Source organism: Actinia tenebrosa, unplaced genomic scaffold (genome assembly GCF_029948245.1).
Source record: "Actinia tenebrosa isolate PJP-AT-01 unplaced genomic scaffold, QUT_ActTen_1.0 PGA_scaffold1__47_contigs__length_23844297, whole genome shotgun sequence".
In the NCBI taxonomy this organism is placed as follows: Eukaryota; Metazoa; Cnidaria; class Anthozoa; order Actiniaria; family Actiniidae; genus Actinia; species Actinia tenebrosa.
In genome coordinates this window covers 5,555,908-5,799,370 of record NW_028292578.1, presented here as the reverse complement: position 1 = coordinate 5,799,370, position 243,463 = coordinate 5,555,908, and the positions used below count along the sequence as shown (strand labels likewise).

The 243,463-nt window shown below is 39.0% G+C and overlaps 14 protein-coding genes across 25 annotated transcripts in view; 5 read left to right on the top strand and 9 right to left on the bottom strand.

Annotated features, from left to right (window-relative positions):
• The window catches only part of LOC116305460 (short transient receptor potential channel 4), a 22,760-nt gene extending 20,875 nt beyond the window's left edge, over positions 1–1,885 (bottom strand). For 2 of the 5 annotated variants that reach the window (XM_031715368.2, XM_031715364.2), the window contains exons 1-2: positions 1,417–1,463; positions 19–157 (exon numbers count right to left, since the gene is read on the bottom strand). The gene's annotated coding sequence lies outside the window, so the exon portion shown is untranslated. Of the gene's footprint in view, positions 1–18; positions 368–1,416; positions 1,496–1,751 lie in introns of those variants that run through there. The other 3 variants (XM_031715367.2, XM_031715366.2, XM_089033105.1) reach the window with 3 other exon arrangements.
• A 2,423-nt stretch (positions 1,886–4,308) lies between these two features.
• LOC116305453 (uncharacterized) lies at positions 4,309–17,310 on the bottom strand. 3 transcript variants are annotated; one of them, XM_031715354.2, is made up of 4 exons: positions 17,188–17,310; positions 12,340–12,383; positions 7,775–8,022; positions 4,309–7,339 (listed from the first exon to the last, which is right to left on the bottom strand). In XM_031715354.2, exons 2-4 carry the CDS (start codon positions 12,344–12,346, stop codon positions 7,007–7,009), a joined length of 588 nt encoding a protein of 195 aa, XP_031571214.1. In that variant the 5' UTR covers positions 12,347–12,383; positions 17,188–17,310; the 3' UTR covers positions 4,309–7,006. The 3 variants fall into 3 exon arrangements, with proteins under 3 accessions (XP_031571214.1, XP_031571215.1, XP_031571212.1); XM_031715355.2 differs by lacking the exon at positions 17,188–17,310 and adding an exon at positions 13,853–14,055; XM_031715352.2 differs by lacking the exons at positions 12,340–12,383; positions 17,188–17,310 and adding an exon at positions 10,057–10,349.
• Positions 17,311–17,660: 350 nt separating this feature from the next.
• Positions 17,661–24,854, bottom strand: LOC116305452 (solute carrier family 60 member 1). The gene is made up of 12 exons (XM_031715351.2): positions 24,281–24,854; positions 22,808–22,985; positions 21,897–21,914; positions 21,485–21,760; positions 21,080–21,218; positions 20,699–20,826; positions 20,176–20,268; positions 19,878–19,958; positions 19,657–19,804; positions 19,078–19,148; positions 18,882–18,999; positions 17,661–18,749 (listed from the first exon to the last, which is right to left on the bottom strand). The coding sequence occupies exons 1-12, from the start codon at positions 24,601–24,603 to the stop codon at positions 18,526–18,528; spliced, it is 1,797 nt and encodes a 598-aa protein (XP_031571211.1). The 5' UTR covers positions 24,604–24,854; the 3' UTR covers positions 17,661–18,525.
• A 34,747-nt stretch (positions 24,855–59,601) lies between these two features.
• On the bottom strand, positions 59,602–64,587 carry LOC116289080 (uncharacterized). The gene is made up of 2 exons (XM_031695969.2): positions 64,554–64,587; positions 59,602–60,200 (listed from the first exon to the last, which is right to left on the bottom strand). Exons 1-2 carry the CDS (start codon positions 64,585–64,587, stop codon positions 59,602–59,604), a joined length of 633 nt encoding a protein of 210 aa, XP_031551829.2.
• Positions 64,588–73,854: 9,267 nt separating this feature from the next.
• Positions 73,855–83,669, bottom strand: LOC116288161 (sodium-dependent glucose transporter 1B). The gene is made up of 13 exons (XM_089032157.1): positions 83,524–83,669; positions 82,890–83,433; positions 81,066–81,243; positions 80,841–80,858; positions 80,390–80,620; positions 79,615–79,732; positions 78,753–78,892; positions 78,556–78,648; positions 76,434–76,514; positions 75,746–75,893; positions 75,579–75,649; positions 75,392–75,494; positions 73,855–74,803 (listed from the first exon to the last, which is right to left on the bottom strand). The coding sequence occupies exons 2-13, from the start codon at positions 83,213–83,215 to the stop codon at positions 74,670–74,672; spliced, it is 1,641 nt and encodes a 546-aa protein (XP_088888283.1). The 5' UTR covers positions 83,216–83,433; positions 83,524–83,669; the 3' UTR covers positions 73,855–74,669.
• A 1,789-nt stretch (positions 83,670–85,458) lies between these two features.
• Positions 85,459–94,553, top strand: LOC116288160 (solute carrier family 60 member 1). 2 transcript variants are annotated; one of them, XM_089033459.1, is made up of 11 exons: positions 85,459–86,046; positions 88,817–89,000; positions 89,651–89,668; positions 90,001–90,243; positions 90,493–90,595; positions 91,330–91,454; positions 91,655–91,747; positions 92,067–92,147; positions 93,146–93,293; positions 94,058–94,249; positions 94,386–94,553. In XM_089033459.1, exons 1-11 carry the CDS (start codon positions 85,727–85,729, stop codon positions 94,472–94,474), a joined length of 1,596 nt encoding a protein of 531 aa, XP_088889585.1. In that variant the 5' UTR covers positions 85,459–85,726; the 3' UTR covers positions 94,475–94,553. The 2 variants fall into 2 exon arrangements, with proteins under 2 accessions (XP_088889585.1, XP_088889586.1); XM_089033460.1 differs by lacking the exon at positions 85,459–86,046 and adding an exon at positions 87,610–88,345.
• Positions 94,554–97,445: 2,892 nt separating this feature from the next.
• Positions 97,446–109,507, top strand: LOC116288162 (uncharacterized). The gene is made up of 22 exons (XM_031694910.2): positions 97,446–97,620; positions 98,110–98,193; positions 98,695–98,877; positions 99,110–99,158; positions 99,360–99,455; positions 99,629–99,696; positions 99,779–99,877; positions 99,966–100,061; positions 100,517–100,678; positions 100,922–100,990; positions 101,552–101,681; positions 102,002–102,060; positions 102,130–102,258; positions 102,493–102,636; positions 102,735–102,792; positions 103,082–103,212; positions 103,523–103,690; positions 104,009–104,121; positions 104,893–105,059; positions 105,249–105,456; positions 105,536–105,811; positions 105,898–109,507. Exons 1-22 carry the CDS (start codon positions 97,567–97,569, stop codon positions 108,209–108,211), a joined length of 4,857 nt encoding a protein of 1,618 aa, XP_031550770.1. The 5' UTR covers positions 97,446–97,566; the 3' UTR covers positions 108,212–109,507.
• LOC116292663 (F-box only protein 7) lies at positions 108,592–136,442 on the bottom strand. Of its 2 annotated transcripts, none has more exons than XM_089032566.1 (11): positions 136,216–136,442; positions 135,440–135,674; positions 134,107–134,571; positions 133,387–133,591; positions 132,349–132,441; positions 131,972–132,067; positions 131,548–131,600; positions 130,940–131,060; positions 130,291–130,328; positions 129,133–129,265; positions 108,592–110,601 (listed from the first exon to the last, which is right to left on the bottom strand). In XM_089032566.1, the coding sequence occupies exons 1-11, from the start codon at positions 136,326–136,328 to the stop codon at positions 110,390–110,392; spliced, it is 1,764 nt and encodes a 587-aa protein (XP_088888692.1). In that variant the 5' UTR covers positions 136,329–136,442; the 3' UTR covers positions 108,592–110,389. The 2 variants fall into 2 exon arrangements, with proteins under 2 accessions (XP_088888692.1, XP_088888693.1); XM_089032567.1 differs by having other exon boundaries at positions 131,972–132,061.
• A 1,450-nt stretch (positions 136,443–137,892) lies between these two features.
• On the top strand, positions 137,893–191,758 carry LOC116292580 (vesicle-fusing ATPase 1-like). 2 transcript variants are annotated; one of them, XM_089032564.1, is made up of 31 exons: positions 137,893–138,101; positions 138,217–138,356; positions 156,188–156,263; positions 156,974–157,061; positions 157,573–157,630; positions 157,711–157,757; positions 158,253–158,306; positions 158,383–158,417; positions 159,164–159,236; positions 159,778–159,847; positions 160,363–160,404; positions 161,086–161,163; positions 161,265–161,307; positions 161,659–161,695; positions 161,915–161,992; positions 162,172–162,222; positions 162,464–162,503; positions 163,281–163,355; positions 164,282–164,469; positions 164,971–165,066; positions 165,488–165,533; positions 182,708–182,818; positions 183,396–183,529; positions 183,931–183,997; positions 184,700–184,779; positions 184,896–185,030; positions 185,850–185,911; positions 186,217–186,268; positions 186,722–186,777; positions 186,957–186,986; positions 191,428–191,758. In XM_089032564.1, exons 1-30 carry the CDS (start codon positions 138,004–138,006, stop codon positions 186,967–186,969), a joined length of 2,223 nt encoding a protein of 740 aa, XP_088888690.1. In that variant the 5' UTR covers positions 137,893–138,003; the 3' UTR covers positions 186,970–186,986; positions 191,428–191,758. The 2 variants fall into 2 exon arrangements, with proteins under 2 accessions (XP_088888690.1, XP_088888689.1); XM_089032563.1 differs by lacking the exon at positions 191,428–191,758 and having other exon boundaries at positions 186,957–187,457.
• LOC148909747 (uncharacterized) lies at positions 139,240–142,385 on the top strand. Its single transcript, XM_089032565.1, has 2 exons — positions 139,240–139,377; positions 140,393–142,385. The coding sequence occupies exon 2, from the start codon at positions 140,459–140,461 to the stop codon at positions 141,914–141,916; it is 1,458 nt and encodes a 485-aa protein (XP_088888691.1). The 5' UTR covers positions 139,240–139,377; positions 140,393–140,458; the 3' UTR covers positions 141,917–142,385.
• On the bottom strand, positions 188,294–201,911 carry LOC116306063 (phosphatidylinositol-3,5-bisphosphate 3-phosphatase MTMR14). Its single transcript, XM_031716097.1, has 20 exons — positions 201,693–201,911; positions 201,531–201,587; positions 201,255–201,343; positions 200,649–200,748; positions 200,448–200,523; positions 197,724–197,784; positions 197,237–197,356; positions 196,682–196,826; positions 196,043–196,117; positions 195,205–195,268; positions 194,935–195,020; positions 193,796–193,872; positions 193,460–193,496; positions 193,039–193,115; positions 192,365–192,441; positions 191,988–192,138; positions 191,390–191,561; positions 190,788–190,816; positions 190,299–190,373; positions 188,294–189,646 (listed from the first exon to the last, which is right to left on the bottom strand). Exons 1-20 carry the CDS (start codon positions 201,786–201,788, stop codon positions 189,469–189,471), a joined length of 1,842 nt encoding a protein of 613 aa, XP_031571957.1. The 5' UTR covers positions 201,789–201,911; the 3' UTR covers positions 188,294–189,468.
• A 326-nt stretch (positions 201,912–202,237) lies between these two features.
• Positions 202,238–211,468, bottom strand: LOC116306083 (centrosomal protein of 41 kDa). Its single transcript, XM_031716119.2, has 12 exons — positions 211,399–211,468; positions 211,225–211,288; positions 211,084–211,131; positions 208,967–209,028; positions 208,809–208,872; positions 208,049–208,187; positions 207,103–207,275; positions 206,301–206,368; positions 205,573–205,687; positions 204,863–205,030; positions 204,296–204,352; positions 202,238–203,794 (listed from the first exon to the last, which is right to left on the bottom strand). Exons 1-12 carry the CDS (start codon positions 211,429–211,431, stop codon positions 203,688–203,690), a joined length of 1,098 nt encoding a protein of 365 aa, XP_031571979.1. The 5' UTR covers positions 211,432–211,468; the 3' UTR covers positions 202,238–203,687.
• LOC116306092 (mesoderm-specific transcript protein) lies at positions 210,786–217,938 on the top strand. 3 transcript variants are annotated; one of them, XM_089032672.1, is made up of 12 exons: positions 210,786–210,975; positions 211,998–212,075; positions 212,160–212,239; positions 212,845–212,922; positions 213,260–213,390; positions 214,178–214,248; positions 214,440–214,480; positions 214,603–214,670; positions 215,010–215,111; positions 215,467–215,543; positions 215,977–216,037; positions 216,611–217,938. In XM_089032672.1, exons 1-12 carry the CDS (start codon positions 210,804–210,806, stop codon positions 216,735–216,737), a joined length of 1,086 nt encoding a protein of 361 aa, XP_088888798.1. In that variant the 5' UTR covers positions 210,786–210,803; the 3' UTR covers positions 216,738–217,938. The 3 variants fall into 3 exon arrangements, with proteins under 3 accessions (XP_088888798.1, XP_088888799.1, XP_031571990.2); XM_089032673.1 differs by lacking the exon at positions 211,998–212,075; XM_031716130.2 differs by lacking the exon at positions 210,786–210,975 and having other exon boundaries at positions 211,684–212,075.
• Positions 217,149–229,630, bottom strand: LOC116306073 (uncharacterized). The gene is made up of 8 exons (XM_031716109.2): positions 229,508–229,630; positions 226,789–227,412; positions 224,397–224,842; positions 223,399–223,646; positions 221,022–221,284; positions 220,462–220,603; positions 219,294–219,417; positions 217,149–218,478 (listed from the first exon to the last, which is right to left on the bottom strand). The coding sequence occupies exons 2-8, from the start codon at positions 227,314–227,316 to the stop codon at positions 218,358–218,360; spliced, it is 1,872 nt and encodes a 623-aa protein (XP_031571969.1). The 5' UTR covers positions 227,317–227,412; positions 229,508–229,630; the 3' UTR covers positions 217,149–218,357.
• Positions 229,631–243,463: the final 13,833 nt, after the last annotated feature.

The window sequence follows — 243,463 nt, the reverse complement described above, 5'->3', positions numbered from 1 at the left end:
GAAAAAAAAGAGACTCACCTTGATAGTGCAAGCGGGAATACTAGCGGGAAGAGCCGAAACTCTAGAGAGAGAAAAAATTGTCTCTGATAGCGTCCCTCATAGTCTCTGATAGTCCATGGTGTTTTTAGATCCTTCAGCTTCAGAGCTTCCCTTTCAGCTATTGACAAACGACAATTTATTCTCTGCTTATTTTCTAGCTTAAAACAACCTATTCTCATCAATGCTGATACTAACACACATCTCTACTACCTCCCTCATAGTCAGTCGTTTCTTTTAGTTCCTCTTTCTCACAATTATAAAGCTTTTCCTATTTGATTAAGACCTTAGTCGGCTGATTTTTTCCGTTATAAACGTATTAGAAATTCAATGTGACACTGAAGAGTTCAGTTGTACAGAACGTATCGAAATGTATCGTATAAACCTTATTCTAATGTCTCAAAAATATTGATTTTCCCAGCAAATGTTTTGTCTAAGGTTCACTGTGATATGAATAAGGGTTCAGATATGAATAGAGTTGTCACTCCACAATGTCTCTTCACTTTTTAATTGCATACAAACCTTAAGAAAAGTCTCTGATACCGTTATCAACTCATTCACGAATTCAATCAAATATAAAAATATGCATCCAAAAGTTCCATGTAGCTAAAAATAAATATTTCGCTTCAAAAATACAGACTATCGACTTGAAAATGACCAATATTAATTTTCTTCAAACATCGAATTTTCATTGTCAAAAAGGTCGATGTTTTTGACAGCTGAAAAATAAGTCTTACTAATAACCGGCTGTAAGTTCTCTGTTTGCTGTTTAATTTTTTTTTTCACAAAGATTCTTTTGTGAAATTCTAATTTAATCGAAACACAGAACTATCCAGTAACTTCAGAGAACAATATAAATATTTCAAAGCTTAAAGCAATAAAAAACGTATTAGGAAAGGTATATACTTGCAGACCCAAAATTAAAAAAGGAAAGGAAAAAAAAAAAAAAAAACCGCCTTAACTTAATTTGTATTTCCACTACATAGATTCTTTAAGATTTCTTCCTTTGCGTTTCATCGATATTGTTCGTAACTACCGAACTGATTTTTTCCCGTTTTAAGTCAAGTATTTCGTTTATTTGTGCCAAAAAAACCTCTGATCTAACTACTTGAGAAACAGAGGTTGATATTGCTTGCTCTTAGACACAATGGTTCAGCTTTTGGGGCACGTCTTGACAAATTTCCGTTTTCTCTTAAAAGTCTGTTCCATTAGTGTTGTCACGTTCGAAGCCATTATCAAATAACTGAGTACTTTTCTTTGAACTCAACAAAAGCTCGTCCTCATTAGAGTTAGAACCGACACGCGAGAAGCATTTAGATTGCTTTTTTGGATTTCTGTTATTCATTTACTGCCGCCCCAATGTGCATCGCGGTTACTTACCGAGTTTAACATGAGTCAAAAAGCTGTTGATGGTTAATGGCTGTTAAAGGAACCGTAATGACTGTAGGAAAGGAGCATTCAATACAAAACAACATTCGAATAGAGGTCTGATATTTCCCAATGTGGTTGCTATAGCAATAATAAAATATAGATGGTATTTTTATATTCGATTCCTTTTTACAATTTAGATAGCGACAATAATATAGGGCACATGTTCAAACTTTACTTTCATTTGTCAGTCGGTTTGGCACCACTTACGAAGTACTTTTCCATCAGGGTGAAACCTAGGAGCTTGAGATACTTAGAAATAATCATTTAAAGTCATTCGTACTTACATGATTAATCTGGTTCAATTCAAGCGTCGAATGAATAAATAACAGAGTAGATGTTGAAGTTTCTCTAATTATCTCGGTTTTCGGTGTCTTCTTTAACTCTAGCGAAAAAGGGCTTGATAATTAGGTCCCAGCTGTCCAAAACACGATTCTCTTGTGAAATATTATCCATATGTATGAAGCCCAATTAACCATACTTGGATACTTCTTTTTATGGTTCTACGCATGCGTAGCTACGAATTGCCTCAAGCGATATTTGAAGAAGCTAAAGTCTCAAAAAGATAAGCGTTAATTTTCTAAAAAGTGTCTTGATCTCCGTTATCTTTTACTTCTCTCGAGCTCGTACTGAGGTTCGACTGTCCTATCCTCATTGGTGGCTCGTTGTTAACGAATTATTGATGATTCAATTGCAAAACTTCCTTGACTGCTGGAGGACTAGGGTTAGGGTTGAGGTTAGGGTTGGAGGGTTGGAGGGTTGGAGTGGAAAAAGAAAAAAAAAGCAACCCCTCCCCCCCCCCCCTCCAAAAAAAGGAAGAAAGAATGTTTAAAGTTTATTTATTTACAAGAAGTCGAAAGGAAGGAAGGAAAAAGACCACGACAAAAAAGGTTGTAAAATATAGGTATACTGCATGCACAAATGATTAGTTAATTGATGGTCTAAGAGCACGTAACTTTTCATCTGTGTTTGCTTGTTGAAAGTAGTGCATTCATAGTTTAAACAGCACTAATAGCACTAATAAAATCACTGTTAAAAAAAAAAAAAAAAAAAAAAAAACAAAAAAAACAACAACAAAAAACAAAAAACAGAAACATAAGAGAAAACAGCCTAAGCCATAATAAAAATAATATGATAATAATAAAATAATGATAAAATAATAATTCAAAGTGTAATAAACAGTCGACCGGTCTTAGTTTCTTTTTTCTAAAGTTTCCGGAACCCCGCATGGGTATAATCTTAATTGCCGAATCGGGTCATTTGTTCAAGTATTATATGGCAACACACTTGCGCCATTTTACCAACTGGTCTCATATCTTCTTGGTTATCTGCTCAAGATATTCAAATCTAATTCTTGAATCTATAATCAAAATGATGAATCTATATAATCGGAAGGAAAACTTTTTTTAAATTGTTCGATTTCAAAATGTTCGAGTAGACAGTATGAGTACTAAGACAGTACCGACAAGAACAAAAGTTAGAAATACGTTTACTATACCGTTTAAACAACTATCACAATATGCATCGATCCATGTCTTTGTGTTTTAAAAGATTAATGCGGTTCTTTTGCTGTTCAATTCGATTCGCGTGGAATGAGGGTTATCTTAGTAAGACAAGAGGTGCTGGTACGTTGTAGCTGGTACATCTTCATATAGTTTTGATACTTCCCGAAGATCTTTGCGAGACTATACGCTTAACCCAGGCCCCTCGTTTAGCCTAAAGAAGCGAACACGGCTTCAGTATTGATTCGTGACTAAAGGATGATACGGATCGCGCAGTTACCATCCCATGAAAGAGATCGATTGGTCCTTCCGACTCAACAAAGCAAGCTTTGCCCAAAAGTTGGTCAGTGGGTTCATATTTACATGATCTTGCAGTAAGCAAGAGAATGACATAACAAATGACATGACGGCCATTCACCGCTGTGAGTCCAACGGGTCGGGTCGCTGGTTCGAGCCCTGCGGTCGCCACATGTGAATTGAGTTTGTTTGATGTGTTGTTCTCTCCTATGCTACGAGGGTTTTCTCCGGGTTCTCCAGTTTCCTCCCTCCATAAAAATCAACATGTGAGTTGAGCGTTGTGTGCATAGAATATTAAATGTAGTGCTAGTGCGTGCGAGTGAAAAGTGTCCCCAATTAGTGCGAACGCGCTAGAACGACTAGACACTTAAATAAAAAGTGATTTATTTACTTCCGTCAATCAAATAAATTGGTCGGTACCTTTATATTCTCTGATTGGCGGCAGTGTATTGATCTATTTCCCTGTTGCGACTGTTGTCTAGATCAGCGCGTAACAGTGAAAAGAGTGGTAACCGGACAATTTGTGTCCATACTCAACTGAATATTTAGCCAAATCCGTTTTGAGATTGTGTACTTGATCTTGTATTACTTACTTATTTACTACATCCAATCCAATCTCAATAAACCAACTGAAGACTAATAGACCTGTCCCGAATTCGCTTGAATGGTCACGAAACAATGGTTTGAAGTCAAGACTGAACTCGATTCTTTTATTCATCAAGTTCAACCTCGACTTCAAACCATTGTTTCGTGACCAGTCAAGCGAATTCGGGATAGGTCTATTGTAAAAGTAAAAGCATGTTTCATGATTTTCTTACTTTCTCTTTTTTTTAGGCTTTATCCTAAATAATTGCAATAATTGTCCATTTATGACTTAATGTTGAACTTTTTTTTTTGCACTGTTTTTAACCTGTACAAATAATCCCCACCTGTCTCCTTATCTTCATCATTCGAGTTAGTACAGTTTACAGTCATTTTCGTACTATTCTTTCTTTTGTAGACTTACTGTCTTTGTATTATTTATATTCCAACTATTACGGGGTGATTTGCTGGTAGAGACTTTTATTGGAAGGCCAAAAGCAACTTCTACAACTGAACTCCACTACTAACTGAATTATCTCAATGCATCCTTTTTATATGGATTTGTGCAATAATCAAATTATATGACAAAATTATCAAAATTATCCGATATTAACTAATACATTTCTGGAGGCGTTGCCTCTTAATTAAAATAGGAAAACTAAGAATGTGTGAGTTGTGACCGAATGATTCAAAAATCAGGTTTTGGACGATTAGAATACAATTTACAAGGAAGCGTTTGGTCATAGAAAGGTCAGGTGTTACAACGGTTTAAACTGTTTTAGGGCACAGTTTAAGTATCCGATTAACATAATAAACTTCTGGGGGCAAAGAGTCATATTCGTCATAGGACAGGTCTAGGTCTGACCGAAAGGATAAGATCATAAGATCAAGGTCGAATGTAGCTCGTACGTGCTACTCGTGAGAGGCATGTGGCTATATACGTTATGACTTCCCTTCAAGACCAACGCTCGTAAATCGTATTTTAGACATGTGTGACATTCGTCGATGATTATATAAAATAAAGTCGACTCTCCCGTAAGCGACCACCCCGGGGCCAGGAGAAAGTGGTCGCTTACGGGAGATGGTCGCTTACGAGAGAGTTAACACAGGAAGCCCAAACACTTTATAATTTTGTAACTCACGTGTAAAAACTACTGTATTAACGATTAAACTGTTTTAATCAAAATTTTGAATGTGCTATATGTTTACAGTACTGTAATTGTCAACGTTTCGTCGGGTTTTTAATACCCGATGACTCTATGTTCTTAATTTTTTTATTGTTAAAGGATCTGTCACCATTACTGGCTCTTGGGTGGTCGCTTACGGGAGAGGGAAAACAATGAAAAATTTCAAAATTTTAACTCCAAAGGTGGTCGCGGTCGCTTACGAGAGTGGTCGCTTACGAGAGGTTTTTTTTACAGAGTTGGGGAACAAAACCGGAAATTCAAAAAGTGGTCGCTTATGGGAGATGGTCGCTTTCGAGAGTGGTCGTTCAAAGAGAGTCAACTGTAAAATATTTTTTGGAGTTAATATGCTTCTTTGATTGTTGTCCCGTAACACGTAACACAACTGTGAGAAAAGCAGATAAACGCCTAAATCTGATTACCTCGACTTTGTGGAAGCAAAAAATTCATCCGAGGTGCCAGGCCTTCTCACTTCAATTTGCTATAAAACATGATATTGATGACGACGATGATTGATAAAAGAAATAATAGTTGTTGTGTAGCGTGCCATGATTAAAAGAAGCTCAGTCGGGTCTCAGTGGTTCTCTTTATTCTTTTCCTTTTCTTACTTATTTTACTAGCCTACTTATAAAATAGTTTATTTATCATTATTTGCTCTATTTACACGAAAAAATAGAATGAAAAACTAGATTATAAGATACTTTATCGCAATGAACATTGGTCATACTGGTATTGCCATACACTCTTGGATGGTTCCAAAGATAATTACTGGCTATTGTATAATACATAGCAGATACTTTATGGATTTAAGACATTGAACAGCTTTGTCCGTGCTGTGCTCGCTCGCCTAGAATGGTACTTCTCGTTACACTTCATTTAATGCTAAATTCTAGCTGGAGATGGCCAACTGGAGTAAACCGTGCTCTGAGGTTGTTTCATTGAGCACGGAAAAATAGCTATTTTAGATTTTAAGAAAAATGCGTTGTTGTTTAGGAGTTTTCATTCATTTCAGGTGCAGAGCTGTATCGTCAAGGGCTGTGTGTGTTGCGCTCGCATGCATGGTATCAACAGAGTTCTCTGTTCTATGGCGGAGCACAATTTTAAACCAATCAGGTGAATACACAAAAATATGCGTTGTAAACTAGCCAATAATATAGGAAAGTAGTTAAGTTATTGTTTACTTAGGATTGTTTATAACTTCATAGACACACCTACGAGAGAGTGTATGCACCTACATGTCGAGGCAGTAGAAACATGAATATAGGCGATAGAAGCATCAGTAGACATGGACATAGGCTGTAAGAACATCCCTAAATATGTACCTGGTCTAATAACCTTTAAACGTTGGCTATTAGTAACACCCACTAATATGGACAAGGGTTATAAGGAATATATCTTGCTATGGACATGGGCTATTAGGAATATCCACGAATATGGACATGAGCTATTCGGGATATCCACGAATATGGACATGAGCTATTAGGGACATCCACGAATATGGACATGAGCTATTAGGGACATTCACGAATATGGACATGAGCTATTAGGGACATCCACGAATATGGACATGAGCTATTAGGGACATCCACGAATATGGACATGAGCTATTAGGGACATCCACGAATATGGACATGAGCTATTAGGGACATCCACGAATATGGACATGAGCTATTAGGGACACCTACGAGTATAGACATGGGCTATTGGAGACATCCACGAATATGGACATCCATGCCACGAATGGGCTATGAGGAACATCCATGAAAATGGACAATGGCTATTAGGGGCATCCCAAGATCCACAAATATAAACAGGGAATATATAAGGAACTGAAGATCCCCAATTATGGATATGGTTTGTAAGTATCATCTCTATTATAGAGATGGGCTATCGGGAACAGACCTAAAAATTTACAGGGCAAATAAAAGAGTGTTCTCTTTACAGACTTTCAGCTATAGTCCCAAGGATAGTTGACACCTAAGGATTTGCACATGCCGACACTTGCTGATTGAGTGCCCGCGCACGGCCACACCGAACTATAACCGATGTCGGCTTTGATATTACTACGCGATTGACCGGATCGTTAGCCACGTGTTTTAAAAGCTTGCCTTTGATTGGTTCCTGAGTGACTTTGAAGTCTGAAGGTTTGTTTGGTTTCTCGAGAGGCTCTGTTTTGATGGTTTTGTTGTCATCGTTTTCATTGGTCTTTACTGCGTCATTTTCTGTTGTGGAGAGGAATGTCGCACTTCTTGTTGGCTTGTAGTTATAGGGCAATTCTACAAACTTGTAAACTAATCTTTGTCCATTCACCTATCGAGAGCAAGTAAAATTTCAATGTATTAGCTCCTTAAAATCAGACGGCAAATTTCAGAAGAAGAATGTAGAGGAAGGCTTCCTGGTTCATGGGTTGATCGAGGAATCATGGATGGTGCAGTAGTAATACACTCGCCTCTCACCTCTACTCTGGGGACTCGATGCTAGCGAGTAGAGATGGTTAGATCCCACCCTTTTGATTCGAGGGGCTTTCTCCAGGTTGTCTGGTTTTCCTCACTCCACAAAACTTAACAAGCTAAATTCGAATTCCATCTATCTGTGAGTTATAGCTTGCCCTAACTTAGATCAGTCCAGACCTTGCATGCTATTTCAGGTAATCGATGTTGTGTAAAGAATTGCTAGGGCTTATATTAGGACCGACGCTAGTTGCAGAGGTTTAAAATTTAGTTCTAAATTCTGAGGCCAACTTACCTTTTTGATGATGTTCTTCTGGTAATAGTATCTCAATGCTCTACTCAGCTTGTCATAGTTCATACCAGGTCTTTGTTTTAGATCTCCCCATCGTTTTGCAACTTCCTCTTGATTTCGTAGCTTGAATTCTCCTTGTTCTTTCTTGGTCCATGTTATCATGGATGTACAGCTTTCATCTGCAAGCAACTCGAGCAAGAACTCCCACAGATGGACGGCAGTCTTTGTGCCTCCCAGCTTCTTCCTCTCTTCTGGAAAACAAATTGAATGCTTCATGAAGTGCCGGGTTCGTACAAAGGAGTGTTTTTATTCGATATTCAAATATCGAGAAGTGGGTGGACTGCAAAAGCGAGCGTAGAGGTAAGCCCAAGAAGTTTTGGTTGGATAGAGGATGAAAAACTCTTCCATCTGTTTAAAATGGCTTCTCAAACAATCAAAATGTTTTGGAGAAAATCCAAAGCAAATAGTTGAGAAAATGTTTTACTGTCAAGATCAAGTATCCAATCAATGTCAAAGTGATGCTTTACTTGCTTTGTCCTTACCAAATAAAAAATTCGAAACTAAAATTTTACTTCATAAAATGTCTAGTAAAGTCGTTGGGTCGTGGTTTGGCTCATTTTTTTGGGTGGCAAATTGACTGGCCATCATATATGGCCAATATTGCGAATATGTATATAAACAATACACAGAACGCCAAAACAGTTGAGTTTGGAATCACTACACCAGATGAATGCTTCATAATAGATATAGATTGCTAAGGGCAACAACACTGTAGTCTGAGAATTCAAGAAACCAGCTTTACATCATGGAAAAGTCCCGATTATATTTATTATGAAGTTTACAATTATCGGGAATTGGAATGATGAATATCGTTCCTCATGTACCGTGAAGTGAAATACTAAATTCCTATTAAATGAATGAAATATTGAGCGTCAGTGGATTAAGCATGTATGGTCTTTTATATAGTGAATAAGATCATTTAGTATCATAACTAGAGCTATTTAGCGGCTTTATCGCAAACGATTTGAACGAGAAAGAAGCGGCCAATTCATTATTTGATAGCAAGATAAAGAGAAATACTTAATACGAACTGTTATGGATAAGTCCTAAGGAATCATCCAATCATAGAAAAGATGCCTAAGTACTTCTGCTAAGTATTTAGGTGTTGACGTCATTAGATTTTGAGTCGTTTCCGTAGTGCTATGAATAGTAACTGAAGTTCCCTTTACGACATATTCACAGGTGATCCGTGAATCGATCTACTCATTTATATGTTTTGTGTCTACCGTCTACTATGAACTTAACTCGATATCAAAACACTTTTAATACGAAATAAATGAAAAAACACAGTAGAAACTGCCTTAGGTTAAATTGAAGATCATTGGTTCAAAATTGTGGTAAAAACACAGAATTGTAACTCTAAGGAAATACAGAAAAGATCAGAACGCTATCTATAAAATGTACTTTTATCAAGACAGAAGTTAGCGGATTAAGATTTGAATTGTACTTGTATTTCCTTCAAAGCTAAGAAGTAAAAAAAGGAAGTCTTAACATGCAAATAAAAGGAATGTATATACAAACATCAGATGCCAATCAGTCTATTAATAACCAAGTAAAAACAAAGCCGGCAAGCATTAATTTAGTCTAAGATACATAAGAAATAATTATTCCTGCGTGGTTCTCTGAAATTAAGAGCAAAAAATTCTTTAAAAATGTCTTTCCGTGCCAAGTCGAAAGTCATACGAAGAAACGAGATAGCAGTCAATAGCAGTAAAGTCCTCTTCTATAGGCTGATGTACTTCAGTACATCATATCTCATACAACAATGGCTTATTTCCTTATTGCATGGTGCCATTTTAGTCCCTTGGAAACTCAAAAAAACTTTTATATATTTAACAAATACATCGCATACACTGTCTAAGAACTTGGACCAGTATAGCAAAATATAGTGTAGCATAGTCCTGTATAGCAAAGTATGGTGCATCAAGGATATATGTAGCGTGTAATAGGATTAATCATATCGGATCTGTCTATATTTTTTAGTTCTTGTCTCAAGGCTGTTGTTTGTTTTGCTTATCCTTGCCTTCAGTTATGCCAACGACATCATAACAGTTGGCGATCTAAATGTTCTGTTATCCAAGTAACTCATTTAACCCAACGTTTTCACATATACTCCCTAACACAGCAAAAAATAGTCTTTACATTTATTCTATTAGATAAAATCGACTTAAATTGACTTAACTTAAAGCAAATGATTTAAGTCTGCTTAACAAAGACAACTTTACCTGTAGCAAAAGATGCCATTTGTATTATCGTTGTGGGTTGGAATTTGTTGCTTGTTTGAGCGACAAGCTGTCCAATAGTAACAATTCGTCCTGGAAAAAGAAACGAGGCCTGCCACAAACTCAAATCTTCACTACTAGAATCTAAAACCATGAATCTAGTATTCACCCTTGATTGAAAATGGTTTCGCAATTCTGGTATAAGAAGATATCGGCTATGAAAGAGTCCGGATGACAAGCAAAGGGTCTTCAATTAGGAAGTGAAGCTTGAATCAGGAAAGGATTTTACTACGCCTCCCACCACGACAGTCAGCCATTACCGAGACACAATCAAATCCATGACGTTGCCGGATACTTTGACGTAGTTTCCGGTGAATATTTTGGACATACTTTATACGATTAATATCTAATGTTTTGGTCATTTTTAATATTGAAATATTACGTTTCTCAGGATCAGTTGGTATTCTCTAGGAGTGTTGTGCCTCGCATTAAATAAAAAAAATATAAAAAAACGAAAAAACAAACAAACAAAAATACCCCCAAAAATACCAGAATTAGACCAACCTGAAATATTACGTTTCTCAGGATCAGTTGGTATTCTGTAGGAGTGTTGTGCCTCGCATTAAATAAAAAAATATATATGAAAAAACGAAAAAACAAACAAACAAAAATACCCCCAAAAATACCAGAATTAGACCAACCTGGATAATGGAAATGAAAAATGAATGAAAATCTTTATTTTATATATGTATATATATATTTCATTACCAGAGGTCAGCTAACCATCAAAGCGAAAGTGTTAAGTAAAGAAAAACGGAAAATATGAAAAACTGCAAATGAAACTGTATGCTTGCCTTTTAAGCCTGAATGTTTTGACTGCGAATGAGTAAGCAAACGATTCGAATTTTATCGAACCCTAAAATAGCCTCTGAGCTGATCTAAGTCAGGGCACCCTAACTCACAGATTGAACCCTGAAACAACTTCTGGGCTGATCTAAGTCAGGACATGGCTAACTCACAGATCAATCCCCCTGAAACAACCTCTGGGCTGATCTAAGTCAGGACATGGCTAACTCACAGATTGAACCCTGAAACAACCTCTGGGCTGATCTAAGTCAGGACATGGCTAACTCACACATTAATTTACCTACTGCTTTAAGAAATATTGAGCAATTTAAGAGTTTTAGAACGGAACTCTACAAATATATGTTAAATAAATCATAATTATAAATAGTATCTTTTCTCAATAGTTTAGTGTATATTTAAATTTTGTAGTTTAGATATTTATATTAGCTTCACATATTTTTGTATTTTTATATTTCTTGATGACCCAATGTAAGATTAGCTTTGCTAAATTGGTTTTTTATCATCGTTAAATAAAGTTTATTATTATTATTATTATTATTATTATTATTATTATTAAACCCTGAAACAACCTCTGGGCTGATCTAAGTGGGCTTTATCACGTGACTCTACGAATATCATTAACATGTACTGGAGAATAATATTATCTAATGTTATTACTTGAAAATATGTTTGTAGTAAATTTAATTACCGATAGATTGTCGATATTCTTCACACGGAAGACGCAGGGAAATGCGATACACCCAAGATTCAGCCTACGCCCCCTCCCCTTCAATCCCCCCTCAAATAGTATTTGTACTGGCTTTACAGAGACGAATCATATATTGAGGTAGTGAATAGCATTGAGTCCTCACCCCCTACCCCCTTAGTACTAATTGCCTAAAAAAAGTTAAGTGATGTGTGCGTATTTATGCGTGGTCTGGAAGTCTGTAGACTGAGACTGGAGCCTTTTTGACGAACATCTAGTGCTAACCGTGGATTCGTAAACCATTTTAAAGACATTTCCATCAACAAAACAGATGTCCTGTTATTTTTAATACTGTTTAATACCAGTTAAACAGAACTGTCCTTGTCTTGAAGTACAGATGCATGACGTCACAGGAAGGATTGATGTTTGAACTGCGTATGGTGTTTTACAGTACAGATATGAGCATTGGCATTCAGATAGGTTTGTTCATATACCCAGCGTTCAAATACGAGAAAATGGAAGGGTTTGATCTTCCTTTATGAAGATAAATGTAGAATGCAAAATATAGAAATAATAGTAAATAAAAATTGAATGAATGAATGAATGAGTTTGAAGTAAATTCAACTTCACCGATTATCACATGTAATAATACACTAAAAATTTTTGTATTCTGATCCCATTCTTTGTAACTAGAAACTAGATATTTCAAAGAAATAATAGTTAAATCATCTTACCTGCCATATCCGTTGTCTGGAGGACTAATAGATGACTAATAGATCTGAAAAACAAGAGGGTAGAGTTTTGAGGCGCCCACGTTACTTTACATCAGCAGTAAACTTTCTTATAATATGCGCAAATGTCTGCTAGAATCGAATAAATTACCATAAACCGTTTCTGAAGATAGTACATTGCAATACGGTGCATTGTGGTCTTTTGTCTATCTTGCCTTATATGGTGTTGTTTGTACCGAAGCAAGACCTCAATGCATCCTGTTTTTCGAACTGGAAAATGCTTATTAGATAATATGTGGATACTATTTCTGTCATTGCGTTTAAAGATTGATATATTGTTTCTAGATAGTGTAACGTTTTATGGTCACCGGGACTGACCGCGAAATGATATGCATGTGTGCAAATGTCATTTACTTGACCAAACTAAAATAACTGTCATCAAAAAAAGAACAAAAATATCATTATAAAAAATCTGTTAAACCTTTCCATCAATGAATTTTCATAAGTCGTTATTTTCAACAAGGAGATTCCGAGCTGAAAATTTAAAAACAATGAATCATAAACAAAATGCTTGCTCATTGGTTAATTCTCTAGGGCCTTGTGAAAATAATAGACCAATGAACTGTTCTTTTGTAGCTGACATATATGCTTCGTAATCTGAAGAATTTTTCTTTTTGATCTGGATTCCTGGTTTAACGTATAGGCGTGGCGCACTGAGATTTTTTTATTATTATATAGTAATACTCAAGAGAATGATCCCAATGATACTCCCAACAGCCACCAGTCTACTTGCTTTTCGTTGCTATATTCAGAATCGGAAAGGGTGGATCATCAGGGGGTTATTAATCTTTATCCGTCTATTCTTCTATTATTACTATTCGCATCTACGTACAGTAATCTATCCGTCAGCTATACACATGCCTTCCTGTATGGTTTCACCAAATCACATCGAGTAGAAAACGATTTTTCCAGGAGAAAACCAACCTGAGTTAAATAATGACTGTGATCGACTTTTTTAGTGTTTCCGAGGAAAGAGGACTAGTTGCGAATAAATGCGGTTAACATCGAACACTTTCGATATCAATGAATCAAGGAAGATTCAGTTTCGTTCCATGATCAAACCATCCCGGCCGGAAATATGAGGCAGAAGTCGAATTCTTTATTTTATGCAAAAAGACATAGACAAACCATGCCTGAATGATATCGATAATATTTCAAATGAAAGCCTAATAATACCTAATATCTGTTTAGTAAGCTTACTCTTTCTCTAAACAATGATAGAGTTTTGACTAACCTGATGCCTGGACCAAAAACTGTTTATCTAGGATCAAACTAAGTCTTCTCAAATCAAAATAAAATTCACTATTTTTGTCATTTTTCATTCTGAGGCTAAATTTTCACAAAACCATGACATAATGTATCTAACAGTTTGTCTAATGTAGTCAGCATTAATATCCTTGTTGCACGAGGAATTTTTTTCTTTTTTCAGTACATTTCTACTGATAACGATACATACCAATATTAGATGAATAATTTGATGTGCAACTGTTTAGCCCTTCTTTATTTCACGGTCTTGGTTTTTACAGCGAGTTTTTTTCCCCTCCGTAGAGTGAAGAGTGGCGGTTCTACTATTCAACAGACGCTGCTCGATGCTTCAAGTACGATTCTTTCCGTACTCATAGATGACAGATAACTTTCTTAAAGGAATTGTCTTAGTTCCGCCAGGATGTAAAATAGAGCTTTGTTTATGCGGATCAAACCCGGAAATTCCTAACAAACCACGACCGCAGAGACTAATGGGTATTTTCCAGACCATGAGGAAGTTGCCTATAGCAACAGGGACTCAAGTGTCGAGCGTTGAATAATGTTTCATCTGGTAATGTAATGTAATGTAAATTTGATCTTCTGTCTTTTAATGTCACTTTTGATCTGTCTGTCTGTCACGAGCAGGTCCATACTCAAACTCGATTCCAGAGCCTTATTTCTTACTGCACATGCTCGAAAAATAAAATATCATTTCATCGAGCATGCGCAGTAAGAATAAGGTCTCTGGAAACGAGATTGACCATTCTTCTTTTGTCCGTTGAAATTTTTCTGCCTGCTTCTCTGATTCAGTTTTAACTTCATTATTATCAACTATCTTTCTTTCTGACATTCTTTTTTATTATCAGACTTGGTTTGTTTCACATGTGATTATCACGGGGAAAGAGAGTGTCAGACGGCACTAATTTAGTACATCATAGATGTCATATGGTATCCAGGAAGATATACTTGAAAAAATTATCTCTTGAAAAAAATGTCATAAGAAGTATAAGATATCTACCGATTCTATCAAATAATACTGCACTTGATAATGATAGGAATACACTAAACAATCACAGGAACTAAGCATTATTGGTACAAGATCGAAAAGAAAGTACTCGTAGTTCGAACCAACTGGCTGTCATGGATGCCGTCATCCTGTCAGTATCATCGAAAATTATGCTTTTATTGGTTATGATTCTCGAACATTAAATGGTTATCTACCTCGGCAATGAAATTGCCTACAGTGAAGTTAGTTTCCTCATGACTGGATATTCAAAACTACTGTTCTTCTGTTATAATCGAACATTAAATGGTTATCTACCTCGGCAAACAAATTGCCTATTGAAGTTAGTTTTCTCATGTGGCTGCTATTCAAAACTACTGTTTTTCTAACTGTTATAACTACAATATCTATTAACTATTACCGTTATCATTATTATTTATGTATAGTTTAATAAATGAGCAGGATTAGGCGCAGCCGAATGGTTTTAGACCTGATAAAACACGATCTGCAAGTTTATTGAACGACTTCAAAATGTCATGAATACTTAATGAGCATTTAGGGTCCTTATTCGTGCCATGCTCTTGTACTCTTTTGGTCCTTTATAAAGATTTCAAAATCTTTATATAAAGATATCCATGTTGAACTATTAGCAGGCATAAAGATCCATGCACGTGATGGATTTGAAGGACCTGATAGGTGCAAATGCTCATTAATTATTCATGAATTTTTGAATATCATTTTTTTATTATTGACTAAATTAATCGACTAATAGTGTATTCAATAATACACTTAATATATAAGTATTATGTTAAACCAGTTCTTTTAAGGTTATTGATAAGAACATGCAAGGAAAATGACAAATTCATAGTTTAAATCGGTGCCTTTTATTAATATCGAACCCTGAACCAATCTGTGGAAGGATCTAATTGTTGAAATCCTTCCTAGCTTATTTTAAAAAAATCATCATTATCCGATCTTTTTTAGAAAAGATAGAAATGAGGACACTTAGCAATTGTTACCCTCGTCTAGCGCAAGGGTCCTATTTCGCTTCGGGTAAGTTTCCGATCCCTTCCGACCTTCCCGTCAAAACAACAAAAACCGGAGCGATAATAATTAACCTCTGGACCTTAGGGGTAAGCAACTGTATTTATACGATAGATATTTTCACTTTCGCTTTCTTACTTGGATCTCTAACATATATTTTCCATTATTTTCGGGATGGTTTCCTCCATTTCCTGTACAACTATTCCCAAAATAACTTATCTTCCTGTTTTCAGTTTTTCGTTTCATTATCTCTTTATTCGGTTATTAAAACTGAGAACTCCATTTGTTCCCTTGGGGTCCTATTGAGCTCTAATAATTGATAAGTCCTCGGGTAGGTGGTATCCTAGGATACTTGAATCGTTCCTGCAAGGACCAGCGAGTTTCTCTGCACTAGTCTAGCAGTAACGGAAACATTACTGCATTGTTTTTATCTTGAGACAATGTTCCAAGTTTATTTCCTGTAGTGGTATTTGCTAAAGCGGTGTTTGTGCTATCTCATTCAGCAGTGTCACGTTATCGTCCAACTACGAGAGGCCATTATTTCTATTTCTGAACAAACGTATCATAAATTAATAAATAACAGGAAACATGAACAAGAAAAATAAACGCGAACAAGAACATAAATAACAAAAACTCACTAAGCAAAGATTCGCTGAAAATCTGAAGTTTGAATTTTTATTTTTGCTATTTTTGATGATAAAAAATGCAGGCAGTTGAACCGTGTCTGTTACTGAAATCAGTTCATGACGTTGTATCACACGATATTATACACTATATTTATAAAGCAATATAAAATTGTAAAATAAAAATAAAGATGTACTAATAATATAATATAAGGTTTCATGGTAGACATACTGTATAATTCTAAAGTGATCTGTCTATTATTCATGTTAACTGCTTCGCTCGAGAAAAGCTTTGTCTTGCTGTAGATAGCATAGACTAATGGCGACAGAGTAGCTGATAGACTTGGAGACCGGAAGATGAAAGAAGATTAGTTTCTCTATCGACCCGAATCACTTTGAACTTAACACACAAATGATCACTTTGCAAAGGCTTATTTCTATGATTATTAATCATTTATTAATCATCAATAAAATATAAAATATACCACATTTTTATAACTTTATCTACCTGAACTGAATTCAAATTTGTATTCATTTCAATGTATGTTTAATTACCGTCACTCGACCTCGGCAACTGATACCAAGCTCTAGCATTAATTCATAATCATCGCGACTAGATGTGCAGAACACTTCTGATTACAATGAAATTTTCGGTCTTTCAGCTTGCTATGTTTCTTGGCTCAACTAACAGATATTTGTAGAATACATGTGATTACAAGTAACGGTTCTTAATGACTTCAAATGCTTTACCAACAGGCTTATTATACTCTTATTTAGTACACAGTTCATCCAGTTACCGTTTATACTAACAACTGAACTATTTATCATTGTTAGTAACCAAAATACAGATATTCTACTACATGTAGGTATACTTACCGTGTTTAGTTGTTTGGGAAGGTTATTTATCGACCTTGGACATGAGTTCTGTAAAAAATTCGAATGACAAAGCTGTTCTTACATCAGTTAGTCGTAATACTTCCTGGTTGGGTTCACGTGACTTGGATCTTTTTCCGGAAGCAAAATGTCACGCAATCCAGCTAACTCGACGAACCCGGATGTGGCGGATGACTTCTAAACCCAAGATCTATGTAGTCTGACTCAACTGCGATAAAACACTTTTTAACCCAAGATCAATAATTTATTTACAACTGAAAATATTCCCCAAAAATCTTATTTTGTAACAATATATTGCAAATCGATAAAGGAAAACAAATGAGGCCTTGATTCATTTGTCTGCTAAAAATGCTAAGAGATTGATAAAGGGGGACTAGCACGTAAATCATCCGAATTTTAATTCAGCTGAAACTTTACTGGAATAACCTTAAAGGTCTAATGAACACTGGTTAAAGTTGTTTTTTTTGATATTCGAATGGGAAGTATTGTATTTTTGAGAATTTTTATAGGAGTATGTGACGTCATACACTCAAAACTAATCATCGCTCTCTACATTTTTTGTATTTTGCAATCAAAATATCCGCTAGATTTATACTCAGCATTGAAGAAAAGATGCGATAACATGTTTCTAACAACAAGCTATGTACGTTAAGTCCCTCAGCGGACCTTTGGGCTTATAGAAATAAAGTATGGAGCAATGTTTAGTGTTGAGTGTATGACGTCACAGACATCTATAGAAATTCGTAAAAATATAATACTTCCCATTGGAATATAAAGAAAAAACTTTAACCAGTGATTATTAGACCCTTAAAGATTATTTCAATAAAGTTTCAGTCGAATTAAATTTTGGAAGATTTACGTGCTAGTCACCCTTCAATAAAAATGTCAGGTACTATTTACAAAATATTTTGAAAAATAAGAAGAATTCAAAAATCCCCAAAACCCTGAGAATTATTTAAATAGATCTCTTTAGTTTGAGCATAATATTTTGCCCATGCATTTTTAAAACGTGTCGTTCCCTTCAGTATCCTTTTTTTGTTTTGGATGGAAATGAAACCAAAAATTTTAATCTCAAAGGAATGACACCTTGGTCTGAACGCCCAAGCTAAAGATGATTATCAACTGCTATTACCTCCACCCCTCCCAAATGCGGCTAACAGGAAACCGATAGAAAGGGAATCATTTTTATCAAGAAATGTTATAGTTTTCAGTATTCTTCTGTTTCGTATTCAAGATGGCCGGTCTGTTGTGACTCAAGCTTTGAGAATTTTAAATAGTGAGAGAGAAAAGTCCACAAAGGTTGTTCTTTCCAATAAGAATTCATTGACATAAATTTTCTACTTTTTCTTCAGGAATCGAAGTGCTTGGATCTTCTGTTGAAGAATCCTGCGGCTTTGGTTTCATGTTGTCAGCGGTTGCCTCCACTGCTTCTACGTCACATGGAATCATTTGTGTGTATTCACAGCCCTCGGACTGAAAGTACTCCTTGTAGTTACTGTTACAATTACAGGTTCCACCAATCACAGCATGGAACAACTCTGAAACTACATCAGGAGAAATAGTAAGTGTATGATGTCATGATCACGTGACAATCACGAGTAAGTCCTTGCATGCAATATTCCATGCCAAAATAAAAACGGAGCTTTTTGGATAATAATTTTAAAGATTGTAAATACCTGTAAGTTTTAAACGAGACCTTCCGACCATGCGCAGAACGAATAGGTTAATTAGGGCAAAAATACAGACAACAAAGCCCACGATTAAAAAAGACAGCGGTCCTTCTTTGGCAAATTCCTGGGGGAAATTTAAGAACAAAAAATAAAATTTCTTTGTCACCAAAAAATTAAGGCTCAAGTCACGTGGTTACGTTACCTTGCCAACGAGAAGAGGTATCAGCATTTCTCCACTTGCAGAGCTAACTATCATAATAGACGTTAGAGAGCCTGGAAAATATGTCCAGAATATGAGCCTTGGATGATAAGGCGCATGCATAAAATTACGAAACGTTTTTCGGCAAAAATTGAGCCCGTGAAATACGCACACATAAATTAACCAACTTATCCTGATCACATGACCCTACGCCCTTATTTACTTGTTGCGATGTGACGCACTGGGTGACGACCCTCGGCGTATGCCCAAACGGAAGACTACCGAGTCAGGGTCGAAGTTTCTCAGTACTTAACAATTGAGAATAATAATAATAATAATAATGATAATAATATTGATAATAATGATAATTATTATTATAATTATAATTATAATAATAAAAAGCAAGTAAAGCAAAAACGACTCAGCGAAAAGAGAAAGAAAAAGGGACCTTAAAGAGCAGAAACCATGTAGAATTCAACTTTTTCTCAAGACAGACACGGTGTTTCTTTTTTGCTTTATGGAAAATATTTCTGTTTAGCGCTAAACGTTTCTAAAGGATAAAAGTATTTGACAAAAATTTACCTGATACTTCAATGTAGAGTTCTGCTACTGCAAGAGTCGATGGAAACACGCTGCTCATGAAGAGGCCAAGCAAACACGTGCCAATCCAGAGAGATAACGGATAGGCATGAAGATAGAACAGGATGGACATGGCTATGAATGAACCAACCTGCAATGATCAAGTATTGCAAATAAGCAACGACCAGCGCCATCTACACAGAGAAGGATTCTCAGTAACTCACCAGGTTTGTCATTAACATTTTATCAGGTCGAACACACATGGACAAAAAGATAGAAAAGAACCTTCCAGTGGCGAAAAGACACTACAAGAATAACAAAATAGAACTATCAGAATCATTCATTTGACAGTAAGGTTGTTCGAGTGATCATGGATAATAGTACAGTGATGTCATAACAAAGGGATGTCATGTGATGAAGACATGATATCATAGTATATGTAGAATAGTACAGTGACGTCATTTATAGGTGGTGTCATGTAATGATTGTAACCATGGTTGTAACCAATGCACCAAAACTTACCCAGAATAGAGAATTAAGATAAGCACCGTGACTTGGCTTGAAGTGTACGTCACTTTTAACAGCATAGGTGTACAGGTAACCACCATACGCACCCTGCAACCAATGGAATCAGTTCATACATGCAATATATATATATAGGTTGAGCTTGTGTCTGCATTTGCAGTCTTTGACTGTTCCTTTCAGATCATAATATCTAATTGAATAAAACGTTTGAAATTCAACGTGCGTGCTGATTGGCTTACTACCGTGGCTATATCAAGATAGATACAAAAAATCGCAAAATCGCTCAAAAAAATAAGAAATAAAAAGCGATATATAACGGCCGCTTATGTCTCTGTACTGTGACATAAACACTCTGGGGTTGTAGAGCCCTCGAACTTCAAAAGAAACAAACTTGCTTCTCCCTTGCTTCTCCTGTGCTCTACAGCTCCCAGGTAAGGAGAGATGGGCGCGTTTTATATGGCTTCAAATAAATCTCTATCGCCTAACCATGGGCAGAACTAGCCAGGGTTATGTCACTTACTTGTAAGCCATCAAAGAAGAATAGAATCAATCCACAGAGGAAGGTTATGATGGGCACTTTGGCTAATACATCACCATAGGAACTCTTGACAGGCTGAGCTTCGATCGGTCTGAATATCTGAGATAACTCTACAAAAAGTGACCATTATCAACAGCATCACACTGATTCATACTCTTATTATGTACTGGTATCCTTTTCAAATTTATTACTATGAAAAATGGAGACGATCATTTTATGTTATTTGAGCTGCACTGTTTTAGCAACAAGAAGATGCAGACGTGTCGTGTCATCATTATAATCATTATATTAAGCATTATTAATTATTACCAATCATTGTTAATCAGGATAAGATATATTTGTGCCTCTTTCTATATATTTTACCTTTTCCTTCGGGATCATCGGGATTTCGCGCAGGGATTGCCGCAATGTCGACAACGCGACCCATAAAAATAACCGGAGACCATCGTCTAACTTGTCTCTGCTTGAAGATTAAGTAGATCAATGCTGCTTGTACCGGAAGCTAGAAGAAACAATAGAAGTTTTTACCAAATCAAAAGACGCAAAGTATCAATGTTATTGAGCATCTGGGCTGACCAAAGTCAAGAAACCGCTATCTTACAGGGGGAGGGAGGGAGGGTGGGAGGAAAACCGGAAGAGAACCCGGAGAACCTTGGAATGGAAGGAGAGACCCAACAAACTCCACTGACATTTTTAAGCGTAATACCTTGTCCATACATTGAATCCAAGTCCCCAGAAATGAGTGCTAACCACTTCTTATTAAATTACCTGAAGAGTTGCGACGATCCAGTAAGCGTACTGCACAAAGGATCTTGAGTTATTCCTGATCAGCGAAATCCTTGAATATCTACTAAAGTTGAGATTCGACACATTTAAATTATTGGTGGCCAAGTTATTGATAATTTCCTCTGTAAACGTAGTATTTTCTAAAGTCCACCCGAAAATGTTGGATTCAAAATGGCCACCTTCACAAGCGTTTCGTAGAAATGGTTCTGCAATAACTGGACTGAGTAATGCTCCAATACCGTAAAAGAAATGTAGAGTCTAAAGGGAGAAAGAGAAAAAAGACTGATTAAGATGATATTATTTTTTGATACTTTCTCTGGTTTCGTCTCACAATCAAAGACATAGATAGAATGCAACGAGAACAGAAGAAATGCTAATAAAAGGAAGATCTCACCTGTAAACGTGGAGCCACCTGGGGATGAAAAAAATGGAATTATATTGTATAAGGAATTCTCGGTGGATAGTCATTCATCGGTGGGAAGCAGAAGAGTGCCGTGTGCAGAATTCAGTATTGTGAACGCTAGCCTCTCTAAAAATGGCGGTAAAAGATCATGCGACTTATTGCTGCGCAACTGAATGATAGACCTAATTCGTCTTGGTGCAATGTTTTCAGACCACGTCTCATTCCCTAGAGTATTATTTCTTTGTTTAACGGACGGTTGCGCAAAAGAAGACACATGAATATGGATACATCTCTAACAAAGAATCTAACTCTCTAGACAATAAGACGTGGTCTGAAATGGGTAAACATTGCACCAATAGACTCCTGGCAGCACGTCGGAATGCAGCTCAATTTGGAAGACATAAAAATAGGTTTCCAATTGTCATGAGTTTGAAATTCTTTTGTTTTGTAATCCAAATTGAGCTGCTTTGACGTCACATGGGTCTATACGAATTGCGTCTATTATATTATGTCTTGGTTGCAAGCTCTAGACCCTAACCCTAACAGGGAGTCACGTTTTTCTTTCTATCTTAGCCCATCTGAATATGGCGGAAAGGAACTGCAACGTCGTTGCTTGTTTAAGACAAAAAGCAATTATATCATAGACAACCAGTCTTACCGCCATACAGTTAACCATATTAAGTCATGCTGGACAAAATGAACACGTAAAAAATGCGGTATTATTAGCTGCATTACTTGTAGCAAATTCAAATGAAACCATTTCTACGTCAATAATTAATTCACAGTAACCGCAAACACTCATCTTTAATTCACCCGAATAAGTGTTTTGAGGTAAAACAATTAAGTATAAATTGTTGTAAGTAATATTCAAATAATAAACTAGTTTGTTAAAATGACCTTACCTTTTTTCCATGGATTTTGATAAGTACGCTGTTAGCTACTGTATCTATAATTCCCATATTGACTCCAAGGAGAGCAAAAAACGTCAGCATTAAAGAAAATTTTGCACACGCAGGAATAATGGCCAAGGAGGTAGCAATTGACGTCACACACACCAAGAGAATGATGTTACAGTCATACCTAGATAGGAACAGATAGTAAGTAAAGGCAACTTAAACGTAACAGTTATTGTGAATTTTAGACAAGAGAATATGAAGTAATACTTAATATATTCTCTTGTTTTAGTAGATCTACCAAGCAGCGACAGCAAGTTAAGGACCTGATATGAAAATACAGTCATATCTAGATAGGGACATATAACAGTTATTGTAAATAGATCTACCAAGCAGCGACAGCAAGTAAAGGACCTGATATAAGCGTACAGTCATATCTAGATAGGGACATATAACAGTTATGGTAAATAGATCAACCAAGCAGACAGCAAGTAATGGACCTGATATAAGCGTACAGTCATGTCTAGATAGGGACATATAACAGTTATTGTAAATAGATCAACCAAGCAGACTGCAAGTAAAGGACCTGATATAAGCGTACAGTCATGTCTATAAAGGAACCGATAACAGTTCATAATAGATCGTATTCTGCATCGGAATCTTTGTGGTACGTAGCGTCACTAGCTTCAAGTTACAATATTTATTGGCATTCTTATAAATTGTTTCGTCTGTTTCGTCTGATCCAGTTCTAAAATGTTTTTACAATTTTTCTGTAAGAATGGCATTTAGAGCACTATTTGGAGGCCCTTAAAAAAGATTGGTTGTGATAATAAAATGATTAAAATCAACCACTCATCGACAAGCTGGATTTAGAAAAACAATTAGCATGCTGCATATAAGAACTTATGGTACATATGTCTAGAAATTCAACGATACATAATTGGTATTTCCCTAGAAGGTCCTTCGATGATACTAACAGAAAAAAATATTTTTGAGCAAAACTAATTTCATTTTAAAAATACTGAATAGTTTCATCACTCAGCATGACAAACTTTGTCGACCACATTAATTCTGATCTAATCTCCTCTCTGAATATGTGTCAGACAAATGAAAAGATAAATAAATAACCAAAAACATATTCCTATGAATGAAATATACAAATATAATTGGAAACCTTTCTTTTAATGCAGAAAATTATGTTTTGCTGTAAGTTTTACTCTTTAAAAGTATATATACATTCTACGTAAAATATTTTGACATATATATCTACATAAAATACATGAAAAATCTATCTTTGTTTTAAAGTTTACAAAGAACGTTCAGTTATTTCTAGGATCAAGAATTTTTCGCTACCTTTAGTTTAAATCTAGGAGTTAATAACAATAATGATAAAATTTATTTCAAGAGGGAACTGACATAGAACAGTTTAGACTAAGGAATTTAAGGCCCTCAAATTTAAGAAATACAGAGAATTATCAATACCTATCTGCCATGATCCCACCAACGCTCGAGCCAAACAGGGCACTAAGAGCCTGCGAGAAGAAGACCCAGCTAATAACGTTGACAGGTCTTCCTGCAACGCATCCAAGTTCTAGTAATGTCGGCCCAATGACTGACGCAGCCATTCCAAACGTAAGAAACGAGCCACAATAACAGAGAGTTGCTTTGTGACTGCGTAAGAATTCATCTTCATTTCTGTAGTCTCGATTAGCGGGTTGAGATGGTTGGTACGGCTTTCCATTTTCACGCTTGATGGTCGTCTCAAAGATACTTGGGACCTCTCCTTTGAAGATCTGGTCAAGCATTTTTAATGCCCGTGGAATTTGGAAAACTTGTTTGTGGGATAAAAATTCATTTAGAAGCGTTGTTGGGTCGTTTCATGGCTTCTAAACCGGCATTAAATTTTTCACCGTTGATCGTAGATTCCAGTCTTTCGTGACGTCACTAGGTCGTAAGCAAGTCCCTTCTACATGTTGTCTTCGTTAATTGATAAATTCTATAAGTGTGTCAACACCGCCATTGACCAACACAATTTTACTTCCAAGAATATTTACACAAGCCAAGACCTCGGATTCTACTCCCAACATTGATGACGCTTGATCCGAACGGTCGAATGAAAACAGAGAACGCAATGTATCATATTAAACATTTATCTTCCAATCATCAAACTTTTATTGCCACACAAACTTTTCAATAAATAACAAATTCAATAACGCTTCGTATATTTTTCCTGCTTTTTATAACTCTGGTGATATAAAATAAAATAAAATCTGAGGTAGAAAGCTAGCTTCCTATTGTTTCCTGGATATTTACAAATACTATACACAGATTTAATAAGACGCCAAGCCTCATTTTGATAAACATCTGTCATCGATTATAACAATATTTATTTCACTGAATATAATTTTTGCATTTTGTAAGTTTGCTTGCCGTACCGAAGACAATTTGAGTTTCATGAAGAAACACCCTCCGTATTCATTGTCAAAATTGAAAAACTGAGAGTAAAACTTTAAGGATCACGATATTCAGACTCAAAGATTTTTCTAATTGACTTGAAGGTGAACTCGTTAATAATTTATCGATATTCTTTATTCAAATTGCTCAATATTCTACACCAGGTTCTTTGTAATAACACCGAGAAACATATTATATTTTTTAACGATTCCAGAGTATTGTATGGAAACACATGTTTTCCTTTAATTTTAGCTGGTAATTTGAAATGCTAAAATATCAAAATAGCTTCCAAGTTTTTTTCTTATTAGATCAAATAATAAACCTCCCATTGTATATGTCAAATGAAGTTTACTGTGGACGGAGAACATTTATGTTTTTATTCAAGGATTGGTTTGTAGCATTCGACTGAGTATTGGCCTGTGAGTAGAGTCTAGCCATTGGTTGAAGGGTAATTCTCTAGGTTCCCAGCTTTCCCTTCCTCAACGAGACGCCGGTTATTCTTGGCTTCCACGTGACGTCATCAAAAATCTTAAATCCAAAGTAATCACTCCACGAAACTGTTTGTTGAATCTGTTGTTTATACCGTTATAAGAAAAGCTTTAACAAAATATTTGTGTATTATCGATGTCTGGTTTTCGATTTATTACGAGTCCAATAATGTCACGCTATTCTGTCACGCATTTGCGATAATTAATGATAATTAATGAATTTCGATTGAAATAATACGTTTTAAACTTAGTAGATGTTTGTTAACTTTATTTTGATGATTATTGTTATGAAAATATTGAAATAGTTGCAATATAAACATGATTTCCAACCCTTCGTGATTTGGCCGTCATCTTTGTTCCCCCTTAATATAGGACACAAAGATGGCGGATTCATACATTTAAACTAAATTATGAGTATTATAATACACTCTCCAAAATTACTCGATTCTGATTGGACAAGAGGAGTGCAATTAAATCCCAAATTGTACTATGTAGAGTCCCAAGTAAGTTGCTCAATTTTGTTGAGTGTATTATAAACAAAAAAGCGCACCATCTTCTCGTACAATTCGCCTAACGGCTCGTCCAATTTTGAAAACTTTCAAAACATCACTCGTACTTTAAAAATTCCGAATTGTACTAGAGGTCGTGCTATTTCTTACATTAATCAATTGCCCGTAACTCCGTAACTAAAAGACTTCTTTTAGCTTGAAATTTGGCTGAAATATATCGGTTTTCGTTGCTCTTTCGGTCTATGGAAGTTTTGTTGTATATAATTATTGGGAAATTTTTCGATGACGTAGATGGCAGCTAAGAATTCGCTAAATTTTTCGATTTATGAGCTATTCCCGTGTCGATCTATGAGCTAGTACCTGTGTCTCAGGTTTCACTTCGCCCCGCTTAACGACGACGAAAGTAATTCGTTTTTCATGATTTTTTCTAATAGAAAATAGAAACGTATAGAATATTATAAGACTAAGGCCTAGGTCAAACGTCGAGCTTTCCATGCACCGAACTAAATTACATCGAAGAATGCCGCCTCATTATCACCTGATATCCATTGTTTTTAATGAGTTCGGTGCATGGAAAGGTCGACGTTTGACCTAGGCCTAAGGATCCAAGTTTAGTAAAAGCCCTTGTCAGTCAACTGCTTCAAGACAGATCTTTAAACCAGGAAAACACAGCTCGACTTTTGAGAAGAAGATTGCTTAACTGTTTTGAAATGCTGAATGTAAGGGGGGAAATGAGACTTCGTTATTGAAGAAAAAAATAAGAACCATAATTTTCTGGAATTAATAAAAGGCGTTATAAAAATAAAATAAAATATTAAAATATCTAAACTAGATGAAAAGAAAATGTGGAGACCAAAAAAATACTCTTTTAATACGGTGGGCATCGAACCCACGTCAATCAACTTTAAAAGATAATTAATGCAGAAGAACAAAAATAGTGCCTTCATGCCATACCCCGAGACGTCCGCTGGGTCGTCGTATGGACTTCGAACATGATGGCGATTAAGGCCCTCTGCCCTTGGGTGTACGGATTACGCAGGATAGTGTTCTAGCCAAAGCATCAGGGGGGAGACTAGCCGGCCCCCAGACCATATCTACAGCTAATCCCTTGCACTCTGCCACGCACTGGCACGTCGATTTGAAGTGGAAAATAATCTAGTCTATTTGGTTCTTTGTTCTCATGGCTATTGTTGTGCTAATTTCCTGAAATCGTGGCCCAGTGGAAAAAACTTGGGCTTCCAAGAAACTGAGCCAAGGACGTTTAAGGGAAATTAGTACCTGGATGGTTGACCTGAATTATATACTTACGTCAACCGCTGCTTTTTTTCTTTTTTCTTTTAAGATTCTTGGACTATAATATAAACTTTTCCCGCCCCCTTAAATTCACTTTATATAGTGAAACCGATTCTTGCCTACCCAAATGCTTTGAAAATTGTCTGAGCAACAAATTAGCACGTATTTTCACATATTGCATATTTTTTTCTAAATAGTGATAAATAATCAATCAACAAATGGTTCTTCTGGACGATTTTGCGGATTACGTATTTTTAGAGGCGAAAAGAAAGAGGTAGTGGTAATAATAATTTATCTAAATTATATCGCGCAATAATCAATACTAGGATTTTCTTTTGCGCAACACAGTAAATAATATAAATATTCATTTATCATTTAATTCTGCAAAGAACGTGCATGATATAGAAAAAGTACATGCCTGATATGAGACCGTATCTGCACTGCTCATCTGCTCGCGCAGGGTACGATAAAAGGTTTAGAGGGAGTTTGAGCATTTCTTTGCATAATCAAATGATAAACAACTTATCAGTAGGCTAAGCATCTGATACAGCTTTGCATTTTTACTCGTCACTTGTATTTAGGCTCAGTAAAGGCTCGCCAAAATACTCCATGACTCCTAACCTCTATATATCAATATACGATCGAATTAAAATATAGCTTATAAATCATTAGCTATCTAATAGAGTTCTTAAGGTAAATATAAAAATAAAGTATCTAAAAATAAGGTAGGGATATACAATTCGCATGTTGATTTTTATGGAGGGAGTGAAACCGAACTAACCCGGAAAAAAGGAGAGAACAAAAAAGGAGAGAACAACACATCAAACAAATTCAACTCACCTGTGATCCAGTCTAAGCTGAGATTTAAATCCCGACTACAGCGGCGAGGAGATTACTAGACTGATCAAAAGATTATGTGCATCTCTATATTACCAATGCACAGCAAAGGATTTTGTGATGATAGTTTTGTACACAATGATTACAGTGATATTTGTTCTGTATATACATGGGAACAATGACAAATAATGCTAATTGAACTGAGTGGAGTTAACCGAATCGAGAAGGTTCATGCTGATTGGTCAGTTATGACTTCGTGACAACAAAATGGCGTCCCTCATAGGAATGTTTCAGCATGTATGCAATATTTTCAACATTAATGAGCTGAGCTTTTATCAGAGTTTTTCAAAGGAATATTCTGCTCAAGTAAGCAGACGTTCGTGGGGAGGGAAACGTTGCGTGACAAACACTAAAGAACGTCTGCGTAGGAGGCTAACTTGTATCCTAAACTTGGTCGTTTACTGATAACTATACAGCTGACTCACTTGTTGTAGTTGATCAGGCGGTCCTAGTTTCATTTGGTTATTGGGGAACAAAAAGGTATCATTTCACGATGATTTCATAAAAGAATTGAAAGCACGACGCACTATTTCATCCATAGGTATTCGGAATAAGCATAGGTAGAATTTGAAATGCATTGCTAATCCATAAAGTAGCTAGCTAGTAGCTAGTAGCTTTTCCCAGTGTAATACGCTAACAGATTCGATGGACCGCCTGATCAGATTCCTTCCTGAGCGACGATTTGCTGGTTTTTGATGGGCTGTCAAAAAGAGATCAAAGGACCTTTTAAATTTTGTCTGGATTGCGATCCCATAATTATATATTTCAATTCACTACAAGTAAAAGAAGGTCAAACCACAACATGGGTTTAAATCCATTTATTGGTCGAATACACAAGTATTTAAGCGTTTCAATTACTTAATTGATTAAGTGATCAGGGTGCATCTTTTGATTGATCGGTGTTTACTGTACCAAAGATGACCATGTCGCCTGGAACGTAAACGTCAGTCAAATGAAACACGTTGCTGCCAGGGAACAGGACTTGTGTGATAGCAAAGGAAGAAATGCTTCGGAAGTTGAAACTCAGACCAGACATGTATCTTTGAGCTTCTGAGGTAATCTTCTTTTTTGCAGCCTTAACTTCAGAGCCCAGCCAGAAACTATCCCATGATGATATACCAGCACTGCTTGCTGAACCCGACCCTTCCTCCTTGTACGATATCGTCTGCTGTTTGTCAATGCTTGGTGCGAAGGTTTTATGTACGATGTAGTAAAGCTTATTGTTTTATACTCAACAGTGTCATGGCAGGATGAAAACCCACAACGGTGATTGGGACATGGAACGCTTACTCGTAAGCCGCTGTTGACCCAATGTACTTGAATCTTTTTACCGTTGCTGATAGATTTAGCTTGAAGGGAGTTTCCAGGAATTGTGAAGGTAAATGGGATATCTCGGTACCTGGCAAAGGGTATCACCATGTTTAAATTACGCTTTGCATTCGAATCTCCAACGACGTATAACGACTGCTGACTGGCACTTGTGGATTTTCCAGGAAGAACTGTGGTATGCACCCCGAACCCGAATTTCCTTCTAATGTCTTCCATGATGATGTCTTTGAAGATGATTCTGTTGTTGATGAACAAGGCAACTTCGTAACCTGTGGGAATAATTTGTTGGTCAATCGATAAGGGGTCGTTGAAGTCTCGTTTGGTTTGTTCGTTGGCAGTGGCGCCGGTTGAATGTGTCTTGAAGAAGATGAACAAGCTTCCATATCCAGGTTTTTCAGCCGGGCTTCCAAATCCTCCTGTCTTCAAATAAAATCTGTCAGGCACAAGACTAGTCGGGGTTAGAGATTTTTCGTAAGTTATCTTTGACAGCTCATAACTTTCTGATTTCAACTTGGTGTTAAAGAATACCTGAATTTCATTCCTAATAGATATCAATATATCAGCATCCAGGTTTACACTTAAAACATCGAAAACGCCGTTACTTAAGTCAAGGACTACTCTGTCTTCTGACAATGATCCATGTAGTTTTACTATGTTCATTGTACCAGTGACTGCAGTTTCTTCAGTAACTGTTAGGGTTTCGTTGTAATTGTCTATGTCTCCAGATCTTTTATTGGTCTCCCAGTATTCTACTGTTCCACTCTTGATTTGGACCTTCAATGTAGCCTTGTCTTGGTTGTTTGGAATGAACTGAATCATCGGTGCTCCAACATCTAATATAATTCTTGATTCGACCTTGAAGCTCCTTGTTTCAGAAGACAATTTTCTATTTGTTATAATATTCTTAACGAAATCAGCTTTTGTTTTGTCGTCATACTGTTTTTTCCATATCTGATTCACTCGTTTGGCGTTTACTGCCATTATGGCGTCCCATTCACGAACCAATGAACGGCCATCCATTTTATCAAGCAGGTACTCTTTACTACCTAAAACATTATCTGAGAGCTTTCCATGTGGAGATCGGTCATTCGAGGTCAGTACAGCAGGTTGAAATATGACTCTGATGTAAAACTTGATCCTAAGAGTGGTTAATGCTGTTTTGAACTGGATTCCTTTATTGGTAGTAACTTTTGGTATACGAAACACTCAGTCATCAAATGGAGTGATTTTTATGAATCTCCTTGAAAATTCTTCCGATGGATTTCCAATGGTCTCTCCAGTTTTGATATTATACACCGTCCTATATTCCGTTGGAAAGGTGGAATAGCTTCTTGGATTACGATTGAGGTCTCTGTCTTGAAATGATTCTCCAGACGCCGTGGCTTGAATGTAGGCGGTGTTATGTGCTGACTTTAGAATATTGTCTGCACGCACTTCCATTCTTAGGATACGAACACGCACGTACTCATGGAACGGAAGAGAACTGAGTGGAATTGAAACCTTGTATCCGTCCTTGGATAACAAATCTTTTACTGGGACATTGGGCACATTGAATTGTACTGGCTCTTTAAGGTCCTTAGGAGGATTGGAAAGCTTATCCAAAGCTGCAATAGATGATTGCAATTGACGTGCAGCTGCCCGTTGAATGGCCATGGTGTCGAAACGTTCTACCAAAGTGGCTTTTTGAAGGTAGTAGTATTGTTACGCAGCGTCCATGACCACAAACGTCTGAACAATCTGTGAAAGAACTTGGTTCTCTTTCATTTTGATGATATTACCAAGCTCGAAGAGATCGGTAGTTTTGGCGTCGTTATCGGAGAGGTCATTTTGAGTTAGTTTGCTCTTGAGTTCTCGAAGGCGTTCACTCTGTCTTTTGGCCAAATCCCTCTCCATTTCGATTTGAATCTGTTTATACTGAATGTTGGCTATGTTTGCAGCGATGTTGATATATTTTCTACCCCTTGCCGATAACCGTTTAGCAGCACGTTGAAAATCAAGAGCTTCTCCAGCAACTTGACCGGGTAGAAATGCAGTACTTGTGAACGAGTAAACGTCGGTGTCAAAGTCATTCCAATCCAGTTCGGTGGGGAAAGTGTCTACATCAATCTGTCCACTTGGGATATTTTCTAGAGCTCTGTTAATTGAGCCGATATCATTTCTCATGTTAATACCAAGATCATACAACTTGTTCACTTGCTCAATAACTGTCATAATGTTATTTATCTTTTCTGCAACTCTGACAATACCCTGAAGCTTTTTGTCGATATGTGTCAAGCCAACCCCTCCCGTGAACAAGGATCCAATGACTTGCACAACGGTGAATACTGCTGATACTATTTGTTCTTTTTCGTACTTCTTAATTGCTTTTTTCAAGACATCTCCAGTGGTTTCCACCTCTTTTTGTAACTTTGTAATCTCAGTGAGTAACTGATCTGCCTTGGCCTTTTCTTGGTCGATTCGGTCTTTCTCTAAATCGTGGATGGACTGTTGAGTGTCCGCAATGTCCTTTTGATATTTTACATTAACTTCAGCTTGTTCAATCAAAAACGATCCTATGCTTTTGACATTTGCATTCAGCTCAGCGAGGGATTTCGTTGTAGTTTCAATTTGCCTGCGACGTTGTATTTCGTTAGTTAATCTTGTAAAGGTGGTCTCATACGTTTGAACTTCAGACAAAAGAGTTTCGTTAAGTGGTTTGTACTCAGTGAAGGTCAGTTTGGGAACGATAAGCCTTGATTTAGCGTATTTTGGTAGGTGGGTCTTTTCGATCAGTAACGCACGCCCGAGTACTAATTCAAGGCCTACTGATAATGGGGTAGAAATATCAGAGCTTCTAATAACGACCTTAGTAATCCATTCCAGACTTTTACCTGCTGTATTTTCAGCAGAATCACTACTTGCAGGAACTGCAAGAATAGTTTCCACACTTGACACAACTAACTCAACGCTATTAACTAAACTTCCACGGAGCCAGTTTCCTTCGCGTGACTTTTCTTTAGTGTTGTACAATTCAGGCACTGTTTGTCTGTCTGGGTACAAGAGCTTCTTACTGTTATCTGTCTTCACCGTGTACATGTCTCGCAAGTCTGGGTCTCTTACAGTTTTGTACACAAGTTTATTGGCGTAAGTGAGGTGTGTCCCTTGATTGGCTTGGCTCCACGAAACTCTTTGGCAATAATCTTGATGATAGGATCGGATTTTCCATGGGACCCAACAATGATCTCCGGAACATTATTGCCAGAGGATAACGCTACGAATTCTCTGCATACAAGATTAATCTTCTTAGATCCGGGTAGTTTCAATTTGGCAGTTTGGCTGATTTCCAAAACATCTGCAAAGATGAATAAATGGGTGACATATTCTGGATCTAAAACGGAAAAATCGTCTAGCCTGAAGGTCATACGGGTTATGCTGACGTAGTTTGTTGCAGTTGCTGTGACAAGATCAGGATTAAAACTGCCATAAAGATCCTGAATATGCGATGTTGTAACGGCAGGAAAGTTTGGTAAACTCGCGTCGCCAAATTTTTGAAAAATCGTTTCAGACAAGACATCGTTCCAAGTTGATATGGCAAGGGAATTAGCGGGTTCTAGCTTATTTATGATAGGTCGGAAGTAAAGTTTTAATGGAATCTTCTTCGAAAGATTTTCCATCAATTTGTATGCTTCAGGGTTTACTGTAAACATGAAGATACTCTCAGAAACCTTATAAACATCGTCGTTTAATTTTGGTATGATATTTTTCAAATCAGGATCACCGCTTGCGGACAAAACCTTTCCAGCTTCACTACAAAAACCGTTGCTTCCTTGATTTATTGACTGCGTGAACAGCCGGAATGAGTTTCCTCTCAAACCAAAGCTGTAAGCAGGATCATTAAACGGAAACTTTAGAATGTCAATGGTTTTATCTTTGTCGTAGACGAAAACCTGGTAAATCATGTCACCCATCTCGTACCCAGAAAGATAATGCGTACCATATTCTGCAAACAACTCCGTTATTTTGTCGCTAGTGGAATCAGTTGGAAAAGCAGGAGACTTCGGATCGGAGAAATGTGCATCTGTCATTGTCAAAGACTTCACTTTTTTCCAGTAACGTGCCAAGACGTAGGATTTGCCCACCATGTTTTCAGGCGATATTCCGAGGAGAGTAGCGTAGGTCTCTTTTGTACTTGTTGACGTGTCATCTGAACTTGGTTGGTAAGTGAATGGCCCCGCATCACGAGTCTCGTCCTCGAATTGCCAAATAGAGAAAAAGGTTTTAATCAAATCTTTTTCATCTGGATGGTACGTTAGCTGGATAAAGTCACTAAAATACGGATAGTCGCTGTCAACGGTTTCATGCTGGATGTTTTTGAACAGGTTGGTTTTCTTTACAGGATAAAATACTGAACTGAAATCTCCCTGGACCGGGAGGACGGGCTTTAGGCCATGGAGGATACTGAATGGACGGCCAAGCTGATTGGCTGTGAGAGCAATAAAAATAAAGCTATATTTTAGCAAAGAGAACTTTGACAAAATACTATGAATGTTTAGAGCAAAAAAACTGTCAAGACGAGAAGGCTCTTTTCTACCTAAATGTTCTACTGACTGATAAGTAACATGGCAAATAATGGTTCATTGGAAGCTGAATCTGTGGGAAAAATCAAGTCGTGGATGACTGTAATTGGTTCTTGCTATCATAGCAAGAAAACCAACAGCTGGGCTAATCAAAGTAAGGGAAAGACCAGCATACTGCTAAAATTTTGTTTTGGAAACCCTCAAACTTTTGCCATAAGCTGTCCTTTCCCTGACTTTGCGGATCAGCTCAGCTGTTGTTTCAGGGTTTAAACTGTGAGCCGTGCCCTGACTTACATCATCGATCCCAGAGATTGTTTCAGGGTTCGATCCGCAGTGATTCAGCTATGCCCTGAATAGGTTTCGTTTATTTTAATATAGAAATATCTTAATTGGCTATTTAATTATTTACCTTAAAACCTTTGAACAATCGTAAGCAAAATAACGAGAAGTTTCCAATCCATGGTTGACTTCAACTCAGAGGCCACCGAAGTACTATGAAACATGACAAAAAAAGTGGGTCATGTTTAATAACATTGATGAGTAATGACAAAAAAGGTGGTTTCCAATAATTGATCTTTTTTACTAGACTCTTTGATAGAGATGGAAGCTACAGGTATAACCAATACAGTTTGCATTACACAAGTTACATTTAAACACATAAACAACAATTTTCTTAAGGTGATAGCCAGTACTAAGTGATGTTTTAACGGTGTTCTTCAAACTTCCAATTGCTTCAATTCGACCTAAAGCCTCAAAATTACCAAACCTGATCTCGTTAAGCTGTTAGAAGCTGTAACTAATTAATGCATATTTTCTGAAAATGTGTTAAAATGACACAAAATCGATCAAAACCATGGTCTATAGTCCATGCTTTTCAGCCAAAAACACCCATTTTTCGTGTTTCATAAATAATGCATTTTTTATAAATAGGTGTGAAAATCACTCAAAATCGATGAAAGCCATGGGCTATAGTCCATGCTTTTTGGCCAAAAACACCCATTTTTCGCGTTTCATGAATAATGCATATTTACTGAAAAGGTGTGAAAATGACCCAAAATCGATGAAAACCATGGGCTATAGTCCATGCTTTTTGGACATAAACACCCATTTTTCAAGTGTCACGAATAATTCATATTTTATTAAAAGGTGTGAAAATGACCCTAAATCGATGAAAACCATGGGCTATAGTCCACGCTTTTTAGCCAAAAACACCCATTTTTCAAGTGTGACGAATAATTCATATTTTCTGAAAAGGTGTGAAAATGACCCAAAATCGATGAAAACCATGGGCTATAATCCATGCTCTTCAGCCAAAAACACCCATTTTTCAAGTGTGACGAATAATTCATATTTTATTAAAAGGTGTGAAAATAACCCAAAATCGATGAAAACCATGGGCTATAGTCCATGCTTTTTGGCGAAAAACACCCATTTTTGAAGTGTGACGAATAATTCATATTTACTGAAAAGGTGTGAAAATGACCCAAAATCGATGAAAACCATGGGCTATAGTCCATGCTTTTTGGCCAAAAACACCCACTTTTCAAGTGTGACGAATAATTCATATTTACTGAAAAGGTGTGAAAATGACCCAAAATCGATGAAAACCATGGGCTATAGTCCATGCTTTTTGGCCAAAAACACCTATTTTTGAAGTGTGACGAATAATTCATATTTTCTGAAAAGTTGTGAAAATGACACAAAATCGATGAAAACCATGGGCTATAGTCCATGCTTTTTAGCCAAAAACACCCATTTTTCGTATTTCATAAATAATGCATATTTTATGAATAGGTGTGAAAATGACCCAAAATCGATGAAAACCATGGGATATAGTCCATGCTTTTTGGCCAAAAACACCCACTTTTGAAGTGTGACGAATAATTCATATTTTCTGAAAAGTTGTGAAAATGACCCAAAATCGATAAAAACCATGGGCTATAGTCCATGCTTTTTGGCCAAAAACACCCATTTTTCGCGTTTCATAAATAATGCATATTTTTTGAATAGGTGTGAAAATGACCCAAAATCGATGAAAACCATGGGCTATAGTGTATGCTTTTTGGCCAATAACACCCATTTTTGAAGTGTAACGAATAATTCATATTTACTGAAAAGGTGTGAAATTGACCCAAAATCGATGAAAACCATGGGCTATAGTTCATGCTTTTTGGCCAAAAACACCCATTTTTCGCGTTTCATAAATAATGCATATTTTTTGAAAAGGTGTGAAAATGACCCAAAATCCATGAAAACCATGGGCTATAGTCCATGCTTTTTTGGCCAAAAACACCCATTTTTCGCGTTTCATAAATAATGCATATTTTTTGAATAGGTGTGAAATTGACCCAAAATCGATGAAAACCATGGGCTATAGTTCATGCTTTTTAGCCAAAAACACCCATTTTTCGCGTTTCATAAATAATGCATATTTTTTGAATAGGTGTGAAAATGACTCAAAGTCGATGAAAACCATGGGCTATAGTTCATGCTTTTTGGCCAAAAACACCCATTTTTGAAGTGTGACGAATAATTCATATTTACTGAAAAGGTGTGAAAATGACCCAAAATCGATGAAAACCATGGGCTGTAGTCCATGCTTTTCAGTCAAAAACACCCATTTTTCGCGTTTCATAAATAATGCATATTTTATGAATAGGTGTGAAAATGACCCAAAGTCAATGAAAACCATGGGCTATAGTTCATGCTTTTTGGCCAAAAACACCCACTTTTGAAGTGTGACGAATAATTCATATTTACTGAAAAGGTGTGAAAATCACTCAAAGTCGATGAAAACCATGGGCTATAGTCCATGCTTATTGGCAAAAAACACCCATTTTTCGCGTTTCATAAATAATGCATATTTTATGAATAGCTGTGAAAATGACCCAAAATCGATGAAAACCATGGGCTATAGTCCATGCTTTTTGGCAAAAAACACCCATTTTTCGTGTTTCATAAATAATGCATATTTTATGAATAAGTGTGAAAATGACACAAAATCGTTGAAAACCATGGGCTATAGTCCATGCTTTTTAGCCAATAACACCCACTTTTCAAGTGTGACGTATAATTCATATTTTATTAAAACTTGTGTGAATGACCCAAAATCGATGAAAACCATGGGCTATAGTCCATGCTTTTTGGCCAAAAAAACTAATTTTTCGCGTTTCATAAATAATGCATATTTTATGAAAAGGTGTGAAAATGACCCAAAATCGATGAAAACCATGGGCTATAGTTCATGCTTTTTGGCCAAAAACAGCAATTTTTCAAGTGTGATGAATAATTCATATTTTCTTAAAAGGTGTGAAAATAACCCAAAATCGATGAAAACTATGGGCTATAGTCTATGCTTTTTAGCCAAAAACACCCATTTTTCAAGTGTGACGAATAATTCATATTTTATTAAAAGTTGTGTAATTGACCCAAAATCGATGAAAACCATGGCCTATAGTCGATGCTTTTTGGCGAAAAACACGCATTTTTCGCGTTTCATAAATAATGCATATTTTATGAATAGGTGTGAAAATGACACAAAATCGATGAAAACATGGGCTATAGTCCATGCTTTTTGGCGAAAAACACCCATTTTTCAAGTGTGACGTATAATTCATATTTTATTAAAAGGTGTGAAAATGACACAAAATCAATAAAAACCATGGGCTATAGTCCATGCTTTTTGGCGAAAAACACCCATTTTTCGTGTTTCATAAATAATGCATATTTTATGAATAGGTGTGAAAATGACCCAAAATCGATGAAAACCATGGGCTATAGTCCATACTTTTTGGCCAAAAACAGCCATTTTTCAAATGTGACAAATAATTCATCTTTTCTGAAAAGTTATGAAAATGACCCAAAATCGATGAAAACCATGGGCTATAGTTCATGTTTTTAGCCAAAAACACCTATTTTTTAAGTGTGACGAATAATTCATATTTTCTGAAAAGTTGTGAAAATAACCCAAAATCGATGAAAACCATGGGCTATAGTCCATGCTATTTTTGCAAAAACACCCATTTTTCGCGTTTTATAAATAATGCATATTTTATGAATAGGTGTGAAAATGACCCAAAATCGATGAAAACATGGGCTATAGTCCATGCTTTTTGTCGAAAAAACCCATTTTTCGTGTTTCATAAATAATGCATATTTTATGAATAGGTGTGAAAATGACCCAAAATCGATGAAAACCATGGGCTATAGTGTATCCTTTTTGGCCAATAACACCCATTTTTGAAGTGTGACGAATAATTCATATTTACTGAAAAGGTGTGAAATTCACCCAAAATCGATGAAAACCATGGGCTATAGTTCATGCTTTTTAGCCAAAAACACCCATTTTTCGCGTTTCATAAATAATGCATATTTTTTGAATAGGTGTTAAAATGACTCAAAGTCGATGAAAACCATGGGCTATAGTTCATGCTTTTTGGCAAAAAACACCCATTTTTCGCGTTTCATAAATAATGCATATTTTATGAATAGGTGAGAAAATGACCCAAATTCGTTGAAAACCATGGGCTATAGTCCATGCTTTTTTGCCAAAAACACCCATTTTTCAAGTGTGATGAATAATTCATATTTTCTAAAAAGGTATGAAAATAACCCAAAATCGATGAAAACTATGGGCTATAGTCCATGCTTTTTAGCGAAAAACACCCATTTTTCGAGTTTCATAAATAATGCATATTTTATGAATAAGTGTGAAAATGACCCAAAATCGATGAAAACCATGGGCTATAGTCCATGCTTTTTGGCCAAAAACAGCCATTTTTCAAGTGTGATGAATAATTCTTATTTTATTAAAAGGTGTGAAAATAACCCAAAATCGATGAAAACCATGGGCTATAGTCCATGCTTTTTAGCCAAAAACAGCCATTTTTCGTGTTTCATAAATAATGCATATTTACTGAAAAGCTGTGAAAATGACCCAAAATCGATGAAAACATGGGCTATAGTCCATGCTTTTTGGCCAAAAACACCCATTTTTCGTATTTCATAAATAATGCATATTTTATGAATAGGTGTGAAAATGACACAAAATCGATGAAAACCATGGGTTATAGTTCATGGTTTTTGGCAAAAAACACCCATTTTTCGTGTTTCATAAATAATTCATATTTTATGAATAGGTGTGAAAATGACCCAAAATCGATGAAAACCATGGCCTATAGTCCATGCTTTTTGTCCTAAAACACCAATTTTTCGCGTTTCATAAATAATGCATATTTTATCAATAGGTGTGAAAATGACCCAAAATCGATGAAAACCATAGGGTATAGTCGATGCTTTTTGGCAAAAAACACCCATTTTTCGCGTTTCATAAATAATGCATATTTTATCAATAGGTGTGAAAATGACCCAAAATCGATGAAAACCATAGGGTATAGTCGATGCTTTTTGGCAAAAAACACCCATTTTTCGCGTTTCATAAATAATGCATATTTTATCAATAGGTGTGAAAATGACCCAAAATCGATGAAAACCATAGGGTATAGTCGATGCTTTTTGGCAAAAAACACCCATTTTTCGCGTTTCATAAATAATGCATATTTTATGAATAGGTGAGAAAATGACCCAAATTCGTTGAAAACCATGGGCTATAGTCCATGCTTTTTTGCCAAAAACACCCATTTTTCAAGTGTGATGAATAATTCATATTTTCTAAAAAGGTGTGAAAATAACCCAAAATCGATGAAAACTATGGGCTATAGTCCATGCTTTTTAGCGAAAAACACCCATTTTTCGCGTTTCATAAATAATGCATATTTTATGAATAAGTGTGAAAATGACCCAAAATCGATGAAAACATGGGCTATAGTCCATGCTTTTTGGCCAAAAACACCCATTTTCCGTATTTCATAAATAATGCATATTTTATGAATAGGTGTGAAAATGACACAAAATCGATGAAAACCATGGGTTATAGTTCATGGTTTTTGGCAAAAAACACCCATTTTTCGTGTTTCATGAATTATTCATATTTTCTGAAAAGGTGTGAAAATGACCCAAAATCGATGAAAACCATGGGCTATAGTCCATGCTTTTTGGCCAAAAACACCTATTTTTCAAGTGTGATGAATAATTCATATTTTCTTAAAAGGTGTGAAAATAACCCAAAATCGATGAAAACCATGGGCTATAGTCCATGCTTTTTAGCCAAAAACACCCACTTTTCAAGTGTGACGTATAATTCATATTTTATTAAAAGGTGTGAAAATGACACAAAATCAATGAAAACCATGGGCTATAGTCCATGCTTTTTGGCGAAAAACACCCATTTTCCGTGTTTCATAAATAATGCATATTTACTGAAAAGGTGTGAAAATGACCCACAATCGATGAAAACATGGGCTATAGTCCATGCTTTTTGGCCAAAAACACCCATTTTTCGTATTTCATAAATAATGCATATTTTATGAATAGGTGTGAAAATGACACAAAATCGATGAAAACCATGGGTTATAGTTCATGGTTTTTGGCAAAAAACACCCATTTTTCGTGTTTCATGAATTATTCATAATTTCTGAAAAGGTGTGAAAATGACCCAAAATCGATGACAACCATGGGCTATAGTCCATGCTTTTTGGCCAAAAACACCTATTTTTCAAGTGTGATGAATAATTCATATTTTCTTAAAAGGTGTGAAAATAACCCAAAATCGATGAAAACCATGGGCTATACTCCATGCTTTTTAGCCAAAAACACCCACTTTTCAAGTGTGACGTATAATTCATATTTTATTAAAAGGTGTGAAAATGACACAAAATCAATGAAAACCATGGGCTATAGTCCATGCTTTTTGGCGAAAAACACACATTTTTCGTGTTTTATAAATAATGCATATTTTCTGAAAAGGAAAGAAAATGACCCAAAATCGATGAAAACCATGGGCTATAGTCCATCCTTTTTGGCCAAAAACACCTATTTTTCAAGTGTGATGAAGAATTCATATTTTCTGAAAAGGTGTGAAAATAACCCAAAATCGATGAAAACCATGGGCTATAGTCCATGCTTTTTAGCCAAAAACACCCATTTTTCAAGTGTGACGAATAATTCATATTTTATTAAAACTTGTGTAAATGACCCAAAATCGATGAAAACCATGGGCTATAGTCCATGCTTTTTGGCGAAAAACACGCATTTTTCGCGTTTCATAAATAATGCATATTTTATGAATAGGTGTGAAAATGACCCAAAATCGATGAAAACCATGGGCTATAGTCCATGCTTTTTAGCCAAACACACCCACTTTTAAAGTGTGACGTATAATTCATATTTTATTAAAAGGTGTGAAAATGACCCAAAATCGATAAAAACCATGGGCTATAGTCCATGCTTTTTGGCCAAAAACACCCATTTTTCGTGTTTCATAAATAATGCATATTTACTGAAAAGGTGTGAAAATGACCCACAATCGATTAAAACATGGGCTATAGTCCATGCTTTTTGACCAAAAAAAACCATTTTTCGTATTTCATAAATAATGCATATTTTATGAATAGGTGTGAAAATGACACAAAATCGATGAAAACCATGGGTTATAGTTCATGGTTTTTGGCAAAAAACACCCATTTTTCGTGTTTCATGAATTATTCATATTTTCTGAAAAGGTGTGAAAATGACCCAAAATCGATGAAAACCATGGGTTATAGTTCATGCTTTTTAGCCAAAAACAACCACTTTTCAAGTGTGACGTATAATTCATATTTTATTAAAAGGTGTGAAAATGACACAAAATCAATGAAAACCATGGGCTATAGTCCATGCTTTTTGGCCAAAAACACCCATTTTTCGCGTTTCATAAATAATGCATATTTTATGAATAGGTGTGAAAATGACCCAAAATCGATGAAAACCATGGGCTATAGTCCATGCTTTTTAGCCAAAAACACCCACTTTTCAAGTGTGACGTATAATTCATATCTTATTAAAAGGTGTGAAAATGACACAAAATCAATGAAAACCATGGGCTATAGTCCATGCTTTTTGGCGAAAAACACCCATTTTTCGTGTTTCATAAATAATGCATATTTTATGAATAGGTGAGAAAATGACCCAAAATCGATGAAAACCATGGGCTATAGTCCATGCTTTTTGGCTAAAAACAGCCATTTTTCAAGTGTGATGAATAATTCATATTTTCTGAAAAAATGTGAAAATAACCCAAAATCGATGAAAACCATGGGCTATAGTCCATGCTTTTTAGCCAAAAACACCCATTTTTCAAGTGTGACGTATAATTCATATTTTATTAAAAGGTGTGAAAATGACCCAAAATCGATGAAAACCATGGGGTATAGTCCATGCTTTTTGGCGAAAAACACCCATTTTTCGTGTTTCATAAATAATGCATACTTACTGAAAAGGTGTGAAAATGACCCACAATCGATGAAAACATGGGCTATAGTCCATGCTTTTTGTCCAAAAACACCAATTTTTCGTATTTCATAAATAATGCATATTTTATGAATAGGTGTGAAAGTGACACAAAATCGATGAAAACCATGGGTTATAGTTCATGGTTTTTGGCCAAAAACACCCATTTTTCGTGTTTCATGAATTATTCATATTTTCTGAAAAGGTGTGAAAATGACCCAAAATCGATGAAAACCATGGGCTATAGTCCATGCTTTTTGGCCAAAAACACCTATTTTTCAAGTGCGACGTATAATTCATATTTTCTGAAAAGGTGTGAAAATAACCCAAAATCGATGAAAACCATGGGGTATAGTCCATGCTTTTTGGCGAAAAACACCCATTTTTCGTGTTTCATAAATAATGCATACTTACTGAAAAGGTGTGAAAATGACCCACAATCGATGAAAACATGGGCTATAGTCCATGCTTTTTGTCCAAAAACACCCATTTTTCGCGTTTCATAAATAATGCATATTTTATCAATAGGTGTGAAAATGACCCAAAATCGATGAAAACCATAGGGTATAGTCGATGCTTTTTGGCAAAAAACACCCATTTTTCGTGTTTCATGAATTATTCATCATTTCTCGAAAGGTGTGAAAATGACCCAAAATCGATGAAAACCATGGGCTATAGTCCATGCTTTTTGGCGAAAAACACCCATTTTTTGCGTTTCATAAATAATGCATATTTTATGAACAGGTGTGAAAATGACCCAAAATCGATGAAAACATGGGCTATAGTCCATGCTTTTTGGCCAAAAATACCCATTTTTCGTGTTTCATAAATAATGCATATTTTATGAATAAGTGTGAAAATGACACAACATCGATGAAAACCATGGGCTATAGTCCATGCTATTTAGCCAATAACACCCACTTTTCAAGTGTGACGTATAATTCACATTTTATTAAAAGGTGTGAAAATGACACAAAATCAATGAAAACCATGGGCTATGGTCCATGCTTTTTAGCCAAAAATACCCATTTTTCGTGTTTCATAAATAATGCATATTTTATGAATAAGTGTGAAAATGACAAAAAATCGATGAAAACCATGGGCTATAGTCCATGCTATTTAGCCAATAACACCCACTTTTCAAGTGTGACGTATAATTCATATTTTATTAAAAGGTGTGAAAATGACACAAAATCAATGAAAACCATGGGCTATAGTCGATGCTTTTTTGCGAAAAACACCCACTTTTCGTGTTTCATAAATAATGCATATTTTATGAATAGGTGTGAAAATGACCCAAAATCGATGAAAACCATGGGCTATAGTCCATGCTTTTTGGCCAAAAACACCCATTTTTCAAGTGTGATGAATAATTCATATTTTCTGAAAAGGTGTGAAAATAACCCAAAATCGATGAAAACCATGGGCTATAGTCCATGCTTTTTGGCCAAAAATAGCCATTTTTCAAGTGTGATGAATCATTTATATTTTCTGAAAAGGTGTGAAAATAACCCAAAATCGATGAAAACCATGGGCTATAGTCCATGCTTTTTAGCCAAAAACACCCATTTTTCAAGTGTGACTAATAATTAATATTTTATTAAAACTTGTGTAAATGACCCAAAATCGATGAAAACCATGGCCTATAGTCCATGCTTTTTGTCCAAAAACACCCATTTTTCGCGTTTCATAAATAATGCATATTTTATCAATAGGTGTGAAAATGACCCAAAATCGATGAAAACATGGTCTATAGTCCATGCTTTTTGGCGAAAAACACCCATTTTTCGTGTTTCATAAATAATGCATATTTTATGAATAGGTGTGAAAATGACCCAAAATCGATGAAAACCATAGACTATAGTGTATGCTTTTTGGCCAAAAACACCCATTTTTGAAGTGTGACGATTAATTCATATTTTCTGAAAAGGTGAGAAAATGACCAAAAATCGATGAAAACCATGGGCTATAGTCCATGCTTTTTAGCCAAAAACACCCATTTTTCAAGTGTGACGAATAATTCATATTTTATTAAAACTTGTGTAAATGACCCAAAGTCGATGAAAACCATGGTCTATAGTCCATGCTTTTTGGCGAAAAACACCCATTTTTCGCGTTTCATAAATAATGCATATTTTATGAATAGGTGTGAAAATGACCCAAAATCGATGAAAACCATGGGCTATAGTCCTTGCTTTTTAGCCAATAACACCCACTTTTCAAGTGTTACGTATAATTCATATTTTATTAAAAGGTGTGAAAATGACACAAAATCAATGAAAACCATGGGCTATAGTCCATGCTTTTTGGCGAAAAACACCCATTTTTCGCGTTTCATAAATAATGCATATTTTCTTAATAGGTGTGAAAATGACCCAAAATCGATGAAAACCATGGGCTATAGTCCATGCTTTTTAGCCTAACACACCCACTTTTCAAGTGTGACGTATAATTCATATTTTCTGAAAAGGTGTGAAAATAACCCAAAATCGATGAAAACCATGGGGTATAGTCCATGCTTTTTGGCGAAAAACACCCATTTTTCGTGTTTCATAAATAATGCATATTTACTGAAAAGGTGTGAAAATGACCCAAAATCGATGAAAACATGGGCTATAGTCCATGCTTTTTGGCCAAAAACATACATTTTTCGTATTTCATAAATAATTCATATTTTATGAATAGTTGTGAAAATGACACAAAATCGATGAAAACCATGGGTTATAGTTCCTGGTTTTTGGCAAAAAACACACATTTTTCGTGTTTCATGAATTATTCATATTTTCTTAAAAGGTGTGAAAATGACCCAAAATCGATCAAAACCATGGGCTATAGTCCATGCTTTTTGGCCTAAAAAACCTATTTTTCAAGTGTGATGAATAATTCATATTGTCTGAAAAGGTGTGAAAATAACCCAAAATCGATGAAAACCATGGGCTATAGTCCATGCTTTTTAGCCAAAAACACCCACTTTTCAAGTGTGACGTATAATTCATATTTTATTAAAAGGTGTGAAAATGACACAAAATCAATGAAAACCATGGGCTATAGTCCATGCTTTTTGGCGAAAAACACCCATTTTCCGTGTTTCATAAATAATGCATATTTTATGAATAGGTGTGAAAATGACCCAAAATCGATGAAAACCATGGGCTATAGTCCATGCTTTTTAGCCAAAAACACCCAATTTTCAAGTGTGACGTATAATTCATATTTTATTAAAAGGTGTGAAAATGACACAAAATCAATGAAAACCATGGGCTATAGTCCATACTTTTTTGCGAAAAACACCCATTTTTCGTGTTTCATAAATAATGCATATTTTATGAATAGGTGAGAAAATGACCCAAAATCGATGAAAACCATGGGCTATAGTCCATGCTTTTTGGCTAAAAACAGCCATTTTTCAAGTGTGATGAATAATTCATATTTTCTGAAAAATGTGAGAATAACCCAAAATCGATGAAAACCATGGGCTATAGTCCATGCTTTTTGGCCAAAAACACCCATTTTTCAAGTGTGACGAATAATTCATATTTTATTAAAACTTGTGTAAATGACCCAAAATCGATGAAAACCATGGCCTATAGTCCATGCTTTTTGGCCAAAAACACCCATTTTTCGCGTTTCATAAATAATGCATATTTTATGAATAGGTGTGAAAATGACCCAAAATCGATGAAAACATGGGCTATAGTCCATGCTTTTTGGCCAAAAATACCCATTTTTCGTGTTTCATAAATAATGCATATTTTATGAATAAGTTTGAAAATGACCCAAAATCGATGAAAACCATAGGGTATAGTCGATGCTTTTTGGCAAAAAACACCCATTTTTCGCGTTTCATAAATAATGCATATTTTATGAATAGGTGTGAAAATGACCCAAAATCGATGAAAACCATAGGCTATAGTGTATGCTTTTTGGCCAAAAACACCCATTTTTGAAGTGTGACGATTAATTCATATTTTCTGAAAAGGTGAGAAAATGACCCAAAATCGATGAAAACATGGGCTATAGTCCATGCTTTTTGTGGAAAAACACCCAATTTTCGTGTTTCATAAATAATGCATATTTTATGAATAGGTGTGAAAATAACACAAAATCGATGAAAACCATGGGCTATAGTTCATGCTTTTTGGCCAAAAAACACCCATTTTTCGTGTTTCATAAATAATGCATATTTTATGAATAGGTGTGAAAATGACCCAAAATCGATGAAAACCATGGGCTATAGTCCATGCTTTTTAGCCAAAAACACCCATTTTTCGTGTTTCATAAATAATGCATATTTTATGAATAGGTGTGAAAATGACCCAAAATCGATGAAAACCATGGGATATAGTCCATGCTTTTTGGCCAAAATCACCCATTTTTGAAGTGTGATGAATAATTGATATTTTCTGAAAAGGTGTGAAAATGACCCAAAGTCGATCAAAACCATGAGCTATAGTCCATCCTTTTTGGCCAAAAACACCCATTTTTCAAGTGTGACGAATAATTCATATTTTCTCGAAAGGTGTGAAAATGACCCAAAATCGATGAAAACCATGGGCTATAGTCCATGCTTTATGGCGAAAAACACCCATTTTACGTGTTTCATGAATAATTCATCTTTTCTGAAAAGGTGTGAAAATGATCCAAAATCGATGAAAACCATAGGCTATAGTCCATGCTATTTGGCCAAAAACTCCCATTTTTGAAGTGTGATGAATAATTCATCTTTTCTGAAAAGGTGAGAAAATGACTCAAAATCGATCGAAACCATGGGCTATAGTCCATGCTTTTTAGCCAAAAACGCCCATATTTCAAGTGTGACGAATAATTCATATTTTCTTAAAAGGTGTGAAAATGACTCAAAATCGATCAAAACCATGGGCTATAGTCCATGCTTTTTGGCCAAAAACTTTCATTTTTGAAGTGTGACGAATATAAAGTCCATTCAAGTTTAATGGTACTGTGTTTGAACAAATATTGGGTCGCAATGGGGTCCCCTTTTGGGTCACCTTTTGCTGACACCGTGATGTGGTCCTCTAGAGGAAAACCTCGGCAACTTCGGCAAGGACAAATAACTGATTTCTACAGAAGATACGTGGATGTCACCATACCAATGTTACATGGTATCTTTATACAATTCACAGTGGAAATGTCTATGTGAATTACTTTTCCTGTCCCAGGCATGGAGATATGCAAGAATGGTGACCCGATGGAAACTTTAAAGTCATGGCTTATTCGTAGAACCATGGAGGTAAAGTGGTTTATTATTACACCATCAAAGCCTTGCACGTCGATGCTGGTTACAAAATAGCCTTTTTTGCTTCACCGATATTACCATTTATCATCTTCGTGGGATAACTTCCCCCCTGAAGAATGCGATCGTCTAAGAACTGTTTCTCTGGACTACAGTATCTGCCACACTTATTATCCATTATTTCTATTTAGACAAACCTCTTATTCAATACTTTCATCTTCCTCTACCGTTCCCAAGAGGTAGATATTCACTGCGCTCGTCACTCTACTCGTTGAACATTAGAATGTATATTTTTTCAGCATTCTCTCGTTTATTTATTTCCTTTTCAACCTCTGCTTAAATTTCCTCTGACTTAACAGAATTTTTCATTTTATTTATAGAGATTTATTTATTGTATGGGCTTCCTGATATTCATGTAAATAAGTTGCAAAGAGTGCAAAATTCTGCTGCCAGGGTTATTGTAGGGCTTCCTCGTTTTTGCCACATCACACCAGTTCTTTTTGATTTACACTTGTTACCTATTAGATATCGTATTCATTTTAAGATACTACTGTTAACATTTAAGTGTTTACGTGGGCTAGCACCACAATATTTATCTGATTTGGTTTCAGTAAGTAAGGTTTCTAGGTATAACCTCCGGAATCATAAGGGCACTCTGCTAAATCCAGCTAGTGGGAAATGTAAAAAAAACTTTAGGTGACAGGGCTTTTCAATCTGCGGCCCCTAAACTGTGGAACGCTCTTTCTGTTGAAATCAGGAATGAACTGTGTATCAGGAAATTTAAATCACTTGTTAAGACATACCTTTTTAATTTAGCTTTTACTTAGAATTATATACATCTTTATTGCTATATACTATATATTTTATTTATTTTGTATATTTATATTATTCTATACTATACTATATTATGTTATATCTATATTTCTTTTTATCCAATTTATTTAATTGAATGGCATAGTTAATTTCTGCGCATATGAACATATCCACATGAAATATGCGCGTTATAAATATATTATTATTATTAGAGACCTAGAATCATTAAGAAATTCGTAGTTAAAGCGCATATAACCTTTATATTTAAAAAAAGTGTTTATATCAAAATATAAGCCAATCTAAGAAACATGTCGAAATAATGTTCTGCTTCTGACGCCTCTTTTTATTTTTTTTTGAGCGATCAAATCAAACATGCATATCGGCATTTCTATGAAATCTGGCCGAGTGAAATGATAATCCAGGAGACTGGGCTGTGATGTCAAAGGAACGAGTTAGTCTTGGATGGATTCTCCCTCATTCTCAATAAAGTTCTTTAGTATTTATTACAAATCATAGTAAAAATTTAATTGTAGTGTACAATAATTAGCCTATTTATTCCTCGAAGGTGACTTATAACAATAAGTGCATAAGTATCAAACTGCTCGTCTTTTAAATACTACTTAAACCTGTCGGCTATATCCCGTGGTCGTTAACCTGATAAAACACTCCTGTTCGTTTATTAAACAATCAACTATTAGCGAGCTTTACATTTTTTTCTTGGTATTGCATAATCTATAAAAGCTATTAAGACTATCGAGGAATTCATCATGTCCAGTGATACCTGTCATATTCCATGCCAGTCATAACACGTCCAGGTTGTTCCTAGTCTCCCCCACAGCCGCTTTCAGTGTCGTCACGCAACGCTTTCTCCCCTGAGTAGCGGCTGCTTACCCGAGAACAACATTCCTTTCCTATGAATTAACCAATCACGGCTTAGTTCTCGAAAACCAGGAACCATTCGCGCCATATGGAAACAAGATGCGTCGTTAGAGGAAGGCTTCGAGAAGACGCTTTTCGAAAGATTTTACAAGAAAAGCAAGATTTCTTTGAAAATCTGCCTACTGGATATGGGAAATCGCTCAAAGGAATAAAATATTGGCGCTCTAGAGTATAGCCCAGTAATTTCTTTCGAGACAAGCTCGAGGAATTTTTGAATAACAGGAGTTCGAAGTTCTTCACATTTCATATAAACTGCTAACGCGACGTTAGAAGGTTGGACATAAGATAACGCTTTAGCTAACGATTCGTGTTAACTTTTCACTACTTTTCTAACAGTGTGAACAAAACAAAACAACTTTTCTAACAGTATCAAATTGAGCTAATCCTCGCAGTATACGCGAAGTAAATACCAGAACTGTGAGCGTTACCCAGAAGTTTACAATGAATATCCGTGGAATTCAACGGTCTGACAGTGTCAGACTTAAAAGTTATCTAGCCTTTTTCTTTAGACTCTTTAGCTTTACACTGCATTCGTTTTTTAAAATAAGTGATCTGCGCGGCTCATCTTCTTCGTTTATTAAAAATACTGTCAGACTTTATAATCAAATTCAATCTCTTAAATCCTTGGGTCGTCTCGTTTAACTTCCATGAGTCCAAATTACGCTTTTTAACTCGTGGATACGCGAAGCGTAGAAACGAGTTATTGTGAGGGGTCTGAATATGCAAATGTATCACTCGCTCACTCGCTCACTCGCTCACTCGCTCACTAAGATGTTAGCAGATCGATGATTAAACGTTTAGCGATCGTCTTAGGTCATTTGATTACGAATGTTACACGACACTAGCAAGCACAAAGCTCTTATACAATATAGATTACTTTGTTATTTTATATGAGGAAACGAAATGCTGATGTTCCATGTGGGATCAGTTTCTAGCACTTGTAGGGCGCCGTGGGGGCCCACTGTGCATGCGCACACTCGCACATAGTTTTATCTTCGAATTATTCATATTAAAAGAATCAAGGAAAGATGCAAGTTGAAGTAAAATTATACGATTAACACCTGAAATAAAATTTCAATGACGTAGACCTTTTTTTCTAATGTATTTTAAAAAGTAAACAAACACGCTTATTAGGTACAACGTGATTTTTCAGAAGACTCGTAGATCGAGCCGGTTATCGAAAAAAGCTATTTTAATTAGAACTCAAGAAGAGAGTCTGATTTCAAGCTCTGGAGGACTTTATTCTCCATACAGACAGCTCAAACTCACGGCGGTATTCAGGAATAAAATCTCACAAACTCGATCGAGCGAAGTTTTAACATTACTGATCAACAGTTGTATTTACTAAGTGACTTCTTAAGAAAATAATCAATGTAGATGTACGTAGATCGTAGAAAAATAGTAAAAGACGAAAAAAAGAACAATTCCAAAGGAGTTTTGAAGGAAGTTCGGCCAGTTTTGTCATTTAAATAAGCCGTTCTGAATAAAAAGTAGATTGATCGCCACGCATTACAAGATTACAAACAGCCGAAGCAATGCTCAGATTGTATTGAAATGACGTGACCCCTGAAGGTCAAGATAAACAGTAATGTAAATCAACACGCATAACGCAACGCTTTATGTTGATCGTCCCGATTGTATCATAAACGGTCGATTATCTTGTATATTCAGTTTTGAGCTCGTAGGTCGAATGATTCCTGGAATAAAACACACAGCCCGCTTTGAAACTGAAAACAGAGAAAGCGTTTTCAAATAGATCTTCTTCCAATTGTACTCTATACTTGACTCAATTGACTCTATCGCGAAGTCGTAGTCGAAGTCGTCTTTCGTATTAATTGAAGTTCAGACAATTTTCAATTCCAAACTCAACAAACTAGCGAAGAACTAGAAGCTAAAAGGAAAATAATAAGGACGATTACTCATCTTACTAGATAAATTGAGCATTCAAAATATTAAATCGAGCGAAATATTTGGAATCCGTTTAAGAATGTCAACAAGCTTAAAGAGGGCACAGGAAGACCAATCTTCGAAAAGTGCAACAAGTATCCACGAGTTCGCCAAAGGGCGTTTGATTTATTTAAAATGTTTTTCAGTTTCTTTTTGCTTTTACTAGTAAAATTTTGGTACGAGCTCGATAGCAAGTACTAACTCGAATTCACTTTCGGCCGTTAAAACAATGTCGATAGCTAAACTTATAAAAATATAAATCTTTTCTTTCTTTATGAACAAATAAAACGCTTAGTTACGTCTCCATTAATTTTTGGGGGGGCCGGGGAGGGCATTAAACATTTAACAAGAACGAATTCAATTTTAATTTCCCAAAGATTTTCTCCAATTTCCACTCGAATGCGTCTTAGAATTATTTCTCTCGCGAATGTTTACAAGTTGTTAAATTAGAAACGTTTTGATTGGTTCTTGAAACACAATGACACTTATCTGATTGGTTGAACAAAAACAATAGGAAAGGAATGTTGTGCTCGGGTAAGCAGCCGCTACTCAGGGGAGAAAGCGTTGCGTGACGACACTGAAAGCGGCTGTGGGGGAGACTAGGTTGTTCCTGGCAGGTGACCACAAAATCACTTGTTGAATTTTGTTGTGGTTGAGGTATTAGAATATGAAAAAAAGCTAAAAATTATTGTTTTTCCTGAGAATCATATGACAACCAAGGAAATATACCAGCTATAAACTTCCTTAAATGTGTTTTTGAATTTATGCAAACCTTTTGTGCTGTAGGTCTGATAGCAGAAAGTAGAAGCTAGTGTAGGCTAATTTATTCCGCTTTTGACAATTCTTGAATATATAAGTTTAGTTGACGGACAGCTGCAAATAAACATGCAGTGTTGAAAGGTACCTCGCGAAAAAACGCCACTTTCAATACATAACCTTTGATAAATAACAATATATAGTTTGAAGTACTCAGGCTCTAAAATTAGTGACCCCCCTAGAAGTCATTTCCAAAAATTGTAGTCCTCCCATAAACGGGGCTGAAAAAGTAATGGTTCTCCCACCCCTCATGATCACCCCCAAATGGTGGACCTTCCCCCTGTTCAATAATGACAGGTCCCTAATGAAAAAATGTGGCCTGTGATGCAGGCTATATTGGTTACACTTGCCCACATCTCCATCAAAGACTCATTAGACAATAACACAAAACAGGGATCAATAGTCTTTTTACCGATACGGCAGCCATATTGAAGTCTATTGTCATTAAATTAAAAAGATCTAACCATTTGTAGATGTACCGCAAATCCAAAAGAGTCGATGACTGCTTGGAAAATGCCAGTTTTGTAAGCCGTTTAGGAGCTGACATGTCAGAGTGCGGGTAACTATTTTTCTGACAATTGTTTTGTCTTTCCTCTCTCGTAGACTTTCCCTGATTCACTGTATTAGATAGCACTGAGATCAAAGCAATCTAAATATCGCTTTTATTTTACGTGATTTATTCAACTGATTTGTTTGTGAATATAAACCCTTAACTCAAGGCTTATTTTAGTGCTTGAACGACAATTGTAATCTTTTTAAGTGAATTCAATCTCCCATTCTCGAAGACAATGAATATTTAATATGAGCGTTTATAAAGGTTAAACAAATGTTGTTTTTGTTGTTGTTTTCTTATTCGTATACTTTGATTATTTAGGTTTCACGCAATCAGTGTGATTTTCCGAGAAAAAAGAGTCGTAGATATAGACTACGCAGTTAGTAACGGAAACAACAAACAAACGAACCAACAAAATAAAGAAAAACAAAAACTCAAGCAAAAACTATGAATCCAGAAATGTGGAAAATAAAGGAAAGAAAATTGGAAAAAGGAAAAAACACTTACTCAAACCGAAAAAAATATTATTAAAAAATCATTAAGAAGGAAAAAAAAGAAAAAAAAAGAAAAAAAAAGAAAAAGAAAAAGAAAAAGAAAGAAAGAACGAAATTCTCGGGATATTGCAATCCCATTTGCTTTATGTGAATTTGAATTCTCATATCAAAATACAAATTCTCCATACATCACGAACTTCGATTTTAGCCAATCAAATTTTGTGTAATAAACACCAAGGAGGCAAATGTGAATCGAGAAAGAATCGCTAGCTATTTTAAACATTTATCATCCTAAAACTTTAAAACAAATACAAAGAAATGTCCAAAGATTGAATAGAAATCTTAATAAAAGATTTCAGAATTGATTATCTTTACGAAAGTGATCAAAAGTAGATAACAAGTGTCACTGTGAATGGAATTCTCGGTTGAAAGAAACGTGGTTTTGCTCAATTTGACAGCGAGAAAACATGGCAGCGAAGTTGATTGTTTCGTCTTGCCTCGAGAAGATATTTTGTGGAGCTGAAGAGCTATCGCTGAAAAACGTTTGAAGCTGCTGACTGTTTCCTTGAAATACTTGTATTCTTTATCGGGCGGTGCATTTAAATCATGAGAAAGCACGTCGCTGAACAACCGCAGCTGTCCTGACGGAGGACGTGTGTTGTAGCTCCTGAGGGAATTCTCTTTGCGGTGACCAACGAGAGATTGTCATGATATTACGATCAGAAAGACCAGCATGAGACCATAGGGTTATGCCTGTGGCCCTGACACAAGTCAAAATTTGGAACTTCGTCTTCAAAATACATTTTTTGGGGGCGTTTTTTTCCTCGAAAGAAACTGTAAATTTTTAATTTTTGAACTTGTACCGGGAAAACACGAAAGTTGTGACGTCACAACTGTGTTTACATACCCTCATGCAAACATGGCTATCAAATTATTTTATAAAAAGTTATATATATACATTAGCCTAAAGATTAAGACTATGTTGTCATCACCACCTGGATCACCATTGTTATGATTGTGGTTGTTGAGCTGATAGTATCTATGGGCAAACTTCAATGAAATGAGAGTTTAATTGATTATATATTGTCTTTTATTGCAACATCTGTTATATATTGTATACAAACTTTTTATATGTATATTATAGATGGTATTCTTATATTAGATAGTATTCTTATATTAGATGGTAGGATGGTTGAATATGGATAGATGGATGAACGAATTGGATTTGCTATTCCGAGGTTGTAGTAAAAACTGGGTTGAGTGAGCATTGCATACGCTGTTTTTGGGACACATTTCCAAGATGGTGTCTATTTCGTCCCTTAAACAGTTCCAAAATGCATTGCAATGCCAACTCGACCCAGTTTTTTCCACAATCTCGGTATAGCTAATAGATGATTGAATGGAGGATTTTTGAAGGGCAGTACGATTGGTGGATTGAGAGCAAGAAACCATACATCAGGATCTATGTGTGGCTGGGTGGGTAGGTAGATGCGTATGAAACGTAAAGTATAATGCATAGATGGAATGATGGGAAGGATGGGAAGGATGGATGTAATGTAGTAGCGTAGCGAGTAAGGGGGGGGGGCGACCACCCCCAAAAAGTATACTGAAGCTGTGGATATGGCGGGAAACTCAAAAGATGAGACACGTCCGCGTGCGTTTTGGCAGGAAATTGGTACGTTGCTCTCCCTATGACCGAGACCTCGCTACGCTCCTGATGTAATGGTTATAACCGGGGAGGGGGAAGGGAGGGCTATAAGAGGAAGGATATTTGCGTTAGCAGATTGGTAGGCTTATAAGCAGGGGGGTGAGTGAGGGGTTTACGACTGAGGCCTTAAAACTGGGTTTTTATGATAACTTTGTATTTCACATGCATGTTTATGAAACTTGTATTCTTTATTACAAAGGCTGGAATGTAATTTGGAATCGTATATCGTTCAGGATAGAACATCTAAAGTACTTTTTGTAGTTAGCTTACCATGCCAATTTTTGCAATGTGTAGTGCTCTTGCCACTGTTCTTTGTCTCTGTACACGATTTGAAACCAGTCCAAAAAGTTTAATTTTTTTATGGGTCTACCAATATCGATAATTATATTTTTATATTCATATAGACCTCTTGCATGTGAAGTCAAAGCCGTATCCATTTGGGGGACAGAACATAAGAGTTTCAATCTCCTAAGAATTAAAAATCTATGTTGTTTAGTATCCCCCAGATTGAGCTGCATTCCAAAGTTCTGCAAGGAGTCCATACGACTCCCTAATAAACGACCAGAGCATGACGTGTTTCAGTTTTATAACATGCGTCATTCCCTTGAGTATTCTATTTTTGTTCACTAGTAAGGCTGGAGTAGATTCCTTGATGTGAATTTAACTACTGTACTATGTAAAATCTGGTCAAGGAATTGACACGTGGTCTGAAAACGAAACATTATTGTGTTCCTATGTTATATTATGCATGTATGAAACACTTCAAGTTTCAAGTTTTCAAGTTTATTTTTACAAAATAATGACTATATATACACAGTTTATCACCCTCCCGCAAATTGCATAAAGCTAATCTAGGCGGGAGGCGATATATTACATTAAATAAATATTAGAAGATTTACAAATAAAATATGACGATAAATAAATGAAAAACTAACAGTTTACTTAAAATAAAGAAACGAAAAGGGAAAAAAAAGGAGAAAAAGGAAAAATGATATTAACCAAGTATTGAAAATCAAGAAATAATTATTTATAAATAGTCGCAATATATAAAGACTCAGTCCGAGACGTTCAAAGTATAATGTAGTCTGTCTACAATAGTGGAAGTGTCAACATAGCTATCTTCTCTTAGGAGAAAATCAGATAGTGTTTTACGTAATATTAACTTAAACTTCTTCTTTTTTAATTTACGCAAATTGCTCGGTATCGTATTCCATAACCTAGCTCCAAATCTTGAGAATGATTTTTTTGTACTTCCAGTTGAGATTTTTTAATATAGAAATTTCCTGATGATGAGAATCTTGTGTTGTATGAGTGAACACTCGTAGCAAGGGTAAATTGATTTAGAATATTAAGAGGTGCAAGCTTGTTTTCAATATCATGCATTAACTGGGCGACCGATTCATAGTAGAGGAAATTAATTGGTAGTGTATTAGCTCTGATAAAAAGAGGAATGGCATGTTGGGATCTATCAGTGAAGTACATTAATCTAAGAACTCTTTTTTGTAGAAGAAGAACTTTGTTTAGGTGAATTTGTGCAGCTTGTCCCCATAAAGTTAAGCCATAAGTAAGGTAAGGGTGAATCAGAGATCGATAAATATTATGGAGAGTATGGAGAGGAACGAAATGTCTTAGTTTCGCAATTATTCCTACAGCTTTACTTATTTTTAGTGCAATATAATCTATATGATGATTCCAAGAAAGGTTGTCATCTATCAGAATTCCGAGGTATTTAACAAAGTCTTTTCGCTCCAAAGGAAGGAATCTATTTAGATTGCTATCTAGAATCTTTACAATAGGTTCAAAAGGGAGTTTCTTTTGATACGGACGAAAAATTACATAATTGGATTTTTTGATATTAAGGGTTAGTTTATTCGCAATTAACCAGCTACTTAATTTGGCAAGTTCAATATTAACAGTTAATTCAAGAGTTTTTAAGCTTTTATTGGCATATAATAGGTTAGTGTCATCAGCATAGAGATAAAATTTAAATTTGTTAGAACATTTATAGATATCATTTACATAAAGCAAAAATAATAATGGACCTAGAATAGAACCTTGAGGGACACCGCACAAAGTGGTTTCTTTATTTGAAGTTACCGTTCCGATCTGTGTTGTTTGAAATCGGTCTTTCAAGTAAGATGCAAACCAATCATTAATAATACCTCTAATCCCATAATGATAAAGCTTACGTAAAGGTATCGAATGGTCAACAGTGTCAAATGCTTTTTTTAAGTCAATGAAAATACCACAAGAAAACAGTTTTTTATCCATATTACTCTGTATGGCATTTATGATATCCAGAGCAGCATGTTGAGTAGAATGATCCTTACGAAAGCCATATTGCGATTCGAATAAAATGTCATTTTCCTCGATAAAATTAATCAATTTTTTATACATAACTTTTTCAATAATCTTATTAAAATTTGATAATAACGAGATGGGCCGGTAATTATTGGGATCAGTTTCATCGTCATCTTTATATACAGGTACAATCTTGGCAGTTTTGAGTTTTTTGGGGTATTTACCTGACCGAATTGAAATATTTATTATTTTTGCTAAAGCATTGCCGAAGAAACTCTTTTCACACTTCAAAATTCTAGTAGGACAAGAGTATAGACCATGAGATTTGTTGTTGGAAAGCAATATAATTTCATACTCGACCTCTTCAGGTGTAGCTGGTTGAAAGAAAAAGGAATCTGAATTTTGGACGGTAGGAAGGTAGTCAGAAAAATTATTTGTTGATGGAGGTAATTTTGCTGCTAGGTTGAAACCAACAGATGCAAAATGCTTATTAAGAATATTAGGAATTCTCTCAGAGTCACGTACTATTCCAGTTCCACTAAGCTCCTTAATAGCACATATAGATTTTAACTTTTTCTTTTTGTGATTTATTATGCTATTAATTCCCTGCCAAGTTTTCTTTATATTAGACAAATTATCATCGAAATAAGCTTGGTAATAAAGCTGCTTACTAATTCGAGTTAACCTTGATAATTTGTTTCTATACAGCCTATATTTTTCTTGATCCCCCGAATGAAAAAGATAATTTTTAATCTTAATTGAAGTTTTTAATCCCTTTGTAATCCAAGGCTTAGAAAATTGTTTAGCTTTATGGCGCGAAAGTTTTACCATAGGTGCATGCTTATTTACAAGGTTATTGATTTTCTTGTAAAAAGAAGAAAAAACTTTATCAGCATCATCATTACAGAAAACGGAAGCCCAGTTAATTTGTTTAAGCTCATCATTAAAGCGATCAGCAGAAAATCGTGAAAAATCACGTAATTTGGTTGCATGATGAGGTTTGTGTACGTTCTTATTGAGTGAGTTGAAATTAATGCAGAATTGTGCAAAATGATCACTTATATCAGATATTATGTTGCCACTAACCGTTACTTTAGGATTGTTAGTAAGAATGTTATCAATCAAGGTGGCCGATCTAGAAGTGACTCGAGTTGGTTTGTCAATAGTAGGAAATAAATAATAACTTTGTAAAGATAGTAAGAAATTATTGCTAAAGGTAGAAAATTCTGATTTAAGAAGATCTATGTTGAAATCTCCCAATATGTAGACAGGTTTACCGGAAGATATGAACCTTTCAGACATTTTGTCAAAATAAGATTGAAATAGCTCAGGAGAATTATGTTGTCTATATATTACACCACAAATTATATTTTTCTTATCTACAAATTGTATTTCAATCCAAAGTGCTTGAAAAGCTTCATTACTATTTTTTTCAATTACGGTATAATTCAATTGGTTGTTGATGTACATCCCAACACCTCCTGAGGCTAGGGGCGTTGGAACGTATTCAAATTCGTAACCTGTAATATTAGGATTAAACCCAAGTAAATTTGCATTGGAAATTTTAGTTTCTGTTACTCCAATAACATCGAAATGAAAATCAAGTTCATCAAGTAAATGAGTTTGGAAATTATCAAAATTGCGTTTCAAGCTCCTGACATTATTATGTAATATTGAAAAACTAGATTGCAATTCCTTTTTAGAATAAATATTTTTTAAATCTACAAAACTTTTAGCAGAATAATAGTTACTTCTAATACAATGATTAGTAAGGTTATTGTCAGGGTCGACCCTAAGATCTGACGCAGTATTTAGACTGAAAAGATCTAGATCATAAAAACTAGAAAGTGTTTCGAGATATTTCTTGCTTGGTAATGACGATTTCAAGCTATTATTAAACTGACCGTGACAACTTATGATATCAATTCCAAAATAAGGTAATTCTCTAAGCAGAGATTTTGTTATTTTTATAAAATTTTTATCTTTTTTCATGGCAAAAATTTGAAATTAAATATCATAAACTTGAAGTGAAAAGTACTTAGCTGGCTGGAAAAAAACACTATAAGTTGTTTAGTCATCTTGGTCATAGTCTTCAGCATACACTTGTGCATCTTCGCCTTGCTTTAACTTATCCAGATCTTCGTACTTGGTCAACTTTATAACAGTCGATGAGTCATCTTTTCGAAGAAAAACAGCCGTGCTTTTTGACCAACAAAACTTGTAATCATTTGCACTTTTAAAACGCTTTGTTTCGTATAACAGACTTTGCAGCCTCGGGGTTAAGTGATGGTAAATACTAACGTGTTTCAAGGTCATGAAAGGAGGAAGACCAAGGTCACTTGGGGTCAAATTACGTAACGCCTTTTTGGCAGCCATTACTTCTTCCTTCGCTAAACGGCGAGTAAACTTGCAAATAATAGGATCAGGATAATTTTGTCCAGGGCGACTAGGCTTCCTCTTAGGAACTGTATGAGCAGTGTCGATGTCTTGTAAAGTGACATCACTTGCACCCATACTGTGAAAAATCTTTAAGCACAGATCTGCAGTGGAACGGGAAGATTCTCGTATCTCTGTTTGAGGGACGCCAACGATCTTGATGTTGTACTGATAGCTATATTGCTGGATGCTTTCAATAACTTCGTCAATCTGATAAATCTTAATTGAGAGCTCTCATTCTCACGAGAAAAACTACTTCTTGTTTTACTTTATTCCAGTAAGACTGCAACACCAAAAACAATGAGAGCTTTCATGTGCAAGGCATGCGAGGTATTGTTTTAAACGTGAAGTTCATTTGCATGCAAAGTATATAAGGACTGAAGTTTCTTCACTACAAACACCACAGGTCCGCGGCAGAAGACACGTCGCTCTTGTAAGTATAGGTTTTTGCCTTTTTTTGTCTTTTCTACAGGTATTTGAGCTCGTTTTAATGTTAATTTTCTCTTTTCTTTCTAAGAGACGACATTTGCTGCTGCTGCTGTTCAAAGGATAAACGCTCTTGCAAGTAAGTCAAGATTTCCTTTCCTTTTCTTTGTCCTTTCTCGTGTATTTTACTATTTCATGCGAGCTTTACGACACTGTTGATTTTCCTTTTATTCCCTTGGAGTTATTGCCTACTTTTACTCACTGGTTAACCGATCGATAAAACTTTTAAATCGTTTAAGTTCTTATCAAAACCCAGAAGATCTAAAATATTCCGCGAAATAGTCGCATTTGTAACCTAATATTCGTCATATTCTAAAGTTCTACGAAAACTTGGCACACCCTATACATTCTAACGTGCCAGTTTACGCTTGTATTCTTTTGAAGATAAACGACTTCAGTAGCTAAATCTTTGCCTAAATTATTAGCCTAAATTATTTCTGGTGGCTGCTAATATATCTCGTGTAAGAGGAAACTACCGTACGTTTCCTTACGTTTTAATTAATCAGGAACATTGTGGATTTAGTTTGTTTTGTTATATAATAACCATTTTGAAAATGCTTCCAACTCACTGATAAAACTAGTGTGAACCGGTTTCTTATTAAAGCCTTATAATTATCATAGAAAAATGTCGCTATTCTGAATCTTTTGCAAAAAATTCCTCGTATACTTTAAAGCAAGTGATATTCGATCGTATGTAAATTCGTTTCAACCGACGATTGCATAAGCATATAATCCAAATGCAACTGTACTTGTTCATTGCGTAACAATATTCCAACTGAATATAGAACGACAGTGTAAGAAACAATGCCGAGTGTAACATCCAAATACCACGCCTCTTTCCATCGAGAGAAAATAGATCTAGTGTGAAGTCATTACAGTCGGGTTCACATTACCTCACACCTTCGGGTTCTAAACTATGTTCGGAAATTCCCAAGTTGGCGATCAACTTTTTTGGGACTTCGAATGAGCTTTTGAACTTCCCGCCAATGTTTGAAACCTGTTTTAGTATGTAAGTTGCCAAATGTATATCATAAAGGAAATCCAAAAGCTTCTGGTTACTGCAAAATAAGCCAACCAAATTCTGAACTTCGGCGTGAAGTTCATAACGAACTTCGTTTCCAAGTTCCGAAACTGGTCGCCAACTTGAGAATTTCCGAATATAGTTCGGAAACCGAAGGTGTACACATTACACAGTACACAGATCCTAATTCCATTGTTTTTGTGTGTGTCTATTTGACTATTACACGTTAGCTAGCACTTTTTTTAATTCGTTCACTTTCTTTCGAGATTAATTATTCTCCCACTTTATAAAATAACTGTTATAAATGTCGCGTTCTGATTGGCTTGAAGCGCGTGCTTTATGAGAGCACATTGCATGCGCGCGCACTTTCCGTTGCGTCATTCCTATCTATTATTGTAATTTGTATTTATATAAAAGAAATAAAAAACTTGCTTGCTGTGTGCTTTTATAAAGCACTTGGGGATTGGCAGAACATTCGAAAATTGTCCAGAAGCACTTCTCTACGCGTCGTGCTTCTCCTAACACTTCTCTCGTGTTCTGCCAACCCCCGCGTGCTTTATGACTGCACACAGCACGCGCGCGCGTTTTCTATTTCTTCATTAGCATCGCCTAGTAGCCATTAACTATTAGCAAGTTAAATAAGACTTTTTTTCCCAAAGGTAAACAACCCAACTGCCTTCTGCGCTGAGTTGTTCTTGGCAAGGCTCAAGTACTTCTGAGGTAAGGTGAAGTTAAAGTATGAATCATACCACCTATACCAAAACATTTTGAAAACAATTCAAAATTAGTTTTAAAAACTTATCAAGATTTTTCAGATCTCCTCTCAACGACAATAATCTCTGTTCACTTTTCCAAACAAATTCAGTCCCGAGTCGAAGGATTTTTAGTCATTCTATAAGGTTTAATAGAATCCTTTTTATCGAAATATTTTAAAAGTCGCCCATCAGTAAAGTCACCCGCAATAGCCCTCGTTCAGGGTCTAAATTACAGCTGTGTTCCTTGATTACAGACTCATTTACTCAGGCTTAGCCTCGTATCAGTGTCTTAATAATTATTCACAAATACTTAACGGTAAAGTTAAGAATGCACAACTTCAACCTTGATTGGAAACAGAAAAAGGGCTAACCCTGAGAAACAGAACTAGAAACTGAAGTATGTTCTTGCTGAAAACCTCTACTTTTAATGATATCGATATAACAATCGTAGTTTTCACTGATGCATATCACAAATGTCATAAAACTTGTGGATCCACACTACTTTGACAATGTGATGACGCAATTTATCGTCAATAAGAGGACAGACACATAAAAAACTGATGTCTATTTATTAAGAATAAGATACTACGAATTTAGAAGTTTGGCTCTAGTATCTTCCGATTTGCGGTTTCCTAAATATGTTGCTTTTTCAAATAACATAGTATTACTTAGTAATATCATTGTTAACTAATGATGATTAATATATCTCACAAATAATCCTTCGTCATCGGGATGACGTCATTCCAATGTTTTGGTAAGCAAAATCTCACAAATACGTCTGTAATCGCTTTTAGCTCTAAAACGAAAGTCGGGCACCCCATTTTTTATTATTTTTTTGAAAGTATTCGGCAATACCTAACTTTAGAGGAAAAATTAAAAACATCTTACAATGGGATCAAATCGAAATTACATATTTTGTGTATAATTGGAATATAATTTCACCTAACGCGAAGGCTTCAAGTCCAAACTTTCAGGACAATAGCATTTTATATTTCTAACACAAATTTTAAATACAAACTTGTTATTTGGTTATTTTCTAGTCTTCTGTGAATGGAAAAATGGGGGCGACCAATTAATTTTTTCAGTAAAATACGGATTATTTTTGACAGCTTTCCATGTTTACGTTTTTCTCGCGTTTTTATCCTAAGAAGGATGAACTTCCACGTATTCTGACGGCTAAAAGAAGTTGGGGATCCCCATATTTTATTTGCTTATTTTACTTCTAGTATGATGTTCTTTCATCCTGCTTATTTTTTTAAAAATCTGACAATGGGATCTTTTGCCCATGAACGTTCTTAAGAGAAATTCATTTGCAAAGGTGTGCAGCTTGAACAATACCAATGTTTTGAAATTCCACGGACTCTTAATGGTATCTGTGAATAGCTGACTTATAAACGAGGCTAAGCCTGTACAAACGAGTCTGGTCTTCAAAAATAGCGGTATGCATCGAATGCCAAAAACTGGTGTATTTTAGAAGTAGGTTTAAGTCGCTACGTTACGAAAATTATTTTATTCTAAACCCATCGAGCTTGCGTGTTGGCAGAGGGTGCTGACACGTAACAATATTTTTAAATATTTTTAATATTAATATTCATTAAATAAAAGCATTTAAATATATGTTTACGCCCTACCACATACCGCCCTATTTTTACGGTGCTGTGTGGCCCTTGAGGATAAGGACCATCATCAGAAATAGCTGTACAGTGTCTTATGTCTTGTTGCTTACAAAGGTAACAGCTTTTGTTTTTCTATTTAACAGCTCGCGTGACTTCGCTGAAGCCATGGATTATGCACTATTCTTCTTCAGTTTTCTGGGGATCGTCCAAGCGTTTCAAGGTAAAAACTTCAAGACCATCTCATTGTGATCAAGCTTTGCATATCTATATTCTAACCCATAATAAAATTAAACATTTTCTAAGAATAGAATAAAGATTTCATTCTGTTTTCGTTTTTCAAGGATCCAGTGAGAAAATGAATGTCTGTTTTCTTTAAATTACAATAAAAAAAAATAAAAATAAAAAAAATTGAGAATAAGGAAGAACTATAGTTTGGGCTTTTTGCAAGATCCATTTGTCAAGCAAGTTTGAAACACGAATTTACATATTTTTACAATAGCACGATGATGTTTTTGGCATACGGACTATGAGCATGCGCAAACGTCTTTCAATCGTGTGCTCGACAACCAAGCTTTATGAACTGCACATGTGCAAATAGTAATTCATTTAGCCACGTACAGTAATATTTACATTAAATTATTGAACGGTTATCATTCAATCAATAGCGACATTAATTAACTGTTATGTATTTCACTTCTTTGACGCAGCCAATCAGCTTGGCCGTCCGTTCAATATCCTTCATGGCCTGAAGCCCGTCCTCCCGGTTCAGGGAGATTTCGGTTCAGTATTTTATCCAGTGAAGAAGACCAAGCTGTTCAAAAACATCCAGCATGAAACCGTCCAAACAAACAATCCGTATTTTAGCGACTTCGTACAGCTGACGTACCATCCAGATGACAAAGATTTGATCAAAACGTTTTTCTCCATTTGGAAATTCGAGGACGAGAATCGTGATGCGGGGCCATTCACCTTCCAACCAACTTTAAGGGACAAGAAAGCAAGTACCAAAGAGACCTACGCTACTCTACTAGGAATATCGCCTGAAAACATGGTGGGAAAATTCTACGTCTTGGCACGCTACTGGAAGAAGTAGCTGGTACTGGAAGATTAAGTTCTACAGTAACCACGACGCTAGTTTTCAACTGGAGCTTCGTATACTATCTTGTGGAGACATTCATCCTAACCCTGGCCACGACGACAGAAACAATAATGACAATGTAGACACAAAAAATAAGGTGACAAATCAAACCTCGAAGTTATCAGTATTCTACTCGAATGCCAGGAGTATCGTAAACAAAATCGCAAAATTGCAACTAGAATTAGCCAAAAGCCAAGTTGACATCATAGTCCTTACTGAGACCCATCTAGACGCTTCGATAACGGACGCCGAAGTATTCGGCAACGACTATAGTGTTTATAGAAGAGACCGTCCTGGAAATGCGGGAAGACATGGCGGAGGAGTGTTGATTGCCACGAGAAATTGTATTATAACTTCTTTAAGAGAAGATTTAAATTGTCAATCAGAAATACTCTTTATTGATATAACTACCGGGAACAACAACAAGAAGTTAACCATTGGAGTGTTTTATAGACCACCAAACAGCAATCTCAAACCTTTAGAAGACCTTCAGAATTGTCTCACTAACATTTCAACTACGGATTTATTAATACTTGGTGACTTTAATCTTAGCGAGTTTGACTGGGCTACCAACCAACCTACAAAAACCTCTGAACATCACACTCTTCTCTCAGAAATAATTCATGATAACTTTTTACAACAATCAGTTGATGAACCTACTCGCGAGAAGAATATTTTAGATCTTGTACTAACTACAAATGCTGATTTGATTAAAGACCTCGAAGTCGGAGAACCCTTCTCCGACCACAATTCAATAACTTTCAAAGTGGACACCCATCCTTATCAAAACCGTGTGTCAAAAAAAGAAGTCTACGCATTTAGCAAAGCCGATTGGAATCATCTTAGAGCTCTGTTTAATAAAACACCGTGGGATTGTATTTTGGAAGACGAAGATATAAACACCAATTGGGAAACCTGGAAAGACCTTTACTTTGCAGCAGTCAACGATAGTATACCAAAATACCGTCAAAAAAGGAAAATTAGTGCACCATGGATTACCAAAGATCTAATAAAACTGTGCAGGAAAAAGAAAAACCTCTATAAAAAAGCCAAAAAATCGAACAACGAGGAACAGTGGACTGCGTACCGTAATCTAAACAACTCTTTGAAAAAGCAATGCAATTCAGCAAAATGGAACCATCTGAAAGATCTAGCAAACAAATTAAAATCCGAGAACAATTCAAAGCCATTCTGGAACTACATGAAATCAAAACGAAAAGGTACCAACGACTTAGTGTTGCTGAAAGAAGGAAGTCAAGAAGTGACAAGTGATCAAGACATAGCACAACACATGAATGAATACTTTTCATCTGTATTTACACGAGAACAATGCATCCTTCCAGAATTTGGCTTTGTTGTTACTGAAAAGTTACGCAACGTTCAATGTTCAGCTAATGAAGTGGAAAGTTATCTAAAAGAATTGAACATTCACAAGTCCCCTGGGCCCGATCAAGTACTACCGCGTATCTTGAAAGAATGTGCAAAGGAATTATCCACATCACTGTGCAAGATGTTTAACAAGTCGTTTTATTCTGGTACACTTCCATCGGACTGGAAAATTGCAAATATAACTCCAATCCACAAAAAAGGTCCAAAACACAACAAGGAAAATTACCGTCAAATCTCGTTGACATCTATCATTTGTAAAGTGGCAGAGAAAATAGTACGATCAAGAGTCATAGCCTTCTGGACAGAACATCAACTATTAAACCAAAATCAATTTGGATACTTAAAAGGCAGATCAACGGTAGGCCAACTTCTAAGTAGCTATAATGACTGGTGTTTATCAAGAAATACCTCAAAAGCGACAGATGTTATCTTTTTAGACCTGTCAAAGGCGTTTGACAGCGTTCCACATGAACGCCTACTCTTCAAGCTTAACAGGTATGGCATTGACGATCAATTACTATTGTGGTTCAGGAATTTTCTAACTAATAGAAAACAAAGAGTGCAAATACGTGGATCCTTTTCTGATTGGTCTCCAGTAACATCGGGTGTCCCGCAAGGTTCAATTCTGGGGCCGATCTTGTTTCTGTTATATGTAAATGACATTCCAAATGTAGCCACATCAAGCATCAAATTGTTTGCTGATGATACTAAGATCTATCGACGACTAACCGACGTTGGGGATGTAACAGCTCTACAGTCGGACCTTGCTTCTTTAGAAGACTGGGCGGCGGATTGGCAAGTCAAGTTTAACCCTAAAAAGTGTGAAGCCATGAGGATAACTCATAAGGGTGATAAGAATAGAACACAATATCACATATCCGACACAGCATTAAAGAACGTACATGACTACAAAGACCTTGGAGTTATAATGTCGAGCGATCTAAGTTGGTCCAAACATGTAGAAGCAATTGTACATAAAGCAAATAAAGTCCTTGGTTTAGTTAAACGTACCACGGGTAGTAGAAATAAGGAAATCTTTTCCATACTCTATAAATCACTGGTCCGTCCCATTCTGGAATATGCATGCCCAGTTTGGGCACCACACCTAGTAAAGGATATCCATGCAATTGAATCTATACAACGAAGAGCGTCACGCATCGCACTTGGTCAAAAACGACAAGAGATGGCATATGAAGACAGATGTAAGATACTCAAATGGAACTCTTTGCAACTTAGAAGGGAATTCCTCTCTCTAGTTGAGTGCTATAAGATTGTACACAAGATGAACGGTCTAGATTTCAGTGACTATTTTGAACTTTGTAAAAGTACGAAAACGAGAGCTAATCACCAATTTAAAATACAGACCAAATCTGCTAGAGTAAATTGTTACAAATATTCTTTTTTTGTGCGAATAATCAAATCTTGGAATGATCTTCCTAATAACGTAGTAAATCATACAGATGAACCCAACGTAAATAAATTTAAAACAAGACTTAAGAAACACATGAACATTTTTTGAAGTTAGTATTGTACATATATATATATATATATATTATTAGTTCTTAAAATTATTTATTTATTTTAAATTAGGGGACTTATATAGGGCTAACCTCAATGTCTTCCTTTTCAAAATATGTAATCTGCATTTTTTTGAATAAAGTATTATTAAAGAAGTTGAGTACCACAACAGTTACCTCTGCTGATTTTTCAGAACTTACGACATCCGCTTTCTCTTCTAAACCAACCAGCGACAAGATAACAGAGTTGTTTGCAGAATATGGTACACATTACGTTTCTGGGTACGAGATGGGTGACATGATTTACCAGGTATTCGTCTACGACAAAGATAAAACACACGACATACTTAAATTTCCGTTCAAGAATACCAATTATAACTTTGGTCCCAGAGGTTACTCATTTCGACAGTTCACTCAGCTAGTACATCGAAACACTGGATATTGTCGAGAAGCTGGAAGGATATTGGCTGCAAGTGGTGATTCTGCTTTGGACAGCATCAGACCCAAGTTAAAGGACAATGTCTACATGATCGATCAAAGTATTTTCATGTTCCCATTACTACCTAATGAGTATAACCTGACTGACACTCTTGTCATGAAGATTCCGTTAAAGATTTTCTTTAAGCCGATTATTAATAAACTCTTGCCAGCGAACTCGCCTACAAGATCACAATGGTATGCCGTATTGTCTGCAGCAATATTTCAAAAATTTGGGGCAGCGAGCTCACCAAATTTTCCTCACGTCAAAGAGGTCCTAGTTCAAGATCTTTACGAAAGCTTCAATCCTGATCTTGTCACCTCTACTGCAACAAACTACGTCAGCATAACCCGTATGACCTTCAGGCTAGACGATTTTTCCGTTTTAGATCCAGAATATGTCACCCATTTATTCATCTTTGCAGATGTTTTGGAAATCAGCCAAACTGCCAAGCTGAAACTATCCGGATCTAAGAAGATTTATCTTGTGTGCAGAGAGTTCGTGGCGTCATCCTCTGGCAATAATGTTCCGGAGATCATTTTTGGGTCCCATGGAAAATCCGATCCTATCATTAAGATTATTGCCAAAGAGTTTCGTGGAATCTTAAAGGTGAGCCAAGCCAATCAAGGGACACACCTCACTTACGCCAATAAACTCGTGTACGAAACTTTGAAAGACCCAGACTTGCAAGACATGTACACAGTGAAGACAGATAACAGTCAGAAGCTTTTGTATCCAGACAGACAAACAGTGCCTGAATCGTACGACACTAAAGAAAAGTCAATTAAAGAAAAATGGCTCCGTGGAAGTTTAGTAAACGGCTTTGAGTTGGCTGTGGCAAGTGTTCAAACCATTCTAACTGTACGCACCAGTAAACAGTCCCTCATCACAGCAAGCGAAACTCTAAACTGGATTACAGATACCCTCGTGAAAAGTGCCGATAATTCGACTCATTTGACAGCTGATCTTGAAATGATACTCGGCCGTGCATTGATGATAAGCAAGACACAGTTAACAGAATATGCCAAATCACGTCTCATCGTTCCCAGACTGAGCTTCCCAGAGTACAAACCGCTGTACGAAGAACTTTTGAAAGCTGTTTCAACATACGAGAACACGTTTACGAAGGTATCAAACGAAATAAATCGCCGCAAGCAGATTGAGAAAATGACGAATTCCTTGAAAGAGCTGAACCAAAATGTCAAGAGCATTGGCTCATTTCTGGTGGAGCAAGCTGAGGTCAATGCAAAATATCAAGAGGACATTGCCAATACTCGTCAATCCATCCACGATTTAGAGGAAGACCGAATCCTCCGAGAACAAGGTGAAGCAAATCAATTGCTCAAGGAGATATTGGAGTTGCAAAAAACTGTAGAAATCACTGGAGATGCCTTAGTCGCTGCAATTAAACAGTACCAAAAAGAACAAATAATATCAACTGTATTTAGCGTTGTACAAGTTGTTGGCTCGTTGTTCACTGGAGGGGTTGCCATGGGAAATATTGATGAGAAACTTGAAGGTATTGTAAGAGTTGCAGAGAAAGTAAAAAATGTCATGACGATCATTGAACAGGTGAGCAAGTTGTATGATCTTGGTATTAACATGAGAAATGACATTGGCACCATAAACAGAGCTCTGGAAAACATCCCAAGTGGACAGATTGATGTAGACAATTTCCCCACCGAACTGGAATGGGACTACTTTGACACCGACGTCTACTCGTACACAACTCCAGGGGGATTTCTACCCGGTCAAGTTGCTGGAGAAGCTCTTGATTTTCAACGTGCTGCAAAACGGTTATCGACAAGGGGTAGAAAATATATCAGCATCGCTGCAAACATAGCCAACATTCAGTATAAACAGATCCAGATCGAAATGGAGAGGGATTTGGCCAAAAGACAGAGTGAACGCATTCGAGAACTCAAGAGCAAACTAACTCAAAACGACCTCTCCGATAACGACGCCAAAACTACCGATCTCTTCGAACTTGGCAATATCATCAAAATGAAAGAGAACCAGGTTCGTTCACAACTTGTTCAGACGTTTGTAGTCATGGACGCTGCGTTACAATACTACTACCTTCAAAAAGCCACTTTGGTAGAACGTTTCGACACCATGGCCATTCAAGAGGCAGCGGTCAACCAGATTCAGTCATCTATTTCTGCGTTAGAAAACTTTCCATCCCTACCTAAAGATCTCCATAAACCTATTGAATACAACATTCCAGATGTTCCTGTCAAAGATTTTTTATCCAAGGACGGATACAAGGTTTCCATTCCACTCAGTTCTCTTCCGTTCCATGAGTACGTGCGTGTTCGTATCCTAAGAATGGAAGTGCGTGCAGACAATATTCTAAAGTCAGCAGATAACACCGCCTACATTCAAGCCACGGCGTCTGGAGAATCATTTCAAGACAGAGACCTCAATCGTAATCCAAGAAGCTATTCCACCTTCCCAACGGAATATAGGACGGTGTATAATATCAAAACTGGAGAGACTATTGGAAATCCATCGGAAGAATTCACTAAGAGGTTCATAAAAATCACTCCATTTGATGACTGGGTGTTTCGTGTGCCGAATGTAACTACCAATAAAGGAATCAAGTTCAAGACTGTCCTTACCACTCTTAGGATTAAGTTTTATTTGAGAGTCATCTACAACCCTGCAAAAATAGCCAAACGTCATGGTTTGTTCAATTATTATTATCGCGATGTTTCAGGTAGTAAGGAAAACCTTCTCAAAGATTTGAATGGTCGCTCATTGGTTCGTGAATGGGACGCCATAATGGCAGTAAACGCTAAACGGGTTAACGAACTTTGGAAGAAGCAGTACGAAGATCAAACCAATGCCGGGTTTGTAAAGAGAATAATTACAGAGAGAAAAATTTCGCATGAAAGCAGATCAATGAAGATCGAAACAAGAGTGATTTTGAAAGTGGGACCACCAATTGTTCAGTTTATAGCACACAATCAAGACAGGGCGACTCTCACCATCAAAATCATCAGCGGAATAGTAGAGTATTGGGAAGTAAGCAAGAGAACTGGAAACGAAGACAACTACAACGAAACTCTAAAGGTAGATAAAGACACTGCAGTAACTGGTACGATGAACTTACTAAAACTACGTGGGTCTTTGTCAGAAGATTCCAGAGTGATTCTTGATTTAAGCAATGGAGTTTTCGATGTTTTGAACCTTGGTTTGTCCGAGCATGTGGAACTGTCCGTTAGAAATGAAATTCAAATTTTCTTCAACACAAAGCTGAAATCTAAATATTTTGAATTGGCAAGAGTAACTTACGAGCATCGTCTTACTCCACCTGGTCTGGTGCCTGACAAATTCTACCTGGCAACGGGAGGTTTTGGAAATTCCAATTCTAACGGCTTTGGTACCTTGTTCATCTTCTTCAGGACACATTCACCCGGCGCCACTGCTCATGAACAAACCAAACGAGACTTCAACGACCCGCTGTCAATCGAAAAACAGATTATTCCCACAGGTTACGAAGTTGCCTTGTTCATCAACAACAGAATCATCTTCAAAGACATCATCATGGAAGACATTAGAAGGAAATTCGGGTTCGGGGTGCATACCACAGTTCTTCCTGGAAAATCCACAAGTGCCAGTCAGCAGTCGTTATACGTCGTTGGAGATTCCAGTGCATATCGTGATCTATCCATGGTGTTACCCTTTGACAGGTACAAAAATATCCCATTTACCTTTAGGATTCCTGGAAACACCTTTCAAGCTAAATCCATCAGCAACGGTAAAAAGATTCAAGTACATTGGGTCAACAGCGGATTACGAGTAAGCGTTCCTTATCCTGATCATCAGTGTGGGAATATAATGTGCCATGACATTGTCAGACATAAAACAGTAAGCTTTACTACATCGTACATAAAAACCTTCGCACCCAGCATTGACAAACAGCAGACGATATCGTACAAGGAGGAAGGATCGGGTTCAGCAAGCAGTGCTGGTATATCATCATGGGATAGTTTCTGGCTTGGATCTCAATTTAAGTCTGCTAAGAATACAGTCACCTCAGAAGTTCACAGATACATGTCTGGTCTGAGTTTCAACTTCCGAAGCATTTCTTCCTTTGCTATCACACAAGTACTGTTCCCTGGCAGCAACGTGTTTCATTTGACCGAGGTGTACGTTCCAGCCGACATGGTCATCTTTGGTACAGTAAACACAAACTGATCTGGACTGATTACACGACCTTTGGCTGCTGTAATTGAGAAATTTCATTACCTGGACTCATTACGGACTGCGGTAGGAGATTCGGGGTTAGTGAACGAGCAAAATCTTAGATTGTAAAACCACTTCTATTAACATATTAGGCTAATTTATCACTTATAATTAATACGTATTTTCATTGGAAAACTCGGACAACTAGCAACTAGCCAAGATGGTTTCCACCCATCAGGACTTCAAGGATTTAACTTCACTGAAGCAAAAAATCATGAATTCGGTATCTCATTCCCTAGGTTGTGCGGTGAAAATATGTTATTCTAAAGATAAAATTTCGACCTGGCCCGGTTTTACGAAGGGTGGATAGCTATATCTAACGGATAAATTCTACTCAGTGGATAAATTTATTGGATAACAGCATCGACTTATCCACTGGATAAGGATTTATCCATCGGTTAGCGCTATCCACCCTTCGTACAACCGGGCCCTGCATACTTACTTAGTTTCAAATTAATCTACCAAAATTAAACTTCTATTACCCATTACGAGGTCGAGGGAAATGAACTGGGTTACGTTAGTCGAAAAAGACGCCATCTTGGAAATATTTCCACAAAAACAGCCCCACCGCAATGCACTACGTTTATTAAATTGGTTTGAAGTTTAACGGAGAAAATCGAATCGCTCGAAGTCACTTCAGTCAAATGACTTGCATCGTTAAAAAATTAGAAATCACAATCTAAGAAGAGAGAACCGTATAGATGGATTAGGATTGCAAAGGAATAGCTGCATGCAAAACTACATGATTCTGAGAAGAACAAATTGAGTAAGACTAGTGTAAGAGCTGTTAGAAATTTGACAAAAGCGCAAAAGAAAAAGAGAATCCTATCTTATGAGAGATTCCATTGAAGTAACAACCTCCGGGACTTTTTATGTATAAAGGATAATTTTGTGTCTCCGTGTATCTCGGAGTAATTTCTTTAGGCTTCTTAAAGGTCATTAATAATTAGAGTCCTCTAGTAACAAATGCCCTGATTCTCCTACTTGCTATAAAGAATGTTAAACGAATAAAGAAAACTTTGATTAAACAATTGTGGTGTAATTGATTTACTTTATCGAAGCATAAGGTGATTGGGTAAAAAGTAGGGACGTTAAATCATTCAAAAGTTTTTTCTGTACTCGGAGACGTTTCGAGACTAAGAAACTTCTCGGGACCGGAGATTGGATACTCTAAGCCTTTATTTTCCCCAGAACTCGGAGACATTTCGAGACTAAGAAACTTCTCGGGACCGGAGATTGGATACTCTAAGCCTTTATTTTCCCCAGGACTCGGAAACTTTTAAAGACAGTTTTAGCGGGAAGCTTGAAAATATTTCAGGTTATTTGGCTTTACAATACATACTTTCCGTCTACGTAGTTTCGATTATTTAACATTTTATTCACCCCAAATTTTTTTTTTCGTCTTCGATATTTCCGTCATTTGTATTGATTCTATTTAATTATAATTTTGCGTATGAAAAACTAGAGTTCCATTTTCTATGTAAACCTAGTTTCTTTTAAAAAAGTATTAACATCTAACCAAGTTTTATTACGATTAAAATGAATTATAGTAAACCTATTTATCTTGTTCTAAAAAGAACTAGAGTCTAATTCTAATCTATAACACTTCAAATCATTACATTTCCTTAATTCCTATTACTCAGGTCGATTCAACAACTTTCTTTCAATAAAAATGAAGTCAGCCTTGTGTCATTGTTTAACGTGTACCTCTCACTCTTGTACTCATATTCCTCTACTGTGTTGATAACCGGTGTTTTACCCGTCTCTACATTAGCTGAAGCAGGTCTTCCATTGGCTGATTCAATCACGTGATCTATGGTTATTATTATCCTTGTACATTCATCTCTACTGTGTTGATAACCGGTGTTTTACCCGTCTCTACATTAGCTGAAGCAGGTCTTCCATTGGCTGATTCAATCACGTGATCTATGGTTATTATTATCCTTGTACATTCATCTCTACTGTGTTGATAACCGGTGTTTTACCCGTCTCTACATTAGCTGAAGCAGGTCTTCCATTGGCTGATTCAATCACGTGATCTATGGTTATTATTATCCTTGTACATTCATTTCTACTGTGTTGATAACCGGTGTTTTACCCGTCTCTACATTAGGAGAAGCAGGGTTGTCTGTGGCGGAACTGGGTGGTTGGCCACACCAAACAAACCAGATGAAACCAAACCAATCTGAATCAAACAAAATGGAGAAAAAAGGTGGATGATTAGCTTATTACGAGAAGAACGTTATTCATCTAACCAATTACAAAGGAGAGACTACAGTGAGTAACTACAGTGCGGGCTTCAACTGTAAAACATTAAAGATAATGCGCGATGAACTTGCGGGTTGTTCGTGAGAACATTTTGGACATATCGTTATTTAAAGCGACCTGATTGGTTCAGTGGACAAGTATGATTTCATTTCCGTACTGTGATCGTGGCGTGCACGTGTCTTATATATGGTTTTCACTGGACATCATTTCTCTTCATTGACAAACGTGTGATGGAGTGACTCTTCCAATCATTTTTATAAATCATGCGGCAGCCATGTTTATTGTCATAAAGCCTTTGGTTAAACTCATCCTGATGCAGTGGAATGTGAGGCTACATAATTTGTTTTGGTTTCAATAAACATGGCTGCGCGTGAGAAAGTTTTAGAAAAAGCAAAAGCGAATGCAACGCCTTTTATTTGCTTGTATATAGAAGCCATTTTAGTCACAATACAGACTGCAGCGCGATTGCCATTCTTGCGAAACATGATAACGGGTTTCTTCCTACCTTGTTCTTCTACTGTTCTCAATAAAATGAAAATGAGTAAAGCCAATAGACATGCGCAGAAAGCGATGGCCAAAAAGCTGACAGGACCAAGTCGTTCAAACACCTGAAGAAAAATTAAAATACGTACTTAAAGGAGCATTTAGCGAATTAGTGGTCTCGTGAATATAGAAAGGACGCACAAACCAACCTGGCCAACAAGGAGAGGAAGAAACAGTTCACCCAAAGCAGCGCTAACAATCATTATACTTGTTACAGGTGCTGGGGAGAAAAACAGATAAAAAATTGAAATAATGTAGCGATAGAATGCTTGATTTTATCTTTTCTTCTTGCAGTGTTTTTTAACATGCACCCTACCTGTTATCTCTATATAATGCTCCGCTAGAGCAATGCTTGTCGGGAAGACACTACTCATGAATAATCCAACGCCTGTAGTACCAAGCCAGAGTGCAGTCTCGTATCGCTCAAATATCAACATGAAAAACGTAGACACAAGACATCCGACCTTGAATAACAAAAAAAAAAAATGATGGTTTATGATCGAAAAAGAAAATGCTAATCAAAAAGATCCGATACTTCTTGGTTTCGTTATTACCCACAGGGATCCCACTTCAGATAAACTTGATAAAAATTTTTAAAATGATAAAAACCATACATTAATAGATTTACTGCATTTTGAGGTTGACAACAAGCCTGAAGCGAGATGACGTTTTACCCCCGTCTCTAGACCATAATCCACACTGCTTTTGTTCTTTAATTATGACTATTGTTCCTGTATTCTCTAAGGAATCAAAAATTTTAATATGAAATAATTTTAAAAGCTATTATGGTATAGAGTCGGGGGAAAAACGTCATCTCGCTTCAGGCTTATTCAATCTTGTACCCAGAGCCCTTATTTTTTACTGCGCATGCTCTACGATTATGCGCAGTAAAAGATAAGGGCTATGGATACGATTGGGTCAGGTTATTTATCTACGCATGCGCACTAAACAAGAAACTTTCAAAAGAGGATCATTACTTATTGATCATTATTATTATATGTTACCAGATCAATCATCATCATAGTAGGAGGCTTGATGTACATAGCAATTCCTATCGCTAGGAAACGGCCAATGGACAGTGAACCCTGGAAAAGAAAACAAGAACGGGCGTTTTATTGGTAACAAAATGGCGACCGTACCCAAAGTTCTTTGCGCATAAAGAAAAATCAATAATAAGACATGACGTCTGTAAGAGAAAAGAGTCGAGAATCTTAAGCTACTGCAACTAAAGAAGAGATGACACGTGTTCTGAAATGGGAAAACGTCGCACCCAAACTAACAGGCCTTTAGACAGTGTATACCATATACACCTACTTGCAAGAACGTTGTCATAAGAAAATAGAACATTAGTGATTTAGTGGGATAGGAATTATATTAAAAAACAAAAGAAGATCACTGAAGCTGAACTTTTTCTTTTGTCTTTTAATGTATTCCTTTCTCACTAAATTACTAATGTTATATCCTTGTATGACAACCTTCTTGCATGTAGGTGTATCCATGAAAAAGCTAACTTACAAAATCGTACAAATTAGGTCAAAGTTTCGTAGGTCAACGGTCTACTGAGGTCTACTGAACTTAGACTTAATAGAAATCTTAGAGTGCATACCATATATCAGTGAAAAAGTTAACTAACAAAATTGTACAAATTAGTGCAAAGTTTCGTAGGTCTACGGTCTACTGAGGTCTACTGAACTTAGACTTAATAGAAATCTTAGAGTGCATACCATATATCAGAGAAAAAGTTAACTAACAAAATTGTACAAATTAGTGCAAAGTTTTGTAGGTCAACGGTCTACTGAGGTCTACTGAACTTAGACTTAATAGAAATCTTAGAGTGCATACCATATATCAGAGAAAAAGTTAACTAACAAAATTGTACAAATTAGTGTAAAGTTTTGTAGGTCTACGGTCTACTGAGGTCTACTGAACTTAGACTTAATAGAAATCTTAGAGTGCATACCATATATCAGTGAAAAAGTTAACTAACAGAATTGAACAAATTAGTGCAAAGTTTTGTAGGTCTATGGTCTACTGAGGTCTACGGACCCTAGACTTAATAGAAATCTTAGAGTGCATACCATATATCAGTGAAAAAGTTAACTAACAGAATTGAACAAATTAGTGCAAAGTTTCGTAGGTCTACGGTCTACTGAGGTCTACGGACCCTAGACTTAATAGAAATCTTGGAGTGCATACCATATATCAGTGAAAAAGTTAACTAACAGAATTGAACAAATTAGTGCAAAGTTTTGTAGGTCTATGGTCTACTGAGGTCTACGGACCCTAGACTTAATAGAAATCTTAGAGTGCATACCATATATCAGTGAAAAAGTTAACTAACAAAATTGTACAAATTAGTGCAAAGTTTCGTAGGTCTACGGTCTACTGAGGTCTACTGAACTTAGACTTAATAGAAATCTTAGAGTGCATACCATATATCAGAGAAAAAGTTAACTAACAAAATTGTACAAATTAGTGCAAAGTTTTGTAGGTCAACGGTCTACTGAGGTCTACTGAACTTAGACTTAATAGAAATCTTAGAGTGCATACCATATATCAGAGAAAAAGTTAACTAACAAAATTGTACAAATTAGTGTAAAGTTTTGTAGGTCTACGGTCTACTGAGGTCTACTGAACTTAGACTTAATAGAAATCTTAGAGTGCATACCATATATCAGTGAAAAAGTTAACTAACAGAATTGAACAAATTAGTGCAAAGTTTTGTAGGTCTATGGTCTACTGAGGTCTACGGACCCTAGACTTAATAGAAATCTTAGAGTGCATACCATATATCAGTGAAAAAGTTAACTAACAAAATTGTACAAATTGGTGCAAAGTTTTGTAGGTCTAAGGTTTACTGAACTTACTTGACCCTATTACAAAGTTTTTCACGGATATATGGTATGCACTCTATTAAGTAGATATTGCCCTTGTTTTACTTTTACAGCTATGACTGGGGTCACTTGGCGTCATTTCCTGCTCGTGCCCATGGCGATCAGTGTTTGACCACGACTTGGAGCAGACTGAGTGAGATTCGAAGACTTTTATCAGCTGATTGAAACTCAGCAATTTAGAGAAAACTAATTCATACATAAGACTATTACTAGGTGATTTAAAGAGGCTTACCCAGAATAATGAGTTGAGGTAGGCAGCATGGTCAGATTTCATGTGTACCGCTCCTCTGGTCGCGTATGAATAAATGTACGCACCGAACGTGGCCTGAAAACAAAATAACACATTAACGAGAAATCAAGTGAACGAAAGAAAGAAGAAATAATGAGAATGAAGAAAGAAAAATTCAATTGAGCGCGCATATCCCTTACCATCAGTCCATCGAACAGAAGCAGGATTAATGACGTCAGCACGGTAACAACAATAACACGTGGTTTCTGATCCTCACCAAATACGCGTAACCATGGTGATTTACCATTGAGGTACAAAGCAACAATATGATGATTATAGCCTGGATGGAAGAAAAATACCATACGATATTGCATGTGTTATAAATGACCTGACTAATTGACCTGACTCAGCTTTTGACAATCGACATTGATGTAAATGTTTCGTTGTTGCGTCGCCGGGTGCGCGTGGGATATTCACAACTTAGGCAAAACGCTTTTAAATGCAGAATTTAAATTTAGGTAGAAGATGGTTCTGTTTTACAGAGAGAGGAAAACGAAGAACAAGAAGAAAAAAACACACTCAAAGCAGAGGAGAGAAGCAGCAAGCAATCCTTCTTCTTACATGTGATGGCGAGTCAGGGTATAGAAACCAATGCAGCAGTTGCATTATTTGCATGCTGCATGTTGCATGTTGCATGTTGCATGTTGCATGTTGCATGTTGCATGTTGCATGTTGCATGTTGCATGTTGCATGTTTTGAACTTTTGCTGATTACATTCACAGCGCCCATAGTGCATTTCGGGCTTGGTATACAGCATGCAACAAAGCCTTCACCACCATTACATATACAACAAACGACACAATACTCAACCTACATATTGATATTTACCGATGAAGGAAAACCAAAAAAAAAAAAAAAATTCGCTAAGCCCAGTATAGAACGAAGAAATTCTACTCACATATGCCACCGAACACGGGTCGCATTGGTCCTTTACGCCCTCATACTTCCCTATACCTATGAAACAAACGTCCAATAATCGTAGCATTTATTAAGCTGGTTTACCTGCATTGGTTATGGTTTGACTGCCGTACACTGACAAATCCTGTTTGTTTAGTTCACCTTTAATCTTCTCAAGTTTCACAGTGAAACGAAGCCACAAAAGACCAAAAATGACTGGAAGCTAAAGACACATAAAAACAATCGTATGATTAGTTTTGAGATTCGAGATCCACGCAAATAAAACTTGATCCACTTAAGAGACGTTTTTTTCTAGGATTTTTTTAAAATTGTTTATTTTAGGACCATACTTCCAGACATCGAATGCTGAACCGTCGTATGGCAGCGCGAAGCATTTACGGCTACGCCGGAGATTTCGACCCCGACACCGCTATCCCTGGATTTACAGACTGATCAGGAAGCTCGGCCGAAGCCTAAGGGAGAGGTTAGTCGGCCCCTAAACCGTAGATGATTAACCCCTTGCTATGACCAGCATACCCAATTTTTCGCTCGTATCGCTAATGGCTAGGTGTTTACGGTCGCTCGTTTCCATGTGGGATGCGTTTTAAATAACTAAGTTTGAAATTTGAAATAACGCTTTGTTGTGTGACAAAAGGTATTTTTAAACGCAATCAAAAGATAAGAAAATATATGATAAAACAGAAATGAATTAGTATAGTGAGATGTTCAAATGCAAGCCAAGTTATGCGATCATGCGCGTCAAAACCTATTGTTCAAACCAACATGGCTCTCGTGTAAACTAGATGTATAATTTCACGAGGAGCCCAAACACTTTGCTGCTTGCATACTCAGTAATATTACTTTTCGTTCTAAGACTTACGTGAGCCAGTGCTACTATCCAGTAAGCCCACCTCACGTTAATATCCCGAGGAACAGCTTCTTGTGAGTAGAAGACAGATGAAGTGTTGTCTAAGCCACTCGAAGTGTTCGCGTACGGCCATTCATCGACTATTGTTGTGTAGTTTATGATGTATTCACATTTATCGCGCAGAAATGGACGTGCAATGAGAGGAGAAAGAAAACCTCCGATGCCGTAACTAAAATGAAGAGCCTGCAATAAATAAGGGATTATTTCAACGAATACATTTGTTGTTCTTCTGTCAGGATAAACCTTAAGGAGCGCAAGAATTTTAAAAAGAAAGAAAATACCACAAGCCAGGCGTGCAACCCCTAACTTTGATGAGAGATCTTCACTAAGTTTATCCAACACTGCGACCAACATTGCAACTATGATGGCGCGTGAGAAATGATAATGTTTCGTAACTACTCACCTGTAAGTACGGCGAAACCTGGAAAAAAGAATATATATAGCTACATTAAGATATTTTATTAGAATTGGATAACGAACGCAAACCGACTTGGTAAGGACAACATTAATGGCGGATTTTTTTGTACCAAACTTAGCTTTGATTTTTTATTGAGTCAAAATAAAGGTCATTTATCTATCTAACATACCATGACATACGTACGTTGAAGGTTAAGGAGTCACGACATACCTGCTTGCCATAAGTTCGTAGAAGATGAAACGTTGTGAACGTATCAGTTGCACCAAAACATGCTCCATAAATACCAGCAAGTAAAAGCATAGCAGCAAACACTCGACAAAGAGGTATGAGGATAATACAGACAGCACTTATACCAAGGGCTATCGTCACTAGAAGATTGACATTAAACCTAGAAATAAAACCACACCACAAAAATGACTTCATCAGAGGAATAAAGGCGCATGCGCAATAGAAGAATTTTAAGATAGTATGGTCACTAGAAGATTGACATTAAACCTAGAAATAAAATCACACCACGAAAATGACTTCATCAGAGGAATAAAGGCGCATGCGCAATAGAAGAATTTTAAGATAGTATGGTCACTAGAAGATTGACATTAATCCTTTAAATAAAACCACACCACAAAAATGACGTCATCGAGAAAATGAAGGCACATGCGCAATAGAAGAATACTAGGAGATTGACATTGAACCGGCCTAGAGAAAAACGTTTGCGCATGCGTGCCTTTCAGCACGTTTTCTAATAATTTAGAAGAGTTTAAGAGAGTATTGTCTGTTGCATGCGCATGTGCAGCAGAAAATATTATTACGAAATGACGATAGTATTAATGATAGCAATCATATAATCATATTTATTCAGAATGATTGATTCTAAATCAGTTTTTATTAGTTTGTCACAAGCAGCTTATTATATTTTCTTGCCATAATTTGATAAATTATTTTTTTATGCAAGAGGGTTTATTACGAATAACGTGGAAGGGCTGGTTGGGTGTTAATGAGTAGCCATACGTCATAACTTCAGCCCTAATGATCAAAAACACCGACCGAGACTTGAACAAAAGTCTTTTTTTTTTTTTTGTAGAAATACCGTATGGTTTGTATTGTTAATATAAAGCTGTTTTACTACAAATATAATATGAAACTATTTCCCTGTACGAAGACTTTCTCATGCAGCTTTGTTTAGTAAGTACCTCGCCTTGAAAAATTGAAAAAAAATTTGTTCAGTTATCCAAGATTATTTTTGAAGAAAGGAAAATAAATTTGAGTATCTTAGCGTATTCCGCCCATTTTTTAGCACAAAAACCTACCCAAATACGATTAATATTTAATACCCCAGAAGCCCTCCAATATATAGAAGGTGCAAATATCATTGTGAGAACTATTCTCTTTATTGTTCAAAGCACAGTTAACGAGTCTAGCTATGAACCAGGTGAAAAAATACACAATTATGATAAAGATATGATAGAAATATGATGTTCAATATTATCAAATACCTCTTCTATCTTAGAATTTCATATTAAAAATATATGTTAGAATCTCAAATTTTAGTCGCTATTTTTAATCGTTTGCTGAATTTTATTTTCTCCCGCCAAACCGGCGTGTCGTTCTCTCTTTAATTTATTCATATTCTCATGATATTTTCAAAACTCCCTAAATTTTTCTTTTATGAAACAAATGAAAATATTTCAAAGCTATTTTTCTGTACTTAAAAGGGACAAATTTTGTAATTTTTTTTCTTGTTCTCTTTTTCCCTTTGTTTTAGCTTTTGTGTTTTTCTTACAAATCGTCAAAACTTTGGCGCCATATAAATCGAATGAATATTATTTTGGTAAAAGAAATTTTTCCAATTTAGACAATCCATTATAACTTTATTAAATCAACTCTAAAAAAAAAAAAGAACCCACTAAAAATGCTTTCGGAGCTGTAGGGAAGCATTGCTCAATGCCCAAAATTGCCTCAACGCCTTGTCTATAGAACGAAAGAACTTAGAAGCTCTCAAAGTCAAGTGTAACTATTTAGAGCTATTCAACATACCTATCGGCAAGTATTCCTCCGCTAGTTGATCCAAAAACGTTGCACAAGTCATGGACGAAGAAAAGTAAACTCATGATTGTGATGGTTTGGCCTGACAAGCAGCGCAACTCAAGCAAAGTTGGGCCAAGAACTTCATCTGACATGCCGAATACCATAAACACACCACAGTAACACAGAGTTGCTTTAAAGTTACGCTTATCTCCGACAAAATTCTGAAGTCTTTGCCGAAATGACAAGTCCTTCTCAAACGTCTTGCTCTCCACATCTTCTGGGTCAAATAAAGGTTCTTGTTCATCATCAGAGATGTTTTCCATTGTCACCGGCATTTTTTTATCCCTTCTATTCTAAGCACTCAACAGAAGCGTTACTCCCTCATCGATATCAATCGCTTTGATGCTAATTTTCTTCTTGGGCGGGAAAAACTCCGATCAAATGAACGCTTGGTCTTCTACAAGGAATTATTTTTAATCCAGACGAATGGATCGCGATGGCCTTGAAAGGTGGACGGCAAACTTCATGACCACATATCGCTTGAGGCAAGCTTCTGTGGATACCATAAAACTATGTTATAAATAATAAAACAAACGAGAACTTCACCAAGAAATAATTAAAATACTTAAGAACGGATACAAACCTTTGAAATTATAGCAATTTTCTTGGAATACACTTCTGGGAAACTGTAAGGCTCCTACTTGAAGTCATTGAGTGGAATGGTTTATTGTAAAATGTTTTGGCAGAATATCTTTATAACCGTTATCACCTGGTCTGTCCTTCATTCTCTCATCTAGAAGAACTATATATATCAACCAATCAGAGCTGAACATATTCTTTATATATAATTTAACTAGTTGTATGATTGAGTATACATAAGAGAGTCGATCAATCTTGACTACATTCTCTTTCTAACGAGATTAGTTTTTGTCAGTGTCTTTAAGCCTGGTGATTCAATGTCCCGTTCCTTGACTCCAAGCTAAATACTACAGTATGATCTTTCAATCCGAATCATACGAAGCAACCTTCATTATTCTCTCTCGTATAATTAGTTTGATATCAGATTCAAAGATATTTAGAATAATTTTATAATGTGATTCAAGGCTTGATATCAGAGTCTTGTGGTTGCTCCATGACACTTGATATAAAAACGATGAATTTCATTTTAACTATTCCAAAAACTGGCGATGAATGTCAAAACAGAAAAACAATTTCAGATTTAATTTCATTTTCAAATTCAGCTTTTTGCTGAATCAAAAAAATCAAATAAAAAATAAGACAATTTTCCATCTCGATTCTCAACTTCCAGATCTCATTCACTTTAATCAAACTCTGTTTACTAATTCTAAGAGGAAAAATGTTTAATAAACTCCATAAGTATTTGCAATAATGAGAAAAATTGTTTTTGTAATGAGAAGAGTTCTCCAGTGTCAGTGATACCAGTGACATCTTAGTTTTTTTTTTCGAAATTATTATTAAATATGACCTTTACTAAGTAGATCAATCTAAACTAACTTTTGCATATTGTTCCCAAAATAATGCTTGAACACTGCATGGCCGTAGTTTTGATTTTTACATGATTTGATATGAAAAAAAGAAAAAAAGGATCTTATAATGAATAGAAATTCTGTCAGTGCAGAGGGTCATTACGATTGAGAATGCTGTGGTTAGACGGATAACATTGCAGATAAATTTGGGTTGCCGGGAAAGGGAATGAAAGAAAGAGAAAGCCCTAGGGTTCCCTCCCTAGGGAAAAAAAATGGAAATTCCGGTTGTAAAAAAGTTCCGGAAAACTCGGATTTCCGATTGACGTTTCACTTTTCCCGCTCTTTTCGGTTCTTTTGGCAGACGCGTGCACCATTTTTCGGAAATCAAAGTTTCCCGCTCTTTTTTTTTACCATTAGCAGAAACAAATTCCAACCAGATGGATTGGTTTAAATGGTAAGCCACCTCCTGGCATTAGAAATAACTTTTCCAATTATAAAGAGCTAATCTTGAAGATCTTTTCGGGAATGTCCTCAGGTTTTAGAGTACCACTATTTCCGAGTGAAAAGAAATTGATACTACTTGGTCAGAGATAATTTGACCAGCCCATTTAAGTAAACAAGCTTGCTAAAGTTTAACTTCAGTTTTCTTGTGTTATTTTGGTCATATTTCTCAACCACCAGCAACGCGATTGTCTTAATTTTATTATGAATTATATGATCATTTTAACCAGTCAAATCTTGTTTGAATCTTTAGCAAGGAGTTTTGAACAAGTAAGGAAAATACAAGCAATATTCTTGTCGACTGTTGGAGGTAAAATCAAAACAGCATGTGGCTCTTGTGGCCAAACAACAAACAAACTTTTCGTTGAGCGTCAAGAACTTTTTAAACCGTGTGCTGGCAGATTAAAACTCCGATTCATTTTAGCAGAGTAAAACCCAATACCTTTTCTTTAGGTATTAGTAAGATATATGGATTTAAAACTAGGAATTGTGGAAAGTGTTTTGACCTTTTTTGTTTGCCACATGTTGCTTCAGCACTTTCAACAAGCAACAAAGGATGAATAATTGATGAAGTCCAAAAGATCGGGGGACGCCATTATGGATTGGCTTAACAATATCTCATCGAAATACTGTAGATAAAACTCTTAATAACGGATCATTCTGAACTAATGAGTTAAAAGGACTATTTTAGAACCAGAGAGAAGTTACTATTGGATTCACGTACAAAGAGAACTTAAAATGGCTGGCGGAGTTGGCAAGAAACCAAGAATACGAACCATGAAATATAACAGGAAATAATTCATCCAAATCATTATCTACGCTGTGAGAAATTTTATATAACACATGTAACGAGTCAAAATGAGTTTTACGCATTTACTTGGAGTTACTATTATCCAAGACAAAAAGACGCAAACGAGTAGTAAAGATACAAGAGACGATGGTTCAATAGATAAGGTTACAGGACAACAGATCAACCAATCAAGGAGGTCTTTCTTTCAGACGTTAATGTGTTGTGGGTGTTTCTTCTCGTTTGGTACAACTATGGCAATAATTGGACCAACACTCATAGAACTAGGACATCTAGTAAACCATGGTTTAGACATGATGAGCTGGTTATTTTTTACTCAAGCAGCGTACGCTCTTCTCGGTGCTGTCATGGCTGGTATCCTGTTAGACAAGTAAGTGTACTGTCAAAATGTTGAAGTTGTAGTCATTGGTGCTATTTTGTACTAATTAGTTAGTACTATTTCACGGATATATTATTTACACTCTATGAAACTGTCACCAAATTGCGAAAGACATTAAAGTGCATTACCATTAACCAATCATGTACTTGTTATTCCTTGGAATAATGTCATGACATATCTTCCTTCTCCGCCCCTCCGAATGAGGAAGAAGATGTCCTCCATGCTGGGTTCCCTATTGGTGTTTTACCCCCTTCCCCTCCATCCTTTTCTTTATCACCCCTCCCCCCAAGGGGTTCAAATATTGCTTAGTAGGGCCCCACGGACGGTCAGTGTTTTTGCGTTATAAAACATTAAATGACATTGATGATGATGATGATGATGATGTTGATGATGATGATGATGATGATGATGATGACGACGATGATGATGATGATGATGATGATGACGATGGTGATTTTGATAGTGAGAATGATGGTGGTGTAAGATTATAAGGATGATATAGATAAACAAACAGCTGGCAAACAAAACGCTGATAAAAACAATCAAAAAGATCGATAGAATAAAAAAGCACATAAACAATCGAACAAGCAATCAGTAAGACAAACGAATAAAAATAAAAAAACACACAGTAAATTTGAGAGGATCAATTTGGCCCCAGAAAGCCATTTTGGCTTTTTCAAAGTAGTGCTATTTTAGCCCAGGCTAGGGTCAAAATAGAACAATGCCATTTTGGCCCCACAGAAGCCATTTTTATGGGTCTATCAGTACTGTTTTGGCCCCCTCAACTAGGCCAAATCGGGAGGAAAATCCGGGGGCTAAAAAGGGGCTAAAACAGTCCCAAAATCAGAGCTAAAAATATGGCCCCTACCGGTAGTGCCAAAATAGCCCTACTTTAAGGAGGCCACTGTAGGGTCAAAATTTTGGCCCCATTTTTGGGGCCAAAACCGCCCTATCCGATTTACTGTGCAAACACACAAAAGCTACTTACAAACTATACATAGTGCGCCAAACACTGTAACAACCTGGGGAATGAACAAATGAGCGAGCGAGCGAGCGAGTGAGCGTTCAAACAAACGAGCAAACAAACAAACAAATTTGAAAACAACCAAGACATCTGAAGCAGCCATATTGTAAATTCATTGGCATGTGTTACGTTAAAAAAAAAACATAAGTTAAGGAGCGAAATAAATTTGCTGTCCATGAAGGTGCAATATAAAAGATATGGTTTGATTGTCTGTAGCGGGTAAATGATCACGCCATCCAATTGGTTTGTTCTGTAACTGGTCAACCATTGAACTTGACATATGACAATGTAACCTGCTGGAAGGCCGTACTTAGGGTCACCGTCTTCAAAGATGCATGTAGGAACACTTATGACTTATCAAAGACACATTACCAAAGTAATAGGGTTTTTACTGATAACCGGCACACTTCATATTCGACTTGAATGGGCTTAAAGAATCCCTGTCGACGCTTCATACATGGTGGCTAAATAGATAAAAAAAGCTTTGGATAGGTTACAAGAGATGAAAAAGGATTTGAAACATTGAAATCGAAAGATTTTTTCTTGCCTTCTTACCAACGCTTCTGGAGAAAGTGAGAAAGCGCATGTCTCGCCAGTTTCATCCTTGGTCGTTATAAACTGCCTGGAAAACTCTCAATCAAAAGCCGAAGATAATTCAATTCTGTGAGCTAAAGAAACCGTTGTTAGGAACCCGTCATTTTGTCTTTTTTTATATGTATATATTTTAAAACGCTTTAAGTGATGACTACATCTGATAATGTTGTGCTCCAAGTGTTACCCGTATTCGTTGGCAAAAATGTCTGTCGTTGACAAGAAGATCAAATGATCAATAGAAAACTCTTTGCTTGTCTGGTCTGCGTCATTGCAGTTGGTGCTTCTTGGTTTTTATCTTACAAAATCGCTAGAGTTCATCGCTTCTACCTTTCGAGTCATTGACGATAAAGAATAACCTCGAAAAATGCTGCGACAAGCGATCTTCCGCCGTGTATTCTGGAGTTTCTGGGAAGAGTATTCACATCAAGTAACGAGATACAAACTACCAAGTTCGTGTACATCAACAATCAAATCACGAATTGCTCACTTGTTTTACTTCATGACGTTTTTTGTGTTCGGTATGACGGTTGGCATTGCTGGGCCAACATTACTTGATTTTGTAATGAACTATTTTCCTGATGTGGATGCTATTAACGTGCTAAGTTGGCTGTTGTTTGCGCAGTCTACCACGAGGTTTATTGGAGCTATGGGTGCTGGTTATGTTATTGACAGGTAAACGAAATAGGAATGGAATGGAATGGAAAAGGATAGGATTGGGATAAATGAGATGGGTTAGTTAACACAGGAATATCGATAGAATAGGATGATGGATTCCATTGAATCGAACGAGAAAAGATAATATGTTATAATATTACTAATAGAGTATTAATGAATTTAGAATGAGATAAAATAGATGGGAAGGGATGGTTATAATAGTAACATACTGCTAACACAGACTTGGACAAAAGTGGAATGGCATGGGATGAAAGAGAATGGGATGAAATACAATACTATAAGGTAGAGATAGAGGGGGGATGAAGTAAAACGAATGAAATGAGATGGCTTCAGATGACATGATGGGATTGAATGGATGGAAATGGATATATTGGATGAGCATATTGATCACAAGTAAACCAAAGGGTTGGAGGTCATGTATATAATAAACTAATGTGTTTTATGTTCGTTTTCTGTTGTTTTTTATAGGTTTAACTGTAATCGTAATTTAATGTTGTTGGTATGTCTTGCTCTGAATGCCATATTTCTGGCCGTCATCCCACTAAGTCGTGATCTATGGCTACTTATCCTGACCACAGCTGCTGCGGGTTATTGTGTGGGTGTCTTGGACACTGCTACTAATGTGCAGCTACTGTCTCTACACGGCAAGAAGGTGGGTGTCTCTTGTATGTAGACCCTGGTATGTGCGTATCTGCTTTTGGTAGCTACGAAGGTGCGGTTACCTTGGGATAGTACTCATAAGGCAGTAAGAATTTTATAGTTCAATATCTCAAGAGTATATCAGTACACTACTTTGCAAATATTGTTAAATTACTGGTTGTTACCTTTTTCTACAGCAGTTTTCGTATGACTGTGAAAAGGTCACGACACGAATACGGACGTAACACGGCAAGGCATACGTACGGCAACTCAATCACATTACATCCAATCAAATCCCGTAACATGGCAAGAACACGGCGTAGACACGGTCACGCCAAGGTAATGACACTGTCAGACAAATCACATTGCGCGAGAAAGAAAATCAGCGAATCAAAAAACATCACGGTCACGGCACGGCACGCATATAGCACCGACTTATTCACAGTCATACGACAGCTGCTCTAATGCGCATCTGTGCTAACGGCCTCCTTGGCCATAACCAATGGCCAACTTTATAACATGAGTATAACATACATATCGTTTACTCGTAACATTTTCTCGAATAGATTACTACTTATAGTATTAATCAGATGAAGAATAGTCGGGATATTTTAGGGATCATTCATGATTATAGTTGATTAAAAAACTTTGGTATTCTTTCAGGTCTCGCCTTATCTTCAGGTATGTTTTCAATCTCCTAGAGTATCAGGTACAATTGTCGTGTCTTTTACCAAGGTTCTGACGCTCAAAGTACTATTCACTAACTCGCTATACCATGCTTTAAGGAAATGGTATTTCTTCAGAGACAGAAACCAAGAGAAAATGAGCGCATGCGCTCAAACGTTTGTGGGTTTTTGTTGTTGTTGTTGCGGTTGTTGTTGTTTTACATACTGCGAGACAGCCTTTCGTTTTATGAGTTAAAATTACTTATTGTAATTTTAAAACTAATAATTTGCGCACGACACAAACTTTTTCCCAACGAAGTCACTAATATCTTTTGTTTCCTCCCCAAGGCTCTGTATTTCTCGTATGGTTTTGGCGCGTTTGTGAGCCCACTTATCGCCGAGCCATTTCTGAGCGGTGAGCCCCACCCAGAGATCATAGCGGCACGAAGAGAGAAACCGATGCCGTATGGTGGAGGAAAACATCGTCATCATCACTTATCACATGACAATATCACTAAAGGGATCGCCATGTATGATTCTGCCTACAGTAGTGAAGTGCAGTTTGCCTATTGGATCATCGCTTTAGCTCATGTAATGTTACTGATTAATTAGAGCAAGGTTTGCGTGAACGTGAACCGTCACGATACGGATGCCGTGACCGTCACGGTACCGTGTCCGAGCATATTGATTGGCTGAGTAGAATTTTACTCGCTGAAGTGCCGTTTCACAGTCATGCAAAATCTGTTTTATATGATCTGACTCTAAAGTTCTTATCACCAAAACATTAACATTTGTACTAGTCAACTAGTTAACATCACTTCCTGACACCTCCCCTGTTAGGTACCCGTTGTTATTGGTTTGGCTTACCTAGTCGTGCTGGACATGTTGGAAAGTCGCCAGGAAAGAGAAAAAGAACAGCAATCAAGCAAAGATAGTCATAAAGGTGATTCTGTTATCTTGGTATTCTTACGAGGGGATGAGCTCGAGAGGGAAGGGGGTTACGATCACCTCAACCTTCTCCTTGTACGATGATTCTGATATTCATCGTGAGACAATAACTGCATCTAAGGAAGTTTAGAATTTGAGTGTAGAAAATCGCACGATCTCGAATCCAATTTGAGAACTTTCAAAACATCACGAGTATCTATAAATTCCGAATTGTACGAGGAGATCGTGCAATTTTTTGTTTATAATACGCTCAACATAATTGAGCAACTTAATTAATACTCTACAGAGTACAATTTGGGATTTAATTGTACTCCTCCTATCCAATCAGAATAGAGTTATTTTGTTGAGTGTATCATAATAGAAAAAAATAAGGTTTACAATGCACAATAATAGGTCACTCGCATTATAGATAGCGTCATATACTACCACTACCAGAATTTAATCCCTTGCACACTTTGTTTTGTTCAGTTGATTAGCACCAATTGTCTTTGTCTCTTGTCAACTATTCTAATGAAGAAATACGAATCTGGAAAAGAAACAAAATTTATGAAGCATTTTTGGTAGTGGTATTTAAACGACGCCAGTATGCAAACGGCATATCATCGGCAGTTTCTGAGAATGAATATGACGTCATCTTTTCGTGATGACGTCACAAAAAACGCGAGTCAAGACTTACTTTTTCTTTACAATACTCTTGATAACGGGTTGAACTGTTGCTTTGAATTATAGATGTAGATATCCTTGAACCAGAAGAACATAGACCTGTTAGTCTGTGCAGCAATCCAGACAGATTCCAAATTATTTGCATCTCACTGTGGACCTGTTTATTGGTTTTTCTATACGATGGAATGCAGGTAGGATTAATAACGGGACACTCTGATGCCCACAGTCTCATTGGACCAGAAAAACTGCAAGCTTATTCTTGAATTAATTTTTACATGCTATGACGTCATTGTTCTTATTCTCCAGGGGTCCTATGGGGGTTATATTTATACATATGCTATGACGTTACGTCATCTACACATGTAATGACGTCATTGTTCTTATTCTTCAGGGGTCCTATGGGGGTTATATTTATACATATGCTGTTAAAAGTTCGTTGAAGATGAAACCAGCGGAAGGTGCCTTCTTAACGTCAGTATTTTGGGTAAGTCACAGTTTATGTTGTAATGTTATACCATGGCGTATAAATATATATTAGATACCCCACACTGTTCTGGTAACTGTGATATATTATGGTATATATATATAACGCATGGTTTGTTCTGTTGTGCGGGAAGTCGTGGGTTCGAGCCTCAGCCGGCCCAACACTCGGGGTCTTAAAATAACTGAGGAGAAGGTGCTGCCTTTGTAATTACATCTGCAAATGGTTAGGCCTTTAAGTCGTCTCGGATAAGGAATTAAATCTGTAAACAGAATACTGTTTTATATTTGTGTTTTACATTTGTGTTCTATTTTTCCTGCAGGGTTCGTTAGCCCTTGGTCGCCTAATTTCTATTCCTATAGCTTTGTTCACTAGTCCTGCTGTTATGCTTTTTGTTGATTTGGTAAGCAATTACATTATTGAATTATTATATTTCAAAAAGGCGCTCAATAAGTTGAAAAAAAAAAAAAAATTATGGATGAGTCAGCGGTACTTTAGATTTGGCGCGTGAAGGGGAGAGGGGTGGGGGCTTGTGCACCCTCTTGGTTACGCCCCTGAGTTTTATCATGAAGATAAGTTGAATAACATTTATAAACGAATTTTTATAAGATATCCGCTTAATTAACAGTGTAAGTAAATAGTTTCTGAGTGAAATATATGCTTATGAGAAAGTCAGATGAAATCATTCAGATCAAATTTACTATATATCATAAACGATCCGTTTAGTTCGGGGCGAAATCTCTGGCGTAGCCGTAAATGCTTCGCGTTGTCATACGACGGTTCAGCACTCGATGTCTGAAAGTATGGTCCTTTTTTAATAAACCAAAAAAAGTAAAAATTAGTTTTAATAAACGCATCCCACATGGAAAGGAAGGAGTATGCGCTCAAACCCATTCCCGTCACATTCAAAATTTTGAGTTTGCTGGTCATAGCAAGGGGTTAATCATCTACGGTCTAGGGGCCGACTAACCTCTCCCTTAGGCTTCGGCCGAGCTTCCTGATCAGTCTGTAATTCCTTCGGATAGCGGTGCCGGGGTCGAAATCTCCGGCGTAGCCGTAAATTCTTCGCGCTGCCATACGACGGTTCAGCACTCGATGTCTGGAAGTATGGTCCTTTTTTAATAAATCAAAAAGTAAAAATCCTAAAATCATGTTTCCATTGCAAATTAACTCTAAAAGAGATCAATTCAGGGCCGTTGCCAGGTTTATTGCGGCAGGGTGGGTGCACAGGAAATGGAAATGAACTATGACTAACTAACATACGGCCGTCTTGAGAAGATTCAAAGACTTATCAGCTGATTGAAACCAAACCAGACTACAAAGATAGATGGATTAATAAATTAAATATTTAGATAATAATGATAATAACGATATTCAATTGAATTTCTTTGTTACTTCTAGGGCGGGACATTAGCAGCGAGTCTATTAATGTTAATATTTAAAGAAAGTTCTATAGTATTATGGATTGGGACCAGTACTTTTGGATTGTTCATGAGCAATGTCTTTCCCTCGAGTGTGGCATTAGTAGAGCAATACTTTGAAGTGACAGGTAAACTTCACAACTTTGACTATCTAGTCTTAATAGACCTTTTCACGGATATGGCGGCCATCTTGAATGCTATCGATTTAATTAAGACATTATGGGATGCCGAGGGAGCGGCCATCGTAAACATTTATAGTCTACACAGCTGTCAGGATGATGTCTTTTTATTTGATTTTACGCTTTTCAACGAGAAGTACGTCTAAAAAGCAATTAAATTTGCTGGTAATTCAGTGGAACACCTAAACTTCAAATTATTTGAAAACATAATCCCACCACTGGATTTTAAATATTTTCCACATGTTTGCCCCCTCGGCTTCCCATAATTCAATATGGCCGCCGTATCAGTAAAAAAGTCTATTCTCAGTACCTTGGTATTAAACTGGCAAGACAACTACACGTTTTGTGACTCGTGTTCTGGGGTTAACGAGATCGGAGCTAAAAGATACTTTGCTTATGAAGGCGGAAGGGAAGGAGAAAGGAGGTAGAGAAATAAGGAGGGAAGAAAGGAAGATTGGAAGGAGGGGATGGAAGGAAGAAAGAAGGATAAAATAAATAAGAAGGTATACAAGGAAGGAAGTAAAGGAGGGATCGAAGAAGAAGGAGGAAGCAAAAAAAAAAAAAAAAAGAAGGAAGAGTTCAATGATAATATGTTGGAAACTTAAAGGAAAAAAACAAAGAAATAAATAAAGAAAAAGAAAGAACGAGCTACTAAATGAATCATCGAATAGAAACTATGACGCGTTACTGACTGACTGATTTACTATGTCCAGGAACCATCACGTGTATGTTCGTAGTTAGCGCTGCTATAGGAGAAATGGTAATACCATTAATTGTTGGTAAAGTATTCGACTACGTGGGACCAATAAGCTTCCTGGCTGAAGGATGTATTCTATGCTTTGCTGCTTTTGGGGTCTTATTTGCTGTTCTTATTATGGGAAAAGGATTGTCTAATACATCTCGAAGTGAGTATTGATGAAAACAAACAGAAAAGTAAATAGATTGATTGACTCATGAACTGGTCATGGCTGACTGACTGATCAACTGATCCGACGCCATTAGAAAGCTAGCTAGTATTTTTATTTTTATTTTTCTTAACAGATGGAGAAGAGATAATGACGGATGATGAGAACACTTCATCGCAGAAGTCACCGCTAAAAACTAACACAGAAAAACAAGAGATTACCTAATCTTGATTCAAAATGTATAGCTTATTTTATTGGTATTACTATTATGATATATAGTCATTAAAGGACTTATTTACTAATATTATTGGTTATTGATATCATTGATTATTATTTATTGCCCTTTGGCCAAAGGCCAGATGAAGACCAGTAGCTTGATGGTACTGGAGTAAATTGTAGGCAGTGATGGGGAAAGGTAGCCAAACCCATATTTTAAAAAAATGTAAAAAAATATTTACCCTTCAAGATATTTTGATGGTTTAAGGAAAGGATGAATTCATGAATTTATAGCAAAGAAAATAATATTTGTACCCTAATATATATAGCCCCACTCCCCATGAACTCGAAAAGATACACTGGAACGGCGGAAAATGGACCTGTGGATTGGACAAACATGCAAGATGTATAAAAATATTAAAAGATAGCTTTGTCATTTTCCATCACAACCCGACTTCTCTTATTTGAGTGAGTGAGTGAGTGATACTTTATTTATACTCGAAAAAAAATTCTATCAATATAAAAATTGCTTTACAAGAATGTCGAGTTAAATAAGAATACAATTTAGACAGCTAAAAAAGTTTATGAGAGTCCAACAGAAGAAAGCTTTCTCTTAAATTCCCTTATACTTCTAGCTGACTTAATATCTGAAGGCAAAGAGTTCCATGCTTTTGCACCTTCATAGGAGAACGCACGTTTGAAGTACTCAGTGTTTGGTTTCGATAATTTTAAACACTTTTCTCCCTTCCGCAAATTATATTTTGTAGTTTGATACTCAAAGCGGTCTCTTAAACTTTGAGGTGCAAGAGCATTCAAAGTCTTGTACATTATTGTGGCTTTATGTTTCTTCCGCCTGTTTTGAAGATTTTCCCATCCTAGAGACATTAAAATGTCGCGCGACCTAGTTTCATAATTACTCTTAGTTATAATTCGGCCTGCGCGATTTTGCATTTTTTGGAGTCTGTCAGCTGATGTTTTTGGTAAATTATCCCAAACCACATCGCAGTAGTCAAACCAAGGAGTTATCAGCGAATTATATATTGCAATCGCCGTCTCCTGGGGGACGTAATCACGAACCTGTCTAAGGCCAGCCAGGCCTGATGAAACTTTTTTACATATATGATCGACATGGTCAGCCCAGGACAGGCGTTGGTCGATTACAACCCCCAGGGTTTTGGCTGTTTGGACACGTGCGATTTGTTTACCTTCAAGGTAAACATGTGGTTTGGAACTTATTTGACGTAATTTGTCGTCAGACCCAATAAACATATATTCAGTCTTTGTTGAATTAAGGCTTAATCTATTTGCCATCAACCAGTTGGATATGCTAATAATATCAGAATTGATCTGCTCAGATAAAGATTTTACGGAAGTATTACAAGCCGTGAGGCTTGTGTCGTCCGCGTACATTCTTGTACTTGAAAAATGTACACTATTTGGTAAATCATTAATATACAATATGAATAATAATGGACCTAGGATTGACCCTTGGGGAATTCCACAAAGGGTTAGTTTTATAGTAGATAATGTATTATTCACGTTGCATCTCTGTTTTCGCTCAGTTAAATAGGATTTAAACCACTTCAATGAATTTTCTGCAATGCCGTAATTAGCTAATTTATGGAGAAGGATAGAGTGATTAACTGTATCGAACGCTTTCGTAAAATCAAGGAAGGTGATACAGTTAATCTTCCCTTCATCTATATTTGTAAGCCGTTCAGTTGTAAGTTCCAGCAGAGCAGTAGTCGTTGAGTGCTGTGGTCTAAAACCTGATTGTTTTTCAGAGAGCAGGTTATTTGAACTAAGATAAGTATATAACTGGTTGAAGACAATTCTTTCGAAAAGTTTAGCAATGGCAGGAAGTACTGAGATAGGGCGATAATTGTTTAAATCATCTCTATCATTTGCTTTATGAATAGGAGTTACCTTGGCGAGTTTAAGGTCATTTGGAAAAATACCACTGTCTATAGATTGATTGAAAATCTTAACTAAGGGATTAATAATAATTGGAGCACCTTCCTTTATCAAGCGCACAGATATGCCGTCTAAGCCCGTTGCCTTATTACTTGATATAGAGTTTAAGATCTTAGATAATTCATCAGAAGTCGTGTGTTGTAATTTAAAGGTCGAGTTTGCTTTATTTAGGTAATAGTTAAAGCTTAGTGGTCCTTCCGGGATTGTACCGGCTAGCTTTGTCCGTATTTCAGAAAAATGAGCGTTAAAAAGCTCAGAGATTTCTTGAAACTCACAAATAGTGTTTTCCCCGCTCTTTAAGGAGGTTATACGAGTTTTGTCTTTACTTTTTCGAGATAAGACTTCATTTATTGTTTTCCAAACTTCGCTCGAATTTCTCGAGATTTGTGAAAAGTGAGTTTCATAGTATCTCTTCTTAGCTTTTTTGATTTCATTGTTTACTCGGTTTTTACTTGCTTTGTATTTTTCCCAGTCATTATTTTGGTTTGTCTTTATTGCTAATTGTTTTAGTTTGTCACGTTCGAGCATCAATTTTCGTATTTCAATTGTCAACCAAGGCGTCCTTCTATTTCTTATGCGCTTCCGCTTTAACGGTGCGTGCAATTCAATAATAGATAGAAACAATTCTTTCCATTTTAACCACATATCATTTGGGTCCTTTAAATCATTCAGGCTATCCCAAGGGAGTGACGCCAAGTCCCTACGAAAATTGTTTGCATCAAAATTTTTGAAAGTTCTAAATGTTATTATTTTGTGCTTATGATTTGTTGGTATAGCTATCTTGCGTATAGCATACAGTTTAAAAAGGAGAGAGAATAAAGAGAGAGAGAGAGAGAAAGAAAGAAAGAAAGAAAGAAAGAAAGAAAGAAAGAAAGAAAGAAGAAAGAAAGAAGAAAGAAAGAAAGAAAGAAAGAAAGAAAGAAAGAAAGAAATGAGAACTCGTCACGCATGCAATGTTTATTGCGTGACTAAAAGGCCTGGTTACTTAGTGTTTATAGAACGATCAACATGCATCATCGACGAGCAGCAGGTCTAGTCGTACGTTGCGTACCTGAACCAAGTTAGAATGACCTTATATTTACTTTCCAAAATACTCCAAATATGACGAAAGAACTGTAAATCTGAGCATGAAGATACGTAAAATAGTGATTCCAGATGTAGATCTGGTCGATGGACACACAGTAAGTGTTTAAGATAAAAAATAATGTTATTAGTATAGGTACGGTAAACATGTACTACTCTGAACTTGTTCAAATTCTGTTGCTGGCAGAAACATCCAAAGATCTATAACCGTAGATCTCGATCTTCGTCTTGTTGGCATTTTGCTAGTATTGTTGTTGGATCGATAAAATTAGATTTTGCTAATACTTTACAATTCTTTGGTATTAATTTTTACAAGATAACTTACTATAGTACTATCTTTATTCCATTGTCTTTTTTGAATACTACGACGCTTCATTTACGAAGGATATACGAGTTCTCACAAGTAAATCCAAGAAGAAAAAAACAATCGCAAATCACAGAGTTTTACAAAGATTATCTTTAAATCTTTTAAGTTCGAACAGAATTAGAATTGATACATATTTGACATTTGACACGAATCATTATTTTTTCATATATCATTGCTTTTTAGAGGTGCTATATACTTACCGTTTTTCTTGTTATACTAGGTATACTTTATTGAAGTTTTTATCAAAGAATATTCTTGGACTATAAGGAAACGATACCGAGAATTCTACGAACTTCATGAAAAGGTTAGTTTTACTTTGTAAAGAATGAACTTCATCATTTTTGAACAACCGAAAAATGCTGAAAGAGGAAACAGCTGTTTGATGACGGTGCATCCTTTTTTCCATTTTTTTAAGTTCATCCAACTATATTTAACCCCAGCTATAGCTATTAGCTTTCAATATAGAAATGAAACTTGAACATGAAAAAAACATATGCATGAGGATACTTTAATATCTCAGAGATATTCATATATATTTTTTCAAGTAAAATAAATGATTAGAAATAAATGTTCTGAAATGAGAAAAAAAGTTTTTGTTTGCCGTAATAATAATTAACAATAGCGGGGTTCTTATATAGTGCATTTTACATGGTCTCAATGCGCTTCACAATCATGACCAGTGGAGGACTTTACGGGCTGCGTAATTAGGTGCTAGTAGCAGCCGTGCAGCTTACAATCATGATATATGTACATCAACATAAGTTTATTATTTGGACTAAAAATGATTTAATACAATATCTTCCAGCTTGTTAAGAAACATGGTGTTCAAGCAAATTTATTACCTCCAAAGAAATACTTCGGTAACCTTGAAGCAGATCACGTGGAGAAACGACGTCAGGCTTTGGAGGAGTATTTAGAAGTGTTGTTAGGAAAATTCAATGAAAACCTACCAAATGAATTAAACATCTTTCTAGAGGGCCATAAATATGTAAGTTTTGCAAAATACAAATGGCTTGCATATATTGCATGTACAGGGTAATTTCGAAGTGGATCAAGTTAGCTTGAGGGATGCAGTGAGGATAGATGCAAGATAGTTAATTCAATAGAGCTAGGGTATAGACTTCTGGGGTTTGTGAAGCATTTTATAACTAAATGTACTTTTTAGTTTGCCTATTATATTGGATATTATTTAACTATATATATTTATTGGTCCCAAATAGGATGTCTGTGGAGTAACACATAGTTTAGCACAAGAACTCTTCAATAAAGGTGATTAAGTAATAAATATAAGACAGATTTTTCAGATATAGGTTGGAAATTAAAATCTTGTAAAACAGCAATCCAATTTGTAAAATATTGCTTTAACTACAAGCTAATGTCGTATCCTAAGCAAAAAATTTTAACAATAAACCATGCATGGTTATCATATTTGAATATATCATACTTTGTTGCATAATCCAATACTAACAGGAGATGAAATACTATCCAAGGAAGATCCATATGTCCTAACACCACTACAGTTGTACTGCATCACCAAGAGATTAGAACTTTGTGTCCCTACCTGTGGTGAGTTTATCTTAAAAGCCTCTATTGTGTTTTCTATTATATGTTAGGCTTTTGAAATTTCACAGACATTCACTGGAACACATAAATATTCTGCATAGTGCCGAGTCTAACACTGAGTGAAAGAAAACTCAAAACTGGAGTATTATATGTATATCTTACCTTTTTCATTGCAGACACACATGTTGATCATGGAGAGATAGGAAACCTTTATGATTTTATCCAGAACTTGAAACACCTGAAAGTGAGTGACTACAAACACACAGGAAGCCCAATTTGAGATTCATTGAGTATTAAAGTACCATCATTTTGTTTTTACTTTCTAGATTGCTGTCTCAACAACACAGAATGAACTCTATAGATTTAGTGAAAATGTTATCTTCAAGTGTGACTTAGCACTTTTCAAGTCTTTGGTGTCCTTAGAAGTAAGCTGTTAAAGTTTGATTTGAGATTCCTGTGGTATACACAGGGCTCCCAAATGCAAAATTTACACTGTTTATTCATTTCCTTTAGATATCAGGCTGTGAAGTGGAGCCATTTCAAGGGATATACAGGCTTCAAAATAAGCTTCACTCACTTGTGGTACACTATTCTATCCATCTTCTCAAGGTATCTATCATCATTCAGTTCCAGAAATTATCCATACCCCCCTCCCCCAAAGCAACTTAGAATTTTTGAGGGGTGGGGGTCTTTAAAATAATTCCTCCGTGGGGGGCATATGAATAATTTCTGGAACTACACATTACAGACAATATATAAAATCACTGTTTTGGGGTACCTGTGTATGGGAAAGTAGTAATAAATTATGCATTCTTTGTGTGTAATGAAATAGAGAGAATAAGAGGAAAATATCAAAAGCCCTTGGCGGGAATCGAACCGATGTCTGTGTATGGGAAAGGATGAGAAGAGATGAGAAGGACTAGGGATGAGAAATTTATTTGGCTTGACTGGAGTTTGACAGAAGGGGGATCTTTGCCCATAGAATATGTTGCAATTGCAACAATATATATCATATTCCTTGTATTATATTATTAATGTTTTAATGATAAATCTGTTATGTGCAGGATATTTTAGTAGATGACGAGATGTGGGAACAAGGAATCCTTGAGAGTGTAGAGGTTGATGGAACAGCGCTATTGAGCCCAACAACTAAATATAGGACCTGGGGAATGCTTACATCTGCTGACTTCAGTAATAATGAACTACCTTATATTGATGATTCTGTAGTAAGTAGTACCATTTTGAACAGGTGCTTTGTCATTAAATGTATGTAAGTCATAGCCTCTCTCTTATGTTCATGCAACCATAAGTTTTGCTAATAATAGATTCTTGTTTGTGCAGGCCTTTCCTCATGTGAAAAAGTTGAATACAAGTCAATCAAACTGTTCATGGATGACATTGATTTGTCATATATAGCCTCTTTTTCATGTTGACCATAGGGTTTACTAATAGGGGTGTTTATTTTTTAGGCGCTTCTTCCCAATGTAGAAAAGTTGAACCTGAGTCACAATCAAATTGAAAACATAGAACACCTAGAGGTAAAGTCTGTTTGTATGCAAGGTTTTTTTGATCACATGTTAGTAATACTCGTGTTTCTGCATGGTTGATCAAAGTCAGGGCATGGCTAATTCACAGATTGAATCGGAATTTACAGAAAAGTGTCAGTGGAGAGAGAAAAAAGAGAGAAATCTAACAAACTCTACTCATAAGTGTCGCCAAGGCCAGATCTAGAAATCGAACCCTAGATGCCATGCAGAGGTGATAAGCTAGTACCCCATTCACACCAAAACGTGTTTGGTTAAACTATGTTTTCATTAAGAAAAAAAATTAAGAAACTAGAAACCTACAAAATAATGAAACTTTCTAAAATATTGTCATAGCAAGACAAAGGATAGTTTACATGCACTATTTCACCAAATATTGTGCAGTGTTCGTAGATAGTTTTCCAAACCTGTTTAGTTAACCCACTTTAAAACATGTTTAAGCCTTGGTGTGAATGGGGTATAGGTCTACTAGGTGTATTACCACTACTCCGCCCATGTTTTCCAGTAAATCCTCTGACTTACCGGCCATTCCATTTTGCTGCTCTTTCGTTGCAGGGTCTCTCAAAGCTTGTTGACTTGGATCTTTCTCACAATGATATCCAATGTCTTGAAGAAAATCTCAATGCCAAACTGGGTAATATAAAGAAACTAAACCTGTCAGCAAACCTACTGAGTAATGTGGATGGTGAGTGTCTTTAATGCATTTGCAATCTGCTGTTTTGATTCTTAAATATTCCCATTACTATAATCACAATCAATAGTACTATCACCCAGACCAAAAACACGATTATCACAACCACCACCTTAACCACTACCTTAACGTACCACTACCTTACCGTACCACTACCTTACACTCTATTCATCAGATCATGACCATACTTTAAACATAAATGATTATCGATCACTATCAATTTCATCGCTATCCTGATATATCATCACCATTGACATAGCAAACTCTGTATCTTACGAGTCATCATAGTTTATTCAAAGTCACCTTTATTCCAGGTCTTGAAAAACTTTTCTCCCTGGAAGAATTGGACTTGAGCTCAAACAAACTGTCCGAGGTAGGCCCTATTAAATCGTGGATGTGGTTTGCAGACAAGGGTACTTGATAACTATCTTTCTTTCGTTAGGTCGCGTCAATATTATTGCTTGGTCAGCTACCATGTCTTGAGGTACTACTGCTCATAGGAAACCCGATGGCTAAAGAAAGCATGTACCGTGTACGTGTCCTGTCTGCGTTTGATGAACGCGCAGAGGAGGTGAGAATCAAGATTACACTATGATTTCATCATCAGTTGCATGTCCATGTTAAGCTGCCAGAATTGTTTTTACGAACGATAAGGTAGCTACTGAACTCTATTACTAGCAAACTATCTAGTTGTCCTTGCTCAAACATTAGATTTTATTTTAAAATGTGTTTTCTGATAGAGAAAAACAACCTCTTGATTTAGGTATCTATAATAGAAAAACATTGTTTGACTCGTTTGTTTTAGGTCGCCCTTGATCATCAGAAAGCAACTCGTCGTGAAATGAAGAAGGTCAAGGAAATGTTGACTGAGGAACAGAGCTTTGAGATCATAGATTTACCGCAATCTAGTGGTTCTAACCAGAGTAAAACCAAGGCGGGACACAAGAAGGTAGCTGGATAATAAGACAAATTAGGCCTTTCTTCCCAGTTTTCACGCTGTGACATGGATAATTTGGATTTCCTAATATTGACGGCAATTTTTTTCAGACGAAAAGTGTGGATCGAGTAATCGCACTTGATGAAAGCTCAGCCAATGAGTTGACAGGTAAGAAGCGTTTGTCAATAGGACTCTTTACTGGACGTAATAGTTTCCAGTCTCAGGCCACGTGTCATTCTCTTGAGAATAAGATTCTTTTTTTGAGTTGTATCCATGTTCATGTGTCTTCTCATGCATAACCGTTAAACAAAGAAATGATACTCAAGGGAATGACACATGTTCATGAAATGAGAAAACATTATACCCAAGGTAAAGAGGCAAAGATTACGAACTTGGGATCTCATATGATATGACAGAATATGTATCCGGATTACAAAATTGTTCAACTCTTTTCCAGACTCCACGTCTGCTGTGGACGACAGTGACCTGCAGTTCAGGTCACGTGTGGAACAGATTCGTCAGTTGGGTGGAGACACTTGGCTAACAATGTTGGGCGAGATCCAAAATGAAGACAAGACCGACTCAAAGGTAAAAAACACCAATCTGTACACATGCAAAACCAACAAAGTATTAGAGACCTTTAGCATCAGGTTTACTACTAACTGCTAGGAGTCAGGCCCAGGAACGCCCGCAAACACTGAGAAACTCTCAGCATCAATGAAATTCAATTTGGCGGCTCTTCCAGCAGCAATTTCGTTATGACGCCTTGCTAAATGTCGAAAGTTCGACGTCGAACTGCAGTTTGAGATTTGCCGCGGCACCTAGCAAAAACGGGCGTCTTGCTGAAGGTCTCTAATTTCGCCTCAAATCCATAATTCTATAATTTTAATTTTTTCAGAATCAAAAGGGAACTACAAATGATACGGAACTACAGCAAAGGACAAAAGCCTCCAAGGGTTCTACTGATCGTCATGGCGACGGTTACCATGGAGATGAGACAGAGGGCAGTCCGTCGAGTGAAGGAGGACGATCAATCAAGAGTACTTCATCTACTTTTATCGCCAAAGTAAGGATATGAGCCTTATGGGCCTTTTAAGCAAACACCATACATAACAACAACAAGCCTTTTCTCCTCGGCTCCCAGAAGAAACTGTCACGTGATGCGTGACATCACAGGCTAGAGGTCTATACTGCACTCTCGCAAAAAGCCTCTGTCGCGGGACGTTTCACTTGAAAGTTCTGTCATCTTGAAGCAATTTCGACCTATTGTATTTTTCATGCTCAACAGTGACGTCTTGAGGTTTGCTTAGAAGGAATCGCCATCTCTTTTTCCACCAATCGAAGGCAAATAACATCTCAATTAACTTAATACACTCTCTTTCAGGTTGCTGGGGTTGAGCCGGGAGAAACTAGAACAGGACTACCCAGACTGCATTTCGGGTTTACGTGTGAACTAGAGGAGCTTGTACGTAATAAACTCGGTACAGATACTAACACGTAAGTACTGGTTTGTACACACTATTAAAGATGAATTTTAGCACATTGTGGATGTTTTAGTGAAAGAGAGATAATATAGACATTGTGTCACGCACTATATATAGGTTGCATGGGCCTAAAAATTCACTTAGCCAATCATATTCAACGAGACCACTACTTAGCCAATCAGAATAGTATCCCATTGCACGTGACAGTCACGGCACGATGAATTTTAGCGCATTGTAGACGTAGTAAGAGAGATAACATAGACATTGTGTCACGCATAAACCTGAAATTCACTCAACCAATCATGTTCAACGAGGCCACTACTTAGCCAATCAGAATAGTATCCCATTGCACGTGACAGTCACGGCACGATGAATTTTAGCGCATTGTAGACGTAGTAAGAGAGATAACATAGACATTGTGTCACGCACTATAGTTGGCATAAACCGGAAATTCACTAAGCCAATCATATTCAACGAGACCACTACATAGCCAATCAGAATAGTATCCCATTGCACGTGACAGTCACGGCACGATGAATTTTAGCGCATTGTAGACGTAGCGAGAGAGATAACATAGACATTGTGTCACGCACTATAGTTGGCATAAACCGGAAATTCACTCAACCAATCATGTTCAACGAGGCCACTACTTAGCCAATCAGAATATAATCCCACTACACGTGATAGTCACGGCTCTTTTTCCCCTACTAAAGTGGTTAGCAATCACACCAACCAGGTACTCGAGTGCAGTTAGTTTTATCTGATGTTTGTTTCTGGTCCGTAGAACTTCTGGTACTTACATGGTCGAAGTACAAACGAATATTGAGGAATCTTCTACTGCAGGGGATGAAAAGGTGTTTGAAGAAAGGATGGTTGGAGTTGATCTTAGTAAAGGAGTCATCCTGGAAATACAGATTGCGAATGGAAAAACTTGTGCGAAACACAGACTAGGCAAGTCAAATTATTTGTGTTACTACAACAAAATTATTAGCACGCTTCTTCTAGTATCTCGCGTCCTTCTCTCTCCCAAACTCCTTCAACTTCTTCCCTCTCCCATCCTCATTCACCTCCTTTTCCCCTCCCATCCTTTTTTCTCCCTTTTCCCCTCGTTTTTCAAATTTTCTTTTCTCGACCAAACAGAAGATGTAAGCAGCGTAGATATACTAGAGATTCAAGACTGTTATCATATCGACATTCGGGACACTTACTCCAAGGAATGGCGGCGTCATCGAACTACAGGCCTACAGAAAGACTATCGACAAGTTGCTCGATATCGCATGCGCTCCATGGTGGATGCCGCTGAGCTTTTTGTACTGCTGTACAAGTTCATTACCAAAAGCTGTGAAAGGTATTGATTATTTGTTTGGATATTTTATGAATCAAAACACGATCTGCAGTTATGAAGTGGTTTTCTCATTTTGTTACAGTCCTGTTGTCCAGAACCAGCTATCCAATACATCTGCGGGCTCCTCACAATCTACTCCTTCCTCCAGCATATGGGCCAATCGATTTGGGCTTCAAGAGGAGGCGTTAGAAAAGTTCTTCAAAGCTTTTTTACGTCGCGGCGTAACCAAGGAACCAAGTACTACCGCTGACCACAGTTACCATGACGGCAAGGACCGTGTGCGTGGATCTGGGATCCATGGTATTTATCATTCGCTGCATGCTGATTTTATCGACGCGGGAACCCTTAAACATGATAGGTAATTTAATGTCAGACACTGCCAAAATTTCTCTGTTGATAACATTTTGAGGAAATCTTATTTCAGTACAATTTATTCTCTGACAGGTCCAGAGTGGAAGAGGAGTCCCCACGCTTGGCATTGTGGGTTGGCTGTTTACCATATTTATTCCCAGAACACGAATTACCGGTTTTTCTAGTTTTGACGAATATCAATATCTTTCTGTTCCATATCACCCAGTCTGGCTGCTACGTGAAGGACTTACACCAAATATTGCATTGCTTCTATAGCATGCCTATCTATGCACTCAAACATGTCGTCATTGGACTATACGATCAGGGATTTCGCCTGGAAGTGAGAAACGATGGCTCGCGAGGAACATTCACGTTTCTAACGCGAAACTCGGAGAAAACGCGCGTCTTTCTCGAAACACTTCACGAAATGTTGGGCGAATCACGCGAGGATGAGAACTCTCTTCTTCACAGTCGAGTCAGCTTTGAATCTAAAAGCAGTACCTTGCCGTCGTTTAGCTATCCGGATGAACAGAATTTGTTAAAGTTGAAGGAAAGTTTATCAGGTGCTGTGAATGATGATTCGGTCAAGGAAGAAGACCTCTTGATGTACTCCATCGTCCGTGAGTTCCCCGAGAGTGTCCTATCTAACCAACATGAAGATGGTATTCTTACTAAGAGACTTCGCAGCTTAATTGTCATGAATTCGAAGATTTTCCTGTGTGACGAAGATCACGTGCACTGGCCGCTACCCACGTTTGTGCGTGCTCAACCCTCGACGCCTCAATGGGTTGTATCACGATGGCAGGAGATTAACAAGATTATTGGTATCGATGTATTTGATCTAGAGAATGCCAGCGAGTTTGTTGGTTCTTTTGGGTTATCACTGATATTTGACGATGAAGATTTAGTCAGTGAGGAGGTGGAAAGCATGGCGTCGACCCAAGCTCGTGGTTCAATTTGCTGGAATTTGATTTTCAGAGCAGTTGACGAGCGAGAACAGCTGTTACGATCGCTGGCTCAAGTCTGGAAGGACCACTTCGAGGCTGACCTCAACGTGACGCACAGTAAACCAAGGTCCTTACTACTACCACCCCCTGGGGAAGACATTGCTGATCTTTCAGGCTTTCAGGATTCTACAGCTAAATCAGTTGCTCCCGTGGAGAACCCTGGAGAGGCAAGCTTTAAAAAATCCCACAGGAGGGTGGGGTCGGATAATTTACCCCTTTTCAAGGTTTCAACTCTAGATTGTCTTGAGTCTTTAATGGCTCTCGATAGGAAAACACTGGATAAATACTTCAATAAACTGATTGCGCAAAAGCCCGAGGGAGGAGACGAGAAGCTCCTACATGTGTTGTGGACTGGTTGTACGCCATACTTGTTCCCAGACAAGGAAGTCCAGGTCTGTATTCTCTTGAGCAATCTTTTCATCTACATTCTGTCTGACAAGGGAGGAAAGGAATTGATAAGTAAGAAAAAGACTGTGAAACTTGGCCCTTCTCACAAGGACAGTACAAGATATATTTGTTATAATTATATCCCTACTGCAAGTTTACATCAGGTTTGTGTGGGTTTGTTTGATCAGACGGTTCGCGTTGAAGGAGACAGCAAGGAAGAGACTTTCACCTTCATAACTCGTGACTTTAACCTGACGAGCGCGTTCTTGGAGTGCCTGAATGCTGTTCTTTCGTCCAGCAATTCTGAGTCAGCCTCCTGTATATCAAAACAAGACAAAGCTCCTTCTACTAGTATCTATGACAGGCAGTTCTCAGACCAGACCGGCGAGATGTGGCATAAATCTGAGTCACTTCTGTTAGAAAAAGGGGTCAAATTTGTCTACCCAAGTGATGACTCGCTCGAGATCCTTAAAGACACAATAGCTAAATTTAGCCAGGCGTCTGATCTCTGTTCGTCGATATTTGATGTCACGATACTAGTTTACTTGCTGGTGTTTCACGAGACAAATGCGGGAGTAGAGGAACCTAGAACATTGATAATTATGGACCAGTCTCTGTGTCTATGTATCGAAGACCATGTCCACTACCCCCTGACTCTCTTCGCCACGGGACTACCCGATAACCCGCAATACAAGATATGGGACGTGCGGGATGTGGAAACTTTATCCCGTATAGAGTTCACTGATTTTAACTCGTGTGACTTCACGCTCGTGTTCAGCCCCTCTGCACCGGAGTGTGATAAAAACAGCGATGACTTTGAATCTGCGAGTATGGGTGAATTGTGTGTCATAACACATTACACGCATGAGGAGATCAGTGAAACAACGTGGAAGATTATTGCACCGACTTATGAAGAGAAGGAAAAATCCTTGAGTCTTATCTGTAGATTGTGGTCTGATATTAGAGGCGAGGCCTTACCAGTCATGAAGGGAAGAGAAAAAACCACGTGCTAAACACATCCATACATACGTAAAATATGAGAGAACCGATTGGGGAAGGGTAGGGTGTCCGTTGGCAAGGAAACCAAAATAAATATCGCGAGTGTGGAGCACGGTAACGGTACGAAATTGGCGACATTCGATGAACCAATCGCAGTGCGCGAGTCAACTGGATTTTTCTATCTACATGGATTTCTTGGGTTTTCTTACAAGAGAAGATCTTTGATAGTATATACACCTTACGCTTTTCACAGCTTAGCTACATATTTAGAACTTATCGTTTAACAAAGAAAATTAGTTTTCCTCTATGGTAGGAAATTTGCTTTGCTTTAACATATTTATCAGTCAAACATCTTTCGTGATCCATCGATATTTAGATACATTGCTATGTGATATTGAGAAATACAAAAATATTTTAATTGCAAAGAAATATAAATTGAGCTAGTTTTCGATGATATTTCGTAAATTTTGATTGGATCTTTAAAATATAGCATAGATAACCCCGGCTATCTTAGAGAGCCTGATTCTAACCAGAAATACAACCACAATCATGAGCTTGTGTCATTGCATGGTAGAACCATGACTTTTCCTGAATTCCCTCGAGTTACCACGAAACAATACTCCCATTTCAAGCTCGCCTTTGCTCAGTCTTAGCGTCGATTGTGTACAACTGTGTTTTTTTTCTTCCATTAAGGTCCATTGTCTAGTGAAAATATAGTACTTACTACGGTCAAGAGAAAATGAACTAAGAGAAAGAATCCCTGTGCCCCATCATGTGCACACTTTGATGCTATTTTTAGAATCATTTACGCTATTTTTAACTCGTTACCATGCCCGCGCGATAATCATGCTTTCATTTAATGCCTCGTTTTAGGACACGAAAAGCGCCATATTTCGCTGCGTCAAGCCGCCTACCCTCAAGAAATCAACCAATCAGGTTCTTCGCTCAAAATATCTCCAAGCTAAAAATAGCATCAAACTGTGCACATGATAATTACAAGACTATATAGGTAGGATTCCTTCTCTTAGTTCATATTCTCTTGCTACGGTACAATAAGTGTGTCGGGTTTCGGGTGAATAGCTGAATATTTGAACGCACAGACGAGATAGGCTGAGCAAAGAGAACTCAAAACTAGAGTACTGCTTCAATTCGAGGTTGCATTTGATGTGTTCATACATTTACTGTAACTTATCAAGTTTATAGGTGTGCGTACGATGACGAAATTTGTTTGGGTTAATTGTTATTCGAATTGCTAACCAAAAATCTATTGGACAATCCAATAAAGAAAAGTAAAATGGTTGGCACACTAACGTCACAATGGCAATGCTTATGAACATTATGTCCACCTATTGTCTCAGGGTCACTTAACGAATTTTGGAAACGCCTATTCACCATTTTCCATAAATCTGATCACTGGTCAAAAACAAAGCATCCAGTAGAGGCTGCAAGGTAGTTTCAAAGGATTATTCAAATTTGAACCTTGCAGCCTCGATTGAATGTTTTGTCATTTTGTCATAGTCCAGTATTTTGAAATTTAACTTACTCTTACTCCATAGTGCCATTTATTGGTATGATTCTATTTAACCCCTGAAACAAAACCTAATGGTCTAATATGTACTAATAGCCATTAATGTTTATTAGAACTATATCTGTTTCATGGCAGATCAAATGAATTCATTTAACTGGAATTCTCAGCAGAGCTTAATACTGAGGGATAAAGATTCATAAAAGTATAAGGGGGGATAGCTCTAGATTTCTAATAAAATATATCTGTTATTCTAATCGGCTTGGGCCTGCTATAGCGTAATGTTTTCCCATTTCAAACCACGCGTCATTCCCTTGAGTATTATTTCTTTGTTTAACGGTTGCACTTGATTACACATGAGAAGACAAATGAATATGGATGCAACTCAAACAAAGAATCTTATTCTCAAGGGAATGACACGTGGTCTGAAATGGCCAAAACATTACGACCGAGATGAGGTCTATATCCATGTCGTGTACAGGACAAAATGAATCAATGTGAAGATGGGCGAAAATCTCTACTAGTCTGCTAGAAAAATGGACCAGGGGGAAATCCACCTCGACCACGCCCTCTCCCCGGTGAATATCTCCTTGATCCGGGGATAATATCCATATCGGGTAAAGGACCAAATGTATCAACATAAAGATGGGCCCAAATCTCCTATCTCCTAGAAAAATGGGCCAGGGGGGAATCCACCTCGACCACGCCCTCTCCCCGGTGGATATCTCCTCGATCCGGGTATAATATCCATGTCGGGTGCAGGACCAAATGGATCAAAACGAGGGCGGGGTAAGTTTCCTGGTCGAGGAATGGACCCCGGTACAGGTTGAATACCACCAGGCATGTATGGCACGCTTGGGAACAAATCGTGTCGACCACCTAGAAAAGAGAATTGAAAAGAAAAAGTTCATTTTTCTTTCAGAATACGATTCAGCTAACACAGTTGTGAGTGTGACTTTCATTTGTATGAAAAACGAATACCTTGAAAAAATAGCATCTTGCAATTCGGGCAATTTGTTTAGACATGAGGCACGCCCAAAAAGTCAACTATCATAGATCTTTTTGTACATCTGCGTACATACACGATATACTTATATCCTTTATACTGATTACAAGTACGAGCGCTCCCTTTCTTCCCTTAATCATGAATCTCGGTGCTCTTTTCCCAGGATTAGTTTACGATTTTGAATTGTTATGTTCCCCCCAGATAGAAATGATTATTCATTCCAATAGATGAAATGCTATTTTCCCTGGATAATCACGTCAAGAAGAGAAGAGAATGGAAGGGGAGGGGAGGGAAGCAGCAGTAAGGGGGACTCGCGATCGATGCCGTATATTTGCGGGTTTTACCCGCGGAATTCCGAACGCGGGTACAGCAGATTTACGGGATTTCCCGCGGTGTGTCCTTACTGCTGCTGTGTTGGGTACCGCAAACGGAGGTTAAAATATTTGTCGGATATACGATGCATGAATGTAAAAAGTTCACCAATGATTTCTGTGCGATTTGCCTAAGATTCAAAGTTAACATACCCAAGCCGAAGGGTTTCTGGTGTTGTGGTAAGAAAATGCAAATAGAAGATGACACGTCAGCACAGTGTTACGAGTGTGGTAAGAATATTCGTAATGCCGTACCAAATGCTACCAGAGAGCAATATTACGCCAATGGAGGTCGTACGAAGACCCCATACAAAAGAATAAAATACTTCCGAGACTGGATGAGTCATATCCAAGGTTTACATCCGGTATATTTAGACGATGAAGTAAGGAAGAAAATCATAGACCACTTAGAAGAGCCAACCCCACAAAGTCTACGGAAGACATTGAAAAAATTAAAACTAGGGAAATATTACAAAGGTATTCCCTATCTTTTGTCTGAAATTACCGGTAAGTCTATTCCTGAGGTTTCTGATATGACAAGAGCCGAGTGGATGTTTTGTCGGCTGGATAAGGATATTCCTTATTACCCTGACGTAATTTACGAAATATTTTACAAAATAGACCCCAACCACCCACTGTTAGGATGGATTCCAAGAAGATAGTGAATCTTATGGCATAAGATTACGCGTAATTTCCAGACTGTCGTTCGATATGTAAACGAAATCCTGTCACGCTCTTTTCAAAGTAAATATTTACTGAGCAAGCTTTCTTTGAAGCTCTTCTTTCGCTTCCTGGTAGATCTTTTTGCGAGATTCCTCGGAAAGATCTTTTACGACCGTTTTTTTGTTTCTTATGTCCGACTTTAATTTCTCGTACTTTTCCTCTTCGGCTAAGATAAGCGAGAATTCTACGTCGTCTATCTTTCTGTCACGCAAAGCCTTTGAGACAAGGTCAGTGATCGTATTTACTTTAGCCCTTGACAGAGCTATTGTCGTGTCATGCTTGGATATTTTGCTTGACAACTGTTTCATAATGCCCGTAGCAACAGCCGAAATGATACCACAGGCTGCCCCAACGCCGGCCAAAGGAACTCCAACGACTATTCCAGGTCCGGTGAGTGAGGTAGCAACGCCAGTGCCTGTTAACGCCACGGACATGGAGCCGGAAGTTATCGCAATCTTATGTAGCGTACTCCGGGCTCTGACGTATTTCTTCCTAACTTTTTCATAGTGTTTTGTCTGCCCTTCCAAGTAAGCGAGGATTAGATTTGCCTTATTCAAGCGGAAGTTCTCGGCGCTTAATTCGTTAGGTCCCTCCCTAGGTAAATCAGGATAAAGTGGAGGTGCTGATGGTATAACATCCATTATATATACTAATGTACGACGCCTTTGGGAATAACATAGAGGAGCAGCCACATCATGACAGCCGCTGGAATTGGAGAGCATTTAAGGAATTGTATCCCAAAGCAGTAACCTCGAAGTTTGAAAGCAGACCTGACGGGATTTACTTTAAAGAGTTTAATGACTTAGTTTACACCAATAAGGATTTGGAGGAGGGATTGAAAAAGTTACACCCAGATAAGGAAAAACATGAGGAAGTTACCCCAAAGAAACCTAATTTCCCAAGGGATCTATTAATGACCAAGGAGGATTACCCATTTTACGATGCTGAAGGTGGTGTAAACAACTTTGAAAAATTGGTAACGCATTTAGAGATTCCAGTGGGCAAGCAATCGTTTAACGTAGTAATAAGGAATATCTTTAAAGAGACGATGTTGAAGCATACGTCAGGTAAAGAGGCCAGGGAATGGTTAGCAGGGCCCAATATGCGGTATTGGCCACAGCAGTTAAACTTTGCTATTTGGGCTGCCACTAAAGGTTGTGGTGTTGCCGCGGACATGTTTCATATTTCATTTATGCGGTTTCACGTCGCCTTTACGGTGAGGAGGTTGTTGAAGGAGATTAACGTACCCCTACCGGGAGATAAGGCATTTGATCCAATGAATAATCGCTACGACTCCGCTGCCCTGGAAAGGTTAATTAATGAGTTCAAACCACAGCAAAAAGACTTTCGTTATAAGGAGGGTAAGACGCATGGGCTGGGTATAGTTTACGTTTGGGGTGCCAATGGTGAGAAGCCAGCCGATTATGGTCATCAGGAATATCCAAGTGATGAGTTAGAGTTTGGTGATATGGGCGGTGATAAGGGCAATAATTCATTAATTACTAGGATTCAAACGAACTACCCCGGCACTTGGGATCCGTTCGTGTTAATGAAAGGAAAAGGTCTAAGAAACCTAGCCAGGATTAACCGTAGCATAGAAGCATTCGTGTACTGCATCCTGGGAGCGCAGGTAAATACCCGCAACCCCATTGTTGGATCCCAAGGCGCTTCACAGGAAACGCAACAAGAATTCCTAACTTTATTTGAGTCCTGCAATAATAGAAAATGACATATCTAAATCGGTGCAGAGATATCAATTAGCGGTGCAGCAGTCTAAAGTGCGACTGGATTACGCTTTGTCGCCTGGTTGTTGGTTAATGCCAAGTAATTTGGTTATTAACACCAATTCCGTTGTGGGTTATAACAACAAGCTGCAGCGAGCTACTAAGGATATGAAGTTTGGGGTGAATGACGTGAACTCTGACATGACCAAGGGCATTACTCACTTCGTAGAGAACCCAAAAAAAGAGGTAGAAAAACCATCGAAGAAGGCGCATGTAGGAAAACCCGAACCAAAGAAACCAGTAAAGAAGGTTACCGAGGAATATGACCACAACTTATTAAAGGCCGGCTTAGCAGCTGCAAGCATTGGTCTGAGCTATTATATATGGCGATGAACAACCCCTACGTAGCTGGAGTAGATTGTGTTTATACGACTTACAAAGGCGAGAAAAAATACAACCAGGCATCTTGGGTTGATGTCACCGGAATGTCCGTGAATTTGAACTACTCGGGAAAGAAGTTAATCCTTTGTAGTATTTGCATTGGTACGAGCAGCCATGCCAACGTGGGCTTTAGGTTTCTAGATGACAACGGCGTACTGCAGCCTATGCGTGCGAAGACGAACAACAGGGAGCCTGTACGTTTCTCAGTAGAACCAAATGCTAGTAGCGCCGAGAATTTATCGGTTTGGACTTTTCATATGGTTACCGATTGCCATGGATCCATAAAATTACAAATTCGCGTAGACGACACCGGAAGTGTTTGCGTGAATAGTATAGAAAATCAGAGAGATGAAAGATATAATCACGCAACTATTAGCACTCTTACGGTAATGAGTCTATAGAAGGAAATTTATTCGCTGGTATATATGAACCCACACGCGAAGGAAGATTGGTTTTTACATTACCTAAGGGAAGAGGGGTACGGACCCAACAATGATTGGGTTGACACTGAATTGTGGGTGAAGGTTGGGGGTTTAGGATTGATTATATGCACTATTAGCATTGGCGTGGCGGATGAATACGGTATTGGGTTTAGGATCGTAGATGAGAATAACCATCCGTTGCTGCCTTACAGGACGAAAAAAAATAAAAGGGATCCAGCTCATTTTTCATATGAGCCCTGCGTGAGCACAGAAGACATAACGCCGGTAACTTTTCACATGATAGCTAATTGCCAATACGCAAAGCTTCAGATTAATGCCGGTACGTCAACTAAATACGTTATTTACGCTTTGATAAATGCCATTTTTTCAACATCCGGCACTTCTCCGGATGCTGCTTGGAGTCATAAGCCTATTAGCACTATGACTGCCATACCCCTGATACCGCATTATCAAGGCGGCGCGAATACCATATTTACTTATCCCCAGTCGAGGACGCCTCGTGCGTCTGACGACGATAAGCCGCCAGTAATACACAAGGATAAGATTAACCCTTCATCTTCTTCAGGAGTACCACGCCGATAGCGACGACCAAGATCCAAATGTTATTCCCCACGAACTTCAACAGTTCTCCGCCGGTCCTAAGTGTCAGGCTAAGAACACTACCAAGCAGCCCAGGAAGACCGGCTGCCATCTTTTTTCCCAAGTCCGTCAGCCCACTACCTAATTTCTTTACGCCCGCGCCCGTAGCCTTAAGTGTGCTAAGGATTACTCCTACTACGCTGGAAATAGCGATCGCAAATGCCAGCGGCACGCCATACTTCAAAAGGGCTCTTTTTATCTTTTCCTTGGTGGTAAGCCCCAGCTCCCTTTCCTTACCTTCTATTTGCGTTTGTAATTCCGCAACTCTTTCCTGAAGGGTTTCTACTTCCTTTTGGGCTGCCTCCCTTTCTTCTTCAGGGCGAGTTTGATCTTCGATTATTACTCGCTGTCGATCTATTTCGTACTCCAAGTCTTCGACGGCCTGTTGAAGTTGCCGTATTTGTTCCTCCGCCACTGCCTTGTCCAGCATTACTTGCCTTTCTCTGTCAACAGACTCCATCAATTCTTTTCCTAAGCGCTGTAGTTCTACGTCTTTCCCCGCCGCTTCGTTTACCGCAGTTTGTAACCTTTTTACCACACCGCTTTTTTCATCCAACAACTCAGTCAACCTAGCTCTAAAGTCTGCAATTTCAGCGGCATGACTCTCAGTGGTTAACCTACTTTGTTTCATGAAATCATCTTCCAATTCTTCTATTCTGCTTTGTAATGCTATGTTATCCTCCTTAAAATCATCAAGGAGCTTAGTGATGCCACCCTCGTCTTTGGTTAGCATATCAAGTTGTCGCGTAAGGTCATCGATGGTTATATTATTTTCCTGTATTTCGTTCTTGAGTGCTTCCCTTTCAGTCCTTATTTTCTCTAAGTATCTCATTAAGCCTCCAGTCGCGTCGCTATCTTTTGGAAGTTCTTTAAGTTGTTTGCTTTTTTCCTCTTCGACGGTCTCTAATTGTTCGAGACTTACCCGCTGCTCTTCTTGCAGTCTGATTGCGGATCTGAGGGCATCTTTAGTGGCAGGGTTCAAAATACCTCTACGGAAGGCCCTTTGAGCAGCTTCTGTTTCCTTTTCTGTCAAAGTGCTTAGCATCGTCAAGTTGGGCGTTCCAAGCGCATTTGTGACTCCTTTTGGAAGCTGGTTGTTAAGCAGGGAGGAATTCTTCCTTTGATACAGGTTGTGCCATTTTTCCCTACCCGATTCTCTAACTTGAACTTGCCCTTTGTCTCCTATTTGGATGTCTAAAAGAGCCAGGTTTAGGCTTGGGTATCGCTCCCTTAGGTCCTCGATGAGGTCCGCCATTAAGTCCGACCGCACGCCAAGGGATTCCATTTGTAAGTATTCTGGAATGGGCGTGTGGGGGTTCTTAGACCTAAATTTATCTCTCAAGGAACGCATAGCATCGCGGGCCCTGACGCCATACTTGTTCAGCAATTTCTCAAAGAGACTTCGTCCGTCTACGTTGTCATTAGGAAGCAGGGTTTCATATTCTTCGTCATTAATATCAACTTGGCCTTCTTCGGTAAGGGGATCAAAATCCGTTCCTTCTACTTCCATTATATATGATAAGCTCAAAGTTAAACCCAAACGTATTGCCTAAGCAGGTTGGCGGGCTGAAAGCAGAACGCACCTTTCATCGGGTCACATTCACGCCCAGCAGCGCAAAGCCAGGGGAAACCCTGTACGTAGGCGTACCCCGTCTAACGGATAGCCTAGTATTGGTTCCCGGTACCTTGGCGTTAAGGTTTGACCTAGCAATACAACCAAGCACAAAATTAGAAACTTACGTCGTCAATAACGCAGGCAGAAACCTCGTCTCTAAGATGAGAATCAAGTTTGCTGGGGAATCCCTTTTGGACTTAAATAGGTACGATCTGTATACCACCTATAAGGACATATGGTTAACGGCCTTCGACCGCGCACAAAGAATAGAGCAGGGAATTGGCAGCGTTATCTTACGTAAGGTTCGCAGTGATACTAAGACACAACCTACGGATTCTGGTGACGCAACGGCGGTGGCAGACGCCACGAGGATAAAGACCGCCTATGGTATTAAGTATGTCATACCACTGGACTTCGAGGTGATTACGAATCACGGTGTGTATTATCCCAGGCAGTTAAGTGAACTACAGTTTGAAGTAACCCTAGCGGATACCACAAACATCTTGCAGATGGATGCGTCCGGAACGGCACTTACCGGAAGTATTCACCCCTATTCCGTTACCAACTTAGAGCTGCAGTACGAAACGGTATACAGCGAAGATTTGGCACGTAGCGCTGGCATGGAATACAGCTCCGGCAAGGCATTCCTTTACGACCACGTAGTGATGTACAAGACGTTCAGTTTCTTGGATAAGACGGATGAGGTTATCAACCAAAGCATTAACCTCCCCCGAAGAAGTCTCACGGGGATAATGCTGGTGTTTGCTAAACCCTATGAGGCCGGTAAGCGTGACTCCGAGGCCTTTCACAACCCCAACATTACTAACGTCGGCGTGAATATCAACGGCGTTCCAAACAAGGTCTACTCCCAGGGAATAAAACCTGAAGACGTCTACAGGGAAGCAAAGCGCAAGTTTGGCGACCAAATTAGCCCTAAGGAATTCTTTAAGGATAAGTACGCGCTGTGGATTGATATGCGCACCATTAACGACGAAGACCTACATGGTCAGGGGTTACGGCTAGTAAATACCCAAGATGGCATAACATTGGAGATAAAACGCACCAAGAACACTGACGCGCAGGATGCTGACAAGATAAACTGCTACATCTTCGTGGTGTCTGATGCGCAGCTAAGCGTAGAAATGAACCAACTTAAAAGTGTTGCATATTAAGGTTAAAATATTTCTTAGATATACGATGCTTCGCGTATTTGAAAACAACGACACCAAACTGCAATGCATAGTGCAAGGCGATAAATTGTACTTCAAAGCGCGGGAGGTTGCTATTGCGTTGGGCTATGAAAAACCTAGAAATGCAGTTAGGACGCACGTTCGTGATAAATACAAGAAAAGGCTGGATGAACTAAAGGTAGCCCCGAATCGTGTCGCCCTTGCAAATGAGCAGCCACATTCCGTGTATGTGAGTGAGTCTGGATTGTATCAATTGATATTCTCCTCTAAGTTACCAAAGGCAGAGGAATTCCAAGATTGGGTTCTAGAAGAAGTCCTCCCTACACTAAGGAAGACAGGTAAGTATGAAATAGAGCGACGCTTTGACGGTCCAAACAAGTTGGTATTCAAAATAGAAAATGAATTTGACCTACATAAAAAGGTAGTGGACTACATCCGCAGGTTTTACCCCCAAATGCTCATAGCCCCTGGTCTAGGTGAACTGCAGGATTCGGACGGCAAACGCATAAAGTGCTGGCAGAAAGGATATCAACGCGGTCAACCCGACTTAATGATCTTGAATGCGCCCCGCGGTTTCTGCATAGAGCTAAAGACCCCAAAAGGCAACGGCAGGTTATCTGAGGATCAGCAGCTGCTCTTACAGAGGTATGAAGAAAACGGCTATAAGGTGCTCATAAGCAGCGACTACGACGAAATCTGCAGGGAGATCACTGCGTATGCTGAACACCTACGAATTCCCTGCAGGTGGTGTTGTAAGGTCTTTAAAACCTCGGAGACTTTGGCGACACACTTAAAGATATTTCATAGATTTGAGACTAGCGTCTGCTAAGTCCGCTGCGCTTTAGGATCCGCGGAGCACCAATGACCAACGAAGGATCCTTCCAGGAATACCTTGCCGCAATGAAGGCAGGTGTATTTTTTACTCGGTTTTGGGGGCGTAATGCAATCAGCTGGGGGTTCGCACGTAATACAGTCCATATATTGAAAGGGTGATTAGGAATCCTCCCAGAAATGCCACAAAGTAGGCTAGCATATACCTTTAAAGGGGGTTTTGATGATACTTAACAAACAACAAGAATGGGATTTGAGACTCTTTGCGCAAACCCCATTCTAAAAGGGTCTCAGAATGTTGAGTATAAGGTTGTTATATTGTTAAGGACGTTTATTTGTCGAGGCAGTTGAAGATATGTTCCTCTTCTCTGATGCAACCACAACGATCGCACTCTTGCCTCCAATACTCCCTTTTAGTCCACAGGACACCTTCGGCGCGTTCAAAAGAGGGGAAAGTACGGACTATCTTCTTATGGTAATCTATGCGATTCCTTAAGTAATCCTCTTTATGCGGGCAGCGACACATCAAATCCGCACATTGGTAGCAATCCACGCCTTCTAGGTCGTAGCTCCCAAAGAGAAATCGATAGTTGACTTCATGTGTTTTCCGATGCGTCTGTAAACGTTGACGACTGCTTAGTATCTTATTACAGAAACTACACTGTCTGCTTTGTTCACAGACGCCCCTTTTCAGGTGCTCGGAGGTGTTAGGAAATTCCTTATTACAGCCCTTGCAAAGCCCACAAATGCGTTTGTCTTGATGTTGTCGCATCTTTTGAACGGTGCTGAATTCTTTACCACAATCCTTACAAACTTTACTAATTGGTTTCTTTGTGCAAACGCCACGACGAACGTGGTATTGTAGTCTTTGCTTGGTGCTGAACACCTTTTTACACATTGAACAGTTCATTTATACTTAAGTGTACCTTAACCACAATATAACGTATTTTTAACTTTATTGTTAACATTCTAAGACATCTTTTAAAACAGGTCTACGGGAGCATACAGCTGCGTTAAAAAGACACTTCAGAATGTTGAGTATAAGGTTGTTATATTGTTAAAGATATATGCATGAGTCATTTAAAAGATGTCTTAGAATGTTAAGTATAAGGTTGTTAAATTGTTAAAGATATATGCATGAGTCATTTAAAAGACACTTCAGAATGTTGAGTATAAGGTTGTTATATTGTTAAAGATATATGCATGAGTCATTTAAAAGATGTCTTAGAATGTTAAGTATGAGGTTGTTAAAGACTATTACTTTTTTAAGAAGATACCTAAGAATAAGGTTATTTCTTTCTTTAAGAAAAGTAGTATCTTTAACATTCTGAAGTGTCTTTTAAACAGCACGTGTGTATATCTTTAACAATTTAACAACCTTATAGTTAACATTCTGAAGTGTCTTTTAAAAGTAACATGCAAGACATCCTTAACAATTTAACAACCTTATAGTTAACATTCTGAAGTGTCTTTTAAACAGCACGTGTGTATATCTTTAACAATTTAACAACCTTATAGTTAACATTCTGAAGTGTCTTTTAAAAGTAACATGCAAGACATCCTTAACAATTTAACAACCTCATACTTAACATTCTTAGGTGTCTTTTAAACAGCACACGCACACATCTTTAACAATTTAACAACCTTATCTTTAACATTCTTAGGTGTCTTTTTAAATGACTCATGCATATATCTTTAACAATTTAACAACCTTATCTTTAACATTCTTAGGTGTCTTTTTAAATGACTCATGCATATATCTTTAACAATTTAACAACCTCATACTTAACATTCTTAGGTGTCTTTTAAACAGCACACGCACACATCTTTAACAATTTAACAACCTTATCTTTAACATTCTTAGGTGTCTTTTTAAATGACTCATGCATATATCTTTAACAATTTAACAACCTTATCTTTAACATTCTTAGGTGTCTTTTTAAATGACTCATGCATATATCTTTAACAATTTAACAACCTCATACTTAACATTCTTAGGTGTCTTTTAAACAGCACACGCACACATCTTTAACAATTTAACAACCTTATCTTTAACATTCTTAGGTGTCTTTTTAAATGACTCATGCATATATCTTTAACAATTTAACAACCTTATCTTTAACATTCTTAGGTGTCTTTTTAAATGACTCATGCATATATCTTTAACAATTTAACAACCTCATACTTAACATTCTTAGGTGTCTTTTAAACAGCACACGCACACATCTTTAACAATTTAACAACCTTATCTTTAACATTCTTAGGTGTCTTTTTAAATGACTCATGCATATATCTTTAACAATTTAACAACCTTATCTTTAACATTCTTAGGTGTCTTTTTAAATGACTCATGCATATATCTTTAACAATTTAACAACCTCATACTTAACATTCTTAGGTGTCTTTTAAACAGCACACGCACACATCTTTAACAATTTAACAACCTTATCTTTAACATTCTTAGGTGTCTTTTTAAATGACTCATGCATATATCTTTAACAATTTAACAACCTTATCTTTAACATTCTTAGGTGTCTTTTTAAATGACTCATGCATATATCTTTAACAATTTAACAACCTTATCTTTAACATTCTGAAGTGTCTTTTAAATGACTCATGCATATATCTTTAACAATTTAACAACCTCATACTTAACATTCTGAGGTGTCTTTTAAACAGCTCTACAGCGGATATCGCATAAAGTCCTTAACGCTTTCTTTTGCCCAACCGGCCATCGTCAAAAGCGCGCCAAACCTCTCCGCGCGCTTCAGGCTGCACATTTCATCATACAATTCCTGCACGCGCTCCCGCAGCCGATCGATCTCTTCCCTTTGCATTTCTATGGTGTCTCTTTTATCTTTTGCGTCGGCGGCAATCCTTCTTACTGCGTCCACTGGGTCCATCGTATATATAATGGATCCGAACCATATTCCCTGCAATGCTCTGATAGTAGGACCCACCGGCTGCGGAAAGACCCAATTCGTAGTGGAGCAGCTATTAGGACCCTTTAGATACCGCTTCGACTATATCGTGCTATTATGCCCCACCTACGTGAATAACCGCACCTGGGAAGGCATAGGAGTGAAAGATGACGACTTCTTCGTAGATATCTTAGACCCTAATGAGTTATCCAGCCATTTGAAGTTTTGGCATCGACAATTCCCTAAAGATACACAGACTTTACTCATATTGGATGACATTGCCTGTGGGGATGACGTAAAAAGACGCACTTCGGAGTTGGTGAAGCTTGCCTTTAGCGGCAGGCATGACAATATCAGCGTTTGGTTGCTCTCGCAGCAGCTTACCAGCGTCTCTAAGCCCTTCAGGGAAAACATAGGTTCACTTGTCGTATTTTATACTCCGAGTCGGAGTGACCTGGAAACCATTTTAAGCGACTACGGCGGTGAGATAAGCAAGGAACAGTTACACGAATACATGCGGCATCTAAAGACGCACCAACATTCCAAGATGATCTTCTCTTTGAGGTTTCCGTATTCCATTAACATATATGGATATTGAGCAGTTGATAGATGAAGTCCCCACACAGCTAGATGAAAGTAACCTCAAGGAACAACTTAACATCCTGGTGTCTTCTGGGAAGTGCAAGGAAATGATAGGCAAGGAACTTACCCATGAGCAGGTTAATAAGCTGTCAGAAGAGGAGGTTAAGAAATTCCATAAAAGGTACGAGGCCGCCCTTGCAAGTAAGACCACGGACGCCGTAGCAGACTCCGCTATCCGACTTGCGACTAAATTACTTGGACTTGCACTGCCCATAGACGACGTGGAGCAACTGCGGAAGGACATAAGCGAGGACTATGTCATATCCCAAGAACTTAAGATAACCTGCGGGTGGTTGTCTTTGAAGTGTGGTAAGTTAATGGCAGTCGCCTCTGCGGCTTTGCACGTAGCTCAGCATGTCGACTTGAAGGAGGTACTACGTTCCTTCGGAACATCTTGGAAGGACTTCAAGAAGGACAGAGAAGTCGAAAAGGTCTTCCAGGCAGCACTTACTGAGGTACCTGATCAAGTCACCTCAAGTACTTAGTCAAGTACTTAGTCAAGTCATTCTCAAGTACTTACTCAAGTACTTAGTCAAGTCGTTGTCAAGTCACCTCAAGTACTTAGTCAAGTCATTCTCAAGTCATTCTCAAGTACTTAGTCAAGTCATTCTCAAGTCATTCTCAAGTACTTAGTCAAGTCGTCCTTAAGTCACTGTCAAGTCGTCATCAAGTTACTTGTCAAGTCCTTCAAGTCCCTTAATATAAGATGAGTGGCACCGAAGAACAACCACCCGTAGAAGATACCAAGATTACTAAGGCTAAATCTCCAGGCAGAGTTGCCGCGGGAAAGAAGCTCGCAGAGATGAATAAAAAGAACAAAGCCAAAAAAGAAGAAAAGGTGGAGGAAGAGGAATCCTTTATTAATCCAGGCTACGTCATCGGCGCGTTAGGAGTCGCTATAGCAGCAGGCAGCCTCTACTTACAATGGCGGGCAGCAAAAAAGGTAAAACCACCAACATATCACGCGCCCGTGCACGCACCTGTGGAACAGGCTGTTAGAAAAAGTAAGATCCCTGAAATGGAATAACCTTCTCGCTTTGTAATATAATGTCGACCGCGTTGTTGAAAACTGTTGAAGAAGCAGCTATCATTACTTCCATCGTTGCGGGTATTGGTTGGGTAGGTAAGAAAGTGCTCAAAGAAGGCTTTACTGAAGACCCAAGCAAGAGCTTCGCTAACTTTGCTAAGATGACCGCTGCCGTAGGCGGGGCTATCATGCTAAAGGATTACCTACGGAAGGAAAAGTACCTGCCGACGACGTAAGCTTTGCTTGCGTCTAGTATAAATGGCTAGCGTGGTCATAGGTGGAGTCGTCGCAGCTTTAGCATTCACTGGAGCTAATTATGGTGGTCAGTATTTGGATAGATTAGTTAGAGGTGACAAAAGCGGAGAATTAACCGCTGAGAGGAAGAGGCACGACTTAGCGCTGGAGAAATATCAGCGAGACGTGGCGGCTTGGAATGAAAAAAGACAAGCTTACAGGGATTGGTCGGACAAGAACTACCAAGACAAAATGCAGGCAGACAAGAACTTTGAAAACACAGACTACGCCTTTAAACTTTATGCGCAAGCACACCCCGCGGCATTAACGGGGTTGAAAAGGCCTCAGTTTAAGGATTACTACCAACCGTCTAAAAAACAAAAAGATAGCGAGTTGGTCTTTGTAGGAGTCGCAGGGCTGGCGGGAGGCGTGGCCTTGGCGTATCTAATATAATGATCGTCTTTTTGGAAAGCGACAAGAATGACTTTACCACGTATTTAAATCCTCCCATCAAAGCCTGTAAGGTTCGGTTGGTTAGTTGCTCTTTGTACAATTCTTGGTATAATTTAATTAATGGCTTTGTCGTTGTGAATTCCCAAAAGCCAAAAATACCAGATTCCCATTACACCCCTATAACACTGGCTAAGGAGCTAGCAAAGCATGGATATACTCTTACCACAGGATTACCCCATGAAATGACATTCAAGAAAAATAGTGGAAGCGCTAATTTAAAGGACAGTTCATTGGTAGAACTCCTGGGCCTTACTAGTACCACGATAAATAGCGGTAATACATATGATGTAAAATGGAAAGTCGCATCCTCTTACGAAGTCTATTGCGATTTGGTTCATAGTTACAACAATGGAGAAAAGTCTTCTCTTATGTCCAAGTTTCTACCCAAAGGTAATCCATTTGACCCAGTAGAATACACTCCCATTTCTTTGAGCTATGACTTGTCTCATTTGGTAGAAAGCATAAACATCACCATTAAAGTGGACGGAAAGACGGTGGATTTCAACGGGCGAAAGATCAATCTTGTTTTGGAATTCATATAATGGGCCGCGTAGAGGACAAACTCAAAAGGATTTACTATGGGCCTGAAGGCTATTGGAAAGGAGCGTCGGCCATCAAGAAACTCGCGACCGCGGCCAGGGTATCAGAAGAAACGGCTAAGAACTGGCTAAGAAAACAAACCCTCTGGCAGGTTTATCTTCCTGTGCCTAAGTACATTCCCAGGCCCAGCTTTACCGTAAATACCCCTAATGAAGTTCATCAGGCGGATTTGCTTTTCTTACCACACGATAAGGTAAGAAGAAAGACCTATAAATACGCTTTGACCGTAGTCGATATCGCAAGCAGATACAAGGACGCCGAACCCATAACCAGCAAGGATTCTGGGGAAGTCGCAGAAGCCCTAGGTAGGATTTATAAGCGCGTTTTGAAATGGCCCAAGCTGCTGCAAGTGGATGCGGGGACAGAGTTCATGGGCGTGGTTACCAAAACCCTGAAAGACCACAGCACTAAAATTAGGAGAGCCGAAGCAGAGTATCACAGGGGTCAGAGCATCGTCGAAAGATTCAATAAGACCCTGGCCGAGCGTCTCTTTGGATACCAGTATTGGAAAGAGCTGGAAGATCCCTCCAAACGCAACAGGGAATGGACTCAGAGGCTCCCCCAGGTCATCGCGGCTTTGAACAACGAGGCGGCCAGGGCTACGGGAATGAAACCCAAGGATGCCATAAAAAAGAAACACGTGGAGCACAAGTCCTACGTCAGAAGTTCAAGGGCGGTCGGACTGAAGGAAAAAAAGCTACCCCGCGACATAGTGGTCAGATACCTCTATCAGCCGGGGGAACTCGAAGGTGGCAGTAAGAGAGCCACGGATCCTAACTGGTCTTTGGAAACGTATGAGATTTCGAAGTCCGTCACCAAGGAAGGGCAACCCGTGTTGTATTACCTAAATGGCCCAAGTCGTGGATTTGTCATGGAAGAGCTGCTCATAGTCCCCAAAGACTCAGAGTAGTGCTGCTCCGCGCGCCCGATTACACTCTAGGCATGTCAGCCTTACGTTGCCTCTACAATGCCCGCGTTTGTTATTTATGCGATCCACGGAGAACTGCTGATCGTCATTTGGGTCAAACCTCCATAGTAGAGGTATGTTACACTTGGCACACCTTGCCCCTTTCTTATAGACGTCGTCCACGCATAGGTCGAACGTCATATTTTTTTCTTCGTCGTGCCGCTTGTAGCGAAGGAGTTTCTTGGCGATATTCTCTTTGGCTACGTCCTCTGGCGTCTTATCGTAGCGCAGTTGCGGCCCCCAGGCTCTTTTTAACTGTTTGGCATACTCCACGCGGCTTACGGCGGTGTAGATAAGGTTGCTCCAACACAGCCGCTGGTCTATGATCCATAAGGTTTCTTTTATGGTAAGCCCTTGCGCGCTGTGGACTGTCATGCAATAGCCCAAGCGCCAGTCTGGATGGGAGGTTATTTTTTCCACCTTTTCTATGGGTACCCAGGCTTTATCGTGCGTTACTGCGTTCTGCAGTTGGATGTCGGTACCAGGTACCCAGACGTCTCTTTTTTGCATGCGGGTGTCACGCGGCTTATAACAAACAGGTACGAGATGCGTAGGGAAGCGCTCTCGGTGTATATTTAGCAAATCCTTTTGTATGCGAGACTGTGCTGCGCGTTTGCTGCTCAGCACCAGATCCTTTGGATGCCAGGCGTATAGAAAGTCCTCGTAGGACTTCGCTCGTACGCGTTTGCGCAGTGTCTTGCATTGCTCGGCATCACTAAGGCCCCGAAGTTCTGCTTTCAGGTTTCTTATTTGATCCTTACTGCGGTAGTCGGCGTTAATTTCCTCCGCATGGTCTACCATTTCTTTTAGCCATTCGTGGGGCATCTCTCCGGCTATTGGAGGAGGCTGGCAGGGATCTCCGGCGAATATTACTTGACACTTTCCACGGAGGAATTCTACGAATTCTTTGAGGATTTCTAAAGGAACGGTACAGATTTCGTCCCAAAGTATCACCGGAGGTATGTCGTGGATGGCTTCAGGTACCCACTTTTGGCCATTCCAGCGAAAGAAGCTGTGGTAGGTTTGTGCGTCGTGGCCCATTTCGCAGAGTTCTCTTTCCAAACGGTGCGTTGGCGTTAGCACTTTTAAGGCCGGAAAGAGTTCTAACACACGCGTAGTCTTACCGCTGCCTCCCGTACCGTAAAGGTAAGAGAAGCGTTGGTAGGAAATGGGGTCCTTTACGGTTGGCATGGGCCTCATTGTGGGCATTACGACGCCCCAAGTATTTTCTCCGTGATATTCTACACGTTCTCTCCATGCTTTTATCTCCTCATCTTTAACGCGCCATTGACCACTTTCCGCCAACTCATCTTCGGTGTAGAATTCTTTCATCTTCTCTAACACTTCAGGCTTTACGTACAAGGAATCCGTAGCTACGCGCGGGATGTCCTCTTTGTCAAACCGCAGGAGCATCGCAAGTAGGTTAATATGCGCATATGCTAACATACTCGCACGCAGGTGGTAATATTGCGGCCTGTGGTCTTGGTAGTAACAAAGTGCATTCCATTTCTGTTCTTTCTGACCTTCTATGAAGTAGTCCCATTTCTCCACAGACACCATTGTTCCTTGTTCATGGGCGCGCTTAATAAGGAAGCTTAACTCTCCTTCGTCTGTTATCAGGCGTCGCTGCATGTGTTTCTCGCCCTCCTTAGCGCCCTGCGTGAATTTACCTATGACCACGCGCGCTGTGGGGTTGTGTTCTGGGAGCCATTGCGTAAAGGCGCTGTGACAAAGTATGGCTTCATGCGCTGTGTATTTCAGGAGTTTGCGCTCTTCAAAGAACTTCAATAGGGGTATGGGTATCCATTCTTTCTCTTGTAGATGCTTCCCGTACCACGCGTAAATTATTGGATGTAAGTCTTTAGCCAACTTCCAAGACGTTAATCGTACGAATCCAGTTGCTGGGGCGTCGTAGTGACCATCCAACGCAACACGAAAGAACTGTGAATCTGGATGTCCGTAACGGTCGTAATATTCCTTACAATCTCCTAGGCCTTTGAAGCTTGCGGGGTAACAATGTTTCATATCCAGCGACACGTATTCGTCTTCGTCGTATTCCATGTTCCACAGGCCACCGTGACCATGCTCTACACAAGCTTTAGCTATGTCTTTGAACTCCTCCGGTGTGGATTTCCACCCGTTTCTTTTCTTTGCGGCTAAGAAGTCCAAACTGCGACTGCTAAGCACTTCGTCAGAGAAGTCTTCTCCTAAAGTCTCACAGGCGCTTTGAATGCGCAGCTGTTCCACTTCAGGACGATACAAAGTGCCGTCTTGGGTCATAAATTGACTTCCCTCCGCATCCATTAACCAAATAGAATTCTCGCGCATTAGTTCTGCAAGCGGTGACTTCTTGTAAACGCGCGTCTCCTTCTTCTTAGGGAACCTTAACTCCCTCCACGCATGTGCGTTGTGCTGGTAAATTACGATAGGAGCACCTCTGCCTCCGTATTTGTGCGTCCCAGAGTAGATAAAACCGTCGGTGATATCCTTGACGTGTATGCGCCTTTCTAACGCGGTTTCCAACTTCTTGATGTTTTCGATGGTTCCTCCGGTTTTACGAGTAGCATGCTCCCATTTCCTGATGGCTTCTCTTCTCTTTAAGGTTAATTTACCACCGCGGGAGGAATCTTCGAAGAACTCTCTAACCAGCTTCCCTACGCAGTTACCTGGATGGCGCATTGGTTTTAACTTTTTAACATCCGGCGTCTTTATCTTGTACGCACCGTAAATAACCACGGTAACCGGGTAAGCAACTTCGTAGAACAGCATGTCTATTCCCTCAAGTGCTCCCGGTCGCGTGTCCTTGTTTAAAACAAACAGGTCCTTCCTGCCAGACGCCCGTATTGGATTCCTGCCCTTTTCTATTATCCACTCGCCGTCTAAATACTTTATAAACGTCAACTCCAAACGGTAGTCGCCTTCGGGCATCAAATTGATTATCCTTTCTGCTCTTTCCTCGTCCATCGTCTCGTCTGTATCTCCCTCCATAAATGTCGTGAAGGCAAAGTCGGCGTCTAAGCGGTCCAGCACCTGAGTTCTGAGCTTGCGCACAGTTTTATTTCTAATGCTTTTGATGGTATCCATCTATATATAAAGGATATTTTAACCTCCGTTTGCGGTACCCAACACAGCAGCAGTAAGGACACACCGCGGGAAATCCCGTAAATCTGCTGTACCCGCGTTCGGAATTCCGCGGGTAAAACCCGCAAATATACGGCATCGATCGCGAGTCCCCCTTACTGCTGCTAGGGAAGGGAAGAGAAGAAAAGAGAGGAGAGGAGAGGAGAGAAGAGAAGAGAAGAGAAGAGAAGAGAAGAGAAGAGAAGAGAAGAGAAGAGAAGAGAAGAGAAGAGAAGAGAAGAGAAGAGAAGAGAAGAGAAGAGAAGAGAAGAGAAGAGAAGAGAAGAGAAGAGAATTTAAATCAAGTCACCCTGCGGGCAGTATTCACATACCTCAGATCCTTTCTCCCTTTAGGATAAATACGTGTAACTTAATCCAATGATATCAAATGTCATTAACTTACCAAGTATCCCAGGTGGTGTGAAAGGAGCATACGGGTTGTATATTCCAGGTTGATCATAGTATCGCTGTGCTTGAGATAAAATCTGTCTGTTTCTCTCTTTCTCAATCACGTCTTTGTGATGTCGTCCATATTCCTGCCAAAATAAACAACAATATATCACGAGTAAGCTCGAGAAGAAAAGAAAAATTGGTGAAATGTTGTAGACGAGAATAAAGGAGCAAAGAAAGAAAGAAAGAAAAAAAAAAAAAAAAAAAGAAAAAAGAAAGAAAGAAAAATTTTCCAACCATGTCTGCGTCAGGGGTCACCCATCCAGCTGCTAACCCCGACAACCGGGCTTGACTCACTCTCTCAAAAGTCAAAGTTTTTTCCACTGGACTACATTGCCTAATAATTTAGCACAATAATAGCCTTGAAAACAATGCGTCAGATAGACTAGATTATTTTTCCACTTCAGATTAATGTACCTAGTGCGTGGTAGGTTGTGCAAGGGATTAGCTGTAGATATGGTCTGGGGGCCGGCTAGTCTCTCCCCTGATGCTTCGGCTAGAACACAGTCCTGCGTAATCCGTGCAAACAAGGGCAGAAGGATTTAATTGCCGTCAGGTCTGAAGTCCATACGTCGCCTCAGCTCTGCGGATGTCTCGGGGGGTATGGCATGTGGTAGGTGCAGGTTTTTTTTGGAATTAATTATCGATTTTCTCAAAGTAGACGTGAGTTCGATTCACGCTGCCAACAGATTATTTTTCCATCACATTTGTTTTAATCATGTTTTTTTTTTTGATCTATAAATTTAAAACATCATTTTTTTGAATACTAGTAAATATTATTTTTGAGTATCAGCAGAGACCCGGCTGGCCGATTATCACCCGCCTGCTTCCCGCGGGAATCCCATAAGTACCCGGCCATTACTGGTCCGCTACCCGTAGAATCGGGTTCATTACTAAACTCACTAGTTCAAAGAAAAAAATGCAAACTCTTTACTTGAATCAGGCAAAGCAATAGATTCGAGTTTTGCAGAATAAAATGCAGAATAAATGATAAGATAGGTCCTAAGAATCCAGAAGAGAAAGGAATGTGAGGGAAGGGGGGGGGGGGGGGGGGGGGGGGGAGGAGTAGTGGTTATAACTAACAGCTGTTTCCATGGACTGTTTCAATTACCGTTTTCCAAGATGAGTATTTTCCTTTAGTCAGCAAACCTGTGAGGGAAAAGAAAACGAAAATAACTGATTGTCTCCTACTAGCCTCTGATTGGATAAAAAACTAGGGGTATCCTCTCCTCAGTTGTTTTGTAATGGAGGGATTCCATCTTGTCTAAAATTAATGTAGACCACATTCACAATTTTGAAAGTCTAAAGGGAGCACAGGAGCAAAAAGATGTGGATATTCCTTTCCCATGGAAACCACTGGATCTATAATCTTGTGCCTTTTAGTCAATAGTTGTCAATAATTTGTTACAGATGTTAACGGAGCTGTGTCATAGAAAAACAATCAGATGAACCTGATAAGAGTTACTAAATGTTTGATTACTAACAGATCCTTAATCGTCACATAAAACATAATCTAAGGATAAGAATATTCTGTATTTGAGCGAAAGACCTCTTTACCTTGGGTGTAATGTTTTCCCATTTCAGTCTTTGTGTCATTCTCTATAGTATCATTTCTTTATTTAATGGTTGCACATGAAAAAACATGGACACATTTCAAACGAGCAATCTTATTCTCAAGGGAATGACACATGGTCTGAAATGAGAAAACATTATGCCCAAGCTAAGGAGAGGTCTATTCAAGAAGTCGAAGAATAACATACCAAAATCTCTGAAGCACAGATGTTGCCACAGGGTGTGGTCGTCGGCAAGGGCGTGCAATTCTCGACAGGTGACAGACATGTTAAGGATACACTTGACAGGTAACAGGCATAGAACCATCAGCTAAACAGAAACAAGTAATCCACATCTGAATGGTTCATACATATAACTTACTTTCAAGTGATAAAGATTGAAGTCAGTGGTAAAGGTAATGTCAGGAGAGATGATGATGGTGATAGTGATGATGACTGATTATGGTGATGGTGATAGTGATGACTATGATGATGATGGTGATAGTGATGGCTATGATGATGATGGGAGTGGTGGCAATGATCCATGGATGGATTATGATGATGATGATCATATGATGATGGTTGTCATAGTGATATCTGTTGCGCTTTATCCTCCCTTCGGTTGGCAAAGCCATGAATCCATGGATGGTGATGATGATGGTGCTGCTGTTGCTGTTGCTGATGATGATACTGATGTTGATGATGACTATGATAATGGTGAAGTTGTTGATGATGATGATGATGCTGACAATGACTATAATGATGATGGATAATATGGATAATAATAATATAGTAGTAATATATTTATTGTGCTTTACCTTCACTTCAGCTGGCAAAGCCATGAATCCATAAATTTCTTCTAAATTCAGCTCTGTTGATAATAGCAGATATTGACTTATTAAAGGCCCTGTTGTGCGTTGAAACTTTTAGCTGAAACTTGTGTGCAACAGCATTCCAAGAACTTGTAACTTTAACTTACACAGTGCAATTTTATTCTGAAACTTTTGTTGTGAACAAGTTTCTGAACAAAATTGCACTGTGTAACACCCCGGTTAAACTTGTCTTGCAACGCTGCTGTAAAAACAAGTTTCAGCTAAAAGTTTCAACATGTAACAGGGTCTTATGTAAAGGATTTTATAGAAAAAATTTCATTCCATCTATGAGTGGCTGACTAAGATTAGTCCAGATGTTGTTTCAGGGTTTGATATTCAAATTCATGCCATCATTAACAGCACAACTCACCATGTCTCATGGAGGACAGAAGTGGGTATGCAATCTGGTCTTTGACTGATAACGAGAGGCGCTGTAGATTCCTGTACACATCTGCAGCACCTAAAACTTAAAATGACTTTCATGATTAATTTTTCACTAAAGATTTCCAGAACTGTATGCCATTTTAAACAGCAATAAGATAGTATGTTTCATTTTCTAGTACAAAGTCTTACTACCACAAACATAATAATTCAGAATTCATGACAACAGCCAATACTGGATATATTTTCTCCAAACTAGCTACTACATACACGTATGAATGTGTATTGGTGGCTCAAAATCACAATAACTTATATTAATTGTACAGTGATAACTTAGAAAGAATCCATGTTTTCAGCTTTACTCACTATTGGCTCTAAGGTCCACATTGCCTTTGACAAAATCTGCTGCAGAAAGCCTGCACTGATGAACTTCACTGCAAGAGGGAGAGGTTGACATTCCTACAAGATAAAAAGCTTCTTTTACTAGGATGTCGTCATTTCTTAAGACGGCAATAAATGGCATGCATCTATCACTATTAGACCACACAGCTAGTTTTGCGGAAGGTTTAGTATGGGACTTTTCTATCTGTACAATCTCTGTACATGGTGGAGGAATAAGTATTTTTTGGCAACTTTCACTCATGTGTGGTGCCTGGACACTTTCTGAACTGCAAAGACTTTCTTTCTTTACTGGGAATATATAGGGTATTAAAAAAAACAAAAAAAAAAGACGTCCTTTTTTCACGAGGGTAGCACTTAATAGCCAGTGGTTAACAAACCTGTGGCCCTCATTCCGTGATGGAATAGGAATTTAGGAGTTGATTTTTGCGGAGGGAGGAAAACCAGAGAACCTGGAAAATCCTCGAAGCACAGGAGAGAACCAACAAACAACTCTACTCATATACTACACCGAACCCAGCGGGACTCGGACTCGGGTCGCACTGATGAGGTGACCGCTCACATCGCTACACCACCCATGCTTCCCTTTTTGATGAAATTGCAATTATTCTCCATGTGAGGGGGGGGGGGGGGGGAGTGTGTATTGGGTATATTACGAAACAACACAAGACCTACCTACAGGGGGTGGGGTAGGTTTGAGGGGAAATGAAGTGGTGGATGGAATTTTTTCTAATGTTTCAATAATCCAGTTTCGAATTTTTCTGTTCCTCAGGGTTGGTCTTCACTTCGTGCAGAATATTTACGTGTTCCAGGGAAGGTATGTGGAATTTCAAAGTGTTTGTATTGTTGAAGTTGTGTATTCTTCACTTTACTGTTGGTATTTGCTAATATTTAAACACTGATACGAGGCTAACCCTGAGTAAATGAGTTCGTAAGGAACACAGCGGTAATTTGGAACTCGAAAAGGGTCTATTAATGCTTCATTCTTTGCATGATGCCACTCACCATGTGCTAATACATATGGCCCAAGAGATGTGCACACCAGACGGCATGTTAACCGAGGACAAGCAGGATGAACATACACAAACTTTGCACCACAATTTGTCCTCCAGTTATCTGGAACAACAGGAGTGTAACTTGGTATAATTGTGTCTTCTTTTGTTGAGGTTGAAGGTCCTTCGTCTGATTGTGGATGTTTGTCTACACTTTCCTATAAATTTATATCAAAAACACACAGAATATAAAACTCCATAAGTTAGGTGAAAAATGACAAATCACAAAAAATAACAGTAATTTCGATATTCTGCACACTCAGACATTGCAATGGCTTGTTGTGAAATGGGTTTTTTCTGCCGCCAGTCAAGAACATATAAGGTACTGATTGATTATATTTGATTGGCGTATGCAAAAAACCAAATTGCAGCCTGCAACTACAGAGTTTGCAGAATATCCAAAACGGCAGTTACATTTGTGATTGTAAATTGCAACACATAGCACTTCCACAGTATGTTTTGTCTTGTGCCCAAAATAATCTGAGTTGGTAAAATCTTAACTAAAAAAAGTGCCATTAGTTTGTTGAGGATGTGCAACAATAACTGACTCAGATTGTCGTACATTGATTGGGTGTAAGGCGGATGAATGGCTTGGGCTTATCTGTGCTTCAAGATACAGAAATACATTCAATAAACCCAAAAATGCTGGTACATTATTTTGCCCTATATGTACCTGTGTTATATGATTAACAAAGCCAGTTTCCAACATCAATACATGAATAGCAATGCACACAGCCTCATGTAGTGTAGTTATTAATGCTTGTTCATAACACATCTGTAGTAAATATGGAATACCATCTCGGCACAGCAATGCCTTGGGAGTATATTCTATTTTCCGTAGCTTTTGTGTATCTTCACGTGAAGGTTGATATGTTACATTAGGATGATATTTAGTGTCTTTACTCCTGTCGTCATCACCATGAGCCTCTGCCATTTCTTTCTTATCCATTTGTTTTTTATTCACAGTGGGATTTTCATTTGTATTTGACTTTTCAGTGTCCATAGCTTCATGGAGATGACATGGCTCTTTTGATGTGCTTGGGGCATTTGATGTAGATATTTGTTCTCTACTGAGGATGTCCAAGGCTTCATTCAGTGATATTGCTTTGGTAGTGTGAAGAGCTCTCAGTGCAGATTCCTTAATATGTCGAATAAAATAACATTATTATCAAACCCAGGCATAATGAATTATATTGTCTGCTGAGTACATTATATTGTGCGAGTAGTTTTCATATGGTTGTAAGAAATGGCATATGAAACTCATTACCTGAACTCAAACATTAACATGTACACTGTACATGTACATGAAATTACTGTACTTACATATTATTCATAAAATATTTGAGATATAACATGCTGGCTGATTGTTTGGCTACCATGTTTATATCAGCTTAAGAAGATAGAAAAGCACTTGTGCAAAATTGTTCAAAAATATTGTATAAAAGCAATATGAGATGGTTGCTTATGTCTCTGCAGTACTCTGTACTTGGCTATGCCTCACATACCTAAGCATGCTTCTCTTACGCTCACGACAGTACAGAGACATGAGCATGCATTTTATATTTCTTAATTAACTATATACAACAGTAATGCCACGCACAGTACATACAAATGTTTGAGTTTAGGGAAAACTTTTATCATATTTTGATTTACCTTTCCCTGCTAGCAGAGTCTCTCTTCTCTTTCTCTCCCTTCTTTCAGGCAGGGAGGAAGGAGACTCTGCTGATGTAGAGCGTTTCCTTTGATATACCCCCGTCCACGATTGTGGACGAACAAAACCAGTTTTAAAACCGGTTTTTAACCAATTACATGTAGTGCGCATGAGCAAATGTAAGACACCGTGGCGCCAAACATTGTTTGACGAGAGCGGCTGTCAAAATCATGACAGCGTTGCTAAGTTACGCCACGCATGCGTGACAGAAATAACGTCCTACATCGGCAGAGTCTATTTTTCCCTCTCAACCAAAACAAAAGGAAAATAGGCTCTGCTCGCAGGGAAGATTTACCTTGGCAAAGCCCATTTGAAGCAGTTGTTCCAATAACTCTTGGTTACCATCTTGTGTTTTATTTTTTGTGGCACCTCTTTCTGCAGCTGATGCGAAGGAAGTACCTGAGGTAGTAGCCTCGTTGAACAATACATGTAGAAGATCACCCCCGACAATACCCAAGTCTCTGAGTGTGGATCCATTTTCTGTTGGTAGCAGTGTCTTCCCATCTAATGACAGCTGAAAACTGTTATCCCTATAAACAGATAAACAATGATTTTAAAACAAAAACATTCTGCAAGAGAAAAAAAATCAACTCCTGTCTCTAAAGGTGCTATTTTTATGCATAACCATCCATCGCTTATGCCACCAACATGGCTGCCATGTCTTTGTTATTTTGGATTCTCTTGGGAAGGATTGCAAACCATTAATAGTGTGTTGCTTTCTGCTGGTTGACATGACAAAAGACACCAAGACCAAATCAAAGTCAACCAAAATGGCAGTTCCAGAGTATAACGTCACATGTACCTCAAGAATTGATGCTGGTAACATGTGTTTTAATTGATAAAAGACAGCGAGTAGTAAAAATAAGGTTACATCATTTCTTAAAAGGGAACTAGTTCATGCAATAAGCTGACATAAGCAACTTCCATCTTAATTTTACAAAATTTAGCCATAAAATATTTTTTAAATTGTTGTTGAAGGATGTGTCTAAGGTACAAAGCTACCAATATAGACTATAAAAAGTATGATTTATATAAAGGTATTGGAAGAATATTGGTACGAGTTTGACTTACGATAACGAAAGTTGTTGACAAACAGCTCGTTTTACATCAGACAAAATTATTTCGTGTGTATTTGAAAGCTCAATAAGTTCTCTACGACCTCGAAAACGAATCCTCAGCTTCATTTTATGTTAAAGATGAAAAAAAAACTAATTTCTTATTTTTTAACGATTCCAAAAGCTTGTCTGCAGAGAATATTCATCGGCACAAAAAAATACTTTGTCATGCTGACTGCCATCTTGTTTTGCTACCACAGGAAGCCCACTTATAGAAAAAACCACCACAGGGAAACCAAAGGGCTGGGAGGTCACTTCGATAGGTGCGCTACTCTGGATCTTGCTTCTTTTTTCCCCTTTTTTATTATGTTATCCTTCTGCCAGAAGGTCTGGTGGAGTCAGAACAGGGCTGATAAGAAACTTTTCGCTTTTCTTATGGAGAAGGGAGTGGTCGTAGAGTATTAGGGAGAAAAGGCTTGGGTTTTGCGCCTGATTTGTTCACAAACTGATTGCCGGTGCCGGTTCAAGACTTTTTCATGCTTTGATTAAACATTGAAGGACTGAAAACAATCTTTATTTTTGTATGAAACAAATGATATATTAATGAAAAGATAGAGAGAAAAAAATAAAGAGGAAACAAAAATTCCCTAATTCCTGACCCAAAATAAAACACATGGACTAGGCAATACATGCGAGGTCTTTCCCTTGATTCGAGAGTATTTTTCAAGTTTTCCAGTAACCGTAACGGCCTCCGCGAAACCTAATAACGAGCCCGGGGGGAGGGTGCTACCACCCCAACTTGGGTAGGGGTGTGCCGCCAGGACCTCAAAACCCTGACCCAATCCCAGACCTAAAATTTTGATTTTACATACCCTACCCCAGACTAAAACTAAGAATTGTACACCCTATCCCAGACTAAAAGACGGAAAATACGGTTATACAATCGATTATTACTAACATTTTTATTGTTTTTGGTCGGCAGAAAGCATAGCCTATTCGCCAGACAAAAACGACCAAATCGTTAACCCTATCCCAGACTAAAATGATACCCTATCCCAGACAAAATGTCAAAAAATGATACCCTACCCCAGACCCAAAAGCCGAAAAACCATACCCTATAGGGCGGCACATACCCGTATAGCAAATATAGGGGAGTACCCCCCCCCCCCCCCGGCATAACGAGCTGTAGAACAGTAGGTTGTTTCACGTCACTGCTTGTTTATGTGGGGGATAGAATCGCCAAATCCAATAGAAAATCCAACAAAATTTGCACCTAGCTAAACAGTTTGATCTAAAATGGCCTGGTTTTCAGATATAATATGTGTTAATATGTACTAAGAGATATTCCGAGCGTTTGCTGGCTATTCTACTTCTCTTCGTGAATTGATACGGGTTTTAGAACGATTTTCGGTGAATTTGCGTTGATTTGACCCCGTCCGACGACCATGAACCTTTGCGTTTAAACAATAGATTGTTTTGATGTGACGTCATAGTGAATTAGGGCAATTTTATCATTTTGGAAATAAATAGCCCGTAAAAAACTCCTTTGTATGAGTTTGATTGCTGTTAGTAATAAAGCCAGTTGTGGCGTAACGTGTATTGTCGTAAGTCGTTTTCCCATAATAATCATCATCATCGCTGATGACGTGTTAAAACTGACGTGTTACTGTCCAGCGGTCATGTCCACCAAATCGATATTTCAAGATGGCGGCCAAGTAGATGAAAATAGATTTTACAAGAAATTCAGGAACACGGATAGAATATCAACGCTTCTCTCTCTTCTTCGCCCTTTTGAGCAGTCAACATGGTTCAGTTGAAAGTAGCTAAATGTCCATCGGACAAATTATCGCTTACTAACTGCCTGATCGTCAATGACAACGATTTCGATGCGTCCAAAGTCAAGTAAGTTAGACCATTTAAGTTTCGTTTTCGTTCTCTCACTTTATGCGTTTTTGCTCCCTTTATTGGCTAATAGTATCAACGTAAACTCATCATCGTGAAATCTCTTTTGGTTAAGGTACGTTGAGGTGATAGCAGGAGGCTCAAGGCGGTTTATTTTCACCATCAAAGTGTCGAATCTAGTGGACGCAGGTTCTGCTGGTTTTAGTCTTGTACAACGAAAATGGACGGAAGTATCTCTCAGCAGTTTCATAGAAGGTACATATTTGTGTAGTTTGATAAAAGACTCTAGTAGTTTTTAAAGCAAAAAGATCCACAAGGCTAACCCCGGCCCAGATGACATTATTATTTCTACAACTTTTTTGTCTCACATATTCCCTCGATCATTTGTGAACTCATGGTGATCAACCTAGAGTCCTCTAAAATTGCAGAGTTACTGGTAAAAGTGCAGCAAAACAGGATTTTTTATATAAATTATAGGTATAACAAATGACCAAAGATTTTCTAATTAAAGTAATATCCCAATCATGGATAGTATCAAGTGCCCAATCAAAAAGTGAAAGTAAATTTTAAAACAATGGCTCAATATAAGTGCTGGCTGGTATTCCCAGAATTTGTTGCTTAAAGTGAATGGAGTACTTACCCTCCACCTATCCAATCCTCCCTGATAGGATACTAATTATCTTGGGATATCCCCTTAGAGGGTTTTCCACTAACAAGGTAAAGTAGTATAGGGAATGGGGGTTCCAGCGCAATCTCAACACGGGCAAGACCCGTGTCAAAAATCCACCTACGGACAATCCCCACTCCAAGTGTGGTTGGGGGCAACAGCGCAAATATGTTAGTCTATATATGGAGTGCGAAGAATGTAAAGAGTTTGTTTATGATTTCTGTGTAAAGTGCTTGAAACCCAAGTTTGTGCCTACTAAACCAAATAAGTATATTTGTTGTGACAAGAAAATGCAAATAGAAGACGACACGTCAGCACAGTGTTACGAATGTGGTAAGAATATTCGTAATGCCGTACCAAATGCTACCAAAGAGCAGTATTACGCTAATGGAGGCCGTAAGAAGACCCCATACAAAAGAATAAAATACTTCAGAGACTGGATGAGTCACATTCAAGGTCATCGGCCGGTATATTTAGACGACGAAGTAATGGAAAGAATTATGAACCATTTAGAAGAGCCAACCCCGCAAAGTCTACGGAAAACGCTGAAAAAATTAAAACTAGGGAAATATTACAAAGCTATTCCCTATCTTTTGTCTGAAATTACCGGTAAGTCTATTCCCGAGGTTTCTGATATGAGCAGAGCCGAGTGGATGTTTTGTCGGCTGGATAAGGATATTCCTTATTACCCTAACGTAATCTACGAAATATTTTATGAAATAGACCCCAGCCACCCCCTGTTAGGATGGATTCCGAGGCGACAATAACATATTACGCGTAATAATTTGCCAAATAAGGTTATGTAAATAATTCATATTACGCGTAATAATTCACCAAATAATTCATATTACGCGTAATAATTCGCCAAATAATTCATATTACGCGTAATAATTCGCCAAATAATTCATATTACGCGTAATAATTCGCCAAATAATTCATATTACGCGTAATAATTCACTAAATTTATATTACGCGTAATAATTCACTGAATTTATATTACGCGTAATTTCTAGACTGACGTTCGATATGTAAATAGAATCCCGTCACGCTCTTTTCAAAGCAGATGTTTACTGAGCAAGCTTTCTTTGAAGCTCTTCTTTTGCCTCCTGGTAGATCTTTTTGCGAGATTCCTCGGAAAGATCTTTTACGACTGTTTTTTTATTCCTTATGTCCGTCTTTAATTTCTCGTACTTTTCCTCTTCGGCTAAGATAAGCGAGAATTCTACGTCGTCTATCTTTCTGTCACGCAAAGCCTTTGAGACAAGATCGGTAATTGTATTTACTTTAGCCCTTGACAGAGCTATTGTCGTGTCATGCTTGGATATTTTGCTTGACAACTGTTTCATAATACCCGTAGCAACGGCTGAAATAATACCACAGGCTGCCCCAACGCCGGCCAAAGGAACTCCAACAATTATTCCCGGTCCAGTAAGCGAAGTAGCAACGCCGGAGCCCGTTAACACAACAGAAATGGATCCTGAAGTTATCGCAATCTTATGTAGCGTACTCCGGGCTCTGACGTATTTCTTCCTAACTTTTTCATAGTGTTTTGTTTGCCCTTCCAAGTAAGCCAGGATTAAATTTGCTTTGTTGAGCCTAAAGTTTTCCGCGTTTAATTCGTTAGGTCCCTCCCTAGGTAAATCAGGATAAAGTGGAGGTGCTGATGGTATAACATCCATTATATATACTAATGTACGACGCTTTTGGGAATGATATCGAGGAGCAGCCACATCACGATAATCGAGATTACTGGAATTGGAGAGCATTTAGGAAGATGTTTCCGCATGCAGACCCTAGTAAGTTCGAAAGGAGACCCGATGGGATTTACTTTAACGGCTCCAGGATGTACAGCAATGCGGATTTGAAGGCACCAAAGCCCGTTCGTAAAGAAAGGCCACCAAAACCCGAGCATAAAGAAGTACCACCCAATTTTCCAAGGAATCTATTAATGGCCAAGGAAGATTACCCATTTTACGACGCCCAAGGTGGTATAAACAACTTCGAAAAGCTGGTAACGCACCTGAAGATTTCAGTGGGTAAACAATCATTTAACGTAGTAGTAAGGAATATCTATAAGAATACGATGTTGAAGCATACGTCGGGTAAAGAGGCCAGGGAATGGTTAGCAGGGCCCAATATGCGGTATTGGCCGCAGCAGTTAGACTTTGCCGTCTGGGCTGCTACTAAAGGTTGTGGTGTTGCCGCGGACATGTTTCACATTCCAATTATGCAGTTTCACGTTGCCTTTACGGTAAGGAGGTTGTTGAAGGAGCTTAACGCACCCCTACCGGGAGATAAGGCATTTAATCCAATGAATAACCGATATGACGCCGCAGCCCTGGAAAGGTTAATTAATGAGTTCAAACCACAGCAAAAAGATTTTCGTTATAAGGAGGGTAAGACGCATGGGCTGGGTATAGTTTACGTTTGGGGTGCCAATGGTGAGAAGCCGGCTGACTACGGACATCAGGAATACCCAAGTAATGAGTTAGAGTTCAGTGATATGGGTGGTAATAAGGGTAATAATTCATTAATTACTAGAATTCAAACAAACTACCCCGGCACTTGGGATCCGTTCGTGTTAATGAAAGGAAAAGGTCTAAGAAACCTAGCCAGGATTAACCGTAGCATTGAAGCATTCGTGTACTGCATCCTGGGAGCGCAGGTAAATACCCGCAACCCCATTGTTGGATCCCAAGGCGCTTCACAGGAAACGCAACAAGAATTCCTAACTTTATTTGAGTCTGCAATAATAGAAAATAGCATATCCAAGTCGGTGCAGAGATATCAATTAGCGGTGCAGCAGTCTAAAGTGCGACTGGATTACGCTTTGTCGCCTGGTTGTTGGTTAATGCCAAGTAATTTAGTTATTAACACCAATTCCGTTGTGGGCTATAACAACAAGCTGCAGCGAGCTACTAAGGATATGAAGTTTGGGGTGAACGACGTGAACTCTGACACTCTTAGGAACATTCCTCACTTCGTAGAGAAGCCAAAAAAGTCACACGAAACGAAGCTACCCGTAGTTAAGAAACCATCAAAGAAGGCCCATGTCATGCCTACGATACCCGAGGAATACGACCATAACTTACTAAAAGCCGGCTTAGCAGCCGCGGGTGTTGGTCTGAGTTATTATATATGGCGATGAACAACCCCTACGCAGCTGGAGTAGATTGCGTTTATACGACTTACACAGGCGAGAAAAAATACACCCAGGCAGCTTGGGTTGATGTCACGGGGATGTCCGTGAATTTGAACTACTCAGGGAAGAAATTAATCCTTTGTAGCATTTGCCTCGGCTCCGCGAGTCATGCTAACATTGGGTTTCGATTTTGCGATGTTAACGGCGCACTACAGCCAATGCGCGCGAAGACGAACAACAGGGAGCCAGCACACTTTTCCGCAGAACCACCGACGAGTAGCGCTGAAAATTTATCGGTTTGGACTTTACACATGGTTGCCGATTGCCATGGGGAGGTAAAGCTGCAGATACGCGTAGACGACACCGGGAGCGTTTGCATAAATAGCATAGAAGATCAGAGAAATAAGGCTTATAATCACATGACAATTAGCACTCTTACGGTGCTTAGCCTTTAAATATATGAATCCACATTTAAGCGAAATGCGTTACCTCCACTACCTAGGGTCAGAGAGTTACAACAAACATGAGTGGTTCGATGTGGGGATGTGGGTTGAAGTTGGAGGTCCTGCGTTAGTCGTTTGCACCATTAACGTTGGTACGTTGGTAAGCGCAAACGTGGGGTTTAGGCTTGTTGATGAGAATAACGAGCCTTTAACTCCCTATCGAACTTCCTCGAGCAATAGGAGAGTAGCTCACTTTTCGATGGAGCCAAACAAGTTTAGCGGTGAAAACCTAACACCAGTTACGTTTCACGTGGTAGTTAACTGTAAGTATGCTAAGCTGCAGGTGTTTCCTGACGACGTTACCAGCGACGGATCAAACTTTGGTTATGTAGTGATAAATGGTGTGTATAAAAACGACGATGCCGCCTGGAACCACAAACCCATTAGCACCATGAGCGTGCTGCCGTTAGTTCCGCATTATCGAGGCGGCGCGAATACTATCTTTACTTATCCCAAGCCGAGAACGCCTCGGGTACCCGACAAGGATAAGCCCCCAGTAACGTACCCAGATAAGATTAACCCTGAATCTTCTTCAGGAGTACCACTCCAATAGCGACGACCAAGATCCAAACGTTATTCCCCACGAACTTTAGCAGTTCTCCGCCGGCCCTAAGTGCCAAGGAAACAACCGAACCCAGCAGCCCAGGAAGACCGGCTGCCATCTTTTTTCCCAAGTCCGCCAGCCCATTGCCTAATTTCTTTACGCCTGCGCCTGTAGCCTTAAGCGCGGATAGGATAACTCCTACTACGGTGCTAATAGCGACCGCAAATGCCAGCGGAACGCCATACTTCAAAAGGGCTCTTTTTACCTTTTCCTTGGTGGTAAGCCCCAATTCTCTTTCCAGGTTTTCCTTTTGCGCCTGTAATTCCGCAAGGCGTACCTCGAGGGCCTCCACTTCCTTTTGAGCTGCTTCCCTTTCCTCTTCGGGGCGGGTTTGGTCGTTGATTATTTCCTGCTGTCGCTCTATTTGCCCCTCCAGGTCTTCGACGGCCTGATCTCTTTGCCGGATTTGTTCTTCCTTAGTGTTAATTTCGGCAACCAACTGCCGCCGTTCCTCTAAAGACCTAGTTATGGCGGTCCGTAAGTCCTTAGCTTCCTCATTATTGATATCCAGGTCTTTCATAGCAAGATTGAAGGCTTGTCTGGCTTGGTCTCTTTCGTCTAAAGCCGTTTCAGCTTCTCGCTTGAATCGTAGCATGACTTCGTTTTTACCCTTGATTTCTTTCTTTTGAGCATCGGTTAGCTGTTGTATTTGTTTTTCATACTCTGTTTCCCTTTCCATTAACGTTTTTTGCAGTTCGATAGCGCGTTTTTCTAGCGCAATCCTTTCATTCAATGCTTCCATACCTTCTAACATGCTTCGGGCGGCCTCTTGAAAGCCCCTTAATCTTGCCACGTTAACCTTGATCGAGCCATTTTCGTCAAAAAGGAGCTGTGGTTTCGTCCAGCGGTCTTTGTCGGGTTGTCTCAGGTCTCTGACGCTTATGAGGACTTTGTTTCCTTTTTCTGTGAGTCTTATCGCGTCAGTGTCAATGTGGGGATGACGCATCCTTAACTCTCGCGTTGCCCACTCTACAGTTTCCCGCGCGGCTGCCTCAGGCTGCTCTATGTTTTGAAGCTCCAAGTACTCAGGGACGGGGCTGCCGTGGTTTTTCGATTGCCACATGCGATTCAAGGCGGCCTTGAAGCTTTTCCATCTATTACCATACTTGTTTTCTAGAGCCATGTCGTAGATTAGGGGGTCGGTTTCCGCGCCTTTAGTCCATGCGTCGTATTCGTCGTCGTTAATATCTACTTGACCTTCTTCAGTGGTGGGGTCGAAGTCTGTTCCTTCTACTTCCATTATATATGATAAGCTCAAAGTTAAACCCCAACATATTACCTAAGCAGGTTGGCGGACTGAAAGCAGAACGCACCTTTCACCGGGTCACCTTTACCCCCAGCAGCGCTAAACCTGGAGAAACGCTGTACGTAGGCGTGCCCCGCCTAACGGATAACCTAGTGTTGGTTCCTGGCACCCTGGCGCTAAGGTTTGACCTAGCAATACAACCAAACACTGCGGACGCGCGTCACGTTGTCAACGACCTTGGCCGCAACATTGTCTCAAAGATGCGGGTGAAGTTCGCAGGGGAATCCCTCTTGGACTTAAATAGGTATGATTTGTATACCACGTACAAAGACTTATGGTTGACTGCATTTGACCGCGCGCAAAGGATAGAGCAGGGAATCGCCAATGATGCTATACGCAAGGTAAGAAGCGCAACCTCTGGCGCCTCAGGAGAAGACGAAATAAAGACGGCTTATGGTACTAAATATGTCGTTCCATTAGATTTCGAAGTTATCACGAACCACGGTGCATACTACCCAAGGCAGCTAAGCGAGCTGCAGTTCGAAGTAACCCTAGCAGACACTACGAACATCCTACAGGGAAAGGACGTAAGTTCCTCAGCCGTCCACCCATACTCCGTTACTAACTTAGAGCTGCAGTACGAAACGGTATACAGCGAAGACTTAGCACGTAGCGCCGGTATGGAATACAGCGCCGGGAAGGCTTTCCTTTACGATCACGTCGTGATGTACAAGACGTTCAGCTTTACAAATAACGTCGAAGAGGTCATCAACCAAAGCATTAACCTTCCCAGGCGCAGCCTCACAGGGATAATGTTGCTGTTCGCAAAGACATACACGGCAGGATTGCGTGACTCTGAGGCGTTCTTTAATCCTAACATCACTAACGTAGGCGTTAGCATTAACGGAGTGCCTAATAAGGTTTACTCACAAGGGATAAAGCCCGAGGACATGTACCGGGAAGTCGCACGTAAGTTTGGCGACCAAATTGACCCAAAGAAATTCTTTAAGGATAAGTACGCGCTGTGGATCGACATGCGCACGACGAACGACGAAGACCTACATGGACAGGGATTGCGCCTGGTAAATACCCAGGACGGCATTACGTTGGAGATCAAGCGCACCAAACATGCCAGCGACGCTACTAAGATCAACGCATATATCTTCGTAGTCTCAGACGCGCAACTGAGTGTAGAAATGAATCAGCTAAAAAGCGTTGCCTACTAGGCTCGCGAAAGGATAAAAAATATCCCTTACGTATAATATGCTCCGCGTATTCGAAAACAATGAAACTAAACTGCAATGCATAGTGCAAGGCGATGAGCTGTACTTTAAAGCAAAGGAGGTAGCAAAGGCATTAGGTTATGCAGACACCAAAGATGCTATTAAAGTCCACGTGCGGGACAAGCATAAGAAGAGACTTAACGAGTTGGAGGTGAATCGCCTCCCTTCTGGTTTACACCCGCAATCCCTGTATGTGACGGAGGCTGGTTTGTATCAATTGATATTCAGCTCCAAACTGCCAACGGCAGAGTCGTTCCAAGATTGGGTCTTTGAAGACGTTCTACCTACATTAAGGAAAAAGGGGAAATACTCGTTGGATAGTCCAAATAAGTTGATCATCAAAATCGAGACTGAGTTCGACTTACAGAAGAAGGTCATCGATAAGATACGCAGGTTTTACCCTACGCTGATATTAGCACCTGGACTCGGGGAATTGCAAGATACCAGCAGTAAAAGGATAAAGTGCTGGCAAAAGGGCTACCAGGCAGGTCAACCCGACATCCTAATCCTTAACTCCCATAAGAAATACAATGGGTTCTGTCTGGAACTGAAGACGCCAAAGGGTAACGGCGTATTGTCCGACAAACAAAAAGCGGTATTGGCGCAATATGAAATGAATGGATACTTAACGATGGTAAGCAACGATTACGATCTGATCTGCAGGGAAATCGACCGTTACGTCGACGGCATTCGCATACCTTGCCCTTGGTGTGTTAAGGCTTTCAAATCGCATGAGACCTTAAGCACGCACCAAAAGATATTTCATAGATATAATGATTCTTGAACAAACTCACTGGCGCGACTTGCTACATGGCATTTCATACGAAATAAAAAATTACGTCGTCTTCGAGGACATTAACCGTTTAAGGTTGGTCCTCTTAGACGGCAGCCAAGAGTACAGTTTATGGGCTCCCGACTGCGTACGGTACGTACTGCAAGGCGAAGAGTACACTCACATACGTAGCTATGGTAAGGTTAACGGTCGATGGAAGTTTGACATCGAACGTCGCCCGGAAGCTAATCCATTATGTGATTGATTAGATATTGGTCTGCTTCGGCGGACCTCATTTTTTCTGTTATCTGGTAAGCGGATACGGTAATCAAGGCTCCCCCTATGAACGCTGCGATTTGAGGAATCATATATCTTCCTCATTTTTCCAAGCCTTTCGTATCGCCAGGTAATGGTCTAAAGGCTTGGGACCGTCATACAGGCAACACCAAATATGCTGACCGCTGCGTTGACAACCACATTTATCGCAGATGCCGTCCCAATGTTCTCGGTTCTCCCATTTTACTCCTTCGTAGTCGTCAAAGCATACGAAATCTTGGTCTATTTCCTTCTTATGTCGCGTGAGCGCCCGGCTGGTTTCAAGGGGGCAACATCGCCCCGCTAAATCGCCGTGGGTTTCACAGACGACTTCTTCGAGGTGGTAACGCCGGCAGCGGTATTTATGCCAGTTCTCTTCAAAGAGGGGTTCATCGCATCGGCGGCAATGACCTTTAAGGCAGACTCTATGCTCGCGGTGATATCGTAGGGCCTGTACTGTGGAGAGTTCCTTACCGCAGTCACCGCAAACAGTGCTGATGGTCTTCTGACAGACTTTCTTGGAAAGATGGTATTGCAGTCGCTGCTTGCTACTAAAAGCTCTATCACATTGCACGCACTTCATTATATATACCTTATTTTTTATTGTTAAATTGTTAAACCCTGTAAGAGGGTTTTAGGATAGGGTCTATTATTTCTTGTTATTTTGTTAAATGCTGCAAAGAGGGTTTTAGGATAGGGTCTATTATTTCTTGTTATTTTGTTAAGCCCCCATTAAAAGATGAGGTATCATTCTTTCTCATCGTTGAAACCAGCAAAAAGATAATCATGTTAACCATTCTTCGATTACGATGATTTAACAAAATAACAATAAAAAATAGGTCCTTACTTGAGACCTCTTTGCAGCATTTAACAAAATAACAATAAAAAAGAAAGACCTATGCTAATTCCCCTTGCCGGGGCTTAGTAAGATCTTCTTTGCGACCTCTTACTCTTCTCGAGCGTCGTCTAAAGTCCTTTGTGCTTTAGTATCCGCGGGACACCAATGTCCAACGAAGTCTTCTTCAGAGAATACCTTATTACAGTGACGGCAGGTGTATTTTTTACACGGTTTGGGTATCGGTGTTTTGGGAGGGATTATGCAGTCAGCAGGTAGTTCGCACGTAATGCAGTCCATATATCTATGGGGGATATCGAATGAAGTCCTTAATGGACTCCTTAGCCCACGTCGCCATTGTCAAAAGCGCGCCAAACCGTTCTGCACGCTTCAGACCACACATTTCATCGTACAATTCCTGTACGCGCTCTTTTAACCGGTCTATCTCTTCCCTTTGCATTTCTATGGTGTCTCTTTTATCTTTTGCGTCGGCGACAATTCTTCTTACTGCGACCACTGGGTCCATTGTATATATAATGGATCCGAACCATATTCCCTGCAATGCCCTGATAGTAGGACCCACCGGCTGCGGAAAGACCCAGTTCGTGGTAGAGCAGCTATTAGAACCCTTTAGATACCGCTTTGACTACATAGTGCTGCTTTGTCCCACCTACGTGAATAACCGCACCTGGACGGGCATAGGAGTGAAAGACGACGACTTCTTCGTAGATATCTTAGATCCTAACGAGTTATCCAGCCATTTGAAGTTCTGGCACAAGCAATTCCCTAAAGATACGCAGACTTTACTCATACTGGATGACATCGCCTGCGGGGACGACGTAAAAAGACGCACCTCCGAATTAGTGAAGCTCGCTTTCAGCGGCAGACACGACAATATCAGCGTTTGGTTGCTCTCGCAGCAGCTTACCAGTGTCTCTAAGCCCTTTAGGGAAAACATAGGCTCTCTCGTAGTATTTTATACTCCAAGTAAGTCTGACCTGGAAACCATCTTAAGCGACTACGGCGGCGAGATAAGCAAGGAACAGTTGCATGAATACATGCGGCATTTAAAAGCGCACCAACATTCCAAAATGATCTTCTCTTTGAGGTTTCCGTACGAGGTTGGAATCTATGATTCCTAATGTATATGGACATTGAGCAGCTCTTAGATGAAGTCCCCACACAGTTAGATGAAAGTAACCTCAAGGAACAACTTAACATTCTTGTGTCTTCGGGAAAGTGCAAAGAAATGATAGGCAAGGAACTTACCCATGAGCAGGTTAATAAGCTGTCAGAAGAGGAAGTTAAGAAGTTCCATAAGAGGTACGAGGCCGCCCTCGCAAGTAAGACCACGGACGCCGTAGCAGACTCCGCTATCCGACTTGCCACTAAATTGCTTGGACTTGCACTGCCTATAGACGACGTGGAGCAACTACAGAAGGACATAAGAGATGACTATGTCATATCCCAAGAACTTAAGATAACCTGCGGGTGGTTGTCTTTAAAGTGCGGTAAGTTAATGGCAGTCGCCTCTGCGGCACTTCACGTAGCTCAGCACGTCGACTTGAAGGAGGTACTAGGTTCCTTCGGAACATCTTGGAAGGACTTCAAAAAGGACAGAGAAGTTGAAAAGGTCTTTCAGGCGGCACTTGCTGAGGTACCTGATCAAGCCGCCTCAAGTACCTAGTCAAGTCGTTGTCAAGTCACCTCAAGTACTTAGTCAAGTCGCCCTTAAGTCATTCTCAAGTACTTAGTCAAGTCGTCCTTAAGTCATTCTCAAGTACTTAGTCAAGTCGTTGTCAAGTCATTGTCAAGTCGTCATCAAGTTACTTGTCAAGTCCTTCAAGTCCCTTAATATAAGATGAGTGGCACCGAAGAACAACCTCAGGAGGAGCAGAAGATTACCAAGCCTAAATCTGCAGGCAGAGTTGCCGCGGGAAAGAAGCTCGCGGAGATGAATAAAAAGAACAAAGCAAAGAAAGAAGAAAAGGTGGAGGAAGAGGAATCCTTCATTAATCCTGGGTACGTCATTGGCGCGTTAGGAGTTGCTATAGCAGCAGGCAGCCTTTACTTACAATGGCGGGCTACGAAGCCAAAAGTAAAGTGGGAGGCCGTACATGTGTCGCCAACATATCACGCACCTGTGGAACCGGCTGTTAGAAAAAGCAAAATCCCTGAAATGGAGTAAATTTATCACCCGCGGCGACCTAGATTTTCCTTCTCACTTTGTAATATAATGTCAACCGCGTTATTGAAAACTGTTGAAGAAGCAGCTATTATTACTTCCATCGTTGCGGGTATTGGTTGGGTAGGTAAGAAAGTGCTCAAAGAAGACTTTACTGAAGACCCAAGCAAGAGCTTCGCTAATTTTGCTAAGATGACCGCTGCCGTAGGCGGGGCTATCATGGTAAAGGATTATCTACGGAAGGAAAAGTACCTACCTAATGTATAATGGTTAGCTTAGTCGCAGGTGGAGTCATTGCAGCTTTAGCATTTACGGGAGCTAATTATGGTGGTCAGTATTTGGATAGATTAGTCAGAGGTGATAAAAGCGGTGCCGCCGAAAGAAAGAGACACGACTTAGCGTTGGAAAAATATCAAAGGGACGTTGCAGCTTGGAATGAAAAAAGACAAGCTTACAGGGATTGGTTGGATAAGAATTACCAAGACAAAATGCAGGCAGACAAGAACTTCGAAAACACAGACTACGCCTTCAAACTTTATGCGCAAGCACACCCCGACTTTAGAATGAAAAAGCCTCAGTTCAAGAATTACTACCAGCCTTCTAAGAAACAAAAAGACAATGAGCTGGTATTTGTAGGAGTTGCAGGGCTGGCCGGAGGCGTGGCTTTGGCGTATCTAATATAATGATCGTCTTTTTGGAAAGCGACAAGAATGACTTTACCACGTATTTGAATCCTCCCATCCGCGCGGAAAGGGTTCGGTTGGTTAGTTGCTCTTTGTACAATTCTTGGTATAATTTGATTGATGGCTTTGTCATCGGAACTTCCGGCACCAAACCAAAAATACCAGATTCCCAATACACACCTATAACACTGGCTAAGGAGCTAGCAAAGCATGGATATACTCTTACCACAGGATTACCCCATGAAATGACATTTAAGAAAAATAATGGAAGCGCTAATTTGAAGGACAGTTCATTGGTAGAACTCCTGGGCCTTACTAGTACCACGATAAATAGCGGCAGTACATATGACGTAAAATGGAAAGTCGCATCCTCTTACGAAGTCTATTGCGACTTGGTCAATAGTTACAGCAATGGAGAAAAGTCTTCTCTTATGTCCAAGTTTCTGCCCAAAGGTAATCCATTCGACCTGGTAGAATACACTCCCATTTCTTTGAGCTATGACTTGTCTCATTTGGTAGAAAGCATAAACATCACCATTAAAGTGGACGGAGAGACGGTGGATTTTAACGGACGTAAGATCAATCTTGTTTTGGAATTCATATAATGGGTCGCGTAGAGGACAAACTTAAGAGGATTTACTATGGGCCTGAGGGCTATTGGAGAGGAGCGTCAGCTATCAAGAAACTCGCGACCGCGGCCAGGGTATCAGAAGAAACGGCTAAGAACTGGTTAAAAAAACAAACACTCTGGCAGGTTTATCTTCCCGTGCCCAAGTACATTCCCAGACCCAGCTTTACCGTAAATGCCCCCAATGAAGTTCATCAGGCGGATTTGCTTTTCTTACCGCACGATAAGGTGCGAAGAAAGACCTATAGATACGCTTTGACCGTAGTGGATATCGCAAGCAGATACAAGGACGCCGAACCCATAACCAGCAAGGATTCTGGGGAAGTCGCAGAAGCCCTAGGTAGGATTTATAAGCGCGTCTTGAAATGGCCTAAGCTGCTGCAAGTGGATGCGGGGACGGAGTTTATGGGCGTGGTTACCAAGACCCTGAAAGACCACGACACTAAGATTAGAAGAGCTAAAGCAGAGTACCACAGGGGTCAAAGCATTGTCGAAAGATTCAATAAGACCCTGGCCGAGCGTCTCTTTGGATACCAGTATTGGAAAGAGCTGGAAGATCCCTCCAAACGCAACAGGGAATGGACTCAGAGGCTCCCCCAGGTCGTCGCGGCTTTGAACAACGAGGCGGCCAGGGCTACGGGAATGAAACCCAGGGATGCCATAAAAAAGAAACACGTGGAACACAAGTCCTTCATCAGACGTTCGAGGGCGGTCTTCCCCCATGAAAAGAAATTAGGTAATGTCGCGGTTCGATATCTCTATGAGCCGGGTGAATTAGAAGGAGGATCCAAAAGAGCTACGGATCCTAATTGGTCTTTGGAAACTTACCAGATCCGAAGCGTAATAGCTAAGAAGGGTCAGCCCATCTTGTATTATCTTCACGATGGCCCCACACGTGGGTTCGTCATGGAAGAACTGCTTATCGTGTGATGTCCGAATGCTATCGTATGCACTCCGTCATCACACATCCATCGCTTACCGTCAAATGCAGACAGTGACACCTTCTCCTGCGTGACGTTATGTATCTGATGACCATAGCTGCGCAGGCTGTTCATCTTATGCCGCTGTTCCTTGCGTGTTCGTAATACGTTGAGGTAGGACTCGTGCGTAATGTCCTTCTTAACCACATACTTTTTTACGCCTTTAGCTTTCTTTTCTACGCCGTCTAACTTTAGCACGCTGTACATCTTTGGTTTCAGACCCACGTACTCTACTATGGGTTTTCCTAACATTTCGTCTTTCATCTTCCCAATTACCTTCTTATTCTTCGCAGAGTAAAGGAAGTGCTCCTTCGGGTAACCGCTGGTGTCGTACTCGTCTATGTCGGGGAGGCAGTCTTTGTAAACGTCTTCCGTCTGCACCTCTAGAATTAGGGAGTCGGTGTCTGTGTACAGGAGGCGACAGCGGTCTCCGTACTTTGGCTTAAGCTTATCGTAGTAGAACTCGTACATAAGCAGCTTCGATAGATCCAGCACCGTAAAGCCTGTGTAAACGGGCTTGTTTAGTAAGAGGTTTGCCTTTTTCATGTGAATCACGTAGAAGTTCAGCATTTCTACGTATCTAACGAAGCCTGGCTGTGACACGTATGCTTCTGCTTCCTCTTTGGTGCTGACTATTTTTACGCTTACGCGCTTGCGGATGTTCTCCATTGTCTTTCCGAACACGCTGTTGTTCATCAGTTTGAAGAGGTTTTTCTCGAAGTCATTTTTCGCTGCGGTACGCTTTTGCGTGTTAAAGTCAATGTAGGGGCGCATCCAGGGTTCCTGCGTGAATTTTAGGACTCTGTGGATCTTCTCTACGCGCATTCCGTGTCGCACGTAGAACTGCAGGTTGCGGTAATGTACCACATACTTCTTCTTATCCATCAGGTTCATAGTTAGTTTCCTGTACGGTTTGTAACCAGGGCACATTTGCTTTTGCAGCGGACTTAGCTGCTTAAATGGTATCTCTATCGCTTCTGGTGCTAAGGGGAACTCATTGTGTTCGTCGTGCAGGTGCTCTGGGTACTCCAGATCCACTTCTAAGACGTAACCCTTGTCTTCCTCCTTTCCTACCTGCATGTAGAAGTCTATCGGCTTCACTGGATCCCATTCGAAGTCTCTCACAGGTAGGTACTGTGACATTGCCCAACCATAAAGGTTATTCGCATCCAGGTAGTAAATGTATGTGGTTGGTTTCTCTGGGTCGTGCTCTACTAAGGGGTTGTTTGCGCGGGCGTAACGTCGGCTGGGCCCGCATACGCCGCCACGAATACCGTCTTCCATAAACCGATACATGTCGTATTCCGTTAGGAGATCCAACTGCACATTTGTCTTCTTTAACAAAGCACTCCAGCTGAGCCCAGGAGCCGTGTAGAAATTAGCGGGATCCAATCCGTAATATTCCATAGCCATCTTTCTGAAGCTTTGGAAAACATCTGCAAGCAGCACTACGTCAGACCTTAGGTAGATGTCGTGGTAGTCCCCCATGTTCTTACAGGAGTACTTTTCCCACACGTCTAACGCATGCTGGTACTCCTCATCCTTTATACCGGACTCGTTTAGGGTGCTGTAGAAGCGATCTTTGGGTGGTAGGGGTTCTTTGAATCGATCCCAGGAGTCCATGTATTCGTATGGGTACACTCCTTTCCTTTCCGCGCCATATTGACTGGAAATGGAAAAGTTGGTGTTATACTTTACGAGGTTTGCCAAGGAGTCCGCCATAAACTGCTGCGAATCTAAGAACTTTAGCTTACCCACAGTTACGGACATGTAGCGCTCTTTGTTGTTGGGTATGCATTTGACGTCGGAGCCGTCTGTTCCTTGTAGTAGCAAATGGGAGTCGTAACCGCGGAGGTTGTGAAAGAACACCGGAATCTCCATATCTGGATTTACTTTGAAGTTTATATTGCATTTCCAATGAGCCGCTCCTCTGTATTTACCCGTGATGTGGCAGTGATCCCTAACCTTATCCACATAGAAATCCTCAACAAATGCTTTGTGGCAGTGAATGCAGTGCGTGGAGGGCTTTCCCGGCTTCTCACCTTTCTTAGCATACTTCCCGCATTTAAAATGAGCTTCTCCTAGATACTTTCCATCTTCATCCCACGCTTTCTTGGCTCGTCTTCCAAACTGAAGAAGCGTATGTTGGCAAATGTGGCATTTTTTTGCCTTGTTAAAAGCCTCCTGGTTCTCTTTGGTAAATTCCATCTTCTTTGGACGTCTTAATTGTTCTCTTATCTCCCCCTCCTCTTCTCGCAATGCTTCTAGAAACTCATTAGCTGCGTTCTTACCTCGGTAAATCACAGGAGGGTTTGCTTTACCGTCTGATCTGACTACTATGTAACCAAAGGAGCAGATCTCGTGTAATCCTACCTTATTCGTGGCGCCACGTTTCTGCTCTTCCTTAGTTATCAACGCTTCGAAGTCTGCATATATCACGTAAGGCACTTGCATCTGCTTTTGATGGTCTGCGTATGAAAGCTCTTTGTTGGTGGGCATCTGGATCCGTTGCGCCACTTCTTCGACTCCGCGGCAGATCTCATCGTGTTTCTTTAGGGTATTTAAGGATGTAAATGACAGCAAGCAGCAGTCGCAGAAGTACTTTTTGCCTTTGTGCTTAGTATGTCTGTAGAATAGTCTGCTAATGTGTTTAACCCATGAGTAGTGTCCGCCGTGGTAGAATAAATGTACGCGCTCTCCTTTACTTTTTGACAGAACTAACGGTACTATCGTCTGCTCTCTGACTCCGTAAACGTTAATTGCTAGATCGTTTATTTCCTCAAATATGGGGATGTCTATCAACTGCATGGGAAATTCCACACCATCCCACTCTAAATCATCTGTGGGATACTTACTTGTCCTACAGGGATCCTTCTCTGCTGGATACAGTGCAGACCTGATTGCCCACATAAAGCATCGATTGTCTTCATTTTTTACGTTGACTATGGCTTTCTTCCTTTCTACCCACGTTGGTAGGGGTACGTAACTTCCTCCTCGTATTGGCACGTACCTGGCTATACTTATCTCTATTCCTTCAACCTCCTCTACTGTCCAACCCGATCCTTCTTTCGTGTAGTTAGACAGCGACTCCATTATTGCTTCTAAGGCTTCACTGAGTGACCTATCCAGATTCGTGGACTCTAATATCACTAACGACTTTGATCGCAGCATTGCTGTCGTCGTTGCCTCATCTTTTGATAAACTTACTTCTACCATTATGCTCGCTTTCAGGGCTCCTAATTCTTCTATACCTTTTCGGAGAGTCCTTTTAACCTTCCTTTCTGACTGACGCCAAAACTGTCTAACGTCAATCTCACCGTTACCGGGTATTGACACCGTGCTGAAGTTGCTTTGGGATTCCATCTATATAATAGGAAATATTTTATACCTAATACCAAGCACTTTTTAGGTCGTCGTAGTCGTACTCACAGTCCTGACAATGCCAAAACAATTTAACCTTAGTCTCAAACTTCTTACCACATCCACAATCATAACTGCTCATACACTTCGTCTTCATTTTCAAATGCTTTTTCAAATCCGCTTCTTTCTTAAAAGTTCTCTTACATTCTTCGCACTCCATATATAGACTAACATATTTGCGCTGTTGCCCCCAACCACACTTGGAGTGGGGATTGTCCGTAGGTGGATTTTTGACACGGGTCTTGCCCGTGTTGAGATTGCGCTGGAACCCCCATTCCCTATACTACTAGGTAAAGCAATGGTTCCTTCAAAATCAGGGTCTCACAGGGATTTCACTGAATCTCAAGAGTCATACCATCTCATATTTCTGTAACTTGATCCAAGTGGATTCTTGATCTTTTTAATAGTACACAGAATGTATAAGATTCTTGACCATCAAAAATGATATGAAATTCCCCTTATTTAATAAAGGGTTTTCATGTGCCAAAAAAACTTATGACAATTTTCTTGAATTCCAAGATTCCCACCATCTTATATTTTAGTAACCTGATATAAGTGGAGTCTTGATCTTTTCTTCTTTTACAGAGTATGTTACTTTCACTTCCACTGAGTCGTCATTGCATTTTAGAAGTTGATTTTTATGTAGGACGAAAACTGGGAAAACACTTGAAGTGATCATTAAAAGAAGTGCTTCATTAGCTTGCACTAACTTATTAGTCAAGCAAAGTAATAATAAGTGACAATAAAATATTACCAAATTGCTGTACAACAAAAAAAAAAAAAGACCTGTTAAAGCTAATTACACAATGTCTTTCACTTCCAGTCATTCCATACAGATTTGACGAGAGCTCTTTTCTCTCAAGTATCACCTTTGAAGCTGATTTTTTACAAAAATCCAGGTAATTGTGATCAATACAATATATCTGTTGTGTAGAAATGCAAAATAACATACATTGTAGCCATTATCAGTATGACCACCGAAAATGTACAATTAATGTGATTTACGGACTGCATATATTTATTGAGCTGTTGTATCACAGCGTGGGGCAATCACAAAAGATCTAGGCTCCAACTAGGTGAAAGCTCTAGATCGAATTAGAATTTAGTAGTTGATTATTGAGGAGGGAGGAAAACCAGAGAACCTGGAGAAAAATGCTCAAAGCATAGGAGAGAACCAACAAAAAACTCTACTCACATACAACATTGAGATCAGTAGGACTCGAACTCGGGCAGCGTTAGTGAAAGGCAGCATATTAGCAGGGAATGCACCCGTGCTTCCCTTATGTTGAGAGCTAAACTACCAGCTTGTCACTGAAATATATTATATGAGTTAGAAAAGTAGCTCTTTATACTAGACAGTCAGGAAGAACATTGTACTGTTTGTTCTCTTAATGTGTAGTTACAGAAATATCCATACCTCAACTGTGGAGGAAATTGGAAATTCTGGAGGGGAGAGGGGACAAAGAAAGAACAACATTACAGAGTTTGTATGGAAGAAAATTGGAAGTTCCTGAGGGAGTAGGGGGACCCTTTTAAAAATTTACTCCCTGATGAGATATCTGTGATTTGAATATACTAGCAACAATTTAACCAATACTTTCTACTTCAGGCCGTCTCAAGATCCTTACAACACTGATGAAATGTCAGAAGAATTGACAAATTTCTTTTATGATCATGCCTTTTCAATTGATCAGAAGGTATTTATGAACTGATATAGCTGTGGATAAATTATTTATTAAAATTTAAAAGTATTGGGCCAAGGAGGAACATGATTCCAGGTCAAGTCAATGAAATAGCTGCGCATATAGTACCTAAACTTGTACTTACTGGTATCACAGTCATTAACATTTTAGAAGTATAAACCTTCATAACTTAAAGTGTAGCATTCAAATGAAGAAATATTTTGTCATTCAGCTAGTCACTTTATGTAGAATCAATACTGAAAGTATTGTATCAGGGGTTAGGTTTAACACCCCTGGGCCGGGTTGTTCAAAGCTGGATAAGCATTAATCCAGGATTAACTCTATAGGTCTTATTAAGAGTTAACCCAGGATTAGCATTAATCGGGCTTTGAACAACTGGGCCCTGTGAAACTTGTATCATAACGCAGTTGCACACAAGTTTTAGCTAAAAGTTTCAATATCTAATGCCCAGTTTTACAGATTGAGTCTCAAAACAAATGATCATACTTTGGAATAATATTTTCAGGCTGTATTTAGTTTCCATGATAAGAAGCTGTTACTCATGGAGGTCAAAAGTCTTTCAGGTAGGACCAATAATTCTTCATGTGTCATGCAAATGTTTTTCTACATCATTGATGACTGTGCTTGTATTTTTTCCCCATAGTTATCGATGTTGGGTTGTTGGGACCGTCTTCTAAAGCAGCCACAAATGTAAGTCACCTTAGCTAATGAATGGGAATTTATATACAGCTTTACCAATTATTCCAGTGAAAAATGAATGGGAAGGATGAGATAGATGAGTGGCATGGATGGCGTTCGCAGCTAACACGTCATCTTTCACCGCTGTAATTCCAACGGGTTGGTTCACTGGTTTTGAGCCCTGTGGTTGCCACATGTGAATTGAGTTTGTTTGATGTGTTGTTTTCTCCTATGCTACGAGGGTTTTCTCCGGGTTCTCCGGTTTCCTCCCTCTGTAAAAATCAACATGTGAGTTGAGCGATGTTTGCATAGAATATTAAATGTAGTGGTAGTGCGTGTGAGCAAAAAGTGTCCCTAATTAGTGTGAAAGCGCTAGACGACTAGACGCTTAAATAAAGAGATTTATTTATGGATGGGATAAATGAATGGAAGAAGGATGGGATGAATGGATGGAAGGATCACCACACATGACCATTTCTTGATAGTCTTATCAATTTTCCTCCATAGGTATCTGCAGGAGTAATCACAAGGAACACTCAAGTGATTTTTGAGAAAGCAGATGTATGTTGTGCAGTTTCTCATTTTACCCTGAACTTGTGGGAACAATTTTTAACTCTGAATTTTGTATTTTCTTCAGGGATCTGTTCTCAATTTAACTGGAAGCGCAAAAGGGTTAGTAGGACTGATGAATACATTCCTGTAGGTAGTAGTATGGAAGTGCAACATGCAACAAAAGTGCCAAAAAATCAAACATTTATTAATTGAAAAAAAAATCTACAAAGCTTTTTGCTGTTGTATCACAGCGTGGGACAATCACAACAGAGCTAGGCTTCAAACTAAGTGAAAGCCCAAAGATCGAATTAGAATTTAGAAGTTGATTTTTGAGGAGGGATTAAAACTGGAGAACGCGGAGAAAAACCCTTGAAGCACAGGAGAGAACCAACAAACAACTCTACTCACATAGGACATCAAGATCGGCAGGACTCGAACTCAGGCCGCATTGGTGAGAGGCTGCGCATTAGCAGCGCACGCCACCCGTGCTTCCCTTAACCAATTAAACCAGTTATGGGACAGGAGACCTTTATCTTGGGCATATTTTAGTTTCCATTTCAAACCATTTGTCATTCCCCAGAGTATGATTTCCTTGTTTAATGTTTGCTCACAAGAAGACATAGATACAAGTCAAACAAAGAACCTTATATTATATACTCAAAAGAATGACTCGTGCCAGATCTGATTCCCCATAGTATGATTTCCTCGTTTAATGTTTGTTCACAAGAAGACATAGATACAATTCAAACAAAGAACCTTATATTATACTCAAGAGAATGACTCATGCCAGATCTGAACTGGGAAAACAATATGCCCAATATTTATTAAATATTAATATTGTTAATTACTGTAATTGTGTTTTGCAGCAAGGCCACCCACCAGTCTATTATCAGCAAGGACTGGGATTTTACTAAACTTGGCATTGGAGGACTGGACAAAGTAAGTTTATATTATAAAGTTCTTAAGTCTATATATTTATCTATTAACAAAAATCGAGCTCATATTATTATTTTTCTTTGTTTTTACTTCTAATTGCAACTTTCGATATGTTATTCTTTTCTTTGAAAACACTCATGCATCTACAGTGTACCGTAGAGGAAAGAGTAGTAGACCCTCGGCCATCTTTTTCAATATTTGCATTTGTGGAAAGCTTGGGTGGCGTAGCAGTAAGAGCTCCTGCCAGGCCAAGGGTCATATGTTAGTAGAGTTGCTTGCTGGTTCTCTCCTGTGCTTTCAAGGGTTTTTCTCCAGGTTCGCCGATTTTCCTCCCTTAACAAAAATCAACTCCTAAATTCTAATTTGAATCTAGTGGAAGAAGAGCCACTCTGTGAAATCCACTGAACATTAACTCACATTATTTGTTATATTTATTTTATTTTTCGTCTTTGTGGCACAAAGTATTGGATATTGTCTAGGTTCATCCACAATCAAATCAGAAGTTAAGCATTGATTAGGTCTATTTTTCCGTATTGAATTCTAGGAGTTCTCAAACATTGTGCGGCGTGCATTTGCAACCAGGTTATTTCCTGCAGACATTGTCAACAAGATGGGTGAGTGTCTAAAACAGATGCAATCATTTGATTGACCTATTTTAATCAGGATTCTAAAACAAGATATATGAATGTATGAATGTATGTATGATGCAGATGAAACCAAAACTTTTCACTTTGCATGGCAATTTGGCTAAGCAGAAATGTCACTTAATTTAATAAGCACGCACATATGCCAATTGTAACGTTTTTCATTTCCCTGAGGATGGCTGAGTAGACCAAAAGCTCGGATGATCATATTTATTTAAATTTATGGTTGATAAAACAAACTATTATGAATGTATTTTCATTGGACGATTTAGACATAGTTTCTCTAAAACACTGGAAATAGAGTCAAAGACTTTAGACTAGCTAGTCAGATGGTCTAGATGAACATGTCTTGCCGAATCCTGTGGCCAATCACTGCATTGTGTGTGACCAATAAATGTCAGATATAGACAGGAATTTTAAAATGCTTAGTGAAAATGCATATAATAATCTTATAATAATATTGGTATACTTAATATCTTTTTTAGGTTTACGTCACGTCAAAGGTATACTCCTCCATGGACCACCAGGTAATCGGGTAATGCTTTTTATTTATTACAGAATGCAATCTGCTTAATTAAAACTTTACGATATCTTCCCATGGTAGCTCTTGCTCAATGCTCACTCCACACACTTGCACTACTGCCACTACTATTCATACAACACTCAACTCACATACTGATTTTCACATACAAGTATGGAGGAAGACCAGATTAGTGGAGAAAAATCCTAACTTGACACATATCTAACAACATCAGCTCGTATTTAGGACCAGCAGTACCTGAAACCACAGGGGTGTAGTGAGGTACAAGAAATTGAGGGGGGGGGGGGGGGGGTCACCCAGGATTATATATATAAAAAAACGAAAATTAACAACAAACATTTTTTATTCACTCAATGTTTATAAGGGAATTTTAACATGTTTTGATTCTTTTAAACTAATTCCTAATACAATTTTACTTTTTCTTTTATATCAGTCCAGAAATTAATAATCAAAAATTTTAGGGACATCTCCCCCCCCCCCCCCCCTCCCCACACACACACCTTTGTGAAACCACCTTTGGGCTGATCATAGTCAAGGCTAACTCATGAATCAAATTTGAACTTAGCATGTTACCCTTGCCACAGGAATATACCACTTTATATATACCAAGTTAATAACCACTTTTTAGAACCATCCAGTTTTTGATTTAGTATTTTGTTCTGTGTAGGTACTGGTAAGACTCTCATGGCAAGACAGATTGGAAAAATGTTGAACACAAGAGATCCAAAGATCATTAGTGGACCAGGTAAACAACATTATGGGTTTAGAATTAAAAAATGAATGACAATAGATTTTTTTCTGAATCTGATTATACGCATGTTAAAATGCTCTCCATTTTTGTATCAGAGGTTCTAAACAAGTTTGTTGGAGAATCTGAGGCAAACATCAGGTACATTTTTATCAAGAACATTGAAAATCAGCTTGGTATTCTCATTTGTTGAGCATCATTACTGTGGTTTTGGACATTCTGCAAACTCAGCCATTTTAACAGCTTGTTGTGAAATTTTTTCTTACTGCCGCCAGTCAAAGACATATAACTTATATGTACTGACTGATTATTTTTGATTGATGGCAGCGAAAAAGCAAATTTCAATATGCAGCTTGTAACTTCTTAGTTATCGAAATATTGAAAATTGCAGTAACTTTTTACTGCCTGATAAACAGGGTGTCATTGTCATGGCTGTAGATGTTGTAAATGTCGTTGTTGTTTTTGTTGATTCCTTTGCTCATTTCTGTACAGAAAACTGTTTGCAGAAGCAGAAGAAGAACAGAAAAAGGTCTGTATATTAAAGTGATGTTCCTTGAGTGTTTTATTTCTTTGCCGTTTGGTAATCCTTGATTTCCTAACTTTTTTCTATCAGCACCGACTTGTAGATAAAGGGCTCCACTCCAGTTAGGGATATTTGATAGAATGGTAGATTGTGATGCTTTAGATATCACACGTTCATATTACAGCACATAGTACAATTTGATTGAATCTTTATCTTGTCTTTTAGTTTGGCGATAACAGTGCTTTACATCTGATCATCTTTGATGAGTTTGATGCTGTTTGCAAGTCTCGTTACAGTTACAGTGTAAGTGAAAGTACAATGAAATGGATAAATATGAATGAGTGGATGGACAGATGGATAGACAGATGCATACATTTATGTATGAATGAATGAGTGCCTAATGCATGAAATGATTCTCACTTATCTCTAGGTACATGCTTACATGATTACATGATTGACTGTTTCCTTTTTTTCCTCTTTAGACTGGTGGAACTGGAGTACAAGATTCAGTTGTCAATCAGCTTCTTGCCAAGGTCAGTTAGTCATCATAATATTTACTTTTCTTGCATGTCTGCTCAAACAAGGTCTTAGTTTTGACTCAGCTCTTCTTAGCAAGTAGATGGAGCCCCAAATCATTTCTATGATTTAACTCCTGAACTTTGAAATTCTTTTAAGGGACACTTTATAAATTTCAAAATAGCATTTTCTAGCTGTCACTGTAGCTAGTGAAAGTGATCCCTCTTTGAATAAATCTTTCATTCTTTTTGTTTCCAGATTGATGGAGTAGAACAACTCAACAATGTCTTGCTCATTGGTATGTTGTTACATGTACTGCTCCTGTTGTTGCTGTTGGTGTTCCTGTTGCTGCTCATGTTGCTGCTGTTGTTGTTGCTGCTGATGCTGCTGTTGTTGCTGCTGTTGTTGTTGCTGCTGTTGTTGCTGTTGTTGTAGCTGTTGTTGTAGCTGTTGTTGTAGCTGTTGCCGTTGTTGTTGTTGCTGCTGTTGTTGTTGCTGCTGTTGTTGCTGCTGCTGTTGCTGCTGTTGTTGTTGCTGCTGTTGCTGCTGTTGTTGTAGCTGTTGTTGTAGCTGTTGTTGTAGCTGTTGCCGTTGTTGTTGTTGCTGCTGTTGTTGTTGCTGCTGTTGTTGCTGCTGCTGTTGCTGCTGTTGTTGTTGCTGCTGTTGTTGTTGCTGCTGCTGTTGGTGTTGTTCCTGTTGCTGCTCATGTTGCTGCTGTTGTTGTTGCTGCTGATGCTGCTGTTGTTGCTGCTGTTGTTGTTGCTGCTGATGCTGCTGCTGTTGGTGCTGTTGTTGTTGCTGCTGTTGTTGTTGCTGCTGCTGTTGCTGCTGTTGTTGCTGTTGTTGTTGTTGCTGTTGGTGTTGCTGATGTTGTTGTTGCTGCTGTTGCTGTTGTTGCTGCTGTTGTTGTTGCTGCTGCTGTTGTTGTTGCTGCTGTTGTTGTTGTTGCTGTTGTTGTTGTTGCTGCTGCTGCTGTTCCTGTTCCTGCTGCTGTTGTTGCTACTACTGCTGCTGCTGCTGCAGCTGTTGTTGTTGCTCATGTTGAGCATGAAAAAATCTATGTGTTATATTCCAGGCATGACCAACAGAAGAGACCTCATAGACGATGCACTACTCAGACCTGGACGTTTGGAAGTCCAAGTGGAAATTGGTAATGAAATCGTTGTTGTCTTCATTTCCCTTCCTTCCATTCATTTAAGTACTATACTAGTAACCTTTTGATACTACATACAGGACATCTATCCCAGGTTTTCCATTTGGGAAGCCCCCTTCTTTTGTTTTTCAATCCATTGACCCAGCGCAAAGAATATTTTAGAGTGGCAATCAAATTTACAATGGTTTAAGTTAATGTGATTGGAAGCCCAAACCAAATCTCTGTTTTACATAGTAATGAGGTTACTATCGTTAAATATCCCACTGAGTGCAGAGGTTAATATTAGCAGTAATGTTAAAGAACACGAAACACTTCACACTTACTACCACTACGTTTGATATTCTAAGCATTAACTCCCAACTCAAATGCAAGAAGGAGAAAAACAGGAGAACCTAGAGAACAGGATGAAGGATTAATTTAAGTCGTTTACTTTAAGGATTAAATAGAAAAGTTAATTGAAGGTTTCACTCAATATAGAACATTTGTCCCTATGTTCATTTGTTCCAGTTACAAGGACCCAATTAGTTAACTTGGAGAATTATTAGGTTAAGTTCTAAGGACCGATTTAGGTCAGTTTAGTTTAAATCATTTATTCATGCCGTTTAGTTGATAGGATCTATTGTAATTGGGGAAAAACTGTAGTAGATTCCTAGCCTCTCTTATTTGATCTCTTATTATTCAGTGATACATTTTGTAGTCTCTTTTCTTTAACCCACTAGCTATTGATAACCTAAGAGTTGGCTATAAGTAAAATAAGATAAAAATAAAATAAAACAGCGCATCAAACACACTCCATTCACATGGCGACCACAGTTATCTGAAAATGTATTGCTATGTCACCCATGCCAACCAAAGTGTTTGGGAGTCGTGAAACTTTCAAAAAACAGCACTAATTCGTTATTTGTTTGTTTGTACTTTAATAGGATTACCAGATGAGAAAGGTCGTGTACAAATCCTAGAGATTCACACGTCCAAGATGAGAGAAAATGGAGTTTTAGCAAGTGATGTTGACTTAAAAGAAGTGGCATCACAGACCAAGAACTTCACTGGTGCAGAGATTGAAGGTCTGGTTAGAGCAGCTCAGTCCACAGCAATGAACAGGTTCATCAAGGTAGAAAATAACTTCTGTAGCGTTGATCATTCTGGCCTGGGGGGGGGGGGGGTGTGGGTGGGTTGTAGGGGGGAGGGTGCGGTCACTGGGTTCTTGTATACACTACTACTTCTGTACAGGAATGTCTAAAGTATGTAGAAAATAATTTTATTGTAATTCAAAATTTTATTTCTTTATTATGATAATGATGGATGATAATATAGCGCACTATTTATGTTTGTTGATACTAAACGTCGCTTCCAAAAACGAGATGTGGTTAGTATTAGTGTAGACACTGAGGGTGGTCACTGCCAGGGTTTCATTACATCTACAGTGGTTCTTTTACGTTCCTTTAATATTTGTTATTGATGATGAATCTCCAAAAATGGCGATTCCTAGATCCACCCCTACAGCAAGACCCTCTCTCTCCCTCTCTCTCTTCCCCCTCCCCTAGAGCGCCGCTACGCAGGCTACCTATTTATACGTATTAATCTATTATTGCTATCAATTTTGTATCGTTAGATGACAAATAACTTTGAGATTGACCCAGAAGGGGCGCAAAGCATTATGATCAGACGTGAGGACTTCAACCATGCAATTGAACATGACATTAAACCTGTAAGTTGTTTAGGGCATGCAGAACGAACTCAGACACATAGTACTAACTAAAGTAAAGCTTATTTAATGTTCTCATTATCTAATCATGGGAGATTAAAGGTGGTGTAACTCTCACCTCTGGGTGTGATTCCAAGACTCTACATTACACTTGAGCATAGTTTGTCATGTTTGTCCGTTGGTTTGAGAGTATTCTCTCAGAATTCACCAATTTTTCTCCCTCCGCAAAGTGTAAATCAATTCTAATTCAATCTGTTACCTAGCCGTGCCTTGACTCAGCTTAGTGGACATTTCGGGGTTCAATAAAATTGAAGGGCGACTTATACTTATTACGGAGTATTTTTGCTAGGATAGTCGTAATAGCACAAAATCATGGTCCACAAATGGGCGGTAATGATTTAATCAACATCAATTTTCTTTCCAGGCATTTGGTCCAAGCGATGATAATCTCGAGCTCTACGTGGCAGAAGGTACTTCACTGTTTTATCTTTCTCCCTCTAAACCTTTCTTCCTTGTTCTCACTGATCATATGTGCTTCTAGGTATTTAAAATATGGCTTATTCAGTCAGTCTTGTTAAACAAAGTGGTGGGCGGATGATGTTGAGCGCACAATTCCAAGTGACCTTAAGTATTTATTTTGGATTTTTTCTGATCCATACACATTTGAGTTTTTTTGTCATAAACAGGGTACCACTTTCAGAATCCCGGCGGAACACCCAGCAGCAGGGGGGGGGGGGGGGGGGACTCGCGATCGATGCCAAAGATATACGGGTTTAACTCGCGGATTTACGAAGACGGGTACAGCAGATTTATCGCAAACGGGGGTAAAAAATATCTTATAAATATACGATGCACGAATGTAAGAAGTTCGCCAATGACTTTTGCATAATTTGTCTAAGACCTAAAGTTATCATACCTAAGCCAGAACCCTTTTGGTGTTGTGGTAAAAAAATGCAAATAGAAGACGACACGTCAGCGCAGTGTTACGAATGTGGTAAGAATATTCGTAATGCCGTACCAAATGCTACCAGAGAGCAATATTACGCCAATGGAGGTCGTAAGAAAACGCCATATAAGAGAATAAAATACTTCAGGGACTGGATGAGTCATATCCAAGGTTTACATCCGATATATTTAAGCGACGAAGTAAAGAAGAAAATCATAGACCATTTAGAAGAGCCAACCCCACAAAGTCTACGGAAAACGTTGAAAAAATTAAAGCTAGGGAAATATTACAAAGCTATTCCCTATCTTTTGTCTGAAATTACCGGTAAGTCTATTCCTGAGGTTTCTGATATGACAAAAGCCGAGTGGATGTTTTGTCGGCTGAATAAGGATATCCTTATTACCCTGACGTAATTTACGAAATATTTTACAAAATAGACCCCAACCACCCCCTGTTAGGATGGATTCCGAGAAAATAAAAATGCAAAACTGGCATTTTGAGCTTACGGGGCTTATTTCATCCCGCGCCAGAGGCCCTCTAGTACATACACATATATCTTTCTTACGACCCACCAGAGGGTGAACTCCGGACAGCGTCCCGAGACACCCCCTGACTTTTCCAACTTTTCCTCACGAAACCCCCCATCGCGGGGTTGAATCGCACTTTCTACCCCTCCCCCCACGGTTGCTGTGAGTGGGGGAGGCTTTTTTTTTCACTCACAGCAACCGGTCCAAATGCGTCTACAGCGAGGCTCGAACTCGGGACTTTAGGCCTCCCCAGCTCCAAAGTCCCACGATCACGAGCGAACGCCAGACACATCTGGACGCTTATGTATGTGAAAAATATTATATTTAATCTGCATAATTTCTAGACTGACGTTCGATATGTAAATAGAATCCCGTCACGATATTTACTGAGCAAGCTTTCTTTGAAGCTCTTCTTTCGCTTCTTGGTAGATCTTTTTGCGAGATTCCTCGGAAAGATCTTTTACGACTGTTTTTTTATTCCTTATGTCCGTCTTTAGTTTCTCGTATTTGTCTTCTTCGGCTAAGATAAGCGAGAATTCTACGTCGTCTATCTTTCTGTCACGCAAAGCCTTTGAGACAAGGTCGGTAATAGTATTTACTTTAGCCCTAGACAGAGCTATTGTCGTGTCATGCTTGGATATTTTCGTGGATAGCTTTTTCATAATACCCGTAGCAACAGCAGAAATAATACCACAGGTTGCCCCAACGCCGGCCAAAGGAACTCCAACGATTATTCCCGGCCCAGTAAGCGAAGTAGCAACGCCAGAGCCCGTTAACACAACAGATATGGATCCTGAAGTTATCGCAATCTTATGTAGCGTACTCCGGGCTCTGACGTACTTTTTTCGGACTTTTTCGTAGTGTTTTGTCTGCCCTTCCAAGTAAGCCAGGATTAAGTTCGCTTTGTTGAGCCTAAAGTTTTCAGCGTTTAATTCGTTAGGTCCCTCCCTAGGTAAATCAGGATAAAGTGGAGGTGCTGATGGTATAACATCCATTATATATACTAATGTACGACGCTTTTGGGAATGATATCGAGGAGCAGCCACATCACGACAACAGGGATTATGCCAACTGGAGAGCATTTAGGAAGATGTTTCCGCATGCAGACCCTAGTAAGTTCGAAAGAAGACCCGATGGGATTTACTATGAAGGCTCCAGAATGTACAGCAATGCGGACTTGGAGCCAAAGAACCCAAAACCCGAGCATAAAGAAAGGCAGCCTAATTTTCCAGAGAATTTATTACCGGCAACGGAGGATTACCCATTTTACGATAACAAAGGCGGCGCAAATGACTTTGCTAAGATGGTTACCTCCTTAGAAATCCCCGTGGGTTCTACGACTTTCAAAATAAAAGTCAGAGACATCTTTAGAGAAACTGCCATGAAACATACCTCAGGGAAAGAATCCAGAGAATGGTTATCAGGTCCCAACATGCGGTATTGGCCGCAGCAGTTAAACTTTGCTGTCTGGGCTGCTACTAAAGGATGCGGTATAGCCGCGGACATGTTCCATATTCCTTTCCTGCGATTTCATGTTGCTTTTACTATTCGTAGGATATTGTTTGAGTTAGGAGCACCGCTTCCTAGTGACACTATCTTTAAGCCGAAGGATAACAAATATGACAAAGTCGCATGGGAGCGATTAAGGAATGAGTTTAAGCTTACCAACCCTGATTTTCGCAACAAAGAGGGTGCCGCCCATGGTTTAGGAGAGACTTACACCTATGCTTCGTATGTTGGCGCCAGCATAGAAACTCCGGGTATGGGGTATCCTAGCAGATGGGAATTCTCCGACTTAGGGGGTAAAGCGTCAAAAGGTGACTTGATTTACTTCATAGAAAGCAAAGAGAAATATCCTTGGGCGCCTTTCTTTGCCGCAAAGGGCATTGGTCTAAAGAATCTCGCAAGGATTAATCGAAGCATCGAAGCCTTTGTTTACTGCATTCTAGGGGCCCAGGTTAGCACTCGCAGCCCCATCGTAGATGCCTCCGGTGCGTCGCAGGAAACGCAACAAGTATTCCTTGTCCTCTTCGAAAGCGCTGTTATTGAGAATGAGATCTCTAAGTCGGTGCAGAGATATCAACTTGCAGTGCAGCAGTCTAAAGTGCGACTGGATTACGCTTTGTCGCCTGGTTGTTGGTTGATGCCAAGTAATTTGGTTATCAACGCCAATTCCGTCGTGGGTTACAACAATAAGCTGCAGCGAGCTACCAAGGACATGAAGTTTGGGGCGAACGACGTGAACTCTGACACTCTTAGAAGCATCCCCCATTTCGTGGAGAAGCCTAAGAAGGAGCACGTAGAAAAGCCCGCACCAAAGAACGTAAAGAAGAAGGTTTTGCCTGCGATACCTGAGGAATATGACCATAACTTACTAAAAGCCGGGCTAGCAGCTGCAGGCGTTGGTCTGAGTTATTATATATGGCGATGAACAACCCCTACGTAGCTGGAGTAGATTGTGTTTATACGACTTACACAGGCGAGAAAAAATACACCCAGGCGTCTTGGGTGGACGTTGAGGGCATGTCAGTGAATTTGAACTACTCAGGGAAGAAGTTAATCCTTTGTAGTATTTGCCTTGGATCAGTAAGTCACGCCAACATTGGTTTTAGATTTTGTGATGACAACGGCGTACTGCAGCCTATGAGAAATAAGACAAACAACAGGGAGCCTGCGCATTTCTCCGTAGAGCCCAACCCCAGCAGTGCCGAAAATCTATCGGTTTGGACTTTCCACATGGTCGCCGATTGCCATGGGAAGGTAAAGCTGCAAATGCGCGTAGATGACACCGGGAGTGTTTGCATAAACAGCATAGAAAATCAAAGGGATACGGTTTATAATCACAAGACCATTAGCACTTTAACGGCGATTAGTCTTTAGAAGGGAATTTATTCCCTGAAATATATGAATCCACACGCAAAGGAAGATTGGTTTCTTCATTATTTGGAGGAGAAGGAATACTTAGAACAGCATTGGTATGACACGGGATTGTGGGCGAAGGTTGGGGGCCTGGGATTGATCGTGTGTACTATTAGCATTAACACGGGGTATTCGTGCAATGCTGGGTTTAGGATCGTTGATGAGAATAACCATCCATTACTGCCTTACAGAAAAAAAGATAACAATAGGAACCCAGTCCATTTCTCGTCGGAGCCCCCACCGCAAAGCTCAGAGGGCATAACGTCGATAACTTTTCATATGATAGTTAATTGTCAATACGCGAAGCTTCAGGTTCTTCCCAATGACGTTGCCTACCTTCGAATAAATGGTCAAGGCGCTGCTTCCGCTGATGCTGCTTGGTGCCATAAACCCATTTCTACTATGACTGCCCTACCCCTGATACCAAATTATCAGGGCGGTGTGAATACTATCTTTACTTATCCCCAGTCGAGGACGCCTCGGATGCCCGACGACGATAAGCCACCAGTAATACACGAGGATAAGATTAACCCTTCATCTTCTTCAGGAGTACCACTCCAATAGCTACGACTAATATCCAAATGTTATTCCCCACAAACTTTAGCAGTTCTCCGCCGGCCCTAAGCGCCAGGCCAAGAACGCTACCCAGCAGCCCAGGAAGACCGGCTGCCATCTTTTTTCCCAAGTCCGTCAGCCCATTGCCTAATTTCTTTACGCCCGCGCCTGTAGCCTTAAGCGCGGACAAGATCACGCCTACTACGCTCGAAATAGCGACCGCAAATGCCAGCGGAAGACCATACTTCACCAGAGCTCTTTTTACCTTTTCCTTGGTGGTAAGCCCCAATTCTCTTTCCAGGTTGTCCTTTTGCGCTTGTAATTCCGCGACTCTTTCCTGAAGGGCTTCTAATTCCCTTTGTGCTGCCTCCCTTTCCTCTTCGGGACGAGTTTGGTCATTGATTATTTCCTGCTGCCGCTCTATTTGTCCCTCCAGGTCTTCAATAGCCTGATCTCTTTGCCGGATTTGTTCTTCCTTAGTGTTAATTTCGGCAACCAACTGCCGCCGTTCCTCTAAAGAGCCAGCTATGGTGGTACGTAAGTTCTTAGCTTCTTCCTTGCTTATGTCTAGGTCTTGCAGGGCAAGTTCGAAGGCCTTTTGGGCTTGGTCCCTATCGCGTAGGGCTTTGTCTGTTTGTTCTCTCATTTCTATTATTCTTTGGTTTTTATCGTTAAGTTCTCTCTTTTGAGCATCGAGGAGTAGTCGGTTTTGTCGCATGTATTCTGCCTCCCTTTCCTCCATTGTTTCCTTTAGTCCTTCGACTTCCCTTATCGCTTCGATGCCTTTTTGTTGCCGCTGCATTAGGGTCTTGAACTTTTCAAAGGCTTCGCTGGTGTTTTCATCGTTTTCTCTTAGTCTTTCCACCAAATTAGGTCTTCCTAATGCGTTTTTGATTTCTTTTGGGAGATTACTGGTGAGCCTGTCGGAGTCTCTCCTTTGGTAGAGATTATACCACTTATCCCTTCCTTGATACTGGATTTGAATTTGCCCCTTATCTCCGGTTTGGAAATTAAGGCGGGTCAAGTCCACATTTGGAAATTTCTCCCTTACGTCGTCTAAAAGCCCCCTTAGCATTTCAGTTCTTAGGTCCGTGGAATCCAAGTTTTGCAATTCCAAGTACTCCGGAATAGATCTCCCTGGGTTCCTTGATTGCCACTTATCCTCTAAGGAACGCCAGGCCTCGCGGGCCCTGCTGCCATATTTGCGTCTTAGCTTGTCAAAAAGGCCCCGCCCGTCAACGTTGTCATCAGGAAGTAAAGACTCGTATTCTTCGTCGTTAATGTCTACTTGGCCTTCTTCGGTAAGGGGGTCAAAATCCGTTCCTTCTACTTCCATTATATATGATAAGCTCAAAGTTAAATCCCAACGTATTACCTAAGCAGGTTGGCGGGCTGAAAGCGGAACGCACCTTTCACCGGGTCACCTTTACCCCCAGTAGCGCAAAGCCAGGGGAAACCCTGTACGTAGGCGTGCCCCGCCTAACGGATAACCTAGTCTTAGTTCCTGGCACCTTGGCTTTGAGGTTTGACCTAGCGGTACAGTCAAGCCCCACAGATGAAAGGATTATCGTTAACAACGTGGGTCGCAACATTGTTTCTAAGATGCGCGTAAAGTTCGCCGGGGAATCCTTGCTGGACTTAAATAGGTACGATCTGTATACCACGTACAAAGACTTATGGTTGACAGCCTTTGGCCGCACGCAAAGGATAGAACAAGGAATTGGTAGTGTCATTTTACGTAAGGTCCGCACACCTACGAAAACGCAACCTACTGACGGCAGCGGAGAAACCGCAGTGGCAGACGCAAAGCGAATAAAGACAGCCTATGGTAGTAAGTATGTCATACCACTGGACTTTGAAGTAATCACGAATCACGGCGCGTATTACCCAAGACAGTTATCCGAGCTACAGTTTGAAGTAACTTTAGCAGATGCTAATAACATCATTGGTGGGCTAAGCACTGCACTTACCACAACAACCCCATACTCTATTACCAACTTAGAGCTGCAGTACGAGACCGTGTACAGCGAAGAGCTGGCCCGTAGCGCTGGCATGGAATACAGCTCCGGCAAGGCATTCCTTTACGACCACGTAGTGATGTATAAGACGTTCAGCTTCCTGGATAAGACGGATGAGGTTATCAACCAAAGCATTAACCTCCCCCGAAGAAGTCTTACGGGGTTGATGCTGGTGTTTGCTAAGCCCTATGAGGCTGGTAAGCGCGACTCCGAGGCCTTTCACAACCCCAACATTACTAACGTGGGGGTCAACATAAACGGCGTTCCAAACAAGGTCTACTCCCAGGGGATAAAGCCCGCAGACGTGTACAGAGAGGCCATGCGCAAGTTTGGCGACCAAATTAGCCCCGAGGAATTCTTTAAGGATAAGTATGCGCTGTGGATTGACATGCGCACCATTAACGACGAAGACCTACATGGTCAAGGCCTCCGTCTAGTAAATACGCAGGATGGCATAACATTGGAAATCAAACGCACCAAGAATGCCTCCGCGGGCGACGGTGATAAAATAAACTGCTACGTCTTCGTCGTGTCTGACGCGCAACTGAGCGTAGAAATGAATCAGCTAAAGAGCGTTGCCTACTAGGCTCGCGTTCCTTGAGCCAAGCGAAAGGATAAAAAATATCCCTTACGTATAATATGCTTCGCGTATTTGAAAACAACGAAACCAAACTGCAATGCATAGTGCAAGGCGAAACTTTGTACTTCAAAGCAAAGGAGGTGGCTTTGGCGTTGGGCTATGAGCGCCCTAGAGATGCGATTAGAGCACATGTATCTGAGAAATACCAGAAAAAATGGGCTGATCTACAAGGGGCTGCGAATCACCGCTCCTTTACTACGCAACCAAATGCCGTGTTTATATCCGAACCTGGTCTGTACGAACTGACATTTAGCTCCAAACTACCCAAAGCCGTGGAGTTTCGTGATTGGGTCTTCGAAGAAGTCCTACCCGCGCTAAGGAAAGCGGGTAAGTATGCGATGGACAAGCGCTTCGACGGTCCAAACAAGTTAGTATTTAAGATCGAAAATGAAGCCGACCTACACGCGAAGGTAGTCGACTACATATGTAGGTTTTACCCCGATTTCATCATAGCGCCGGGTCTTGGCGAGCTTCAAGATTCAGACAGCAAGCGAATAACCTGCTGGCGAAAAGGCTACCAAGCCGGTCAACCCGACCTCTTAATCCTAAATGCGCATAAGAAATACCGCGGGTTGTGTATTGAGTTGAAAACCCCAAAAGGAAACGGCGTCTTATCCGCGAAGCAATCTAAGAAAATCTCACAGCTTGACGTAAATGGTTACCTAACGATGGTTAGCAACGATTACGACATTATCTGCCGTGCCCTGATGGATTACGCGGATGGCATTCGTATTCCCTGTAAGGGCTGTGTAAAGCGGTTTAAGTCCTACGCCACTTTGAAAACGCACCTAAAGATATTCCATAGGTATAATGAAGCTCAGCTTGACTCACTGGCGTGATCTTGTCCACGGTAAAGCATACGAAATAAAAAATTACGTCGTCTTCGAAGACATCGACCGTTTACGGTTAGTCCTCAAAGACTTAGAAGGCAAGGAATATTCCCTTTGGGCGCCGGATTGCGTGCGGTACGTAATTCAGGGCGAGGAATTCACCCACTTACGCAGCTATGGTAAGGTAAATGGCCGATGGAAGTTTGACATTGAAAGAACAGTCACTCCATCTCCTCTTTGTAGTTAAGCGCGTCTGCTAAAGTCCGCTGCGCTTTAGGATCCGCGGAGCACCAATGCCCCACAAAGGATCCTTCGGAGAATACCCTGTCACAATGAAGGCAGGTGTATTTTTTACGCGGCTTACGAGGGGTAATGCAGTCGGCAGGTAGTTTGCAAGTAATACAGTCCATATATTGAAAGGGTAATTAGAATGCCTCCCAGAAAGGCAGCTGCGTAGGCTAGCATATACCTTTAAAAGGGGCTCTTATTTTTATTTATTATTATTAGATTATGCAAGCGCACTTAAAAGGGGTCTTTATTTTTATTTATTATTATTAAATATCCTTAATTCATTATTATCGAATATTCTTAATAATAATAAATAAAAATAAGAATGGGATTTGAGACTCTTTGCGCAAACCCTACTTTACTATCTTAGGTCCTTTCTAACTTCTACGGGCTTTCCTTGCCGCCTCATTGCCGGCATGCCAGGCCTCAAAGCGATCTAAGTACTCCTTAAAGCCGCCTTGACCGTCGTAGAGGCACTGCCAAATATGCTGGTCACTTCTTTGACAGCCGCAACGCTCGCAGGTTGCCTCCCAATATTCCCTATCTTCCCACCTTACGCCTTCGACGCAGTCAAACTCCGCAAAGCGCTGGTCAATTTCCTTCTTCCGGCGCGTTAACTTCCTTTGGGTTTCCTTTGGGCAACATCGTGCAGCAACGTCGCCGTGCTCCTCGCAAGCCACGCTCAGCAGGTCGTAATTGCCGCGGCACCGATGTCGATGCCATTCGTCGTTCTTGTCCTCCTCGCAGCGCTCACATACGTTCTTTAGGCAAACGCGGTTATCCACGTGGTAATCCAACATTTGCGCGCTGCTAAAGAGTCGATTACACTCCTTACAACGCCTTTCGCGTGCCTTCTTAGCGCACACCTTTTTTTCAACGTGGTATTTTAACATTTGCTTCGAGCTGAACTCCTTGTTGCAGTGCACGCACTCCATATATAATAAGGATTTAATAACCACTATAAGGGATACCGCATGAAGTCCTTAACAGCCAGAAACTATTTCAAAAGTGTCTCAGAATGTTGACAATAAGGTTAAATCTTTGTTAAGGATGCCTGGAAAGCCCGTAATGGTTAGTAGGCGGCTTAAAATAGTAAAGTAGGGTTTGCGCAAAGAGTCTCAAATCCCATTCTTATTTTTATTTATTATTATTAAGAATAATTAAGGATATTTAATAATAATAAATAAAAATAAGGACCCCCTTTAAAGGGCGCTTGCAGGATTCAAAATAGTAAAGCTAAGACACTCTTTGGAATAGTTTCCAGGCATCCTTAACAAAGATTTAACCTTATTGTCAACATTCTGAGACACTCTTTGAAATAGTTTCCAGGTATCCTTAACAAAGATTTAACCTTATTGTTAACATTCTACGGGGGATATCGCATGAAGTCCTTAACGGACTCCTTAGCCCAACCGGCCATCGTCAAAAGCGCACCAAACCTTTCCGCGCGCTTCAGGCCGCACATTTCATCGTACAATTCCTGCACGCGCTCTTTTAACCGATCGATCTCCTCCCTTTGCATTTCTATGGTGTCTCTTTTATCCTTTGCGTCGCCGGCAATCCTTCTTACTGCGTCCACTGGGTCCATCGTATATATAATGGATCCGAACCATATTCCCTGCAATGCCCTGATAGTAGGACCCACCGGCTGCGGAAAGACCCAATTCGTAGTGGAGCAGCTATTAGGACCCTTTAGATACCGTTTCGACTACGTCGTGCTATTATGCCCCACCTACGTGAATAACCGCACCTGGACGGGCATAGGAGTGAAAGATGACGACTTCTTTGTAGATATCTTAGATCCTAACGAGTTATCCGGCCATCTTAAGTTTTGGCACAAACAATTCCCCAAGAATACGCAAACCCTCCTTATACTGGATGACATTGCCTGTGGGGACGACGTAAAAAGACGCACTTCCGAGCTCGTTAAACTCGCCTTCAGCGGTAGACACGACAATATCAGCGTTTGGTTGCTCTCGCAGCAGCTTACCAGCGTCTCTAAGCCCTTCAGGGAAAACGTAGGTTCACTTGTCGTATTTTATACTCCGAGCAAGTCTGACCTGGAAACCATCTTAAGCGACTACGGCGGTGAGATATCCAAGGAACAGTTACACGAATACATGCGGCACCTAAAAACGCACCAACATTCCAAGATGATCTTCTCTTTGAGGTTTCCGTATTCCATTAACATATATGGACATTGAGCAGCTCTTAGATGAAGTCCCCACACAGTTAGACGAAAGTAACCTCAAGGAACAACTTAACATCCTCGTGTCTTCTGGGAAGTGTAAAGAAATGATAGGCAAGGAACTTACCCATGAACAGGTTAATAAGTTGTCGGAAGAGGAGGTTAAGAAGTTCCATAAGAGGTACGAGGCTGCCCTTGCAAGTAAGACCACGGACGCCGTAGCAGACTCCGCTATCCGACTTGCGACTAAATTGCTTGGACTTGCACTGCCCATAGACGACGTGGAGCAACTACAGAAGGACATAAGAGATGACTATGTCATATCCCAAGAACTTAAGATAACCTGCGGGTGGTTGTCTTTGAAGTGCGGTAAGTTAATGGCTGTCGACTTGAAGGAGGTACTAGGTTCCTTTGGAACATCTTGGAAGGACTTCAAGAAGGACAGAGAAGTCGAAAAGGTCTTCCAGGCAGCACTTGCTGAGGTACCTGATCAAGTCGCCTCAAGTACTTAGTCAAGTCGTCCTTAAGTACTTGGTCAGGTCGCGCCCGGGTTATTTCCAAGTCGTCCTTAAGTACTTAGTCAAGTACTTATCAAGTCCTTCAAGTCCTTAGATATAAATGAGTGAACCAGAGTCGAAGGTAGAGCAGCCCCAAGAGGAGCAAAAGATTACCAAGGTTAAATCTCCGGGCAGAGTCGCTGCCGGAAAGAAGCTCGCGGAGATGAACAGGAAGAACAAAGCAAAGAAAGAAGAAAAGGTGGAGGAAAAAGAAGAGGAATCCTTTATCAATCCTGGGTACGTCATTGGCGCGTTGGGAGTCATCATAGCAGCAGGCAGCCTCTACTTACAATGGCGGGCTACGAAGCCAAAAGTAGAACCACCAACATATCACGCGCCCGTGCACGCACCTGTGGAGGTTAGAAAAAGTAAGATCCCTGAAATGGAGTAAATTTATCACCACGTGCCGTGGCGACCTAGATTTTCCTTCTCGCTTTGTAATATAATGTCAACCGCGTTATTGAAAACTGTTGAAGAAGCAGCTATCATTACTTCCATTGTTGCGGGTATTGGTTGGGTAGGTAAGAAAGTGCTCAAAGAAGACTTTACTGAAGACCCAAGCAAGAGCTTCGCTAATTTTGCTAAGATGACCGCTGCCGTAGGCGGAGCTATCACGGTAAAGGATTACCTACGGAAGGAAAAGTACATTCCTAATGTATAAATGGCCAGCGTGGTCGCAGGTGGAGTTATTGCAGCTTTAGCATTCACTGGAGCTAATTATGGTGGTCAGTATTTGGATAGATTAGTCAGAGGCGACAAAAGCGGAGATTTAGCCGCCGAAAGGAAGAGACACGACTTAGCGCTGGAGAAATATCAGCGGGACGTGGCAGCTTGGAATGAAAAAAGACAAGCTTACAGGGATTGGTTGGACAAGAATTACCAAGACAAAATGCAGGCGGATAAGAACTTTGAAAATACAGACTACGCCTTTAAACTTTATGCGCAAGCACACCCCGCGGCATTGACGGGGTTAAGAAAGCCTCAGTTTAAGAATTACTACCAGCCTTCTAAGAAACAAAAAGATAGTGAGTTGGTATTCGTGGGAGTCGCAGGGCTGGCGGGAGGCGTAGCTTTGGCGTATCTGCTCTAACGAAGGAAACTGTGTTTCCTGAAATATATGATCGTCTTTTTGGAAAGCGACAAGAATAACTTTACCACTTATCTGAATCCCCCCATCAAAGCCCATAAGGTTCGGCTGGTTAGTTGCTCTTTGTACAATTCTTGGTATAATCTAGTCAATGGTATGGTCACCGTGCATAAAGGCGGCGGCAATTATCAAGGCGTATTGCTGCCCGATGGACATTACACACCAATCACCCTTGCTAAGGAATTAGCAAAACACGGTTATACTCTCACCACGGGATTGCCGCACGAAATGACCTTCAAACATAATCTTCCTAACAATTTCTCGGTAACCCTAGGAAAAACTGATGCATTAGGATCTTTACTAGGTGTCTCAGGCAAGGAAATTACCAACACAGCCATACCTGTGAAATGGAAAGTCGCATCCTCTTACGAAGTCTATTGCGACTTGGTTCATAGTTACAACAATGGAGAAAAGTCTTCTCTTATGTCCAAGTTTCTGCCCAAAGGTAATCCATTTGACTCAGAAGAATACACTCCCATTTCTTTAAGCTATGACTTGTCTAATTTGGTAGAAAGCATAAACATCACCATCAAAGTGGACGGAAAGACGGTGGATTTTAACGGACGTAAGATCAATCTTGTCCTATCCTTCAGCTTGAATCAAGCGAAGCGCGATTCTATTCATATAATGGGCCGCGTAGAGGACAAACTCAAGAGGATTTACTATGGGCCTGAAGGCTATTGGAAAGGAGCGTCGGCCATCAAGAAACTCGCGACCGCGGCCAGGGTATCAGATGAAACGGCTAAGAACTGGCTAAGAAAACAAACCCTCTGGCAGGTTTATCTTCCCGTGCCCAAGTACATTCCCAGGCCCAGCTTTACCGTAAATACCCCAATGAAGTTCATCAGGCAGATTTGCTTTTCTTGCCGCACGATAAGGTGAGAAAAAAGACCTATAGATACGCTTTGACCGTAGTTGATATCGCAAGCAGATACAAGGACGCCGAACCCATAACCAGCAAGGATTCTGGGGAAGTCGCAGAAGCCCTAGGTAGGATTTATAAGCGCGTCTTGAAATGGCCCAAGCTGCTGCAAGTGGATGCGGGAACAGAGTTTATGGGCGTGGTTACTAAGACCCTGAAAGACCACAGCACTAAAATTAGGAGAGCCGAGGCAGAGTACCACAGGGGTCAGAGCATCGTCGAAAGATTCAATAAGACCCTGGCCGAGCGTCTCTTTGGGTACCAGTATTGGAAAGAGCTGGAAGATCCCTCCAAACGCAACAGGGAATGGACTCAGAGGCTCCCCCAGGTCGTCGCGGCTTTGAACAACGAGGCGGCCAGGGCTACGGGAATGAAACCCAGGGATGCCATAAAAAAGAAACACGTGGAACACAAGTCCTACGTCAGAAGTTCGAGGGCGGTCGGACTGAAGGAAAAAAAGCTACCCCGCGACATAGTGGTCAGATACCTCTATCAGCCGGGGGAACTCGAAGGTGGCAGTAAGAGAGCCACGGATCCTAACTGGTCTTTGGAAACGTATGAGATTTCGAAGTCCGTCACCAAGGAAGGGCAACCCGTGTTGTATTACCTAAATGGCCCAAGTCGTGGATTTGTCAAGGAAGAGCTGCTCATAGTCCCCAAAGACTCAGAGTAGTGCAGCTCCGCGCGCCCGATTACACTCTAGGCATGTCAGTCTTACGTTGCCTCTGCAATGCCCGCGTTTATTATTTATGCGATCCACGGAGAACTGCTGATCGTCATTTGGGTCAAACCTCCATAGTAGAGGTATGTTGCATTTGGCACACCGTGCCCCTTTCTTATAGACGTCGTCCACGCATAGGTCGAACTTTATCCCCGCATAGCGGGGATCTTTGCTCTTTTCTTCGTCGTGCCGCTTGTAGCAAAGGAGTTTCTTAGCAATGTTCTCTTTGGCTACGTCTTCTGGGGTGCGGTCGTAACGCATTTGTGGCCCCCAGGCTCTTTTTAACTGTTTTGCGTACTCCACACGGCTTACAGCGGTGTAGATAAGGTTGCTCCAACACAGCCGCTGGTCTATGATCCATAAGGTTTCTTTTATGGTAAGCCCCTGCGCGCTGTGGACTGTCATGCAGTAACCTAAGCGCCAATCTGGGTGGGAGGTAATTCTTTCCACCTTTTCTATGGGTACCCAGGCTTTATCGTGCGTTACAGCATTTTGTAGTTGGATGTCGGTACCAGGTACCCAGACATCTCTTTTTTGCATTCGGGTATCGTGGGGTTTGTAAGAAACAGGTACGGGATGTGTAGGGAAGCGCTCTCGGTGTATATTTAGCAAGTCTTTCTGTATGCGAGACTGTGATGCGCGTTTGCTGCTTAGCACCAGATCCTTTGGATGCCATGTGTGAAGGAAGTCCTCGTAGGACTTCGCTCGTACCCTCTTGCGTAGTATCTTGTTTTGTTCCGCGTCACTAAGGCCCCGAAGTTCTGCTTTCAGGTTTCTTATTTGATCCTTACTGCGGTAGTCGGTGTTAATTTCTTCGGAGTGGTCTACCATTTCTTTTAACCATTTATGGGGCATCTCTCCGGTTATTGGAGGAGGCTGGCAAGGATCTCCGGCGAATATCACTTGACACTTTCCACGGAGGAATTCTACAAATTCCTGCAGGATTTCTAAAGGAACGGTGCAAATCTCATCCCAAAGTATCACCGGGGGTATGTCGTGGATGGCTTCTGGTACCCACTTTTGACCATTCCAGCGGAAGAAGCTGTGGTAGGTCTGCGCGTCGTAACCCATCTCCGTTAATTCTCTTTCCAGACGGTGCGTTGGCGTTAACACCTTTATCTTTGGAAAGAGTTCCAAGACCCTGGTAGTTTTACCACTGCCTCCCGTTCCGTAAAGGTAAGAGAAGCGTTGGTAAGAGATTGGGTCCGCAACCGACGGTAGAGGCTCCCCGGTTGGTTCCACGCTACCGTAAAGATGTTCTCTGTGATATTCTACACGGCCTCTCCATGCTTTTATCTCCTCATCTTTGACGCGCCATTGACCACTTTCTGCAAGTTCATCGGCAGTGTAGAACTCCTGCATCTTCTCTAACACTTCTGGCTTTACATACAAGGAATCCGTGGCTACGCGTGGGATGTCCTCTTTGTCAAACCGTAGCAGCATTGCTAAGAGATTGATGTGCGCATATGCTAGCATGCTGGCACGCAGATGGTAATACTGTGGTCGATGGTCTTGGTAATAACACAGCGCATTCCATTTCTGTTCTTTTTGACCTTCTATGAAGTAGTCCCATTTCTCTACGGATACCATTGTTCCTTGGTCATGTGCACGTTTTATGAGGAAGCTTAGTTCACCTTCGTCTGTTATCAAGCGACGCTGCATATGTTTTTCGCCTTCTTTTGCGCCCTGTGTGAATTTACCTATGACCACACGCGCTGTGGGGTTGTGCTCTGGAAGCCATTGTGTAAAGGCGCTATGGCAGAGTATGGCTTCATGCGCTGTGTATTTTAAAAGCTTGCGCTCTTCGAGGAACTTCAGTAGGGGTATGGGTATCCATTCTTTCTCCTGCAGGTGCTTCCCATACCACGCGTAAATTATGGGATGTAAGTCTTTTGCTAACTCCCAGGTGGTCAGTCTGATGAACCCCGTTGCTGGGGCGTCGTAGTAACCCGGTAGTGACACCCTAAAGAATTGGGAGTCTGGATGTCCGTAACGGTCATAATACTCCTTACAATCCCCAAGGCCTTTGAAACTGGCGGGGTAACAGTGTTTCATATCCAACGACACGTACTCGTCTTCGTTGTACTCCATATTCCAAAGACCGCCGTGACCGTGTTCTACGCAAGCTTTGGAGATATCTTTGAACTCTTTTGGGGTAGGTTTCCAGCCATTCCTTTTCTTCGCGGCTAAGAAGTCCAAGCTGCGAGAGCTGAGCACTTCGTCTGAAAAGTCCTCACCAAGGGTTTCGCAGGCGCTTTTAATGCGTTGATGTTCCACTTCTGGTCGGTATAAAGTACCATCTTGCGTCATGAATTGACATCCTTCTGAATCCATTAACCAAATAGAATTCTCATGAACTAATTCTGTCAATGGGGAATTCTTATAGACCTTTGTCTCCTTCTTTCTTGGGAACCTCAACTCCCTCCACGCGTGCGCGTTGTGTTGGTAAATGACTATGGGAGCACCTTTGCCTTCGTATTTATGCGTTCCTGGGTAAATAAAGCCGTCGGTGATATCTTTCACATGGATTCGCCTTCCTAACGTGGTTTCCAACTTCTTGATGTTTTCGATGGTTCCTCCAGTTTTACGAGTAGAATGCTCCCATTTCCTGATGGCTTCTCTTCTTTTTGGCGTAAGCTTACCACCCCGAGAGGAATCCTCGAAAAACTCCCTAACCAGCTTCCCAACGCAGTTACCAGGATGTCGCATTGGTTTAAGCTTCTTAACGTCCGGCTTCTTAATTTCGTATGCACCGTAGATGACCACGGTAACCGGGTAAGCGACCTCGTAGAAGAGCATGTCTATTCCCTCAAGTGCTCCCGGTCGTGTGTGCTTATTCAAAACGAACAGGTTCTGCTTACCAGACGCTCTGATAGGATTACGACCCTTTTCTATTATCCACTCACCGTCTAAGTACTTTACGAATGTCAACTCCAAACGGTAGTCACCGGCCGGCATTCTGTTGATTATCTTTTCAGCCATTTTGTGATTCATAGTTTTGTCTGTCTTTCCCTCCATAAATGTAGCGAAGACAAAGTCAGCGTCTGAGTTATCCATCACCTGATTTCCGAGCCTGCGCACAGTTTTGTTTTGAATGTCGTTGATGGTGGCCATGTATATCTAAGGAATATTTTAACCTCCGTTTGCGGTAAATCTGCTGTACCCGTCTTCGTAAATCCGCGAGTTAAACCCGTATATCTTTGGCATCGATCGCGAGTCCCCCCCCCCCCTGCTGCTCACCCCTACCCAAATTCTGGAGGAGTACCCCCCTCTCCCCCCGGGCCAAAAGCCCTGACATTTAGAGGAAGATCCCAGCCTCGTTGTAAAAGCAAAAGTATATGATATTAAGTTAAACTCATTTCTTCCTGCTTGGCTGATATTCGTAGGTATAATTCGTTGGTGTAGTGAAGTAGAGAACATCCTTGATGATGGCCGACTGATGCTTCAACAGACTCGTGAACAGGACATCACATCACCTATAACTGTGCTTCTGGAAGGTAAGTCTTTGTCTTTTACATTCATGATGTATTGGTTTAACACTGTTTTTTCCCACTACTACGTGCTGATTGAGACAACAGTCGTGACAGGGAGATCGGGCACCAAATCGAAATATAACGAGCACCGAATCGAGATATAACGACTTATTTGAATAACTATTTTTCTGCACTGACTGGAGACTCACAAGTTGGTCGCCATATTTCGATTCTGTGTATGGATTACCGTCAATCAATTCGTTTATTGACACTAGAGTGTATTGTCTATTTACCAGTCGTGGCAATTGTCTCGATCAGAACAGTAGTACGCAAATTTGTACTGGCTTTATGGTATATCATTTTTTGTTTCATTTTTATCGCATTCTATTTTTCAAAAATTCCTCTTTTTTCGTGGTTTTGTTGCCTGTTAACAAGAACTACTGTACGGGAAAAGGGAGGGAGGAAGGGGCCATATCCTCAGTCTCCACCCCCTCAGTCTAAACTGCACTTTTAGTCTTCTATAGTTAGCTCCAATCTAGCACCCCTCCCCCACAGGTTTAAATAGTCCTCTGTGAGTATTAATGCTGTTTGTTGTTTACAGGTCCTGTTGCGTCAGGTAAAACAGCTCTGGCTGTGCAGATGGCTCTTGGTTCTGACTTCCCATTCATCAAGTTGTGTACCCCAGAGAATATGATTGGTTTTGTGGACAGCGCTAAATGTCAGGCCATTAAAAAGGCAAGTTATCCTATGTGTACCGTACCCGACTAAAAACCATATCTGTGGGTTAACCTCGCTGGGACCTCGAGTCCGCAAATCGGCCAACCACATGACGCGAGTCAGTACTCAATAGCCAATCAAAAACCAGCATTCAGGGGGTGACTAGTCACCCCTTTTGCCACCCCAGATCCGTCCCTGAAATTACACTTGCACGATAACGGTGATGCTAACACTTGCAAATCAGCCAATCACATGATGCGAGTCAGTACTCAACACCTAATCAGAAAAACAGGATATCAGTCGTTGTTTTCCACAGTTATACTGAGTGAACCAGTGCTGCGTACTGCGACCGGTAATGAATTAATAATAATAAATAAAAATAATTAATATTAATCATGGTATTTGTTGTTCCTGGTTAGATATTTGATGATGCTGATAAGTCTAATCTCAGCTGTATCATAGTAGATGACATTGAAAGGCTACTAGGTATGTGACGTTAGAACCTTAAATTACTCTAGAATTCAAAACTCTGTCTCGAGCAATAACTTGGTGTATGAACACAAGCATGGGTGGTGTAGCGATGAGAGCGGTCGCCTCTCACCGACGCGAGCCAGGTTCGATCCTTGGACTTGTCGTATGTGCATGAGTAGAGTCGTTTGTTGGTTCTCTCCTGTGCTTCAAGGGTTTTCCTCCGGGTTCTCTGGTTTTCCTCCCGCAATAATCAACTTCTAAATTCTAATTCGATCTAGAAGGACCAAGATGAAAATTACTCTGCGTAATTTTAATCACCTTGCCAAATTGTGTAGTTCAGTTTTTATTTTATTTTTTTTTTTTACACTAATATCAATTTTCAAACATTAATAATAAGCACATATCATATTGAGCTTAATGTACCACATAGTTAAATCTAACCCAAGCCTATTATATCCATTAACCTAACCATTACTTAACGAAGACATTTTAACCGAGCGTAATTAATAGTAGATGTATGGAGAATTTATTCTATGGTTCGTACACCAAGAAAGCTCCAGTTCTCATTGCTTACTCTTAATTTTGACGCGTCTGTCTTGAAATTCAACCAGATTGTTTTTTATGCATGTCTAGTAAATTATCGTAAGTAATGAAATAAGAACTGGGTATTGAAGTTAGATGGTCGTAGTATTTGAAGTTTTGTTTTCTGTTGACTAGACTACGTGAGCATTGGACCTCGATTCTCCAACACTGTTCTACAAGCACTTCTTGTGTTGCTAAAGAAAAAGCTCCGAAAGGTATCATATAGAAGACACATTAGCCTATCGATAATAGTTTACTACCCAGACGTCTGGGGTTGTTTTGGTCTTGTAGTTATGAAAATGCGTTAATAATGTTGTATTGGTTATTGCAGGGTAGAAGACTGATCATTATTGGCACTACTAGCTGCCGAGAGATATTGGAACCAATGGGCCTGATAGAAGCATTCAATACTGTTATCCATGTACCTAACCTAACCAGTAAACAACATGTACTGAATGTCCTCAAGGTAATACACTACAATACTTGACTATACTGTTATCCATGTACCTAACCCTAACCTGATCAGTAAACAACATGTACTGAACGTCCTCAAGGTAATACACTACAATACTTGACTATACTGTTATCCATGTCCCTAACCTAACCTGACCAGTAAACAACATGTACTGAATGTCCTCAGGGTAATACACTACAATACTTGACTATACTGTTATCCATGTCCCTAACCCTAACCTGACCAGTAAACAACATGTACTGAATGTCCTCAGGGTAATACACTACAATACTTGACTATACTGTTGTCCATGTCCCTAACCCTAACCTGACCAGTAAACAACATGTACTGAATGTCCTCAGGGTAATACACTACAATACTTGACTATACTGTTATCCATGTCCCTAACCCTAACCTGACCAGTAAACAACATGTACTGAACGTCCTCAGGGTAATACACTACAATACTCGACTCTATATCATCCTGTGGTGTGTGTGTTTGTGTGTTTTTTGGGGGGGGGGGGGGGGGGGGGGAGCATTGCTAATTAGGACATATAATCGGCAAAACTGCCGTCTGTGGTGGGATAGGTATTTCAATTGATGGTTAATGATGGAGGCAGAGACTTGCATGAGGGCGGTGAACCGGGTTTTTTGCCACGTTTCGTCTTGGGCCGTGAAACAAAGGTGATAAAATTGGTGACTAACAGTCCAAGTAAAACAAAAGAAAACCATGAAATTTTGGTCTACTTCAGTAGTACTATGTATTACGTTGACCATTATTTCACAGGCCAAGTAAAGTCACTATAATTGAATTTTCACGTTGACTACCAGGAAACCAAGCTGTTTGATGGCAAAGAAATAGAAGAGATTTCAAGAGACATTGGAGAGAAAGGGTATGTTATACATTCATCACCATATATGACTCATTTATGAACCCCGTGTCATATATATACAGAATCACAGGTTTAGAATGCGTAGCTTACCAGGTCCCACGGCACCAGAAATACCTCAAATCCAATCAAGAAAAAGAGACTTTTTTCGTACTTTCCTGTTAGCAGTATTTTTGAAATAGTTCTGAGATTGGTCTATTAAAGCTATAAACAACTTTCTATCATAAGTCGTGTCTTTTATTCTTCTTGCAACGTTGCTGACGTGTTTTATAATTGTTTATTAACTATTTTCTCATCTTTGTTTGTAGTCTTTACGTGGGTATCAAGAAGATAATCATGTTAGCTCAAATGGCTTACCAGGTAACATACCTTCCGTCTGACTTACTTTCCAACATATATTCTGTGTTTAGCTTAGTATGTGAGTTGAGAGTTGTGTGTATAGAATATTCTAATGTAGTAAGGAGTGTGTATGGAGGATACACGGCCCCACAAGCTTCTAGCTTTAATGCATACCGTGTATAAATTAAGAAGATTTGATTTTTTTGACTGCGGGGAGTTTTGGGGTTGCCTGGGAACAGTTGGAGTAGGTTAAAGTTAAAGCATCACGCAATTGGTGCAGAAATGACAAGTAAATTATTATGTGACTTACACTTTTTCCTTCAAGACTAACCAACCGTACCTCCCTTTCCCCGCCCCGCAGTAGTAAGGTCAAACCCAAGTGTAGCATTCATTAAAGGCCTCTCACATTGTGCTCCAAAAACACTTCGAAAGGCTAACTGTCATTATGGACTAATACCTTTTGTTTCCTTTCAGACTAATAAACCCGAACGAGTATGCAAGTTCCTGAGCCTCCTGCAAGCTGAACACTGGTGAGTAGGAGCTGGAAACCTTTGATAGTGCCATGTTAACACTGATGATTCATACCATTGCTTCGTCATATGTAGTGGTTCAACAAGTGGTAACAAATAAAACCATCACAAACAACACGCCAATGATCAACACTTTACTTTGCTTTACTTTATATATATATATATTTGTTTTCTTCTAGCTTACGAGGATAAGTCCATTGATGTCAAAGGCAAGAAAAGATACCAGCCTACAATATCCAAGTCAAGACAAGATAACGTAGATTTTCTAGAGCATGCTTACAGAATTTATCCGTTTAGTTTGCGTTCACTCTGCATGAGGGGAGATCAATTTGAATGAAATACGTTGTTGCTTGTACATCTGTAGAAATTATTATACCAGAGTGTTGAATTGGAAAAACAGTCCCATATAATTTGTATTTTTTTTTATCGAGATAGACAGATAAATCATACCGCAAATCATACCGTATTCTGATTGGATATTTAATGATGTCGCGTGATTTGATTAGTTGGATAGATGCCACCTTTTCGCCTCTTCGTTTTTCGTCATTTGAGAACAACTTTTTGCATTCCTAACAAGTAACTCTGCAATTAATTCCTTAATGATAGTTTAAAATGTTACTATTGTAATGAAATTTAATTATAATATCTATCAAATAAATGAATATTGAATTCCTTATCGATATCCTCTCTGTTGTCACATTCAGATCACGTGATCGCTTTCCGTACCGCCATGTTAGATGTCTCCATATTTGTTTCTTCACTCTCCTCGATGTCAGTAAAGCTAGTATTGATCATGAAGTGACTTTGAAATCTTGCTCTTTATCCTCAAAACCATGGGGAAAATTTCCCTCAGTTTTGCTTCGTTTAGAAAGGGCTACTGCAGTCGTTCAAGGGTGCTACACGAGAAACCTTTGGCTAAGATTGTGTAGAATAGTTTTGAGCGCAGTTAAGGTGTGGGTGGCGTACGCTTCGTCCTCTTATACTGCTGTGAGTTCAACAGGTCGGATCGCTGGATTGAGCTCTGCGGTCGTCACGTGAATTGAGTTTGTTTGATGTGTTGTTCTCTCCCTTGCCAAGAGGGTTTTACTCCGGGTTCTCTGGTTTTCCTCACTCCGTAAAAATCAACATGTGAGTTGAATTTGTTTGATGTGTTGTTCTCTCCCTCTCCACGAGGGTTTTTCTCCAGGTCCTCTGGTTTTCCTCCCTCCATAAAAATCAACATGTGAGTTGAGTTTGTTTGATGTGTTGTTCTCTCCCTTGCCACGATGGTTTTGTCCGGTTTTCCTTCAGTAAAAATCAACACTAAACGTGTGTCGGACGTTGTGTGCATAAAATAGTAAATGTAGTGGATGTTTAACGACGAATCCCCTAGCCCCTAAAACTTTCTTGAAGTAAACGTTTCACGAATAGTAGAACTATTACTGCGAACTCGTGCAATTGAAACTTTTCTTACTCGCTCTATGCGGTTGCACAAAAGCACCAGCTCCACTTTAAGTTTAAAATACGGACTCGAAAGTTTTTGAATTCTTGCTTTTATTTTTTGATGTACAAAAACGTGAATGATCTTTTTAGTGACGCAGTCCTATGATCAGTCATTCATAATGCAGTAACCTTGATCCATGACGAGATTACTAGCTGTTACATCTAGTTTCATTCCATCCCGTATCCACTTTCACAATTACGCGAACCATACAGACGCATATAGCTATAATTCGAGATGATTCTATTAATCAAATTTCCAACGGTCGGAGTGTGGTATATTTTGATTGACGGACGCCTTGGGCTGTGGTGGTCGCGTAATTATAAAAACCGGATTAATTTTACCCGAAATTTCAAAACCTTCGAGAGACGCACAACTGAGAGGCCTATGCTTACAATCACATTCATATCATTACACTTGCATCATGAAACGTATGCTTGTCTAGATGCTAGCGCAATGCATGAATTGCAGCACAGCACCACACAGTACGACTATCATTTCCATAAATTTCCTTTGAGCAGAAAATCTCGGCCCAGTCGCGTGCAACATGTGCGCAAATCTTGTTCTGAGTATTCCGCGGACTTTTCAGGTAAAACTATCGGCATGGATATTTATGAAATGCTAAATGCAAGTTCTTACTCTTTCGATGACAAGAACCTGTTATCAGTGTGTGCAGCCCTCTATTACTTATTCTCGATCATAAACAATTAAATTCTCAGACCAAACACTGGAAAACCCCACAAGAATAATTCACTCACTGAAGGCTGGTTTTCACTGGATATTGACCGCAGCAGTAAGAACGACGCATTAAGCAAAGAAGACATTATTTTCTTCTCCTTTTACTGGTCACTTCGGTCCTAAGCGTTATCATCTTAACACGTTGTTATGTCTTCAAGAATTCTTAAGTTGCTATCGTCTTCTTTGAAAACCAGACTTTCCATGACTCAAAAATCGTTCATTATTTAACAAAGTAATTGCCACCAACACTGGTTATATACTAGATTAGACGAGAAGAATCTGGGATAAGAAAGACCAGAAAAATACAGATGTCCGTGTAGCACTTAAGTAAATTCACTTTCCATAATGATAATAGTCACATCTAATTTTTACATTTTTGAATTTCATTCGTACGATGACTGGGTCACAGCAAAATGTTCATATATTTCCTAATTTTCATCCAAAAATATTTAAATAATAATAGTAATAATATACTAAACCGCAGTACTCCAACTCTCGCGTATCCTCCCGGTCACGTGGTCTAGGATGTTAGAGAAGGTGTTGCCTTCTTGGATGGGGTAACCAATGACTTTAGCGTAGATCTTGACAAATAGAGTACGAACGTTATCTAACCGCTGCTGACGAGGGGACACTTCTTCTATGGCTTCACAACTAAAGATATAATGAACAGATGATATTATAGTGCAACTACTGTAACCGGGGCCACTTAGATCAGTTAGACAAGAGAACGAATTAAAATGTAGAATGAATATTATCTTCATCAATATCATCATCACCATCATCAATATCATCACCCTCATAAATATCACCATCGTCAATATCATCATCATCAATATCATCATCATCAATATCATCATCATATCATCATCATCAATATCATCATCATCAATATCATCATCATCAATATCATCATCATCAATATCATCATCATCAATATCACCATCATCAACATCATCAATATCATCATCATCAATATCATCATCATCAATATCATCATCATCAATATCATCGTTATCAATATCACCATCATCAATATCATCATCATCAATATCATCATCATCAATATCATCATCATCAATATCATCATCATCAATATCATCATCATCAATATCACCATCATCAATATCATCAATATCATCATCATCAATATCATCATCATCAATATCATCATCATCAATATCATCATCATCAATATCATCATCATCAATATCATCATCATCAATATCATCATCATCAATATCACCCGATGCCGTACCATCGAGTTACATGAGAAGAAGACTTGTTATCAACAATACAAACTTACAGACTGTTAGTACTGATTCCATGTCCTACTGTGGTAGTTCCCTTTGGGCTACCTGTGCCTGACACCAGCTGCCAACTGCAACACCAGATAAACACAGTCAGGCATGCTATTCTTTATTACATTACACGACAACCCGCTCTAGGACAGCTAGTCCGTTGATAGAAAGATGGAAACCAAGGTTGTTCACATTTAGGCTTCGCAAAACAACACCCCGACCAGAGAATAGATCGACATTCAAAATCTTGAGTTCCTAATAGATTTTTTTTTGTAATTGATGTTTCCACAGACCACGTGTCATTCCCAAGAGTATCATTTCTTTGTTTAACGGTTGTGCATGAGAAGACACATGCATATCGATACAACTCAAAGAACCTTATTCTCAAGAGAATGACACGTGGTCTGAAATGGAAAATAATCAGGATGTGGAGAATACTTTAGTTTTCATTGTTTTTATTCCACACAATTCTACAGTAAAAGAGAGTGGTTTACCTTCCACAAATTGAAGACGAAGATGATCTCTGTAAAAGAAGACGATGATAAATAACTGAATCAAAGGTTCAAAGACAAATAACACGAAAATGAAACTGAAGAGAATTAGCCATTCTGAGGTTGAGAACAAAACTGGGTGGAGTTAGCACTGCAGTGACACGGCAGAAAAACGGTTTTTGGCCTTTCGCCATAAGGACATCTTTACGTATTTAAGCTCAATATTTTGTAAACACGTTCTTTTGGAGCCAAATAGCAAAATATCAAATGCGATCAAAATTTATTGACTGCGTATTTGAGATATAAGGTCGTGTACTTTGGGGGAGGTGATATTTTGATCAGCGGAAAAACTGACATTTTCGTGAATACTAATAAGTAGCCTTTGCTCTAATTTGACAAACTTTCGTCACAAGTTTCGAGCAGCAGTAACACAAATGAAAAAGTATTAAACTCAGTTAAATAAAAAAATCGTGAAGGTAGCGGGCTTGTCGTTTTTCTGCCGTGTCCACTGCAGTGCATCGAGGGACGCCTTGTTAAAAACATGTCCCTTAAACAGTCCCAAAAGGCAATGCAGTGGTAAAGGTTAGGTGGTGGGTTTAACTCACGTGATCAGAGTTCATGGATGTTTTCCTTGATCTTCTAGGTACAGGTAAAGGGCTTGTGGACTGTGCTATGACGTCAGACTCTTGGTCACAGCCATTTGTAAATGAAAGAGTTGAACGAGGCGAAGAGTTAAGAGACGACTGGGAAGAATGAGTATTGGGCGTTGATGCTCCACTGGGGAAAAATGGGAGAAAAGAAAAAATGAAAAGTGTACTTTTTTGCATGTCAGATTTGTTTAGGAGGAAGGGAGAGAAGGTCTTGTACTAATTTAGAGTCTGGAATCATCAATGTTACATCAGTTTTAGTATTTGAACCCTATGTAGTTAGAATCGCTTGGTACACAATAAAATTGGTAACATTTTACATTTAAACACTTTCGAGCGTTTCCATACATTATATAGGCACGTGACCTTGAAAACTTTGTGTTATCCGACAATAATATGGAAACACATCCATCAAACGTCCACCAAAACTCTAAATGTTTTGTCACGACGGTAAATCGTACGATTTTGCGTGTGATTGGAAAGCCTTGATTGACGTCCACTAAAACCTACTTCCGCGCGTGCTATTGAGAGGTACTGTAAATGTAAATCAACATACTTTGTAAACGTGGAGTGAGTCGAGTTAAGAGAAGCTTGTTTGACGTCAGGAACCTCTTGACCAATAAAATAACTAAGACGTGGCTCAGAACAACCACTACCACTACCACAGCTATTAAGACTCGTGTTACTGCCTTCACCGCGCCATTGCTCTGTAATAAAAAAATAATCAGTTTAAAATTCAATACTTTTTCATTCAGTGCTAATGCGCTGCCTTATCGTGGGTTAATTATCATGTTTATGCAACTAGAATTGCTTGGTTTTCTCCTGTGCTTTGAGGGTTTTTCTCCAGGTTATATGTCCTAATAATCAGCGCGAGTGCGATTGTATATCTCAGATATTATATTATGAAAAAATCGTTGAAGCTCTTCGGCTTACCCAGCAAGACAGCACCGTCAAACTGTACTCCAGAATCACATCTTGGTCTTGTTACAGAACTTGGAATAGTTTGATCCCTGAGAGTGAAAAAAACATTGAATTTCAACTTCTATTAAGCGAGTAGCCATTAAATAAGAGTTGAGCAAGTGCGGAACTGTCGTCGCGACGAAGCAGGTCTCGTTGGACGTCAATCAAACGGTTTCCAGACATTCTATAGGCACGTGCCCTTGAAAACTTGTGTTTTCTTACAATACCATGGAAACACTTTGATTGACGTCCATCAAAACCTTATTTAATCGCGACACGGAGCAATTTTCTCTGCAGCTTGTGTCGCAACGCCTTTAGGGAAGCACGGGTGGCGTAGCGATGAGAGCGTCGCCTCTCACCGATACGACCCGGGTTCGTTCCTCGGACTCGTCGTATGTAAGTAGAGTTTGTTGGTTCTCTCCTGTGCTTCGAGGGTTTTTTATCCGGGTTTTCAGGTTTTCCTCCCTCAGCAAAAAAAAAAACACACACCGCTAAATTCTAATTCGATCTAGAAGAGCCAAGATGTAAATTATTGGATTACGCATTTGAGCACTGCATATGAAATAGGCGCGTTACAAATTTCAAAGTTTAGTTTTTTAGTTTACTTTTAGACTGCAAATTGTACGATCCCTTGCTTACATACTTACTTGAATTGCTGTAAGGAGTTCATAGAAAATACATCTGATCCAATGTACTTTAGAAAATGGAAACAAAAATAGAAAACCTAGAAAAAATAGTATTCAAAAACATTTCAAACCTTGAGTCACTACATGGACTGTGTATATGTTATAACATATAATCTGATTCAATAGAGTAACACCTGGTTTACACAAAGATGTAAGCGTAAGCAATGTTCACACTTGACACGCAAATGCAGTAAAATTAAGGTACGCAAGAGCAGTAGACCTTGTTTGCATCAAATTAAAAACACTTTGGTTTTACATTTGCATTCGCGTTTTCACTGGTTTAGGAAGGGTATGAACGCAAACGATTCCATTCCTTGTGGATACGTTGCTATTGTGAGCCAGGCTTAAATTCATGCCAAGAACTACGTTATGAAATACTCACCTCTTCTCCTTTTTGTATTCTATCTGCCAGGTCATGTCTAACAAGAATAAATAAACTTATCATAAGTTACAACCCACTTAAAGGTCTGTAATAGAATCTTTAGCTGGGCGTAATGTTTTCTAAGTTCAGACTTCGTTTCATTCTCTAGAGAATAAGATTCTTTGCTTGAGTTGTATTCATATTCATGTGTCTTCTCATGCACAGCCATTAAACAAAGAAACAATACCCCAGGGTATGTGGTTTGAAATGGGAAAAGACTACGTCCAAATTAAGTTTTCATGAGGTGATATATTTATGAGGTGATTGGCAAAAAAGCAAGTAGTCAATTATACCTACCCAAACAAAAACCAGTCATATGCAATAGTCAAGTACAGAATCTCTGCTGCATTGAGATTTTTATGAGCCTTCTTATCCTAAACACACATGAAAAGGTAAATTATACACCGTGAAAAGATGAAAAAACTTACTGACGTTTCGGACGCTAGTCCTTCGTCGGAGTAAAAGAGAAAGAGGTGGTAGAAAGGAGTGTATATATGATAGAATAAGACAAAAGAAACCAATGAGAGAAAACACCGACGCAGCTCACACTAGTTTTTAGCTAGTTATATCTTCTTATCCTAAACACACGGTTATTTTTAAAACAAAGTTAATGAAAGAGCATACAATGAAACATGGATCTCTAGCTGGTAAATCAGCCTCAGACTCATCACCAGGGATGGTCTAAAGGTGCAAACAAAACCCATCCTTTTTTCTTCTCTCCCAAACCTTTTAATGTCACTTCAACCATAAAAAGTGAAGGACAATGAATCCTGGCCCCCTTTTAAGAGTCCTGTCCACTCCAGGCCTGAGATAATGTTGCTTGACAATCTTTCATTGGTGAAAATGGCCCGGGGGGGGGGGGGGGTGCCTTCCTTATGAAAGGGGGCGGGGGTCCTCGTCGTCCCTTTTGGGGTTTGAAATCAGGGTTTTGGTCCCGCTTAGGGTGATAACGACGGGAATGCGCACCAACTGAATTTCGTGGTCCCTTTTAGGGTATGAGATCAACAACAAAACTACAAAAAGGCAAGCAATTTGTATATGACGACGTCGTCATAAACTCGTTAGAGCAGACGACGTTTGATGCAAATAAAATCGAGAAACCAAACAAAAAATGTGTTATTGATTGGTCCCTCTTAGGGGAGAAATTTCATCACTGTCACGTCCATCATCCCAAAATACAGGTCCCTTTTAGGGGTCATTTCCGGAATTTCTGACGAGGACCCCCGCCCCCTTTTATAAGGGAGTCCCCACCCTGGGGAAAATGGCAGAACCTTGCCCCAAGTCAACCTTTCTTGTCGACCAAAAAGTTTTTTATTTCATCAAAGCAAAAATTTGTCAAATTTTGTGATTTTTGTCTATAAGTGGCATAGCATTGCATGACCTAAGAGAGTGTGTTGTTATTGATGATGATATAATATAGGATAATGTATACTTACTGCCCAGAGTGAGAGTCTAACAAGAGAGACAAAGAGAGGTGTCCTGTCCCAGCCAGAAATGCAGTGGATTAATGTACCACTGTCACCTGCAAGACCAGAAGAAAAGATCCAATCACATTTAATTAACAATGTTAATATACACACTCTATTAGTACACAGCTAAATTCCATGAGGAAACATAGAGTATACAGATACTGTCAAAATATATGGTACTGTCTAGTTAACTTGTGGAGTTCTGATCAGCAGAAAGAGGAGCAAAATCAAACTTACCATTTTTGATAAAATTTAGAAGAAGTAGCAAATAGTTTTGAGTCAACATTATTAAATCCCAGCCCTGGAAAAGAAACAGGACAGATATGTGATACTACAATCAATGTAATTCAATCTAATGTTCAACATTTCATGCATTTTTTGTTTTTTCATGATTCCCCCTGTTCCCCAAACACCACCACATTCTTTTAATTTCTTCCCGTCCCTATCCCATTTTCCCCTTTTTCTTTTCCCTTCCCATTTCATTAGAGACATGCAATATTGCACACATATAGACCTTTTGCAAATTTACTTGAGTGACCCAAAACAATGGCTGCAAGCCAAGGATGGACTTGATAAATACTATGTAGTTATTGACTGAGTGGGAGGGCCGTACAGGAAAATATTTGGCTTGAGGTGATGCCGTACGGACCGAGCGCAGCAAGGCCCCCCTTACAAATATTGACCGAGAGCCAAATATTTTCCCATACGGCCCGACCTAACTCAGTCAATAAGCTTGCATTTTATCATATGACCCTCATGAAAAGAAAAATAATAAAATAAAAGAAAGAAAATATGGTAACAGGTTTCAAGGAGGGCCGTATTGATTCGTACGGCCCTGCTCACGTCATTTTCCTGAAGGTTTTTTAGAGTGCGTGCCCGTGTACATACGGGTCATATGATAAAGTAAATGTATATACACATCAAGTTCAACATCCAACCTCAACCAATAGTATGGGTTAATAGTCTTGGTTCATTTGATGGAAGCTAAAAACCCAGACACCTTGGGTTGTGTTAGTCAGACCAGAACATGTATGCTACAACAATTGATCAACATTTTGACATGTATTCAGTATACCTTGTATCGATTCCATTCAATTCCAAGTTGAATGTGTATTTTTTCTGGTATAGTAATCTGAGCATCGACATAGTCCTATAAAACATAAAATTTATAGCCATTAATTTCAGGTAAGCACAGTTTTTCTTTTTTCTAAATATTTTGACAGCCTTAGGCAAATGTGGAGTGGCACGCACCTTTACACAATGCCAAAGTGAATCCCGTAGGAGTGGGGTGGGGAAAGTACTGCTACTAGATAGGGATGGAAATCCCAGGGGGCAGGAGGTAGGGATACAGCTGTGGTTTCCCTGGGTCCAATTCTCCTGCCTTTCCCCAAAAACTCTTATGTTGGTTAACTTTTCACTTCAAAGAATGGAGAGCAACAAGCAAGATGACCATAGCGGCCTCCACAGCAGGTTAACGTCAGCACCTGTCACACTGTATGCACAGTGAATGGTTTATACCTACTATCTCTACTCCCCAGAAAAGGGAGGGTGGGGCGAAAGCGAGAAACGCAAGTGAATGCAACAGTGATGGTAGAGCAAACTATGTGGCCAAGTGACAACTAGAGAGCATGCACAAAAGAGCTATAAAATACAAGGACAAGTTAACCACATAACAATAATAAGCTTAATATAAATTAATAAGGTTATATCTTACTTGTTTCCAGTCAAAATACAATCCATCGGCACTGTAACCTTTTCCTTTAAAATCCCTGAAGAATTCACATCCAGGGTATGGAACACAACACAGACAGAAGTCTGAATAACGATTAGCCTTGTCTACCTTTTCTGATGAGGTTACACTGTTGAAATAATTATATAAAATAGAATATACACTTTGCTTTTAAATTTTCTTATTAATGATACCTACTTCTTGTTGGAAGCAGAAAGCTGATGAATTTGACATCTCACTCTTAACCCCAGTGCTCCAATAATATGATGGGGGAAGTGGGAAGCAAAGGAAAAGGATAGATGAGATAAGAGGATGGGAAAGCCAAAGCGATTAAATAAAAGGGGGGGGGGGGAAAATCAATACTTATTTTGGTTAGAAGATATAGGAAGAAAGGGAAGTGAAATGTGAGGAAAAGAAAGAAAGAAAGAAGGAAGGAAGAGAAGAGAAGCAGAGTAAACAGAAATAATGTCGTGAAATGGAAAAAGAATTAAAAGAAATATGTTACATATGACTGATATGACAACAAGGAAATAAACATACTTCATTCCATACTTGACTTTTTTCTTCTCCATCATCAGGTCAAAAATATAACCAACTTTAAGTTCTTTAAGAAGTTTTATGTCCTGGCCTCGGATACGGTCAAACAATGCCCAGTCATTACTAACATAACAAAAACAAAAAAAACTATGCAAACTACAACATAAAAGGTGGATCATAAAGGACCATATTCTTTATTATTTTACTTCAATTTTCAATATTTTCCAAAATCAGTAGTTGTGAGTGGCCAATGGGAATTTAGTTTTTAATGAAACAAGTTAAAAGCATAAAAGGTTTCAGCTGATTGATTTTGATTGATGGTATCAAGAGATGATGGGATCAAGAGAAAAAATTTTTTTGGCTGCGGGTTATAGCCACAAAAATTGTGTGAAAATTGAAAACTTCCTATTAAATGGTAAGATGGAGTAATTTCCTTCTTTAACACTCAAATATTACTTTACAAACTAATATTGTGGATTTATGAATATACCCTTGGTAGTATTCTGCAGCATCTTCAGGCTTGGATTCTTCAACTGGAATACTCTCTCCTCCTATATATCATTACCATTAATATTCATTAGATAAAAATAATATACTAACTCAATATTTCTGGAATCTTCACAGCATTTACTGTGACAGCATTAAAGTGTCAAAAGTTCAAGTATGCCTTTTTCACGTTCAAGTATGCCTTTTGTGTCATATATTAGACTAGAACCTGCCTAGCAACAGCCACTTCCGGTTGTCACATACGGGACTTTATCTGTGACGTCAGACACGTTTGTTTTGGGGACTTTGAGAGTTAGTTTGTCCACAGGTAGCCCAAGCTTGGTTTCTGTGGTGTCCTGTTATAAGGAAATGTATGGGGAATCGTCAAACATTTCAATAAAATCATCAAAACGTGAAATAAAGCCTCGAAATTTTACCCTATCATTGAGAAATAGCACTTCTTTCGCTCTGCGTGGTTATTTTTTGAATTTAGCCCGTTTTAAGGATTTTTTTCCCCCACCAGTAAGAAATAAGAGAAGGTTGGAAACTCGGGATCCAAAAGCGAGCCATCACGAGTCTTTGAAACCTCGTACGTCTTCGAATTTTCTTACCAGCGCCAAATTTTAGTCATGACCCTTCTCTCACATCCCTACAGAACCGAGAAAGTCGCATTAGAGATTAGTCTTCGCGTCTTTAAGCCATGAAATTTGCCTGCATTCACATACTACCTCGCTTGTTCTGACCCGTACTTGGAGCTCACTGTACACCAGTTCAACGGATTTCTTTCAGCAACCGACCCGAGGTCACACCGGAAGTCTTCGTATCGTAATATAATATAATAATATAATATGATTTATATAGCGCCTATACAAGTCGGCTCTAAGCGCTGTAAAATATATATAAATTATAATTCAAAAGCTAGTTTAAACAAATGAGTCTTAAGGTCTTTCTTAAAAGTTTTTAGACATGAAGTGTTTCTAAGAGGAGACGGTAGTGAATTCCATAGAACAGGAGCAGACACAGAAAAACAACGATAACCATAAGATTTAAGATTGTACGGACAAGTAACGAGAAGCAGTTCCTTGGATGAGCGGAGAGTTCTTTTAGGTTTATACACAGTTATGAGATCAGACAAGTAGACAGGAGCCAGACCATGAAGTGCTTTGAAAGTGAGGAGTAGAATCTTGAAATTGATGCGATGTTTCACAGGAAGCCAATGCAGAGAACAAAGGACAGGAGTGATGTGATTATACTTCTTGGAGAGAGTTACGAGACGAGCAGCAGAGTTCAAAACATATTGTAATTTATCAATTTGAGCATTAGGTAAACCATATAGAAGAGAATTACAATTATCAAGCCTGGATGTCACAAAAGCATGGACAAGTCTTTCAGTAGTATGGACGGAGATAAATTTACGAATACGAGCAATGTTACGCAAATGATAGAACGACGTCTTACAGATATTATTAACATGAGGAACCATTGACATCACAGAATCAAAGATTACGCCAATATTTCTTTCATTACAGGATGGTTTGATAACCTGATCGCCAAAGTGTAGAAGAGGAGTAGACAGATGAGGATTATACTTCGAGGACAAGATAAGGAGTTTAGTTTTTTCTTTGTTAAGTTTAAGTTTATTTTCAGTCATCCAGTCATTTATTTCACAGAGACAGGCTTCAATTCTTTTTATAGTTAAGTCAGTAGAAATATCATCATTGCAACTGAAAGGCATAAATAATTGGGTGTCATCAGCGAAGAAATGGAAGGACATTTTGTGACGACGGAGAATATCAGCTAGTGGTGACGTGTACAACAAGTAGAGAAGCGGATTAAATACTTTTGTATCTTAGGCTGTTAAAAAATACACTCACCATAATTTTCGAAATTATAAGTTAAATACTTTTGTATCTTAGGCCGTTAAAAAATACACTCACCATAATTTCGAAGAAAGACGATATCCAAATCGAATCCGCATTTACGATACGAAGACTTCTTTCTTCGAAATTATGGTGAGTGTATTTTTCAACGGCCTAAGATACAAAAGTATTTAACTTATAATTTCGAAGAAAGACGATATCCAAATCGAATCCGCATTTACGATACGAAGACTTCCGGCGTGACCTCGGGTCGGTTGCCGAAAGAAATCCATTGAACTGGTGTACAGTGAGCTCCAAGTACGGGTCAGAACAAGCGAGGTAGTATGTGAATACAGGCAAATTTCATGGCTTAAAGACGCGAAGACTAATCTCTAATGCGACTTTCTCGGTTCTGTAGGGATGTGAGAGAAGGGTCATGACTAAAATTTGGCGCTGGTAAGAAAATTCGAAGACGTACGAGGTTTCAAAGACTCGTGATGGCTCGCTTTTGGATCCCGAGTTTCCAACCTTCTCTTATTTCTTACTGGTGGGGGAAAAAATCCTTAAAACGGGCTAAATTCAAAAAATAACCACGCAGAGCGAAAGAAGTGCTATTTCTCAATGATAGGGTAAAATTTCGAGGCTTTATTTCACGTTTTGATGATTTTATTGAAATGTTTGACGATTCCCCATACATTTCCTTATAACAGGACACCACAGAAACCAAGCTTGGGCTACCTGTGGTTTGTCCGACTTGTAAAACCTATTCTGAATGAGCGTTCATTAAAAACCTTTCAAGACATAACATTTTGCACCTAATTATTTTACCATAAAAAAAAAAAGAATGCACAGTAAATGCATATGGTTACCTGCGAATATAAAGTCATAACTTGAACGACCATATATTTCTGCAGCACTTGATAAAGTTGCTGATCGACAAATATTCTGAAAAAAAAAATTGTGTTTCCAAATAAACATTACTTTTAGAAAAATGCATTTGAATAATTCTGATAATCTTTCTTATGCAATAATAATTTCTTGAAAATTACAATACCATAGTTTATAGATACCTTGTTTTCAAATAATATCACAGGAATAACAAATCGCGAACGACATCTTGCAAACCTTGCCTTCATAAACAGCTCTCTAAGATTTGAGCTCTCATTTATTCTGAAATATATATATATATATACTAAGACCTTTTTATCTAATATCAGATAAGTACAAATTTAAACGGTTTAATACAGGACCATACAGGACAATACAGGCTCAATCGTGACAAAACATACAGTATTTATTCAATGTACTAAAATGTACAATATTTATGTATTACTTCAAAAATATCTAAATATGCAAGTTCTAATTATAACTAAAAAATATATATACACATATTGGCCATGAAAAGGTTCGTTTATTAAGGTAAAGGTTTAATAAAAATCTGCGTAGAAGATGGGCAAAAATGGAAAAAAAATTTGGGAGGATCGATCGACAAGATGATCAAAACACTGAACAGTCACGTGTCATGAGAGTGTAGTATACCGTGTGACACGTAGATTATAAACAAAACCCAGAAAACCCCCAAAACTGCATCAAGAATACCGTCAATCCTCGATTCATGGTAAATCAATGGGCAGAATTTATAACAGGATGACAAAATTAGAATTTTTTTTACTTACTTGTCCTGGTCTTGCCCGGCTTCCGATTCCAGGATGACTAGCTTTATCGGGTAGTGGCCACATAATTCACCGGCCTCGTTAGAAATCGTCTGAAAAAAAGATCAATTTAGTACCCTTCAACTAAAAAAATGACAGACCAGGCTTTAATTAAGTGAAATGTTGCGTTTTTAAGAAAATTCGTCTTATGAAAATATTTCATTTATGAGAAAAATAACATTTATGACAGTCATGTGTTGACAACACAAGCAAACGGGGAATGAAAACAAAATAACTTACCGAAAATTTGTAATCTTTGGCGAACAGATTATGGCATTTTTTCTGAATAAGTTCTATCTGTAAAATTAGTTAAGTACAAGTATGGTAAAGAAGGTTTCAATTATAGGGTAAGTGAAAATTATTTAACGTAAAAATGAAATTAAAAATGAAATTACGCTTTACTTTAGGTTCAGTTCCGCGAGCTTTGTACGTGTTTTTTGCGAAGTATTGAAGTAGTTCTTGCAGATCTACGACACTGGTCTCCTCAGCTGAACTCATTAAGTACAAAGAAGCCTAGACAGAGGCCATTACTGATATTTACAATCTTTAAAATCAATTTTCTAAAGCGATCGGTGTATGAATCCATCAAACAAGACGAGGCAAGTCGGCAAGTCTGTTATGTGCAGTAGTAATAACACGCATACCAAATGACTTTATACCGCCGGATATCATACTGCAGTCACACCTGGACGGTCTGTGTACCTCCATAATCCGACCACCGGTCTAAAGTGACCACTATCTTCCTAATTTTTTTTTGACAAAATGTAGAGAATAAAAGGTTTTAATTTTTTAAGTACAATGGATTAAGGAATTTATTTTTTGTATGGGCGCATACAAATTCAGACTGCTCAGAAAAAGAAATATTGTGGCCAGACCATGTATGTGCATTATAGATACTTTAGTATTTCGACCAATCAGAACACACAAATGAAAAACGACTAAACTGATAAATGAAAATTAATTCAGAGTATTTATTTCATCCACTCAAATACACAAACTGTTGAAGTTTATTTGCTAAGTGAGATGAATATTATTGTTGCATGTATTGCAAGTTTGTGGGTTCATAACCTTGGAATGACAGAAGAAAACAGCCATTATTCATTCTAGACATTTTCATTCACATTTTACGTTAATTTTACTCTCATTACATTAGTTCTCTTCAATGAAAGATATCTCTACAAGCTAGGATATTAGTTAGCTTACTATAATATACCTTCCCAACACATGAAAAAATAAAATTCCCATCTTCACAGTGCAGTCATCTATGACATTTTCTGGGCCAACATAATCTGACATTTAAGCAAGCTACAGACACCCTTGCCAACTGTCAATCAAGTATAATTTGCATACTTGTGTAAGATATCAAATTATCTATAGTAGAGTGACCACAGTAAATCCGTGAAACTTTAGTAATACTAAATAGCACAATTTCATGCAAATTCCATTGTTTTCTATTGTTTAACTAGCACTATTTTGTACTATTTAGTAATTAGTGTTTCATGGATTTACTGTGGTCACTCTAATATCCTGTTTTTGCAAAGTTGATTCAATTAAACAAAATATCAGTTTTTTTGACCACAGCTCTAGAATAATGCTGTGTTCCACTACAGTAAAATATTTTACTGGAGTCAAACAGCAGAACAATAGTTGCATGTATAATTTTTGACATACGCTTTGCTAATTTCGTTTGTTTGCTTCAGCAGCAATTGAAATCAATGTAGTGCAAATAATATACCCGTGAAATAGTTAGGATGAAATAGGAGATAGTTAGCGCTTAATTAGACAAGACATAGGAATTCAGTGAGGCATGACAAGGGCACGGGCGTTTACTAGAGTAACAACTCATTACGCAAATGAATGATACGAAAATGCAAACATGTCAAATTATACAAAGGAAAAGCATGTACAATAAAATATTGTTTCAGTTTTTGTAAGTGTGTTTAAAAATATTTGAAAATGCGTGCCCTTGAGCAGCACACGTGCACTATTTTACCCATCACGGCTCGCCTATTTTAACTAATTAGACTTAGGCAATCAAAGGTTAGTAATTAGTTAGCTAGCTATCTATTTCACGGGTATATTATTTGCACTCTAATTCCTTTATTAGGATAGTTTGATTTCAAGAAGTGTTTAAACCGCCAAAAGTGTTATGGGGAGCCAATTATTTATCCTGCCAGACTCAAACTTAAGTTAGAAGTACCAATGTTTGCACACATTTAAGTTTCTAACTCCATTAATTATATTATTGTAATTCATTTGGAGAATTCCAACTGCATATTGACAGTCAATAATGATATTGAAAACATTAAAAAAATACATCCAAACATGCTAGATCACTGTCTTCACGGGCTACACTCTTGCCATTATCCTAATGGTTTTCCTTTGACGTGAAGATGTTTATTTCCAAACAGACTTTTTATTTGAAGATGCTGAAGATGCTGTAGACAACCGACTGCTTGCTGAGCTTACTGCTGACCGGCTTGACACACGGGAACTCAATCGACCTGAAAAATTATTTTATTTGACATTAGAATTCATATAATTCTTTCTGTCTGTATAAACTTACTATGATTATGAATTAGTGTACTATTATACTTCTTAAAACATTTATAATTTTATTTTCAATTTTGATTAGAGTAGAGTTTGATAGTCTCTCCCTTGATTCAAAACAGGTTTTCTCCTAATTCTCTAGCTTTTCTCTCTTTGCAAAACCAAAGAAGCTCAACTTTAATTAGATATTTGAACTTGCTGGGCCCTGACATTGATCAGTCCAGAGGTTGTTTCAGGGTTCAATCTGTGAGTTAGCCATTTCCTGACTTAGATCAGCCCAGAAGTTGTTTCACGGTTGGATCTGTGAATTAGCCATGGCTTGACTTAGATCAGCCCAGAGGTTGTTTCAGCCCATCCAGAGGTTGTTTCAGCCCAGAGGTTGGTATTGATAATATTATAAGGTTTTTTATTTAATTTATTTCACTTTAATTTAAAATAATAAACTTGACACTTACTCTTGCTGTCTTGGCTTAGTAGTTCGTCGTCCAGTTTTTCTTGGATTTTTTCAAGTTCTTTGTTCTTATTAAAGATTTTAATCAATTTGAAAAAATAGCTGCACATTTGCTATCTATATTATTAATAATAATTGTGTGAGGGCATATGCATTTTTGAAAGAAAAATATAAATATTAAAGTGCGCTCTTTCTGTTTGTTATTTTGATCTCATTTTAAGGGATCATACTAACAACAAACAGAAAGAGTGTGCGGGAGTAGGGTAAGGTGGAATTTAAACAGCATCCTGTTTCTAAAAATAGCCCCATCGGAAATGTACATGGCATGCACAATATTAAGAAATTTCCCTCCCTTATCTATGCTCTCTTGAACTAAGATATCTTCATGTCATTTTATTTAATAGTCTCCTACGCAGCCACTATCAGGGTTGTAACCCAACACTGCATGACAACACTAATAGCAGCTGCAAAGGAGACTACTTATTTATTATAAATTTATAAAAATAAGGGATGGAAGACATTTGAAAAGTGTAATACTAAATAAAAATAAATATGTGATGACAAAGGATACGTTCATATGTAAAATAGTTATAATGTTGTTGGGTCCCAGGAGTGGACGGCTGTGGGAGTCGTTGTTTTCCTGATCCCTTTCTTGAGGGGGGAGGGGTGGGTATACATGATGCTGGTAGCTTTCCTGTAATCATGCAGTCGCCAAATTTCTTTGCTAAGACTTTCAATCCTGTAAAATGGAAAATCAATGAAATAAATACTCTAATCTTACATTGATTTTGTAGTACTCTTTCAAATATTCTCCATTTTCCTTAAACATTACACCTCAATTCCATTACTACAGTATGTTTTATATAAAATAACTACCGTAAACAAGACTTTCTGATTGTTTAAGGTAGTGTGTCAGCTTTACGAGTCAGAGCACAAAAAATAAGTGCCAGAAATGAGGTATGAATTACGAGCTGAAACTAACTTGGCTGGCCATCAAGACCGGCGACTGGCCGCCATGTTTCCAAAATAATGATTATACATTCTAATTTGTATTTTATACAAGAAATTAAAAAACTTGCTTGCTGTACATGTGTTGTGTGCAGCTATAAAGCACTTGCCATGTTGGTAGAACACTGATGATAAGAGTTGAGAAACACATGACTGTGTGCATTGTGCTAAACAGTGTTTTTCAATTTACGTCTATTATTTTCTGGCAGCATGCTATATGACTGTACAGAGCATGGATACTGTTTTTTATTTCTTCATTAATGTCAAGCATACCTCCAGATAGGACAAACAAGTTGTCCACTTCTCGCTGGACAAAAGTGGTGGCAGAAGGTCCTGTTAACCGTTCATCTTCATCGTACAAAATAATTATCTTACCAACTTTATTTTTCTACTTTGGTGTCAAAGAAAGGTAGTCATGTTGAAATAGGCAATAGAGGCACTGGACGAGTGACAAGAGCCACTCATTTAGTAGGCTTTGTTATGTTTATGATGAGTGACAAGTGATTGTATGGCCAATACAACACAGACACTAATGTTGTAAAACTTGAGAAATTCACTTATAATTCATAAATGCTTTGGGACATTTTGAATTCATATTACTAAAAAGATACACTAGTGCTGTATACATCCACTAGTGGTTGTATCTAATTAGCATTTCATTGTAAAGTCATGTGACCTGATTTCTAAAGCTGGATTGGCTTAGACCCTTATTAACTTAATTCATGAATTTTACAATGATCAGAACAATAAATCCAAATGGTTAACCATAGACTAAAACACTGTCATTAAACACTGTTTCAATATGCTAAAGGAATCAAGCATGGTGTAGCAGTACTTAATGGCCATTTGCCTCTGGAGCCTCAGGCTCAATTCCTGGACTCTATAAAGTTCTTTCCCTTAATTCAAGGGTTTTCGTAAGTTAGCCATGCTCTCACTAATTAGATGATGCCCTAGTGATTAAAGAACGTGATATTAATACCATGATATCTATTAAAGGATACAAACATAAGGATTTCTTTTGTAAAGTAGTTATAAGATCTTGATAGCATGCTAGCTGGGTAGTTTAATGCTGAAAGAAAACAAAGTAAACTAAATGTGAAATTTGATTGTATTTAAGTTTGATGACCTCCAATAACATGACACATGTAAAATGCATCAAACATAAAATATAAACATTCAGGTTAATGGGCAATGACGACAATCAAATAAATTGTTTTAGCACTTGAAGGTACATGGGAGTCATGGAAAGGCATCTGTGATAGATGGTAAAACAGTGCTGATTATCCTGTCCCCCATGATGAATGTGTAGCAATAGTGTCAGTTATATATGAAGAAATAATAATCTATTATTTCTTAAAGCAGGCTGATTATTTTCAGCAGCATTCGCTAATGTGGGTCTGTTTTCACTCACACTCTGACACTACCTCTACATTAATATTTCATGCACACATCGCTCAACTCCCATGTTGATTTTTACGGGAAGAAAACTGGAGAACCCAAAGAAAAACCCTCATGGCAAGGGAGGGAAAAACACATCAAACAAACTCAATTCACATTTGGATTTCATAGAAGGAAGAAAACTGGAGAACCCAAAGAAAAACCCTCATGGCAAGGGAGGAAAAACACATCAAACAAAGTCAATTCACATGTGGCATCCGCAGGGCTTGAACCAGCGACCTGACCTGTTGGACTCACAGCTGTAAAAGATGACGAATTAATAGCCTACACCACGCATGCCACTGTACTCTTTGTGCTTGTATTATAATTAACGTTCTACTGTACGTACTACTGAAGTAAGATTACCTCCAATAATATGACACTTGTCAAATGCATCTTTCTCTCTGATGTCAAGAAGTAAATAAGGCATGGATTCTATATCAGGAGCATATGTGGATGTTTGTACTTGTGGTGTTTGAGGGTTGTTGTCTTGCTTCTCTTTATCCTTCATATCTATTTCACCGACACCATGAATTAAGCTGAATGACAATTGATAAGATATATATTATTAAAAATAATAATAGTTAATAACTGGAACAACAGCCAAATTTTATTAAAGAGTCTAGTACTGAGTAGTATACTAGAAGTGTAATTGCTTTTGTCTAAAAATATTGGTTAGACATCAAAAAAAATAGCTGAACCTTCAATAAGCATCTACTTTGAACATTTTATTTACCTACCTGTGGACTATCATTAATAGAGCTATACCATCTGAAAGAGTCACTGGTTTCTAGCCCACAATGCTAGATATCACGCTTATAACCCATATCTCATGAAGGTGAATATAATCAGTAATTAATATGAGCTGCGGTAGTGTAACCAATCAGAATACAGATTTTTTATTGGTCCAATAATTTGATTTTACTCATAAGATACATAGAGAATATTACATGGTGGCACGAAGATGTAAAGTTTTTTTTTTTAATTAGTGAAAATATTTCACATGTGAGCAGAACAAACGAGTGAAATATGTTTTAACAAGAGAAGATAAACTTCATATCTTTAAGCCAATGCACTTTTTTTTTAACTAGACACATTCACAAACAAAAACTTGTTGAAAACATTACAAAACATTTGAAAAGAAATCATCAATATCTTCACTAGTGAGGAGACGGAAAATATGTCACTGAGGTCCCGGACAATATAGTTTGTGCAATAAATACAAGTGGTGTATTTCCCAGTAAACATTAAATGTGTACATATTAATAATATATTTTCCACTGGGATGAAGCTAGAATTAATAGTTACATACCCATGAAGAGTAGACCTGGATGTCTCAGTACCAGATGTATTAGGTCTTTCATTCTCGTCACCTAATATCAATGGCGGAACATTCTCCTCCATTTCTTTCTCATCTGGAATTAAGGTTGATGTGTCTGACATTTCACTACCTATGATCATAAAACACAGAGATTTCTTCTAGATTCTCTCAACATTGCTCACCGAAATAATACATTACAGTTGTTAGAGGTACAACTATAAGAGCTATCAAGTAGAAACCAGGGCTGTCAACTCTCCCGGATAAACTGGGAGTGTCCAGATTTTGGACCGTATCTCCCGGTCTCCAAATTAGAGTCTCAAATCTCCTGGATAATCACTGAAGCTGACCATTTCTTGTGAGACTTGACTTTCACAACCATAAAATTCCAATTATTTAGTGTTGTTTGTGTTATTTTGCATCACTAACAAAATCAAAACATTCCTCATAAACTGTTATTGCAAGCAGGCCATTGTAATATGTGATAATCTCATTGGTCAGAAATAAACCAATCACATCAAATGTTACAAAGTGAATGACGTCTTTTCGTGCACTTTTTTCCGCTGTGGCGTCATGTCCCTTCCCTATCAATTCTCCAGATTTGAATATCTTGGGGATTGACAGCCCTGAGAAACCTTTGGGACACTTGGTGTCCTCTTAGTAAAGGGTGTTCACTGGAGTAGCTTGTCTTAGACAGTAAATATAAGAAGAAAATTCTGGGATCTTGCAACAATAAATTTATATGGTTTCTTACCTGCAGCAGAAATTAGATTTTCTCTGTCTTCTTCAACTTGAATCACCTGTGCAACTTGCAAAACCTAAATCACAAAGATTTTACAGATGAATAATTAAGAGAAACTTTTTGAAATGGGATTTCTATTGATTCTGGTGACACCATGATAAAAGACTTACAAGTTGTGCAAAAGTTGAGACTTTCATTCGCTTGAAAATTTCATCTTTTCGAAATTTATAGTCTAAAAAAAGGGAAGAAAAGAAGAATAAAGATTAATAAAGGGAATGTCGAAGTACTTGAGACATAACGGTTTTGTAAATAATAGGAGAAATATTCTTAGCAGGTGTTAATGACTCAAAAAATAACTTCATTAGCAAACATAAGACACTTCTACTGCGTTATTAATGCAGTTCTTTGTATGAGAAGAAATGTAGATATAGCGAAACGGTAGACAGTATACAAAATGAACTTTTTCAGAGGTATAAAGGATAGAAAGTAGAAGTACAAGCGATTATTTTATAAGCTTAATAAATGATAAAGCATAGAAACATGATTCATAATAAAAAGATATAACTAGCTAAAAACTAGTGTGAGCTGCGTCAGGTGTTTCTAATGAAACAGTAATGATGAAAAGGTAAATTATACACCGTGAAAAGATGAAAAAACTTACTGACGTTTCGGACGCTAGTCCTTCGTCAGAGTAAAAGAGAAAGAAGTGGTAGAAAGGAGTGTATATATGATAGAATAAGACAAAAGAAACCAATGAGAGCAAGGTAGGCAAGGAAACAAAAACAAACAATCAAAAGACAAAAGAAAAGGTTAGTTGAAAATAAAGCGTTCATTAATCCCGTTGGGACTAAGAGTGCCCAATAGGTGAATAAACCGCATTTCTTTGGTCTTGCGACAATCATTGTTGCCGTTAAGCAAAGAAAGACCGAAAACAATGAAGTCAGAAAGAGAATGGTTAGCTAGATTAAAATGGCGGGAAACTGGTTTGGTGGGATCGTTATTGCGAATATCATAAAGATGATTGCAAATGCAATCACCAAGACGGCGGCCAGTCTCGCCCACATACAAAAGATTACAGCGGGTACATTTAATACAATATACAACATTAGAAGTGGTACAAACAAAATGGTCAGTGATTTTAACAGTTGATTTAGGACCGACAACAGAAGTGTGAGAGGCTATGTGAGGACAAGTATAACAATGTTTACGAGAACAGCGAAAAGTACCAGGTTCTTTGTTAGAGGGAAGAACTCCCTTGACCAAGAAAGAACGGAGATTACGATCACGTTTATAGGAAAAGAGAGGACGGTTGTTGAAAATAGCAGAAGTGCGAGTATCAGAGTCAAGCAGAGAAAAGTTGCGGTTAACAATGGGTTTAATGGAAATGTTAATAGGATGATACGTAAGAGTGAAAGGAATGCGGTCATTAGAGGGACGAGTGTGAGGAGTGAGAGCAGTGGTACGATCAATAGTAGAAACTTTACGAATGGCGCAATCAATAACATGAGCAGGATAATTACGCTTAAGGAAGAAGGAACGCATCTCAGAACATTTAACAGAAAAATCAAGATCATCACTACACAAACGACGAAGACGAAGAAATTGCGAGAACGGAATAGCGTTAAGAGTGTGCTTAGGATGAGAAGACGAGTAGAGTAAATAAGAATGAGAGTCAGTAGGTTTGTAATGGACACTAGTGCTAAGACGGTCGTCATTAACACTAAGCAAGATGTCAAGGAAAGTGACTGATGTTTCACTAACCTCCCACGTAAAGTCTAAGGCAGGGTGAAAAGAGTTAACAAAAGAGATGAAAGAATCTAAGTCATTACGCGAACAAGAAGTAGCACCAATACAATCATCAATATACCGTCCAAAAAACTCAGGTTTAGGTCCAGTATATTGTTGAAAAACAAGGTTTTCGATATAACCAACAAACAAATTGGCATAACTAGGGCCCATGAATGCGGCTTATTCATCTATTGGGCACTCTTAGTCCCAACGGGATTAATGAACGCTTTATTTTCAACTAACCTTTTCTTTTGTCTTTTGATTGTTTGTTTTTGTTTCCTTGCCTACCTTGCTCTCATTGGTTTCTTTTGTCTTATTCTATCATATATACACTCCTTTCTACCACTTCTTTCTCTTTTACTCCGACGAAGGACTAGCGTCCGAAACGTCAGTAAGTTTTTTCATCTTTTCACGGTGTATAATTTACCTTTTCATCATTACTGATTCATAATAAGTGAGGCATTAAAGAATGTTATGCAATTTAGTGCAGCTATCATACTTTTTCTCATGTCTTCGATCCTTTCCATATACTTTGTAACACTAGAACCTGAAAAATATAGGATTACAAATGCTTATGAACAAAAAAATATGGTAGAAGAATGAGCATAATTTCAATGATATTCCAAACAAGACAACTTGCCAGTGTCAACGGTCGCTTTAACATGTTTGTATTTCGGGTTTTCAGGGATCTTCTTGTCAAGAACCTACAAAATAAACATCAAAAGCTCATAGATCAAGGATCCTCGAGGACATATCAACCATTTTATAAGAGATTTAAGGATTTTTTCGTGGACTTTTTCGAGGTTTTTCTTACATTGATCTTCTTTGCTCGACTCGTCGAAGACATTTTTAATTTTTGTCAGTTTAGTTCAAGATCGCGCGGTTACTCCTTCTTGTTTAATGCGCGGCCACTTGGTTGCCATGGAAACCAATTTTTAAAAGCTAATAAAAAATATTAAATAATAATATATTTGGCTTTCCTTTTAACCATGGCTTCAAGGCAACATATCTTATTATTGCTAGAATTATTATTATTATTTTCTATGTCTAATTTAAAAGCAAAAATAAGGTTTAGGAAAAATTTCCGGTTGCACCACAGGGAGCCCAACGAAGTAAGCAAAAAATCCTTATTGCATTTAAAAACCAAGCTCAAAATAAGATTTGCTTTTGTTTTAAAACCCTAGGAGATGGCTATCAGAAGTAAGATATCTAGGAATAATTTGTTTTTAACAAACTAATTTATTTATCCCAAAACGCATTGCGCGGTATATGAATCTCACTAGTAACGCCTGGGAATTTTTCGTATTGGGCAAAAAGAGCGCGAAGACACTCAAAATATGTCGGCCAAATCACAAGTATTTATTTTTGTTTTTGTGGTTTTGATTTCTGTATATTTAAACTTTCCCCCTCCAGAGGTATCCGAAAGACTAAAGGAATGGAGAAGTAGTGGAAAATATCTTAGTTATGAAGGACTTGCAGTGTTTTATAAAGGTGTAATTTAAATTTAATCCACTGATTTTTGTCAGGAAGTTGATGTCATGAATATTAATATATACCCTGTTGGTTTGATCTCAGATGAATTAGGTGCTGGTGATAAAAACCAAGTTGTTGTGTGTATACATGGTTTTCCAACTAGCAGTTTTGACTGGTCTAAGGTGAAAGCTTCTGCATGCATGTCTATTGTCCATTTACATATATGGGGGGGGGGAGGTGTCAATCTGCTAAGGCCAAACAAAAAAAAAGTGTGTTTCCTGTTGCATTCAAGAAAAATAATAAGCCTGAAGCGAGATGACGTTTTACCTCCGTCTCTAGATCATAATCCTTTTCACATTGCTTTTGTTCTTTAATTATGACTATTGTTCCTGTATTCTCTAAGGAATCAAAAATTTTAATATGAAAGAATTTTAAAAACTATTATGGTATAGAGTCGGGGGTAAAATGTCATCTTGCTTCAGGCTTATTGGGGCCGGTAGGTCGGATTACTGATACAACAGTGGAAATGAGCTTACTGGGAACCCTGTGGTGCATTTGGGAATGAAAAAAATATTAGGGTCGGCAAAAATCGGCAAGAAAATTAGGGTCAGTCACGTAACAGGAAACACACTTATTTTTTTCTTTGACCTAAGTGCCAGAGAAAAGTTTTGTTTTCTTAGGCCTATCGCTAGGGCTACCCTGCCTTGTCATGTTTTCAACATATAATTCACTTTAACATTTTGGTAACATTTGGGCATAGTTTTAATTTTGGCTTGTCTCTCCCCAGATATGGGACTCCTTAAAAGCAAACTTTGGTCATGTAATAGCTTTAGACATGCTGGGGCTTGGATTTAGTGACAAACCTGTGAGTAAATCAATTTGTTAGACCATGTTTTCTTTCACCTCAATAACTTTTGAAACTTTTTCAATTTCTGGCTTCTGTCAATCAAAAAAATTACTAAATCCCTACATTTGATGGTGGAAAACCAAAACATGAAAAATGTGCTGCATCTGGAATACTCCAGTTTTCTGCTAAATTGATTTTTGAAAACTTTTTTTTAGCTTTCGGAAAATGTATGCAATTTATACAATAATATTGATAAGGCAGCATGAAATTTGGCTTACTCGTAAAGTAATCTCAAAGCAATCCTTAGCTGATACGTATGTATAATAATTATCAGATGTGCATATGTCTTATATAGTTGGACAGGAATTATACAGTTGATGAACAAGCTACAATATATGAATTAATGCTAAAGGAACTTGGTGTGGTAGATGTTCACATCATAGCACATGATCTTGGTGACACAGTTGCACAAGAAATGCTAGCCAGGTAATAACTAGTGTATACAAACATTGTTAGGGTCTGTCTTGGGAAGGGAAACAACGCGTGACAGACCCTAAGAACCTCTGCATATAGAGGCTAGGTAATAAGATGCTTTTGAAAGGGGTTTCACAATATAAAATGACAATGATGAAACCCTGGTATTAAAGTGCTACTACGACGAAAATCGCTCAAACTTGGATTCAGCTGAAACTTCCTAAAAATACTCTTTAAAGGTCCAATAATCACTGTATGAAGTGTTTTCTCGATATTCAGTACGAAAGTATGATATTTTTACGATTATTTTTTGGAATCTGTGACGTCATACACTCAACATCGAACATCGCTCCATACATTTCTTTGTAGTTTATGATCAAAATATCAGTAGTAAAGGGAGAAAGAAATACCCAAACACCCCAAAATATTAATTATAGTCACAAGTAATGTGAAATAAGCATATTAGCCACCCTTTGGGCTTCATAGGAATAAAATAAATTAAGGATTTATATACAAAGAAATATATGTAGCAATGTTTGATGTTGAGTGTATGACGTCACGACTCCAAAAAATAATCGTAAAAATATCATACTTTCGTCCTGAATATCGAGAAAACACTTCATACAGTGATTATTGGACCTTTAAAGAGTATTCTTAGGAAGTTTCAGCTGAATCCAAGTTTGAGCAATTTTCGTCGTAGTAGCACTTTAAACTATAGGTATATTTATAGCTTGATGCTTTTTGGATGTATGTCAAGATTTGCATGTAGTCTTATAATATTGTGGTTATTTTTTTTTAGGTATGAGGAAAGAAAGAATAGCCAACAAGAAAATGTTCTAAGGATTCAAAGTTTGTGTCTCTCAAATGGAGGTCAGTGTTAGGATAAATTACTGTAACTTGGCTAAACAAAACCTTCCATAACTATGTACGCTAGCATTGATTAAAATTAAATTTCCCAATAGCTGGGTATGATTGATAATTTGATCATGCATATTTTTCATGGCAATTTGAAATGCCTTTAACATTAATAACATTCTTTTTTTTCTGCATTGATCCGTTAGGAATATTTCCAGAAACAAACTTTCCAAGACTAATTCAAAAGGTAACATAGGCAAGTTTGCTAATTGAAATAACTCCTTGATATTGGCTCCATAATATTATATGCACCATAGAAATCGGTCACCATCATTTGTTTATTAAAATTCATATTCCTTAAATATTTAGTTAATGTTGATCAGTTGGCTTGGTCCTGGTCTTTCAAGAATGATGAGTTTTCCAATCTTTAAAGTAAGGTTAGTAAATTTGAAAACAAGTAAAAAGGAACATGTTTCCCTTGTGAAAGCTGCCTAATGAAACACCAACTATAACCAGCAGCAGCAACAACAACAACTACAGCAGCAGCAGCAACAATAATGATAACAGAACAACAAAAACAAAAACGGCAGTAATAGCAGCAACAACAACAACAACAATAAAAACAGCAGCAGCAACCAGCAACAATGGCAGTTGATGCTGGCAACAACACACAGCAGCAGCAACAATAGCAGCCACAAAATTAACAGCAACAACAGCAGCAGTAGCAGCAGCAACAATAGCAGCAGCAACAGTTGATTACTATTTTGTATTTTTAGTTTTTCAGAAATTTTTGGGCCACAATCCAAACCCACAGCAGATGAGCTGTTGGATTTCTATTCCTTAGTGAGATACAAAGATGGCCATCTTGTTGTACCAAAGTAAGAAAAAATACACCTAGTATGTCTAGGGGTTACTCCTGGTAACAACCAATATAATCAGGTCCCTAACTAGGAATATTGGCTATTTCTTGGTGTTGTAGGGCACCCAAGCCATGAAGACAATGAAACAATACCAAGAACAATGAGTTTGGAGCTTACCCTGTATTACTATACTTATACATCTTGCAACACCAAGAAACACCCGAAACATTAATCTTTTTGGATAACTCATCAATTTACTTGTTTCTTCTGGGGCTGTCAACGTTTTCTGGTTAGGCTCTTTTTTATAATAGGGTAAGCTTGTGTTGGGCCTAATATATGAATTAATATGATTAATAATGTTTTTGATCATTAGTTTACTTCAATACATCAATCAAAGAAAAGAACACAAAGAAAGATGGGTGGGTGCCTTACAGAAGTCTTCTGTTCCAAGTAAGTGGCTAAACTAAACTAAACTACCAAAATCCTTTTCCAAATCTCTTGTCATATTCAAATGTCAAAACTCCTTTGAGAATACCAAGACAATAGTGAAAGTTAGCAAAACAAAAATGCTACCGAAAGGGATTCCGGAAAGGTATGAAATGTCATCATGCTTGAGGTCTATTCTTACTTGCATAAATCCTTCAATCAAGTAACCCCTCCTTGAATTGAGTTTAGTGAAAATAGGAAAAGCACAGCACAGAAAAGAAGCACAAAAAAGAACTAACCAGCAACTATACCTACATGTGATGGCTGGTCTGATTGGTCGAACCCACAACCATAGTCATGTGACATCAGTGGCGTGCACCTCCCATGCTTCCCAGACACCCATACTTGAAATCCTATATATTGCAAGCTCATAGGAAATTGTTTCATTGTTTAACAGTTCATTTGATTTATGGACCTTCTGATCCAGTGAACCCTCCAGCAATGTTAGATAGGTTTAGGTAAGACTGTCAACACATTTTCCTTGGCATTGCATTTTCTATTAGAAAAATTCAAATTTATGTTGAATACTATTTCTCCTGCATTCAACATGGTAAGCTGAAACTTTGCCAGGTTGTTAGTAAAAGAGGTAAAGGTAATTTATTTTACTTCAATAACCAGGGAGCTGAGTGGTTGCACAATTCTTCCAAGCCAAGGGCTCATGTTTAATGCGCTCGAAGGTGTGCCCTCTACCCCCCTCTTACTATCAGTGCTCCTTTAGTGTAGGTACACCTATACCTTAGTGGTGTTCTTTCCATTTCTGGGTTCATTTTGGTGCATCTACCTGGTTAAGAGGTATAGGGTTTAGAACTCTAAGTTTAAAAGGCCCATTTGATTTTGTTTCAAAAACCAAATGAAAATTCTCTATCTTAAAAACTAAGCTAGATAAGAAGATAAGAGTCCTATATCACTCTTGTTAAAAATAAATAAAAGACCTTGTGTTTTCTGCCCTACTTTTCCCTCTCACATACAGAGGTTTTTCATTTATTTTTCTATTCTCATCCCATTTTCATTTCCATTCTACTCTCCTACAGAACCAAAGTACCCAAAGCAACAAACACAGAGCTCGCACCAGGTATTGGCCACTATCCTCACTGGGAGGATCCACAGGAGTTTCTTAACAGCTACTGGAAGTTCCTTAAACAGGCAAGAGGCTTCTAAATTAAGTACAGCAGGGCTGTAGTCACCAGTACAGTTGGTCCGGTTTTAACCGCACAATTTTTTACCTTCAGTTCCATTTTCCCCCTCATTAAAAATTACTTATTACACAGGCAAGAAGGTTGCAGCTCTAACAGGATGACAAATTAGATTGAGAAACAATATAAACAAAACAATAGGAACAAGTAAATAATCTAAACTATTTTATGTTTTGGCCAATCTCGACAGCTCTACTTAGGGGGTGCGACATTACTGTATTACACAAGTAAATATAAAAAACTGGACCACCTTTTTTTAAAAACTGGACCACTGACCAAGTGGTGACTACGGCCTTGTACAGATAATAATTATGACAATAATAACAGATTTTAAAATGTTATTGCATTTTGACTTTATTTCAATAGTTTTCTCAAACATGAGAAACTTGCTTTTAAATTTTCTTACAACAATGGAATGTATGGGTAAGAAGTTAACACAAACCTTTACCAAAGATTATCAAAACTGGAGAGATGAAACATCACTCAGCATTTTTTAAAAAGGGGTTTATAATAGGAAGGTACAAATTAAGAGCATTCTCTCGTACTCAAGTTCTACTCTTAGCTGTACACACACAATAATTTTGAACCTAGTAAATATTCTACTTTTCTATACAGACATCAACCAAATTAATCACTGTTTTCCCACTTCAGACATATATCATTCACGTATACTTATTTGAATTCTTCTTAAGAATTACTCATAAACAAAAAAAATTTTACTCAAGGGAATGACGTGTGGTTTGAAATGGGAAAAAAGTGATTGGGTCTCTTGTTAAACGAAACATTTGAACTTTTTACAACATCTATCGTAATGATTCCAAAACTTTATCAAAATGATTTTTTTTTCTTATGATTTTTTTTCACAAAATTGGTTTAATCTGTTTTATATTTTGTCTAATATACATACCAAGTTTAATTTCTTGGTTTTCAAAGTATAACTTTTAAAACGATGCATTTTGGGGAATTACAAGGTGACAGATCACATGCCAAGAGCAAAATTTCCACTATATAAGGCGAATTATTATCAAGGGTTTATTAATTAAGGGTAGTATTATAACAACAGCATCATCATAAAACATTCTTCAGTGAAATAATGTAAATAATCAAATATTCAAAATAAATGAGAAAATGTCTTTCGTACACAATTTGCAAAACACGATATGTGACATTAGTTGTTCTGTAGTTGCTCTACTTTAGGATCCTCGTAATAAAAATACTTTTCACGTTACCTCCACAATATCAAGACCTATGGCATTGGTTTCTAGTTTCTATGCAAATTACCACTCAAATGGGTACCCTCAAAGCATCTTAATGATTATAATGGATGGCCACAAAACGAAACAAAAATTCCGACTTTCGTTTTTCAAGTACCAACATGGTTTTGCAGCATGTTTTCACCTTAATCATTGGAACGAAACAGCTCCTAATTAAACAATAAATTTGTTAATATATAAACCTAATATCACCGCAAATACTTAGAAAACTCAAAGAGTGAAAATATTTTCTTGGTATCTGCATTTAAAATTGCACGATATGATTTTATATTCAAGATATGATTTTTATATTCAAGAATGAATGAAAATGATTATTTTTGGGTATTGAAGACTTTGTGTTTGTTGGCTTTGAGTACAGATTTCAGGTTGATGAGCTCTGCGACGGCATCCAAGGTGTTAATCTTGTACCCAAATAATGAAGTTGTGGTTCCACTAGAAGTAAAAGCAAACAGACATTTAATAAATATCCTGTACACATCTATCCTGTACAAATCTATAGGGCTCTGTTCACAAGAAAATCAACCTTTGGACTAATCTAAGTCAAGGCACAGCTAATAACTCACACGTTCGTAAAGGAAATGTATCAGGGCTAAAAATAGTGGCCAGTCAGTTGCCTAGCTGTCATGATTACTGGCCAAATTAGTTTTAAATCGGCAATACCTAATTTCTTCTCAACATTTATTTGTCAAAATGACCAGCAAGGCAAAGATTTGACTGAACAAGGTTCCAATTCTGGCTGGATGTTGTCTGATGACATGAGTCTTTTTTAGCTCTGTTTATACACTTTTGACCTAGATTCCTATGTTTACTTTTATTAAATTATGTGCAGCTCAAAATCCAGAATTGTTTGAAATAGTTTAAAAACTGAGGAAGAAAATTTAACTTAAGAGAAACTGGAGAAAAACCTTTGAATCATGGTAGAGACCAGCCCTAACAAACTCTACTCACATGTGAATGATGTGATGCAGGAGAATTGAACCTGAGACCCTAGGGATCAGAGAGGGGAGTGCCCTACCAGTACACCACCCTTGATCTCGCATGGAATCACACCAAGACGTGAGAGGAGAGTGCACTAACAGTGCACCACCGTTGATTTCCCATGGAATCACACCAAGATGTGAGAGGAGAGTGCACTAACAGTGCACCACCGTTTATTTCCCAAGGAATCACACCAAGATGTGAGAGGAGAGTGCACTACCCCTACACCACCATTGATTCCCTTGCCAGAAAGAAGTTACTGTTCTTACCAATTAATGTATTCCTGTGCTGCGTACCAACAGGGGTTCTGTTTGACTAATTCTTCTACTGTTGACTTGAGATTCATATTTTTAACTAAAGATGATCTTCTCTCCTGTTTCATTCCATTGTAATCTGTCAGCAAGAAAAATGTTGACAATTATTAATTATGAAACCTTGCAGTCATTAATAGCGCTGGCTTTACTGCATGTTGCCAATTCTTATCTCTTTCTTGATGGATGATTCTGACTCAGACAATAGCGAACCAATCACTGTTGCAGCAGTTTTCCCAGTGGAAATTAGTATCTATTTTGAAGAGTACTACAAGGATTACTATGAAATAGCCCACTTCTGAGATATGCTTTGCTTGTCCCACACGAGGTTTTCACTGTGAGGCTTTGTGCACAATGCTCAGTGATTCGTGACAAGAGAAAATAATATTATTGTTAAATTTAGCATGTAGCCTCATACTAAAACCTATGTATGTGACAAGTGAAGCATAACTCAGAAGTGGGCTATTTTCTCAATTTTTTACAGGACAGTTTACAATTAAAGCAATTCATAATCGATTTTGGCATTCAGAGTTTTAAATCTTGAGATATTCTAGCTAATTTGCTGAGCTCGTGGGACATAGCAACGGTAACTAAGGGGAGTCAGAATCATGAATTGGCTTATTCTTAGTCAGTCAGTATCAGTAAATATATAAATAAAATAATAAATAAGAGAATGTAAGCTAGAAATAATAAGATAGATGAATCAGAATAACTTAACAGCACCACCTTAACTGTGACTCACTAACTAGTGCCTAGCCAGAATTAGCAGAATAAATGAATGAATGTCAAAAAGTATGAATGGATAGATGAATGAACAAATGAATGAATGAATGACAGCTTTAGCAATGAGTGGAAACAAATTTGGAGTGATGTGCATGGTGTCACCACATAATACAAATAGACCCCTTATCTGTCAGCCAATCAGCACCCTTCTTTGTTGGTCAATCTGCCCTATGCTTACTAACAACACATATCACCCTGGAGAGGGGGAGAGGTGGGGGTGGCTTTTTTTAATCACAAGAAGCTGTTCTTGTCTAATTCCTCTATCTACCAAGATGCATCCATGTAAGGCAAAAAGGTTGTAAAATAAAGTTTGATCATTAAACATTCTGACAACAAAGGTTACCTGGTTTGGGGTTGCATTCTGCATAGATCCTGGCACATCTTTCAGCTACTGAGGACTTCTGTTCCTCCTCTAATCCTTGAATTATAGCTATTCTATCAGCAACCTCTGATGCTGTACATGCTACTATATGGTCACCTCTTACCTGATGATTACAACATTGAAAAATGTTAAAATAAATAATTTCAAAAATGTTGGTTTTTTTCGTTTTTGTTGAATTTTTTAAAAGGAGAAAAACCAGAGAACCTAGAAAAAAATCTTCGATTCAAAAAAAAAGAGACCCAACAAACCCTACTCATATGCCGATGTCAGGTACCCCAGTCCAGGAATCAAACCTTGACTCCCCAAAGGTGAAAGACATATGCACTACTACATAATAAGGTTTGCACATATTATACCACCTTTGATTCTTACATTTTGCCTTATTGGCAATAAACTTTATAACACCATTAAAGTTTCTCTCTTTCATTGCTCAACTTTTATGTGCCCTGCAAATTCATATCTGCTTATATTACAGATTATATAGACATGTGCAGCTATTATATATATTCAGTTATACTTACGACGATCATGTTGTCAATGAAATCATCAATTAGTAACTGACTCTCCAGTTTGAGGGCAGTGAATGGTGGAGTGAATCCCTTTGTTGTCAACTCTTCCTTCAGTTGGTTACATCTTCTGTTCCATCCATGAGCTTGGGCAAGAATGATGCGAGCAACATCTTTAGCCGTCCGTAGTTTACACTTGTTCCCTTCAGCATCTAGTACAGCTACACCTTTGTAGATATAGTCTTGAGAAAATGTACAGTTCATTGGATCCTTTGTTCCTGCAGTTAAAAGAGATGTATGATGAGTATTTTTTTTTTGCAGTTACACTGCAATCACCATAGTTTGATTTCTTTTAACTCTTTTTGCGGCTAAAGAATGTTGCAGTAAATGCAAACAATGTTTTTACTAGTGATACTTTAAAGTATCTATTACATCATCCCATGCCAGTAGACATTATTAGCCATTCAGAGATTGATGGAAAAACTGGGTTGGCATTGCAGTGCATTTTGGTACAGGGCTGTTTTAAAGGATGAAAATGTTGCCATTTTGGAAACATGTCCTCCAAAACAGCACCAAATGCACTGCAATGTCAAATTGACCCAGTTTTTTACTTGACCTCGCTTGGAATGACAAAAAATTACTATGACAATGACGTAGTGGTTGGTATGCGAAATGTACAATAACAACCGCAACAGTTTATTTGCAATTTCAAAAGATAAATATGCTTATAATATTAAATTCTATGACTTGTAAAGCAACCTTAGTCATTCGAAGTTTTACGGTGCAAATTTTAAGGTTTTTGCATAATTTTATGAAAAGAGTTTTCACTATGAATTGTTTGTAAATGTTTCCCAACTTTTATTTTATTCTATATTTGATTATGAAGTTTTAAAGTTCAGAAGTTGATTTATTCATCTCAAACCTATAGATATAGCAGCATTTCCCTTTGCTTTAAATTTAAATCTTTTTAGCTTAAAAAAAAAACTGTAAGACAAAGATTTTGCCAGACAATAAAGAGCTACCAGTTATGCTAGCTAATATTTTTGCATAAATTTGAATTTATTTTTTTATTTCAAAATTATATGAAGTACCAATGTAAGATTAATCACCACCACCTAAGCTAGAAAAGAGCACCAGAAAAACCTGCTTAAAACTGTTGATAAAAAACAGGTGATGCTTCCGAGTATCGATCATCAACAATATGCCACACAACACCAGACATACCTGCACTTAACTACATACTCATTACCATAATGCCATCCTACAATTACCTGTTGCTTTGAGGTCTTAAAACAATTAAATGAATTGTAAATTGAATTGCTAAATCATGAATTGGCCATTAAGATTGAGATTGAATTTCAAGAAGAAATATTCTTTTGTGGCATTGATACCCTGATGCAACATTACCTTCAAACTTTCACAAGGCTGCTTTATTAATATTATGTATGTACTTTTGTAAAATTATCATCCAAGCATATAATTTTGTTTAATAATGATAAACAATGCCATTAATCATTAACTTTATTCTATTGAGTTGCAATTCCACATGTGATGTTACGTAACCAAAAAGAAAAATTTAAGAAAATTGAAAAAAAAAACATTTCTTCTAAAGAAAAAAACTTCAACTTTCAAAATTGGTATACATTCACCACAAAAAGTCCTCCTGAAAATTAGGATTTTCTCAAGGATAAGAATATATATTTTTGTTCTCATTTATTTATTTTTCTTGCATTTCAGATTTACATTTAAGACATATAAGAGAGAATTTTGTGTGGGTGTATATTTTGGGCAAACAATGTCTGAAGTCTTTTCAAATAAGGATTCATTTATGTGTTCAGTCTACCATACTCTAAGCACTAAATGAGACATGACTTATTATCATCAAATTACTTTTTCTGTCATTTTGATTGGCCAAGATAACTGCAAAAAACTGCCTACTAATGATCTGTTCATGTGCATGATGGTGCAAAGCCATTTTGCTGCAGTCTGCTCATGCACAGTTGCAACATGCATGGCTTGCTTCAATTCCCCGAGCTGCCAGAAAATGACTTGACATATTTGATAAACAGCCAAAACATACACAAACCCACAAAAAATCATTGAGGGATAAAATGGCATCGGCAAATAATATTATTGATTGCTTGTCACCAGCAAATCACTCTATTTTGCTAATTGAAACCTTTTCCAATAATTGCTTATTGTTTGCATACATTGACTCTTAACTTTGAATTATTTTACTAAAACGTATTTTACTCGCATTTTACAAAATCCATAAAAAATTGGATGTTATCAAAAAAATTGGAATTTTTTCTGGGCAAAGCTACCGGTGTCTAATATGCAACTATAAATAACATTATTTCACGGACTCTATTTCTGCATTGTAATGACTTACCTCTTAAAATTTCTGGCCATTCATCCCACTGAGATTCTAGTTCCTCTTTCAACTTCATTCTTCTCTCATTTCTAAGAAAGAGTTCTTGCGCTGATCTGTGCTCTAAATCATATACTCCTGTTTCTAAGGAAAGCTGTCCATGCCGACTATAGTGTGCTATATCATGGTTAAAGTGCTCTTTAATTGATTTTATGAGTTGTGATGCTTCTTCGTTGGATACGTGTGTACACTTAGAAACTTGTACTATCCTAAGAATAGAGAATAGAGAGAAAGACTAGTTGTAAGATAAATAAACCAGAAACCTATATATATACAGCAATTACTAAAAGAAATGGTCAACAACCAGCATGCCTATATTCATAGACTTTAGACATTGTAATGCCCAGAAGAAAGTATATTTTTTTCTAAATATGTATGCTTGCATGTTAGTAATAGCTATTACCCAATAAAATTGAAAAAAAACTGTCTTGAGCTAAACTGCACACTATGCAATATTACGCTGTGTTGAAATGGTACCGTTGAAACCCTGCAACAGTTTTGCACTTTAAACTTCATTCTGTGAGACATCTTCAATTTTGTTTACAATTGCAGAGTTTCATATCATGGGAGGACTCATGGGTTGAAACCAGACAATTGTGAAAATGATGCCATGAATATCACCATTTCGCAGTTATTTTTTGTCCATCCAGTGAAGACTGGACTCCCAAATCCCTTCAATCAATATGAAACCTGGCAAATATGAAGCTCTCAGCCATTGAAATTTGACTTTGCTGGCAGCAATTAGATATTATATTTAAAAATTAATAGCTATTATTTAGTTCATAGTTATTTTGCAAAAGAGGTTGTTACCCCAGTGATATTGTATGCGACAGTTGCACAATGTGTCCAAACTACACTCATATTAGACATGAAAGTAGTATAATAATAATTGTAATATGCAACTCTTTAGTAAAGTCAGAACAGAATAAATTCTTTAATTCAGGACTCTTTTGCCTTACCTATGATCATACTTTGCTCTGCAGCCTTTGCACCTTGATGCTCTAGCACTAATTTCTGCAAGCAACAGCTTGTTTCTTCTCTCCTGCCTGTCCTTCCATGCAATCAACCACTTTGCGGCATCCTCTGGCAGCTGTTGAGGTGAATACTGATAACTACCAGGGGTACTAACATATGGCATGCACCTTGCGTCAACCTCCATGATATCTTCATAAGAACTGTTTAATGTCTCCAGTGCTCTGACAACATCTCTTTCTCGGTGCACTAAGGCACATTGTTTTTCAGCTTCTCGCTTTGTTCTCTGTTTTTGTCTCTCCAGCAGTCTTTCTTCAAGAGCTGTCTTGCTTCCATACTTTTGTCTAGCAATTCTAATGAGATCAGAGACTATATATTCATAGGAATCGTTGTCTAATGATCTTAGGTCTTTTTCTGTTAAACTAAATTGCTCCTGCAAATAATATAAAAAACTGAATAAATGATAATGAATGGACTAAATTTTTCCCTAAAACATTTTAACATGAATAAAAATTGCCAGAACTAATTGCAGCTGTATAGAAATGGGCATTTTTTTCGTATAATGCCATATATCACACAGGACATTTAACAAATCCCAGGAGCTAGAGTGGAAGCCATAAGACCAGTAATATTGCAATAAGGCTTAACATTAGGAAATTACATTTTTAGATCAAGAACAACACTTCAAAACTAATGTCAAGATAAACACAAGTTTTCAAGTCAAAGGAGGTCGAGGATGAAAATGTGTAATGGATATGAAACTTTTGTTATGCAAGTATAAATATTGACTTTCTTTTAGTCTAGTCTATAAATAGCAAGACTCAAAATGGCTTCTCCATTATATAGCTTGCTAAATAGTTTAGAGTGACTTTACTTGGCCAGTGAAATGAAGTTGTACATGTATAGTTAATACCGAAGGTAAAACAATGGGAATTAGTGTCTTGCATTATGAATACTAGTTTTCACATGCCAATTATTAAGTAAAATTGGTCTATCCATGACAGACGTGACATCAGATAAGTAGTCTAAAGACATCACTCTTTCAACCATTAGACATTTGGTCATTAAATTTTATTTCAAGTGTTAAATGAAGTCTTTATAATAACATGATTTAGAGTCTAATTGTTATATCTTAATTAACTAGTTCAGTGTTTTGGCTTTGTGCTTTTGCTCATTCTTCAAGCCCAAGAACAAACATCTGGTAATGTGATTACAGGATTGCAAAATTTTCCTTATGCCTTTATGACAAGAGAATATATATCCTACAATCAGCATTTTGTTTTATATGTCAAGCTTAAGTTACACTGTCAGGGTAATCTAGACTAATCCAAAACATGTGTTACTCAAAACCAAGATGATAGTGATCTAAACCCCTAAAAGACCAGAATAGGTAGCCAGAAAAAGCATCAAAAAGTTTGATTCTAGTTCACTTGACCTAATAAAAGGACTAATTATTTCTGAGCTGTCATTCTCTGATAAGACTTAATGTCTTGGAATGTAGAGATAAATTAATAGATAGGGCAAGTTTGTCAACACAATTCCGATTCCATGGACCACCACAACTTACCACTGGAAAATAAGATTACTGAGCTTAATGAATAACAGGTTTAACATCGTGATCTTGACAACATATTTGGCCTACTATTTGGCCTACTGTTGTATGACAAAAGCAAAAGCTTATAAATGCAGAAAATATTCAGTTTGTTCCAATATATTTTTTAATAGTTTCTCTTTCTGGAATTGATTTTTAATAATATAAATGATCTGCGATATATTTGCAGTAATAAAAAGTAATAAGAAGTTATGATATGAGAATTTTCAAGATGCTGTTGCTGACCTACAAGGCCTTACATGGCCTTGCCCCAACATATCTGTCTGATCTTCTGTGCTATCGTTCTTCTTCTTATGCTCTCCGATCTATCTCCAACAAACTTCTGGTTGAACCTAAAGCTAGGTGTACTACGTATGGTTTCAGGTCATTTTCCTTTGCTGCTCCCAGATTATGGAATAGGCTCCCTTTTGAGATTCGCTCTTGTACTACTGTTGCTTCCTTTAAAAGTAAGCTTAAAACTTATTTATTTACTTTATTCCTTAATAATAGGAAATATATTTAGATCTCTTTTGTTTGATTCATTTCCTGCTTTTATGCATATTGCCTTTAGGCTTTTAAGATAAGTTTTTCCTTTTATAATTAGATTTACTTATTAATATTTTAAATACGTAGCATTGTAAATATTGTAAATACATATATATAATTTATGCATATATTCCTGTTGTAAAGCGCCTTGGACATGCTCATGGATATGAGCGCTATATAAATAAACTTTATTATTATATTATTAATATAATGAAGTCGTTGTTTTGGACTTGGCCACTCACCTTTGCGTGACACTTCCGGCGGTAGAAAAGTGGGTGACAAGTGTCACACAACGCGACATCAAAATGAGCATCCACACGTTGAGAACATCCTCGATAACAAACCACACATCTCCATCTAGAATACAACCAATTCCTCTTCGCAGCTATTTTCCACTTCTTCTCTCCAGAACAGAGCTCTAACGCTTTATCATAGTCATATTCGGAGCTAGAATTTATAGGATTTGCAACACACAGAACTGTTAGAGGAAAATGCAGCCCTTGACATTTGCACAGTTCAGGCCACATTCCTTCCGTGTAAGACCGCAGTAGTCGGCAAGTTGAACCGAAATTTGATAACGCTGGTGCATCTAAAAAAGTCACTAACAGCCTGATCATTTCTGGCGGTAAGCCACCAAAGAAAGGGCCGATATTTTCGATTCCACTAGCTCTCCTCTCTCTAGTAAACGATCTTGTACAATAACGTGACGAAGTCTTGATTTCTGTGCCACCAGAGAACGAAGTTCTTCTTTTCTTTCCTCTTGAAGCCATGTTTAGGTCGGTGCTTTTAGTGTACGAAACACAATCACCTTGGCTGGGTAATGTCCAATGATTGACAACGAGGAAATGAGTAGAAGATACGTCGACCTACAAGAACACCAAAGGTCACACTTTAATTGTTATACATGAGTTTTTGTTCATTAGTCTTTGAAAAGCATTGTTTATAAAGACGGCAAGAGTAAGAATCTGGCAAATCTCTTTGCTTTATCAAAGATAAACACGCTGAAACCGATCCCATCTTTGATTATTCTAACACCTTTTTGAATAGCGCTCTTCGCACCATTACCCCTAAGAATAAAACCTTGGAGTCTTTCTTATATCCATCACCCACTCCGCCCCCAAAATCCAAAATATATCCTCTCTATTTTACCGCAGGAAATGTGGGAACCTAGTTTTAGACTTGAGGGCTCGTAAAAACAGATTGCTGTCGACACAGCTATACAAGGCAGACATTTGTACCGTGATCAGACATTGGAGAACATGGCTCTAAAATCTGCACCTCAGTGTTTGGATTTTTCCCATATGACTCAGAAATGAATCAAGAAAGGTGCTAAATTCAAAATAAGTTTTACAATTTTGTGGGCAGCACAAGAGAACGCCATATGAGAGCACTCGAAGTGTTCTGTTAGTATTTACATTGGATTGTGTTTGTAATCAGGCTAAATGGATTCTTTGCATATCATGACTTGATTTAGTACTTGAAACAGTCCAGTACCTGGACTAGAGAACTAGAGATATACCACAACACCCTCCCTTCAACAGAGCTATAACACCGATATACATCTAGTATTCTAACTAAAGACTACAAAAATAGTATTGTAACATAAATGAACACGAAGTTACTTTAACGTTAGTATTTCTAGTAATGACGATACCGAAACGAATAAGAGATTGGAAAGTGCTTTATTTTGAAAGAGACTTCGACAAATACAATCACGCATTCACGTCAAAATCAACTGGAGCTCCAGGAGTTTAAATTTTGAATAATAAATGCTTTTAAAACATTATTAGACACATTATTAGCAAGGGAAATCAGCGAGGAAATGTTAAACAACATTGAATTAGAATATTCGATGCTTTTCGAATAGGCTCACGTCTTATTGCGCTTTGGTGTCTAGATGGATAGATTATATTGTGTAACGATTTGGGAGCAAATCTCCTATCTCTTTTTTTTTTTTCTTAAAACATTTCTACATTTCTAATGGTTTATTCGATACTTTTGCTCTAATATATACGCGATTTCAATCATAAAATTAAAAATTTATATCTGCTTTGCTTGACATGTGGCAAGATGGAATAATGTATGAAGGGCAATAGTCGAAGAAGATTAAATCCAACCAATCTTCTCTCAATACAAATGTAGCTTTAAATCAGAAATAACACAGATTATGATATTCTACTAGCTCGTATTGTGATAGTGATCTCGGCTGTCGCAAAACAGGAAATACAAGTCTCGATTAGAATTGTTAAGTTGAACAGAATGAAATCTAGAATAACAATTAGTTGCTAAATTTTCAGGTCATTAGCCAGATCTGACTCGAAAATTTCCACCGTTTTCGCGGCTTAAACCTTAGGATTTTGTATCCAAAGCGTTGGCAAATGCTAGGTTTAGCTTTTTGGTGTTGGAAGTGTAATTTAATGGTAGATCTTGGAGCCAGCGTAATGACAAAGCTACATATAAGTTTACCAGTTGTGATCTGTGAATATGCATTAGCTAGACCACAAAGAACTAAACTTATGACAAATTATAAGAATATTTTTAGCCAGAAAGGAGGTAGAACTCCGTAGGGTTGAGCAGCAATAGCAAGAGAATAGGTAGAGTCGATGGACTTAGAGATTTTTTCAAGCAGTTCCAAGCAAACGCAAGTACTCTAACGTCACTGCAGTGCAAATTTCTATGAATCTGAATTCGGTTCCGTATGTTGGTCACGCGATTTCTACTTATTTCTATCGAAAAACCAAGACGAAAAGCCCAAATTTTATTGCTATGCATTGGATAAAGACTTGAAATCTTTATAGCGATGAAATTTCTCGATAATATTTGTAAAGAGCTGGAGATTTTCACTTTTGTTTGGCTATTTAATGGAACAACCGGCGAGTCTAAATGCGCTACATTTACCAAAACACAAAAATATCGCTTGAAAAATCATACCATTAACTCCTTTAAACCTTTCTAACTTACCTCTTATAACTTGGCTAGTTTCTGCGTATGATGGCGATGTTGTTTTAACAATCCAGGGCAGATAACAGCAATAGTGAACGCCAAATAGCGGCAGGACACGAATTTCAAGAGCGTAGTTGTCGTATTAAATCTCACTTTCATCGACCGCGAATATTTAAATACCCCTCGCGACTCATGTGTCCCATTATAGAATAACCAATCAAAAATAACTATCTTATTCCAACGACCAATCACGAGTCGTGATCAGAATTTTAAATTTGAGTCTTAACATTTTTATTCACGGGTAACAAACAAAAGCGAACAACGCTACACAAAAGAAGATTGTTTTTTTACCTGGCTTTTGATACTAGTTTATTATTTCAAGTACTATTACCATATGGTAATTATTCTAATGAAATCTATAAACGATCAACTTCACACGAGCGGGTTTAGAACGGCTATATCGTAACAATAGGCTACGAGAATCCGTCATAATAAGTGCAAGATTTTCACACTTGCTTTATTCAATTGATTACCAAGAGTTCTTCGAATATTTTAAAGTTTATCCAATAATATCATTTCCCTCTTCACAAGTATTTCCTTTATCTTTGCGACTTGAGAGCAAAATAAATATACATAAAGCTCTTGCCGTTTTTATTGTTGAGGGAGCTGTATATTGGAGTAGTTCATAATATACAAGTATTTTTTAGCTTTTTTTATTGCGACTAAGAACTAACTTCCAAAATGTCAGTACAAGTTACAACCCAAACTTCTTATTCACTTGTTATATATTCAACATGACTCAAGCAGTTCCAACATCAACTTGTAACCGCTATGTAGCCATTACGAGTATTTTTTATATTTTTTGGTATTTCTGGATAAAGCTAGGCTAATCTAGCCGAGTACCCTTGCTCGCACGGTTGTACTCAGTGCACATGGTATTTTTTCGTTTCATCTCAGATGCCCACTACACATAAACAGATATTTTTAATGTTATTGAACGACAGTCTGTGCTTCGCTTCCAGGATCGATTTTTTCCGGGTTCCTTTCATTCAGCTCTCTTAGTTACTTTGCAAGGAAACGTAAAATATTCGTATAAATAAATTGATTTTTGATAAATGACGTCACCTCAAGGCGACTAATGTAATAGATGACGAAATCTAAATAAAATCGTTATTAGGCTGCTTTGGTGCGCTTTCAATTCTTGTGCGCGTCGGCATCCTGTCTTCTTCTGTCTGTTAGAGTAGGCATTTCAATCTACTCAGTCAGAAAGGGGGGACATCAAATATTTCATACTGCATAAAAAGAAGGGACAAGAATTCAACAAATTTCAAGGGAATGGCCAGCAGAAGAAAGGGAAGTCTAAAGATTTTACATTACTGTTTATAGGGATTCCTCCGGCCTACCCCCTCCCCCTCCTAAAAATGAATGCTAGCTCTTTTATTGATTTTTTTTACTGATCTTGGTAGCAATTGATAAGAGGGAAGAGATAGTTATAGAGGAAGAAAAAACTACAACAACAACACTAAATATCCAAAAATAATAGTAAGAGTGAAAGAAATAGCAGTCTTTTTCTCACGAAAGAAGTTCCCTATAAAACTGAGTTGGATGGAAATTTCTTAAAAGCAATTGCCAAGCTACACAGTTTTGTAGTTTGAAGACTAAATAATACGGAAAAGCGCTTAAACATTACATGATGAAAAGGACAAAATGTACGATTTAAGAGGTATTTATTTATTCTGATATCATGTCTACTGATATTTTCTTTGGTTGGATTCCAAAATATCTAGTAAGTTAAATAATTTCATGATACGAGGTCCGAAACCTTTCAAATGTAAATCTTATACGCATTAAATATCAAGATTCTTTACGGAAACTAGTTTCGTCTTCATCGACCTTTTCAATCGTTTAAGATATATATATATATTTGTCTTTTGGTGCGAAAATTTTGTATTTTTTGTCCTGACTTATGTATAATGAGATTCGACGAAAAAATAAACTATTCAAAATTTTAAAAATACAAGTTTGTCTTTAAAGTCATGGGATCTTTTTCTTTAAAAAAGTGGGAAAAAGCAATGTTTTACAAACGTTCCCTCGAGCGTTTCTGAGCCTCAGCTTTCACGTGATCAAAGTGGCATTTAGTACAGAGTATTTTTCGTTTTCTCACAGTGATCAATTTTGCTTCATCATGGCGGCCAACACATACGTCATTGCTCGGCAAATATTAGATTTTCGTTATCTTTAATATTTGTATAATTCTAGAATCTAATTGACCAGAAAATTCTACATTTTTCGTGGTTTCTAACTATAGACGATGGTCACTATTTTACTCCATTAGAGTGACTTTCACGGGCGAAGTAAAATCCCTAGCTCTACTCAAAACAGGGTTGTCAAATATTATCGCGTTATTTTCAGTATGGCTTCTTTACATGTAACTACAACCCCAAATTATTCTATTAGCACCACTTGTTTATTTTCATAAGGCAAAAAGAATAAGAAAGAAAATTTGTGCAAGCACTTATTCACCACTTTTCAGTCCACACATCGATTTATTTGTCAAACCAAAACATTTTTAAAATCCATACTTAACCTTGCAACCTTGATTGAATGCTTTGTGTTTGACCAATATAATGAACCGAAGTATGGAACTTGGTGAATGGACCATTCCCAAAAGTATGGAAATACAAAAGAAATAACACTTTTTTTATCGATGGCATTTATGGCATTTCTTTTGTATTTCCATGTTAGTCTAGCATTAGCAGCAGGTAGGGGGACTCGCGATCGATGCCAAAGATATACGGGTTTAACTCGCGGATTTACGAAGACGGGTACAGCAGATTTACGGGTATTTGGTATCGCAAACGGAGGTTAAAATATTCCTTAGATATACATGGCCACCATCAACGACATTCAAAACAAAACTGTGCGCAGGCTCGGAAATCAGGTGATGGATAACTCAGACGCTGACTTTGTCTTCGCTACATTTATGGAGGGAAAGACAGACAAAACCATGAATTACAAAATGGCTGAAAAGATAATCAACAGAATGCCAGCCGGCGATTACCGTTTGGAGTTGACATTCGTAAAGTACTTAGACGGTGAGTGGATAATAGAAAAGGGTCGTAATCCTATCAGAGCGTCTGGTAAGCAGAACCTGTTCGTTTTGAATAAGCACACACGACCGGGAGCACTTGAGGGAATAGACATGCTCTTCTACGAGGTCGCTTACCCGGTTACCGTGGTCATCTACGGTGCATACGAAATTAAGAAGCCGGACGTTAAGAAGCTTAAACCAATGCGACATCCTGGTAACTGCGTTGGGAAGCTGGTTAGGGAGTTTTTCGAGGATTCCTCTCGGGGTGGTAAGCTTACGCCAAAAAGAAGAGAAGCCATCAGGAAATGGGAGCATTCTACTCGTAAAACTGGAGGAACCATCGAAAACATCAAGAAGTTGGAAACCACGTTAGGAAGGCGAATCCATGTGAAAGATATCACCGACGGCTTTATTTACCCAGGAACGCATAAATACGAAGGCAAAGGTGCTCCCATAGTCATTTACCAACACAACGCGCACGCGTGGAGGGAGTTGAGGTTCCCAAGAAAGAAGGAGACAAAGGTCTATAAGAATTCTCCATTGACAGAATTAGTTCATGAGAATTCTATTTGGTTAATGGATTCAGAAGGATGTCAATTCATGACGCAAGATGGTACTTTATACCGACCAGAAGTGGAACATCAACGCATTAAAAGCGCCTGCGAAACCCTTGGTGAGGACTTTTCAGACGAAGTGCTCAGCTCTCGCAGCTTGGACTTCTTAGCCGCGAAGAAAAGGAACGGCTGGAAACCTAGCCCAAAAGAGTTCAAAGATATCTCCAAAGCTTGCGTAGAACACGGTCACGGCGGTCTTTGGAATATGGAGTACAACGAAGACGAGTACGTGTCGTTGGATATGAAACACTGTTACCCCGCCAGTTTCAAAGGCCTTGGGGATTGTAAGGAGTATTATGACCGTTACGGACATCCAGACTCCCAATTCTTTAAGGTGTCACTACCGGGTTACTACGACGCCCCAGCAACGGGGTTCATCAGACTGACCACCTGGGAGTTAGCAAAAGACTTACATCCCATAATTTACGCGTGGTATGGGAAGCACCTGCAGGAGAAAGAATGGATACCCATACCCCTACTGAAGTTCCTCGAAGAGCGCAAGCTTTTAAAATACACAGCGCATGAAGCCATACTCTGCCATAGCGCCTTTACACAATGGCTTCCAGAGCACAACCCCACAGCGCGTGTGGTCATAGGTAAATTCACACAGGGCGCAAAAGAAGGCGAAAAACACATGCAGCGACGCTTAATAACAGACGCCGGTGAGCTAAGCTTCCTCATAAAACGTGCACATGACCAAGGAACAATGGTATCCGTAGAGAAATGGGACTACTTCATAGAAGGTCAAAAAGAACAGAAATGGAATGCGCTGTGTTATTACCAAGACCATCGACCACAGTATTACCATCTGCGTGCCAGCATGCTAGCATATGCGCACATCAATCTCTTAGCAATGCTGCTACGGTTTGACAAAGAGGACATCCCACGCGTAGCCACGGATTCCTTGTATGTAAAGCCAGAAGTGTTAGAGAAGATGCAAGAGTTCTACACTGCCGATGAACTTGCAGAAAGTGGTCAATGGCGCGTCAAAGATGAGGAGATAAAAGCATGGAGAGGCCGTGTAGAATATCACGGAGAACATCTTTACGGTAGCGTGGAACCAACCGGGGAGCCTCTACCGTCGGTTGCGGACCCAATCTCTTACCAACGCTTCTCTTACCTTTACGGAACGGGAGGCAGTGGTAAAACTACCAGGGTTTTGGAACTCTTTCCAAAGATAAAGGTGTTAACGCCAACGCACCGTCTGGAAAGAGAATTAACGGAGATGGGGTACGACGCGCAGACCTACCACAGCTTCTTCCGCTGGAATGGTCAAAAGTGGGTACCAGAAGCCATCCACGACATACCCCCGGTGATACTTTGGGATGAGATTTGCACCGTTCCTTTAGAAATCCTGCAGGAATTTGTAGAATTCCTCCGTGGAAAGTGTCAAGTGATATTCGCCGGAGATCCTTGCCAGCCTCCTCCAATAACCGGAGAGATGCCCCATAAATGGCTGAAAGATTTCGTAGACCATGCGGAGGAAATTAACACCGACTACCGCAGTAAGGATCAAATAAGAAACCTGAAAGCAGAACTTCGGGGCCTCAGTGACGCTGAGCAATGCAAAACACTGCGCAAGCGCGTACGAGCGAAGTCCTACGAGGACTTCCTTTACACATGGCATCCAAAGGATCTGGTGCTGAGCAGCAAACGCGCAGCACAGTCTCGCATACAAAAGGATTTGCTAAATATACACCGAGAGCGCTTCCCTACGCATCCCGTACCTGTTTGCTACAAACCCCACGACACCCGCATGCAAAAAAGAGACGTCTGGGTACCTGGTACCGACATCCAACTGCAAAATGCGGTAACGCATGATAAAGCCTGGGTACCCATAGAAAAGGTGGAAAAAATAACCTCCCATCCAGACTGGCGCTTAGGTTATTGCATGACAGTCCACAGCGCGCAAGGGCTTACCATAAAAGAAACGCTGTGGATCATAGACCAGCGGCTGTGTTGGAGCAACCTTATCTACACCGCCGTAAGCCGTGTGGAGTATGCCAAACAGTTAAAAAGAGCCTGGGGTCCGCAATTGCGTTACGACCGCACCCCAGAAGACGTAGCTAAGGAGAATATCGCCAAGAAACTCCTTCGCTACAAGCGGCACGACGAAGAAAAGAGCAAAGATCCCCGCTATGCGGGGATAAAGTTTGACCTATGCGTGGACGACGTCTATAAGAAAGGGGCGCGGTGTGCCAAGTGTAACATACCTCTACTATGGAGGTTTGACCCAAATGACGATCAGCAGTTCTCCGTGGATCGCATAAATAATAAACGCGGGCATTGCAGAGGCAACGTAAGGCTGACATGCCTAGAGTGTAATCGGGCGCGTGGAGCAGCATTACTCTGAGTCTTTGGGGACTATGAGCAGTTCTTCCTTGACAAATCCACGACTTGGGCCATTTAGGTAATACAACACGGGCTGCCCTTCCTTGGTGACGGACTTCGAAATCTCATACGTTTCCAAAGACCAGTTAGGATCCGTGGCTCTCTTACTGCCACCTTCGAGTTCCCCCGGCTGATAGAGGTATCTGACCACTATGTTGCGGGGGAGCTTTTTTTCCTTCAGTCCGACCGCCCTCGAACTTCTGACGTAGGACTTGTGCTCCACGTGTTTCTTTTTCATAGCATCCTTGGGTTTCATTCCCGTAACCCTGGCCGCCTCGTTGTTCAAAGCCGCGACGACCTGGGGGAGCCTCTGAGTCCATTCCCTGTTGCGTTTGGAGGGATCTTCCAGCTCTTTCCAATACTGGTATCCAAAGAGACGCTCGGCCAAGGGTCTTATTGAATCTTTCGACGATGCTCTGACCCCTGTGGTACTCAGCTTCGGCTCTCCTAATCTTAGTGTCGTGGTCTTTCAGGGTCTTGGTAACCACGCCCATGAACTCTGTCCCCGCATCCACTTGCAGCAGCTTAGGCCATTTCAAGACGCGCTTATAAATCCTACCTAGGGCTTCTGCGACTTCCCCAGAATCCTTGCTGGTTATGGGTTCGGCGTCTTTGTATCTGCTTGCGATATCAACTACGGTCAAAGCGTATCTATAGGTCTTTCTTCTCACCTTGTCGTGCGGTAAGAAAAGCAAATCCGCCTGATGAACCTCGTTGGGGGTATTTACGGTGAAGCTGGGCCTGGGAATGTACTTGGGCACGGGAAGATAAACCTGCCAGATGGTTTGTTTTTTCAACCAGTTCTTAGCCGTTTCTTCTGATACCCTGGCCGCGGTCGCAAGTTTCTTGATGGCCGACGCTCCTTTCCAATAGCCTTCAGGCCCATAGTAAATCCTTTTAAGTTTGTCCTCTGTTCGACCCATTATATGAATTCCAAAACAAGATTGATCTTTCGCCCGTTGAAATCCACCGTCTCTCCGTCCACTTTAATGGTGATGTTTATGCTTTCTACCAAATGAGACAAGTCATAGCTCAAAGAAATGGGAGTGTATTCTACTGGGTCAAATGGATTACCTTTGGGTAGAAACTTGGACATAAGAGAAGACTTTTCCCCATTGTTGTAACTATTGACCAAGTCGCAATAGACTTCGTAAGAGGATGCGACTTTCCATTTCACATCATATGTACTGCCGCTATTTATCGTGGTATTAGTAAGACCCAGGAGTTCTACCAATGAACTGTCCTTCAAATTAGCGCTCCCACTATTTTTCTTGAATTTCATTTCATGGGGTAATCCTGTGGTAAGAGTATATCCATGCTTTGCTAGCTCCTTAGCCAGTGTTATAGGGGTGTAATGGGAATCTGGTATTTTTGGTTTGGTGCCGGAAGTTCCGATGACAAAGTCATTAATCAAATTATACCAAGAATTGTACAAAGAGCAACTAACCAACCGAACCTTACAGGCTTTGATGGGGGGATTCAAGTAAGTGGTAAAGTCATTCTTGTCGCTTTCCAAAAAGACGATCATTATATTAGATACGCCAAAGCTACGCCTCCCGCCAGCCCTGCGACTCCTACGAAGACCAACTCACTATCTTTTTGTTTCTTAGAAGGCTGGTAGTAATTCTTAAACTGGGGCTTTCTCATTCTAAAGTCGGGGTGTGCTTGCGCATAGAGCTTAAAGGCGTAGTCTGTATTTTCGAAGTTCTTATCCGCCTGCATTTTGTCTTGGTAGTTCTTGTCCAACCAATCCCTGTAAGCTTGTCTTTTTTCATTCCAAGCTGCCACGTCTCGCTGATATTTCTCCAGCGCTAAATCATGCCTTTTCCTTTCGGCGGCTAAATCTCCGCTGCGATCACCCCTGACTAATCTATCCAAATATTGACCACCATAATTAGCTCCAGTGAATGCTAAAGCTGCAATGACTCCACCTACGACCACGCTAGCCATTTATACATTAGGAATGTACTTTTCCTTCCGTAGGTAATCCTTTACCATGATAGCCCCGCCTACGGCAGCGGTCATTTTAGCAAAATTAGCGAAGCTCTTGCTTGGGTCTTCAGTAAAGTCTTCTTTGAGCACTTTCTTACCTACCCAACCAATACCCGCAACGATGGAAGTAATAATGGCTGCCTCTTCAACAGTTTTCAATAACGCGGTTGACATTATATTACAAAGCGAGAAGGAAAATCTAGGTCGCCACGGCACGTGGTGATAAATTTACTCCATTTCAGGGATCTTACTTTTTCTAACAGCCGGCTCCACAGGTGCGTGCACGGGCGCGTGATATGTTGGTGGTCCTACCTTTTTCGTTGCCTTCCATTGTAAGTAAAGGCTACCTGCTGCTATAGCAACTCCTATCGCGCCAATGACGTACCCAGGATTAATAAAGGATTCGCTTTCGTCCTCCACCTTTTCTTCTTTTTTGGCTTTGTTCTTCTTGTTCATCTCCGCGAGCTTCTTCCCCGCGGCAACTCTGCCTGGAGATTTAGCCTTGGTAATCTTCTGCTCCTCCTGAGGTTGCTCTGCCTTCGACTCTGGTTCACTCATTTATATCTAAGGACTTGAAGGACTTGATAAGTAACTTGATGACGACTTGACAATGACTTGACTAAGTACTTGAGGTGACTTGACAACGACTTGACTAAGTACTTGAGGTGACTTGACAACGACTTGACTAAGTACTTGAGGCGACTTGATCAGGTACCTCAGCAAGTGCCGCCTGGAAGACCTTTTCGACTTCTCTGTCCTTCTTGAAGTCCTTCCAAGATGTTCCGAAGGAACCTAGTACCTCCTTCAAGTCGACGTGCTGAGCTACGTGAAGTGCCGCAGAGGCGACTGCCATTAACTTACCGCACTTCAAAGACAACCACCCGCAGGTTATCTTAAGTTCTTGAGCAATAACGTAGTCCTCGCTTATGTCCTTCCGTAGTTGCTCCACGTCGTCTATGGGCAGCGCAAGTCCAAGCAATTTAGTGGCAAGTCGGATAGCGGAGTCTGCTACGGCGTCGGTGGTCTTACTTGCAAGGGCGGCCTCGTACCTCTTATGGAACTTCTTAACTTCCTCGTCGGACAGCTTATTAACCTGCTCATGGGTAAGTTCCTTACCTATCATTTCTTTACACTTCCCAGAAGACACAAGGATGTTAAGTTGTTCCTTGAGGTTACTTTCATCTAACTGCGTGGGGACTTCATCTATCAACTGCTCAATCTCCATATATGTTAACGTCATACGGAAACCTCAAGGAGAAGATCATTTTGGAATGTTGGTGCGTTTTTAGGTGCCGCATGTATTCATGCAACTGTTCCTTGGATATCTCACCGCCGTAGTCGCTTAAGATGGTTTCCAGGTCAGACTTACTTGGAGTATAAAATACTACGAGAGAGCCTATGTTTTCCCTGAAGGGCTTAGAGACACTGGTAAGCTGCTGGGAAAGCAACCAAACGCTGATATTGTCATGCCTACCGCTGAAGGCGAGTTTAACGAGCTCGGAAGTGCGTCTTTTTACGTCGTCCCCACAGGCAATGTCATCCAATATGAGGAGCGTCTGCGTATCTTTAGGGAATTGCTTATGCCAGAACTTCAAATGGCTGGATAACTCGTTAGGGTCTAAGATATCTACGAAGAAGTCGTCATCTTTCACTCCTATGCCCGTCCAGGTGCGGTTATTCACGTAGGTGGGGCATAATAGCACGATATAGTCGAAGCGGTATCTAAAGGGTCCTAATAGCTGCTCCACGACGAACTGCGTTTTGCCGCAGCCGGTGGGTCCTACTATCAGAGCATTGCAGGGAATATGGTTCGGATCCATTATATATACGATGGACCCAGTGGACGCAGTAAGAAGGATTGCCACCGACGCAAAAGATAAAAGAGACACCATAGAAATGCAAAGGGAGGAGATCGATCGGTTAAAGGAGCGCGTGCAGGAATTGTACGATGAAATGTGCGGTCTGAAGCGCGCAGAACGGTTTGGTGCGCTTTTGACGATGGCCGGTTGGGCGAAAGAAAGCGTGCAGGACTTTATTAAGTATCCCTTATAAGGCTTAAATAACACTTAGTTATAATGAAGTGCAAGCAATGTGAAAGGGAGTTCAGCAGCAAGCAAAGATTGCAATATCACGTCGAAAGACGGGTATGCAGTAAGGAAGTAAACAACGTTACCGTTTGCGAGGACTGTGATAAGCAGTTTAGCAGCGCGCAGGCGTTGGAGTACCATCGTAGCAGAAGGGTTTGTTTAAAGAACGTATGCGTGCGCTGCGACGAGGACGTTACCGACGCCTGGCACCGACATAGATGCCTTGGTAATTACGATCTGCTGGGCGTAGCATGTGAGGAGCACGGTGACGTTGCCGCCCGATGTTGTCCGGTTGACACCACGAAAGAGTTAACGCAAAGGAAGAAAGAAATAGACGAAACGTTTGCGGAGTTTGACCTCGTAGAAGGTGTAAGGTGGGAAAATAGAGAGTACTGGGAGGCCAACTGTGAGCGCTGCGGCTGTCAAAGGAGCGGTCAACATATTTGGCAGTGTTTGTATGAGGGTCAAGGCGGCTTTAAAGAGTACTTAGATCGCTTCGAAGCTTGACATGCCAGTAACGAGGTGGCAAGGAAAGCCCGTAGAAGTTAGGAAGGGAACTAAAATAGTAAGATAGGGTTTGTGCAAAGAGTCTCAAATCCCATTCTTATTTTTATTGTTGTTTGTTAAGTATCATCAACATTTAACAAAACAACAATAAAAATAAGGACCCCTTTTAAAGGTATATGCTAGCCTACGCAGCTGCCTTTCTGGGAGGATTCCTAATCGCCCTTTCAATATATGGACTGTATTACTTGCGAACTACCTGCCGACTGCATTACCCCTTGTAAGCCGCCGCGTAAAAAATACACCTGCCTTCATTGCGACAGGGTATTCTCCGAAGGATCCTTTGTGGGGCATTGGTGCTCCGCGGATCCTAAAGCGCAGCGGACTTAGCAAACGCGCTTAACTACAAAGAGGAGATGGAGTGACTGTTCTTTCAATGTCAAACTTCCATCGGCCATTTACCTTACCATAGCTGCGTAAGTGGGTGAATTCCTCGCCCTGAATTACGTACCGCACGCAATCCGGCGCCCAAAGGGAATATTCCTTGCCTTCTAAGTCTTTGAGGACTAACCGTAAACGGTCGATGTCTTCGAAGACGACGTAATTTTTTATTTCGTATGCTTTACCGTGGACAAGATCACGCCAGTGAGTCAAGCTGAGCTTCATTATACCTATGGAATATCTTTAGGTGCGTTTTCAAAGTGGCGTAGGACTTAAACCGCTTTACACAGCCCTTACAGGGAATACGAATGCCATCCGCGTAATCCATCAGGGCACGGCAGATAAGGTCGTAATCGTTGCTAACCATCGTTAGGTAACCATTTACGTCAAGCTGTGAGATTTTCTTAGATTGCTTCGCGGATAAGACGCCGTTTCCTTTTGGGGTTTTCAACTCAATACACAACCCGCGGTATTTCTTATGCGCATTTAGGATTAAAAGGTCGGGTTGACCGGCTTGGTAGCCTTTTCGCCAGCAGGTTATTCGCTTGCTGTCTGAATCTTGAAGTTCGCCAAGACCCGGCGCTATGATGAAATCGGGGTAAAACCTACGTGTGTAGTCGACGACCTTCGCGTGTAGGTCGGCTTCATTTTCGATCTTGAATACTAACTTGTTTGGGCCGCCAAACCGCCTTTCTATTGCATATTTACCCGTTTTCCTTAGCGCGGGTAGGACTTCCTCAAAGACCCAATCACGAAACTCCACAGCTTTGGGTAGTTTGGAGCTAAATATCAGTTCGTACAAACCAGGTTCGGATATAAACACGGCATTTGGTTGCGTAGTAAAGGAGCGGTGATTCGCAGCCCCTTGTAGATCAACCCATTTTTTTCTGGTATTTCTCAGATACGTGTGCTCTAATTGCATCTCTAGGGCGCTCATAGCCCAACGCCAAAGCCACCTCCTTTGCTTTGAAGTACAAAGTTTCGCCTTGCACTATGCATTGCAGTTTGGTTTCGTTGTTTTCGAATACGCGAAGCATTATATACCAACGATATTTTTTTATCAAAAGGATGAGCGAGTGGATCAATAGGCAACGCTCTTTAGCTGATTCATTTCTACGCTCAGTTGCGCGTCAGACACGACGAAGACGTAGCAGTTTATCCTATCACCGTCGCCCGCACTGGCGTTCTTGGTGCGTTTGATCTCCAATGTTATGCCGTCCTGCGTATTTACTAGACGTAAACCCTGGCCATGTAGGTCTTCGTCGTTAATGGTGCGCATGTCAATCCACAGCGCATATTTATCATTAAAGAATTCTGCGGGGCTAATTTGGTCGCCAAACTTGCGCATTGCCTCCCTGTACACGTCTGCGGGCTTTATTCCCTGGGAGTAAACCTTGTTTGGAACGCCGTTGATATTCACGCCAACGTTGGTAATGTTGGGGTTATGAAAGGCCTCGCTGTCGCGCTTACCGGCCTCGTAGGGTTTAGCAAACACCAACATCAGCCCCGTGAGACTTCTTCGGGGGAGGTTAATGCTTTGGTTAATAACCTCATCCGTCTTATCCAAGAAGCTAAATGTCTTATACATCACTACGTGGTCGTAAAGGAATGCCTTGCCAGAGCTGTACTCCATGCCAGCGCTACGGGCCAGCTCTTCGCTGTACACCGTTTCGTACTGTAGCTCTAAGTTGGTGATAGAGTATGGGGTTGTTGTGGTAAGTGCAGTGCTTAGCCCACCAATGATGTTATTAGCATCTGCTAAAGTTACTTCAAACTGTAGCTCGGATAACTGTCTTGGGTAATACACACCGTGATTCGTGATTACTTCAAAGTCCAGTGGTATGACATACTTACTACCATAGGCGGTCTTTATTCGCTTTGCGTCTGCCACTGCGGTTTCTCCGCTGCCGTCAGTAGGTTGCGTTTTCGTAGGTGTGCGGACCTTACGTAGAATGACACTACCAATTCCTTGTTCTATCCTTTGCGCGCGGTCAAATGCCGTTAACCATAGATCCTTATAGGTGGTATACAGATCGTACCTATTTAAGTCCAGCAAGGATTCCCCAGCAAACTTGATTCTCATCTTAGAAACGAGGTTCCTACCCACGTTGTTAACGATAATCCTTTCATCTGTGGGGCTTGACTGCACCGCTAGGTCAAACCTCAAAGCCAAGGTGCCAGGAACTAAGACTAAGTTATCTGTTAGGCGGGGTACGCCTACGTACAGGGTTTCCCCTGGCTTAGCGCTGCTGGGGGTAAAGGTGACCCGGTGAAAGGTGCGTTCTGCTTTCAGTCCGCCAACCTGCTTAGGTAATACGTTGGGATTTAACTTTGAGCTTATCATATATAATGGAAGTAGAAGGAACAGACCCCGACTTCGATCCCACCACTGAGGAAGGTCAGGCTGATATCAACGACGGTGACGAAGAACCGCTGCTTCCCACCCAACAAGTCGACGATTCCCTAAGGGATAGGATTGCAAAGGCCCTAAGACATCCCAAAGCACGCGAGTACACGTTTCCGCGTGAGCACATAGAGCTTCAAAACATGGGCGAGCCGGAAGTAGCCGCACGGGAAACCATAGAGTGGGCGACGCGGGAGCTAGAGCTGCGCTACGACAACTTTGATGCTGACGACGTAAAGCTCACGGAAAAGGGAAACAAAGTCCTCATAAGCGTCCAAGACTTAAGATTTCCCGACAAAGACCGCTGGACAAAACCGCTAAACCTCTTTGATGAGGAGGGCAACGTTAGGGGTGACGTCTTGAGATTAAGAGGCTTTCAGCGTGCTACTAGAAGCCTGTTAGAAAGGCTGCACAACTTAACCGAAAGGACCAACCTGGAAAGGCGCGCCG

Coding starts and splice junctions, on each gene's coding strand:
- LOC116292663 (XM_089032566.1), bottom strand. CDS start 136,328: ATGAAGCTGAGGATTCGTTTTCGAGGTCGTAGAGAACTTATTGAGCTT. Junction 133,592..134,106: donor TTGTTAATCATATAACACAG/GTACATATAGGG, acceptor ATAAATTTATAG/GAAAGTGTAGACAAACATCC. Junction 132,442..133,386: donor GCCATATGTATTAGCACATG/GTGAGTGGCATC, acceptor TTTATCTTGTAG/GAATGTCAACCTCTCCCTCT.
- LOC116288161 (XM_089032157.1), bottom strand. CDS start 83,215: ATGCCGGTGACAATGGAAAACATCTCTGATGATGAACAAGAACCTTTA. Junction 79,733..80,389: donor GGATAGTAGCACTGGCTCAC/GTAAGTCTTAGA, acceptor ATGTGTCTTTAG/CTTCCAGTCATTTTTGGTCT. Junction 75,650..75,745: donor GCATTATATAGAGATAACAG/GTAGGGTGCATG, acceptor TTTTCTCCCCAG/CACCTGTAACAAGTATAATG.
- LOC116289080 (XM_031695969.2), bottom strand. CDS start 64,587: ATGAAGGATATTGAACGGACGGCCAAGCTGATTG. Junction 60,201..64,553: donor ACGGACGGCCAAGCTGATTG/GCTGCGTCAAAG, acceptor CGTGAGAATGAG/AGCTCTCAATTAAGATTTAT.
- LOC116288160 (XM_089033459.1), top strand. CDS start 85,727: ATGAGTTTTACGCATTTACTTGGAGTTACTATTATCCAAGACAAAAAG. Junction 86,047..88,816: donor GCTGGTATCCTGTTAGACAA/GTAAGTGTACTG, acceptor TGTTTTTTATAG/GTTTAACTGTAATCGTAATT. Junction 93,294..94,057: donor GCAATACTTTGAAGTGACAG/GTAAACTTCACA, acceptor TACTATGTCCAG/GAACCATCACGTGTATGTTC.
- LOC116305453 (XM_031715352.2), bottom strand. CDS start 10,207: ATGGTTTTAGATTCTAGTAGTGAAGATTTGAGTTTGTGGCAGGCCTCG. Junction 8,023..10,056: donor AATGGCATCTTTTGCTACAG/GTAAAGTTGTCT, acceptor TTTGTTTTCCAG/AAGAGAGGAAGAAGCTGGGA. Junction 7,340..7,774: donor AGAAGAACATCATCAAAAAG/GTAAGTTGGCCT, acceptor TGCTCTCGATAG/GTGAATGGACAAAGATTAGT.
- LOC116306063 (XM_031716097.1), bottom strand. CDS start 201,788: ATGAGTTCAGCTGAGGAGACCAGTGTCGTAGATCTGCAAGAACTACTT. Junction 201,588..201,692: donor CTCGCGGAACTGAACCTAAA/GTAAAGCGTAAT, acceptor CTAATTTTACAG/ATAGAACTTATTCAGAAAAA. Junction 195,021..195,204: donor TCTAAATTTTATCAAAAATG/GTAAGTTTGATT, acceptor CTGGTCTTGCAG/GTGACAGTGGTACATTAATC.
- LOC116306083 (XM_031716119.2), bottom strand. CDS start 211,431: ATGTCTTCGACGAGTCGAGCAAAGAAGATCAAT. Junction 207,276..208,048: donor TCCAGGTCTACTCTTCATGG/GTATGTAACTAT, acceptor ATTGTCATTCAG/CTTAATTCATGGTGTCGGTG. Junction 204,353..204,862: donor TAACTATTTTACATATGAAC/GTATCCTTTGTC, acceptor ATAAGAACAAAG/AACTTGAAAAAATCCAAGAA.
- LOC116306092 (XM_089032672.1), top strand. CDS start 210,804: ATGAACGCTTTATTTTCAACTAACCTTTTCTTTTGTCTTTTGATTGTT. Junction 215,544..215,976: donor ACAGAAGTCTTCTGTTCCAA/GTAAGTGGCTAA, acceptor ATTGTTTAACAG/TTCATTTGATTTATGGACCT. Junction 216,038..216,610: donor GCAATGTTAGATAGGTTTAG/GTAAGACTGTCA, acceptor ACTCTCCTACAG/AACCAAAGTACCCAAAGCAA.
- LOC116292580 (XM_089032564.1), top strand. CDS start 138,004: ATGGTTCAGTTGAAAGTAGCTAAATGTCCATCGGACAAATTATCGCTT. Junction 138,357..156,187: donor TCTCAGCAGTTTCATAGAAG/GTACATATTTGT, acceptor TTTCACTTCCAG/TCATTCCATACAGATTTGAC. Junction 161,696..161,914: donor CAGAAGAAGAACAGAAAAAG/GTCTGTATATTA, acceptor CTTGTCTTTTAG/TTTGGCGATAACAGTGCTTT.
- LOC116306073 (XM_031716109.2), bottom strand. CDS start 227,316: ATGGCTTCAAGAGGAAAGAAAAGAAGAACTTCGTTCTCTGGTGGCACA. Junction 221,285..223,398: donor ATGGCCAGAAATTTTAAGAG/GTAAGTCATTAC, acceptor TTTTAACTGCAG/GAACAAAGGATCCAATGAAC. Junction 220,604..221,021: donor TCATTGACAACATGATCGTC/GTAAGTATAACT, acceptor TGTAATCATCAG/GTAAGAGGTGACCATATAGT.
- LOC148909747 (XM_089032565.1), top strand. CDS start 140,459: ATGTACGACGCTTTTGGGAATGATATCGAGGAGCAGCCACATCACGAT.
- LOC116288162 (XM_031694910.2), top strand. CDS start 97,567: ATGAAGATACGTAAAATAGTGATTCCAGATGTAGATCTGGTCGATGGA. Junction 102,259..102,492: donor TTGATGAACGCGCAGAGGAG/GTGAGAATCAAG, acceptor CGTTTGTTTTAG/GTCGCCCTTGATCATCAGAA. Junction 103,213..103,522: donor AAGACAAGACCGACTCAAAG/GTAAAAAACACC, acceptor TAATTTTTTCAG/AATCAAAAGGGAACTACAAA.
- LOC116305452 (XM_031715351.2), bottom strand. CDS start 24,603: ATGCTTGACCAGATCTTCAAAGGAGAGGTCCCAAGTATCTTTGAGACG. Junction 21,219..21,484: donor GGATCGTCGCAACTCTTCAG/GTAATTTAATAA, acceptor TGTTTCTTCTAG/CTTCCGGTACAAGCAGCATT. Junction 20,827..21,079: donor CGATGATCCCGAAGGAAAAG/GTAAAATATATA, acceptor CACTTTTTGTAG/AGTTATCTCAGATATTCAGA.